Source organism: Enhydra lutris, unplaced genomic scaffold, assembly GCF_002288905.1.
Source record: "Enhydra lutris kenyoni isolate GAN:26980312 unplaced genomic scaffold, ASM228890v2 scaffoldscaffold58, whole genome shotgun sequence".
Classification (NCBI taxonomy): domain Eukaryota; kingdom Metazoa; phylum Chordata; class Mammalia; order Carnivora; family Mustelidae; genus Enhydra; species Enhydra lutris.
In genome coordinates this window covers 6,901,595-7,189,952 of record NW_019154142.1, presented here as the reverse complement: position 1 = coordinate 7,189,952, position 288,358 = coordinate 6,901,595, and the positions used below count along the sequence as shown (strand labels likewise).

Below are 288,358 nucleotides of genomic sequence, written 5' to 3'. Positions count from 1 at the left end.
ATCTTTTTTGTTGTGTGTATGGTTTCTACTTTTTATTGCTAAGTAATATTTCATTATACAGAAAAGCCACAGTTTACTTATCCACTCATGTAATGATGGTCATTTGGATTGCTTCCAGTTTTTGGCTATTACAAATAAAGCTGCTGTAAACATTGAGTATATTTAAACGATCTTATTTTTTGGGACACCTGGCTGGTTCAGTTAGTGGAGCATGTGACTATTGATCTTGGAGTCATGAGTTCAAGCCCCATGTTGGGTGTGGAGCCTACTTAAAAAATAAATAAATAAAATAAGAATATTTTATTTTTGAATGTTACCACTTATTAGCAATCATGGCTGGGAACTCTTATCATACAGTAGTGTTTTTTGTACCTTCCCCAACAACCTAATAATTAGGGAAGATTATGAAAACATCTAACTTAATAATCCACTTCCTGCATTTTACCTATTTACTCATTTGAGGTTATTGGTTATAGGAAAGGAAAGATCTCATTTTGGATTTGAAAATTCCAACAGCCTGGCCAACATTATCTTATCTTTTGTAATATCCCTAAATAAATATATTAAATGTAACTGAATTAAAGCCTCTTGTCCTTAATTAACCAAAGAGCTTTGCAAATACATTCTACACTATAATGATGTTAGGATGAATATTTTTCTAAAGAGAATAAATGTTTCCTAATGACCATATTTTCTTTCCATAAGTAAATGTGGCAGTTGTGGTCTATCTCAGTCATCAAATTTTCTCTAAACAAGGAAATATAGGAAGGAAACTCTAAAGCATATTTTTAAAAAATCAAGACGCATAACCTAATTCACGGGTTTTATTATTGAGAAGACTTTTTACTATTCTCATTTTTATACTCTTTTAAAAAAATCTCATTACTTTAGATTTTACTTTTAAAAGGGATGCTTTATATGCAATAACATTTCAATCTCTTGAATAAAATTCCAAGTCCTTTTTTTTTTAGGAAGAAAAAAAAGAGAAAATGAAGAAAAATATGGAAAGCTTAAAATTTGCTACCTCTTTCCACTTCTTTGCTCTTGACAGTGTTTGTTCATGTGTCTGAACGTACATGCACTGTGACACGTGCATATTCTAAAGCAAAAAATACTAGCTGTTTATTATTTTATAACTATTAAATTTATAGTCTTTTGAGAATGGAATTTTAATTTTTAGGTAATTTCTCTTAAAGTAGAGTGGCCTTAGTGTCATTTACCTTTATGTTAAATATGTATTCTTGATACAAATACATGCACAGTTCTGTCTTTTGATGTGTTTTCTTAAAAGGCTAATCTTGTTACACATTTTTAATTGTGTACTGAGAATTTTTACTATAGATTGAGATAAAGGGCAATATAATTCCTTTCCCAGTAAAATTCTATATGTTGAAATATTAAGAACTTTAAAAAATATCTGATGTTGAGTTATTGACTTAGGATTATTTGTGATTTCTTCCAAATTCTTTTATTACTTTTTTTTTAAACCGCAGTTCAAAGCCAATTTGATTGAATGTCTTTTGATTTTCTTTCATAATTTTGTCAGTTCTTCTTCTTATTAAGAATATAATGAATTTTGTGTAGTACCAGAATAGAAATCAATTTCGGTTATTTTTCTTTTGCATGTTTATCTTTTTTATAAATAGAAAGCTTTATTTTCTAGACTGAGATATGAGCTAACATTAGATTTAGGCTAAATAAAAAACTAATAGCAATTTTTTCTTTCAGATCTCTATAAAAATGGACTCCAAAGAGCTAACTTCGTACCATTCATTGCTGTCCTAAAGGTAAGGAAAATCACTTACTTGTGTTCACTGATTAATATCATATTCACTGATAATTAAGGGCTTTTGTAGCATTGCCATGGCCCTGCATTCAAGCAAAATTAATTTTGAAACTAGATAGTTACAGTCAAAGACATTAAAGAAGAAAGAATTTTTTTTTATATAGTATTCATCAATGTGTACACAGGAGGAATTATAAAATATAATCTAAATTATTGTCTAACTGAAACATTTGATAGTTTGCATTTATAAATTTTAATTTGAGGTTTGCTCATAAATATTATAGTGGAATGTTTAACCTTATACATTGATTTCTGAAAAAAATGTTTAGTGTTCTCTGTTTCTTTCAGGTTAATGGTCTTTAACATGTTTTCTCAGCTATTAAAGTTGCTATTCTAGAGTAGCATTATTACAAAAATATTCTAATATATTTAAATGTGATTGCCATCAAGTTATCATGAAATTATGTCAAGTTGAGGCACATAAATAGTTTAAATGTGTGTATCATCACTGCATAGAGTTTGAAATAGTCTTCATTACAATCTGATTAGGAATAAAGTAACCTCCTTTTTCACTGTTAATTTAAATATTTTTTACACAATTTTTCAATAATTATATATCCTACCAGTATTTATTGGGAACCTACTATGTGCAAAGTGCTACATTAAGCATGATGGGTAATGCAATCATGAAATAGGCTATTTTTCTTACTTATAAGTCATTTATATTCTAGTTGGGCATATAGTACATGCACAAATATCTATAACACAAAGCAAAATGAAGTACCAAACAAAAATGTACCAAAAAGAAGCATATGTGCCAAAATTAAATCCCCATAATTCTCAGTTACATATTTTTCCCAGTCTATAGCAATATAACTGAAGAAGGGATAAAGTTGTATTATTTTTTTAAAACCCAATAACCTCAAAAATTCTTATGAAGAAAGCATATAATTATATGCCCCATTGCATATAATGGGGCACCTGGATGGCCTAGTTGATTGAGTATGGACTTTTGATTTTGGCTCAGGTTGTGATCTCAGGGTCCTGGGATTGAGTCCATCATTTCTGCGCTCAGTGGGAAGTTGCTGGAGATATTCTCCCTCTCCCTTTGCCCCTCCCCCCAGCTCACACGTGCATGTTCTCTCTCCCTGTCTTTCAAATAAATAAATATTTTTAAAAAGGAGAAGAATATTTTTTCTTCAAGTATTCTAAAGATATAGTCAGACAATATTTTTGAAGATGTTGTTGGTGCCAAACTTTATTCCCTGTGCTATACTTAGGAGAATTAAAACATGTATTTTCTTGACCAATTTTAAGTTCCCAGACGTTTTTAATTTATGTGAGATATTTATAGATGTAAGGCAAAGTACTCTTTGAAGATTTATGCTGTTAGTATTTTTTTCCCCTTTGCATTCATGTTTTATATTCGGGGAGAAGGTAAATCTGCAGTGTTTTCTCTATGCTGGGAATCCAAAGTGATTTGGTAGATATAGATATCAAAATATAAATAGGGAAGCTGAGGAAAATGGGTGCTAAAAATAGTACCTTCGTGTAGCAGAAAATATATAAAATATAAGAGTGAAGGCTCACATAATGAAACAAGTTAAAGGTTCTCAGGGAACTTTGTAGGTACCTTTTTTTTTTTAACCGCAAACATTTTTTGGCCAGTAATTTTTTGTACTTTAATATTTAATAACATCATTAATAAGCAACTAAATTGGCCAGATTTAATTTAAAATTTTTACCCTTTTCACCTTTAATTTTTTTTTTTGTAGAGAAAGGAACACTAAAGAGATAAATAATCCAAATTTGAAATTGAGAACTGAGATAATTTGAAATTGAACATAAACTAAAATTTGTAGGGAATTAAATACCAGATTGGATGAGAAAATATTTAAAATGTCTCATTTATTCAAAAGACTTTTCACATGTAACAAAACAGCCCGATAAATATATGCTGTGGCTGGTTTCCCTGGAACTTTTTTGGTGGGCATATGTAGTTTCCCTTGTAAGAAAAGGTTGTTTCATATTTATTTAAATGATATTTTGCCTATTTACATATGCTACCATTACCCTTGCAAATTGGCCTAGCTGAGAGAGATATTTAGCAGAAGTCAATCTTAAAACAAATAGAGAATCTTGGTTTAATCCCAGGGTCCTGGGATTGAGCCCCATATTGAGCTCCCTGCTCAGCGGGAAGCCTGCTTCTCCCTCTGCCTGCTGCTCCCTGTGCTTGTGCTCTCTCTGACAAATAAATAAATAAAATCTTTTTTAAAAAAAGAGATTATAGGGGTGTCTGGGTGGCTCAGTGGGTTAAAGCCTTTACCTTCGCCTTGGGTCATGATCCCGGGGTCCTGGGATTGAGCCCTGCATGGAGCTGTCTGCTCAGCAGGGAGCCTGCTTTTCCCCCCTCTCTCTGCCTGCCTCTCTGCCTACTTGTGATCTCTGTGTGTCAAACAAATAAATAAATAATTTAAAAAAAAGAAGAGATTATAAATCAAATAGAAATTTATTTGGGAAAAGTACAGTGTAAAATCCATTTTTTCCTTTTATATCCTCTTCTATAAACCAAGTGATAACAAGTCTAATTCACTACAAGAACTTGTGATTTATTACTTGGAGTATTGCAAAAAAAAAAAACCAAACAAACCCAAGAGCTTATAAAAGCTCTTAGTAAATAATAATATTGTCATAAGGTAGTAGAAATGATGAGGAAGACTAATATGCCATTAAAAAACAAAATGTGGTGGGACGCCTGGGTGGCTCAGTGGGTTAAGCCGCTGCCTTCGGCTCAGGTCATGATCTCAGGATCCTGGGATCGGGTCCCGCATCGGGCTCTCTGCTCAGCAGGGATCCTGCTTCCCTCTCTCTCTCTCTCCCTGCCTGCCTCTGTCTACTGTGATCTCTCTCTGTCAAATAAATAAATAAAATCTTTAAAAAAAAATGTGGTATATTCAAACAATGAGTTATTGTTCTGCCCTAAAAAAGGAATGAAATTCTGACATATGCTACATTATGGACAAACCTTGAAAACATTTGAGAGAAGCCAGAAACAAAAGGACAAATACTATATGATTCCACTTGGAAAAGGCATATTCAGAGAAACAGAAAGTAAAATAGAGGTTACCAGAGGCTGAGAGGAGAGGGGAATGAGTGGTTATTGTTTCATGGGTAGAGTCTCTCTTTAGGATGATGAAAAAGTTATGGATATAGATAGTGGTAATGATTGCATAACATCGTCAGTGTACTTAATGGCATTGAACTGTACACTTAAGAGGGTTAAAATAATAAATTCTATGTTGTGTATATTTTACCACAATTTATTACAAAAAGAAAAAAGTCATAATACTGTAAGGGATTTATAAAGTGTTCAGGTACATTTCCTGTAGGAAGTTTCCTAGAATAACCCCTTCAAACAAAACAAAGCAAAACAAAACAAACAAGAAAAAACAAACCGTTACATATAACTTCCACTCCCTTTTAAGTAGGGAGGCTCCTATTTCACTCTTACTTGCACTTTCTTTGAGTTTATTTCGATGTTCTTTTTTTAACTTCCCGAGATTAATTTTTTAAAAATCTCATTTCGACCTTCATTCCTAAATGCATTTAAGGCTATTTATTTTCCTTTAAATAGCTACATTCATTAAGTTTGATAGTATTTTCACTGTTAAGTTCAAAGTATTTTCTCAGTTCTATTGTGATTTCTACTTTAACCCATGAATCACCTGGAAGTATGTCTCTTAATTTCCAAACAAACATAAAAAATTTTCTAGTTATGCTTTTGTTATTCTTTTCTTTTTTTTTTTTTTTTTTTTTTTTAGATTTTACTTATTTATTTGAGAGAGAGAATGAGAGAGAGAGCATGAGAGGAGAGAGGACAGTGGGAGAAACACTCTCTGGCGATCAGAGAGCCTCATGTGGGACTCAATCCCAGACTCCAGGATCATGACCTGAGCAGAGGGCAGTTGCTTAACCAACTGAGCCACCCAGGAGCCCCTTGTTATTATTTTCTTAACAAGTGCTTGATCGCATTGTGGTTGGAGGATATGGTCTGTGCAACCTAAATCCTTTGAAATTTGTTGAAACTTGCTTTATGCCCTAATATGTGGGCAATTAAAAAAAATTCTCTGTATTCTTCTTTTTAAAAATATTTTTAAAAGTTTTTTTATTTAAGTAATTTTTACACCCTATATAAAAATGACATCTCATGACCCCAAGGTCAGGAATCACATGCTCTTCTGACTGATGCAGCCAGGCACCCCATATACTCTCTATATTCTTAAAAATAGTGAGTATTCAAATATAGTTGTTTGTGCTAGTATATATAAACATTATACCCATTAAATTAGAATTTTTAATTATAATGTTCCAATTTTTATTTTTTTTCCCATCAAGTACTACGAAGCTCATGGAAAATGTCACTCATGATGATTGTGAATTTGTCCATTTCTCTGATAATTTTGTCATTGACCTTACATATTTGGAGGTTATGTTGTAAGTTACATGCAGAGTTGAAATTATTAAATATTGCTTGTGAACAGAACTTCCTTAATGACATTTTTAGGAAATAACTATCATTTATTTATTTATTTATTTGAGAGAGAGAGAGAGAGAGATCACAAGTAGGCAGAGAGGTAGGCAGAGGGAGATGGGGAGGCAGGCTCCCTGCTGAGCAGAGAGCCCAATGGGGACTCCATCCCAGGACCCTGAGATTGTGACCTGAGCTGAAGGCAGAGGCTTAACCCACTGAGCCACTCCCTTAATGACAATTTTTACTAAGTAGTAATATAAGCTCCTTTGTTTCAAGCATAGTCATATGCCTGTTGAAGCATTTTTTTTCATGTCTGCTTTCAATTGCACATGCATAGGGTAATTTTATTGGATAATTTTAACATCTCTATCATCTTGAAGTTGGCATATATTGATTGTCTTTTTACATTCCGTGTGAGATCTTCCTGGTTTTTGGTATGAATGAATTTCATTGGAATCTTGAACATTTTCATAATTTGTCGTAAGACTTTAGATCTTATTTTTTTAATCTTTTTTTATTATGGTAAAGTACATGTTATGTAAAATTTACTATTTTAACCATTCTTAAATGTACAGTTCGGTGGCATTAAGTACATTCACACTGTTGGACAACCATCACCACCATCCATCTCTAGAACTTTTGCATCTTCCCAAATTGAAATTCTGTACTCATTAAATAATAACTCTCCATTCTCTTCTACTCCCAACTCCTCCTCATCACCATTCTACTTTCTATCTCTGTGAATTTGCCATTTTTAGACACCTTATGTAAATGGAATCATATAATATTTGTCCTTTTGTTTCTGGCTTTTTCCACTTAGCATAATGTCTTCAGGGTTCATCCATACTGTATCATGTGTCAAATTCCATCCCTTTTTAAGAAATAAAATTCCATTTTATGTAATACCACAATTTGTTTATCTCTTCATCTGTTGATGGACATTGGGTTAATTCTACCTTTTGACTCTTGTGAATAATGCTGCTCTGAACACTTCTGTGCAAATATTGGTTTGAGTCTTTTTAATTCTTCTGTATATATACCCAGGAGTTGAATTTCTAGGTCGTATGTAAATTTATATTGAAGTTTTTGAGGAACTGCCATAATGTTTTCCTTAGGAACTGCACCATTTTATATTCCCACCAGCAATGCACAAGGTTTTCAGTTTCTTTACATCCTTGCCAAAACTCGTCATCATTATTATTATTATTATTATTATAGCCACCCTAACAGGTGTAAAGTGGTAGCTCATTGTAGTTTTTTTTTTTTTTTAATTTATTTATTCGAGAGACAGAGAGCATGAGAGGGGAGGTCAGAGGGAGAAGCAGACTCCCCATGGAGCTGGGAGCCTGATGTGGGACTCGATCCCAAGACTCCGGGATCATGACCTGAGCCGAAGGCAGTTGCTTAACCAACTGAGCCACCCAGGCGCCCCTGTAGTTTTTTTTTTTTTAAAGATTTTATTTATTTATTTGTCAGAGAGAGAGAGCACACAGAAGCAGGCAGAGTGGCAGGCAGAGGCAGAGATAGAAGCAGACTCCCTGCGGGGCAGGGAGCCCGATGTGGCACTCGATCCCAGGACTCTGGGATCATGGCCTGAGCTGAAGGCAGCAGCTTGACCAACTGAGCTACCCAGGCATCCCTCATTGTAGTTTTGATTCATATTTCTCAAGTGATTAGTGATGTGTACCATCTTTTTATGTGCTTATTGGCCATTTGTTTGTCATCTTTATTTCACTTTTTTTTAAAGATTTATTTATTTATTTGAGAGAGAGAGAGAGAGAGAGGGAGAGCACAAATGGGAGGGGCAAAGAGAGAGGGAGCCAAGAAGACTTCACACTGAGTAAGGAGTCCAGTGCATGGCTGGATCCCATGACCCTGAGATCATGATACAAGCCAAAATCCAGAGTTGGTCCCTCAGCCAACTGTGTCACCCAGGAACCCATTTATCATCTTCAAACTTTAGTTTTAGATGGCTTTTTTGGACACTGTTCTGACGAAGGTTAGACACCATCTCTTTATTGCCAGATACAGGTAGAAGCCCAGGTTCTTTATTCAGCATCTGTTGAGAAGATGCACCTTGTTTCTGCTGGTGGAGAGGTTCCATTGATGTCATCAGGGATGGGAAAGGGTGCTCATTTTTGACCGGCAGGGATGGAGGTTTCAGTTCCCTACTTGGTCTTCTCTGACATTACTGGCAGGAGGGTTAGAGTGCCTCCTAAAAGCTTCTGAGAATATACTTCTAGACTCCTCTTTTGACTGGAATGGGTGGAGGTGTCACCCACAGTACATGTATTTTCCCTGCAGTGTTTGCTGCAGTAAAAGTTATTGTCAAAAAGTTGTCTCTTCTCTTATGCTGCCATTTTCCTGGTCCTTTCACTAAAGAGAGCAGACTTTTGTTGGGTCTTCATTTGTCTATGTCCGTTGGCATTTCAGAGATGCTGGCTTCTTCAGCTCCAAGTCTGAAAAATTTAAATTAAGAAGAAAAGCAGAGAACTCACTGTTCTTTTGAACAGGTCTTGAGATCCCTAGCTGATCCCTAGCTGTTCTTTCTTCTTTCCACTTTTTAGTATATTTTTATGTTTATTTTTTATATAATCTCCAGGATTTTCAATTGTACGGAGCAGGAGGGATAGGGAAAGGGCATCTACTCCATCTTCCCAGAAGTGGATGTCAGTTTGTTAAATGTCCTTCTCTGCTAATTCTATTATTTCTGGTTTTGTTTTTGTGGTCTGGTTTTCTCCCCCTGGTTTTGAGTCCTACTTTCCTGCTTCTTGGCGGATTTAATAATTTGTGATTGGATGCTGGACATTGTGGGTGATTATATTGAGTGTTACTTCCTTTAAGGCTGTTGAGTGTTTATTTTGGCAAGTAGTTACATTTCTTGCAGATCAGCTTTATCCTTTCGAGGCTTGTTTTTAAATTTCAGTAATGTGTCTAAAGTAGCCTTTACTCTAAGACTATTTTAGCCTTTCTTTTACATGTGACCCTTCTAGGCTCTGTACTGAATCTCCTTAGTGTCACTGACATCTCTCTACTCTGGCTGTTCAGAATGCTGTCTTCCAGCTTTGTGTGGATTGCTCTTTCCCCAGGCTTGTGATGTTTCACCTTATGCACGTGCAATTTAATATTCAGCCAAAGATTATAGACATTCCCTATGCAGATATCTAGAGCTCTTTCTCTGCATATTTCCTTTTTTAGTGAACTCTTTCATGCAAATCCCAACTGCCTCAATTTCCCTAAACTCTGGTCACTGTCTCTTTAACTCATTTAGACTGCTGTGCTACAGTCTAGAAATTGCCTCTGAAAGAAAGCCATGGGAAATGTAATGCTTGCTTGCCTGGTTTATTTCCTACATCTCAGGGATTGCTATCCTCAGCTACCCGTTGTATTACATCTGATAGCAAATGTTTTACCTGTTATGTCCAGTGTTTTATTGTGTGATGGCAGGAAGGTAAAATTGAGTTCTACATACTCTGCTTTGACTAAAAGTGTAAGTCTCTTTCTTAGTTTTTTTTTAAGTATATAACATACATTTTTAAATTGAAGTATAATTAACATATATTAGCCTCAGATATAACATATTGATTCAACAATTCTGTACATTACTCATGCTCACCACAATAAGTGTATTCACCATCTGTAACCAAACAGCAGTAGTACAGTATTATTGACTATGTTCCCTAAGCTGTACTTCTCATCTTCCTGACTTACTTATTTTATAACTGGAAATTTGTACCTCTTAATCCTCTTTGTCTGTTTCACCCATCCCCCACCTGAGTGCAACCATCAGTTTGTTCTCTATATTTAAGAGTCTGGTTTTTCTCGTGGGTTTTTGTTTTTTTTTTTTTTGTCTGTTTGTTTTTTGTTTTTTTGGATTCCACATATGAGTGAAATAATACAGTATTTGTCTTTCTCTGTCTGACTTATTTCACTTAGATAATACCCTCGAGGTCCATCCATATTGTTGCAAATGGAAGGATTTCATTCTCTTTAATGGATGAGTAATATTCCATTGTGTATATATACCACATCTTCTTTATCTTTCCATCTGTTTAGGCACACTTGGGTTGCTTCCATTATCTTGGCTATTGTAAATAATGCTGCAGTGAACACAGGACTGCATGTATGTATCTTTTTTTAAAATTTCATTTCATTTTTTCAGTGTTCCAAGATTCATTGTTTATGCACCACACCCAATGCTCCATGCAATACGTGCCCTCCTTAATACCCACCACTAGGCCCTCCTAACCCCCCACCCTTCACCCCTCCAGAACCCTCAGTTTGTTTCTTAAGGTCCACAGTTTGTTTCTTAAGGTCCTCTGATTTCCCCCAACTCACTTTTTGAATGAGTGTTTTTTGTTCTCTTTGGGTAAAAACCAGTAGTGGCATTACTGAATGTGAATATGCTATTTCTATTTTTAATTTTCTTTTGAAGATTTAATTTATTTATTTGACAGAGAGAGAGAGATCACAAGCAGGCAGAGAGGTGGGCAGAGAGAGAGGGGGAAGCAGGCTCTCCGCTGAGCAGAGAGCCTGATGTGGGGCTCCATCCCAGGACCGGGAGACCACAACCTGAGCTGAAGACAGAGGCTCAGACCACTGAGCCACCCAGGCGCCCCTATATTTTTAATTTTTTGAGGAACCTCCATAGTGTTTTCCACAGCGGCTCTGCCAATTTACATGTCCGCAGCAGTGTACCAGGATTACTTCCTCTCTACATCCTTGCCAATACTTGTTTGTTCTTTCACTCTTTCTCTCTTTCTCTCTGTCCCTCCTTCCTTCCTTTCTCTCTTTCCTTTCGTAGGCTCCATGCCCAGTGTGTAAGACTTGAACTCACGACACTGAGATTAAGAGTCACATGCTCTACCAACTGAACCAGCCAGGCATCCCATTACTTGTTATTTCTTGTCTTTTTGATTCTAGCCATTCTGACAAGATGTAAGGTGATTTGTGGTTTTGATTTACATTTTTCTGATGATGAGTGATGTTGAGCACCTTTTCTTATGTCTCTTGGCTGTCTCTTTGTCTTCTCTGGAAAAATGTCTATTCAGGTTCTCTCCCCATCTTTTCATCCATTTACTTGGGGCTTTTTTTGGTGTTGAGTTGTATAAGTTCTTTATGTATTTTGGATATTAACCCCTTATTGGATATATCATTTGCAGATATCTTCTCCCACTCAGCAGGTTGCCTTTTCATTTTGTTAATGGTTTCCATTATCTTGGATTTTAATTGTAAAGAAGAAGACAGGATATTTTGTAATTTAGAAACTCAGAACCATATTTTTTTTCCAGATATTTTAAAAATATAAGTAGGATAACTATTTTAAAAAGCAGTGATGGGAACATCTTTCCTATGTTTAGAGGAATGATTTTAAATGATGGTACAGTCACATAAAGGGATATAGTATACTTACTTGGAATGATATTTTCAAAAAGCTTTTGATAATGTATAATAATGCTCACAAATAATGTGGGTGAAAAAATATGATGCAAGAGTATATCTGTAACTCTTAATTATGGAGATAATATACACACATAGGAAAATAAATCCTGGTAATAAGTAATCCCAAAATGTAACTAGAACTTTTTTCTGGATGATAAGATTATAGGTGATTTACATTTTCTCTGTTAGGCTTTTCTAAGATTTCTAACATTAGACTTTTCTGGAATGATCTTGTGTTATTTTTTATAATAAAACCCATTTTTTTTTAAGCAGGTTAATTTTTGCCTACTCTTCTTAGGAAGTCAGCAGATATGGATAGGACTACTCACATTCGAAGTCGAGAAATCAGCAAAAAGCAAAATGGAATGAATATAGGTCATATGTACAGAGGCTGTCATGAAAAGAGTGGAATGGTGGGCATAGGAAGGAAGCAGCAGGAGCAGACAGGAGAAGTAGATACACATTAATAAGTAAAAGCACATGAAGGTTATACTTTGGAAGAACTACCCCAAGAAATGGGAAACTTTTTCAGATAAAACTTTTCTGTATTTTAAAAGAAATGATAGAAGTTATGGGTACCAATGAAATATGAAAACAGAGATAAAGTAACTATAAGATTGGATGGAAAGTAAGGTGGCAGAGCTAAGAAAAGTGAGGGGAGACCCATTAAAAAAGTGAAGAGCATCGTAGAAAAAGCAAGTTAAAGAATAAAAAATGCTAAAAATAAAATTAGTGATAAAGAGACCCAACTTATGAAAAAATTACACAAAAGGAAGCTGGAAGAGTCAGAAAACTATTGTGAAAATGCTAGCTCTGGAAAGCAGATGACAGAGATCAAACATTCACAGAATTCATATTTCTAAGAGAGAAAAATAATATAGAGGAATAATACATTTTTCTGATGCATAACTGAATTTCAAGGATAAAGGAAGAGTCCTATGGTTAATTAGAAGAAAATCAGTGGGAAAAAGTCAAGCTGGATTGAGATTTGCTACAAGTAGATGTAGAATAAAATAGTTTTTACTTTGTTAAAAATAAATATATGCCCTCTTCTTAGCTTAGCTGTCATGAAAATCTAAGCCTGTAGGTACATATTTTTGGATATGTGGTATCACAGGAGTGTACAACTCATGAAACTAATTGAACAAATTACTTTAAGATTAAGTCAAAATTAATAACCTGTAGGTGGAGATAATATGGTAAGAAAACATTGGTGATGATCACTGAATCTGATTAAATATTGTCTTACTCTGGTCTGCAAGTTAGTAAAATTTTTTCATAAGCAGATGGGAACTTCTGTAATTGAGTTAACTGCAGAATGCTAAAGAATACAGAAAAGGGGCCCCAACCCACACTAGCTGTTTGAATGGAGTAGCGGTACATATCAGGAATATTTCCAAAGAACAAATGATGCTTAAATGAAATAAGCATATAATAAAGTTTACCAGGCAAAGTGGGAAAGAGCAGTCATCGTGGAGAAGAAAACGCAAGGAAAAGACAGAAGCATGAGAATTACCAGTTTAAGATTTTGTGATCAGTAATTCTTTGAGGTTTTCATAAAATAATAATGATCACTGTCCTTCTGTTTGCTTGAAACTTGGAAATCTATTTAAAAGTCAGATCTTTGTGTTATTAGTTATTGCTGTTAATCTCTTACTGTGCCTAATTTATAATTTTTTTTGCCTAATTTATAATTTAAACTTTATTTTAGGTATGTATATATAAGAAAATCTAGTATGTATGGGGTTCAGTACTATCTGCAGTTTTAGGCATCTTGGATTGTATCCCTCACAGATAAAGCCAGGGCGACTACTGTAAATTTTAAAAATACAGTACTTAATATCCCCTCTGTCTATAAAAAAAAAGGTGGTCAATACTATGATTATTGTATCTGCTTCAAATTTGAAACCCCTGACTGACCATGTGACACAATATCCTGATTTTGCTGATTTATTCTTTTTTTTTTTTTTTTAAAGATTTTATTTATTTATTTGTCAGAGAGAGGGAGAGAGAGCGAGCACAGGCAGACAGAATGGCAGGCAGAGGCAGAGGGAGAAGCAGGCTCCCTGCAGAGCAAGGAGCCCGATGTGGGACTCGATCCTAGGACGCTGGGATCATGACCTGAGCCGAAGGCAGCTGCTTAACCAACTGAGCCACCCAGGCGTCCCTTGCTGATTTATTCTTAAAGAATTAAAGAATCTTTGTTGTGATTTTTAATAACAACGTAGGCAGTTCTTCTAAGTAGATGAGCAGACATAATTGTGAAAGCATGTGTTGGTGTCTACCTAGCACTATCCTATAAAGTTAAATACATATGTCTCATTTTGGCCCTGCGGGACTGTGATAATCTATACCAGGAGTATAGATGTATATATATATAGATAGATCTCTATATAGAGATCTCTAGATCTCTAGATCTCTATATAGAGATCTATATATGAACTATAGCCAGTGGCCAAATCTGGGCAGCCACCTGTTGTAAATAAAATTTTATTGAAAAACTTCACGCTTATTCATTTATGTATTGTCTTTGGCCATTTTCACACCACAGCAGCAGAGTTAAGTAGCTGTGGCACGTATAGCCTTCAAATCCTAAAATATTTACTATCTGGCTTTTTACAGAAAGTTTTCTTATCCCTGATTTATACAACATGCAAAGGAAAGAGAGATAAGTGTTTAAAAGAAAATATGTATAGGGGTGCCTGGGTGGCTCAGTGGGTTAAAGCCTCTGCCCTTCAGCTCAGGTCATGATCTCAAGGTCCTGAGATCAAGCCCTGCATCAGGCTCTCTGCTCAGCAGGGAGCCTGCTTCCTTCTCTCTCTCTGCCTGCTTCTCTGCCTGCTTATGATCTCTGTCTGTCAAATAAATAAATAAAATCTTAAAAAAAAAAATGAACATATGTATATAGCACTTCTTTTGTATAAAATACGACTTGTTTTATGTGATAGAAATCATGTGTCCCACATAGATTCATTACATTTGTAGGTCTTGCAGAAAGTGGCATTTTAAGAACTTGCTATATTTGGTTGATAGAAGGGATGAAGCTTGGGGAAGCAAAAGGTAAGAGGGTGGTTCAGTGTCAGTTTCAAATAATTTGTTAAGTTGAGAAATACCAGTTTTGTTAGGATCAACTTTCTTGGAAATATCCTCACTTTTACACATTTAAGAAAATAACATCTTAAATGTGTGTTCATTGTATAATATACATTGAACATAACCTCGTCCCATTGTAAACTTTATTTAAAATCATGTGGTTGAAGGGAAAAGAGGACCAATTGGTATTTAATTTCAACTGGACGATTATTATTGGCTTTCTTGATGCATAGATTGCCTGGCAAGCACTGCTTTTCTCATCTGACCAAATTCCAGCAATCCATGGTATTTTGAACAGCTGTTGTATATTTGGGTAAAAATCTGTCTCTCTACTCCATCACACTTAAACAAACCATTGTGTCTGATGCATTCCATAATGAGCCCTTTAAGAAATAAATGCTAATCATAATTTTAGAGTTAAAAAAAATTCTCCATCTGAATTTTAGAGAATTCCAAAATTTTGGAGAATTCCAAGATTCAGATGGAGAATTTTTTAAAACTTTTCATGATTTTTTTTTTTAAAGACTTTATTTTTAAGTTAATCTCTACATCCAACATGGGACTCGAAATAACAACCCTGAGATCAAAAGTTGCATGCTCTACCCACTGAGACTACCCACATGCACTACCCCTTTTTATGATTTTCTTTTCTTTTCTTTCTTTTTTTTTTTTTAAGATTTATTTTTAAGTAATCTCCTCACCTAACATGGGACTGAAACGAACAATCCCAAGATCGAGGGTCTCATGCTCCACCGACTAAACCAGCCAGGCACCACTTTATGATTTTCTTAATCAGTTTCACAGTATGGACAGATCTATAATAATCCCCCCATGGGAAATGTTCCCATGCAATATTTTACGTAGTGTTTTGCCACATAGTGATAGATTCTATTATCAGTAATATGGTATTTTAACTTTAATTCACACTAACACCTTAACAAACTATTTTCTTTATTAAATTCAAAATCTTCTATTTAAAATTAAAGGAGTTAAAAATTAAATTAAATTAAATGAATTAGGTGACTAATATGTTACCAAAATCACACTGTAAGCTAGTCAGAAATATCACAAATCACACTGTTAAGCTGGTCAGCAAGGCATTCTACAGTATCATTTTCTCTTCGACGAATGTTTGGTGGTGAAACAGAAAAAGAAGATACTGCATTAAGTCTTATAAATGTGAATTTCCGTTTTCCTGATAAAGAGTTGTCCATTTGGAAAACATCATAATCTGATTTGGTTTAACATTTGTTGGGTGTAAATATGCAACACATAAAAACGCTTTATAATCTGAAGTAGTAATAGCTTTGTTATTATTACTGTTTTTATAGTATTTGTTTAATATTCAGGTAATAACTTCATTTCTTCTACTTGGTTGTTAATGTTTCTCAGTTGTTATGCATCCTTTATCTAAAACTTACACAAAAAGCCATGTATTAGCTTTTGGTTTTGTTTCCTGAGGGACTTTTTTTTTTCCCCTAAGAAATCTTGTATCTACAGTAAACTCTGAGAATATGTTCTATGTGATGTCTAGTTATAAACTTTAGAAAAATTGTTTATAACCCTTAGGTAAGACACTTTAATGCTCAGACTGCCCACTACCTACATTGGGATTTATAAACTTACTAAGTATATATTTGCCATTTCTTCCTGCCACAATTTTCATGTTACTGTTGAAATTGATTTGTCAGTTTGTTCATTGTAACTTGCAATACTGGAGCTTTCAGATGGCTAAATAATCAGAAGCAGCCTTTGAGGTCAGTGTCAGCCCCACTGACAAACCTCCACTGTGTTGTCACCTGAGTCAGTGTAGCAAGGATTAACTCTTCATTAGGGCAATGTAATATCTTTATTTATGAGTTAACTTATCACTTAAGATCGGAAGAAAGAAGATATAGGAAAGTAGTAGTCTAGAATTGAAAAGAGTTCTGACTTCCCCCAAAAACTACTAAAGTGTTCATTTGAACTTTAGTATTTAATGTTTTAAGAAACAAAAGTAACTGTTTGACTTGCGGAACATTCCTGTATTTTGCCATGTTAGGCTAAAGAAATGGAGGAAATCTATTTTCATAAGCCTATTCCATATGTATTTGAGAAAATATATTTAAACCAATTGGCTCTCGTAACAGGCATTAAACTTTATTTGTGGTGGTGTTTTTGTGCTGTGTCCTTGAAATGAATAGATATCTAGAATAAATTTGTTGTAGTGTGGATTTAAAACGTAATTCTTGTCTGTCTTCATACCAGAATGTACACTTTCTATTAGTCAGGGTCTGCCTATGGAAAAGTCATTTTGAGTGTATGCTTTGTATTTTCTGTAATATTCTTACATAAAATGAAAACAAAGACTTTCCATGAAATATAAATTATACATTTGTATTTAGGTAATATACGAAATATAAAAATGATATGTTTGCATCAAATAGGACTACAGCAAGCTATTGCTTATGTGTATTATATATAAAATATATACTGTTATGTCTTGAATTCTCTTAGAATAATAAATAGTTATTTTTGGTTAAATTAGAAGAAATCAGTTCTTTAATGGTGAGAATGGTTGAAAGGAAGTGTGTCTTAAATATGAATTAGTTGTTTCTTTGACTCATGAGATAAATTAGTTTAATTACACGTGGCAATTTTCTTGGCTAGTGATGTAATGTGAAATCAAATTCTCCCTTTCCCCTCCCTAAAAACTCAAGCCAATTAATAGAACTTTTAAGCTCTTTGTCATAGGCCACCATGGAGGTCTGCAGAGAAGAACTTTAATCCAATAAACATTTCATTTAGATCATGAAAAGAAAGCATGAGGAGAAGCTCCTATAAGAGAGGGTGTTACTATGATTCCAACCATGAACAGATGTGAGGAATTTGCCAAATTAACCAAGAGGTCCTCATATTTAACGCATAAATGTGTCAAAACTAACAGAATAATTATTTAATTTGCTTGAACTTTATATTGAGAAAACTCAAAAAAGCCACAACTGTTTTCTTCAAAGCCTTCACTGTTGGGCTGGATGGACAGGGCAAAGGGAGGTTGTGAGAAATCCAGATAGCAAATAACACTGGCCGAAGCTGGTCAGAAAAGGGAGTAGATAATTAGACGTAATTAGCGTGTATGAATTGTTGTCTCTCTGCCCTTAGCTTGAATAAATTTTGAAGAAAAAACCCTAGTGGTGAAAATCCTTTGATGTAGGAAGAGTCATTGTGGCTTGGCAGCATAAAGGCAGTGTTTTATACTTCTTACATAATGGTCGTGACACAGAAAGAGTGAATGGACTCTGCACCCCCCTGTCTGCTTTATAGCAAGGACTTTTGGATTCTCTTGAAACAAAATGCATCACAAGTTTTCAGTTGTTAGTAATGAGGTAGCGGACCTCATCAGTGCTCGGAGGAAGCCATCTTTAGCTTTTGTTTAAATCTTAATCACAGTTTTTTTCTTTCTGGGAAATCTGTTTTCTTAAATCAACACTTCTTTTCCCTTCTTTGCTTGCACTTCCAATAAGAGGAAGGAATAATGATGCAGAAAGCTAAATAGAAGAGTTAAACAAAAATTATCACATAAAAGACATACATTTTTGTGTGGCTTTTTTTTTTTTAAATACATTTTTGTGTTTTTAGTTCCATATGGGAAAGACGCTAGTGCCTTTTTGCCTCAGATTGGTAACATTCTAGGAAGGTCGTTTTATAATAAATGTATAAGAAAACATATAGAGAGTGATTTTAGATTGGTTTTAGAAGGAACTTATTTTTCAAATTGCAATCACACAAAATAAAATGGTAAATATGTTCCTTTTTCACTATAGTTCACTTTTAAAAATCAGCTTGGTTAAAAATATCTCTCGGTAGATTTCCTGTAAACTTTACTTATTTGAGGGACGTTGTGAAAATATAGGTTTGGGAACCTGGCTGTGTGCAGATATTCCGGATCTGGTACTGAGAAGACAGGAATTATTCTTGAGAAACATTGCATTTATTTTGGAATCTTCTAAGAACCTGAAACAATAAATCACCTAAAATGCAGTATCAGTTTATTCTGATAGTTGAATTATGTTCACCTTGACTATCAAAAATATTTTTAAAAGTCTTCACCAAAAAGAGAAGTTAACTATTTCAAAACTCTAAAGTAAATCATGAATGGGGGGAGGGGAGTTACTGGTGTTAAAAGAGTTTGCATTATTATCCTCCATAGCAGAGTAGTATTTCTAAATAAGTTTATATTTCTGATAAGTTTCCATCCTCTTCCATAAACTGTTAGGTGTCACATTAAAAAAAAAAAATCTACCCTTTAACTGCTCAGATTTCCTTCTAATTAACATTCTTCTTTTAACATATTTTAATGATAAGACTTTTCTGCAGTAGTCATCAAGATCCATGTGTTAATGTGTAATCTATGAATCTATTTTTATAAGTGTCACTTTGCTTTAGCGTATTTTTGTTCTGACGTTTTGATTCTGGATAGACTTCTTTCAAGCCACAATGCTCTGAGATGCTTTTGGCTACTTAACCCATTTTGCATATTGTGCCATTTGTAGAATAAAGTAGCCTTTTATACTTGAAGTTGATTTGAACTCTGAAAGGCAACACCTGAACATCTCACAAAACTGGATAATTATGGCTGATTGTGTTTTTCAGGTATAGGTCACAGGAAATTCATTTGGGGTAAAGTATGTACAAAGCTAAGAAATATGCAGATTTTCTGTTGTAGGATTGTGTAAAAATTATTTACAGTTAATACTTGCATAAAGGTTAGAAAGGTTGATGAAGTGATATTTAGTTTTGCTTTACTATTCACTGCATGTCAGAATGTAATTATGACTGATTCATGAAACTGTCTTAGAAACGAAGCATCTTTATTAAAATGCTGATCAAGATAAGAGCTGACAGTAATAAAGAATAGAACATTTTAGTCTTGTTGCTTTTGAATGATTGCTAATTACCCCAGAGGTCATGTATAGTGCTTGGTAGGATTCATTGACATTATTCCTTTTAAGTCTGCTGTTTCAACAACATCTGAGCATGAAGACACAAACTGTGTGCTGCTGAACAATAGTTTGGCCAAGTTTTTGAGGCTTCAAGATATCCAAGAAACCTTTTTCTGCTTTAGTGAATTTAGCTTTTCTGTCTCAAAATGATAGCATATTAGGGGTGCTTGGTACAAAATACTGTGTCTATTCTTTTACTATTGACTGTATCTACACTTCCCATTTTCAAGTTCATGTTAAATACTATACAGCTTATTGAGACAGTATCCTCTCTGAATATACACAAACATAAAATAAATAACAAAATGTAGATTGGCCCTAAAATTAGAGTTAATAGAAAGGGCTTCTTAATGGATAATTGGAATGTACTTTCAGTAGCGTTCAGCTTGTTTTTGTTTTTGAATAAATGTGCACTTTGTTATCTGTCTCTGAAGACATGTGAATGTTCTTATAGTGTATTCCTCAGTCAATAATGATCATTAGGATTCATATATTATAAAGATACGGTTGATTAGCTGATTAAATCCTGCCATAAAATCTTTTAAAATTCTTAACAGCTGAAAGCAAGAAGAAGCCATACAGTCATTTCACACATATTTTTGTGGTGTCCATTATACAGCAGAGGAACCATGGTTTAAGGAGGCAGTTCTTTCTAAGCCTAGCTCTTTTCCTGACTTTGGGCAAGTCTCGTGAGTCCACTTGAGTTTACATTTTTTTCATCTGTAAATGATGGGATTGGACTGCAAGATTGCTAAGACCCTGATATATCTAGTGCTATAAATTTTCAAAAAGATTGTTTCAGAAGTTGACTTATAAATTATTTTTTTTGAATTGTGATAGATTTCTCCCCCAAACATTTTCTAAGTGTGGTGTTGCAGTCCTAGGCTAGCTATCTATGAAAGCTTAATTGCCCAAGTAGCTCAAATACTATACCTTTGTAAGGTAAAATAGAAGAAAAACAACATTCATATTTCAATATGCATTTATTAAGTGCTTAGCTGCTGTGATGAAGCTGTCCTGAAATGAATCCTGCCATCAAGGAAATCAGGATGTTCTAGTAGAGCAAATAGGCACACCAGCAAATAATTATAGCATAGGAAAAGTATTATACTTCAATATAGAATGAGTTAGGAGTGATTAACTGTGTGTTAGAAGATTACAGTGCTAAGAATTATTAAAAAAAAGTGATAAACCCACAAATTTTAAATAATTTTTCTGCTTTCTATAATGCTGGTGATTGTGGGGGATGAGTGAATGAAATGGAAATTTATGTGAATTCTGAATGGACTCCTGTATGTATCTGCAAATTTCAGAGGTTGATGAAACTGAACCTTTTTTTTGTTTGTTAGGCCTTTTGTTTTCTTCACTTAGGTGTATCCCTGCCATCTCTCTTGGTTTAATAGTCATGCCTATGGTTTTGTTTTGCTCTAATTGGAATTAAGTGAAGATTTTCCTGAGAAAGCTGGACAAGGCTTAGAAGGGAAAGGTGAGGGCAGAGGAAGAAAGCAAAAAATATTTTCAGTGTATATGGGAGAAGACACCTAATTAGCACTAAGTTATGAATAGTGAGAGCTGAGAAATACAGAGCAAGGACTATGTTGAAGCATCCTTAGAAATATTTATACCACCACTTTATACGGTATGAGCAGTTGAGGTTCATGTCTAAGATTGCCTGGCTAGTGGCAGAGCCAAATCTAGAGCCCAGGTTTCCTACTTTTTTACTGAGCATTCTTTCCGCAAACCATGTTGCTCAATATGTGTGTGCACATGTGTACGTGTCTTTAACATCGTATATTTGTTATATTTACATGTTGTAATCTTGTCTTTGGGTAGAATTAATTATATTCTCATTTGCTTTTATGAACAAAGAATTCTTTTTCTTTTTTAAAAGTATAATCTACTTTATTAATCTACCTTTAGTTGTACACAGTGATAAATATAGCGTGTTCAACCTTGTTTTAGCTAATAGCTTAAAATTTATTCTTCAGATCTTTTATCAGAGATTAGAATAAGTTAACAAGATTGACTGAATTCATCTTCTTTCTCTTCCTCTTTCATCTTTCAATAAAAGTGCTAATGAACAGTGAAGTGGCAAAAAGCTGAGCAAAAACAAGGCAGGAAGAACAGAACCAGAGTTGAGAATATTTCTAAATGCTATCCTGGATGCTAAAAGTCTTAACGAGGTCTCTGAAAATTATTTTTTAAGCTAAATATTTTTAGATTCAGTTTTTATCATTCTACAAGTTGTGATTACAGTATAAATGAATCACATGTATTATGTACTTCGTGTATTTATATGGTTGTATTTTTTTTAAGATAGAGAAGTTATTGTTTACCCCTGATTATTTGTATAAAAGAAGGAAAAAACTTGCGAGTAAAATTTACTGGATTTTCAAAAAATACATTTTGCAGAACTGCAGATGTAGTGGGAAGTTCCCTTTGGCCGGAGGGTAGATTGCACAGTTCCTTTTTGTGGGAGGAAAAGAAAGCTTACAGGTGCCGCAGTTATGGGTTGGTAGCATGGTTATAAAAAAGATTTTCAAAAGGCATATACATCAACTTCTTTCCAGTCTGTGATGTCATTTTTGTGTTTTTCTTTTTTTTTTTTTTAACCTCAGGAATGAGGACTCTGGTTTTCTTGGATAAAGTAAACAGTGGGAGAAGAAATGGAATATTAATTAAAGTTCTGTTGGTCATGACAGAGCTGGAAATGCATAATGGCTATAATTTCAATAACACAGCTATCAGATTTTTCCATATACCACTATTTTGGGATGATCCGTGGAGTTCTCTAGGATCTTTCGTTTTATAAAATTTCATGAGAGAGAAATGAGGGCATGCTATATTAAAAAAATCTGAATGCCACATAAGTGTATATTTACTAAATATCAAATGCACCCCCCCCACTACTCTCCCCTCTCCCCATTTCCTCCCCTCCTCCATCCTATTTCATTCCTGCTTCCCTCCTCAGGAGTAGCTGCTGTTAAAAATTTAATGTAGCGGAGTGACATCAGTATCAGGATTGAATAAGACATCTCTTATTCATGGTCCCACCACCTCCCCCTCAACTAAGAATCATTTGGCATCTATTCACAGACAAAAATGACTTTATGGGTGGTGTTGGACTTACCATCATATGACAAGGCACCTGGGAGGAGGCTTGCCTACCCATGTGTCAGGTAATAGGAATATAGACCTCGTCCTGGGTGTGACCTTCAGTGGTCTGTGAACCAGCACTAGCTTCTCTCAGTTGTGGTCTGAGAGTCCCTGGAAACCCTATCTTAAAACAGTCACCCAAGGATGAGAGAGCCTTTGTAGATATCCAGGTTTCTAGTAGAAGAGTTCCAACATACTGTTGGAGCAAAAAACAAACAAAACCTGTGTTTGGACACATTGGAGAAGGTAAGAGGAACAGTTTGATTTTACCTGCATCACCCTTCCCCCAAGGCAGCACAGCTTAGGGCCAAGAGAGAACTTCTTGGCCTGTGATTTCTCCTGTAGGGGACCCGTAAGAGGAAGTGAGTGATCACCCTGCTTCCTCAGCTGTGTGGGATGCTGCCTGAGGCTCATTTCTCTTTTGCCCCATCCAGAGTACTAAATCATGAGCCACATGGCTGGAGGGCAGGAAGAGGCTAGGAGAGGAGCACTCTCTTTGAAGGCATTAAAGAGAGGTGGATCCTATGAATTGTTTCACACACATCAAGAAGCCTGCTCACAAGCTGCTGGGGACCCTTGCCCAGATCCTCTGTTGGCTCAAGGGCATCTCCTGTGCTCTGCATTATCACACACATGTGTGCGTGCGGACACCCCCCCCACACACACACACACCCTCACTTCATGGCTGATGCCCTGTATATGCTCCCAGTGGCTGTGATAAGAATGAGCCTCGGCAGATGGCTAGTGAGCATGTTCAGAAAACCAGCCAGAATCTGCACACGAGGGAGAGATTACAAACTTGAGCTTTAGTGCTCCGTTTGGGAAAATAAAAGGAAGGTTATTAGACTCGGGATATTGCAGGATTGAGAGAAGGCATATAAGCTTAAGAATTCAAGAAAGAGCAATAATTGTGGAGCACATATATTCATAGAAGGTCTGAGAAAGTCCCAAAATCCCTAGCCGGCTGATGGAAGGTATTTCTTTCCTGAAAGTTATTAGTAAAAACAGGAGGAGGGCTGCTACTTCAGATGTGAAGACAATAGTACAAAAGTTCAAAGAATATGAAAAATCATGGAATCACAGTTGTCTCCCAATAACTGATCCCAAAGACATGGGCGTCTGGGATTTACCCCGTAAAGAATTCAAAATAGCTGTTTTAAGGAAACTTAATGTCTATAGGAAAACACACAAAAATAGTGCAACAAAATCAGGAAAACCATATACAAACACCATGATAAATTTAACAAAGAGAAATCTTAAAAAGAACCAAATGGAAATTCTGAACCTGAGGAATACAATTAATGAAATGAAAAAAAATAAAAGCAGTCGAAAGCAATCAACATTAGACTTGAATAAGTGGAAAAAAGAATCAGTGAGATTGAAGACAGGAACTTTAAAATTATCCAGTCAGAGAAGAACAAAGAATAAAGGCTCAAAAAGAATGAAGAAAATTTACATAAACTATGAGATACCTTCAGAAGAAACAATCTGAATTATTGGGGTTCCAGAAAGAGAAGAGAGGGAAAGGGGGGAGAAAGTGTATTTAAAGAAATAATGGCAGAGAACTTCCCAAATCTGGGGAGAGATTTGGATATCCAAGTTCATAAAGCTTATAGGTCATCCTAAAACCTCAAAGAGTTTTTTCCAAGGTACATTATAATAAAACTCAAAAGTCAGAGACAATGAATCTTAAAAGCAACAGGAGAAAAGAAACTTGTTATTAGCACACTATAAGACTATCAGATTTCTCAGCAGAAACCTTGCAGGCCAGAAGAGGCTAGGATAATATATTCAAATATAACTTAAAAAAAAAAAAAAAAAAAAAAACCACCAAAACCCTGCCAATCAAGACTACTCTATTCAGTAAAGTTATCCTTCAGAAATAAAGTATAGCAAAGACTTATCCAGACAAACAAAAGTCAAAGGAGTTCATCATCACTAGACTTACTTTATAAGAAGATCATCAAACTGAAATGAAAACAGTAATAAGTAACATGAAAATATACAATACACTAGTAAAGGTATAGTCAAATTTAGAATAGTCTAATTTTGTAACATGGTGGTGCATTAGCTACTTAAATCAAGTATAAAGGTTAAATTTTAGAACAAGAGTATTAAAAATAACTATAGCTATAATAACTTATTGATGAATACACAATATGAAAATGGCTAAATTGTGACATCAAAAACAAAAAAGGGTAGTAGAAGGTAGAGTTTTTGTATGAGATTGAGGTTGTTGTCAGTGTAAAATATACTGTTATATTCATAAGGTAGTTTATGTAAGTTTATGTGGTAACCACAAAACAAAGACTGCAGTAGATACACTAAAGATAAAGAGAAGGGAATCAAAGCCTACCACTATGGAAAATTATCTGTTCACAGAGGAAGGCAGCAAGAGAGAAAGAAAGGAACAAGGAAACAACCAGAATAAAACTAGTAAGTCCTTACCTATTGATAATTACTCTAAATATAAGTGGATTAAATTCTCTAATCAAAAGGCATGGACTGTCTGGATAGATTAAAAACAAAAAAGGAATTCCTACTCTGTACTGCCTATAAGGACACATAGCTTTAAGGATATAAAGTGAAGGGATGAAAAAAAGAAATTCCATGGAAGTAGAGACCAAAAGTGTGCAGGGATAGCTATACTTAAATCAGAAAAGAGAAGATAGACTTTAAGTTAAAAACTGCAATGAATCAAAGAACACTACTGTATAATAATAAAGGGATCAATTTATCAAGAAGGCATAACAATCATAGGTGCACCCAGTATCAGAGGACCTAAGTTTATTAAGAAAATACTAACAGATCTAAAGAGAAAAATACACAAACAGCACAATAATAGTAGGGGGCTTCAACAAATGGGCAGAGGAACCATATAGACATTTTTCGAAAGAAGACCTACAAATGGTCATATGTGCATGAAAAGATGTTCAGCATAACTCATCATCAGGAAAATGTAAATCAAAACCACAATGAGATGTCACCTCAATCTGTTAGAATGGCTACCCTCAAAATCACAAGAGATAGTGTTGGGAAGGATATGGAGAAAAAGAAACCCTTGTGCACTATTTGTGAGACTATAAATTGATGCTGCCCCTAGGGAAAACAGCATAGAAGTTCTTCAAAAACATTAAAAGTAGAGCTAGCCTATGATTCAGCAATTCCACTTCTGAGTACATATCCAAAGGAAATGTAATCATTATCTTGAACAGACATCTGCACTTCTGTGTTCTTTGCAGCATTATTCACAATAGCCAAGGTGTAGAAACAACCTAAGTGTCCATCAATGGATGAATGGATAAAGATGTGATGTGTATACACACACACACACACACACACACACACACACACACACACACACAATGGAATATTCTACAGCCATGAGAAGGAAACACTGCCATTTGTGACAAAATATATGGGCCTTGAGGGCATTACGCTAAGTGAAATAAGTCAGAGAAAAACAGATACCATTTGATATCACTTATATGTGGAATCTAAAAAAGCTGAACTAATAGAGATGGAGAATGTAGATTGGTCGTTGCCAGGAGCTGGGGAGTGAGGGAAATGGAGAGATGGGTACAAGCTTTTGGTTGTAAATGATTAAGTTTTGGGGATCTAATGCACAGCATGGTGAATACAGTTAACAATACTGTATTATATGCTTGAAAATTGCTAAGTTAGGTCATAAAAAAAGATATGGTAATTGTGTGAGATGATAGGGTACATATTGCAAAATGATAGGTAATCATTTTGCAGTACGTTAAGTTTATCAGTTGTACACCTTAACCTTACAAATGTTATGTCATTTATATCCCAATAAAGCTGAAAGAAAATCTGTATCTTTCAAGGATTTTTCTGTACATTTATATGCATACAGATCTCTATATATGCCTAAGCATATAGTTTTGTTGTAAATTAATGGAGTAATAGTTACACCTTAATCTGACTTGTGCTTTTTTATACCTTCAAGATACTCCGGAAATCTTTTTATATCAGATATAACTCCAGCTCTTTTTTTTTTTTTTTTTAAATGGCTGCTTTGTATTTCTACTAATGGCTACAGACCACTGTACTCCCTTACCTGATCAAACCCCTTTAAAAATCTCTGGGCCAGGCAGAAACCTTGTGCTTTTTTATACCTTTTTTTTTTTTTAACAGCTTTTATACCTTTTGTCATTAGTATTTTTAAACTAATCTGTTATTTTTGGATACTTAGGTTTACTATATTTCTTTTCAAATAATGATTTAAAAAACCTGTTTACAAATGCATTTTTAGTCACAGGAGTTAATGTTTTTGAAGGATAGGATCCTAGAATTGGGATTTCTGGGTCAACAGTTCTGTGTAATTAAAGCTCATTAGGTTTTGTCAATTTACACTTGTATATTAGATAACATTGAAAATTAAATGGTGAAATTAAATATACAAAGAGTAAGGTGATTTTTTTAAAGAAGCCACATGTACCCTCCCAGAGCACAGTAGGGTATAAATAAATAAGTGACAACAAATCATGTGGCGTTAATGTGGGGTACTCTGGGAATTTTACGGATGTTGCTTGGACATACCGAGTTAGTATCATGTTACTGCAAAAATCATGGTGGCCTGAATATTTAAGGGTGGTTGAATTATTGAACTGTGTGAATTTTGTTCTGTGTCTTTTTCTGAATATAGAAGATATGTGCAGTGCATGGTCTGCAGACCTGAGTTTAGTCTCTTCCCCCTAAGAGCCAAATAACTCTAGACAAGTAGAGAGCAAAATATTTGCTCTTTCTGAATTTTAAGTACTTCATTGGTAAATGGAGGCCAGTAGTCCTATCTTTAAAGGTTGTTGTAAACTTAAGTGCTCAATAAATGGTGGTTATAGTTATTTTTATTCTTTTGTGACAGTTTTATAAAATATAAAGATAACCATGATTAAACATTTATATATAACATTTGTATGATTAAACATATATATATGGCAGTGAGGCATCTTCTATTACAACAAGCAGAAAACACATAAACTCTATGTAGCATCCTATGTCTCAAGGGTTACCACTATTTTGAGGAACAGAAACATCTCTTCATATAAATGTTAGGATTCTTTGTTTTGTTTTCCACCCCATATATGCCAAAACAATTTGATAGTGTAGGGATGCGACTTCGTCAATTCTGATGTGCTCCCCACCCTGGCACATAACTATTTAAGTTACAAATTGGTATCTTAGATCATTCAAATTAAGTCTTATCAGGAAACCAGTCTACTAACAGTACCTAAGGTCTTGACCAAGTTGACAGAGGCATTCTTGTTCTTTATAATTTCCTACTTCTTGATAGTCTAAAGATGACAGTTACCACACTTTAGTATACTAGAGTCCAAATATTTTCTAAGAATCAATATGTCTTAGGGAAAGAATATAGAAGGGGAAGTTAGTCATTGGCCTTTAGAACAAGGTCTCTGTTACATAGTAGCTGTTGCCACAGTCAGATTTTTCACCTTTCCTTCTATAGATGATGAGAGTGGAGGTTTGTTTTTGAAGGGCCACGGTTTCATTTCAGAGTTCCAAATACTGACAGGAAGACCCTACAACTGTTGTGCTGGGCTTCAGTGCTATCCCTGCTAAGTTTGATCAGGTATGACTCCAGATGCTGGTGCTTTGCCTCTTTTTTTTGGAAAATATTTTTAGTGAATTATCCAGGAACTCATTATTTCAGAGAACTATTGGAATGATCCAAATCATAGTGGTGCTCAAAAACATAAGAATGTAGCTTCAGGAGCGCCTGGGTGGCTCAGTGGGTTAAAGCCTCTGCCTTTGGCTTGGGTCGTGATCCCAGGGTCCTGGGATCAAGCCCCGCATCAGGTGCTCAGCGGGGAGCCTGCTTCCTCCTCTCTCTCTCTGCCGGCTTCTCTGCCTACTTGTGATTTCTACCTGTCAAATAAATAAATAAATAAAAATCTTAAAAAAAATAAAAAGAATGTAGCTTCATTAATAATATGAGATGTGAGTTGAAAACCCAACTCTATAAACTTAGGGTTATCTAGTTTGAGATGTTGGAATTCTCTGCTGGACAAGTCACTCAAGTCTCTTGTCCTTTCTGTATGTTCTCAAATATTTATTTTCCCTAAGGAAATTTATTTCAAGTCCTCTTCATCTAATCATACTAGTTCAGTTATAGAATATTTCTCTAATCCACATTATTAATCTTTTGTTTAATCAGTATTCTATTTCCTTTATTTTTGACAACTCATATGCTTTTATGTCTTTACCCTCATTGCAAAGTAATGGTGATTTCTTTTCATCTCATTTTATCCAACATAAACAAGAGAGGAATCAATGTTACCAGTCTCTGACTCTTTGATTCTAGGGCCATAAACACCAACCTTGGGTGGTTCTGTGGCTTTAGTTATCACCTATGGTGGATAATGTAGTGGTTTTCTCCAAAATTCATTCTACCTTTCTTCTACTATGTAATAGCCATGTGATTTGGATGGGACCAACTGCAGGTGGGACCAGTTTAGGCTAAGCCAGTGGTTCTCAATGCTGATAGCTCATTAGAATGACCTAAGGAGATTAAAATAAAACAGAATCAGCCAATGTAAGCCCTCCTCTACAAAAATGTCTGGGAGTATGACCCAGGCATCAGTACTTTTTAAATAATTGCCAGCTAATGCTAACATGCAGCCAGTGTTGAGAACCACTGGTCTCCCAACCAGGATATTTCCATCTTCCCAGCCATTTGCCTTGGTTTAGGAGACTCAAAGTTAACTTGTGTCTTTTCCAAGCTACATGAGTGATTGTGGTGGGCATAAGGAGCCTAATCAGCATAGCTCAGGATTTTTGTTTTATGAATGTGGCTGTGTTCTCGGTTTCATCTCTTTGTCATTGAAGAAACCCTGCCATGGGATGAAGCTCTTACTTGGAGGAAGATACAACTCTTTGGCTGAATTTTCTGTCTCAGCTGAGTTCTGACAAAGACTAATTAAGCAGGCAGTTCTTGCTCTCTTGGAGTTTACCTTCCAAGACTGACAATATCAGTTTAGATGATCAGGTACAGGTCACAAAAAAATAGTGGACTGTGGGTGCCTGGGTGGCTCAGTGGGTTAAAGCCTCTGCCTTCGGCTCAGGTCATGATCCCAGGGCCCTGGGATCGAGCCTCGAATCGGGCTCTCTGCTCGGCAGGGAGCCTGCTTCCTCCTCTCTCTGCCTGCCTTTCTGCCTACTTGTAATCCCTGTCTGTCAAATAAATAAATAAAATCTTAAAAAAAAATAGTGGACTGTGAGTTAAGTAGACACTTTAAACATAGAAAACATCCTATATAATGGAAGACTACTATACTACCATCCAGTTGGGTATAGAATTTAGTATAGGTTGAACATACCTCGTACACAGTTTTGCACTAAATACTTAAAGGAAACTATAATGGAATCATACAGTATGGACCTCTAGAAGAGCAAGTAGCATATGTATGCTGTGTGGAGGTAATTGACTTGGGATATGGAAGGAGGAATCGGGGAGCAAGAAATAATCATGTAAATTGTATGAGGCTAAGGACAAATGATCCTGTAGCTACTGTGTAATAACTCAGTGTGGCATGGTGAGAAGGTCATGGATTTGTGGTCAGGAGTGACCTGGGCAAATCATGGCTCAGTCACCTACAAACTATGTGGTCTCTCTAGAGCTCTCTGAATTGTGAAATTACTGTGTTTTCCCCTCCAGCTGTGACCGCAGAAAGAGGCAGTGTGTGGCTCACATTATAAGCAGGTGTATACAGCGGGGCTTTTTAGCTTCGGTCCTGGCATTTTTTTTTTTTTTAATGTCACAACTGTTCTTTCCTTTTTTACCATTTTTAAAAAATGTCTTTCTGTATGCTTATTACAAGAGTGTTAGTATTGTATTAGTATGCTTGGGCTCTCATGACGAAATACTACAGACTGCTTGGCTTAAACAACAGAAACGTATTTTCTCACAGTTCTGGAGGCTAGAAGTCCAAGATCAAGGTGTTGGCAGGGTTGTTTTCTCCTGAGGCCTCTCTCCTTGACTTGCAGATGGCGGGTCTTTCCCTCTGCCTTCACTTCGTCCTTCCTCTTTTGCATGTCTGTGTTCTAATTTCCTCCTCTTATGAGTACACCAGTCATATTGGATTGGGCCTACCCTAAAGACCTCATTTTAATGTAATCACCTCTTTAAAGGCTGTCTCCAAGTACAGCCACACTCTTCAGTACTAGGGGTTAGGACTTTAACATACGAATTTGCTTGGAATACAGTTTAGGCCATTGCAGTGATTTTAAAAAAGTAATCTCCTCCGTAAATTTCCTCAACTGTAAAATGGGGATAAAAAATTACTCTGTGTATGATTAGTTGAGGATTATGTGAGGTAAGTTCAAGTTATTACATGTTAACACAAGTGAGACATAATAGCACTTGGCAATGGTTAAAGTATCTTACTTTCCTGCTTTTTGGAAGGGAAAAGAAATTCTGAAATTGCTTGATAAAAAGAAGGGATACAAACCTTACCTACTAAGGTGGTAGGGTGTGGGTATTTTAAATGAGAAACAAGTAGGGTAGCCAGGGAAGTAGGAGTGGGGCAATGGGAAAAAAAATTTTTTTAATGTATTTTGGAATAGATGAGCAAGAAAGCAAAGGAGGCAGAGTGGTTTGTGGTAGACTCTGAGGCGGGGGTCTACTTCAGAACTAAAAAAGCCTCAACAAGAACTTAGCTGTAATAAGTGTGATAATTTCAGGATTGTATTAAGAATTTTAGACTAAGGGGTGCTGTGGGTGCCTCAGTTGGTTAAATGTTGGACTCTCAGTTTCAGCTCAGGTCATAATCTCAGGGTTGTGAGATCAAGCCCGTCATCGGGCTCCACACTTGGTGCAGAATCTGCTTGGATTCTCTTTCCCTTCCCCTCTGCTCCTCTCCCTGCTTGTGCACATACCTGCACATTCCCTCTCAAATAATAAATGAAATCTTTTTTAAAAGGTTTTATTTATTTGCAAGTGAGAGTGTGCACGAGTGAGGGGAGGAGCAGAGTGAGAGCGACAATCTCAAGCAGACTCCCCACTGAGCATGGAGCCCCACTGGGGGCTCGATTTCACAAACCTGAGGTCATGACTTGAGTGGAAATCACGAGTGGGCCACTTAACCAATTGACCCCAATAAATAAAATCTCCAAAAAAAAAAAAAAAAAAGAATTTGAGACTGAAAGAGATCATCATTCAATTCCTTTATTTTATAGAGGAGAAAACTGAGGGGGAAATTAAGTAATAGGCTAAAATCGCACTTCTGGGAAATTGACAAAGAAATTATCAACTTTGAAAAATGAGATCCGTGAGTGGGAGAAGAAGAAAATAGTAACTTTGAGGCAAATATCTGAGTTCTACCTGGCTGTCAGAGCAAAAGCTTATTTATTACTATATTTCTAGGAACCAGGGAAATACCCAGTATATAGTGTTCGGTATTTGTTAAGTTAATCCAAAGTAGATATTGAATTTACAGAGAACTTGTTAAACCATAAGTGTGTATTTTTTTGTGATATAAAACAATGCAGCATATTTGCCAAAGATAGGGGACATCTCTAGTATCATCCTGAAAAATTAACATACAAAAAATATTACATTAATAATTGAATTTCTAAGACTGATGGATATAAGCTGAGTATTCAAAAACCAACTGTATTTCTTTCCACTAGTAGCAAACACATACTTGGGAGTGTAGGTTGTGCATTGCCTTGGAACCCTGACAGTGTTTACTAAAGCTAAGTGGACGCTTACCCAATGGCCAAGCTGTTACTCTTCTAGGTGTGTATCCAACAAGAGCATGTGCATGTGTGCGTCAAGACTCACATACAGAAGTGTTCATGACTGCATTATTGGAAAGAACAAGTAACTAGAAACAACCCAAATGTCCACCAACAGTAGAATGAGTTGATAGATTGTGGCTTATTCACATAGTGGATATGACACACCAAACTGTAACTATAGACAATATGGGGATGGGTGAATCTCACAAACATAAAGGAGCCCAGTCGTAAAAGAATACATACTGGATGGATCTACTCAAGTAAAATTCCCCAAAGAGGCAAAATCCTGCATTGCTAGAATCAGAGTACTGGTTACCTTTGAAGAGGTAGAAGAGGCTGGTAGGGGGGACTTCACTGGTGCTAGTAATGTTCTGTTACTTGTCTGAGCTGGACATTTATGACTTGTGTGCTTTTCTGCATTTATGTTATATTTATATCGCACAAAGCTTAAAAATATGTCCAAATGTAGCACGTGTTGAATTTTTATGTATCATTGCTTTCACTTAAAAGCGGTAACACATGATTGTTTTAAATGTGATTGATGCAGGTATCTTAGAATGTACACCTGCTTCAGCATGTATATCTGGATGTATGTCCTGCCTCAAAAAGAGCCCCTCCCCTCCGAGTCTCCTTTTTTCTTTTTTGGCTCAATATCTTTCTTGTACTCTTACTTGTCATTTACTTACAGAATTACATTCTTAGCAAACAAAACAGTACAGTGCCAGTGTAGCTTTCCTATATTTAAATCTAGTTATTTCTCTCATAGAACGTTTAAGATATTGGAAAGAAGGGCGTCTGGGTGGCTCAGTGGGTTAAGCCTCTGCCTTCGGCTCAGGTCATGATCTCAGGGTCCTGGGATCAAGCCCCGCATCGGGCTCTCTGCTCAGCAGGGAGCCTGCTTCCTCCTCTCTCTCTGCCTGCTACTCTGTCTACTTGTGATCTCTCTCCCTCTGTCAAATAAATTTAAAAAATCTTCAAAAAAAAAAAAGATATTGGAAAGAATTAAGCCTAGAACTGTGTGTATAAATAAGATCCCAGCTTCTCTATCATCATCTCCGAACATGTAGAAAAAACTTGAAGGATATCAGCTATAAGCAAACTTTTTTCTGAGAAGGGGATAGACTTTCATTTCTACTTTTACACTTTTAGTATTGGAATTTTTTACAATGAGCGTGGATCACTTTTAAAAAGATATGGTTTGAAAGTACTAAGTTAAAAGACAGATTTTGGTTATTTAAATATTTTATTTCCTGCAACTAGAAAGGCCTCCACCATATTTTCCTTTAACGCTTACTTATTAAAAATGTATAAAACTGACCAGTTTAGTATTGTCACAAAACTTCAATAGTGTATATCTTTTAAGTTCCTATTCAATATAATCACTTAGATAAGACATAAAACTTTGAGTTATGTGTTTTTTTCTCTTTTTCCAAATTTTCCATTGTAAGCAATATTACTTTTTAATAAAGTATTTAAGGTAGTCAAGACTTCATTATTTCAGTCTTTGCTTACGAGGTTAATATGTTGTGGTTTTACAGGATTTTCTCCCCAATATTTATTGTTCTTTTGTTCCAACTTGGAAGGGAAAAGCCAGACTAGAAGCTATATAAAGTTATTTTGTGAGATGGCTATTTTTCTGATGATACTATTCATAGTTGCTAAAAATACACACAATAGATCTTGAGGAAAATGCAAACTGCTAGAAAATGGTTCTTTTAGTAGCACATTTTTCTTTGCAAAGTCAAGGCCTTTCACTCATGCATATACCACGGGTGTGTTCACCTCCCTCTGTTTCCTCCCCAAATTTCCTAATTGCATTTTTAGATTGTACAATTGTGTTTGTTCTTTGTATATGTAAATATACAAACTATTTTAAAATAAATTTCTTTTGGTAGCTGATTAGTTTTATTCATTGCAATTGGACGGTGATAAGAGGTCACAGGTCTTGCAACTATCCCTGGAAATTAGGAAATTAAATCATGCCCTTGTGACTAGATTCATCAACTTGGAAATAGCTTAGCTTTCACCCTCCTCCATCCTTCTGCAAAGTGTTCTGAAGAACTTAGCTTCAGTGAATAAAATCTGAAAATTTGAGGTTTATTTTTCTTTAAAAGTATAAACGGAGTGTTAGTATTTTTCAGACAATTAAGAGCTAAAATCTGAGGGCTTTGGTTGTAGTTCTTTTTGCTGCTGATTAGGTATTCCTTGGTGGTGATTAGTGAATGTACAAATGCAATCATTCAGTAGGGCTTAATCACTCCTATGAGAGAGAAGTTAGTTACCCAGAAAGAGAAATTGAAGCTTGTATAACTTCCATTAGTCTTATTTTTTTAATAGCAAAAAAATAAAGAAGAAAAAATTTTGGCTAAATTAGGAATATTGGGTCATGTAAGATAAACTGTGGGTTTAAAAGAAATGGAGAGCCTGGGTAAATATGCTTACATGAATATATTGCCGTGCGATTTATTGTATTGTCTGTGGTACGACTAGCTTGTGAAATACCGGCCCTTATGGCGGCCGGACAGGTTTCTCTCGGAGACAGAGTTTGAACTGCTAGCTAAAACAAGAGTATCTCCTCCCTGTCCTGGGTGGCTGGGCCCCCAAAAGCCTGGGCAAAGGGGAGGAGGTCTCTCTTTTCCCAATTTTGGTACATTACTCAAAGTTGAGAAGAGAGATACACGGCTATAGCATAAAAACAAACAAACAGAACCAAAAAAACCAGATCTGAGGCAAGAGGAGAGTGGAATGCGTGTGCGTGTATTTGAGCTATACCGTATTCCTTTCTGGTGAGATGGGTTACAGGCCCGAGAGAGAGGCCTGGGGAGTGGGTTTGAGCCACTTGGAATGGTGAGCTGGGCAGGGGGGTCTATATAGGGAGGCCCACCGGCTGCTCGGGTCTAGCATTGTAGGGTGGCATGACTTTGTTAGGTCCAAGGGTTGTTTGTCACAGGTATGGTTCAAAAGCTCTGTTTTGCAGACTTCCCTAGAGGACCATCAGGGATTATTTTATTTCGTTTTTTAAAAGATTTTACTTATTTATTTGAGAGAGCTTGCGCATGCGCGCTTGGGCACAAGTGGTGGGAGGGAGGAAAAGCCAACTCCCGGCTGAGCGGGGAGCCCAACGCTAGGCTCGTTCCCAGGACACTGGGATCAAAATACTCCAGCGTTCCAGTCTAGATTTCTGGGTTATTCCTAAAGTGATCATCTGTCCCAGTTTGCCCAGGACTGTCCTGATGTGAGCACCGAAAGTCCTGCATCCGGGGAAACCCCTCAGTCCCAGGGGGATGGTTGATTGCCCTATTTTCCCTTCTTGAGCCACTTAGCAGCTCTAGACGGAAGGGGGAAAATGTATTCTCCCTGCCCCTGTGCTCAGTCTCTTCCCTGCAGTGCAGCGGATAAACAGCCCTCGGCTCTTGGGTCGCAGTTCAGCCCAGGATGCACTTTCAGAGAGGAAGAATGTTGCCACATTTCCAGTGTGCCCAGATTATCTATTGCTGTGTAACAAATGACTGAAGATATTAGAGGCTTAAAACAACATTGCCTCATTATTTCTCCTGGTTTCCATGGGTTAGGGATTTGAGAAAGCCTCAGCTGGCAATTCCGGCTCCCTTAGGACCGCAGTGGCAACACCTGGAGCAGCTGGGGACTGGTCAGACGACACTTCTGTTTCATGTCATCTCGGGGCCCCTCCAGGCCAAGTCTCTGTATGGGCTGCTTTGAGCTCTCTCCAGTAAGTTTGATGATTTCCTTACAGTTCCGGGTTCGGAGCAAGTGTTCCAGCTAGCGAGTAAGAAGCTGCCTTGATGATCACATAGGGTACTATCGCAGAGCATCCTCTTGCCTAGTCACAAGATTCGGGGGAGGGGGAGCACAGACCCCACTCCCTGATGGTTGGGATAGCAACATCACAGCATGTTGGCATGGGGAGATTACTGGAGCCATCTTTGGAAAACGCAGTTTGCCACAATTACCTTGGCCCAAAAAAGCAGTTTTTCACTAATAAAGGTAATGAAGTTGTTAAAATACAATTTTTCCTCATGAATTTTCATAAAGCAATTTTCATTTAGGTTGAAAACAAAAAGATCAGCCTGTAAATGTTTTCTTGAATTGTTCTGAAAACCCTTGCTCACCATTGTTCTACTGGAATGAATATGTGTCTATAATATATAATATATATGCCCCCCCTTCCCCCTAAAAAGAAAGCCGACTGACCGAGATAGGTGTAGCAAAAGTTCATAAGCTTCTACAGGAGGAGTTTCAGCGTGTGTGTGTGTGTGTGTGTGTGTGGTGTGTGAGTTTCCATGCACATGTGCAGCCTGGGCGGGGCGGGGTGGGGGGAGATGGAAAGGAAAGAGTGATTGGGAGAGTGGAAGGACAGCACAGGACTCTGGCTGAAGGGAGGGTCTGCAGCAGGAAAGAACTCTAAAGACATTGATGGCTGGAGGTGGGGGACTCTACAGGATATGGGCAGTGGTGGTCACTTATGAGTGAAGTGCAGGTATACAGAAAGCATCCCTTTAGTAAGAGCATTTGGTTTAAAATGTGGCTACGATGTTCAGGCCCAGCTCTCTCCCATTGTGATGCTGAAGACACACGAGTTATTTTTTTCTGATAGCTTCTTACGTAATGGTAACAGAAATTGGGGTTTAAAAAATTTTTTAATGTAATGCCATCAGGTGGGGAATTTGCCAGTTAGCATTGTTACAGCAAAGTTTCAGAAAGGCATGCTGCTAATCTTCACTTTTTTGAACTGATTTCTTTGGGCTTGTGTATATTTAATGTTCAACTTTTATGATTCTTACTTGACGTCTCTTGTTTTGTCCTAAACGCGTTGTTTTCCTGAGGAAAAAGTTCAAAGATTAAAAAAAGAAAAAGGATAGCCAAGAGATCATAATTCTGAGCCACGACTTGTTTGTGTTTCTGGGTTGCAGAAATACTGTAATACGGTCCAGCTCGATTCTGGGATCGACTACCGGAAAAGGGAACTTCCTGCTGCAGGAAAACTCTACTATCTGTAAGTTTTTCTTTGTTTAAATGTAATTTTCTAAGTTTAATATCGAATAATTAATCAGGAAAAGTTAAGAAAAATAAGTAGGGTAATTATTAGAGCAGGAAAGGCTAGTTCTGAAGCCTGTGATTCTTAGAATACAAAATGTTATAATGTTAACTTCTCTAAACTGTGTTTTTTGCCATCCACATTTGCATGATTTATAATGTGTGATTGGATGAAACCCTAATTAGTTTTTTGGGGAGGAGTGATGACAGATGGTTAGAAAGTAATGAGATCCTCTTACGAGACTCTAGGATTAAGAGAATATCTTTATTGTGAGAAAGTAATTAATTATTTGTGGACATTTCCTGACAAATGTGCCATTTCGGTTCCCCCAAAATTGTTGTTTTATTTTGTTTGACAGTCTGTTGTATTTATTATTGTTGACTGACTTCCGTACATAACTATGTAAAATATATATACACAAGTACAGCTGGATATATTTTATCCTTTCAAAACAAAGGCTCTCCTGAGTAGGAGCTATTTATAATAATAGATGTATTCAGCACGTGTAGCTAATGCTGACAAACAAATAGTTGGTTTTAAAATGTCATTTGTGAGAACCTGAAAAGGGACGAGTGCTTTACAAATGTAATCTGTTTAGCGTATCCCGCCAGCGTTGGGCACATAGTGGGTTCTCAATAAATAGGTCTAAGTGCTAATTGTGATTTAACTCAAAGGCATGTTTCTGCTAATTTAAATTTTGATGACAAAAGAGGTTCAGCAAAGTTCTTGTCTCTGCCACCTTGTAAGCAGAAGTACTTTACTGTTTTTGAAGCAGAAATTAGCTAGAAAAATCACATAATTAAAATTGCATGCTTTACAGTGTACCAAGGGGGACAATTTCAGTTTATTATTCAGATTCTGATGATTATTATAGAAGGTTCTTCATGTGCCCTTAAGTACTTTGTCTTTAAAGTACTTTATAATTTTAAAAAATTCTTATAACACTTCTTTCTGCTTTAGCTTGGACTTTTCCCCCTCTGTTCCTTTTATGTTTATATTTGCAGGTTTTTAAAATTTTTCTGATATTTGCAGTCTTTCCTGATTCTTTGCTACCAATTTCGTGATATTCCCGATGTGTGGTACCTAGAAATTAGCTTCTTACTATTCTCTGCATTCTTTTTCAAAGGGGGCAGTCTTTGTCCCCCGTTTTCCCACAAAATGTATCCTTATGTGGAGGAATTAAAACATTTTCCTAATGGGAAGTTCCTTCAGTTGGGATGGTAGTCTGGGTCTACATCATGAGATTTGTTTCCTACTGCTGGAGAGGTCTCAGTGGAATTTACAGGATGTGGAAAGCTGCTTTTGTTGGGAGGATAGCCATTTTCTCTCTGACCTTCTCCCTGAGGCTGCTTCTTCCTTTTCCTGCTAAAGTGCAGTTTAACACAATGAAATTCAGGTTTGTATTTAAAATACTCACTGGAGGAAAACAACAGCTAACAGCAACCCAGAGTCCAGGAATGGCACTCTGGATCAACTTTCTTAAAAATATATGTATTCATTTAATCCTCAAGGAAGGTAGGTTTTGTTTGCGTATTTAACAGCAAAAAGAGCTTTACTATAATCGGATAATCAAAACTAGAGAACCTAAAGGCACAGCTCACTCAGCGGTAAGGCAGATACGTGTTCCTGAGGAGAATCAGGAATTAAAATCCCCTTGGGAGTGGGAGAATACTATTTGCTAAGGCTGTAATTTATATTGTTTCACAGGAGTCCTTAGGAAGAACTTCTTTCATGACAAAATTTCCTAGGGTCATGTTAACATTTCTGATTTAATTAGGTTTCTTTTGCTCTTGTTCTTTTAGGGAAGCTTAATTAATTTCCCCCATAACAGATTTTAATGCCCCATACTATATATTGCCCTATTACAACGTGTGTTTCTCTTTACTACCCTCTGCCTAAACATCTGGCAATTCGTACCTGAACATACAAGTTCAGATTCCTCCTTTGCCCATCTCATTGCCCACCGCCCAGCTGTCTGAAAAGAAAAACAAAATTCTAGCTTCCCTCCGGGGGAACATGAAGCATTATCTCAGGATTTCATACAAGCAGAATCCTACATATGATCTTTAATGAAATAGAAATATTCATTAATTCAGTATTTTATTAGTCAAACTTTCCAAAAGCTAATTCAGAATGTCGCCAAACACAATCCAAATAATATCAAGAATTATCAGAGATCTTACAACGTACCCAAAAAGTTCACATGGGAACACTTTCTATGGTTCATAAGATTGTCCGGGTTGCAAAATAACTAATTCATATGTGACATTATATGTTTGTATGTAATCTATTTTAGTTGTAGTTTTACATCACATTAGATGTAGAAATCTTACAGTATATTTATAAAATAAGTTCCAGATGTTTTTGGCTCATCCGAAGTTCTTAATCTCATACAAAACAAACTCAGAAACTTGAAATTTAGCAGGTTACAAATGACAGAAAGCTTAAGCCCAGATATCTGAACTTTGCAGAAATTAAAACACCCCATGATTGTCCAATTTTTTATTCTGTGGTAACTGCATGATCACCCCAGACATGAGCACGATGTTATTCTCTTCCTTGTTGCTTGGTGGATTGGGTTCAGTAGGCATCCCATGTGGGGAATATGGTTTGCCAAAATCTAAGCAGGTCAACTAAGTATTGGGCTTCCTGTTTGCATTTGGGTGGGGGCTTGGATGAGTAATTTTTTTGAACTGCCTGGTGTTTGCTAGTGGTGGCCGTATCCCATGCCCTCCAGAGAATTTCACTGCTTCAAATTAGTTCTCTAATTGGGGGCTGATGACAGTGGAGGTTTTCATTTTCTATATGCAACGAGACTCTCTTTTCAGACAGGAAACACCGCTGCTGAGGGGGTCCACGGGATGTTGCCCCAGGCTATTTTGCTGTCACTTTTGTGAAGAGTTATGGTTTTTTCATGGTGAGAGGAGATCAGACCATGTTGGGCTCTCCCTTGTTCTTTTCTCTTTTTCTTTTTCATTCAGGAACGAGTAGTACAGGTTCTTTTTCTAAGTTTGTTGAAGGAAGTAGGGCTTGGGGGTGGGGAGAGGGTTCCTATTCTAATACCATATATTTGTCATGCTCCCCTCAAAGTACTCCACCGCTAGCACAAAGGCCATGGCTGCAGTGGAAGACTTTAAACTGAACCAGAAGGGATGGGGGGAAGGTATTGGGCCTAGATTTGATTTTACCCAACTTACCAGCTAATAGGTTTGCCTGTTACTGTTTCATGGATGCTGGCAGAAGCAAGAGAGACCTGGGTCAGAGACAAAGGATTTTATGACCCTTGGTGTGGAGAACATGTTGTGTCCGTGCCCTCCTTGCCCTGTGGTTCCATTGTCGGGGGCACGGGGAGTTTTGGCAAGGGCCCAGATGAATACCTTCATAGACAATGAATTGTAGTATAGGACAGGAACTCTGAGCTTGGGGAATCTACCATTTTATAGCCAGAAGTAAGCAATCCTGTTTTTTATCTCAAGGGAGACATTGTCTTGTCCCTCAAGGTTTCTTGTGCCAAATACAACCTTGAGAAATGGCTGGGGCCACGCATTCTTGGCACGCTTGGCAAGATGCGCAGATGAGTGAGAGACCCATTTTGGACTGTTTCTCCCAATAGGGGAGGGACACTGACCAGACTTTTAACCTTAAAGAAGCCCGGCTTTCTCCTTTTATTTCTTTTGGCTCTTATCCATTGAGTCATCCACTGCTTATGCAAAATTATATCTGAACCTGTTATTCAGTTATGGAATATTTCAGTTAAATTATCTCAAGACCATTTCACTTTCATGTATGTGGGAACTATGGGCCATACTGAAATGATTAAAAATTTGTCACAACTTTTAGATAAAGTCCAAATACTCACATATTTTGCCTGGCTTTTTACAGTACATATATTCACCTGTCTTTTGAGCCGATCTCAAAAAGAAGTTTCTTTTTACCTTTACCTATTGAAGTTTTATGTCTGAAGTACTCTTAATCTCCACTTGGGAAATATCTACTCCAAACAGAAAATAATTTTTGAGAATATATCTTTGAATATTAAAAAAAAAAAGTTTGCTGGCCAACACCACACAGCTCTGTTTTAGAAGAAAGGTCTGTGAAAACAAAGACTGGAGCTCATACATGTTAAAACATCCCCACAATTAAAAACTTCATGTTTCTTTCCTATGATAGTCCCTACACACTCCCCCTTCCTCAACTGAGAGAACCAGATCAATGAAAACTTAAAATATTTCTTAACTCGGGGCACCTGCGTGGCTCAGTGGGTTAAAGCCTCTGCCTTCGGCTCAGGTCATGATCTCAGAGTCCTGGGATCGAGCCCCGCATCAGGCTCTCTGCTCGGTGGGGAGCCTGCTTCCTCCTTTCTCTCTGCCTGCTCTCTGCCTACTTGTGACCTCTCTCTCTCTCTCTCTCTCTGTCAAATGAATAAAAAATATCTTTAAAAAAAATATTTCTTAACTCAATTGTCACATTTTTTCATACCTAAAACATTGGCAGACATCTGTCTTCTGCCTGGAAGTTCCCCATTTCTAGTTCACCAGCGTCTCTAGGACATCTTGGGACCTTCTCCCCAACACCAACCCCCATCATTACCATTCCAGGTGTTTATGTCTTAGACATTGGACTTTACAGTGTCTGTCTTAGTTTTTCTTACCAGTTAGAGTACCAACCTGGTCGGTCATTTCCTGTTCTAGTTCCCACTGGAGAACCTCTGAAGCATCTGCCAATGAAATTTGTCGAGTCAATGGAAATTGTCAAGTCTAGTTCCTTTCCTTTTAGACTGTTTCAGTTCCATCTTCCTGCCTGCCCAGAGTCCTGTGGCAAGCTGTGTGCATACCCCATTGAAACAATTTTTCTCTCATCATCTATAACAAAGATTCTATGGTAGAAAGCCAAATATGGGTCCCCTATATTCTTTTCCCTTTAATTCCCTGAATTCCCTCATGCATCTTTTAGAGTCTATTACATTCATATTATTCCTACTCTGATACTAGTTTTCATGGTGTCACAATGGAGTAATGATGGTATTGAAGGGAAAATAGCACATAAGTTAAAGAATGTAAAATGTGTTTAGCAGCAAAGGATATAGAAATATATCTATATGGTGATAGTGACACAAAAACAGAGGATGACATAGCATATTTTCATTTGAAGTTGTAAGGCTTTTTGAGGGCCCATTAGCTGACAAAAGTAGCACCTGATCAGGATAAGGAGCCCATCAGGTCACCTTTGTCATTCTTGGGTTGGTAGGTGGGTGGGGGAGAAGGGAGGCTTATACCCTCCCACTATACATATTTTGATTGCTTTTTCTGCACATCTGGCTCTGAAAGCTATGCTTAGTATTAATGTAGCTACATCAGTTTTTAAAAAATTCACATTTCCATGATCTATTTTTTCCCATCCTTTTGCTTTTAACTTATCTGTGTCCTACTTAAAATGGTTTCTTGTGAGCAAGACATAGTCGGGAATTTATTTTTACGCAATCTGACATACTCTTTCTTTAAGGGGGGTTGTTCAAACCATTTAAATTTAATGTGTTTATTGGTATGGTTGGATTTGGTGATAACATTTTTTTTTTCTGTTCTTCCCATTTACCTCTTTTTCTGGCTTATTTCATTTTTAAGATTCCGTTTTCTCTCACATCAGCTTATTTACTATACCTTCTTGTTTTTGTTTTTGTGGTTGCTGCAGAGTTTAGAGTAAGCATCTTTAACTTATAATAGTCTGCTTTCAAGTAACATTATACCTCTTGATGTACAATATAAAAACCCTACAACAATGTACTTCCATTTTCAGTATCCTGGCCTTTGTGCTGTTATAGCCCTACATTTTATTATGTAATTATGTATTTTATTATGTAATATTATATGTATTTTATGTTATATACTACACAATATGGTGTTACTATCTTTTTTTTTTTTTTAATTTATTTGACAGACAGAGAACACAAGTAGATGGAGAGGCAGGCAGAGAGAAGAAGGAAAGCAGGCTCCCTGCTGAGCAGAGAGCCCGATGCGGGGCTCGATCCCAGGACGCTGGGATCATGACCTGGGGCTCGATCCCAGGATGCTGGGATCATGACCTGAGCCGAAAGCAGAGGCTTTAACCCACTGAGCCACCCAGGCGCCCCTGGTGTTACTATCTTTGCTTGAACAGTCAACAAACTTTTAGAGATTTTTTTAAATAAAAAAATTCTTTTACATTTATATGTATACCATTAGATGGATACCATTTCTTATGCTGTTCATTCTGTTGTATAGTTTGAAATTTCCATTTGGTTTCATTTTCCTTCCTTTTGAAAGTCTTTAACATTTCTTGTAGTGGTATTCTGCTAGTGGTGAATGTTCTCATCGTTTTTATGTCTCATGTGTCTCTAAAGTCTTTTGTTTTTATTTCTGAAAGACATTTTTGCTGTCTAGAAAATTTGTGGTTGACAGATTTTTTTTCCCTTTCAGTACTTTAAATATTGTTGCTTGATTATCTTCTGACTTGTATTGTTTCTAATGAGAAATCTATCATTCTTTGTCCTTCTTTACATAAGATGTCTTTTCACTAGCTGCTTCTAGAGTTTTCTTTTCGTTATTGGTTTTAAGTTGTCTGTTTATGATGTGCCTTGGTGTGATTTTGTTTGTTTGTTTCTTTTTCTCAAGGTTGGTTGTACTTCTTGGATCTGTGAATTTATAGTTTTAATTAAATTTGGAGAGTTTTTATTCCTTATTTCTTAACATACTTTGTCCCTCCTCCCCCTCTCCAATTTCTGGGACTCCAGTTATACCTATATGAGACCTCTGTATGTTGTCTCACAGCTTCCTGATTCTCTGCTCATTTTTTCCCCTAATCTTTTTTTCAATCTTATTTCATTTTGGGTAGTTTCTTTGGCAGTGTGTAATCTGCTGTTAATCCTATTGCATGTACTGTTCATCTCAGACATGGTATGTTTTTGTTTCTAGAAGTTCAACTTCTAGAAGACTTTATATCTTCTTTCTCTGTTCTTAATATCTTTATACCTTCTAGGGTGCCTGGGTGACTCAGTTGGTTAAGCGTTTGTTTTAGGCTCAGGTCTCATGGGATCCTGGTATCAAGCCCAGAGTCTGCTTGTCCTTCTCCCTCTGCTCTCTCTTGCTCTCTCTCAAATAAATAAATAAAATCTTAAGAAAAAAATTCCTCATACCTTCCTCTAGCTTAGTGAACATACAGAGAATATTTATAATTACCGTTTCAATGTCTTTGCCCCCTAATTCTACCATATATGTCATTTTGGGGTCTATTCCTACTGATTGATTTTTATCCTTTTTATTTTTACAGATTATTTATTTTATTTTGGAGAGTGTATGCAAGTGGGAGGAGGGACAGAGGAGAGGGAAAAAAATCCTCAAGCAGACTCCTGACTGAGTGTGGAGCCCGGCATGGGACTTGATCCCAGGACCCTGAGATGACCACCTGAACAGAAATCAAGAGTCAGATGCCTAATCAACTGAGCCACATAGGTTCCTGGGTTTTTATCCTTTTTAGAAGTTATATTCTCCTGCTTCTTTGCATGCCTGTTAATTTTTATTGAAGGCCAAATATTGTGAATTTGGGCTTTGTTCTAGGACACAGTTAAGTCACTTGGAAATAATTGTATCCTTTCAAGGCTAAGCTTTGTAAAGTGGGACCAGAGTAATTTTTATTCTATGGTTAATTACTCCCACTAGCGAAGTAATACTCTTCTGAGGACTCTACTCAATGCTCCATGTGTTAGTAGGGCTATCTACTATGACTGGAGGAAATATGAACTATTTCTGGCCATTAGGAGCTCCGAGAGTAATGCTATGTGATTCCAGTGCTGTTTTGTTGTTGTTTATTTGTTTGGCCCAACCTCTCTCCCCGCCCCCTTACTACCACCCCATTCCAGAGGCCTGGGGGTACAGGAGACAATGAAGCCAAGAGTCCTCTCATTGGGTACTTTTGAGCACTCTGACTCTCAAATGGCAGGCCTCCTGGTGACAATTACAGTCATCCATTTTTCTGTTCTTTGCTCTGCTTCACCAGTGGCATAGCCCGCCTCTGGCCTTGAGTCATTTCTTCTCATGCATGGACAGATAAGTATTCAGTTCAAAGACCTGTGAGGGACCCTTTGCAGATCATGGAACCTTTGTCTTTGGGTGTAGCTCTCTCTTCAGTATTCTGCCTTGCAAAAACTAGCTGCCATGGCCTCCCCAAATTCTGAATCTGTTTTCTCAACGCAGAGACCACTGGGATCTGATTAGGTTTCCTCTTCTGAAGCCTGGAAGCTCATCTCATTTGTTTTCTTTCCCTCAGGGATCACTGTCCTGTGCTTTCTGTGAGCTAGTGTCTGAAAAAACATTGTTTCATATAGTTTAGACAATTTGTAGTTATTTAAGGTTGGAGGGCAAATCTGGGCCCTGTTACTTCATTATGGTCACATCTGAAGTGTAAGTTTCCAGTCCATTATCGTGAAAACAGGTAAATAAAAGAATCAAGTATCTTTCCTGCCTGTTTTAAAAGAACTGATTTTTAGTATAACAAAATAGTTGATGAGGGATGGTTATCTTTATAGATGTTTTCTAGATAACAGATGAAAAAAGAGTGAAAGAATTAGAATATCACCATTTTGTAAAACCATCACCATTTAATGGAACTAGTTAATGATCTTAAGTTCTATAATAATTGCAGTAGAAATGGAACCTGAATTTGATCCATTTACAGGAAATATTAAGGAGCAATGGAATATGTTAAATAACATCACGGGAATATATTCTTTAAAATGTAGACTGCATATTTTTTTAATGACATAAATAACTTGCTTCTTGAACAAATAAAAGAAGAGAGAGAACCTATAGATTAAAAGAGACTTAAGGAACTTAGCAACCAATTTCTGTGTGTGGACCTTACGTAGGTCCTGAATCAAACAAACTGTAGGGACAAAAGCAAAAATAAAAACAGTATGAAACGACAATCAGAGACATTCACGCACTAACTGCGTATGTCATGACATTGAAGAATTAGTGGTAGCTTTGTTAGGTGTGATAAGGATATTATACTTATTTTTTAATAGCTTTATTGAAATAGAATTCACATGCCATATAGTTCACCCGTTTAAAATGTATAGTTAATGACTTTTAGTATATTCACGGAATTATGCAACCAGAACCAGTCTACTGTGGAATGTTTTTATCACTCAACCAACCACCATCCAGCCCAGGCAACCACTAATCTACTTTGTTCCTCTCTGTATTTACCCATTCTGAATATTTCATTTCAATGGAATCATGTAAGATGTGTTCCTTTGTGATTGCCTTCCTTCTCTTAGCATAATTTTTTTAGGATTCATATTATTATTGCCAAACAATATCCCATTAAATATAGAACTTTTATTTGCAGTCAAATGCTCTACCACTGAGCTATATCCCCTAGAACTTTTATTTGTCCACTCATTAGCTGATGGACATGTGCGTTGTTTCTGCTTTTTGGCTATTGTAAATAATGCTGCTGTGAACATTCGTGTACAAGTTTTTTTTTGTGGACTTACATTTTTATTTCTTTTGTGTAGACCTAGAAGAGGAATTTCTGGGTGTGGTTAGTTCTACATTTAGTCTTTTGAAGAACTTCCAGACTGTTTTCCAAAGCAGCTGTACCATTTTATATCTCTATTAGTAGTGTATGATGGCTCCAGTTTCTTCACATCTGTGACATTGCTTGTCCTTACCTCTGTTATTGTAGCCTTAGTTTCCTAGAGATGTTGTTACAAAGTACCATGATCTGGGTGGCTTAAAACACCAGAAATGTATTGACTTGCAGTTCTGGAGGCAAAAAATCCAAAATCAAGTTTTCAGCAGGGCCTTGCCTCCTCTGAAACCTCTAGAGATAATCTTGCCCTTACTTCTTCTCATTTCTGTTGTTTGTCATCAGTACGTGGTGTTCCTCGACTTGCAAATGAGTCGATCCAGTCTCTGCCTTTATTGTCGCATGGTCCTGCTCTGCGTCTCCTCATAAGGGTATAGATCATATGGGATTAAGCGCTCTCCCACTTTACCAGTTACATCTATAAAGACCCTATTTACAAATAAGGGCACATGTTGAGGTGCTTGGACTTAGGACTTCATATCTTTTTGGGGTAACAATCCAACCCAAATACAATCCTAGCGAATGTCAAATGGTATCTCATTGTGGTTTCCATTTGCATTTCTCTGATGGGTAATGACATTGAGTATTGTTTCATTTGCTTGTTGACCATTGTGTATCTTCTCAGGAGAAAAGTCTATTCAGATACTTCGCCCATTTTAAAATTGTGTCATTATTGGATCTTAAGCGTTCTTTATACGTTCTAGATATAGATCCCCTGTCGTATATTTTCCATATTCTGTGGTTTATCTTTTTATTTTTGTTGATGATGTCCTTTGAAGCACCCAAGCTTTAATTTTGATGTTGTCCAATTTATTTTTTTCTTTCATTATCAAACTTTTGGTGTCCTATTTAAGAAACCATTATCTAATCCAAGGTTGTGAATATTTCTACCTATGTTTTCATCTATAGTTTTACAGTTTTAGCTCTTATATTTAGGTATTTGATTAATTTTGAGTTAATTTTTCTATGTGATGTGATATAGTGGTCTATCTTCATTCTTTTGCATGTGGATATCTAGTAGTCCCAGTATCATTTGTTCAAAAGACTATTCTTTCTGTATTGAATTATATAGCAATACCATTGTTGAAAATTAATTGACTGTAAATATAAGGTCTCAATTATATCCCATCAATCTGTTTGTCTATCTTTATGTCAGTGTCATTCTCTCTTGATTACTATAGCTTTGTAGTAAGTTTTGAAATCAAGAAGTCTTCTTTTTTTTTCTTCCCAAGATTGTTTGACTTATTCTGTATTCTTTGAATTTCCATAAGAATATTACAATCCTCTTGTCAATTTCTACAACACAAAGCCAGCTAGAATTTTTATAAGGATTGTATTGAATCTGTAAATCACATTGGGAAATACAGTATCAAACATTCTGATTCATCCACGTGAAGTATTTTACTAGTTTCTTAGGGCTACCATACAAAGTGCCACAAACTGAGTGTCTTGGAATAGCAGAAACTTGTTCTATCATTGTTCTTGAGGCTAGCAGTCCAAAATCAAGATGTTAGCAGGTTGGTTCCCACTGGGTACTCTGAAAGAGAATCTGTTCCATGCTTTTCCTGTAGCTTCTGGTGATTCCTCAGCTTGTAGGTGCATCACTCCAATCTCTGCCTCTATCTTCATATGCCATCCTCCCTATGTGTCTTTGTTTCTACATTTCCTCTTCATATAAGGATACCAGTCATTGCATTAGAGACTATCCTAAACTAGTATGACCTCATCTTGATTATATCTGCAAAGATCCTATTTCAAAATAAGGTCACATTCACAAATATTGGAGGTTAGGTGTTTAACATTTTTGAGGACACAATTCAACCCTTAACAGCTATCTTTTAATTTATTTTGGTCTTTTGTAATTCCTTTCAACAGTGTTTTATAGTCTTCAATGTATAAAGTTTTATAATTCGTTTTGTTTGTTTTATTCATAAATATTTTATTCTTTTTAAAGCTGGTGTTAAGTGGAATTGTTTTTCTGATTTCACTTCTGGTTTCTTTATTGCTATGATGTAGAAATGCAACTGATTTTTGCATATTGATCTTGTAGCCTGCAACCTTGCTGACATTGTTTATTTGTTCTAATAGTTTCTTATAGTTCCTGATAGTTTCTAATTCCCTAGGTCTTTCTAAATATAAGAAAGATCATTTCTTCTGCAAATGGAGATAGTTTAGTCCTTCCTTTCCAGCCTGGATGCTTTTTTCCCTCCCCAATCTGGATGCTTTTTATACTTTCCTTGTCTGATTTACTTGCATAGAATATCTGGTACAATGCTAAATAGAAGTGGCATATTCCATTATAGAATGGGCACCCTTGTCTTGTTTCTGACCTTAAGTAGGGAAGACTTTATTCTTTAACCATCAATTATGATGTTATCTCTGGGTTTTTCACAGATGCCTTTTATTATATTGGACTTTCCCTTCTATTGTTAGTTACTGAGTATTTTTATCATGAAAGGGTGATGGATTTGGACAAGTGCATTTTCTGTGTCTATTGAGATGATCCTGTTTTTCTTGTCCATTCTATTGATAAGGTATATTTCATTAATTAATTTTTGGATTTTAAGTTATTCTGGGATAAATCCCATTTGGTCATGGTATATAATCCTTTTAATATGTTGCTTGATTTCGTTTGCTATTCTTTTGTTAAAGATTTTTGTGTTTATAGTCATGAGGGATTTCATGTCGTTGTCAGGTTTTGCTATCAAGGTAATATTTGCTTAATAGAATGAATTGGAGAGTGTTCCCTCTTCTATTTAGATTTTCTTGGTAGTTTGTATCTTCCTAGGAGCTTGTCCATTTCATTTAGGTGATCTAATTTGCTGGTATATAATTGTTAATTGTATTCCCTTATAATCTTTTTTATTTATAATATTCTCTCTGCCATTCCTGATTTTGATAATTTTTGTCTTCACTCTTTCTTCGTCTGTCTAGGTAAAGATTTGTCAATTTTGTTCACGTTTTCAAAGAACCAACTTTAAAAAATAATTTGCTGTTTTATTTTTCTATTCCCTATTTCATTGTTTTCCACTCCAATCTTTATTTCCCTCCTTCCACTTATTTTAGGTTTAGTTTTTCTTCTTTGTACAGAATCTGATGGTGGAAGGCTAGGTTCTTGGTTTGAGATTTTTCTTCCTTTTAAATTTAATCAATTAATTTATTTATTTGAGAGCGAGAGAAAGAGAGTGAGAGAGAGCATGAGAGAGAGAGGTCAGAGGGAGAAGCAGACTCCCCGAAGAGCTGGGAGCCCGATGCGGGACTCCATCCTAGGACTCTGGGATCATGACCTAAGCCAAAGTTAGTTGCTTAAGCAGCTGAGCCACTCAGACTCCCTTTCTTCTTTTTTGAAAAATGTAGGTATTCAAAGTTATACATTTTCTTCTAAGCACTACTTTAACTGTGTCCCATAAGTTTTGGTTTGTTGTGTCTTCATTTTTGTTACCTGAAAATATTTTCTAATTTTCTTTTGTTTTCTTTCTTTCTTTTTTCTTTCTTTCTTTTACCTATTGGTCATTTAGGAGTATGTTTAATTTTCATATGTTTGTGAATTTCCAAAATACCTTTCTGGTATTAATTTCTAATTTCATTCCATTGTGATTAAGAACAGACTTCAGGGGCGCCTGGGTGGCTCGGTGGGTTAATAAGCCTCTGCCTTCGTCTCAGGTCATGATCTCAGGGTCCTGGGATCGAGTCCCGCATCGGGCTCTCTGCTTGGCAGGGAGCCTGCTTTCTCCTCTCTCTCTCTCTCTCTGTCTGCCTCTCTGCCTACTTGTGATCTCTCTTTGTCAAATAAATAAATAAAATATTAAAAAAAAAAGAACAGACTTCATATAATTTAATCCTTTTTAATTATTAAGGCTTGCTTTATGACCCTAGGATATGATCTTTCCTTGAGAATGTTCCATGAGCGCCTGGGTGGCTCAGTCGATTAAGCCTCTGCCTTCGGCTCAGGTCATGATCTCAGGGTCCTGGGATTGAGTCCCGCATCAGGTTCTCTGCTCAGCAGGGAGCCTGCTTCCTCCTCCTCTCTCTCTGCCTGCCTCTCTGCCTACTTGTGATCTCTGTCTGTCAAATAAATAAATAAAAATAAAATCTTTTAAAAAGAGAGAACAGAGTAAAGAGAATGTTCCATGTACACTTGAGAATAATGTGTATTCTGCTATTATTGGGTGGAGTATTTATATAGATGTCTCTTAGGTCTAGTTAGTGTATAGTCCAAGTTTTATATGGCCTTTTGGTCTTTTGACCTAGTTGTTTAACCTTACTGAAAGTTGGGGGGTACCAGGCTGCCTCAGTTGGCAGACCATGTGACTCTTGATCTTTGGGTTGTAAGTTCAAACCCCACTTTGGGTATAGAGATTACTTAAAAATAAAATCATAAGAAAGAGTTGGATATCGAAGTCTCCAACTGTTATTGTTTCTGTCTTCATTTATGTCAGTTTTTGCCTCATGTATTTTGGGACTCTGTTGTTAGGGGCCTATGTTTGTAATTGCTATATTATCCTGATGGATTGATTGAAACTTTATCATTATGAAATGTCCCTTTTAATCTCTAATCACATTTTTTATCTTAAAGTCTGTATTGTCTGATGTTAGTAGTGGTTGCTATTTGCGTTAATATGTCTTTCTTCTTGTCCTTTACTTTCAACCTAGTTGTATCTTGGACCCTGAAGGATATCTCCTATGGACAATGTATTGTTGGATCTTGCTTTTTTATTCAGTCAAACAACCTCTGCTTTTTTTTTTTTTTTTTTTTAAAGATTTTAGTTATTTCTTTGAGACCAAGAGAGAATAAGAGAGAGCATAAGATCGCAGGGTGAGAGGCAGAGGAAGACACAGACTCCCCGCTGAGCAGGGAGCCTGACGCAGAGCTCGATCCCAGGACCCTGGGGTCCTGACCTGAGCCAAAGACAGATGCTTAACCATTGACTGAGCCACAAGCGCCCTGGGCTCGATGGTGGAAAAGTATAGTTGGTTCTCAAAAGCAGATGCACAGTATCTTTCTTATAAGAACGCCTATTGATAGTTTATGAATGAGTAAGGCACTGTGACATTACAAACTTACAATTTTACATTAATAAACAACAACTTTCTCTTTATATCTTGTAGGGCAGAGTCGGGTAGGCTGTTTATCATGTCTGTTAAAAATCACAAAATTGTATATTTGACCTAATTCAGGTGCACATTAAAAAATTTATTAATCCTGGGGCACCTGGGTGGCTCAGTGGATTAAGCCACTGCCTTCGGCTCGGGTCATGATCTCAGGGTCCTGGGATCGAGTCCCGCGTCGGGCTCTCTGCTCAGCAGGGTGCCTGCTTCCCTCTCTCTCTCTCTCTCTCTGCCTGCCTCTCCGTCTACTTGTGATCTCTCTCTGTCAAATAAATAAATAAAAAATCTTTAAAAAAAAAAAAAAAAAATTTATTAATCCTGTCTTAACTTAGGGAGTACTGAATTAATAATTTCAAGAGTTTGAAGCTATTTGAAATACTGCCTAAGAATTCATAACAGCAGCCAAATAAGTTCATCTTGTAAGGACTTTACTCTCAGACTCCATCAGTCAGCTCAGCAGACCTTTTATCTTCCATTCCTTTATCGAACAGTCATTTGACAATAGCATATCACAGTGTTTATTTCCAGCAGGCCAGACAAGGACCAGAATAGAGCTGGCCCACCATTTCCCACTGAACACACTGACAAAGTATTCAGCAGCATGGCTCTAATCATCTAATAGGGTGTAAATAAGCTAATACCCAATATGTACGTGAGTAAATGATATGTGTGCTTATACACATAAAAGTACAGAATAAAGTTTTTAGATTTCCTTAGAATTCTTATTTCTTCAAATAGATCACATTTGAAATAAAGGTCATTTATAAATTTATAAATAAAGGTCAATCTTCAACATTATAAAAGCTGATCTGGCAAACGCCCAAGGTCTTTAGTTCCTTGCTGTGTACTTTTTTAACCATTAAAACTCCCTTGGCCTCTCTTTCCAAGGTGGATGGGACGATTCTCTTCTTCTGAAAAGGAGTCAGAGCTTCTTACTCTCTAGCCTCCTTCTCATTTTTATTTATTTATTTTCATAATCTTCAGTCCATTCTAGCTTTTTTAAAAGTTTATGAAAAGGAAATATTATTGTATCTACCAAGTTGTAATTCTGCATGTTCCACCACTGACTTACTAGGTGGGGGGTGGAAATGCTATATTTAGATTCGGTAGAAATTTTATATGGAGTTTGGGGCTGAAAAGAGGGAGTGAAGGTCTGGAATTTGAGAGCAAAAGGTGCTAGGTCCCACTTTCTGCATTATACACAGGTCAAGATTAATGGAACCAGGTAAGTTACTCTCCAGGTGACTGAGAACGGTGGGAAATTTAGAGATTGAAATAGATCTCTGAGCAGTCAATTAAGCCTTTGAATGATTGAGAAGATAAATAGTAGGACCAAATCCATTCTAACAACTGATTCCGTTATGTAAAACAAACCTACAGGATTTGAAATGCAACCAAGTCTGTTTTATATTAAGGCAAATATAAACCAACTTAATCTTAGACCTGCCTCCAGCCCCAGATTATGTTTGGTAAGAGCACAAAGAGCTGTACAGCATGAATGCACAAGGAATCAGTAGAGTGAGAGGGCTCCCTGCCAGGGCAGTTTGGCACAAGAACTCTAAGAGGAAGGGGAAATTTCTCCCTCGTTGAATCAACTTTGGCTCTCTGGAATAGAGAACATGGAGAGAGAGGGACCAAGGAAAGCCAACCCTATTCTACTTGTTGATACCCTAACAAGCTGTTGATTTTAAAAAGGGGATAAAGGGGCAAAGTGTGGGTAGCATTCTGTTCCTCTGAGTCAATCCTAATGAAGTGGGAGGTTCTTGAAGAAATTAATTTCCATTTAAATTCATGTGTGACCCTCTTCTAGAAACCTCCACTTCTTTTGGGATTTTTGTTGAGAATTTCAAATGATCCAACAATAATAAGGTCTTTTTTTGGACATGTTCTATTTCTCCGTCTAAGTTTTGTGTTGAGTGCCTGATTTCAGCTATAGAAATTTTCTTAAAATTGGAATGACTGATTACTTTCCTCTCTGTTTACTAATTTAATATGGAGAAATAAAGCATGATTCTCATACTTCCAAAAGCAATCAGGCTTTTAATCCAGTGTACTGTACTCACAGGTTTCCTGTAGGAGTTGATGCCAAATTTCCTGGCAACGGAACAGTGGTTGATTCCAGGGCTTTTCTGACTTAAAGACACAGTGGTACTACTTAACAGAAAATAGAAACCTGCCCGTCCCCTGCAGTTTCTGAGCTTAGCAAAAAGAGACAGAAGCAGTGAAATGGGTGTATTTTACCAGGGCATTACAGAACAAAGAAAAATGGTCTGCACTCCACTTGGACCCCATCCCCTCCACCCCCCGAACAAAAACCATTTGGAAAGAGTGACTTTGCTTTTTCTTCAGAAATGACTTTAATTCTCTTACTTTTGATTATCGATGGGCAGATTTTCTGTTTCACATTTTATCTGCCCCAAACACTGCCACACAGTAGCACTGCACTGGTGGGGGAATGACCCAGAATCGAAGGAAGTCACTTAAATTCTTTATCCCTGCTCCGTTGTAGGAGCTTATGTTTCGTTCTCCTAGAGGCAAGGGGCTACTGTTCATAGCCTCTGAGCTTAATTCCTGTATTTTCTCCTGATCATACTGATGCTCCCCAAGGCACTCTTTCTTAAGATATGCCACTTTGTGGTTAACATTGAACTACACAACGCTGAACAGAACATTTTCTTCCTCGCTATGTGACATGATATTCTTGTAGCCCTGAAAGAAAGCTCTGAATTTAGCTTCCCTTCTACACTGAAAAAAAAAAACACTTAATTTAGCGCCGTCTTTAGGCTGCAGCTTTCCCATGCAACTGCTCTTGACCTCTAGTTAGGCTGGAATAATTTTAAATTATGTTTATAACTTAATAATCGCTGTTTGTATTTTGTATGATTGATATCCTTGAGTGTTTTCTGTACCTTTCATTTCTGAATATGCCTGTTGCCAACCGTGGGTCTTGTGTCCCAAACATTTGATTTTTCTTTAAAACCATCTGACCCTGGTCCTCCTTTGGAGCTTCACAGGCATGGTTGTATTTTTGAGTATAGATTTTTAGTATAAGGTAATGTTGCTGCCTTTTTTAATTGTTTCCCTGGAAAGCTGACTAGTAGGGCCCTAGAGTCGTAGACTCATTCCCATTACTCCAGTTTTTCCTCCATTTTTAAATTCTTTTCCTATTTTGAGGTTAAAGTCATTTTCTCCAGCTGAAAATTTTGCAATAATGTTATGTTCTTGAAATTTCCTACTTAAAAATGTCAAGAGATCTTAGTGTTTTTAAGAGTGGTTTTTAAATTTTATGTCTATCATAATGGCATCTTACTAAGAAAATGCTTCTGGATTAACTGTTGTGTTAATTATATTTGTATTTTTGTGACCCATGCATTTCTAAAAATAATTTGAGGCAACTAACCTTAAAATCATTCATAATATGTCCACTAAAATTACTAAAATGGAAGAAATGGAAAAAGGAAGTATAGGCAAGGATGTGGAACAAGTAGAACTTTTTGTACATGCTGGTAAGAGAGTAAACTGCTACCACCACTTTGGAAAATTGTTTGGCAGTATTTACTAAGCTGAACGTTGGTATACCCTATGAGCAGTAATTCGGCTCCTAGTTATACACCCAACAGACATGTATACAAAAGTTTACTAAAAGGCATGTGCTAGGATATTCACATAGCCCTATGCATAGCAGCCCTGAATTGTAAACTACGCAAAGGCTCATTATTTTTTTTTTAACATTTTATTTATTTATTTGACAGAGATCACAAGTAGGCAGAGAAGCCGGCAGAGAGAGAGAGAGGGGGAAGCAGGCTCCCCGCTGAGCAGAGCCCGATGTGGGGCTCGATTCCAGGACCCTGGGATCATGACCTGAGCCGAAGGCAGAGGCTTTAACCCACTGAGCCACCCAGGCGCCCCAAGGCTCATTATTAAGGACTGAATTATATTCCCCCCAAATTCATAGGTGAAGTCCAAATCCCCAGTGAGACTGTGTTTGGGGATAGGGCCTTTGGGTAGATAATAGTGAGTAAACAAAGCCAGACACATGTTAATAAGGGAAATGAGTTTATGTAAAGCAGTATGTACCCTAATGCCCAACTTGAAAATGATTTAGGATACACTCTTAATGATTTGATCAATGTCAATGCCAAATGACATTTTCCTGTATCTGGAATAGTTGTCAACCAGCAGAGATCAGGACTATCAGATATGATAATTATGCTGTGTGTTTTAAAAACCTTTAATTTGAAAAATAACTTTTCTATATTAAATATTGGAGGTACTTAAATTTTAAAATAATTTTATCTTGCATTTATTTTGTGTTAATGTTAATATGTTATGTTATGTTAGTAATGTTAATATTTACTACTATCAAAAGTGTATCTGGTAGAGATCATTTTTATCTTATTGAAATATATCACAATATACATAGTACAGAAATATATGTCATAGTATATTGATTTGTAATAGTGATGAGCCATGAATTTATTTTTATGCCTTTTTTTCCATAGAAAACTGCTGAAGCTTTTAGTATAACCCCGTAATAGAAAAGCGATTCACTGTTTATTAGTATTGTGATATACAGAATAATTTATGATTTCAGGAATTTTCAAGATTAGTATCTTCCGGGACTTTGGAAACAATTGTGGGGATTCCCCTGGATTTCCCACCTGTGTGGTTACCCCTAGCTGGCCTTTGGTTCTTCAAGCCAGGACTGCAGGTTTTCTGTTGGAGTTGGAGTTGCCCTGAGCAGTCCTGACTTGATTGACTTCAGTCTGAAAGCTGTAAAATGGGTAATTCACCCCGTTTTTCCCTTCTCTCAAGTGTCCACTCTCTTCAGTTCTATTCACTGCCCAGTGCCTTCAGGTCACCTGTTTTTGTATTTTGTCTGTTCGTAACAGCTGCCATAGGCAGGAGGGCCAATGGCGGGTAGAGCTTATTAGGTCCTACTAGACCCAGAACTCTTCTCCCTATTCTGAGAGAGCCCAACCCACCTAGTATCTTATGAAGAAGGCTGGATGGGAAATAGCTTTTTCTGAGAATTCACCTGCCCAAAAATGTCTTTATTTTGCTTGTTTGATAGTTTGACCTGGCATGGTTAGTTTGAAGATAACTTCCCTTTAGAAAATTTAGACGCTTACCGTTCTCTTTGTGCTTCCATTATTACAGATGCAAAGTTTCATGAGCATGGATACAAATCAGTTTCTTGACCTTTTATATTTAACCTGTTATTCCTCTGAAGCTTCTAGGATATTCTTTCTTTATTCCTGGTTTCTTAAGTTTCCTGCTAATATGCCTTGGAATGGAACCTTTTCTCCCATTCTTTGTCGTGGGTGTCCCCTGGACTCCTTCACTGTAGATATTCATGCTCTTCAGTTCTAGGCAACTTAGAAAAATTGATTTTAGAATTTAATTAATTAAATTAATTAAGTTAATCTTAGAATTTAATTTTTTCATTGCTGCTCCTTTTATTTTTTTTCTCCATAGTCTTTGGAGCTTCTCCTGGTTAGATTTTGGACCTTCTGGACATATTTTCTCATTCTTCTATTTTCCCTTCTGTTTTCTAATTTTTGTTCTTTTTGTTCTATTTTCTGAAAGATTACTTCAACTTTTTCTTCTAATTCTTTTCCTGAATTTATTTAACAGTCATATTTAGAGCTCTCTCTTACGCACTAATTGTTCTTTTAGTTTATAGCACGTAATATCTTCTTCTCTTTAGGTGTATTAGAGTGTATTTGTCTTTGTTTCCTCCAAGATCCTCTTTTTCTACCCCTTTTCATCCTTATTTTATATCTTATGGGCTTTCCTTAAATTCCTAGAGATACTTCGTTGTCCATTCACAAGATTGAAGCATTAAAAAGCTGATTAGAAGTTCCGTGTGCATGGATAGGGTTTTGCTGATGGGTAGGCTTCACTGGAGAGTGGTAGATGGTGTGGCAGGTCAGATTTTCCATTGAAGAGACCCCAGATGTTAGTATCTGCAAGTCTTTCTTTGGGCTATTCAGAGTCCTCCAGAGTGTTTCCTTCAATCTTTCTACTTCCTACGGTAGAACTTTGGCTGGTAGGGTTCTGGGTACTGAAGAGGGAGGGACTGTTGGTTTCACTATTTATTTAATATGTAGGATTTCAGTATGGTATCTCTCCCCCTTTCTTCATTGTTAAAATTGACCCAGATGATGAACTTACCAGTTTCAGCTGGAGTGGGGGAGGTGTTCAGGACTCTTGCTGTCCAGGTAAGGGCAGGGCATCAAAAGAACTGCCGTTGTCTTATTTTCCAGTGAACCCCCCCCATTTCCAGCCTGTCCCCCCTCACCTGTAACTTCAAGTATATCTAGCAGTGCTAAACCTTTGGAGGATTTTTAGTGAGAACTGACTTCCTTCATGTTGGCTTAGCACCCCACCTCCCACCTTCTGATTTCTCAATCTACCAAGGTTCTACTCATCCAATTAAAGACAACAATGCCAGATTCTTTTTTCTTTTTTTTCAGACTCCCCTAATCTTTCCAGGTGACTTGTATAGAGAACCCTTCCCTCCCATCACTTGTCTTTGGGGGAAGGTAAATCACCCTCTTCTCTCCCTAGGGGAAGGCACTTATGTCAATATACAGATCATCTAAACATAAAATCAACAAGGAAACAGTGGCTTCAAATGACACCCTGGACCAGATGAATCTAATGGATATATTCGGGACATTCCATCCTAAAACAGCAGATACACATTCTTTTCAAGTGCACGTGGAACATTCTCCAGAATAGATCACATTTTAGGTGATCAAAACAAGCCTCAAAAATTTCAAAAAGGTTGAAGTCATACCATGCATCTTTTCTGACCACGACACTATGGAACTAGAAATCAACCTGAAGAAAAAGTCCTAAGGGGAAGAAGGGGAGAGAAAGGCTCTTATCACAGACACTAGACATAAAGACTCCTGATTCCTTTTCTCCTTTTAGGAAGACAGTGTGGTATGGTAAAGAGGAGGGGCTGGTGAAGGAGGAGGGGGTGGCATTTGGAATAGGGCTGGTTCTCTTCATGATTTAACCATGGGGGCAGGAGTCTGGATCCAGCCATTAGTGGCACACTGGTGCCTCTCTTTAGAAACTTGGGGCCACTAAGCACTTCTAGTCATCAACTTTGGACCTTAACTGCAGTTCCAGGACAAGAGGGAAGAATCGTACTCAAAAACTGCATAATGTTTCATTGTGTGAGTATATTCAAATGTACTTCTTAGTCCCCATTGTGGGACATAGGGGTTTTTTTTTTTTCTCACTTTTTTGATGTTAGAAGTGTCACAACGAACATCCTTGTAGTTGTTAACCATTGTTATTTCCATAGGTGAAATCCTTATGAGCGGAACAGCTGGGTGATGTGGTATGCATGTTTTAAATGTTTTTGTCACATATTATTCAGTTGCCCTGAAATCTTGTACCGATTTTATACCCCTCCCAGTAGTATGTGAAGAGGCTCTTTTTTCCCCTTAAGTATGCTTGGTCTAGATTTTCCTCATCTCTGCCAGTTTAGATAAAAGAATAGTATTGCATGATTTTACTTTGCATTTGTTAGTGAATGAATGGTTTTACATGATGGCTTCTTGGCCATCAAGCTATTTTTATTTTTATTTTTTTTGAAATGAATGAATGGTTTTACATGATGGCTTCTTGGCCATCAAGCTATTTTTATTTTTATTTTTTTTTAGCCCGATGTGGGGCTCGATTCCAGGACCCTGGGATCATGACCTGAGCCGAAGGCAGAGGCTTTAACCCACTGAGCCACCCAGGCGCCCCAAGGCTCATTATTAAGGACTGAATTATATTCCCCCCAAATTCATAGGTGAAGTCCAAATCCCCAGTGAGACTGTGTTTGGGGATAGGGCCTTTGGGTAGATAATAGTGAGTAAACAAAGCCAGACACATGTTAATAAGGGAAATGAGTTTATGTAAAGCAGTATGTACCCTAATGCCCAACTTGAAAATGATTTAGGATACACTCTTAATGATTTGATCAATGTCAATGCCAAATGACATTTTCCTGTATCTGGAATAGTTGTCAACCAGCAGAGATCAGGACTATCAGATATGATAATTATGCTGTGTGTTTTAAAAACCTTTAATTTGAAAAATAACTTTTCTATATTAAATATTGGAGGTACTTAAATTTTAAAATAATTTTATCTTGCATTTATTTTGTGTTAATGTTAATATGTTATGTTATGTTAGTAATGTTAATATTTACTACTATCAAAAGTGTATCTGGTAGAGATCATTTTTATCTTATTGAAATATATCACAATATACATAGTACAGAAATATATGTCATAGTATATTGATTTGTAATAGTGATGAGCCATGAATTTATTTTTATGCCTTTTTTTCCATAGAAAACTGCTGAAGCTTTTAGTATAACCCCGTAATAGAAAAGCGATTCACTGTTTATTAGTATTGTGATATACAGAATAATTTATGATTTCAGGAATTTTCAAGATTAGTATCTTCCGGGACTTTGGAAACAATTGTGGGGATTCCCCTGGATTTCCCACCTGTGTGGTTACCCCTAGCTGGCCTTTGGTTCTTCAAGCCAGGACTGCAGGTTTTCTGTTGGAGTTGGAGTTGCCCTGAGCAGTCCTGACTTGATTGACTTCAGTCTGAAAGCTGTAAAATGGGTAATTCACCCCGTTTTTCCCTTCTCTCAAGTGTCCACTCTCTTCAGTTCTATTCACTGCCCAGTGCCTTCAGGTCACCTGTTTTTGTATTTTGTCTGTTCGTAACAGCTGCCATAGGCAGGAGGGCCAATGGCGGGTAGAGCTTATTAGGTCCTACTAGACCCAGAACTCTTCTCCCTATTCTGAGAGAGCCCAACCCACCTAGTATCTTATGAAGAAGGCTGGATGGGAAATAGCTTTTTCTGAGAATTCACCTGCCCAAAAATGTCTTTATTTTGCTTGTTTGATAGTTTGACCTGGCATGGTTAGTTTGAAGATAACTTCCCTTTAGAAAATTTAGACGCTTACCGTTCTCTTTGTGCTTCCATTATTACAGATGCAAAGTTTCATGAGCATGGATACAAATCAGTTTCTTGACCTTTTATATTTAACCTGTTATTCCTCTGAAGCTTCTAGGATATTCTTTCTTTATTCCTGGTTTCTTAAGTTTCCTGCTAATATGCCTTGGAATGGAACCTTTTCTCCCATTCTTTGTCGTGGGTGTCCCCTGGACTCCTTCACTGTAGATATTCATGCTCTTCAGTTCTAGGCAACTTAGAAAAATTGATTTTAGAATTTAATTAATTAAATTAATTAAGTTAATCTTAGAATTTAATTTTTTCATTGCTGCTCCTTTTATTTTTTTTCTCCATAGTCTTTGGAGCTTCTCCTGGTTAGATTTTGGACCTTCTGGACATATTTTCTCATTCTTCTATTTTCCCTTCTGTTTTCTAATTTTTGTTCTTTTTGTTCTATTTTCTGAAAGATTACTTCAACTTTTTCTTCTAATTCTTTTCCTGAATTTATTTAACAGTCATATTTAGAGCTCTCTCTTACGCACTAATTGTTCTTTTAGTTTATAGCACGTAATATCTTCTTCTCTTTAGGTGTATTAGAGTGTATTTGTCTTTGTTTCCTCCAAGATCCTCTTTTTCTACCCCTTTTCATCCTTATTTTATATCTTATGGGCTTTCCTTAAATTCCTAGAGATACTTCGTTGTCCATTCACAAGATTGAAGCATTAAAAAGCTGATTAGAAGTTCCGTGTGCATGGATAGGGTTTTGCTGATGGGTAGGCTTCACTGGAGAGTGGTAGATGGTGTGGCAGGTCAGATTTTCCATTGAAGAGACCCCAGATGTTAGTATCTGCAAGTCTTTCTTTGGGCTATTCAGAGTCCTCCAGAGTGTTTCCTTCAATCTTTCTACTTCCTACGGTAGAACTTTGGCTGGTAGGGTTCTGGGTACTGAAGAGGGAGGGACTGTTGGTTTCACTATTTATTTAATATGTAGGATTTCAGTATGGTATCTCTCCCCCTTTCTTCATTGTTAAAATTGACCCAGATGATGAACTTACCAGTTTCAGCTGGAGTGGGGGAGGTGTTCAGGACTCTTGCTGTCCAGGTAAGGGCAGGGCATCAAAAGAACTGCCGTTGTCTTATTTTCCAGTGAACCCCCCCCATTTCCAGCCTGTCCCCCCTCACCTGTAACTTCAAGTATATCTAGCAGTGCTAAACCTTTGGAGGATTTTTAGTGAGAACTGACTTCCTTCATGTTGGCTTAGCACCCCACCTCCCACCTTCTGATTTCTCAATCTACCAAGGTTCTACTCATCCAATTAAAGACAACAATGCCAGATTCTTTTTTCTTTTTTTTCAGACTCCCCTAATCTTTCCAGGTGACTTGTATAGAGAACCCTTCCCTCCCATCACTTGTCTTTGGGGGAAGGTAAATCACCCTCTTCTCTCCCTAGGGGAAGGCACTTATGTCAATATACAGATCATCTAAACATAAAATCAACAAGGAAACAGTGGCTTCAAATGACACCCTGGACCAGATGAATCTAATGGATATATTCGGGACATTCCATCCTAAAACAGCAGATACACATTCTTTTCAAGTGCACGTGGAACATTCTCCAGAATAGATCACATTTTAGGTGATCAAAACAAGCCTCAAAAATTTCAAAAAGGTTGAAGTCATACCATGCATCTTTTCTGACCACGACACTATGGAACTAGAAATCAACCTGAAGAAAAAGTCCTAAGGGGAAGAAGGGGAGAGAAAGGCTCTTATCACAGACACTAGACATAAAGACTCCTGATTCCTTTTCTCCTTTTAGGAAGACAGTGTGGTATGGTAAAGAGGAGGGGCTGGTGAAGGAGGAGGGGGTGGCATTTGGAATAGGGCTGGTTCTCTTCATGATTTAACCATGGGGGCAGGAGTCTGGATCCAGCCATTAGTGGCACACTGGTGCCTCTCTTTAGAAACTTGGGGCCACTAAGCACTTCTAGTCATCAACTTTGGACCTTAACTGCAGTTCCAGGACAAGAGGGAAGAATCGTACTCAAAAACTGCATAATGTTTCATTGTGTGAGTATATTCAAATGTACTTCTTAGTCCCCATTGTGGGACATAGGGGTTTTTTTTTTTTCTCACTTTTTTGATGTTAGAAGTGTCACAACGAACATCCTTGTAGTTGTTAACCATTGTTATTTCCATAGGTGAAATCCTTATGAGCGGAACAGCTGGGTGATGTGGTATGCATGTTTTAAATGTTTTTGTCACATATTATTCAGTTGCCCTGAAATCTTGTACCGATTTTATACCCCTCCCAGTAGTATGTGAAGAGGCTCTTTTTTCCCCTTAAGTATGCTTGGTCTAGATTTTCCTCATCTCTGCCAGTTTAGATAAAAGAATAGTATTGCATGATTTTACTTTGCATTTGTTAGTGAATGAATGGTTTTACATGATGGCTTCTTGGCCATCAAGCTATTTTTATTTTTATTTTTTTTGAAATGAATGAATGGTTTTACATGATGGCTTCTTGGCCATCAAGCTATTTTTATTTTTATTTTTTTTTTTCATCGAGCTATTTTTAAATGCAGTTTTTCTTTTCAGAACCTTTGTCAGTTTTTCTATTTGTGTTATTAACATTGTATTAATTTTTAATACATTGATAATAAATGCCATACATGTTGCTACTGTTTGATATGCCTATATATTTTATTTATAATACTTTCTTGTACAGCAATTTAAAATTTTTCTATATTCAGATCTTAGATAAGTGAGGGCTTAATTCTCTGAGTCTCAGTTTTCTCTTCTGTAAAAATGGGATAATAGCAAATACTGCGTGGGAAGGCGGGGTCATATAGGTGAACTGTTGCATACTAGTTGCTTATATAATACAGCTTTTTGTTAATCCCTGTGTGACACAGGGAAATCGTTCAGAATCATCTACATTTTTAAGTAGAATTACAAAACGTACTCAAAGATGTTTAAACCAGATACAAACCTGGATAATGAGTAAAAATCTGAATCTTTTAAGCTAATATGGACAGGTAAATTTTAATTTCTCCTTTCACTTTCTTAATTCTCATCCTTCAGAAAAGTTCATGAGCTCTGATTGATGCGTCCTCTTAAGTAGGGAAATCTGTCTGAGTAGAGTATGAAAAGTCTAGTGTTTTCTTGTGAAGTATCAGTTAAGGGATTATGAATAAGTTCATTTCTTATAAGGATTTCTTTCACAGCATCCTCATCTTATCTCATGTCAATACAGAGATATAGTTAATAAAATCAAGACACATACTAGCCCCTCCCACTTTTAAGACAATATGAAGCTGAGGTTTCTGCCCTTCAACTGGTCATTAGAACTTACTCCCAGAAGTCAAGTACAATTTGGCTTAGATGGATAACAGACTGTTCAGTTGTAGGTTACATAAACTACTTTTGCAAATATTTCTTTTTAGTCCATTTAACACCAGTAAAAATTTTTATTTTGCATCTTGTAACTTCTGGGTAACTTTTTATGATAATTTAATAGAATTTTATTTATTTACCTATTTCTTTTTGAGAGAGAGTGTGCGCTGGTGGAGGGGCACAGGAAGAGAGAAAGAGAATCTTTTTTTTTTTTTTTTAAGATTTTATTTTTTTATTTATTTGTCAGCAGGAGAGTACACAGGCAGGCAGAATGGCAGGCAGAGGCAGAGGGAGAAGCAGGCCTCCCCGCCATGCAGTGAGCCCAATGTGAGACTCGATCCCAGGACACTGGGATCATGACCCGAGCCGAAGGCAGCCGCTTAACTGACTGAGCCACCCAGGCGTCCCAAGAAAGAGAATCTTAAGCAGACTCCATGCTCAGTGTTGAGCTCCACATGGGGCTCAAACTCATGATCCTGAGATCATGACCTGAGCCGAAACCCAGTCAGATGCTAGATCGACTGAGCCACCCAGAGGCCCCATTTAGAATTTTTTACTATAGTAAAATAATTAGGCCATTTCACATATAATCTCACTATAAGTGAAATCATATATAGTAATTACATAGATGATGTAGAAGGTGTGGCCTGACTGAAGTCTTGTGAGCCACACTTTAATTTTATAGTATATTAGAGCACAGTGTAAAGGGGAAATCACCATTGAGGATGTTCATAAGCTTTTGTTTGTTCACCAAATATGCTTTTAGAAATATAACTGTGTTCTGTCTTAGTTATTTTTCAGAATTCATTTCTCCCCCTCTGTCGGGTAACATGCCTATCCGAAGGAGAAGTTAACTTTCTGAAAGCCAGCAGATAACCTGGGTGGCTGACTTTGCTCCTTCTGTTTTATATCCCTTAAAAATTTTAGTACCTTTGGTTCTCCAATAGGTGTGTATGTTTATACCACCATTACAAGGTGGAGACAATTTCAAATAAATTCCCAAGAATAATATTGGCGAAGCCACGTAAACATACATGTGCTTGGGATGGCCCTGACATTTACATTGGCTTGTGTGATTTCTTTGTACCTTTAAAATTGTTTTTTGTCTAGGGTGCCTGGGTGGCTCAGTGGGTTAAAGCCTCTGCCTTCAGCTCGGGTCATGATCTCAGGGTCCTGGGATAGAGCCCTGAGTTGGGCTCTCTGCTCAGCAGGGAGCCTGCTCCCCCCCACCCCACCCTTGCCCTCTGCCTGCCTCTCTGCCTACTTGTGATCTCTGTCTGTCAAATACATAAATAAAATCTTTTAAAAAAATTGTTTTTTTTCTCTATGATCACTTTCTATAGTGTCATTTTATTATTGTAATACTACCCTATTCAAATGTCATACAAGGCTTTCCCTAAGTCAAATAGAATTTGCCCTGCAAAGTTAACCACTGCAGATGATGTTTTTAAGATTCTTTGAGGTGGAATGGTTATCACTTGGAAGGTGACATTTCCAAACCCTTCATAGTGACCGTGTGCTATCCTGCATTTTAAATGCATTTGCTGTACAACAGTTGAAGAATTAGGTGCTTGTGTGTTAAATGCATGCCACTTGGTAATTATCTCAAGGGAGAAATGAGTTTGGTTTTGTTTGAACTTAAAGAAAAAATGATTTGTCATCTTGGTTTTCAAAAAGACTTCATTAAGGTGAATGTCCAGAATTGAGTTTATTAGCTTCCACCCCTAGATATGAGTGATTTGTATTTCAAAATTAAGCATATTGGCAGGTCATCATTTTAAAGTTTGTATGTAGAGTTGAAGAAAACTTACATTTACATTTGAAGTTCTTTTTTAACAGCATTTATTTCTTCTGCCAGTTATTTTATTTTATTGACAGTTAATTTACAAACCCCTTTTGAAAAAAAAGTGATAGGAAGAAAGGGCATAGTGTTATCACATTAGTATTTGTGGGTTCCCTAAGCCATATGGTGATTTGTAATTAGAATACAAAGGATTCTTTGATGAGGCTAACTTCGTAGGAGCTGCAGCGGTAGGCATTGCAGAAGGAGAGAGTTTTCCTGAATTTCTGACGAGGACACTTTGGAAAGAAACTGTGTGGTCTATAATTGTCCCTGTACTCCAAGTCCGATAAAGTTATTGATGTGCAGATCAACTCGGTATTTCGAAGCTGGTAATTTAATTCTGGATGTTTGATCCTCTCAGTCAGTGGCTTGACTTGATTTTTTTTTTTTTAACCAGCTTCAATATTTAATTTCACATGTACCCTCTCAGTAGAGATTTCAAAGGATACTTTGCTGGATGCTTGACTGCCTTGTCTATTTGCTCTTGTTTTGCATGCAAGAGAGAGCCAGAAGCCTTTCTTCTCATTGTGTACACATAGTATTAATGGATTTACTCTGCCTGTATCGTCTCATTACTGGAAACAGCCAGAAGCACAGAAGTCTTTCAGTGTATGCAAATAAGGCCGAATCATCTACCTGAGAGTTAATATTCTCTGCTTTTAAGTGTATTCGAAATCTAATGTTTGTATTTAGAGCATAACATCCTGTTCTCTTTTTTTATGGGCAAAAAGCTAAGCAGGCTGAGACAGCTGTTTGATGTGGCTTGGAGTGTTATTAATTTCATATTCTATTATTCTTTTCACTGTAGCACAAGTGAAGCTGATGTGGAGGCTGTCATGGATAAGTTGTTTGATGAGCTGGCTCAGAAACAAAATGATTGTACGTAAGTTAATTTCTCTTGAAAGAGAATACATTTAGAACACAATGCCCAATCTCCACTGACCAATTAATAAGTTCCATTGCTGTATATGGGTTGATGCCACGCTCAAGTGGTAGTCATTGTATCAGCATTTTGTCTAATTTATGTGTTGAATCATGTGCTATTATTCATCAAGCTATGCATTTCCTATCTGTAAGAGATGAATTTTATAGTAATTATCCAGACAAGATTGAGTCTTTGTTCATGTTCCCATAGTAACTAGACCAAGGATTCTAAAAGTGCAAGGCAGAGAGCTGCGGCTGAATAAAGCCTGTGGAACTGTTGCCGACTGCACATTTGAAGAGCTGTGTGAGAGAGTAAGTATCCAGACACGTCCAGACTCATTGGCCTTTTCACATGTTAAAATACTTCATATTTTCCCCTCTGCCTGTTTCACATTTTAAAAGACTGTTCACAGACTCGGAACTCGTTTAACAGTATCATGAAGGGAAATACTCGTCCGTATATGTCATGTGCCTTTTATGGGCCTTGGCTCGAAATTTGCACTTAGAAGGATGCTAAAGCAAAACTGGAAATACAGAGAGGACTGTCAACTGTTGCTGGAAGCAGAACAGAAACCAGTTTGAGGGATGTTTTGTGAAAGTCACACAGAAGAGAATTAAGTTTTTTTTAAACTGAGGGGAGGTTAGTATGTGGGGCAAGGAAAACGAAGTAATACTACCATGATCCAAGAAAGTACGACGTAAGAGAATTTCTAGCCCTCGTACTCATTGCCCACCTGTGATTGCCATTTCTGATCTATTTGGGCGACAAAGTGAATTTCTGTAACCGTGACATCTCTATTATATAATAATATACTCAACAGAGGAAAGAAATATATATAACGCGCACATTCATATAAATGAGAAAGACCTTGTTGCAAATTCAGTATTGATATGAATTCTTTTTTTTTTTTTTTTAAAGATTTTATTTATTTATTTCACAGACAGAGATCACAAGTAGGCAGAGAGGCAGGCAGAGAGAAAGGGGGAAGCAGGCTCCCTGCCGAGCAGAGAGCCTGATGCGGGGCTTGATCCCAGGACCCTGGGATCATGACCTGAGCTGAAGGCAGAGGCTTTAACCCACTGAGCCACCCAGGCACCCTGAATTCTGTCTTTTAAAAGCTCTGGGATTCTTGTTACTCAGTGGATATTCAACATATTTATTGACTGTAAATCTTGAGACAAACCCAAATTAAATATAACTTTTAGCGTAATTTCTTAATCGTCCTGTAAGTGGTCTCTGACTTATCTCAGGTTTTAAGATAACTAAAAAAGAATCGTTTTTCAGTGAGGGGGAAGAGAAAGTCTTTATTTATAACTGCCAGCCATTTTGTGAGTACTTTTCTCAAAAGCTAATGACTTACTTACTTAGAACTAGTTTAGATTTGTAATCTTTAAACCAGAGAGATGAATCCAGTCTGCAGTTGTTGTTAGAGAAATAAAGCTCTTCAGATCGATAAGGTTTAAGATCAACTAAGATCCTCTGACAGGGCAAAAATGTCATCCCTGGTAGTAGGGAAATTCATCCTGGGTAATATGGACCCTTCTTCGCATTTCTGTGGGGTCAGTTTTGTCAAGGTCCCAGTAACCTATCATCTCTATTCGAAATTCTGCTAAGGCTTCCACTTAAGTTTTACTTACTTTGCTTGAGAAATAAACTTGAGAAAAATCTTGTGTATTGAAAAGATGAAGCTCCTCTTTCTTCCATGGAAGGGGACCTCGTGAGGAAAGGGGAAGGATAGACCTGTTGTATCTTGGGCGAAGATGGTCTCTTGGAGCAGACACTGAGTATTTTTAATTTTTTATTTGTTTATTATTTAAGGAGACACTTAACTGTTAGGAAAAGACCACTACTCAGGGGCCCAGATCTTCATAGCCTACTCTGGGGAGGTGGTGGGGAAGAAGATTGTTACAGAGAATTCTTTTTCCTTTATTTACAAAGTTTCAGAACAATTAAATAAATTCAGGCAAAAGGTTGCTAGTGTATATTTTACCTTTTTAAATCAAATTATGGTATAGGTCAATCAAAAGATTTTATTCTACCCTTTTTATATAATTCTTGGGGCCCATGTGAAGCAGGGTGGGTCCAGATATGTGTGTTGAAATTTTACATTTAAAGGCATGTGTCCTGAATTCCTTCTCACGCCATTCTAACTGCATCCTGCAAATTGGCCTTGCAAGGCAGCTAAAAGACTAGAGTTTGTAGGGAGGATTCAGGGCCGGTTGAACAGGTGGATAAGATAACTCTCAAGATGTCTTTCAACACCAAGGTTATGAATGTTTAACTTAAGGGTTGATGAGGACTGTGAGGATGAAAAGAGAGGATAGAAAGATTTAGGGATAATTTTTGACATTGGATTCACATCCTCCCTGTAAGGATCTGACCCATTGTCTACTAAACTCTTCTTCATCTCGCTTCTGCCATATCTGTCCCCTATGCTTTAGCCAGGCCCACTGCCTTATTTGGACATGGTGTTGCCCAAGCTCAGAGTATTTGGGAAACTGGCACACACAGATGGGCAATGCTGCAGGCATGGTTTTGCTGCTGGGAAGGTGAAGGGCCAGGGAGATTCCTGGGCTGCCTCAGTTCTGGTGATTAATGCCCTTATTCCCTGATACTAATCACCACTGTTGGCATCCAGACACCATCAGCCTTGACTCTTGGCCAAATAGTAGAGATAAAAGCTATTCATCCTTTAGTATTGACTGAGAGTGTACCAAGCACGGGACACAAACCAGAAGTTTGTCCCTCTGACAAACCAGAAGTTTGTCGGTAGTTCCCAACTGGTGGTTTCATTTGGAATACATGAAAAGAAATAAAGCATAAAATAGAGATGGAGAAGCAAAATGTTTTTTAACAATTCCCCGAGAGATACTGTTAGATACAGTTAAGTCTAACACATATGAACTATTTTGATGTAATCATTATTAATGGAAAAAAATTAAGGCCAAACCAAAACACATATCTGATGGATCTCCATTCCTTGAATACTAATAACCGAAGAAGAAAAAAACTAATAAACAAGAAGTTGACAGTGAACGTGTGTATACCCATGCATATGCATCAACTGATACATTTCTCTGCTTAGACTTTTTACAAACACACCTGGCTACCTGTCATTATTTTTAAGACACAAATAACAAACTACTCTTGCAAATAGTTACTTGTGAGCACAGTTATCAGTTGAGGAAACAATTTTCTGCAGGTGTAAAAATTACATTTTTCAATAAGGAAAATTTAGGTACAGTCAGTTTACTCATTAAGCCTTTAGAATTCGGTTTTGGCTCACTTTCTTTGAACAGTGTTCTTTCATTTTTGGTCTACAAAAACTTAACCTTAAAGCAAGTGGTTCTCAAACTGTTTGGTTTCAGAACCCCTTCACACTCTTAAAAATTATTGAGGAACCCAAAGAGCTTTTGTTTATGTAGGTTATCCCTCTTAATATTTACTCTATGTATTAGAAATTAAAACTGAGAAAATTTTTAAGTATTTATAATTGATTTAAAATAACAATGATAAAACCCATTCTATTCATCCTATCAAATTAGCATAAATATCACTTTTGAGAAAAATATTTTCCAAAGTGAAAATAATTCATTAAGAAGAGTGACATTAGGGGCGCCTTGGTGGCTCAGTGGGTTAAACCTCTGCCTTCGCTCAGGTCATGATCCCAGGGTTTTGGGATCGAGCCCCGCATTGGGCTCTCTGCTCAGCAGGGAGCCTGCTTCTCTTCCTCTCTCTCTGCCTGCCTCTCTGCCTACTTGTGATCTCTGTCAAATAAATAAATAAAATAAAATAAAATAAAGAAGAGTGACATTATATTTTTTGTAAAGCTCTTTAACATCTGGCTTAATAGAAGAAAGGGACATTCTCCTTTCTGCTTCTGCATTCAATCTATTATGATGTGTTGATTGAAGTATAGAAGAAAATCTGGTCTCATAAAGATGTATAGTTAGAAATGGGAAAAATATTTTAATAGCCTTATCAGATAATTGTGGGTGCTCTTTTTTGATGCTACATGAAAATTCAATAAGAACTTCCTTCCAAAGAGCACAGTATGGGAAGAGGGGGAAAGTAACTTTCTTTTAGAGAAACCTGATAAACACCATCTCAAACAAGTGTGATCAACATTCATATCAACAGCAATGACTCATGTTGGTAGCTATGGCCTTTATATGATGTGAGGAAAATAGCACTTGACCTTTGTGGTCTGTCTCCCACTACCCATAATTCCAGTCTAATCATGAGAAAGGCATCAGGCAAATTCTAGCTGAGGGACATTTTTTGTAGAATAACTGGCCAGTACTCTCCAAAACCGCCAGGATCTTCAAAAATAAGGAAAGTTATGAGAAACTGTCACAGCAGAGGGGAGCCTAAGAGCCATGATGACTAAAAGGTAATACGGTATCCTTAAGGGATCATGGAACAGAAAAAGGACCTTAGATTAAAAGTAAGGAGCTATGGTGAGTGCTGTGAAGTGTGTAAACCTGGCGATTCACAGACCTGTACCCCTGGGGCTAACAATAAATTATATGTTTATTAAAATTTTTAAAAAAAAAGTAAGGAAATCTGAACCAAATAGGGACTTCAGCTAATAGTATATATCAATATTGGTTTATTAATTGTAACAAATATGCCATGCTAACATAAGGTGTTAATAATAGGGGAAATTGGATTTGAAAGTGTTTGAAAACTCTGTACTATCTTTTCAATTTTTCTGTAAACCTGAAACTATCCTTAAAAAGTCTTATTTAAATTAAAAAATTTGACAAGAAGTAGATTTTAAACTCTTAGTTACAGTGTAGAATCTGAGACAGTATCAGTGTATTTTTGACATACTATTATTAAAATCCATTAATCCTTCTTTTTTAAAAAAAGATTTTATTTAAATCTTTTTTTAAAAAAGATTTTATTTAAATCTTTTTTTAAAAAAGATTTTATTTATTGGGGCACCTGGGTGGCTCAGTGGGTTAGAGCATCTGCCTTTGGCTCGGGTCATGATCTCAGGATCGGGTCATGATCCTCAGGATCTGGCTCTCTGCTCAGCATGGAGCCTGCTTTCCCCTCTCTCTCTCTGCCTGCCTCTCTGCCTACTTGTGATCTCTGTCAAATAAATAAATGAAATCTTTGGAAAAAAAAAGATTTTATTTATTTATTTGAGAAAGAGATTATAAGCAAGAGAGCACAACCAGGGGGAGAAGCAGAGGGAGAGGGAGAAGCAGACTCCCTGCTGAGCAGGGAGCCTGATGTGGGGCTCTGTCCCAGGACCCTGGGATCATAACCTGAGCCAAAGGCAGATGCTTAACTGATTGAGCCACCCAGGTGCCCTTCCATTAACTTTAACATCTGGCTTAATAGAGGATAGGGATATCCTCCTATCTAACTTTACTTCTCTTTTAAAGATTTTGTATTTATTTGAGAGAGAGTGTGTGTGAGCAGGGGAAGGAGCAAAGGGGGATGGGGTAGTGGACTCCCCATTCAGCAGGGAGCCTGACTCATTACTCAATCCCAAGACCCCAAGATCATGACCTGAGCCAAAAGCAGACATTTAACTGACCAGGCCACCCAGAAACCCCTCCTTCTTGAGCTTTAAATGGATATTTGTGCAGTGGTTATTAGAAAATATTGGTTGACTGAATTATATAGATCTTCTACATGTTGCCACATTTAATCCTAGCATTAGATTAGATTAGATTAGATTCACATCTAATCCAAAGCATTAGATTCCTTAATATCACCATCAGTCTCATCAGAAAAAAATTGGAAGGCTGTCGAGTTCATGATGGCAGCAGCAAGTTTTCCAAAATTCTAATTTTCCCTTACTTGCTCAAATCTTATCACTGGCAATGAATTACTTTTAGTTGTTTTCCTTGAAGTGGAAGTCTTACTTGGTTCATTTTCAAGAAACTATCTGTGGAACATTGTAAGAAAATGTCTGCCCAGTCTGAAAAACCATAGTTTACCTGTAACTTAGTCTTTCAAATAAAAAGGATGCTCCATGATAAAAGTAGCTAGTTCAGCTAGCAACTCAAACAACCGCACAAATGCTTTTCCTCAAGACATCCATTATATTTGGTATATAGCAGAAGTATTTTATGTGTACTTCCTTCACCACAAAGAATAATAAAAAGATGTGTTCTCAAGGGTTGAGATTTAACAAAATCCTTCTTATTGGTTCTCTAAGGATGTTTTTAAGTAGAACTGGATTTATTATTATTTTTTTAACTGGACGATGGAGAATACAAATGGTTTGGGGCCATTGCTTTGATTCATGCTTACTGACACTTAAGCTTTGATTCATGCTTAAGTGTCAGCAGTTTTACCCACCATTGCTTTTGTACCATTACTGCAAACTATTTACCTTTTCACCACAGTGGAAAAGGTAAATAGTATCCTAGTATTATTATAGAAAGTTTTGACCTCAGGGACCCCTGAAAGTGTCTCAGGGACCCCCAGAGATCTAAAAACTTTATTTTAAGAGCCACTGACTTAAATAACAGTATCTCTGAGTTCTTCATTGCCCTCTACTTGAGCCAAGCAACTATGTCAAGGAAACCTGAAAGCCTAAGGCTTAAGGTCACTAGCCTGGAGCTATAGGGCCTTCCCAGCTTTTAGGAGGACACAGGGGTCAGTAACACAGTACTGGATGGCGTGGTTATGCCAGGCCACATGAGTTGGACAGTTCTGTCCTAAGGGTCTTAGCACAGAGGGAGCTCTCTCACTGGAGGATGTCTGCTCCCCAGCCACCTTCAGGCATGGGAGCTCACAAAGTATCTGATTGTATTTCATGATTGAACCAGAACTGAAGATTTGATGTAACTTATCCAGAACATTTTCAGATAGAGTGTAATAATGAAAAGCACACAGTCTGATTTCCGGACTACCAAGGAGTTCAAGCCCCAGTTCTGCCACTTGCTAACCATATGAGCTTGTGAAAGTAACTGAACATGTCAGTACCTCAGTTTCTCCACCTATAAAATGGGCACAATAATAGTGGCTATGTATTGTAGATATTAAATGAGCTAATACATATAAAGTGCCTAGAATAATGCTTGATACATTGCAGTGTGTGCTTTATTATTATGCAGGTACTATGGACTATCCTAATTGGGTCTGCTTTTCTGGGCATGACAGTACTGAATTGTAGACTTGCAGAGAAAGAGAATCCCGGAGATACCAAGAAGCTAGATATTAACCTTGGAGCAGGGAAGGAGAGAGGTATGTGAAGATGGGAATGATCTGGGCTTTTCTAGTTTTACTTAATGACATACATCAATGGCTTACAGTCAAAACCTTCTTTTATCTATGATGGCACTAATAGACAAATTTCTACCTAATATATTAAACTGTAAATATATTATTTTTTCCTGGAAGGGGCCACGGCTCAAAAATAATCTTTACAGACCGTCAACATATTCACTCCTTGCCAAAGGTTTTGTTTCATGGTGGTGTCAGGTGTGGTGGTTGGATGAGCCTCAATCTTTAGGAGCCTTCCAGAAAACTGTGACATCTAAAGCTGAGACTGTCCTGCTTTGTTCACTGGGGGTTAGAAATGGTTTTTTTCTTTACTGAATTTTTTTTAAAGATTTTTAAGATTTTGTTTATTTATTTGAGAGAGGGGAGAGGGGTAGAGGGAGAAGCAGACTTCCGCTGAGCAGGGAGCCCAGTGTGGGACTTAGTCCCAGGACCCTGAGATCGCGACTCAAGCCAAAGGCAGATGCTTAACCAATTGACCCACCCAGATACCCTGAGTGGTTTTTGTTTACTGAACTATTTAGTCTGACTCAGAAGGTCATTATAATTAAGAATTTTAAGGGGCACCTGGGTGGCTCAGTCATTAAGTGTCTGCCTTTGGCTTAGGTCATGGTCCCAGGGTCCTGGGATTGAGCCCCGCATCAGGCTCCCTGCTCGGTGGGAAGCCTGCTTCTCCCTCTCCCACCCCTCTGTTTGTGTACCCTCTCTTGCTGTCTTTCTCTCTCTGTGTCAAATAAATAAAATCTCAATTTAAAAAAATTTTAGGTTATATCTAAAACTGAATGATTTCAAGAGTCTTCTTCATGCAAGTATTCAGTATCTGAATTGCCACAGTTATAACGTTGAAGAGAAATGCAAAATTATTGGGGCACTTGGGTGGCTTAGTCGGTTAAGTGTCTGACTCTTGATTTCAGCTCAGGTCATGTTCTCAGGGTCCTAAGATCAAGCCCCACATCAGGCTCTCTGCACTAGGTGTGGAGTCTGCTTAAGATTCTCTCTCCCTTTTCCTCTGCCCTTCCTCCCCCTGTGCACACTCACGCTCTCTCTCTCTAAAAAAAGGAAAAACGTGCAAAATTATCATAACAAGAAAATAGTCCCAAATGAACTGACCACTTAAAAATGTAGCTCTTCCTCAAACATCTCTCATCGCTTAATACTAGTACCTAGCCCCACCGATCATGTCAAAGTCTTTTGCCAGTCATTCAGTACTTGTCTGAGGTAGTAAACATCCCATCATAACAATATAGTTAAAAGTAAACCTATCCATGCAAAGCCACTGACAAATGAAGACTGGCCAACCTGATGAAGGAAAAAAAAAAAATGAAGAATAATGGCACCATAAAAGCTTTAAAAGAAAATAATTGAAATATTTATTAATTAAAAGAGGATTTTGATAAACCCAATAAAATCCTTAAATATTTTTGTAAAAATATTTTTCTGTGTAGTTGAACAACCAAATTGTGAAATGTAGGATGTACTATTTTATCATCCTATAATTTAGTCAAGAAAGTTTTGCTGAAAATGAATAGTAGTAGTTCATTATTTATTCTAGGAATTTAGTTCATTGTTACTATTACCCATTATTTTTGTTAAATAAGCTAAAACAACATTTTTTTGTGTCATTTGCATTTTTCAAGATAAAGCAAGATTGGAGGTTGAATTGAAGGATCAATTTTTACTAATTATAGATGGTGATTTATATCTTTCAGGGAAATAACTATATATTGGGTTATAAGTTGTTATTAATTTTTTTTTTTTTTTGTATTTTGCTGGTTTAAAGGGAGAAAGAAAAAAGACCTTTACAGAAATGCCCATAAAAGAAGGCTGGATTAGAAATTTGGAAACTATAGCTACTTGGGATGTGACCATTTCTATGATGTAAAGGTAGGGAGTGGGGGGAGAAGCATCAAAAGGAATGAAGAAAAACTGGCTTGAGAGAACACCTTCCTACTTTCTTCACATGACCAGTTTTCTCTTACAGGGCCCATTATGAGGCCGAGTGGTCTTGCTTACCTTCTGTTCCCAAACTAGGGCAAGAACAGCTCCTTCGGTGATGCAGGGTATGGCTGCGGATTTGAAACTCTGCAAGCCTTTGACTTAGACCCAGCTCCCTGCTGAGGGAGAAAGCTGGCTTTCATTTTCTATGAAAATGTGTCTGGTCCCTGAAATGGGGAGAAAGCCCCTAGGGATTCCCAGAGTGTCTCGAGGGACCAATGAATGTGCTGAGAACTGTGCAACTTCCACATGTTCCTCTGTCTTAGGAGTAGAATTATTTTGAGGATCCGATTCAATAGTAGATACAACTCCTCATGTTCCCTTTATGATCACTTCTGTAAGAAAGTATGACAAACGAATATTTAATATTTGCTTTGGGATTTGAGAGGAATGTGTCAGTTACCTGCTCAATGATTAAGAAGTATGAATTAAAATTTTAAAAATTGAAGTGGTCATTAGCTTTTAAGAATTAGAACTTGTTTTTTACTTTAAACTGATCTGACTTGGATTTAATAATAAATATATCACAACCCTAAACCATAGAATCTGATTCCCAAAGTACCAAGGAGGTCAAGCCCTGACCGTGCTATGTGATCTTGGGAAAGTAACTCAACATCTCAGGGCCTCAATTTCTCCCCCTACTAAATGAGTATAATAAGAGGAATAGTTCTAGAAACAAAAGATCTATACAGTGAAAATACTGGGAAAGTGTTGAGGAAAAAACAGATCAACCAATTAATAGGACTGTAAAACACTTTATAGGTACTTTAAATGTACTTGTTTGATTATTTTTGAAGTTTTAACACTGATGGCTTTTCTAATGCTTATCTACCAACTGGCTCTTTTGTTTTTTAACAAAAAGTTTTGTATATCAAGTAATTCTTTGATTTTTAGCTTTCAGGTTTTTTTCTATTTCCCACCACAAAATATATGATTTGATATACTCTGTAGTACCTTTCCTTAGATTAGGTCAGTTGACTGAGAATTAGTCATTACTCGGTACATTGGTAATTAGATATTTAGTAAGATATATCCCATTAGATATATTATGACTTTAAAATGTGTTTTGTAGAAAAAAAAGTTTGAGAATTGTTAGGATACACTATTTTTGTTTCTTAAGATAACTCAGTGAAGATATTAAGTCAGGCAAAGATTTTGAGAAAAAGCTAGAAATGAGTTATAATATCAAAAATTGTAGGATTGGGGCACCTGGGTGGCTCAGTTGGTTAAGCATCTGTCTTTCTTTTTTTTAAGATTTTATTTATTTATTTATTTATGCATGCATGCATGCATGCATGCATGCATGAGAGAGAGAGGAAGAGGCAGAGGAAGAAGCAGACTCCCTGCTGAGCAGGGAGCCCAATGCGGGGCTCGATCCCAGAACCTGGGATCATGACCCAAGGCAGACACTTAACCGACTGAGCCACCCAGGTGTCCCAAGCATCTGTCTTCAGCTCAGGTCATGGTCCCAGGATCAAGCCCCACATCAGGCTCCCTGCTCTGTAGGGAGTCTGCTTCTCCTTCTGCTCCCAACCCAGCTTGTGCTCTCTCTCTGTCTCTCAAATAAATAAATAAAATATTTGAAGAAAATTTCTTTAAAAAAAATCGTGCAATTTCTGTGTATTTTAGGATCAAATGTTACTTGGCTCTTTTATCTTTTATTGTTAATCAAGAAATATATGTTGTGTAAGATTCCCCTTTTCCCAAGATTGTTACATTGATTCAGTGGCTAGCAACTATTTCTTAAGTGCTTCCATATTGGTATACCACTATGTTTTGAGGAATATAAAAGAAGTACGAGAAGTTTCTTTCAAAAAGTTTATAATTTAGTAAAGGAAATAACATGAAGAAATACCAGACAATGTTGTAGAGTGGAAAGAGGTCCAAATGAATCAAGAAATAGGAATTCCAATCAGCTGAGTGGCCTTGGACAGATTACTTAACCTCTCTGGGTCCAAGTACCTCATCTGCAAAATATGGGATGTGATCAACTGAATTCTTTCCTTGGTTTGAGCTATAACAGTCTATTTTGAGGAGTTATGTTCATTAGTACATATAATGAGTACATCAGGAGTGAAAAGTAAGGATAGTAAGGATTGGGAAGTCTCTGAAGAGACACGAGATTTAAGGAGGAAATTGATCTTGACCTTGATAGGTGAGTAGAAGTTAGATGAGCACAGTGAAGGTATTTCAACCATGATCTGAAGCCAAGCACTGAATGTTCCAGGAGAAACAGAAGATACTTGCCTACTGAGAACAGAATACCTGTTAGAAAAGGGAAATAAGAATGAAAATCTCAGACAGATCCTCTATAAAAACCAGGCAGAGAAGTTTAGACTTCTTACCATGATCCACAGAAAGTCATTTTAGTTTGAACAGGACCATGGTACATAAAGTAATAGGATGATGAATGGGGCAGTATACTCTAGGAAAGTTTGTAATTTCCACTGCCATGTTCCAGTGGATCAGCAAATAGTATCTCCTCTTGGGAATGCCCTCCTTTCAAGAAGGAAAACTTGGTTAAATAAACCAACATGCTAGATAATTGTTTGTTACCTTTTATGCAAGGTAACAGAGAGAGCCCTACCCTTTTTATATTTTATGGTACTTCTTTCTAGTCATTCAACAGATATTTACTAAGTACTTAATGGAAGGCTGGCATCATTCTACGTGCTATAGGGGGTACCAAGATGACTGTGACGTTGGAACGTTTCATGGCATTTTATTATTTATTATTTATTATTTATTATTTATTATTTATTTTCCTAATTCTGTTTTTGTGGCTTCTAAGTTGTTTGTTCCAGGCTTCCTCCTGATCCTTTTTTTCTATCTGTTTGTCCTCCAGATCACCAATTCTATCTTCTGCCTCAGTTATCCTAGATTTTAGAGAATTTAGATTAGATTGGAACTCATTGAGAACATTGTGAACATCATCCCTGGTGGCTTTCACTTCTGCCCTAATCAATTCCATTTTGTCATCAAAGGCTTTCTCCAACCTAGCTTTTTCCTGGATAATTGTTAGCCTGAATTCCCTTTCTGACATACTGTCTGTGTCCATATCCAATAGCTCTGATGCAGAAGGCCCAGTCTCTGAATTTTCTTCTGTTGGGCATTCCTCCTCCTCCTCATTTTGGTGAGAGATGGTTGAATGGATGTGTAGCTGAATGTATCGACCGTGGTGCACCCCGGAACCCTTCTGCCCACTGGCGTCTTCTGCCCCCGTAGAGATCCAGAAGTGTATAATTCTAATCTCAGGCTGATTTCATGGGTGATCAGAATTCTTTGGTAGGTAATCAGTGCACTTTAGGGGACAGGTTGAAACAGCGCCTCCTCCTACTCCCCCGCCATCTTGTCTTCCCTTGATGTTCATCAGGGGGTACCAAGATGGATAAGAATTAGTTTCTACACTCATAAGGTCTTCATTTAGAAGAGAAAATACCATCAGTATATAGATCACTAGAATGTAAGGTAGATTATAATTAGTATTACAGGATCAGTATAAGCAGAATGCTTTGGGTAATTAAAGAGGAACTAGGCCTTAAAGGCTGGAAGGTTGAAGATTCTGCTGGTGGGGGAGAGTGTCAGGGTGGCCGTTTGGTTGTTCCTAAGAATAGGTGATCAAGAGGGCAACCTTTGATCTTTTCCTCCTTTGAGGTTTTTTGTTTTTATGAAAAAGCACAGGAATAGGAAATTACATAGCATATTTAGAGAATTGAAGACTCAGGAGGTTTCTAATTCCATTAATGATAGAGTAACATCTATTTGACCAACCCACTTTTACTTATTATTATTTTTTAAGTAGTCTCCACACCCAGCAGGGAGCCCAGTGTGGGGCTTGAACTCATGACCCTGAGATCAAGACCTGTGCTGAGATCAAGAGTTGGATGCTTAACTGGTTGAGCCACTGAGGTGTTCCCAACCCATCTTTAGATCATAACTGTAACTCTGGGCAAAATCTAAGAAATAACTCTGGAAGGCACTGTTGAGCAACCAAAAGCAGGGGAAAAGTGGAGCACAGGCCACACTGGAAGAAAGGATTGATGCTGGTGAATTTCTTTAGTTTTTTGCCAGAGGACAGATCATAGTTGTTCTCATATGGAACATCTAAAACTTAGTAGAAACCTACAATATTCCTGGCCTGAGGAATGAGGAGAAAGTGACTATAGCAGCTGGAAAATAAGAAAATGAAAAGGAGAGAACCATGAAGGAAGAGCTCAAAACTCTTAACAGAGACTACCCAAATCGTGGGCTGACCTGTGAACTACACATGTGCAACTAAGACTAAGAATACTAAAGAGTTTTCAGTCTCTGCCTGTCACAGAGGAGACAGAGTTCAGAGTTTGAGATCAGCCAAGTTAATTACCGGCTGAAATAGGAACAGAAAAATCAATATATTTTAGTGGAATAATATAAAAGAATTCCAAGTCTCCAACAATATATCATTCATAATATCTAGAATACAATCTAAAATTGCTAGATGTATGCAGACACAGGAAAATCTGATCCACTTTTAAAAGAGAAATGAATGATAACAGAAACTGACCTTAGATGATACAGCAGATGGAATTAGAGGCAAGTATTTCAAAGTAACTTTTATAGCTATACTCAAGGATATAAAGGAAAATACGCTGATAATGAAAAAACAAATAGGAGGTGTTAGCAGAGAAGTTAAAACCATAAAAAAGAACCAAATGGAAATTCTAAAACTAAAAGTTGAGAATTCTAGACCCAAAAATTTTGAAGTTTATTGTATGTACTTAATACCAAAGTGCAGAAAACAGGAGAGTCAGTGAACTTGAATATAGATCAATAGAAATTATGCAACAATCTGAAATACAGAGGAAAAAAAAATAAAGCAAAGCCTCATGGCAGAGGCTTTGGCATATCAGAAATCAAACTGTATCATTGGAGCCCTAGAAGGAAAAGAGAAAATGGGGTAGAAAATATTTTTGGAGAAATAATGGCTGAAGTTTTTCCAAATCTAAGATAAGATATAAATATACAGATCCCTGAAGCTCAACCAACCCCTAAAAGATAGAAAGAAAATCATTCCTATGCACATCATAGTCATTCTGTTGAAAACCAAAGATGCAACCATGGGAACAATAGTATGATTAAAGGCTGGTAATGAACACCTGAAAAGAGTGCAATACCATCGTTAAACTCCTCAAAGTAAAAAACACCCAACAATCCAGAATTCTTTTTCCAGAGACTTTAAGGGTCATGGGTGGAATTTAGATCGTATGTAGGAGAGTGGTATGCACTCCGGATAGATGGATTGAAGTCAGTACAAAGCGGCTGGCATATTAGGTGATAAATAGAGTTTAAATTAGAAACTTCATCGGCCTAAAACAAACGTCATTATTTTTTAACAGATCTATGTTGGATAATCTGGCAGAGCTGTGTGAGATTGACATTGCTACCATAGATGGGGGCTTTGTGTGCCCTAGATAAAGCTCCCCAAGATGGGTGTGGAGCTAAGTGATCACATCATGCCTTTGTGTGGCCCTTCCTCTAGATGGATGTTGCCCTCTCACCAGGGTCCATGGATTGGCAAACAGAGACAGAATCTCTGTCCCAATTGCCCCCTAAAACAGGTATACATGGTATATTGGAAAGAACAAGGTGAACATGAGGGAAATCTGTAAGATTGGGTGTAGAGAGGTCTCAGGGCCAAGGATGAGCCACCTAGGGCTCTAACGTTTTCAGTTTGGATGACCAGAGGGATGGCAGGACCCTTAACAGATACCTGAGGTTGGAGAAGGGGACTTACAAACAACTGGGAATTTAAGACTGAAGATCCAGATCTGGAAGTATTAGTTTGAAGTTGAAGGGAGTCAATGAAATCACCTGAACTAATGCTGAAAATGGAAGAGATGAGCAGTGTGGATGGGATTGGAAATTTTTTTTTAAGATTTTATTTATTTATTTGACAGAGATCACAAGTTGGCAGAGAGGCAGGCAGAGAGTGGGGGGGAAGCAGGCTCCCTGCTGAGCAGAGAGCCCGATGCGGGGCTCGATCCCAGGACTTTGCAACCATGACCTGAGCTGAAGGCAGAGGCTTTAACCCACTGAGCCACCCAGGCGCCCCAGGGATTGGAAAATCTTATTGTGGGATTTAGTGGAAGGAAACAGAGTCAGGATCCTAGTACAGCTGAATCAAAGTTACATTAGAAACAGCTAAAATTTCCCACCATTTTCTTGAAGAATTTTTAAAAAGATTTTATTTATTTATTTGAGAGAAAGAAAGAGACAGCATGCACAAGCAGGGAGGAGAGGGAAAAGCAGGCTCCACAATGAGCGGGGAGCCCAATGCGGGGCTCGATCCCACAACCCTAAGATCATGACCTGAGCCAAAGGCAGATGCTTAACCAACTGAGCCACCCAGGTACCTCCTTGAATTTTTAAAAATGGAAGTAATTTACTAGATTGGTAGCATCTTAGGACTTGGAGGTTACTTTGTAGACCTGTGTAATAGGCCTCTGCTCTTAATAACTTAATGTAACTATTTTCCAGCTTTGATGTACATGGAAAAAGCATAAAAATAAATTATTCACATTTACATGGAGATAAAAAATTATCCTGCATACCTTTTCCCCGGGTTATTGAGAAATAATTGATGTATGTCACCATTTTAAGGTTGAAGGTTTACAGTATGATGGTTTGATTTACACGGATTGTGAAATGATTACCACCGTAGGTTTAGTGAACACCCATTGTCTCGCATAGATAAAAAAGAAGAGTATTTGTCTCATAACTGAAAATTCCTACCTTCTGACCACCTTCCTCCATTTCCTCTCCTCCCAGCTCCCCACCTCTGGTAACCACAAATCTGTTCTTTTATTCTGTGAGTTTGGTGTTGTGTTTTTTAGATTCCACATAAAAGTGAGTCTAAGTTAGTTAATTAACAAACTTAAAAGAGGTATTGCTGTTTAGTATCTGAAGTTCTTACATTTTATGTCCCTTTACTATCTATTTAAAAGCAGACTAAAAACAAAATAAGCTTTAAAAAGAAATAGAAAAAGAGGGGTGCCTTGGTGGCTCAGTTAAGCATCCAACTCCTGATTTTGGTTCCAGTCATGATCTCAGGGTTGTGAAATCGAATCTGGTATCGAGCTCCATGCTGGGCATGGAGCCTGCTTAAGACTGTCTCTCTCTCTCTCTCTCCCTCTGCCTCTTCTCCCCTCTAAAAAAAAAAAAAAAAAAGAAAGAAAGAAAGAAAGAAAAAAAGAAAGAAAAGAAATAGAAAAAGAATAATGCAGGCATGTATTTATTTATACCTTGGTTCCAAAAAGTATTACAGATACACATATACACTCACAAATAGAATTATGTAGATTTTTTGACAGTGGGGCAAAGAGAAAATAGAGAATAAGTTGAAAGAAAAAGTTAGTATATATTAATATATGTCATAAAGTTCTACAAGCTTCTCAAATTGACAGTTACATCAGCTCTCAGCCTTCTCTCGGTCAAATAGGGAGAAAGACATTTAGTAAGTTCGAAGACAGAAAATCAGAAGTAAAGTTCTTTCTGAAACTTGGACCTTGCATATAGGGGACTTCTGAAAGATGCCAGCAGACGGTTTTCTCAGCATTATCCCTGCTGCCAATACAGGTGTGTATGGCACAGATTCTCATAATCAACCTGGGGGGCATAATAAAAAAGCACTTTTCAGTGAAACTAGTGCTACAGAGGTTAAAAAAGCACTTCCTGAGTAAGCTTTTCTATTTATTTTCATGCTTGATCCAGAGGTCATTTAGAGGCTGGATAAATGCTTATAGAGATTGGATAGACTCATGTTCAAGCCTCTCACGAATGTTGTATAAAACTTTGGGCAGCAGATAATTCAAGGTTGTCTTTTTGGTAAGAAGGTGGAGTGAAAAATTCTCTTGGTCTACTCAGTTTGAAGGATTCAGGCCTTTGTGTATCCAGAAGCACAGAGAAGCATTCAACCTTGCTCTGATTAACTTTTTAATATCTTCAGAATATGAATTAGCATTTTTCACCAAGTATTTCCATGATTTGGAGGAAGAATAATTCTTTATAGCCATTTTGTTCCCAACTCTGATTAGGCTTTTTCAATATCCAAACCTAAGAGGACTGGGGAGACCCAATGAACTCTCTCGAGGAAAAGCAAAACAAAAACAAAATCTCTGCATTTCTAAGACTTTAACATGTTCAGAAGTGATCATCCTCAAGTTTAAATTAAGTTACTTGGTATTCTAAAGCCTTGTCTTGCTTTATAGTGTATTGTTACTTTTTATGCCTCTTCACTTTGATTTCCAAAAGAAGTTTGCGTGGATGGACCTTTTTTTTCAAAGGCACAAGTAGGACCAGTAGCGAAGGTGTAGAACCTCCTTTGGGAGTAATCTTTCACATTTCTCCTGGATCTCAAAACCAGGCAAATTTAGAACACTGTTTCCTCCAACAGAGATGTAGCAAATACTGCCCTCTACCGAGGGGATGCTCGGAATGGCTTGATGATGGTAGTCTTCAGCTACTGATTTCAGTGAATTTGGTAGAATCGTGTTTTTACTAATTACTTCATCATTACTGTGTACATTCTTATTAAAATCATTATATTCAAAAATAGACAACAGGATGGAAACATATTTCAGCCTTGGCCACATACATTTATTTCCTTCTGTAGTCTGTACAATCAGATATTATAATGTCTGAGGCATTAATAATAATGTTTAAATTTTAAATTTCCATTTTATACTAGCTAATAAAATATTTTTTTGCCAGTGGGAAATTAGAAGGCGGTTGTTACAGCATTGTTTTCATAAATGAGTTTGTAAAATAATTCTAGTAATAGTTGGGCTATTTTTCTTCCCCAGCAATATTTTTTTCAGTGTCTGCTAGATTGCTAATATCTAGATTAGTCCTTTCAAAGAACTGGCTGTTTGTGCAGCTGAAATAACTTTTCTCTCATTCTGTATGACTTGAATGGGTTAATTATATGTGGTTAATTATCGGTAGAGGATCACATTAAATTCCTTCTAACCAAAAACTCCTTTAAAAAAACTAACCAATGAAATAGTTATAACATACTCACATACATTTGTATATGGAATGTTTTTGAAAAGCCCCGTGCTATCTGTGTTCCTAGAGATGAAGAATTTGGGTTCTTTTCTTATGCTAAATGATCCATATAACACAATGCTCTACTAACTTGTTTAATCCCCTTTTTTCTAGACCTTGGTTTCCCTAGGGCTGGCTTGAAGCTAAACAAATTTTAGAAGCCACAAGAAATAAAACCCCTTAATCCAAAGTGTGCCCATGGCTTCTTATAAAATCTAAAGCTTAAGGTCACCGGCGGGCTCAGTTGGTGGAGCACGTGACTCTTGATCTTGGGGTTGTGAGTTTGAGCCTCATGTAAGATCTTGGGGTTGTGAGATTACTAAGAAAAATTAAACTTTTTGAAAAGATCTTAAGCATAAACCTCTTGTTATCTTAATTCAGAGATCTTAGATACTAGTAGGAGAGAACTAGTAGGAGAGTCTAGCCAGGTTGAATAATCTTATGGGGAAGCCAGGTTGTAGGATGAGGATAGCCAAGGTCCGTGAGGGAGGCTGTGAGGTCATTTCCCTCAGCCTTAAAAACCAAAGAAGCAGGCCTGTTCCTCATGGACTTGAGGCTGCTTTCTCACCACCCCTCACACTATAGTTAAATTGAAAACAAACTGAATAAAATACTTGGGTAAGACTTTCTAATTCCAGAAGCATTTAGGGTTTTTCTGAGGGGAGGAATCTAAGGCACACTAATTTATTTACTTTTGATCATTCCTTTGGCATGGTTGAACCCAGTCTATCCCACTTCCCCAAGAAGCAACTCTTGAGTCCCCTCAAGTTTTCCGTGTCTGTTAAACAATTGAGGACTCCGTCCTAGTCAGATGCCAGCTCCTCCTTAACAAGTTATGGTCTGGTTTACTCAGTCCCAGTGGTTAGAATGGTCCACGTCAGTAATTCCTGCCATCTCCTGGAGACGCTTTTGTAGTTTTTATATTATTTCCTTAGAGCTGTATTGGCGCTTACATTCAGTGACGCTTCTTCGTAATAATGATGAAGTGAACGATTTCCTACTTCTTCATGTTCTTCTAATGGTGTGTTTTTAACTTATCTCCACACTTTACATTTTGGCTTTCTGTGCTATAGACAATAAATCAGATGTCTTTGTGCCAGTTGTTGGGGTTTGTTTTTCCCAAATGAACTGGAAGTATTCCTAGGGATAAACCAGCTCAGTGGTTCTGATATATAGCAAGCGTTTAACAGATCTGATTTGATGTGGTTTATGTTTTAAGAAAGTAGTCAGTTCTGGAATCTCCAGAATTGGATATCTCCAGAATTTGGAGATTTATTACATACACAAAGCTAGTCAAGTCAGGGTGAGGAAAGAGTGCAGTTGCCTCTGGTTTGCCACATTGATTTGTTGTTGTTGTTGTTTAATCATTGTTTCTACAAATTCTGTTAAAAATGCGACACTCCTCCCACTCCCACAAAGAGTACTATATTTGGCCATCAAGGGGACAGGAGTTTAGTAAAGATCTGGTAGTTTGGGGTAAAACTAGCCTGCTACCATTGAGACTCTGTAAGTTAAGCAGTAAAACTTTGCATCAGCCCACCAGAGAACACCTTCTAGAGTAGAATGTGTGTAAGAAATGATAGTAATTTCTGGAATGGTGAGCTATTTCCCGGTTGGATGTTACAGACTTCATAGTAATGAGATTTCTCATAGTAAGGGGCCATATTACGAATCTTGGGAAATTCTGTACTCTACAAATACACACATTTCACTGCGTTGTTTTTCCAATTATTATCTTTATTGATTTGATGCACCTAGTTGTTCTAACAAATTCATACAATATTCTTAGTTTGTTTTGAAAAGAACGCCTTCACCCTAATTCCGTTAAAGTGCTCTTTTTTTTTCTATTAAAAAGTACTTCTCTTTAAGATACGACGTATTGTCATTTCTGTGTACACAAAGCAAGATGCCACACATACTTGTTTAATGAGGAGTTATCAGGGTGACACTATGAGGAATTTATAAAGCGGAGTCTATAAAGAGTAACCCTGAGGACAATATCATCTAGACAGCGCTTGAAATAATAATCATCCTACTTGAGCCGAAATAATGGTGGCAGAACAAGCATTAGCCAGGCAGAGAAAAAAGAAACTCAAGCTGACAGCTCATTCGTGTGTGCTGGAGTGGATCAACCGCTCCTTGCAGGGCAGAAGGCAGCCCAACGGTGAGGCTCCTGCATTTCACACTGGCGTGGCTTTGAGAAAATCCCCACTCCCGGCACCAGGGTCAAACCTCAGCGGACAGCTGTGCCGGTTCTCATGCAGGAGAAAGAAGACAGCAGGCAAGCTCTTTATTCCTCAAAGTTTGTTAGAGGAACTGTGCTACGTGTAATCCAGCTGTATACTCCCGGTAATTAAGGAAAACAAACGCTCTTTGCAAACTCATTATAGATTTAAAGTTCTTTAAGTTTTCATCAGGTTTCCCCAGAAACAAAGAGCTGGAAACAATAGTCGAGAATGCACAAAGCATCAAATAAGTGGGTTTTAATTGTTTCTGTTTAGAAAATTATTCAGATAACCAGCCACATCAAAGACTATTAAACTTTTTAATCGCTCAGGTAGAAAGACGGAGAATGTCATCATTATCTATCATAGGAAGAATCTGCATTAGATAACGCTCCTTGAATTTTGAGCTAGAATTACGTACTCAAGGATGATACCAACTGAAGTGGCATTCGTACTTGAAAATAGTCACATGCGTTAATTATTCATCGGACACAATGCAGGAATTTACAATACTAATTACGGTTTCGGAAGGTGTCTCGTGCTCTGGTTTACTTACAGAAGAGGATCAACTAATGCAAATGAAAGTATAAAGACTTACAACTGCTGTAGATACCCTGTGTGTGCAATTTGGTGGTATGTTGGGTCGAAAAAGTGGAGAAACGGGTCTTTGTGTTTTGCCAAGTTCTTGTAAGATTTAGTACAAACCTTGTGGTTTTTTTTTTTTAAGACTTTATTTATTTGACAGAGAGAGATATCACAAGTAGAGAGAGAGAGAGGAGGAAGCAGGTTCCCTGCCTAGCAGAGAGCCTGATGCGGGACTCGATCCCAGGACCCTGAGATCATGACCTGAGCTGAAGGCAGAGGCTTAATCCACTGAGCCACCCAGGCAGCCCTCAAACCTTGTGTTTTTTAAGCAGTCAGGGGTTAGCATTGATTCTGAAGAAGAGATTGTGCTACTGTGTTCGCTTATTCACTAGTCCTGTATTGGGCAAGATCCCGGTCCCCCTTCGTCTAGGTGCTACAGACGCTTAGGTGAACGAGAGAGTACTGACCTTTCCGGGACTCCCCGTCTTGGACAGTGGAGTAAATGACGGTGGCAAGGGCAACTTGGAATAGATTTGGAGCTCCTCGAGCTCTTCAGTATATGCACGTACGGTGGCTGTTTTACACACTCACTCTTCCTTGTTAGGGGAGATGGAGGGGATCAGAGAGCTGAAAAACAAAAACAAAGAGTATACTTTGGACTCAGTAAAGATCTTCGACATTGTCTTGCCACATCATTCTGTTTTTACTCTTTTGTCATAATAGATTTTGTTTCTCTCCCTTTTGAAAAATACCGAAAAATCTAAAAAACAAAGATGATAAAATATAAAATACAGTCCTCTAAGTCTATCACTCAGACCACTTAGAGATAATGATTGTTAGCATTTTTACATATTTACTTGGCCCTTTTCCTACGTATCTATTTAGAGCAAAATAGCTACCTTAGGATGAATATAATTTTGAATTATGCTTTTTTTTCCACTTTTATCGTGAGCATGTTTCCATGTCATAAAAAAACAGAAACATTGTTCTATATTGGTAATATATTCCATTATATCAGTGTGCCATAATTTATTGAGTCATTCCTCTGGTGTTATATTTTAAAGTTGTTTTGGTTTGCATAGTTATAAATAATCCTGTCTATTGCCTTTGGTTGAATTTCTGATCGTTAACTACAGATTGATTTCTAGGAACATAACAGCTGGGCCAAGGTTATGACTTCTTTCAGGGCTCTTCATACAATCCAACAAATTTCTTTTGGAACAACTAAACTAATTTACTTTTTTAGCAGCAATGGGTGTCTCATTACCTACTTGCCAGCATCGAGTAGTAATGACTTATTTTTCTTTGCAAAATTGCTATATGAAGAATGACACATCATTCTTGTTTTGTCTTTCTCTGGGTGCCAGAGAGCTTGACTATATTTTTCATTTGTGTATTGTGTTGCAAAACAGCAGAAGCAGGCAAAGCTTCTTGAAACCTAAGCTCAGAACTAGAAAATTGTGACTTTGCCTCATTCTGTTGACCGTGATGAATTACAAGTCCAGCCCAGACTGAAGAGCTAGGGAGATGTCATGCCTTAATGGGAGAGTTGGAAAGTCACAATCCAAAGAGTGTAGACAAGGAGGCAAGAACAATTGGAGCCATTGTTATAATCAGACTACCGCACATAGGCATTCTTCATTTTTCCAAAAATATTTTAAATAGGTTTAAAATTAATCATAATTTTTAGAGAATTTTTAACTTAACGCACTTGAATGCCCCCACACACATTTAAATACTGAATATTAGGGAAAGGGGGATCAGTAGTCCTGTGGCAACATACCATTTGGGTGGCACATAGGGCTAGATAAGATAATTTGTCAGCACCTATGCGTTTTGATGAAAACATTTACTAAATTTCTATGATATAATCAGAAGAAAAATAAACCTACAAAGATACATTAAATATAGCAAATATTGAATTTGACCAAAACTTTTAAATAAAATCTCTTCAAATTTAATGAGAAAAGTTGGCTCCGTGAACATAACTTTTTAAAAATCAGCTTTGATTTGAAGTGGCTAAGTGCAGTTCCTGATTAATAATTTTTAATGATAATAAAGTTTTTAAAATTTAAATTCAGTTAGCCAACATACAGTACATCATTAGCTTCAGATGTAGAGTTCAGTAATTCACCAGTTGCGTATAACACTGAGTGCTCATCACATCATGTGTCCTCCTTAATGCCCATCACCAAGTACCCCATCCCCTCTCCACCTCCCCTCCAACAACCCTCAGTTTGTTTCCTGTGGTTAAGAGTCTCTCATGGTTTGTCTCCCTCTCTAATTTCTTCCCATTCAGTTTCCCCTCCCTTCCCCTGTGATCCTCTGTGCTGTTTCTTATATTCCACATATAAGGAGTAAAACCATGTAATTTTCCTTCTCTGACTTAGTTCACTCAGCATAATACCCTCCACTTCCATTCATGTTGATGTAAATAGTAAAATTTCATCCTTTCTGATGGCTGAGTAATATTCCATTGTGTGTATATGTGTGTATGTATACATATATACATATGTGTGCATATATATATATATATACATACATGTATATATATATATATACACCACATCTTCTTTATTCCTTCCTCTGTCAATGGACACCTGGACTCTTAGTTTGGCTATTGGGGACTTTGCTACTATAAACACTGGGCCACTGGTGCCCCTTCAGAACACTACATTTGTGTCTTTGAGAGAAATATCTAGTAGCGCAATTGTTGGGTCATAGGGTAGTTCTATTTTTAACTTCTCAAGGAACCTCTATACTGTTTTCCAGAGTGGCTGCACCAGCTTGCATTCCCACCAACAGTGTAGGAGGGTTCCCCTTTCTCCGCATCCTTGCTAACACCTGTCATTTCCTGACTTATTAATTTTAGCCATTCTGACTGGTGTGAGGTGGTATCTCATTGTGCTTTGGGTTTGTATTTCCCTGATGGCAGGAGATGTGGAGCATTTTTTCGTGTGTCTGTTGGACATTTGTATGTCTTCTTTGGAGAAATGTCTGTTCATCGCTTCTGCCCATTTCTTGACTGAATTATTTGGGTTTGGGGTGTTGAGTTTGATAAATTCTTTTTTTTTTTTTAAAGATTTTATTTATTTGACAGAGAGAGATCACAAGTAGGCAGAAAAGCAAGCAGAGAGAGAGAGAGAGAGGAGGAAGCAGGCTCCCTGCCGAGCAGAGAGCCCGATGTGGGACTCCATCCCAGGACCCTGAGATCATGACTTGAGCTGAAGGCAGAGGCTTAACCCACTGAGCCACCCAGGTGCCCCAAGTTTGATAAATTCTTTATAGATCTTTATCTGATATGTTCTTTGCAAACACCTTCTCCCATTCTGTAGGTTGTCTTTAGTTGTGTTGACTGTTTCCTTTGCTGTGCAAAAGCTTCTTATCTTGATGAAGTCCCAATAGGTTCATTTTGCTTTTGGTTCCCTTGCCTTTGGAGATGTGTCTAGCAAGTTGCTGCCCCTGAAAGGAACATGATAATAAAAATTTTTAAGTATGATCTGAAGAAAACTTGAAGAGAAATTTTTGATAGCTACCATCTTGTGTGAATAAGAATCAAGCTTGCATGGAGAAAATTTGCTCAAGTTAAAACATGATATAAATGGAAGTGTATCAGTCTGGGCTGTGACATGGATTTTAACATCACTGAGCCTTTGATCTGGGGAACTCTGGTGCTTGACTGCAAGAGCTAAACGTGAGCTACTGGGGGGTGCTGCCTTTCACCTCCCCCCACTCTCTCTCTCACTACCCTACCATGAAGAAGCATCAATTGAGCCTACTGTATAACCGAAATCAAATTTTACACCAAATATGAAATCCTTTATGCTTTTGTCAGACTATAAAGGAGAAAATACGTGTTCAGCCTTACGTTTTATTTTCTTTTTTAAATGTCTCTGAGGGGTGCCAAAGCCACCCAGGGACATTTAAAGGGGTTGAGGGCTCTGCCTTAGGCTCGGGTCGTGGTCCCATGGTCCTAGGATCGAGCCCTGTATTGGGCTCTCTGCTCAGCAGGGAGTCTGCCTCCCCCTTTCTTTCTGCCTGCCTCTCTGCCTACTTGTGGATTCTGTCAAATAAATAGGTAAAATCTTTTAAAAAAAGAAAAAAAATAAATGTCTCTGAAAAAACTCTACTTCTTCAGATTAAGAAAACCTTGGGGGAAAAAATGTCCATGACAAAACTCATGTTATGATCTCACACGTGCGAGATAAATGATAAGATACCCATTATAAAAATGACCCCCCAAAAAAGCATTATTGTTTTTGCTGTTTGAAAGTAATACAAGTTCATGGGGCAGGGGTGGGGGTGGCGGAGATCAAAACAGTATAAGAAAAAAACAAAATTCATCTTTTATTCCATCAGCCAAAGATAACTGCTGTTCACATTTTGGTTTATATTTTCCTAGACTTTTCCTACGTACATACTAGGATATACAACAAAGGCTTGCCTTGGGAGTGGGGAGTTTGGGCCAATGAAGGAAGAGTGGGATTTTTTTTTTTTTTTTTTTTTTGTAGGTGGTTCAGTTGTTTTGGAGACAAATTGGTATAAAAGAAGGAATAAGCCTGCTCCTTGGGCTATGTTGGGTTTTATTCACCATTCATTCATTCATTCATTCAGTGAATATGAAGCCCTTCCAATGTGCCATGTGCTGGGGTAGGGGTTGTTCATTCTATGGGTCTGGAGCCTTCCCCCACATGTGGTACTGGTGGTATTACCAAAGAAGTGGGAGGGAGAGGGCCTGAGATAGATGCTGTTTTTGTCATCTATAAATGACTTCATGGAGAGCTAAGGCACCTGGCTGACAGATATCTTGGTGGACCGGAGACAGCAGGAAGGACCAGAAGAAGCAGCTTTTACCTGCTGAGTACAAAGGCAGAAGCAGATTGGAATTAGCCGAATTGTTCACTTGTTTAGGCTGCGTGACTTCATCAGCTCAGAACTAGGTTATTTGATTAGTTAATAAAGAATATAGCTACTATATATTAAGTATCAGTCTGATGTATGCCAAATAGGTACCATGTGTATATTGTTTCATTTGCTTTTCACCAGAACTCCATAAATAGCATTTATTGAGCACTTAGTGTGCGACGGCCACTATTAAAAGATTTTACATGCAGTCAGTATTAAAAGATTTTACATGCGAGATCAGGACAAACCTGAGAATTGTCCTGCCATGATCCCCCATTTACAGATGAGGAAATGGAGTTTCAGAGGGATTGCTCAAAGTCACAGGACTGGAAGGGGCAGACCAATGATTCCAAAGCGTCTTAACATAGTTTTTGCCCACAGTAGTTTGACTTATTTATGTAATGAAAAATAGCATTTCTGACTAATAAAGAAAACCCCCAATCTCTCACCAAAATCAATCCTGAAAGTTTGTTGAAGACACTCTTTTAGATACCTTCTAAAAGCTTTGTATTTTAAATTAATATTAATCTTATTGGAGCTGATTTCCTTGGGGGAAAAGACGTCTTTCTTCAATTAATATATGTCATTCTTCCCATTTTTTTTTTTTTTTTAAGATTTAGTTATTCCAGGGGGCATGGGGCAGAGGGAGAGTCTTAAACAAACTCCTTGCTGAGCACAGACCCCCAGGAGGGGCTCGATCTCACGACCTTGAGTTCATGACTGAGCCAAAACCAAGAGTTAGATGCTTAACTGAGTGTGCCACCCAGGCACCCCCATTCTTCTTATGTTTTTATTTTTATTTGTTTATTTATTTATTTTGAAAGATTTTATTTATTTATATGACAGACAGAGATCACAAGTAGGCAGAGAGGCAGGTAGAGAGAGAGGAAGGGAAGCAGTCTCCCTACTGGGCAGAGAGCCCAATGCGGGGCTCGATCCCAGGACCCTGGGATCATGACCTGAGCCGAAAGCAGAGGCTTTAACCCACTGAGCCACACAGGCCCCCCTCTTCTTATGTTTTTAAAGAAAAAAGTAATATTGTTATCCTTTTGTGGCCTAAATTGGGATTTCTTTGGCAACAAATAACATTTCTTAGTGTTAATGACCTTTTTTTCTGTTGTGGTGGTAAAATAATACATAATGTAAAATTTGCCATTTTAACCATTTTTAAGGGTACAGTTCAGTGGCATTAAGTACATTCCCATTGTTGTGCAACCATCACCACTGTTTATTTCTAGAACTCTCTTCATCCCAAAGTGAAACTCGGGATCCACTGAAAACAGTAACCCCTCATTGCCCCCATCACCATTGTTTTTAAAGGAGATAGATAACTACATAAAGCTTAATTTTCTTTACGTGAATGAGCACATAATTGTTTTAGGGATGTGAGTGAAGGGGACATTTGCTAATATAACGGCATATGCAGAACCTTCTGACAAAGGTATATAATTTGTAAAAAGAGCTGAGTGGGCAGAATCCTGATTTCCAGTTGCCCCAGGCACTTCAGGGCTCTCCTGATGATGATTTTCCTTGGGCATGTAGTTATCCTGATAGAAATCACATCCGTGCATAAAGAACGAGTTTAATTATACATAACTATAGACCTGAGATGAGCTGTTGCCTTTTTGTACATATAATTTCTGATTTACAAAAGATGAGACACTAAATCCTGACTTATCTCAAAAAAAAGTGGCACGTGTCACCCTCAGAGCCTGTGTGTCTTGTTGTAGGAGTTTTGCTGTTTCCCCAAAGAGGCCGTATGTGGCCTTCCCCCCGCTGTAGGGAATTGTCTTCTTTATGTGGGATCCCACAGTCTCCGATGGTCCCTGCTGTGACCCTGAGGTCTGGTAGATGCACAAAGACCGATTTAGGGTTTTGGATGGGGTCGATGGGGGAACATAACTAACCGGTCCTATTGAGAACGTCCTCAACTTGTCATTATTAAGCCTAATCATTTGGGCTCAAACTAATCGAAATAAAAAGCAGCCAAAGTGATCTGAGTGCCCAGGCACTGTACTAAAGGCTTTACACGTATTCTTTCGTGGAATCCTCACAATCCTGTGAGTGAGGAATCAAACTCCCATTTTATAGATAGGAAGACTAAAGGAAGAGAAAGATGATGTGACTTGCCAAAGGTACACCATTAATAAGTAACAGACTGAGGATTCACTCCGGGTCCATAACAGGCTTAACAGCAGGGTTTTCTCCTAAGAGAGCCCAGGTTAGACAGACAAACCAAAACCCCCACACTCCAGTTCCTGTGTGGCCCAGTGAGTAGGGGAGTCTCAGGTAAGGCCAGCCTGGAGGGAAATGGGAAATGGTTGGAGATAAAATGCAGGTAAAAGCTGCCCAGCCAGGGGAGGGACATGGGAAAGCAAGGGTCCCCTCTTCTGGCCCCATTTGTTACCTAGTTGGTGAGAGGAGATGGGAGGAAGGGACCTCTCTAAGCAGATTTCCAAAGGAGCTGGGTCATTCTTTGTGCTCTCTCCTGTTTCCTCCCCCTTTGCCAGGGTCTCGTAATTGCTGCATCCTTCTTAGAGCTGCTCTCCCTCGAGGGAACCACTTCCCCAGAGTTTGACTCTGATTTACTCTCTCCTCTGCACACCCGCACGAGAGGTCTCTTTTCCTGAGTGTGACTTGTTTCCGCTACTTGTTAGGAGAGTGTAGGCTTCAATGGTTGGGCTCTGCAGTGGGGATGATGGTTTTCCCTCCTCACAAATCCCTAATTCTCCCAAGAACATAGCCAAATCTGCATTTCTGGAAGAAGTTTTTATGCAAATGACTCCCCCAGGGAGGGAGACCTTTCTGGACAGGGAGCAGTGTTGACGGATTCTGCCAGAAATTGAGGGGGCTCAGCTGTCTGTGTCCCAGGGATGAGTCCTGGTGATCCAGGAGCTTCCAGAAGTACCTCAGAGTAGCTCCTGGCCCACTCAGGCCCCGGTCTAATCCACGCTGTAGCAAGGGCCAGAAACACTCATCCATGTGCAACTTAAAAAGACAGGTAATGCTTGCTGGGAATGTTCCTAACCCCAAAGGATGTTTGCTGATAGTTTTCGTAAATTTCATGAGTTAAAGTCATGTTTTGGGAACAAGTGCCTTATATCGTAGGTGGCGCCTTTGTGGATGATTTTGTGAACCTTGAGTGTTGTACCCTCCTCACAGTAAGAGGGAGCAGTCTGCACCAAATTATGCTGCAGGCCCCTGTCTGCCTCTGGTCATTAACCTGTCTGGTATTTCCTACAGAAGTTAGCTACGTTCATGACACTGCACCTGAACAGCTCTATTTCAAATTAAATGAGAAAGATTTTCTGATGATTTCACACTGAAACATAGTCTTTATTTCAAAATGGCGATAGAAGAGTTGGCACACCATGATAAGATGGCCCAGTTAACAGCAGCGACAGCTTGCACTGGAGTCATAGGAAGGATTTGTTGGGGCATGTTTACAGTTATGTCATAGAAATTGAAAAACAGAAGGCTGGGGTGGCTCGAGATACTCTTGCACTCCCCACCACACTCTTGTCTTCTCTCTCGCCCCTTTTCTATGTCACTGTTACGATGACAGTAGATACCCTCCTTAGCCCACAGTGAAAACACTGCTCCATTTGGTCAAGTCACACCAAAGCTGCTGCCTAGATCACACCATGACCAGAAAAAGAGGTGTTTTCAAATTCTGGGCCACTGGAATTGGCTTCGGTTTTCTAGTCTTCATTTTCATTTTAATTACAGCCACTTGGAGCCAGTGACTATCTGGAACTGTCAAAGAATTTCGATACAGTATTCTTACGAAACATTCCCCAATTTACACTGGCCAAGAGGACGCAGGCTCGAAGATTCATCACTCTCATTGATAACTTCTATGATTGCAAGGTAAGGATGTAATGCATTTTTCTCAAGACTAAACGAGTCGGATGGCCTGGACTGGAATCCTGGGTTATTCTCTGTGCCTCAGTGCCCTCATCTACAAATTGGGGGGATAATAGTATTTCCTTCTGAGAATTGTTGAGGGCAAGATAAGCTAATCCATGAAAAGCACTCAGAACAACGCTTGGCACAAGCCAAAGGCTGTATACATAATATCAGTGATAGCAGTAAAAGTAGTGGGATTGTCAGGCTTCCATCAGAAGACACTGTGATGTCAACGATGCCATCATAGACATAGAATGAAAAATGTGCATGCTTAGTGATGAACAACAGAATGCCTTACCTAGATCGAGTGCTCAGTCAGTTCACGAGTTGCATGAATAAATGTCTGGACTGAAAAAATAATGAATGAACAAATGAATGAATGATGAGGGACCCTCCTCACTATTGGAGCTCTCTCTCCCTGTGACCCAGAAACCCTCGCAACTAGCCTTGCATCATCATTTTGTTTGTTTAAGCCATGAGCCCGTGTCCATTCATCAGATGCAGTATAGCCTACTGATTAAAGAATGGGCTTTAAGCTAGGCTGTCCGCCTTAAGGACCACCTTAATCTCTTGAGCCACAGTTGCTTTCTGTAGAAGAAGAGGGGAATAATAGTGCTTATTCCATATGGTTGTTGCGAGGATTAAATGACCACGTAAGGCACTTTCAGTGAAGGTGAGCCCCTATTAATAGTCTATATCTGTGGGGCACCTGGGTGGCTCAGTCAATTGAGGACCCAATTCTTGGTTTCAGTTCAGGTCATAATCTTGGGGTGAAGAGATCGAGCACCCTCGTCAGACACCACGCTCAACAGGGAGTCTGCTTGAGATCCTCTCTCTCCCTCTACCCCTCCCTGCCATGCTCATGCTCTCTCTCTCTCATAAATAAATAGATATTTTTAAAAATATATCTGTAGGGCGCCTGGGTGGCTTAGTTGTTAAGCTGAGGATTAACAACTTCAGCTCAGGTCATGATCCCAGGGTCCTGGGATTGAGACCCGCATCCTGCTCCCTGCTTAGTGGGAAGCCTGCTTCTCCCTTTCCCACTCTTGATTGTATTCCCTCTCTCGCTGTCTCCTTGGTGTCAAATAATAAACTCATATATGTATATACATATGTATATATATATCTATAAATACATATTTATAGTAAAAGCACAAGTATGACTTCAAAATAGAGTTAAATATATTACTAGTAGTTACAATATTTCTCCTTATTGTACAGAAATAGATAGAGCAGTGATTCTAAAATTGAAGGGATTTTGAGGGGAGGAGGAAAGTACCAGAATCCACTGGGAGGAAGAGATAAAATTTTAATGTTTCTTTTATTCACTCATTCAACAACCTTTCTCATGCCAAGTGCGGTGCTAAATATTAGAAGTTCAACAACAGGCAAAGCCAGATCTCGCGCCTGCCTTCCTAGAACTTACATCTAGTGTCAGAGAAGCATTCATCAAATACCCACAGAACTAAATGTGAAGTCATCCCTGAGGTCTAGTCTCTTGGAAGGATCGAGAGAGGAGTGTGGTGCCGTGAGGTCTGGGGGAGAGTAGACTGATCTCTGGGGGGCTGGGGATGGACCTGGGGAAGTCCTGCTGAGGATGGCCTACATCAGAGTCCCCCGGGCTACTTAAGATCCACGTTCCAGAGCCTACTCCATGCCCAGTCCAGTAAATGAACCCTGATCCTAGGGGATGGACCTGAAAACCTGCATGTTCGCAAGCTCCTCAACTGCTGCTTACAAGCGCAGAGAAGTGATGCCTAAACTCCGCCCCCTTTGCAGCAAAGGCCCTGTGGCAGGCTTGAGCATGGAGGGCACCTACCTTGGCTCAGGTACAGTGCCGAGAGGAGTCTGCCATAGTGAGGGACATTCAGATGGGCTACACACACACCCCCAGAGGGCTGGCGTACATGGGCTCAGGGAGGCAGGAGAGGCAGGAAGCTGAGAACACCAGAACTCAGGGTTCAGGTCCTGTCACTGACCAGACCCCACTCTGAAATAGGGGTCCAGAATGAAAGGAGTGAGCCTGGAGGTGGCCGTCTGTTTTTAGAGGGCTAATGCTTCAAGAAAAAATGGTAGAGGGGGCATTAGTGTGTGGTTCTTAGAGTAGGAGGATTGATAAAACTCTCATCTACATGTCAGCTAGGAATACCTTAAAGACAACATATGGTCCCCAGTCCTCTGTCCCATCCCCCTCGTCCTGTTTCACACCCACCGTTGCACTTCTTAGTTAATGGGAAGGAAGAGTTCTATGCAGTGTGGCAGAAAGCCAGAACTGCTCTCCTAACATTTGCTTTAACTACATCACACATTTAGAGTTTATGTTCTTTGTTTAAAGAATAGTTGCAGTGATCTTATTTCAGAAGTTGGGAGCATCAAATAGGCATTAGTCCGGAGTGTATTCATGGAAATTTGTGGAATCAGGGTATTCATATCTAAATAATGAAAATAGGGTCATTTGTGGTTAAAAGTAATGTCTAAGAGAAGGTAGAAGGCTATCCAGATACGGAAAAACAATTCCCAAATGTCATACATTATTTTAAGGTCTTGGCATCGTTGTTTAAATAATGATGTTTAAAAGGTAGCTGTCAATCCTGAAAACAAATTCAGAACTTACTAAACAACAAGAAGAGTATGTTTGTATTTTAATTGGTGGACGTGAAATTTATAAAGATAGAAAAGCTGTTTCCAATATATGGTCACATGTGCACACTCACTCAAACACTGTGTAATCAAAAAATATTCATGTCAAGCTTAGTCTTTTTGAAGAATGTCTTGGTAGAAAAAAAAATGTCTTGGTAGGATGCTGATACAAATGTGGGTTCTAGACAGTCAGGGTCTAATGAGAGTAGTGATGCATTGAACTCACCACTCACCTATGCACAAGATGGTAACCTCTTTGCAGTACACAGAAGGTCCTCCCCGCACACACAGGCCCCAGACAGCCGGGTAAATGGCCCCCCCAGGGTGTAATGGAAAGCCCACTGGACTTCCAACTGGGAGACCTGAGCTGGCACCATGAGCTGAGAGAGAGCTCTCCAGGCCTCAAGTCACCCAATAAAACCATTGCTCCCTACTCTATAGGTTGTCACAAGCTGTGTGGAAATCTTTTGAAAAGCACTCTGCAGTTAAAAAATATCCCATTAAAGAGACACAAACTTAGCACCCTGTGATGGCAAACAAATTTTATTTTGTGAAGGATTTGTTCCTGCTTTCAACGTGTGAAATGTAAGGAGCGCCACCCTTCAGGCCTCTTTCTCTTCCAGGTGCGCGTCATCTGCTCCGCAGCGACCCCTATAGGAAGCTTGTTTTTGCATCAACATCATGACAGCGAGTTGGAGCAAAGCAGAATACTGATGGATGATTTGGGGCTGAGCCAGGTAGGCAATATCACATGATCTCTTTTTATTATAAAGCAGCCTCATTGTTTTTGTTTTTTTACGTGGCTACATTTTGAAGAAGGAACACAGTATATATTTAACCATTGATTTGCTGCTTCCTCCTAAAGCCAATAGAGCAGACTTCTTCTCAGTATCACTAAATGTAAAGCATATAGTCTTAGGGTAGAAGGGATCTTCATGCTCCGTTTTTGCATGTGACAAAAACACAGCCCAGAGAGGAGGACCGGTGGGCCTGTGCTCACACCGATGACTAAGGGCAGGCCAGAGCCGGACACCAGGGCACCCATGTCTGGTTCTGGGCTCGTTCTGCTACACTACGTGCCTTTTCCAGATACTCTTCGTGTCTACTGGATTTGTAGAGCGCGAGATACAGTGTCCAAGCATGAGGGATGGCTACTCCAGGACGGTGAAGTGCCTAGCAAGGCCCTTGGCTTACAGAGAAATCCATTATTCATCTGCCAGCCCCATTCTGTAAACATTTCAGGAGCATCTGTGGTGCGGGGCTCTAGGGACACGCTGTGGAGAACGAGCCAGTGCTGGCCTGTTTCTTCTGGAGCTTGGGGTCTGGTGATTCGCCCCAGGCCAAGTGGAAGTGATTTTACATTTCCTCCTTCTGTCTGAACATTACAGGGCATATTTCTCAACAGTTGAAATATTAGTCAAAATTTTAAAGCTGTCCATAAACACTTACCTCCAGAATGAGGGGAGCCCCATTCTTCCAACCCCAGAGGTGAAAGGCCATTTGGAATGAGGAAACGGTTCCTTATTGACCTGAGTAGAAGTTACGCATTCTTAGGAGTCTGGGGGAAACGAGGCCTATAACTCATTTAAAAAGTGAACTTTCCAAATAAGACTACATAAACCTATGTGTAGAAATAAAGAGTTGCTTATAAACCCATATGCTGGTGGTTTCTCTAAGAGCAATACATCTATCCAAGTAATGTCTTTTACTGTTTGAAAAGATATATTCGAGGGGCCTTATCTTTTCCATTTCTAAAGTTCCTTAAATCATTGATTCTTCAAGTTTCCTCCCTAGGATCAGGGCTCAGAAAGAGGGCCAAGCAAGCTCTGCATGCAGGGCTAACATTACACGAGGAACTGAGGGCTCGTGACCACAGGGTTCTGGGGCTTTGCGGTGGGTGAGCCCAGAAGGCATGGACTAAGGAGTCTAGAAGTTTTCTCTGAGGAAGCAAGCTAGCAAACTGCTAAGGAAAGAGACACAGTTGCTCTTTCTCATGTACTGGCCACAAGCCCACGTTGGTATCACCAGACTGTTTGCTGGCCTCACAGAGGGATTCCCAAACTTAACCCTAGTTAAGTAGCTCAAGACAGCTCTGCCTTCCCAAAGTGGACTCTCGGGCTGGATCTCCAGGCCCATAGACCTCTCTGCCCGCCAGTGCAGAAAAGGCTCTGCGGAGGCTTGGCCTCAGGGCCTCTTGTCGGGAATGTGGCCCAGCCCAGGGCGCTCTGGGGGAGGCTGTCAGCCTCTTCCTAACTCGCCTGAACCTCTGTTTGTTGGTGTTACTTATTTCTGGCGTCCATTTTTGGAGAAAGAATTCTTTTTCTGTCTGACATTGTCCTTCCTTTAGGTCTTACAGGAGATTTTCATCCTGCAAAATCTTTCTTCATGCAGAAATCTTCATATTTGGATTTTGGGGCAATGTTTCAGCATCAGTTATTCTTCTCATGTTTTCCCTATTGTTTTCTCCCTGGTAATATGTTCTGTCTCTTGGTTATTGGTTTAAAGTAGTTGATTTTCTAGTCTAATTTAAGAGATTGTATGTGACAATACAGAACCTTTTATAATCCCAACCTAAAAAGGTAAACCTAAAATGTTGTTTTAAGCCTGTACTTAGTTCTGTAAATTTTTATTTGTGGTAGTTTTAATTGGTGCTGGGTTTGTTTGTTTTTTATTTTGTTTTTTGTTTGTTTCTTTTTGGTTTTTTGGTTTGTGTTTTGGTAACCAGGACTCAGCAGAAGGACTCTCTATGTTTACTGGAGAAGAGGAAATCTTTGCATTTCAGCGCACGCTTTCCCGACTCACCGAAATGCAGATGGAGCAGTACTGGAATGAAGGGGACAGAAGCAAGAAGTAACCATCGCTTTTGCGTGAATAAAACTCGGGACAAATGATTACGGCAGGGAGAACTCTTTTTTATGGGACTTGAAGGAATCATTTTTCTCATCATTAATTACGTACTTTGTCCTCTGGACCATTTTTTAATCTCAAATTGCTGTCAAAGCTGGAGTGGATTAGTTAAGTTAAAGCCATTGTTATGGGTTTACTTTTTGCCTGTTTATTTGGCTTTATTTCTGCACTACAAAATTAAAATCATCACTCCTGAAGATTAATGTAGGACCAGACATCTTGGCTTCATATTAAGCCACCTGAACAACACGCACACGCACACGCACACGCACGTACACCACACGCACGTACACCACACGCACACGCGCACAAGGCACGATTAAATGCAGTGTCATTCTAGCCATCTCCAAGCTTTGCTACCTGGTAGCTGCATGTGGCGAACACACCTTTTATGAGAGGGGAAAAACCCTGCACTTCAATACAAAGCAGAGAAACTTTCTGATTCCATTATGAACCAAAGAGAACCACATTTTAGAATACGGGCTTATACATGTGATTTGGGGGGCTCTATAAATTATACAAAATCTCCTAGGCCTTCAGGTTTCCTCACAACTGAGAGTATGTTTTTTTCACTCTGAGATCAAGCTTGGCAGGCAGGAGTGGATCTTACGTGGACATAGAGTTGCCTGAAAAAATTGAGAATTATGTCACCATAGAATAAGGAGCGAGGGTGTCAAATTCTAACCGACAGGCAGAGCCCACAATCTTGACCGTCGGCAGGAGGACAGATACCAGGAAAAGGTGCCAGTGAAAGTGAGTCAGGAGGAGACAGAGACCTGGGCCCACCAACAGCAGAGCGGACTCCCATTCACCTTAGCCAGCAGGACCCCGGGGGACACGAGGCTGCTTCCCACCACCTGGACGCGTTTGCTCTGGTTGTGGAGCCCCACCCCCAACCCTTGCTTCTGCTTCTGCCATGAGATGGGTTTCGTGGTAAATAGGGAAGAACAAAAATCCGACTTGTCCTTCACTGAGGTCATTCCTTGATTCATTCAGGCACCACCTGACTTGGCTACTCTTTTCACAGAAGGGATCCTAGTTGAGGCTGTTAGGAGAGTCTGAATCCCTCTTCAAGAAAAAAAGGAAAAACGTGACATCTTTTACAGGGTTGTGAAAATCGGGTTTTTTTAGGGGCAGGCACAATTCCCAAAAAATGGTTACAGTTGTCAGCATAAGTAAGCTCTTTGAATCAATTTCATTTGTAAGTGAATGATCTATGCACGTGAGTCTATTTTGGACGTTAACTGAAGTCAAGCAGCTAGATGGATAGGGCACCCAAGTGTAGAGAAAAGTTTAAATCATGGCTTCTGAAAATTAAATGTGGGTTTAAAAACGTTGAAGTTTTCAAAAATTGAAGTATAGTTGACACAATATTACTTTAGTTTCAAGTGTACAGCATGATTCAACAGGTCTATCTCTACATTGTGCTGTGCTCGCCACAGGTGTAGCTGCCGTCTGTCCCCACACAACACAATCAAAGTACCATCAACAGTAGTCCCTGTGCTGTGCCTTTTTTTAAAAGATTTTATTTATTTGAGAGAGAGCATGAGTTGGTGAGGGGAGTTGGGGTGGTGGGAGTGGGGGTGAAGCAGATGGAGAGGGAAGGAGAGGCAGACTCTCAGCCGAGCAGGGAGCCCGATGTAGGGCTCAATCCCAGGACCCTGGGATCATGACCTGAGCTGAAGGCAGAGGCTTAACCTACTGAGCCACCCAGGCGCCCCTGTGCTTAGCCTTTTAATCCATAACCGGAAGCCTGTATCTCCCACTCCCCTTTACCCATTCTGCCCATCCCCTTTCCCCTCTGGCAGCCATCAGTTCTCTATATTTATGGATTTGTTTCTGCTTTTTGTTTTGTTTTTGATTCCACATGTAAGTGAAATCACACGGTTTTTGTCTTTCTGTCTGACTTATTTCACTAGCATAATATCTTCCAGGTTCACCCGTCTTGTCGCACACAGCGAGATCTCATCCCCTTTTATAGCTAAGTATAAAAATATCTTTATTGAAGTGAAACAAAAAAGAGTTCAAAAGAGCCACACTTATTCCAGACATTGACATGATCTCAGATAAAAAAAATGTATCCTTGAGAGTTATATAATTGTCCCTGTTTATAGATAAGGAACCAAGGCTTGGCAAAGTTAAGTAGCTAGACCTGAGATTCTCAGCTATAAAACTCAGGGACTGTACCATATCACCTCTATGGAAAAGAGATTATTTTAAATAGTCATTTAAAAAAAAAAATCAGTGAAGATGAATTTACAACAGAACCATTGGCTTTGAACTCAATAAATATAAAATATGTAACTCGTTTCTGTCAATTTTAGCTTTTGGCTTTTCACATTTCTTTGGCAGTTGTGCTGCCCCTTAATAAAAAGACTGTATGAATGGATGGACAGAGACAGATGGACAGCCTGATTGCTAGAAAGAAGAACTGTCTCTGAGTGTGTTGGCTGTATGGGAAATAGTCCCCAGTCAGGTTCTATGGTAAACATTCACCTGAGGTCAGAAATTTGGACCTCGGTTTTAATTTTTGCCTGGAAACAATGATGTGATCTTGGTTAGACCTCTGGTTCAATGCACGGAAGCCCACGGGATTCTCACCGTAACTGCCCCACATTTTGGTATTAAGGAACTTAAACTTTTAAATATTGTCTCTGTAGGCAAAACTGTAGTTTTGGTTTCACCTGAATGCTTGGATCATGTTCCCACTTCTGTCCCATCCCCTTTCCCCATGTCCTCCTGGGCCTGGGAGGATAGGCTATAGTGAAGGTTCTGAGCAGGGAGTGGGGGAGGGGGAGTTCCATGGTGGCTGGAAATGGCCCATCTTTGTCTCCATCTCTTCTGCCCAAAGTCTATTTCGTAAAACAGCCTGCAAGAAAGAGAAATGAAAGTCATAAAGACTTTTGTCTTAAAAACAAAAACAAAAACAAAAAAACAATAAACAATTAAAAAACTGTTTCCAGGAAATAGTATGATACTAAAAGAAAATTAATGCCAAAATGAGACATGAAAAACAACTTTTAGATTGGAAAGCAGTATTTCAATTCATGTGTTTTTCTTCCAAGTCCTCTCCCTATTACATTCTCAGCATTCCAGTCTCTCTCCTTGGGGTTGCATGAAATCTCTCAGCACAAATGCTCTCTCTCTCTTTTTAATGCTTTAAATTGATACTTGAACACGGGGTTTGAGCTAAGGATACTCCTACTCACCTAGAAACTCAGACCGAGGAAATCTTCAGAGTGGGGAAGATGCCCAGGGCACCCTCTGCAATGACCCCTCATTTCCAAACTCAGAAAAGAAATTAAGGGGGGGGGGAGGAAAACTTTTTTTTTAAAAAGGAGAAAGAAAAATCTGATCACTGCATTATTCTTGCCGGATAGGCTTATGGGCCAACACCAATAATAATGGAAAGAAAAACATGGTGGACCTAAAGAACTTTTAACCTATTTGTTTATAAAATGCAAAGACCATAGGACCATTCTAGTCAAATTTATGCATTTTCAGTGGGATTTCAAATTTTGTCATAAGGAAATACTGTAATCTTCCTGCAGCATATTTTTTGTACCCGCAAGTGTACAAATTACATGATATTTAAATGACTTGGAATCCTGAAAAAAAATTAAGATTTCACCTGTAAAATATGTAAATGGATGTGCTCAGATCCATTTATTTATTTAACACATAGTGCTTACTCTGTGCTGGGCATTGTTCTAATGCTTTGTACATAAAACTCTTTTGATCCATGTAACAGTCCTGTGAGCTGGGTACCACTCTTACCATTCCACACACAGAGAAGCCGAGGCACAGAAAATGATAAAAAGACATACTGAATTGCTAACATGTACATTGGAGCCATGAAATAAGCCACGTACTAATTTACGAAGCTTTCCATTTAACTACTTTCGTCCTGAAAATAGCCTCCCTCGCCCAGGTGCTTGAACCCACACTTGGAGCCCTTTCCTCGGGAATCGAAGCCCCCAGAGACAGTGGGGCCCTGGGGCCCTGACATTTGGTTTCCTGACTGATTGCCAGAATCTGGCAGCAAGTCTGTAATGAGTGAGATTGTGATCCTGGAAATTATCATCATCAGATCTCCTCACCTGTAAGACATCCCTTGCTGGTAGAAAAAGATCTTCTCGGGAGATGGGAGTTTACATGTTTAGAATAAGGCAGAATTAAGCTTTGTTTTTCCCATGGGCATAGCAGTTCATTTCCCTGGAACATAAAATTAAAACTAACCAAATCTGTCCTCCCTGTTGAATGTCTACTGACTCTGTCCAGCTTTGCACTGGAAACTTCTCATCTGTTACCTCAGCAGGCCCCTTGGCATGGTCCAGCGTGTCTACTGACCTGTCCTCTGTGAAAACATGAAACTCCAGAGGATATCTGCCTTTCCTGCTTGCTTAAGAAGTCTTCCAGAGGTTATCCTGAGAAGTTTCCTGCGTCAGGCTGTACTTTGGGTCCCCCGCTGGTCTCTATGCTCTTCTGCCTGCTCCTCTCATCCGAGCACAATGGAAAGGGTTCAGGAGCTGGTCTGCCAACTTTTGCTTTGTGACCTTGACCTCATGTTCTGAGCCTCAGTTTTCTCATATGAATGAGAACAGTAATACCCATTTCCTAGAGTTATTCTGAGTCGAATTGGTGAAACGTACTTTGCAAATGGGAAGCGTTAAGTGAAGAGGAGTTGTTATCGATATTAATAATGAGGATTATAATAAATGCCGACTCTGCATTGTAGCCTTTGAGGAGTACAAACAGGAGATGGCACATCCCAACCCAATACGGTTTCTAAAGAAGGGAAAAGAGACACATTAAATGGCTAGACCCATTAATTCTGGCTTAATGAGATGCAGTGAAGATTGTCGAATTCAAATATATCCTTTCAGGACTAGAGAGAAAATGGACTGGCGCCCGGTTGGCAAATATCGAAGATTTCCCAGAAAGAGGGCTCCATCTTGTGGTCAGTGGGATGAACTGACAGAAAAAAAATCCAAGAATTCCGCAGAGTTGGAGAACCCGGGGCTCTCCAAGCGGCAGGTTCCCAGGCCGAGGTCCCACCCCCAGAGAGCCTGATGCACTTGGTCAGATGTGGGGTCTTAGTACCGTACCTGTTCATGTTCCCATGGGATTCTAATGGCCAGCGAGGGTTGACAGCTGCCCACGAGGAGCTTGTGCCCATGACCGCACAGCTAGAAAGCACGTTAAGAGTTGAGCCTACAGCTGGGTCTTTGGCCGCCCATGCCAGGCCACTTGCCAGGGAGCAAAGGCTGCCGCTTAGAGGTCCTGGAGCCCAGGCTGTAACATAGGAGGGCATCTCAAGGGCCTCCCTGCTGCCTCCCAGTGACTTCTCTCCTCCTTCCTCCTGTCATCTTATGCACTCCTTCTGTTGTGATGGGACACATCGTGTTGCTTCTGGAAAATTCAGTTGTATACTTGTGAGGGAAAGTGAGAAAGGTCCAGAGTGTCTCAGTGATATTCTGAAAAATAGTTTTGACCTCACAGACTCACCTGAATAGACTTTGGACTATTCTTGGACAAGGTTGAGTTGATTGCTAAAGGGATAATGGGTTCCTGTGAGCCCCAATGGGGCCCAGTGCCCAAGAGCTGGTGTAGGAAACGGGACTGGGGAAGGCACAGAGCCTGGGAAGGGGTGGGGCTAAGCCAGATGAGAATTTGAATACAGGAGAAAGATGGTGGCCAGGCTACCTAATGAAACCTCTCCCTCTCTCTGGCCAGCCCTAACTTCCTGATCACCAAGGGCTGTAGTCGTCAGTCAGTCCCTCCTGCTGTTCTCAAGCACTTGGTGCTTCGCCACCTTGGCCCTACCCTCACCGCTCTCTCTCCTCCAGCTGCTTGGTTCTCTTCCTGCCTCTTACGTCCTCCTTCTCTGAATGCTTCTGGCTCCTTTTCCTTTTTCTTGCCCCTCCTCCCAGTTCTTTCTGGAACCCATTAAAAATGGTAACTAAAGTTTTGTTATATATTATAACATATATATAATTATATATGCATATAGAACATAAATATATATACAATCATACTATTTGTATCATATTATACAAAATACTTTTGTACGTATCATCTTCATGTTCTCTCCCTGACCCCCACAGCTATGAATACCCCCCAATGCCGGTAAATCCCAAGTGCGAAACCCCATCCCTGACTTTCCCCAATCTCCTGCTCTGTATGGCTGGAACTCTCCTCCAGAATGTTCTTTAAATTCGGTATGTCCAAAGGGGTGCTTGTTTCAACCCAGTCTTCAAAGTCCACAATATCTTCTTGCAATGATATCATCCCAGGCACCCATGCAGCCACAATACTCTATGTTTGGCAAGGGCCAGCCATGTTGGGAGCAGAAGTGATAGAGATAAGAAGCAGGTTGATACATGCTTGAGAAATGGTTCAAGCAAGTATTTGTGCAGGACCAGACCTGGTAGATGGCCGGTTATCGGAATGAGTAACAAATCCAACAATCTGAAGACAGGAGTGATTGAAGAAAGCATAATCCCAAGCCCTCTGGGCCTGTCCTGAGTTTCCACAGTAACTGAATTAGGTCTGGCATCTCCCCTGTCCTCCTCCTTCGCTCTGGGGCTGAGGAGAGTTTGGAGTCTTACAGAACTATGCTGGCCTTCGGGAATATAATAGATGGTTGATAGTTCTCATTCCTCTTGCTCAGTCTCTAACTTAAGGAATTCTGAGTTTCTTACGGTGAGGCCCTCTGCCAGGTGCCAGGTGGGATATGACGATGTAAATGCTTACAGAATTGTGGTCTTTTTGGTAAGGGAGTCTATGTGTTGACTCATATGTTCCTTAAGGAAATCTCTCTAGGTCAAAATAAAAACTAGCAGTGGGCAGGGATGAGCCATACTTGTTGAGTGTCCCCCAAATCTTAGCTAAGACAAAGACTTTATTCGTGTTTGGGGATTCAGATAATAAACTCAGAAAATGCTTGGAATCTAGACAATCTGGCTTAACCCATTTCATGTTCTTATCTCCAGCCTGCATCTCCCCTTCGCTTCAGCTCCACCTCCACCTCCACAGTCCGGACACCGTTCTCCATCCCCTGCAAGATAGGGAGACTCTAACACAAAGATCCCTCCAAGAACTCCCTCAGGGAAGACCAGAAAGAACCTCGTTCTCCAGCTGTGGCAGATGTTACTAGAACCTTCCCATTGTCTAGTTCACTTTTCCTTCCAAGGTTATGGGAGGATCACATCTCCCGGCCCCTGCGAAGTTAGGCAAGGCCGTGTGACTAAGTTCTAAGCAATCGGTGGTGAGCAAAATGATGTGTTGCTTCCAAGGTGAAGAACTCAGTTGGTTTGAAATCTTCTAGATTACTCTTCTTTTGCCATGGAAAACAGGGAAGTAAATTAAGATAGATACAGCCAAGATGAAAAGTAGCTTGAGGGCACCTGGGTGGCTCAGTATGTTAAGCGTCGGACTCTTGATCTCCACTCAGTTTATGATCTAAGGGTTGTGGGATCGAGCCCTGTGTTGGGCTCTGTGCTCAGAGAGGGGATTCTCTCCCTCTCCATCTTCTCCTACTCTCTCTCTCTCTCTCAAATAAATAAATCTTAGAAAGGAAGGAAGGAAGGAAGGAAGAGAAAAGGAAAAGTAGCCTGGAATGCTGAACCACCACATGGAAACCCATGGTGAATGTTGCATGAGCAAGGAATACAATTACATTCTGATAAGCCACGGAGATTTTTGGTGCTGCCTGTGTATTGCACCATAAACCAGCCTCTTTTGACTAGGGACCAGTCATCCTCTGGGCCAGCTCTTTTCATTTTTGTTCATTGTCTGAGGACCTCACTCTTCCCTGAGAATTCATACTAAGAATGGCGTCTCTCTTCAGCTCCAGCTCCAGATTCCCCTGCCATGCCCCTAGGAGGGCGGAGCAATGTCAGCTTCTCTTTCTCTATTCTCCCAAACTCCAACATTCGTACTTATGCTATAACTGCTCTCACCAGACCCACCTCATTCCTTAATTTTAAGTACTTTGTAAAATACTTGCTCTTTCTAATACTTTCTTCTTCTGTGTGTTCATGGCCACAGTGAACACATTAGGAGGACAGGTTCATATTTATCCATCTGCTCAAGTACAAGGTCTGTACCAGTGAGAAACATTGGCAGAGATGGAAGCCACCCAACCAAAGAAGACTAGATAGGGCATAAAATCAAAAAGCCCTAGAACACATGTTTATGCTGATTCATACTGGGTCCAATCCCTTCATTCACCCAGTGGGGTAGGAACCCAGAGGCCACCCAACAGAAGGGCCGGGGGGGGAAGAAATGAGCACTGGTTAGGAGTCAGGAGTCCATCTGAGACCCCGTACTGCTACTGGGCATGCCTCTCCTTGGGTACGTCGCTTAATATTACTCTTTGGGACTCATTTGTGATGTTTTCCTCTGAAGCTCTGACATTTCATCATTTGGTTCAATAGTGTACAAATCTAAGTAGCCAATAAGCTCATGAAAGAATGCTCAAGAACTCATTAAGGAGAGGCAAATCAAGATCGCCATGATACCACTCCACCCCAGTGGGATGCTTAGAATCAAAGAGAGAGACAAAATAACAAGACATAAGGTTACTCCAGAACCCAGCAATTCTACTCCCCTTTGCATCTTCCCAAGAGAAATGAAAACATATGTCCCCACAAAAACTTGTACACGAATGTTTATAGATGGTCTCATTCCTATTAGTCAGAAAGTGGAAACACAAATATCGACCCGCTGATGCATGGGTGCACATTACATGGTGCATCCCGACGAGGGATTGTTATCCAGCCTTTAAAAAATGAAGACTTTTTGCCCGTTACAGCACGGATGAACCTGGAACACTTTAGGCTAAGCGGAAGAAGCAGTCACAACGGCCATCTCTTGTATGGTTTCCTGTATGCGTAATGTTCAGAATCGGCAGCTCCATCGAGACAGAGAGGAGGGCCCAGGGCTAGTGGCAGGAGTGAGAAATAATGGATGATGGATACAGGATCTTCCCCAGGGGTAGTTTCAGGGGAGGCTGACTATTAGATGTCTGAATTCTTAGATGTTTGAAATTTAACTGTGGTCATGATTCCACCATTCTTTCAATGTGCTAAAAACTACTGAACTGTGCACTTGGAATGGTCGAATTTTATGGTATGTGAATTCTGCCTCGATAAAGCTGTTAAAACAGTGCAGATAGGCACTAACCGTTCATTCATGCTGTCATCATTTGCTTGCTTTCTACTCCGCACCAGGAGGTAGGCACACCAAGGTGAAGGAGACAAAGTCCCCAGCCATGATGCGTGTGCGCGACCTTTCGGGGACAACACAGGGACACCATGTAGGAAATGCCATGAGGTCAGCCTGCCCAGGTGTCCCGGGAACACGGAGGATACTCAAGTCCTCCGGGTATTCGGTATCCTGCAGAATATTACATTCAACTGCTAAAAAAGTAGCAGATGATTTCTGTTGATTAGAGTAACCTGGTCTGTAGGATTAAAACTCATGGCTTACACCTTTGTGGTTGGTACTGATGGCATCGGGTTGAATGGCACAAAAATAATCCTGTAATCGGGATAAGGGAGCATGAAGTTTGGGGACAAGGAGACACCCAGAGCTTGGGTGAGCTACATGGTCCTGTTGGGACACCTGTGACCAAGTATCACAAGCTGTGGTCGGAGGACAGAAGACTCCTTCAGGGGGCACGGAGGAGGAGGGACAGGAGATCAACTCCCAGGTGAGCTGGTGGCCTTTGTGCCCCCCACCCCGCCCCGGCTCCCCCCAAGGAGCAAGGCCCACAGGAAGGGCCTGCAGGGGAGTGGGCTCTGGGAGGCCCTGGGAAGCGGCCTCAGTCTCGAAGCTGGGGCTTAGCCCTTCACTGTCAGGCTACCTAGAGAGCTGAGGGTGAAGGCCCAGAAACGTCTTCTCGGAGGAAGGTAAACACAGCCCAGGCTATACGCAGATCCTCTGAGGCCTTTGCATGGATCCTCCGGGGCCCTGAGGACCCCAGGTTGAGAACCCCCGAGTTACAGTCCCTCCATGGCGGTGGGCCCTGGCCTTTCCCAGGAAGGGAAGGGGCTCAGGGGCCCACCTACTCTCTGAAAGGTACAGCCTAGAAATGTTGTTTTGAAATTTTCAGCATTGATTCCATTTCATGCTGATCACTTGATGGCACAGAATTCAAGACAACTGGAAATCAACCTTCTTCATCACTGCCTTCATACTTCATCGAGAAACCTTTTCAGATCGTTGCAAGGATTAATTTGCTGAGGATGGTGACAGTAGTGGTGACGGCCCAGGGGCAGCTCGGGAAGCCCCGGGTGCAGAGGAGGGAGTGCAGCCCTCCTGCCATGCAGGCCAGGGGCCCCCACAGGCCACCCAAAGGTGTCTGGAACATTCGGGGAGAGTCTGGCCCCATGTCAACATTATAATCAGCAAGTTTTGAAGCAAAATCTTCCACTTTCTTCACGCTAATTTCCTCACTGAGATTTCAAGGCGTCCAGCAAAGCATGGATACTGTTTTCTGGATGACCGGGGAGCGGTAAGTTACTGTATTGTCCCCAAACCTAGTGAGCCACACAACGGCCTGCGAAGCCTAATGCGGAGTAGTGGAGCCCGCCTCAGACTTCCAGAGTTTCAATCTTCTGGGTGGGGGTGGGGGCTGGAAATCTGTATTTTAAATAACTTCCCTCAGAGAACCTGATGGTTAGTTGAGACTGGGAAACAAGGACTTAGGACACTTCACATTTCTAGAGAAATCTGTGGACAAATCAAATCCCCAAAGTTACAGCCTCAAAGTATTTTCATGTCTTTATTAGTTGTACCAACTTTGTCTCTGACCAAAGTAAGGTATCTTTGAGAGGTACATAGAGACTCAGTGAGGTATTTGGTTTGGTTTGGTTTGGTTTTTCACCTGAAGTAAGAGAAATAAAACAAATTAGATTTAAAAAGAAGTTAAACACAAGCTTTCTGGTAACCTCATACATCGGATTTCACCGGAGAAATTTCTACTTTCTTGTGTTCCTCCCTCTCCCTCCTTCTCTCTTTTCCCTCATAAATGGATTTGGGGTCATCTCAAGTGAGACTGTTTCACCAAACTGACCTCTAACAAGTTTTTAAGACGACCTGAGTGAAGTCTCTGACTCAGTATTTGTGGTCAGCAGCCCTGACCCTTGTGTGTGTGTGTGTGTGTGTGTGTGTGTGTGTGTGTGCGTGTGTGTGTGTTAGGGAGGAGGGGCACAAGCAGTTCAACTGCCGTTAAACTAAAACAGAAAACCTCAGGGCGTGCTTGGAGCTGGGAGCAAAGTGGGGAAGGCGGTACCACAGAGAGTGGCCGGCATCCCCCCGTTAGGTCCGAGAGGCCCTTGAGGAGGTCACATCTGAGTGCAGCCCTGAATGACATAGGGGACCACCAGTGTGAGCCTCTGGGGAGGGTGTTGGAGACAGAGGAAAGCCCCTGCAAGTACCTGAGGCAGGACCATGTTAGCCGTGTGGAGGGAACAGAAAGAACATCTGTGAATCTGCATCTAAAGACCTTTTTTTTTTTACCTACTAGAAAAAATTTGTATTCAAAACCTAACGTATCTGGAAGACTGTAGGCGAGGCTACTGTATTGTTCCAGCCCGTGACCGTGGCTTCTTGTGGTACGTCCTTGAGAGTGACACAGTGAACTCTTCCTTTTCCATCTACACTTGCCCCTGACAGGTTCTTCTCCTTGCCGACGTCTCCTAATGGCCCCTTCATCGTCTTCTTTCCATCCTCTCCCCTTGTTGCCGTGGTACAAAAACCAGTACACTGAACAGCATGCCGCCTCGTCCAGGAAGCCCTTCTTAATCCTTCTAGGAGAATGAACCAGAACCAAGGGTCCTTCTTCCACAGTCCTTTCTTGCATTTCTCCGGCAGCTCCTACGTCGTTCTGTCCTGGATCTTATGTCATTCCTCATTTACACATCTCTCAGCCCAGTACATGAGGAAGCCTCAAGAAAGGCGGTCTAGGCTTTCTTCATCTGAGCCCTACCCCTGCCAGGTTGAGGGGCATCTGTGCACCGAGGGCTCATCATTGATGGAGTCCACTCATCCCGTGAATCCTGGGTCATGGAGCCCCTGAGCTTTGCTCTCCCCATGCCAGACTCTTGGGACGGGTGGGAGAGACAAGGCAGAGCCCTTGCTCTTAAGAAGCTTAGAAATCTCGAGGGGGGGGGGGGGGGGGGGGGGGGGGACAGGCAAGACTGGCCCCCTGGAAGTACTCTCAGGGGCAGTGGTCTCCAGACAGGAGGAGGGCACACCCCCGCAGCACTGGACAAGCACTGGGATGCAGGAAGAAGGCACGAACAAGTCTGTTTTGTTGTATTGCTGGTTACCGATTTAGAAAAAAATGAAACACTTAGAAATTAAAAATTGTGGTATCAATTTTCACTATCTGGGTGGCCCTTGGCACCTCTCTAGGCCCCTTGTCAGCCAGCCATGACCACGTGACTCCTTGGGGAGAGGCGGCAGTGGAATGGGGAGCCTGGGCAGATCCCACTCGTCCAGCTGCCAGCGACATCCCAGTTTAGGGGCTGCAGGAGGCCATCCGCATGGCTACTTTTACAAAGGCAAGACCTTTAAATAATAGGAACTTTATGGTATTTTGTACATGGAATGGTGGGGAAGAGGAGTCATGAACTTCTCTTGTGCCATGTAGAGGTTTTGGACTGTCCCTGGCAAAGGGTTTAAAAGAAATTCTGGGGCGCCTGCGTGGCTCAGTGGGTTAAAGCCTCTGCCTTCGTCTCAGGTCGTGGTCCCGGGGTCCTGGGATCGAGCCCCACATCGGGCTCTCTCCTCAGCGGGGAGCCTGCTTCCTCCTCTCTCTCTGCCTGCCTCTCTGCCTACTTGTGATCTCTGTCAAATTTAAAAAAAAAATTAAAAAAAAAAGAAATTCTGGACTTAAAAATGGATGACAAATTTTTCCTTGACAGACGAATGGAAGAGGGGAACGTGACTTCTAACTGTGATGGCCTTTCCTGAGAAGCGATTTGGTAGTATCTGCCAGTTGAACTAAAACACTGAGTTCTAGTTCAGTCCCTTCAAGGGAGGGTTGAGGTTTTGAAAGACGTGTGAGAAAGACGTAGCCTTCCCACAGCCATCGCTGCTGCACAAAGAGAGCATTTTGAACATGTCTGGGAATATTGTATCATGATAGGATTTGTGGCCAAAAATGATGTTAAGTGTCATTTAGTAAGAACGCTCACATCTGCACCCTTTGAGAAACAAAGTCTTCTAAATTAAGGGTTCATTTGTTTAAAAATACACAAAATAACACACCCTTTGGTGTCAAGGAGGTGGAAAGAAGCTCATGAGTGGTGGGTAGAACTGAAATACCGGTATCGTGAGTTAGTAAGTGCAGCCATCAAGACAATTTGCCTAATTTGAATCTACAATCTCTTGTTCTGTGACAGCAGCTTTTAAAACCAAGTATGGAAATAAACCCAAGACTGGGTTTTTGAATCCTAAAGTATTAAACCATGATTTTTGAAATCATATGAGAATAAAGCATTTCCAAACAAAAAAATTTTTCTTTAATTGAGGTATAATTGACATCCAACATTATGTTAGTTTTAGATGTGTAATAAATGTATTTTTTAAAAAGAGTTTTTTTATTTATTTGACAGAGATCGCAAGCAGGCAGAGAGGCAGGCAGAGAGAAGGGGGGAAGCAGGCTCTCCTCTGAGCAGAGGTCCCCATGCGGGGCTCAATCCCAGGACCCTGGCACCATGACCTGAGCCAAAGGCAGAGGCTTTAACCCACTGAGCCACCCAGGCACCCCTTAGGTGTGTAATATAGTGCTGTGTGTATATACTGTATTGTGAAATGATCACCATAATAAGTCTAGTTTATATCCATCACCATATATAGTTATAAAATTTTTTTCTTGTGATGAGGACATTTAAGATCTATGACTCTCATAGCAACTTTCAAATATGCAACTCACTATCAATAACTCTAGTCACCGTGTTAGACATTACATCCCCAGGGCTTGCTTATCTCATAACCGGAAGTTTGTACCTTTTGACCGCCTTCACCCATCTTCTCCGTCCTCCAGACTCTTGCCTCCCCTCTGGTCACCATCAGTTTGTTCTCTGTATTTAAGAGTCTGTTTCTTGGTTTGTCTCTTCTCCCCTCCCCCTTTGCTCATTTGTTTCTGAAATGCCACATATGAGTGAAGTCATTTGGTATTATCTTTCTCTGACTGACTTGTTTCTCTTAGCATAATACTCTCTAGCTCCATCCATGTCGTTGCAAATGGCAGGATTTCTTTCTTTATTGTGGCTAATAGTCCATTGTGTATATATGCCACATCTGTGTCTATTAATCAATCAGGGGGGCACTTGGCCCGCTTCCATATCTTGGCTACTGTAAATAATGCTGCTATAAACATTGGGTTGCATATATCCCTTTGAATTAGGATTTTTGTATTCTTTCAGTAAATGCCTAACAGCAGAATTGCTGGATCATAAGGTAGTTCTATTTTTTAACTGTTTGGGGCAACTCCATACTGTTTTCCAGACTGGCTGCCCCAGTTTGCATTCCCACTTGCAATGTGAGAGTGTGTGGCACACCCATATTGTCTACCCCCTAGCATCTATCCCTTGTCTTCCATAACATTCAGGGTCCAATTTTCTCTGGAGAATGCTCCCCGCCCCCACTCTGTGGCCATGTGAGACTGTGTTGTGTGAGACCAATTCCTCCCTAACTCCAGAGTGGACCCTGGTGGCTGAAGTTAGTCAGAGGATCCCAACCCCCTTTTGGGCCTTGTGACTGGCTTAGGAGTAAGAGCAGGACCGGGTCTGGTCCTCGCAGAGTTGGAGGGAAGTACTTACGAAGGGCTTCTGACTGGGAAGTTTCCTCAATCTTCTAGGCACTATTAGCAGAGAAGCAGAGATAGCTTGTCTGTCCCTGGGCTGTGCAGCGTGCAGACACGGGGCCTCACTGGGCACTGCAGCCTTGAGTTCCATAGCCTGTGGCTGATGCCAATGTACAGAAGGCTCGGGGTAGAAAGAATCACACAGATGGACCCAGAAGGCAACATGACCCTCTAGATCAATCCATACCTGAAGTTTCCCCTTCTTTTGTTTTTTGTTCTTGTTTTCAGTTATATGAGCCAAGAAATTCCTTTTATTCTGTTGGTATTTTATGTTACTCAAAACATGAGAAAAGTCTCCATTAAAACATGTAGAGGGGCGCTTGGGTGGCTCAGTAGGTTAAAGCCTCTGCCTTCAACTCAGGCCATGATCCCAGGGTCCTGGGATGGAGCCCCACCTCAGCCTTTCTGCTCAGCGGGGAGCCTGCTTCCCCCCCCCACCCCCGCCTGCCCCTCTGCCTACTTGTGATCTCTGTCTGACAAATAAATAAATGAAATCTTAAAAAAAAATTAAAAAACAAAACAAAACATGTAGAGAGTAGTCCTTTTAGCTGAACTGTGGAACAGAGACATCGGAAGTGTTCCAGAACATCACTAATGGGAGGGTGCAGCGCTGGTTCAGTTAAGACTTAGTGTTCGTAAAGCCTGTCTTCAAGCGTAGTTACCTCTGCGCTTTAGAGCAAAGTTGGGTTGACGGGAAGGCCCCAGTTCTCGGGGTACCTCATCTCCCCCATCTCAGCAAAAGTTCCACTTGGTAAAAGTTGGCATCTGATGTTTTCAGCCTCCTTTTTAATTTTTTTAAAATGTTTAAAAAGATTTAATTATTTATTTGACAGAGACAGAGAGATCACAAGTAGGGCTGAGAGGCAGGCGGGGGGTGGGGCGCAGACTCCCCGCTGAGCAGAGAGCCCAATGTGGGGCTCGATCCCAGGACGTTGAGATCATGCCATGAGCCTAAGGCAGAGGCTTAACCCACTGAACCACCCAGGCACCCCTGGCCTCCTTTTTTTGATAATTTTACCATGCTTTTCAAAAATCAGCTCCTTTTCCCCTGTTTCAGACTAAGAAGTAAATGAATTATGGGTCTGGTGGGTGCTTACTCTCCTGGTGTGGATTGCAAGGGATAGAAACTCAGTCTCATTTTTCAGCGTGGGAGATGAAGGTTGGAATTTGCATGTATGCTTGGCTCACATCCACAAGATGGCAGGAGGAGACCAGTAAAGACAGGAGAAGCCCCGCATCTTCGCGCTCTGCAGAAACGGCCTGGGAACTTTCGCTCCCTCCTCGCTCTCTCCACCTTGAGGAAACCACAACCGGCCAGTGCCTGTCTGACTCGCACTCGCCTGACTCGGTAAGTTAGAACGGACAGAAATCATTTTTGTAGATCTAGAGTTCCCTGTAAAACAGTGAGAGGCGCTAAGGAAAGCAAGTAGAGGCCATGGAGTTTGACAGTGACGGAAACCGGAGGGAGGGATGCGTGCTCCTGAGTTCTCTCTCCCTCTGCCTCTTTCTCTATCTGCAGAATCAGGGTTCTGGTTGTGAACTCCCTCACTGTGATCAAAGCAGGTATAACATGCACAAAGTGCCCCGAGAGCCCCAGAGGGAAGACGGTTCTCTAGAAAGACTGGCGTCAGGGGGCGCCTGGGTGGCTCAGTGGGTTAAAGCCTCTGCCTTCAGCTCAGGTCATGATCCCATGATCCCATGATCCCAGGATCCTGGGATCGAGCCCCACATCGGGCTCTCTGCTCAGCAGGGAACCTGCTTCCTCCTCTCTCTCTCTGCCTGCCTCTCTGCCTACCTGTGATCTCTGTCACATTAATAAATAAAATCTTTAAAAAAATAAGAAAAGAAAAAAAAGAAAGATTGGCGTCAGGGCACCATGTGGGTCTGACCCTCCCGGAACCTTCTGGGCATGTGTAGTGTGGCCTGGCATTCTGGTGGCTGTGGGCCCTGGATGGTCTCTAAATGTGCCCCCATGTCTCCACCTAAGGAAGACAGTGACACCCACTGAGTGACAGACACTCGTGGGAAGGATCTGCCTCTTGAAGAGATGCCAGGGGCAAAGTTTAAGACATTTTCTTCATGGGGGAGGATTCTGGGATGGATTTGGAGTCAGGTGCTGTGGTGAGTCCCCAGCTTCATTCTGACCGAATGTGGTTCTAGACTGCAACCCTACCTGCCCCGGGAAATGAGGGGATGCCTACCTCGTGAGCCCGTCACAGGGCTCGGTAGAGATGACAAACAGCATTAGTTATGATCTGAATCAACTTTGTACCTAATTGTGTGTGGCAGTTAGAGACTGTCTCTGCCTGGTCCTTTGTGTTGAATTTCATCCTTTACTGCAAAGTTCTGACGGTCCTTATCAGGGACCCGTGGACTCCAAGTAACTCATTGCATTAGAAGTGATAGGAGGGCATCATCTGGGGGTCCCCTGTCGGCCAGTTTGGGTTTCTTTCTTCTTCTACCGAGTAACTTCATCCTATCTCATAAATAGCCTTGTTCTTTCTTGGCATCTTAAGCTGGGAGATGAGCAGCATAACTGGGATCACGGTCTGTTTTCACTCTGGGCAGGACATTCTTCTTGAGACTTCTACTAAAGGCCTTTCTGTTCCCACCCTGCCCCTCCGAATGTGTTACACGTGGTGGCTGGGAGGTGACCATGAAAAGGCATCATGGGGGACTCTGGCGTTCCTAGGAGGAAAGCGCTGGGGTGTGTGTGGGGGAGGGTGCCCAGGCCTCCAAAGTGAGTCCTCTCATGCCATCTAATTTTCTCGGGGTGCAGCTGGGGCAGCCTTAGTGGCTCTCGGGGAAGCTGACCTACCTGGCCTGAGAACAAGCCTGTCTTCTTCCATCTGAGCTATTCTGGAATGTGTATCAGGGAAGGTCTGGTGGCTGGAACGAAAGGCACTTGAGAAATAGAATTAAGGTGAAGACATGTCCGTTGGGTACAAAACGGGCTTAGGTGGAGGTAGGCTCTGGAAGCACTGTGGGGCTGGAAGCAAGTGCTGAGCTCCTGGGCCTCCCCTGAGGGGCCTGCCCAGGGCCCTGGGGGGCTCCCTCATGGTCCTGATGGTGGCCCTTCTGCGTGGAGCTAGGAGACCCTGGCAGCTGGTGGCAGCAAGGGTGGGGAGTCCACAGCTGGGGGGTGGATAACGACAACCTACAGTGAGCCCCGCAGAGAGACCCACGTCGGACTGCACTTTGTGGAGGCCTCCAGCAGGCATGGCAGCTGCAAGGGGTGTCAGGACTCCTAGATTAGCACTTGGCTCGGGACACAGAGTGGATGCATCATCTACTCGGGTTCACGCAGGGGCTGCGTGGGCCAGCAGCAGCGCAAGTACTGTCCGGAGGCTTCCGCGGGCAAGCCCCAGTTTCAGCTTTCAAGATTAGTCTGAAAAATGACCCTTGTGGGAGAAAAATGCTCCAGACTTGGGTCCCAGCCCTCACGTGACTGAATCACTTTGCAGCAACGATTCAGTTTTTTTTAAAGAAAGGCAAGATTAGAAGGAAGATGGTAGCGGTTACAAAGCCTAGAAGAGATGTTAGGGGCTTTCTTATGTAGCTCATCTCTTTTTATTTTTATTCATTTATTTTTTTTTTTTAAGATTTCATTTATTTGTTTGAGAGAGAAAGAGAGCACAAGAATGGGGAGGAGGGGCAGAGGGAGAGGGAGAAGCAGGCTCCCCACTGAGCAGAGAGCCTTAGATGGGACTCTATCCCAGGACTCTGGGATCATGACCTGGGCTGAAGGTAGACACTTAAGTGACGGAGCCACCCAGGTGCCCCACTAATCTCTTTTTAAAAAGGGATTTTTTTTTTCTCTTTCCCAAGCTGAATCTTTGCTATGACAACAGATACAGGCCAAATAAGGCAGAAGTGTAAAGACATCAAGGCCATCCATCATCCGCTGATATTGGCATCTTTCCTTCTCCCAATCCCAAAAGAACAGGAAGTCAGGGATCAAGAACGGGGCTAAAGGGCCATCAGCCAGATAAGAAACATCTATTGAGATCTTTTGCCCAAACTTTCCATAGATGAGGGCTTCCTTTTAGTGTCCAAATGAACTAAGGCCTCTCCCATGATTTTACTTTACTGTCCATTCGTGGGGAAAAATTAATGATAAGTGTTTATAACAGTGCCTAAATACCATACAAAAATATTAACACATGGATGCGTAAGAGTGGTTTTTTTTTCACTATCAGGCTATGGTTGGAAGATATTGGCAGAGCCGTCGTAACAGCTCCTGGAAACGCAGGAGGGGGAAAAGCTAAGCCATATCCCTACCCTTAAGAAATCTATCATCTAGGGGTGCCTGGGTGGTTCAGTCGGCATCTGCCAGAAGGCATCTGCCTTCCGCTCAGGTCATGTCCTGGGATGGAGTCCCACATTGGGCTCTTCTGATAGGTGGGAAGCCTGCTTCTTCCTCTGCCTGCCGCTCTGCTTACTTGTGCTCTTTTTCTCCCTGTCAATAAATAAATCAAATCCTAAAAAAAAAAAAGGAAAGAAAGAAATCTATCATCTAGTTTTAAAAAGGACCTCACAGCGATGGGATTAGCATGGCCCAGGGATACTGAGAGCTATGGGACAAGTCAGGGATTTACAAGGCATGTGACACAGTACCTTTCACCCAGAGTCCCCCCCCCTGCACCCCCAAGCTGCAGCTAATGGCTGGGGATTGCTGAGCGGAAGCAGAGGGGATGGAGCACCTATGGTCAGAAGCTGTCCCAGGACCCAGCTCCACACTGGACAGAGGCAAGTGGCTGTCTGGCGGCTCCAGGTCTAGGACCTTCCTTCAGCACAACCACACCTCCACTGGCTTGAGAACTGCGAACCTTAGAGATAGAAACAGCCTGAAGTTAGCCTGTCTCCTTTTCCAGGCTCACTTGCGGTGCTTTGAAAAATAGAATTTGCCTTTCTACCTAGAGATTCTTCCTCTTCCCCTGGATACCTTAGAGGGAAGTGGTAAAGAAAATGTAAACCAGCACCCTGATCCTCCAAGACCAGCCAGTGGTCAGACTTTTGGGGGTTGGGGGGGTGGTGTATGGAAGGTGACAAGTCTATTTCGTACCTCCCTGCCCCGCAGGGAGAGGTCCAGAAGTTGAAGTCCAAAGACTTCTTTCTCAGAAGGGAAGGGGTTGTCCTGTTGAGCAAACTAAAATTTTGTCTTTTACACTTGAGTTAGGGACATGGTGGTAATGAGGGGCGGGAAATGGAACTGGGGCATATTCATAAGTCACAGGTCACCAGGAATTTCGGCGAGCCCAGAGCTAGACCCAGCTAAAGAAAATTAGACCTTCCTAAAGAGCACCTCTAAAACACACTCTCAGTAACTACCAGAAAGCAGGTTGCCTTACATTAATACCAATTCAGGAGAAATAAAGGATCTCCCAGAGCAGCCAATTTTCTGTGGTTGAAAGCCAAATGAGTCTGGTAATTTTATTATAATACTTCTCCCTTCTCCTTTGCCCTCAGGAACACTTGGCGTCCTTTATCCAGGCCATGAGAACATTAGCTACTTGCAAAAAGCTTCAGTAAAAAAAATTTAGTTTTGTACAACTCTGATGCTCTACTTACCAGCTCAGTAGAATGTCAGAGCTTGCTACCAACGGCACCCTCCATGCATGGGGTGTAAATATCCACTCTCTCTGTGCTCAGTGATGATCACAAGTATGGGAAGATTCCAAGTATCGGTCCTTCTTTTCTCTCTCTTGCCCTTCCTTCCTTTCTTCCTTCAACATTTATGGAATGTCTGCTCTGTGCTGGAAATACAAATTAGACACAACCCCTAGCCTCACTGAGCTTCCAGTCCAGTGGGGAAACAGCAAAGACGGCTCTTGCTAAAAAAGAACTAAATCTAATGGTTAGAAATAGGTAAACCATGAAGCAATAGCAACTCTCCACAAACGTGTAAAGAAGGGAAAACAAAACAGCTCTGTGGCATTTTATCTGACATAGCAATGATACTGGCCAGAGGTTTTGTTTGTTAAAGGGTGCAAACAGAAGGCGCTAGATAAGTGCTTTTTGAAGAAATTAATTAACACGGTCACAGATGCTAGCACCACCAAGTGCCTCTGAGATTCTCTAGGCAAGCCTTTCATTTTAGGGAGGAGACATTGAGACATGGGAAGATCAAACGGCCTGCGTGAGACAAGGAAGGAGCCGGGAACGGTAGCGGTATCTCCTGGTCCTTGGGCTTTTTCTGCCATGTTGCTCCTGGTGTGGGCATTCAACATATGGTTTTTTGTTTTGTTCGCTTATTTTATCTTATCTTGTTTTATTTTACTTTAACCACTTTATTGCGGCATGAGGACTGATGTACAAAAAGTTGTACATATTTAAGGTATATAAGTTGATGACTTTAGAGATAAGTATATACCCCTGAGACCATAAAGGCAATCAATTTATTCCACATCATCTCTAAAAGTTTATTTCTCCCCCGTTTCTTTCTTTTTATAAACTTTTTTTCTTTTGTGGTAAGAGTACTTCCCATAAAAGCTACCCTCTGAGCAAAATTTTAAGTATATGATACAGAATTGTTCATTCTAGTTCCCATGGTTGTATGGATCTCCATAATTTATTCATCTTGCATAACTAAAATTTTATCCCCTTTGACTGACACCTCCCCCACAACACGGGATTTTTTTTTTTTTTTTTTTTAAAGGGATTAGAACATAGTCTTTATCTTCAAGTAGCTCAGAGTCTGGAAGGGAAAATACCACTGCAAAAGGACTAAGGCCAAGCTGAAGGAGAAGGAAGTGGGTTTCTGGGCATTAAACAAAACAGAATAAACTAGTTTTAAAAGTGTTTAAGAGGAATCCTTTATAACAAGAGGAATGTAGTTCAGCTGGGTCAGTGCCCCAGGAGCTCCTGTAATGTTCCCTTGAGGTGGTGGACTCTGTGAGCTAAAGCAGGTATGTCTGAGGTAAAAGCCAGGGCCTGGCACCCAGCGAGGGCCTGAGTTGGGCTCTAGGCAGCACACTTCCAACTCAGGCATCTGTCTTCCAGATTCTGGTGAGGGGAAGCGGAGGTCAGGGATGGAAACACAAAGGAACATGGAGAGAGCATGGTCTCTAAGTCAGCCAGACCTGGGTTCTAGTCCCAGCTCAGTCATGGCCTCTGCTGGGAAACTTCCAGCTTGTGGCTTCCATTTTCCTCATTTATGAAATGGGGAGAACATCATCTCCTTTCTAGGACTGTTGTGACTTAATGGTGATTAAATGCATAGGGAAGCTCCAAGGACAGGCATAGCTTCCTAGCAGATGCTCAGTAAATCTCAATTAAATCTAAATCGTTTATATCCATCAACACTAAAAGAAGAAAATAGGAAAGTTAAGCAGTTTGGCAATTTCAAGTACTGGTCAGAATGTGGACAAGGAGCACACTCATTAGTGCTGGTGAGAGTATGAAAGGTACAACCACCTCAGAGAACCTTCTAGCTTTCAGTGAGGGCAAGATGTACATGCCTATGACCCAGGAACTCCTCTATTAAGTATACACCAAACTCATGCCCACATGCCTGGACATGTCAGAACAATGTTCGCAATTGTGCTAGACTGGAAACAGCCCAGGTAGCCATCAACATTAAAATAGATAAACTATTTATAGATTATAGCTAGATGGAGAGCTATTCACACAGTGGACACTACGGCAATGAAAATGAAGGTCAGCAGCACACAGCAACATAGGTGAATCTCACAAATATAATATCAAGAGCCAAAAAACACGGAAAAGACCACATATGGGGGAGTTGGCTGGCTCAGTCCGTAGAGCGAATGACGACACTCTATCTCAGGCTTTTGAGTTTGAGTCCCACAGTGGGTCATGGAGCCTACTTAAAAAAAAAAAGAATCATAGACCGGTACCCCTGGGGCATATAAAACATTACATGTTAATAAAAATAATTAATAAAAAAAGGAAATAAAAGAAAAGATCACATAGGAGGTATGATCCTATTCATATGAAGATCAAAAACAGGCAAAACTAAAGGATTATGTTTAGGGATGCAGACATAGGCAGAAAGCAATACAGAAAAGCAAAGAAATTACTGCAAAAATTTGAGGTGATTACCTCTAGGGAGAGAGAGGAAGGCTCTGATGGGGAAGGGTACCCCAGGGATTTGTAGGGCGCTGGTAATGTTCTGTTTCTTGACCTGAGTGTTCGTTATATGATGTTCTTTTAACAAGCGTTCATTAAACTGTACTGCCACATAAAATAAACTCTTCTGTTATTTTCTGCAGCATGTTATAGTTCTCAATAGAAAAGTGGAAAAAAAAAGAAAGCATATGTTAAAAAAGGAGATAGGCAAATCATCCTTATAGATACAGGACAAGTAGAAAATAAAGATGTCTCTAAAATAGAAATATTTTATATATTTAACAAAGTGCCTTTGTTTCATACTGGATAAATTGACAGATTTAAGGTTAATAAACTTTTTTTTTTTTTAAATATCTGAGAGAATGAAACCATTAGGCGGGGCCACATGAAGGACTTCCAGAAGGGATTTTCCAAGCATTCTCATCTTCTGATTATTTCTTGAATCTAGAAGTTGAGCAACAATGACATAAGAATTCTGATTGGCCTGATTTCAGCATTAACAGATTACAACTATGAAAAAGGGAAGGGGGACTAACTTAAAACATACCCAGATAAACTAGTTCTTCTACTTTTGAGAAAGGAATGCAATTATAATTGTTCACTCGGATATCAATTCATTTAAAAAGACAACTTCTTGATAATATTGTGTTTTTAGGGGGAGGGAGGAAAAATGCCAAAATGACCATCTTCAGAATGAGCCTCATGGAGTTCTTCCATCTGTGGTTCCCCAACACGAGCTCTGATTCTTGGTGCAGCAGGTGAGGAGATGATTTCACCACTTCACGCAGAGTTGTCAGGTCTGGGCGGACAGCTGAGAAGGGTTTCTGAGGCCACTGACCTTCTCTTGACTGTTGGACTCCCCTTTCTCCTGCCTGTGCTCTGGAGAAAGGCTGGAGGTGCAGGGCAGAGTCTCTCCCTTTTCTAGGCTCCCTGTGGGTCACAGCCCTTCCAATTGGTTGTCATGACAACCGAGGCACTCTGGAACAACATAGTTTCATAGCACAACAAATGAAAAATGAAGGGGGGGGGTTGGATTGGCTCAACCCTCTTCTAATTGGTGAGCAAAATTCCTACAAACTCCAAAGGGAGTTTCACTCTCCATGGTGAATAGGAAAGTCTGACCCAGAGTGATGGAGTTTGGTTAGTTCCCTACACAGGACAGGTGCCCTAGGGATTGTGGTTTTTATGGAATTATTCACTTGGTTTATTGGTTTCCAAAACACAGATTTTATAAAAATCATGTTAAGAGTAAAAAAATTCGAATAAAAAAGCCCTCTTCTCATTATACATTTGAGAACTGGAGTTGCAAAAGGGCTCTTCGTGCTGTGCAAACGTGTGAAGTTCAGATGTTACGCTTTCATAAAGGGACTCGTGTTTGGAGGCCTAGACACTTTTTCCTCACATACGTCTCCTTAGCAGTTCTGTCACCCATTTTGTTGGCATCAGCTGTCTCTCCAGAATGGAGCACGAGTAGCCCCGAAGAGGGCCCAGACATGGGATATTAGAGGAGGACTATCCTGAGGGGCAAAGGAGTGAAGGTGAGACCTTTGCAACATGTGGAGAAGAGTGGATGGAACCACCAACTGGAATTTCCTCTCTGGTGAGAAGCCAGGTGCTCAGGCCAGATACCCGGAATGTTCTCGGAGTCGGCAGAGAGACTCGGAGTGGACTCAGAAAGCCTGTCCCACTAACAGCACTAGGACACCTTGCTCAGACAGGCCACCAAGAAGGGGTCAACCAGGACCTGAACTGAGAGAAAAGTTCCTCCAACAAAGGATAAGCTTTCTTCTAAGGTATTTGAACCGTCACTAATGAATAACATTCAGACTCAAAGACACCATCCTTACGAAGCAACTGTGGGAGCTTACTTGGTACTTTTCTATGCTGGGGTTTGCTGTAACAAACAGCAAATGTGCAGGCCTCATACCTTACTAGTTTGAGAATTGTGAGCTGTTTACATCAGGCTTGCAAAATCTGTCAAACTTTTATATGTTTCCTCTGTCACCTTCCTGTTCCACAAGTTTACTCCATTTCCAGGTGGGGATGTAGGTTGAGGCAATAATCAGATCTAATGTCTCTTGAACTCTAAAACACACTCTGTGGGGGTTTTAGTATTAGGCTTCTTCTAGAAAACTTGACACACTAGTGGACATGCCAAATTGCACCAGGTAGATGTAATATAGTCTGAAGGGTAATGGATGGTTCCGTACAGCCTTGATTCCTTTAAAGTACCACATCAATATTTTATTTTTTATTTCTTTTAAGGTTTTATTATTTATTTCAGAGAGAGAGAGGGAGAGAGAGAGAGTGCGAGCGCACTAGCAGGGGAGTGGCATGCAGAAAGAGAGGGAGAAGCAGACACCCTGCTGAGCAGGGAGCCTGATGCGGGGCTCCATCCCAGGACCCTGGGATCATGACCTGAGTGAAAGCAGGTGCTTAACTGACTGAGCCACCCAGCCGTCCCTGCATCAGTATTTTAAAGTAATTTGTATTTAAGATTCCAATTACTAGATATTTAAAGTAGATTTTCTAACAAGAAGACACAGACCCAGGCATACTTCTCTAGTTTTCCCAAGATGAGAAAAGGAGTGGATGGACCACTTAAAAAGTCCAATGCCATCTCCAGCTGGATTAATGCAGGATTGCATTAATTCTGCCTTCATGCCTTCCTTTCCTGTAGAAGTGATTCGTTGGATCTTACAAAAGGATTTTTAAAACTGTGGTCACAAATTTCGTTCTTACTGTTCAAAAGAGGAGTTGAGTACTTCCTTCCTTCAACCGACAAACATAGCATATAAAGTATTCAGCCTGGCCCCTATGTCTTCCAGGATCTAAAATCTGTTTGGGAAGAAAAATTACAAATAAATAAGAAGTACTTTCATTTCAAATCTATTTAGCTTTTTTTTTTTTTTTAAGGCTCTCGTTCTCTTTTATTTCTTGAAATACATTAAACACACTTATTTTCTGTGTCTGCTTCTTCCAATATCCCAAATCTTTGTGTATCTGATCCTAACGTTTCTATCTGCTTTTACTTATGGAGGCTTGCTTCCTTGTTTGTTTTGTTTTCTGATTGTAAGCTTCTGTTCTTGAAGCTTTATCTGTAGGCATTCTTTGGGGCCCAAGTTCAAGAAAATCTCCAGAGAGCATTTGTGTTTGTTTTGCCTGGTGTTTGGAGCACCCCAATCTTGGACTCATTAAGTTTTAAACATTCCATGGTATCTTGAATTTAGATCACAATCTTCCATGCAGACCACACTATAATTATGAACCCGTGAGGAAGAGTCATATCTCCTTTTTGTTTTTCTCTATCCAACACTAGGATCGATACAGGCAAATATTTCGGGGGTCCTCTTCTGCATAGCAAGTCAATTTCACTTTCATCTTGACTGTGGTTCTTTGGTATCCCAGTTTTATGAAAGATGTTCTTTTTTTTTTAAATATATGTGTTTTATTGTAAATGAAATTATTTTCTCCCAACTTTATTGAGGTATAATTGACATGTGACACGGTGTAAGTTTAAGGTATACAATGAGTACTTGCTTTGGTAGCACCTACAGTAAAATTGGAATGATGCAGAGATTAGCATGGTCGTGTACAAAGGTTACCTGCAAGTTTGGGAAGCATTCCATTTTTTTTTTAAAGGTGTATAGTGTGATTACTTGATATGTGCATACACTGTGCCATGATTATCAACATTAGGTTAGTTAACACATCACCTCACATAGTTACCCTTTTGTGTGCCTGTGGTGAGAACATTTAAGATTTATTCTCAGCAACTTCCCAGTATAAAATACAGTGCTGTTAACTATAGTCACCACACTGTACATCAGCTCCCCAGAACTTATCTTGTGACTGAAAGTTTGTATCCTTTGACCAACAGCTCTCCGTTTCCTTTTTTAATTGTAAATTAAAATTTACAATTTTAAATTATTTTTTAATTTTTAAATTTTATTTATTTTTTTAAAAGATTTTATTTATTATTTGACAGAGAGAGATAGTGATAGAGGGAACACAAGCAGGAGGAGTGGGAGAGGGAGAAGCAGGCTCCCTGTCCAGCTGGGAGCCTGAAGACATGGAGCTTGATCCCAGGATCCTGGGATCATGACCTGAGTGCAAGGCAGATGCTTAATGACTGAGCCACCCAGGCGCCCCAACTCCATATCCTTCACAAAAAGTTCCTGGCAACCACCAATCTACTCTGTTTCTATGAATTTGGAGAATTTTTTAAATATTCTACATATATGTGAGATAATACAGTCTTTCTCTGTCTGATTTACGTCACTAAGCATACTGCCTGCGAGTTTCATCCATGTTGTCACAAATGGCAGGATCTCCTTCTTTTTATGGCTGAGTAATATTCCATTGCATATATAGGCCACATCTTCTTATTCCTTTATCTTTCAGTGGACACTTAGGTTGTTTATATGCCTGGGAAACATGCCTTAGGTATTGTGAATTATGCTGCAATGAATATTGGGGGTGCAGATATCTTTTTGAGACAGTGATTTCATTTCCTTTGGATCTCTAGAAGTGAGATTGCTGGATCATATGGTTGTTCTATTTTTAATGTTTTGAGGAACCTCCTTGCTGTGCTCCATAGTGACTGTGCCAATTTAAATTGGGATAGGTTCTTACTTTGCTTATGATGTTGGGTAGGCTTGAGGGTTTATCTTCTGTGTTTCCATCACTGCACACCTATCAATGTGGAAGTTCAAGGACACTGCAGTTTGATAAATTTTCCAGGAGTTTGCTCACTTATTAGGGGTCCTACCTTAACTTTGTTTTATCCTCACTTTCTTGCCAGCTCGAGTCATTAAAAAAAAAATAGTAAAAAAATCATATCCAACTTTGGTTTTCATCAAAAGGTTTGTTCTGGGTATCTATTTCGCATATTAATTTGAAGTACTTTAAAAGTAGGTCTAGTGGATACCTGGGTGGCTCTGTCAGTTAGGCATCTGACTCTTGATTTAGCCTCAGGTCATGATCTCAGGGTCCAGCCCTATGTCAGGCTCCTCGCTCAGTCGGGCGTCCGACTGAGCGAGGAGCCTGCTGGAGATTCTCTTCCTCTCCCTCTGCTCTTCCCTTTGCTCCAGGGCTTGCTCTTTCTTTCTCTCTAAAACAAATAAATCTTTTTTTTTAAAAGATTTTATTTATTTACTTGCCAGAGAGAGAGACAGCAAGAGAAGGCACACAAACAGGGTGGGGGAGTGGGACAGGGAGAAGCAGGCTTCCCGCTGAGCAGGGAGCCCGAGGCGGGGCTCCATCCCAAGACCCTGGGATCATGACCTGAGCTGAAGGCAGACGCTTAATGACTGAGCCACCCAGGCACCCCTAAAATAAATAAATCTTAAAGAAAGAGAAAAGGTTAGATGATGTATAATCAATTGCTTAGCAGGATTGAAGTAGTTTCTCAAATGCTTCTGTTCCCTTCACTTTCTATTCAGAACAAATCTTTGTCTTCAGAACACCAGACAGTGGCTGAGTGGATGTGCTATGGTGTACTAGCAAACTGACCCCCAGGAAAAAGAAAACAAACCAAACCCACAAAAGACTTGTTTGTTAGCTTTTGCCAATTTCTGTAGGGGTAACAACTCCCACAGCGGTCGGTTTCAAGTAACCAATTTGATTCACTGAAGGAAGAGATGGGAAGGGACGAGCACAGCCGTTTCTCATGAGCTACAATGAGCCAATCCCGCCATGGCCTGTAGAAGTAGAAGATACAAGTTAGGGAGGCTAAGTCCAAAGTCTAGTGGCCCATCAGGAGACATGCATGCATTGGGCCTGATGATGAAGAGGTGAACTGGAGAGCGCACAGCAGCTAATTATCGGCACATGTTACCAGATCTTATTTTTCAAGAAGACTGAGAAATCTGACTTTCAGGTGAAATGGCCTCCTTTCCAAATGTTGCCAATTGGTTCAAAAACTTAAAAACACATAAGAGATCCAAGAAGACAACCTGATGAGTGTAGATTTGTCTAAATACCAGCTTTGGGTTGGTTGAGTTAGTCCTTGGGGTTATGTTTCTTTGTCTGGTTCCAGCTTTGTTTCTCTAGGCTAAAGGGCCCACATAGGGAAATCCTGCTGGAAAAGCACTGTGGGGCTGGGGAAGGAACGCATGCGAGGATTCCCATAGCCTTTGGTTCCAATTCTGGGCCTGCCACTCATTGTGTGACCCAAGGCAAAATTATGTGAAGTGAGAGGGATGGTTCCTGATGGCGCAAGTTGTTCTAGAGACAAACTGAGATGTTATGGGTATGGGACCTGCCCCCTTTGTACATACTTAATGACGGTGTCATCATTCTTGAGCAGAAGCCAATAGTCATAGAGGAGGGCAAAGACTGGAGTATAAAGAAGAGACCTCTCATTCAGTGTTCTCGATTTTCACTGCCTTAGATTCACTTGGCAAACATTAAAAATAATAATAATAATAATAATAATACCTGTAAAGATTCTGATTCAGTTGGTCCAAGATGGAGCCCGAGCATCACTTATTAAAACTCAACACTTCCCAGTGTTCTAAGCCTAAATGCTTTAGCTTCATCTCATTTAACCTCATCTTTCCAACAACCCCCAAAAGTGTTATTCTCATTTCACGAATGAGGAACTGAGGCCAAGGGTTAAATAACAGCGCAAGGTGACATAGCTGGTAAGTGAGGGAATCAGACTTGACCTCAGAGCCTGAATTCTTAAACCCCATGCCATTTAGCATTACTGTATCTGCCTTCGATGAGAGGGCAGATATAGGGCTTAAGTCCTACAAATAAAGTGTTTAGTTCAGGGCCCGGAAGCGACAAAGGTTAGCTATCATCATTACTTTATAATACCCAAACAGAGAATCCTTTCCATATTCTCTTCCCTATGCAAATCCCTTTCAGGTAAATCTTCAATCTTTTTTGGGTCCCCCACTTCTTTCCTGCTGTAAACACACATATTGTCCTCCAAATGAATCCTAGGACAGTCGCTGTAATGCCTGGGAAGCTCTGCTGGGGTAGATCATACCTGAAGAAGGCAAAGAGGAGAGAGGACAGGGGCTCCAGGATTCTTGGGAGAGGGGTGATGAAACCTGCCTCAAAGAATGCCCTGGTAAATAACAAAAATTCAGTGGAATAAATTTGAAGATCCAATTGGCTTCGTTAAACCATTCATGAATTAAGCAGCATCCTATCTGGCAATAGGAAGGAGCTCCACCAAGCTGTAAAGAAGGAAAGGTTTTTAAGGGTGGAAGAGGAGTGGACAATGGAAATCACTAGAAAAGAATGCATTTGTTTCAGGCAAGGTTGCCTTCCTAAGGGGACTAGACAAGAGTCCATCAGGTTGGTTATCTCATCAGTACTGACCAGGTGATTCCATGCTGACTGGTTAAGGGTTATATTCCTGGGGGTGGGATGTGGTGGGTGTTGAACCTGCAGTTAGGTTAGGTATGAAGTCTTGGTTTTTTGATGTGGGACTTAGCATAAGTAACTTCATTTTGGGCCTGCTATCTCCTTAACACCCTTAAAGAGAAGCCAAGTTCAAGCTCTTTAGTATATAGTATTCAGTATGTTCTTCCCGTGAGTAGTTTCCAGAAGAATGGGGAGGCAGGGGAAGGGACTAATGGGGGTGTCAGACAAAGGGTGGGGAGCAGCTATAGACCTGAACATTGGGGATCCTTTCTTGCCAGCTGGCTCACAAATTTTTTGGAGGCTTATATTGTATTTGTTTTCACTATTCACTGTTGAGTTGGATGTAGAAGTCAGTCATGGAGGGAAATGAGCACTTTGTTGGCAGGCAGCATGCGCAGTCCCTGGTATTTATTTAGGCTCTGGGGTCAGGGAGTATGTAGCTGACCTAGGTGAGGGGAGGATAGGGCAAGGATGCAGGTGCTTAGTGGTGGCCCCTCAGAAGCGGAGCTCCAGTTGTCTCACAATTAAACGTTGGAAATGGTGAATTTACTTAGCTTACTCAGGTAAAAAAAAAAAAAATTTTTTTTTAAAGGCTTGAGAGAGAGAGAGAGAGCATAAGCGAGCATGAGGGGCAGAGGGAGAAGCAGACTCCCCGTGGAGCAGGGAGTCCAACTTGGGGCTCCATTTCAGGATGCTGGGATCATGACCTGAGCTGAAGGCAGACTGATCAACTGAGCCACCCAGGCGCCCCCACGTAAATGAAATCTTAAAAAACAAAACAAAATGAAGTGGACAATCACCACCTTAAGTCATTTGTAAAAATTAACAAGAAGTGAATTAAGAAATGAGGAAAGTTTTGATTAAAAATTCTCCCACAAAGATAATGCTGGCATTCCTTCTCGATCAACAACTGTTAACTTACTCAGCTTTCCTATACAGATCTTCCACAACTTATTATTTTTTTAAAGGTTTTATTTATTTATTTGACAACAAGAGAGAGACAGTGAGAGCAGGAACACAAGCACGAGGAGTGGGAAGAGCCCGATGCAGGCCTCCATCCCAGGACCTTGGGATCATGACCTGAGCTGAAAGCAATGCTTAATGACTGAGTCACCCAGGCGCCCCTCTTCCTTGACTTATGATGATAGGTTTATGTCCTAAAAAGAAAAACAGTGTACGTCGAAAATATTGTTGAGAAAGTATTGAACACACCTAACCTACCAAACATCATCGATTAGCCTACCTTAAACACACTCACAACACTTATATTAGCCTATTGTTGGGCCTAATCACCTAACACAAACCCTATTTTATAATCAAGTGTTGATTATCTCGTAATTTATTGAACACTGTACTGAAAGCGAACACAGAATGATTGTATGGGTACAGAATGGTTATAAGTCCATTGGTTGTTAACACCTGGGATCAGGTGGCTGACTAGGAGCTGTGGTGGGGGCGCAGGGTAGGGAAGCATGGATTCACATTCAAAATTTGAAGTAGGGTATCTACTGAATGTGAATCAGTTCTGCACCACTGTAATGTCGAAAAATCCTAAAATCCTAAATTGAACAATCTTAAGTTGGGCATTGTGTGTACTAAAAAGTTTAGAAAAAAAAATGGTGGATGGAAGAAATGAAGGACCGTGGAGGCCTTGGAGGGGAAAGCAAAGGTCAAAGCAACTTCAGGCTAAAATAAATCAATTACTGAGGTTCAACCTCAGTTTTCAAAGGTTTGCCCACAGGGCCAAATTACAAGGGTATAAACTTTCTGGGTATGATGCACATTTACCAAGCTGAATGCTTATAGTCATTGCCATTTGAAGTTTTTGTTGTTGTAGTTGTTCTTCCATTTGAAGTTAAGATCCTCCAAACCATTTGAAATTTACCCAACACTACGCAGGATCTCTTGTGTTTTTGTCTTGTACTGCTTTTCAACTCCTGAAATACTGAACTTTTTGATGTCTATCCAGCCACGACTGTAAACTCTTTGAGGGACATAGCTATATCATGTCCCCAACCCCCATTCCTCACCAAAGGGTCACAAGGAGCTCAATTAACCTACGGAATCTTTAACACTTCCATTTTTTTGAATGCCCTTGGGATATGCATTCTGTAAATGGACACTCAACAGGTTTATAGTAAAAATCTAATGGCTGAGAGCCCAGCCAGTGTAAACACATTCTTTCTAAATCTGCATGTATTTTACCGACAAAAGATTGCTTACATTCAGAGAGGGAAAAGCGTGCATTTCTTTTACAGTGGGTTATAAACACTAAGAACAGAAAGTTCTCTGGATTTTATGCCTTATCAAGGTGCAAAGCACTGGGTGATGCGGCCTTAGGGCTCCTCCCGCAAACCTGAACACGACTCCCAATAATATGCCCAAAGTCACCCCTAGACCCCCTCCTGCCCCGTGCACTTCGAACCCGGATCTCCCCCCCCACCATGGACACCTGCAGTTCAGGGTTGTCGTCCTGTATCAACGTCCACATTGCCATGCTATAAACCAAATGCAAACTCAGGGCTCCTCCGAAGGGCAGACCCACAATGAGAGGAGAGGAGCAGCAAGCACAGGAGCAACCCCAGCAAGCGGTCAGAGCCCCCTTTCCCAGAGTTCCTTTCCAAAGACAAGCCGAGGTAGCAAAAGCGTTGTACTTGGCAGAACTGTATGCCCAAGTGACGGGCGCATAAAGGGCTAGGGACGTTCTGAGCCAGGTAGCGAGGTCACAAACTACGCAAGATGATAACAGTCTACCTCGCGGCCCGGTTATAGTGTGCCAGGGAGTATGTGAGCGTGTGAAATTGGCTCTGGAAACTGTGGCCGCGGAGCCCGGCCTGGCCTGGCCTCCAGGGCGAAGGGAAAGTAGGTGGCTTTGTTCCCGGAATGTGAATGAGGGAGCCGAAACCTGGCTTTAAAAAGGCAGCTTTCCGCGGCGGAAACGCGACATCTCCGTAGAGGCTTTGGCAGCGCGCGAAACTCGCCATTAGGTTCCCAAGGCCGAGCCAGCCGCGGCGCCGGAAGCCCGAAGTGGGGACAGCCTGGCTGGCCCGTGAGCAGAACCGGGAGAGGCCTCTGCGCCGGCCTGCCGCGTCCCCCAGCCAGCGCGGGCGGGCCCACGCGTCCGCCACTCAGCCGCGCGGCCAGCACAACATTCCATTTAAAAATAACACCCACGTGCGCTGGTAAACAAGCGCGCGCGGCTAGCGCGCCGCGCGCCCCGGGCGAGCCAGCACGGCGCGCGCCCGCCCTCCTCCCGCACGTGTCTGCCTGCTCCGCCCGCGCCGCTCGAGCGCCGCTCGCTCTCCTCCCCCTAGGACGGCCGCGCTCCGCCCCGAAGCCCGGAGTCCTGCAGCTCCCGGGCCCTAGCGTCCCTCCGCTCTGCCAGGCGCGCCCCGCAGGGTGCTCTCCAACTTTCTTCCCCCGACACCGCCACAGCGCGGCAGGACCCATCGCCCCAGGTCGGCTCCCCTTCTCCCCTCCCCTGTCTTCTCAAGTCCTCCTCCTTTGGACTCTCCCTCAGCGCGGAGGATTGGCTTCTGGGTCGCTTGAGTCTCTTTCTCCTCTCCTCCCTCCCCTCCTTTCTTCCCTAGAATTTTACTCGATTGTTTATTATTTGCTGGGGGGCGGGGGCGGGGGGCGGAGAGGGGTGTCTGGGGCCTGGAGACTGGTGGCCGTGGCCAGTCAGCGCGCGGCGTGGTTTGACGAGTAGGCGGCGCAGCGAATGGGGACGCGGCGCAGAGCACCCCGGTCACGCGCGTGTGGATACAATGACATCATCTGTTTGTACGCGTCGAACTAGCTTGGTGCAGGGGCGGGGCTTCACGTCACTTGAGTGACGGGCCCTGCGCAAAGCCCGGAGCCTGGAGTCCTGTGGGTGGGCGGACTCCCGAGTACCCTGGGTTGGACCTTTTTGTGTATTGGGTTGTTGAGGAGCGAGCTTTAGATTCTGAGATATCACCAGTGACTTAGAAGGATTTAAGAAAAAAGGGGGGAAAAGATATTTATGAACCAAAGTGGATCGAGTTTTGGTGTGCGTGTCGCAGGTAGTGCATTCTTAGCGCACAAATGAACAATTTAGACACTGACAGGATAAGGACTCGTAAGATGTTTGTCTAAACCTAAAGAAGTTATCTTTTTTAAAAACTCAAAAATGCACAAGTAGCCGTTCTGGAGTCATTTACGAGTTAGAATCAAATTATTCCCCATTCCTAAACGCAAGAGCAGATTTTGAACAATTATGAATGGGAAATAATTTGCATTTCTCCTGAGTTAGTTACACTTCTCCCCTTCTCTGCCGTGAAATCCCTGGAGAGTGAACCACTGCGTCGGGCGTCCTAGGTTGAGAGACTCGGCTGCAGACCTCTCGGTGCCCGATCAAATCTGAAGGCATCAGTTTATCGAAGTCCTGTAAGGCACCAACATTTTCGCTTGTATTTCCACGCTGTGGTAATCCCTGCGATCTGCGGTCAGCATCTTATCTCGCGTGTTACCTGGTGTCCGGTTTCCGGTTAGAATCGGACACCAGGGCGGGCCCAGAGCCCCGGGGACGGACGCGCCCGCCGGGGACCCCCCCGGTACCAGGCGCCCTGCCCGGAGTCTGAGAGGCCACGCGACTGCGCTCGTGGAGCGTTTGGGTCTCTAATCTCCCCCTCCCTTTTCTCTTAGGCCAGCGCCGCGCTTTGTTGTCGTCGAGGCCCTCGGGAGGGAGGGGGAGCCTGGCGGGGACGGCTGCGGGAGCCCGCCCGGTCCCGGCCCGCCGCGCGCTCCCTGACACCCACGCCCGCAGTCCCGCGGAGCCCGGCGGCGCGCGCGCGCGCGCGAGCCCACATACACACACATACACACACACACACGCACACACACGCACGCACACAGCACACCCGGGCCTGCCGCCCAGCCCTCCCCCTGGGCGGGGACCCGCCCGCCCGCCCGCCGTCAGTCTAGGTTGAGGCACCCTGCGTGTGTCTATAACTTTGTGCTGCTGCCGCGGCCGCCCTGCTCGTGGAAAGGAGGAGGAGGAATGTGGAAGGCGGCGGTGCGCAGGCTGACAGGCGTTTCCTCAGGCGGGCTGCGGTGGCGGCCGGAGCGCCTCTCCTTCGCCGAGGTTGCGCGCCCCCTCCTCGCCGTGCCCCGGGTCCGCGCAGAATTGTGCGTCCTCCCCCCTCGTCCCTGAAGGGAAGGAACTGAGGTAGGCGCCGGAGCTGTGCAGCGGGGCGGTCGCCTTCCCGGTGACTCCGGATCTGCTTCCGAGCTGGGCCAGGCGCTTCCCTTTTCCCTCCCCGTGACTCGGTGTGCGCGCCCCCCTTCCCTCCCGTTAGTATTTTTAAAGGACTTGAGTGAAGGGGGGAAAACTGTCAAGATGGCAGCAGCGGGAGCAAGGAGGTGATGAACGTGCTGGTCCGGGTTTTCTGGTAGCCCGGGAGACTTGGCGCTTCCTGACCTGTTGGAAGATTTATGTTCCGACTTGCCCCCTCCCCCCGTCCTTTCCTGGGAAGGGGGTGGAGGGTACAGCGCCTGCGGGCAAATAAACCACACAGACCCCCAAAGTGGTGGTTCCTGCTTGGCTCGGCCCTTTGCAAACACCCGCCGCGCTGTGCCCCCCTGCTTCCCGTCTTGTCTTTTTTCTGGAAGTGACAGGAGCCAGTCCGCGCTCGGACCTACGTTCGTCCTCCTGGCCCGCGAGCGAAGAGGGGAGAAGGGGGCTGCCCGCGCTGTCCCCGGACTCGGGCCCCTCGGCGGGGAGAAGGGGATACAAGGGGGCGCGGAGGCGGCAGGGCCGGGGACCAGGAGAAGAGCGGAAGACGCCACAGACTTTGGCTGCGGCGCCGCGGGAGGCACTTGAGCGGGCCGGAGCGAAACATAAACAAACGCACGCCCGCCTGGGCTCCGACCGCGGCTCGGCTGCGCCAGCGCTGGCCGCTGCGCGCTTTAAAGGCGCGGCTCGCGCCCCTCCCCCCGCCCCCGCCCCTCCCCCTTCTTCCCCGCCCAGCCACCTAGCCCAGGAGGGACCTGCAGTTCGGGCGGCCCCGGTGGCGGGGGGAGGGAGCTGCCCCGTGCGAGCCCGTCGATTTGCTCCCGGCTCCCCCGCGGCCTGGCCAGGGGGCGGTGTCTGCGGCGCCAGGTTCGCGGGACGCACGTCTCCAGGTCTGCCTGTTTCTGGGAGGCGGGCGCCGTGCGGCGGAGAAGCGGCGGTGGCGGGCGCGGAGTCGCGGAGGACTGGGCTCCAGCCCGGGATAACCAACTCTCCTTCTCTCTTCTCTCGTGCTTCCCCAGGCGGCGGCAGTAGCGGCAGCGACTCCTGGGAGCCCGAGCCTTCGCGGCGCCCCCGTCCCTCCCCCGCCGCACCCCGCCCCGGCGCGAGAGGAGAGCGCGAGAGCCCGAGCCGCGGGCGGGCGGGCGGCGAAGATGGCAGAGGCACCGGCCTCCCCGGCCCCGCTGTCTCCGCTCGAAGTGGAGCTGGACCCGGAGTTCGAGCCCCAGAGCCGGCCGCGCTCCTGTACGTGGCCCCTGCAGAGGCCAGAGCTCCAGGGGAGCCCGGCCAAACCCTCGGGTGAGACGGCCGCCGATTCCATGATCCCCGAAGAGGAGGACGATGAAGACGACGAGGACGGCAGCGGTAGGGCCGGTTCGGCCATGGCGATCGGCAGCGGCGGGAGCGGCGCGCTAGGCTCCGGGCTGCTCCTTGAAGAGTCGGCCCGGTTGCTGGCTCCCGGAGGGCAGGACCCCGGCTCCGGGCCAGCCCCCGCGGCAGGCGCGCTGAGCGGGGGGACGCAGACGCCGCTGCATCCTCAGCAGCCACTGCCGCCGCCGCAGCCGGGGGCGGCTGGGGGCTCGGGGCAGCCGAGGAAATGCTCGTCGCGGCGGAACGCCTGGGGGAACCTGTCCTACGCCGACCTGATCACTCGCGCCATCGAGAGCTCGCCGGACAAGCGGCTCACTCTGTCCCAGATCTACGAGTGGATGGTGCGCTGCGTGCCCTACTTCAAGGATAAGGGTGACAGCAACAGCTCTGCGGGGTGGAAGGTGCGTACCCACCTTGGGCAGGCGGCCGGACCTGCCGGGCCTCCTGCGCAGTGCGAGACGCGCCTTCGATTCGTCGGAGCGCGCCTGCAGGCGCTGGGGAGATGGGTTGGCACCGAGAGCCTACGCTGTGAGGTTTCGGGGGATCTCTGTGACCCCCAGAGGAGGGGAACCTGGGGTCGGCCACGGAGGGTAGGGCGGGGAAAGGAGGCTTCCAAGGAAGCCTCGGGCATGGGCAGGTGAGGAGAGGGGGCGAGGGATACCGGCGAGGGAAGGACTGGCGGACGGGAGTGCATTTGTTGGATTCCTGGGACGACACAGACGAGGTAGGTCTTCCGCCAACTTCGAAGTAGAAATCAGCCGTAATGGGGATGCGGGAAGGGCTCTGCGGGTGCAGTGAGAGGATGTGGGGGAGTGCTTGGGACTTGGTGCCCGCAGGAGGGGTTGGATTTGTGGTTTCCAGTCGGTTACAGAGCATGGTCGTTGTCACTAGCTGGATGAAAACCCTTGCGTCGAAGTTTCTGGCTTGTGGGTGTTAGTTCCCACAGGCACACCGATCCCATTAGAAAAAGCAGTGCTAGTAAACCTTTTCCTGGCTGAATGTCTTTCCTTGCCTGTGTTGACACCTTTATTCCTTAGAGATGTTTCTCCAGGAAGCCTGCCCCCGAACTTGAGATGTTCAGAGCCCTGGAGCGGGCCAGCCCTGCGGCCTCCGGGCGGACCAGCCACACCTGCTGCTCTCTTTGAGTCTTGGACTCTGGCGTGGTTTGAGGCCGGATCCAGGTCTGGAGGACTGAGGCCTGGAGCTTCACCTCGGCCCTTGGCAGAGAGGTGTGGTGTCAGGGCTGGGCCGTAATGGCTTCTACCTACCAGTGAACCAGAAGAGAGGCTCCCTACTGTTCCTTTTCAGCCTCTTGGGGCACTGGACACGTGGTAGGGAGAGAGGTGTGGAAAGGCCTATGATGTAATGACTTCCTGCAGTTGGGCATCCAAACAGATTAACTCCTGTGCCCCTGCTCGGCTGCTGATACCCAGCTGCTTTGCTCTTCCTGCACCTCATCCTCCTAGCCTCTTTCCCCAAGACATGAACGTGTCTGTACCAGGCAGAGGAGTCCCGTACAGTTGGAGACACATATGGCTTATCAGTTGCTTCTATTTGCGAGTTATCTTTTTTTTTTTTTTTAATTAATGAGGTAGTTCCTTCCTCCTTCAGTCCTTTCTTTCAGGGTTTTTGGGGGAGCCCTGCATCTTCCTGGGTTCCAGTAGGTGTATACAGAAAGAACAGTTTAATTTTTGTGGAGAACTGGAACACAGGAACCTATATGTGAAAAAAACTAGAGAATTTAGTGTGTTGAGTTTTAATTTGCTTTATTTAATTTAGTTTTTTTTATTATGTTAGTCACCATACAGTACATCATTAGTTTTTGATGTGGTGTTCCACGATTCATTGTTTGTGTGTAACACCCAGTGTTTCAATGCAATAGGTGCCCTCCTTAACACCTATCACCAGGCTCATCCATTCCACCTCCCCCCCAAATCCTCAGAGTTTTAATTTGCTTAAAAAAAAAAAAATGAAAAACCTTACAAACAAAGTATCTGCTTTGTTGTTGGTTTTTTTGTTTTTGTTTTTTTTTTTCAAATTTCTAATGGCTCCTATTGGAGAGGACTTGTTGAGATACATTAAAAGCAAAACGTGTGCTTTGAAGTTATTCCACATATCTGTCTTCTTAAATGACTGCTGACATTATGAATCTTACATTTGATTTAATTTTATAGCTTTGCAAAGGAATGCCAGTTGTGTGATATGAGGGCCATTTACAGAAAGCTTGAGCATGAATTCCTTTTCAAAGCAGTGCTACTGTGATATCTTTTAAAACTGAGTTTCCAAGTGAATAGCAAATTGTTAATACCAGGGTACAGTGTCAGGAAGGGGTGAGTTTCAGGGTCTAAGAAAATGGATATAGGCGTTTGGAATATTTTTCATATTTCTCAACTTGAAATTAGTCCTGTGTATTTTGAGTTTGATGCAGAGAATCTGCTAGTTAAAAGTTAGTTAGCTAACTAACTTTTTTAATGTTGGAAGGGTTTTCACTTTTCCTTTGATTTTTAAGTTTACACAAGTAGTTTAATCCCACAAATAACATCTCTTGTTATTGTAAAGAGAGTAACCGCTTAATAGCATTTGATTTTTTTTTTTTTTAATCTAGGTGGGAAAGTAGTATTACCAAATGTAGCCATGAATTGTGATTTGGTTAATTGTATTTTCATGTAGCTAGTGGGACTTGCAATAGAGATTTTGGGCCTAGTCCTAAATTTTGTGGTTTTATGTCCTTAACCTTTTTTTGGGGGGGTCTCATGGTTTCTTTTTCCTTCTCTGCTATCTCATTTCTCTCTCTCTCTCTCTTTTTTTTCATTGAAGTATAGTCAACACAGAGTGTTAAATTAGTTTCCATTTCATCTCCCTTTAAAACTTAGGAAATATTGTAAGTTGAAACTTAAGCCTTAGTATGCTTAATACAGGACATAAAGTAAAATATTTTTTTATTTTATGTAAGTAGAATTATTTTTACTTTAAGATTTTACATCAGTTCTATTTCTCAGTATCATATGGCACCTAATCCTTGAAGACTGTGGGGATATAATTTAGTTAAAGAGTTTTTGTAAGATGACCTTCATCAAAAGATGCACCCATGCAGGAACTTCCAAATCTTTGATGATGAAGAAAGCCCTTTGAAACTGGGGCTGGTTTCATATTCCGATTATGACTAATAGCCAGCCTTTTTTGTGCTTGTGGTTTAGTGGGGGTGGAAGAAGAGGGAAAAGGGAGAGGTCAGGAGCTAATTGTGACCCATTTCCATGCGTCCAAGTTTCAGGAGTCGATTCCTATCATGATTAGTCATTTTGAGAGCATGCTTGTGCATTTAAACCACACTACTTTCATTCTGAGTTATGCATTAGGGTTTTTAACTTCTAAAAATGTCTAGAATTCAGGTTTACCTCTCCTGGTCCTGTGTGCACAATGGTACAGTATGCAGGGTTTGGGCCTAACTTCTTTTGTGGCTTTTTGGGCTATTACATTATGAGATCCTGTCACCAGAATTATCACCCTAAGATTAGAGGATAAAAGAATTAGAAAAGAGGCCTTGGAGATCAGAATAAGGACTAGTGGTTTGAAGCCCTGGTTGCGTATTTGGATCACCTGGGAGCTTTTTAAAAACTATCCATATGTAGAAAATTGGTTTTAATTGGGTGGGTCTGGGGCTTAGCATTGGTGTTTCTTTTTTATTTTTGTTTTTTAAGTTTCTCAGGTGATTCCGACATTGAGCCAGGATGAGGTTTGCTGAGATAGTTCAACTCCCTTATTTTATAGGTGAAGAATCTGGTTCTTTAAGTTAAGGACTTTTCTAAGATCACACAGCTAGTTAGGTATTTAGCTGTAGTTCTGGAGATTTTTATTCTTTATCACCCTGTTTTCCTCTTTAAATTGACCAGTTTTTTAAAGGGTTTTTTTTTTTTTTTTTTTTTTTTTTACTAAGTAACAGATAGTCTTACATAAGTGGAAGATGCTTTCCTGCAAAGCGTATTTGCCTCTCAGTCTAAAAACGTTTTGGTTATTAGTTTAGCATCAGAAAGAGGAATATCGATGGAGCCTGATCGAGTTTATCACATTTGTATAGCCATGCCGTCTGTCAGTACCCGTACTTAGGAACTACGAAGTGATAAAGGGGGCAGAAAAGATAGCGTTTTAACAAGAGGAGGAAGTTCTTGGTTCGGGTTCTAGGTTTGTCAGATACATATTGTGCCAGAGAGAGAGGTGATGGCTATCTCACAGATTCCCTTACCTCAGGCATTAAAGTAGAAATGAATAGTCAGATGTGGTTAAGAGGGGAAAAGGTTACATTTCCTTAAATTCAGATTAAGCTTATTTGCGCTGCACCACCCCTAATTAAACTGCTCTGTTCTCTCGGTTCCTCCCATTGTGGGGCAGACCTCTAGGATTCCAGGGTTTACCTGTTAAGGCTTATTTATCTCTCTCCATCTCCTCACACCCCCACATTTCCCGGGGGATTAGGACACGATTACATGAGGCAGCCCTGAGTTTCTGTGCTGTTTCTCACAATTTCACAAATGTAGGTTCTCGTGTGTGTGACGACTTCTGCCGCTGCTCCTGTGGAGGGTAATTCGGCAAGAGACGATGTCTTCTTTCCTGTGAGAATGTGTGCTCTTACAGCTTCTCCCCAGGGTAAAGAGATGAGGGCCCCCTGCCACATAATGCCTGCTGATGTTCACTGGTCTTTAGATTAATGCATCCAGTTCCTTCCCGACAATACTGGATTAAGAAAATGTGATTTTAACTCCAACTCTGATTTTAAAAAATATGTCTTTAAAATTTCAAAATGACAAAATTGTGGTAATTCCATGTTGGCTTGTAATTTTGGCCTCGGTCACCTCTTAGAGTAACTCACCCAAGGGCCCGTTATGGTCGTGTGTAAGGAATCTGTCTTCTGCTTGGCCTATGTTGCCAAAATGCTGTTTTGTAATTTCCTTTGGCAGTACTGTCTTCGTCAGTGATTCTCAACGAATAGACTTCCTCTTCGTACAGCAGCAGTACACTAGGGGGACTGTTTTTCCTCTTTTTCAAAGCTGTGTCATCGACCTATGAAGTGAAGAAATTGGCCCTTTTTAACTTTGATCTGTGAGCCCTATGTAGCAGAGAGACTCTTTAAGAAAGAAGCTAAGTGTTTGTTTTGATATGTTTATCTCCTTAGAAAATGAAATGAAACTATGCAGACTTATTTTTAGGAGATTTTAGGAGGGTTCTATTTTAAGAGAATGACACCATAGAAGAACATCTTGTAGTTAAACTTTTTTATATGCATGATTCTTACTTAAAACCTGCAAGATATTTTTATTTGGAAAATTAATGAAGAGTCCTTGTCCTACCAAAAAGTCATTTATTTGGTCTGGAAAAAGCTTAGCAAACACCGTGCATCCAAAGATCTTCATAAAAATGCAAAGGTAAGACTGTTTCAGGCATACATTCTGGCAGGGCACCCTACTTACCCACTGCCTATCAAGATTAGATTCCCAGAGCTAGAGAGAATATGGAATTTATTTTATTTTCATATCTTACCCATCTTGCCTGGGGGGGAACAGACTCGATCCGATTTTTGACTTCTCATTTTGCTCCTGACCTTTTCCTGTATCACAAGTCCCGAAGAGCCACTTTGCCTTCTTGCTGCTGTAGAGGGAGCTCAGAATGATACACATCGGTGGATTTTATCTCTAGATTTCTGTAGGTGTATGTGGATTAGTATCAGCAGACATTGTAGCTAGTATACAGTAAGTGACTACAAGTTAGACAAAACCTTTTTACCTGTTTTCATCACATGCCCTTTTATTCATTCTACAAATACTTACCAAAGGCATTCCGCTCACAGGGCATTCTGCTGGGTCTCAGGGATATAGTAGTAGCACGAGGCAGATGACGTTCAGTTCACAGGATTCAGGTTCTGTTGGAGGAAGACAGAAAATAAACATGCAAATCTGTGTTCTGTGAACTTGTCATTGTTGTTTATTGTCTTTGCCTTTTTTTCGTGTCTGTACTTCTGCTTTCCTCGATGCTTCAGCTCTCTGCAGAGGAGTTACTGGCAAAAGGCAAAGTTGGTGTTGAACTCTGGCTTGGAGCTGGTTTTGAATTCTCTGCAGGTCGTCTTCAGCTTGCTTTGGAGATGCAGGGCCGCTAGAGCATGGCTCCTGTAGTTTAGGTCTGTTTGGGAGAAGCTGGGGCTTTCCCAGGGCCATGTGGATTAGAGCACACCTGTGGCCCTAGCCTGAGTTGGGGTCTCCAGTTCTGTCTTGTGGGGCCTGGTGTAGGACTGGCCTCCCTCTGGAGTGGAGGTGGAGCCTCGATGCAGCTGACTCATCCACATTGCTTCTTGCCTCAAATTTAGAACTGAAAGAGGTTTAGGAGATCCATCTAACTGCTTCATTTTACAGGTGAGGAAGCAGGACAAGAGCATGTGAGCGACTGGCTCAGGAACCTGCAGCTGGCAGCGATGCAGCGAAGAGTGTGTCCGCGTGAGCCCTGGGCAGCAGAGTTCTGGCCTGTCTGCTGTTAACCATTGTGGTTTCACAGCTGTTCTTGTCAGTGCCTCCATTTCTGCAAACTCTTACTTCATTTGCTCGCTTCTGCTTCCCCTCCTCTGTCCTTTAGGCTGGCTCATGCAGGAGTAGCTGTGTTGCTTTTTTAGCGTTCTCCATCAGTGTTCCCAGCTAACCTTGCTGAAAAAGCCGTCTGTCTTAAGCCCACCCCACCCGACCATGCCAAACCCGGACTCCCACCTATTTCTTTTGTCATTTTCTGTGACTCCTGCATATTCCCAAGGACAGTGTAAGAGCCTCCAAAGCATGGAATATGTCTACCAGACAAAAACATTTCTGATACTCGGAGCTGTTCTTTGAATCATTATGTCCTCGGCCCATAAAGATAGCCTTGTTCTGGGACTCTGAGACTGAAAGGAGATGATGTGACTCGGGAGTGAGGTGACATCATGTGTAGAGTGTTTTGGATACTTGTAGCTATGAAGTCTTGGACCTCCTCGCATTAATGTTGATAGGATATAGTATAATCATAAAAGGATGCTCTGCCATCCAAGGCATTTCTTGCATTGTCTTGTTTCCTCGTGTTCGGAGTCCCTGAAAACTTCATTAGTGCCAGTCACTACCCATCACAGAAACTGAGGAGAACCTTGATCTAGGAATGACTTCATTCAGAGAAAGTTGAAATCAAGTCTGTTTCCTGTGTGTACCCCACTGATGCCACGTCAATATGCACTGTTTGGAAAGGGTCACCATAGGATTGTTCAGCCTGAAATTCACTTACCACTTCTTACAGGAGCAGAGCTGCTGTGTAAAACTCAGTTGCCGACGATGTTCTGCTTTGGAGGCAGAAGTCCCAGAGGTACTTGGAGTTTTTTATCTGCGGATTGGAAAATGAAAGTCACGTATGAAGGAGGAAGAGACAGCAAGCACTCTCTGAGTGGATCTCTTCTGGGCCAGTGTGTAGCTCTTCTGAGTCAAGAGTTTTCTAAATAGGTGGTTTAGGCTGTGATTATGATAGAAGACCCCAATTCTGATGGCATCATGACGCCAACAGATTCAGTATCTTTAGTCATTTTATCCTTAACCAGACAGCCTTCACTTCTTCGTATCACAATTTCCCCAGTTGGAAAAAGCAGTAGCAGGCAGCCATAGAATATTGTGATGTATCACTCCTCGATAAAACACAAGTGTATATGACTGGTGCATGTTTCAGGCTGGGATTTTCCAGGGAGCGTGCCTTTCACTTTCTACTCAGACTTTTTTAGATTTTAATCTTGGGACTTTTTCTTTGCAGTTTGTCAGTTACCATTACGAGATAACATAACGTGAAATGGACTAACTTCCCTTATGGGCTGTGGTCCTTCTAGTAATTGCCTATGATGAAGAAGCCAGGTTATCTTCTAGGGGATCATGCCTGCGTATCCAGATGCACCCGAGTCCTGCCGTGGAGAGGTGCACACAGAGCCAGGAAAAGTGGTGGCACAGTTGTAGGGGGCAAGGCCGATGCAGGAAGTGACTCCTGCTCCAAACAAATGCAATGCATTAGCTTTCCTTTGGAGTAAACCTACGCTAAATCCAGCCTATGGCAGTTTTTAGTAGTTGTTTGGAATTTTTTATTTCTTTGAAGACCTTTGCGTATGTGTGTTGGGGGAGAATCCGCATCATATCTTTCATTGTGTTTTAGATGTCTAGTGAAATTAATAACTTGGCTCCTGAAGCCATTGATAATTCACTTTAAATTCAGAGCCAGCAGAGGGAGTACACAAGTCTTAAAGCTCATCTCAAGTATTTTTTTCCCCTAGAAAGCTAAAATAATACCTTGATTAAAATAAAAAGAACTATGATATATCGTGCTTTCATGTAGGTTTATATCCTCATTAGAAAAGGATAATTTGGGGAGGAGGCTGTTAAAAACCTAAGGTAATTTTTTTTTTTAAAAGGAAACCTTGGTCTTCTGCGACCCATGCTCTACTTTCCATCCCCAGATAGTTAAATGAAAGCACTTGTAACTGAAAAATATCCTTCCCTGTCTTTCATCTTTTTTGCTGTTCCATTCCTGATAATATATGTGTTTATATCTAATACCAGATTTTTCTATGTCAAGTGTCTGGGCCAGGGGACTCTTGTTTTTTTAGTGCTATTTGGAATGGGACTTTTTTTGGGGGGGTGTGTGTGAAGATTTTATTTATTTGAGAGAGAGAGAGTACATACATGCCAATTTGGGGGTTAGAGGGAGAGAATCTTTCAAACAGACTCCCCACTGAGGGTGCAGCCCATCTTGGGGCTTCATCCTGAGACCCATGAGATCATGACCTGAGCCAAAATCAAGAGTTGGATGCCCAACCAACTGAGCCACCCAGGTGTCCCTTGAATAGGATTTTTGATATTTTCCAAGACTTCACAGTTTCCCACTGTTGATAGAAAGGCAAAAGGTACATTTTTTGCTAATTAAGATTGGAAGTAGTCCACTGGTGATTATAACTTTGAAATTTTTTTGATATTTCTGTAATGCTGTGATTTGTCATCTCCCATCACTTTTTGGTGGTGGTGATGTATTTTATTTATTTATTTTAAAAAATTTATTTGTTTATTTGGGAGGGGTGAAAGAGCTTGTGTGTGCCTGTGTGTGGTGGTGGGAAGGGGCAAAGGGAGAGGAAGAGAGAAACCCAAGCAGACTCTGGTGATTGAGAAGTCCCATCTCACGACCAGGAGATCATGACCTAAGCCCAAACCAAGGGTCGGAAGCTTACGTAACTTGGCCACCCAGGTGCCCCACTGTCATGGTTTATTTTAATTTGGGAGTTGTAGTGGGTTGAATAGTGTCCTCCCAAATTCATGTCCATTTGGAACCTCAAAATGTGACCTTATTTGAAAAATAGGGTCTTTTAAGGGGTAATGAGTTAAAATTAAGTTGTACTGGATTAGGGTCGGCTCCAAACCCAATGACTAGTGTCCTTATAAGGAGAGGAGAGGACAACTAAGATGCACTAGGTGCTGAGAAGCCTGCATGGAGACTGAGTGATGCGGTTACTAGCCAAGAGTACTGGCCATTGCTGGGAGCCACCTGAAGCTAAGAAGAGGCTTTTAGCCTCTTTTAGCCTCTTTTAGCTTTTAGCCATGCTCTCCCAGCCTTTAGAGGGAGCATGGCCCTGCTGACAATTTGATTTTGGACTTCTAGCCTCTAGCTAGAATAAATTTTTGTTATTTGAAGACCCTGAATTTGTTATGGTAGCCTTAGGAAACAGACACAAAAGCATAGAGATGGAAGAGAGGGACAGGCAGGTTTGCAGACAGAGGATAAGAATATAGAGTTTTACTTATTTTATTATTGAGGTATAATTAACATATAACATTGGTTTTAGGTATACAACATGCTGTTTCAATTTTTGTGTATGTCACAATATACAGCACAGTAAGCCTACTTAAGGTCCATCAGCACACAAAATTACAAATTTCTTTTTTCTTGTAATTAGAACTTTTAAGATCTAGTCTCTTATTTGACAACTGGAAGTTTGTACCTTTTGACAACTTTTACCCATTCTGCGAGCCCCCCCCCTCGAATCTTTTATTTAGATTAAAATGTTAATCATTCACAGGTCATTTAAAATTCTACTTCATTTGGCTGTGCAGGACAGAAGGGAGGCATGAATTCACCTGATTTCTCAGAATTACTAGAACTTGTTCTACTCTCTTCTATCCCATTTCTTTTCTTTCTTTCTTTTTTTTTTTCCCCCAAGATTTTGTTTATTTATTTGACACAGATCACAAGTAGGCAGAGAGGCGGGGGGGGGGGGGGGGGGAAGCAGGCTCCCCACTGAGCAGAGAGCCAGATGTGGGGCTTGATCTCAGGACCCTGGGATCATGACCTGAGCCGAAGGCAGAGGTCTTAGCCCATTGAGCCACCCAGGGGCCCCTTCTTCTCTCCCATTTCTAATGTGTCCTGGGCTCCCCCCTCATTATACCACTCCCCCTTACTGGATTTATTTCTTGGCCTATTTCTTAAAGCTGGTGGAATGGCTGTACTTGTGGAGTGTGGGCTTGAGGTTTATAGTAAGCCCATGAGTTCTGGCTGAGAGTTTTGGTCTAGAACAGCCAGTCTTTGAAGGAAAAGAGGAGCCTACTGTCCTCAGCAGAAGGGTAGTGTTGAAGAAGAATCCTTTCTTTCCTGCCATGACCTGAGGGGATAAGGTTCATTGTCATTGGTGATGGTAGTAAGGCTATCCAGAATCTCTCTGGAGTCCCTTCTGCTCCTCCTAGGCTTGGTTCAGGGACTTTCAGTCTCTCACACCTGAGGCTTCAGGCTTATGTCTCCTCTGTGTACATTTATGTCCAAAAAACCCAGCTGTCCTGATGAAGCATGGAACACAGAGTGGTTGTCCTCATAGACTACTGACATAAGAATAGATGAACAATGTAGATAGTACCAGAATGGAGCCATATATTTGGTTGCTTGATGTATATCAAACAGAGCAAATGATGTTGAAGAAATACATCAAAGACATTGAATCAAGTAATTTGATGTCCATAATGGGAAAAAAAATGATCTTGATACCTGTCTTACATAATTTGGTGTAATTGACACAACTTAGTTCATAGACATACCTGCAAAAAGAAAAACAATCTAAAAAAAAAAAATGAAGTAGCAGCAGATACTTTCTAGGTACCTGGTAGGTGTTTGGGTTGAATTGTTCTGAAGTATTTAGGAATCAAAATTGTGCTGGTTCATCTTATATTCAAAATGATATTTTTGGGAAGGGGAGCCAGGATGATTTTTACAATAAAAAGGAGTCTACACAACCACGTTTTCAGGCCCAGGCATAAGTAATTATAACAATAGTAGCTATGATTCATTGAGCAATGGGCATCAAATGCTCAGTTGGGTCTGATATTGTTCTTGCATGGTAGGCTTTTCAGTGTAAGTCCTGATTTAAAGACCAAGAAATGGTTCAAGGAATTATTTGGGATCAGACTTTTCTTTGACTCTGGAGCTTTTGCCTTTTCTGCTATGCTCTACTGCCTCCTAGAGTGTGGGTGGGACTTTGGGTTGGGTGGGGGATGTACAACAATGAAATTAAATAGCTGTGATTCATTTGGCTGGAAGGGTTGTGTGTGTTTTTTTAAATTTAGGTAAATTTGACATGTAACACTAATTTCGGGTGTATAACATAATGATTCACTACTTGTATAATATTGCAGAATGATCACCACAAAAAGTCTAGTTAACCTCCATTACCACACATAATTACAGAAATTTTTTTCTTGTGATGAGAATTTTTAAGATTTACTCTCCTGGCAACTTTCGCACCTGCAGTCCAGCATTATTGACTCTAGTCACCATGCTGTATTCTCCGTCCCCATGACTTAATATAACTGCAGGTTTGTACTTCTAGAAAACAGTTGTCATTTTAAAAGTTGCCGTGTGCCACATCTTTGCATGTATTACCACTAAATCCTCATAGTAATCCTCTGGAATAGTGCCGTCTCGAATGCTTGTCTGCCGAGATGTGGCCGACTGAGGTAACCCTCTCTGTGTGCTGCTAGGAGAGTGGACTTAGACCCATGATTTCGGCTCCTTTCCTTGATTTTATTAGCTAATAACTTAAGAATTGGGTCTGTGACTGGCTTTTAGTGGGAGAGTAGAAGAAATGGCATGAGAATTCTGTCAAAAACCTGGTTTGGTGATTCTCATTTCTGATAGTCACTTCCTTGCTTGGTCATGGTTTACTCTGGGTCAGATGCAAAGTGTTGTTACATTTAGTACTAATAGAGTGCTGCATAGTATGGAGACATCCTTTGGGTTGGGCTCTTATCTCTGACCAATTTCTGCTTTGGGAGAACAGGGCATCTGTGCCTCTGTTATACTGTAGGCTTCAGGTAGGTAGATGAATGGAGACAAGACCACCAAGAAAAGCAGATTTCAGGGGGAAAACAACTTGTAAGAAGTTCCTGGCAGAAGTTTGCCTGCTGAGTAAGGTCTCGTGACTGAAGTATTAAAATATTTTGTGTGGTGGTTGACTCTTTGCAATGTGGTTACTGTCGGCTTTAAAGGTAGGTAGCTTGCCAAGACAGAGACAGAAAATATTGCATGGTGCATGGTGCTGTCTGGGTTAAAGTGTTTATCTCTCCTGAAAAGTTTACTGCTTTTATCTTTAAGGTAAAGATATGTATGGGTAGGACCTAAAATGATGGTTTTAATTGGCTAGGGGAGTGTAGTGCTCTGTGCCCTAAGATAAAACATGGCTAGCAGAATACTAATCCTGTGTGTGTTGGAAAAAACTTTGGAACTCTCATTTCACAGTAAAGATAGGTGAGTTGTGTCTGGATAGTGTCCAGAAGATAGACTGAGACACTATGATAAATGTGGAGCAGGTCAAATGGTTCTGCCTGATAACTGAGTATAGCCAGGGTGCTGGGGAGGGTGATGGGCCGGGAGGCGGTTGCAGTAGAAGGTGGCAGTGGCCACAGTGGACTTTTAAAGATACAATTCTGGGTAGAAAACTGAAGTTTATGGTGGGCATAAAATTATATCCAGTAGAACTTGTTAAATGTCTTGAAACTGGTACGGCTTCAGAAAGATCAAGTGGATAGTTGAGTCATCAATTCACATAAGTCAAATCTCAAACTGCTTTTAGGCTGAAATGTCCTAATAACTGATTTTTAAGATGATATTTCTTTCATCATAAATTATCTAGATAATTGCCTCAGCTCCATATTTCATATTAAGCTCAGCTGAGTGATGTTTAACGCGTCCTGCTCAATTCTTCTTTTCTTAAGTTTTAATTTTAATATTTTTAAAAACTTGATACATTTTAATTTTTTGTAATACTGTAATGGTTTTATAAAGTAAATCTCTTTCTCTAGACCTCTCTATTAGAAGTTGTTCTTCTCATAAATTGTTTAAAAACTTTTTAACCTAATTTAAAACTCCATGTTAGTGTAGATCTTCTAGAGTTTTTACCTCGTAGGATAGCTGTCCTGGGACTTCTGCCAGCATTTATTTCCATATCAAGGATTTGTTTTAATCTCACCCTTCATACGTTTGCATCTATTTTTTAAAGATTTTATTTATTTATTTGAGAGAGTAGGAAAGACAGAGCAGGGGGTGAGGCAGAGGAAGAAACAGACTCCCTGCTCAGCAGGGAGCTCCATGTGGGGCTCAATCCCAGGACTTTGGGATCATGATCCCAGTGGAAGGCAACCACTTAAATGACTGAGGCACCCAGGTGCACCCCATTTGCATCCTTTTTTTTTTTTTAAATTAAAGATTTATTTATTTATTTTTAGAGAATGTGCAGGTGTGCCTGGGCATGCAAGCAGAGGGAGCAGCAGAGGGAGAGGATCCCAGGCCAACTCCCTGCTGAACTTGGAGCCCAGGCAACCCAGGGTTTGAGATCCTGACCTGAAATGAAGAGTCTGATGCTCAACCAGCTGAGCCACCCAGGCACCCCCATACGTTTACATCTTTGTATTGGGTACCCCCCTTTTTGTCAACCTCCCAGTTGATAGAATGAGAAGGGGTGAGTCTTTATTCACGGTTTCCGTACAGTCTCATTAAAAGCGTTAATTTGCCATGTGTGCCTGCACCCATCTTGCAAATAAACAGCAGACCGCAGACTAAATTTTCAGTAAGATAACTTTTTAAAAAGTAAACGTTGAAACTTTGAGCCCAAACATTCTGAATTTGTTTAAAAGAGTAGTGAGCTGTTAGATTAGGTGTACCGTTTGTGTAACCCTGAGGAGCCCAGAATGGGCGTATGAAAATTGTGGGCCTGATTATTTTAAGGTTCTCTTCGAGCTGATTCCAGGGTGAGTGTGCTTGCTTTGGCACACTTAGGTTCTTAGGCTCCTGATAGATAACTTCCTAGGTGAGCTGGGATAGTGTTTCTTGAAATTAGTGGCCTAGATCAGGCCTTCTATCTCCAACCCTGTCCAATAAAGATAAGCTTACAGCCTTCTGTTTGAATAGGTGCATGTCCTCTGCTGAACTGAATATCTAAAGCAGTCCTGCTAGTCTTTTCCCTTTCCAAGAAGGAGCCTTATTTCAGGCTGCAAGTCTGTGTGTTCTGGGTCATGCTTTTGGCTTTGCCTGAACTTCACGTTAGTTGCTAAGGTGAAGTTTGGCACTTTGACCATAGGTATCATTTCATAGGGCATGCTTCAGGAGGAGGGGAGAGGTTTATTCTGATAGTCTCAGAATCAGGGAATGCTTTGAGTTAATTTGTGGGTAATTAGTACTGAATAACTGAAGTATCATATATGAAATTAGGAAAGTTAACTTGCAGCGTTAGTGAAAACTATGGCTTCTAAATTGATTTTAAAATAATTAACAAATGGGTGTTTTTAATTGAAAATTATAGCTCTCATTTTTAAGACAGATTTATCCACATTTTAGTTTTCTAATCAGATCAAAAATTTTAAATTGATGAATTGATTTTAACTGTTAGCACAGTGGAAATACATCTGAGTTTTTGTCACTGGGCTCCCAGTGTTTGACCTGTTTGTTGGTGTGAGCAGAGATAATTCTACCTGATGTCTGTCTGTGTTACCTGTTCTTGAGATTCTCTGCTCTGTCCATTGACTACCAATACTGTGTTCTGTTTTGTGTTCATCATTCTGCCTTAAAGAGGATCATAAAGCCTTCAAACATTTTTTTCCAGCTTGTTAAGTCCTGCATCTATGTTAGTCAAGAAGGAAGAGAAGAAAATAACTTGGTTTTATCATCTGAATCACATGATTTTACAACTTTGAAAACTCCTTTGTCAATGTGGTTACTGGGAAGATAATTTCAGTTATCAAGTGCTCTGAGTTATTTCAATTTCCTTCCTCTTGCGTCCCCTTTAAAAATTTTTTAAAAGTTTTGTTCAGGGTGGTAGATTTTCTGGCACACGATTTCCAAGTTGAACCTTCAGATGATTTGTTTGTGAGAGGTTAAAGCTGTTTGCCTCCAGTCCCTAGTTACTAACTCTTCTTGGAAAAAAAAAAATTTTTTTTTGTTATAAGGATTTACTGATATGTCCTTTGGACTGTTACCAAGTCTTTGACAAATGTGGTTCTTTGATCATGTAGCCATTTCTGATTTTTGAACCTGAAACAGCCAACAATCCTGTTGATTTTTAGATCAGTCTCAGAATTTCAGAGCCTCAGTTTTACCTGTTGTTGTCACTCCCAGCCACTCTCCCATTCTTTTTTCTTTCCTTTTATGTCATTAGACAGTATGTAAAGGGGACACACTACCCTTCTCTTTTTCCTATCCACCTACCGTTTCTCTGATCTTTCTCCTACATCAGTGATTTTCAGCCTGGCTGCATTTGAGAATCACCTGGGGAGCTTTGGAAAACACCTGTGTTTAGGTCCCATCCTGAAACAATAGGTTAGAATCTCTAGGTATGGGGCCTGGGCATCTACATTTCTTGAAGTTCTCTGGAGGTTACAGTATACAGATAGGGCTGAGAACCATTGTCTTAGAGAAATGAAATTTTGGCGGTGGAAGTTATCAACTGTTTTAGAATTGACTTTTAGACCTATTTCTACCCTCTCCTCCATGGGAAGATTACCAAGTAGAGTTTGCTCCCTGGGAGCGCCATATAAAAGAGTGCTGTCTAGTTAGGCTCTAAGAGAACAGTTGGGTTTCCAAGACAAGGGCATCGTTTTTCAACTGTGTTTAACTAGGATTTCCTCCTCTTCTTACTTTTATATAAATGAATGTGGTTTCTTTAACATTTCCAACTCCCATCTATTTTTCTAGTTTCCACTGGACCCTAGTTAACATATTTTAAAGTTTTCAGGAATTTGTAAAAAGAGATGGTGCATGAGTCATGTTCAAGTCATTGCATGAGATTTGAACACTGAGACACATAAATTTACTGTTCTTTTGTGCAAACTAACCTGATATCCGGGGGCGGGGGTAGGGATCTACCATATTCTGACGCATTAAGCTAGTGATTCTCCAGGTGTGATCTCCAGGTCAGCTGTATCAGCATCACCTAGGAACTTGGAAATGCAGATTCTTGGGCCCACCTCAGGCATACTGAATCAGAAACTCAGGACCCAGCAATCTGTGTTGTAACAAGGCCTCCAGGTAATTCTGCAAGCTGAAGTTGAGAAGCCCTGCTTAAAGTCATTTGCTAAGACTGGAATTCCTCTGGTGACAGATTGGGAGTCAGAAATCAAATTCTCATGCCCCCTGGGCTTCAGAACCCTGACAAGAGTGGGAGAAGGTGAACAGCCATCTCACGGTGATATCTGCTGAAATGTAACAAAGGTTGTAGCCCCTTGGGTATTGTAGACTTGCCACAGATCCTGGATGCTGTGTAGTTTTCTGTACAGGGCCGGGACACCAGCCTCTCTCCTGGATGTCCATGATGAAGGAGCTGCTCAGGTACACAGAGGATGCGAAATGTTTCTCCCGCTGCACGTATTATGTTCTAAGGATTTGCATTGAGGTTGGATTCTTGTTTTGTGATCTTTTCCCCTTGTTTGTTTTGGTCTTTTGGGAACATTCTTAGTTTTAAGACTCGCATCAGACAGGGGAGTAGTCACAGTGACTCATCCACAGACAGACGTGGGACATGTGGGAGAAAGATAAGATTAAAATGTGCTGGGTGTAATCGGTGTAGAGGGTGAGTGAAGCAAAGAGGAAAGTGATGCAGCTCTCATGATGAGGTCAGAGGCGACGCTGTGGTGAGGAGATGGCTTCCATCTTGGCTCACAGTCCTACAAGGCACACAGCCTCTCCCACAAGGTGAAGCCAGGTAAAGATCAAAACAAGTTATTCCTGCTGTCAGTATCATTGGATTCTGTAGTCCATTAAGCTGGGCCTCATGATCAGCCATATCAAACATAGCTGATGGCTTTAGGAATATAAATAGTGCAAAGAACAGTGGGTTGGCCGGACTTGGAAGTTCATTTCAGGACCTCTTAGCAGCTGCTTCAGAACGCTCCCTGAGATTCATAAATACTCTTAAACCTGACACATTAAAAAGAAACAACAACACGGGAATAGTTTGTATTACAAATTCTTCTGCTGTTGGTATCATAGCTTTTCCTTCAAGAAGCTCTCTCCAAGACAGCAGGGCTTGGATGCTAAGCTTCAGAGGGACAGTGATCTGAGGTGTCTTGCTGGGAGTGGGGAGGCCAGAAAAGTTTCTTTTTCTCAGATTCACCAAGATTCTTGAGAAAGATCAAGAAGGCAGGTTCAGACGTTGAGTTATCGGAAAGTTCAGGCAGTGGTAGAGAGAGCTGCATCAAGAGACTTCTGTCTGGAGCCAGTATTTGGAGGATGTCCTGAATGTGCCATGCACACTGTGAGCAGCATTCCGGGTTGGACCGCAGGAGATTACTAGGGTGTTCTAAGACCAGAAGTCAGTCAGATGCAGCTGGTGGGGTGTTTCTCAAAGCTGTCACTGCTCACAGATGAAATGTGTAAACGTGTGAATTCATTTCCATTTTGGTTTCCCAAAAGGATGGGTCATTGCTTCCATGTTTTGGGGGCAGGGAAAGGGGAGTATCTTGAAAAAAGTCTGGCATCAAGGATGCATTTACAGAGGAGCAAAGCCCCGTAAGGAGCAGTCAGGCGCATAAGAAAAAGCCTGCCTTGCAGCAGTCTAGAAGTCTTGGCTCCCAGCCCAAGGATCAGAAGGATCTGAGTCCTTGGCTCCTGTGGCCCCGATCTGAAGATGGTAATAAGGGACATCTGTCTGCTTGACCTCTCTTTTAAAATCCCCTCTAGGAGGCTGTAGAGGAGGCCTTTGGTTTTGAGAAGAAGGTCCCTGTGCCCTGACTTCTATATGCTGCTGAACTGGGGAGAGTTGACATTGACACTGGAAAGCTTTTATCCCTTCCCCGCAAAAGGGGCAAAAACCAGTATATCTTCAGTCTGCATTGGTGTGAATTGAAGTGATACGTGCAGTCTCAGCCTTAGGTGTAGCTGTCATTTTCTTGTCTATAACTAAAAGCTACTATTAACTGAACATTTGTTATGTGCCAGATGCTGCTAAGAGCTTTATGCATATTAAATGCACTTCCTCTTAATAGGTGAGGAAACTGAGGTACAGGATGGTTGACTTGGCTAAGACCATATGATTGGCAAGTGATTGAGGTGACATACCTGCATCAGTATGTCTCTGCTTTGACTAAATCAACTCTAAAATCAATGATTCAGCCATACTTTAGGGATCTTTGATTTTATAATACTGCCTGAGACCTCATTGGGCTGTTCCTCCTTACCGCATCTCTCAGTGGGTTTAAGAGTAGAGAAAGGAGGGGATTTTGCATGATCTTGTGTTAAAATTGAGACAGATGTGTTCTACCTGGCCAGTCACTCTTGCAGAGCCCATGAAGAACAGACTTGCGTGTGAGGTTGGAGACAAGCATTCATATTAGACCCAACAGACTTTTTTTTTTTTTTTAAAGACTTGCACTCCTGTGAAGTATAATTATTCTTAGGGATGGGAACTCTGCAAACTGCCTATTTTCTCCAGGCTGCAGAGCAGATGTAAGTGATATTCCGTGGCTGGTGACCCAGGTCCTATTTTGCAGATGGAGAAGTGAGACACAGAGATGCGAGAGGACTGTGTTTTCTCTCCTTCTCCCCCCGGGAAAGTGGAAGCAGCCTAACTGTGTTCCCCCACCTGGTGAACAGCTACATCTCCGTGGCCTGGCTTTGGAAGCCAGTGGATCATTTAGGCCTAATTTTCCTTCGAGCCCCAGGGTATTGTGTCTGATGGTTTAAGAAGGTGACCGGAAGTAAGCAGGTGTTGCACGATGGAAGCCTGAGGAGGAAGAGGCTAAGTTGTAGTGGACATGGGTGATTACCTGATTGGCAAAGAGGGATCTAGGAGCATGGGTGATGGCCCAGTAAAAATACCTGGCAGAAGCTGGAGGGAGGGTGGTAGTTGTGTTGATTGTGAGGAAATACTAGGAGCAATGGCCAGGTTTGGGACCGTTAAGCTATTATGTAATTTCTACAAAGAACATTATCAAAAACACATACATACTTTTGCTTAAGTGATATCATCAGTGAATACATTTTATGGTTAAAATGTAAACCGTTTCTTTTCAGTCTGTCATGGAACCATAGAGACTCCTTCGGGGAGAAAAGGGAACCATAGCTGTTTTTATTCTGGAAGGAAAAAGAGGAAAGCAAAGTTATTTGTGTTTCTGGAATGATAAAAAAGTAATAATGTTCTGTGTTTTGGTGTAGTGTCTTTTAGGGAGTTCCGAATTCCAAATAATTTTTTTCTTTGTCAAAGTGGGAGAGGCATTCTGTCTGTAAACCAAATCTCCCAAAGTCCCTGGTGTTTGAGGGGCAAAGGAATGAGAGGAGAGGAATAGGAAACCGTATGTGCCATCTTTTTCCTGTTATCACTCTGTCCATGAAAAATAGTCTGCATTTTGCTGCCAAGACTTCGTTCAAAGAACCTGGTTGTCTGGTATTTCTCATCTGCATGAAAAATAAAGTGTCTCCCTTTTTTCCCAGAGATTAATGATAAATATAAAATTTCTCAATACTTTAAAATAGAGGCTGTACACTCTCTAAGAAAAAGCCCTAAAAGCAATTGAGGCTATTTTTTGAATATTTATTACACAAACAGAGTTTTCACTGTCATATAGAGACAAAATATTTTCCTTGCACTTTTAACCCCCGTGAAAAAAAAGGAGAAATCAGCCTTTGGTTTGGCATAGACCATTTATTTACTAGCTGCTAAGCAAGTGCCTGCCAGCTGCTTTTAGATTAGAGGGACCCTCCTAAATGTCTTGTTTTCCAGATGTGGGAAGCAGGCCTTCCCTAGACTTGTGACCTGCCCTAGACCTCGTGAGTGGAAGTGAAGGTGAAGCCCGTGCTAGGAAGTCCAGGACTCCCAGTCCTGTGTTCTAGTGGGAGACCACTTTTCATCTAAGGTGTTGCATGGAAATCTTCTTATCTCATTTTAAGAACTCAGAAAAATCTTTCTCAGTCAGTGACTGGTATTTTTAAGAGAGGCTGGACTTCTTTATACGAAAATACTGCATTCTGCATGAAAATAGAAATGCCCTCAAAGACCTAAAAGAAAATAAAGGAGCTGTTTGTAAGGTCATGCATTTTTCCTATTTAATACCTTTCAGTTAGGTTTTTGTCATGTAGATATGAGTGACTCTTCTAGAAGATGTCAAGAGGTGAGGTTCTTTTCTTTTTTTGAGGAGACAATTTTCAGGGCAGACTTGACATTGGGTTTCTGTTACCTCCTTTACATCAAGGTGGGAAAGCCAAGTCTGACCCAGAAAAAAATGTACAATAGGTCAATGCATTGTTAACTCACCACCTGTATTAGGGGTAACTGGCCTCACTTCTGAGCCTCAGTACCTAGACCACCCTTCTGGGCAGCCCCACTTGATGTACCTGACATTCCTCTATCCCATCTCACCTGGGCCCTGTTTCCTGAGGGATTTTCCAGGAGAAGAACTGGAAGCAAATTAATGCTAAATTGTTGCTGGCGCCTCTGAGTTCCAGAACGAAAGGCTTTGGATATCTCATCTGGTTTATCCCTTTATTTTCTGGAGGAGGAAATTAAGGATGAGAGATGTAAGGGAGCGTACCTGAAAGTGCACAGTTGGGCCACTCTTGGTTTTGAGCTGCCTAGTGGACACCGTAGTCCCCACCACTCTGATGGAGGACAACCTGCCCGACTGCCTCATAAGGGTCTGGGAGCATGCCCGTACCTGCCTGGGCAGGTTCCGCACTTCAGACACTACTGCATTATTCTCCAGGGAGGAACAAGGCTTTTTATTTCACTGTGGCCAGTGTGGAGGCATTCTCTGGAAGTGGACCTGTGAGAGACTTTCTCAGGTGGCCACATGTTGCCTTGCCAATCTCCAGACCTTGGAGAATGACTGATCAGTGGCAGCCCCTATAATCTAGAGTGAAGGGGCCTGAATTTTCCAAGTGGTTGTATGATGGTTGTAACTTGGGGTAAGAGTTCCATTGCATATGTTTCCAGGAATAAGTGACTTTGTGCCAGAGAAGCTGGATCCGTGGCTTTAATGGTCAGCAGTTTGCTGCAAGGGGGATTTGTAGTTGCACCAGTCTTGACGCTGGTCAGGCTGCACCTGACTGTAAATGGCGTTTGGTAAACTTGGGTATCTTCGGAAATTAAGCCCCCAAAGCAGCTTTCTGTAACTATTAAAGTCTGATTGATATGCTGAGTTCTTTAATAGGCATTGAAGAAATTTGGTAAGTCTTTGGAATGAACAATTTCTTCGGCACTGAGAGCAAAAGTGCCCCTTCTGGTCACTTTTCATGTTAACAGCAGGTTTCAGTCTTGACACTGATTATTGAAAGGTCTATGGCAGATGGGATTTCTAATGCTGTGGGGAATTAATCTACATGTCCTTTAAAGGTGAAATAAAAATACGGCAAATTATCTGAGTCAGATAAGTTTTTTTGGATAACACAAGTGAGTGGGTGTTCTGGTCCCTCAGCAGTGGATTGCTGGCCGTGTTGCAGGCTTCTATAGCCTGGGCTGGGGTCTAGGCCCCTCTCCAGGGCCAACATGATGTAATCATTTGGGACAGGGCATGGGAGTGTGCTGCCTGGGCTATAGCCATGATTATTTATTCATCTGAGTTATTCATCTGCTTTCATTCAGCAAATGTATTGATGTGTTGAAGATGGATGTAGAAGTGGGTGTTGGCTTTGATGAGTTTATAGTGCGGTGAATGATAGGGAAATGCACACAGAAAAGTATGTGCAGTGTTTCTTGGGAGATTGCTTTAAGGCCGGCCTCCATGGGCCCAGAGTCTACCTTGCCGGGAAAGAAGGGAAGTTTTGCTCAACTGTATGTCCTGGCACGCATTTCTGCCCATCCTTCGTTGTTTTCACCTCTGATAGTGAACTTTCTGACAGCATGGTATCTTGTTGGTTCATTTTCTTTTATTGATAAAAGTATTACAGTAATCAAAGAATTCCTTGCAGAACTTTTGCAACCCTCAAGGAAAAGTGATAAAACACAGACCCTGCTTGATAAATTGCAGAGTACAGGGAGGGGAGGGAGTTGTCCTTCCTTTCACTTTGGCTTTGCTATTTGTTTGTGTAACCGTGAAAGAATACTGAGTCTGCTTTTTGTAAAGGAGATAACTTGGCTCATCCCTAACATGCGGAGTGTTGGGTGAATTAATGAGTGGAAGGCACGTAATAATATGTGGCACTTATGTAGTCTTTTGATGATTTCACCTAAAATCTTGCCATCTGGAAACTTGCATTTACTAGGATGCAGAGCCAATTTTGGATGAGACCGAGTCCAATGTGTATTTAAAGTGGTTTAGATTTTCATTTGGCTAAAACTTAGGAGGTTATAGACTAATAGAATAATAATAATGATCGCTTTTCCTAAGGAGCCCTGAATAGCCTCAAAAGCACACTAATGGGAGATAAAAGGCAGGAATCTTACTCTATTTCCTAGTGATGAAATTGAAACATGGCAGCCTGCACAGGGTCATAGAGCTGTCTCTTTTGAAATGGAAAGTTGAATTCACCACCTGTGGCTTTGGCTCTAGCTTTACTCTAAGCATGGAGCTGACTGCAAAGTCTCCAAGTCATGAAGAATCTTTGTCATCTTATTTTTCCAGCTGGGGAGCAGAGGTTTCCCCCCTGGAATTTAAATTCTGCTGAAGGTGTCTAAATCCAAGTGTGATCGATCACAAGGCTGGTCAGGGTTCACTGGCCCCTCAGCCTCGGGAGCAGCTGCTGACTATTGAGTTCGAGCCCACTTGGCAGTGCATCCTTAGCTCCTTGGCCCTCAAGGAGGGTCCTCTGCACTTCTTAGCACTTCAGCAGGATGAGGCTGGGCTCTTCTTCCCAAGACAGCTGAGAGCCTCTGCAAGGTGTACCCCTTGCTTTCCTATAATTTAGAGTTGCCTTTTACCTTCCATTAGAGTGCTTCTAAGGCTATTCAGGGCACCTTAGGAAAAGCGATCATAATTATTATTCTATTAGTTTACAGTCTCGCAGGTTTTAGCCAAATGAAAATCTAAACCACTTTAAATACACATTGGACTCAGTCTCATCCAAAATTGGCTTCTGCAGAGTGATGGAGTGTGCTGCCCCAGGCATCTGCGCCCTTCATTCTGGCTGCTGTCCTGACACACCCTTCAAGGTGCATGGGGAGACGTGAGGGGCTGAGGCCCAAGTTCTGTTTCCACCTCGTTCCCATCCCACATTGTCAGCAGGTTCCTTGCTTTATTATTGCCTTTAAAAATGGACCCAGATCTGTTGTTCCTGGATAGACCCAGACTGATAGAAAAGCAGAGACCATCTTTAATGGTGTTAATTTCAAATTGATTTTTGCTTCTGCTCCCCTTATAATACCACAGTGACAACTTACAAAAATATATGCTATATAAAAGGACAGATCTGGGGGTAAAGGGCAGTGTAGTGCTTGACAGGTGCTAGGCCACAGATGTTGCTCCTGAGTTTCGTAGCAGCTGAAGCAAAAAATGATGTAAGTTTGGCTTCTGACCTTATAATTGCCTTTAATAAAAACAGATCAGTTTCACAGAAGCAGCATGGCTTTTTCTGTTACTGAGAAACTTTTTCTCCTAGGACATCATAAACATCGCTGATCTAATAGACGACATTCTCAGATTTGAGATTTGGTTCTCTAGGGTAATGAGCTGGTCAGCTTGAGGGTTCTTGCTCAGTGGTTTATTTATTTGTCTGTCGAGCCTTGTAAATCCTTTTTTGACATACGAGGAGTTTCGTTGAGTGTGTGTGGCTCCAGACTTCGGGAGTGACTGGGACTTACATATGTAACAGTAGGCATGAAATTCTTTGGGAAAGTTCTCAGTGCTACCCATGGAGAAAACCAAGGCAGGTGGGAAAACTGAGGAACTGGAAGAAGTGGGCAGAAGGCAAAAGTGTTGATATAAGCCCTTGCCTGTACCAAGAATTAGCATGGATTCAGCAGAAGGGACTGGAGTAGAGGGGAATGCCAAGGAGCCGGGGGGTAGTAGGTGCTCAGCACAAGGGCACTGCCACGGTCGAGCTTTTAGGAGGCCTCGGGGTGTAAGACAAGACTGGTTCTCAGGCAAGGGGTCAGTAAGGAAACTGTAATAACATTTACTGGGCACTATCCTCACAATAAATCTGAAGGTAAATCTTTTTTTTTTTTTTCAGTTGCTAAGGAAGCTGAGACTCAGAGCTGGTTCTGGCCCCTGACTGGTTCGGCAGGTGTCTGGTGCCCCAAGTGGATCAGTCTCCTCACCCAGGTTCCAAGGGGCAGAGTGAATGTAGACTCAGTCCACCTCCACCTCCTACTTGCCCCTCCTCTGTCAGAGGTCTCTGTCACTTAGAAGAGTTCCTAAGGGCTGAATACACCTCTGCTCGACAGATGACGGAATCCTGAGACTGCTTCTCCTTGGGCAGAATTAATTGGTCCCCAAACGGCTCAAGGGAGTGAGGGGGTTCCATTGTGAGGTATTAGATGTAGGGATTGATGGGAACGGGGTGTCAGGCAGCACCAGGAGCTTTTGTGTGCCCACCCATGGTACATATATTTTGCCAATTTATAGAAAAATGTATATGTGTGTATACATATGTGCGCGTGCGCACACACACACACACATACACTTCTCAGTTTGCCTTTGAAGTGAAAGCTGTGGCTCAGCGCTGCCCTTCTTTTTCTCCCGTCCATTTTAGGCCAGTCCACGGTCCTGCAAACAGACAAGGCATTGTTTAAAGTACAATGTACTCTCCTGCTTTTGCATTGTCATCAGAACCCTTGACAAAATGTTTAATTTCTCTTTGAGGTTATCTGTGCTGAGTTGACTTGCGTGATGGTGCATTTGGTTCTGAAATCTGGAACTTTCCTTTTACCCACCTGTGTTGCATTAAGTCTGTCATAGGACACAAATATTTTTATAGAAAAACTAAGGATTCCTGCATTTTGAGATGGCTCAGACCAGTGTTTCCAAACCAGTAACGTTAACCTAGGACACACGCTGGAGAAGGGCTTCCCCTCCTACCCCTGCAGGTTTTTGCTGGTGCCGTCCTTCCTAAGACCCCTTGGGCAGTAAAGCAAAAGGGACCTGCCTCCTAAGTGTAAGGTTCCATCTTAAAAGGAAGACAGTTTTTAAGGCAACTTTAACAGAGTTTAAAGCTCTAGTTGTTGCGATGATCTGCTAACCAGTTGCATTGCTTGTGACCTCATTTAAGAATGTGTTTTATTTCATCATCTTCAAAGTGATAAATACAACAAAGGTAGAGATGATAGGTGTGAGCTGTTTTTTGAGTAAATTACTTTTGAACTTTTTAATATATTTAAAAATTAAGTTCCTGTTTCTCTCTGCACTTGGACTTATTCTTTTGCTAGTGTGCTGATTCATTTGCGTGGACCATTACCTGGATATAATAGTATTACTTTTTTAAACTAAACTATATGACAAATTATGATTTACAAAGAGATACAAACTGAGGTTGTTGTACAATCACATTTCTTTAAAGAGCTGTTACATTTTAAAGAATCCGGTTTCAGAAATTCAGTTATAGTAAACTTTACAAGACTACATTTGTTATACAAAATGAGATGTATGTGTGTAGATAACAGGAAAAACTCTCTCCCTTCTTCCTGCTGGTCGGCACTGCTTCTATTTTATATCTTTATATTCCCTGGTTCCTCATCCCCCACCCCAAAGACACAGGCTAAGAAGAAACAGAGTATCAAGACACACTGAGATGGTCTTTGTGGTGAGTCAAGAGACAGTGTCCTGCTGACAGGGAAGCTGTGGTCTGGGCCTCCCCGAGTATAGTAGGTGGGAGAAACAGAAATACAACTTGACTGGGTCTTGCCCTCATACTCAAAACCTTAGCAGGATGCTTTCAGTTCTGTTGGGATTATTTTCTACAACTAGGCCAAAAAAAGGAAAAAAAGAAGGAACGAAGGAACACAGTTTGTTCTGGTGTGACTGGGAAATGGAAAAGCTTGAAAGAATAAACAGTTTTTGATGGAAAGTAATGATAGTATCTTAGTTGCCTAGCATTTATTAAGTAAACAGTGTTGAAGGTTCTGCAGTAGGACGTTTAAAGATTGACATTCCCGAGGCTATTTTCGAAGACCAAACAGCCAAACCTGTTTTTGGTCTGGTGGAGTTGGACTAGTTTGATGCAGATGTGTCCTAAGAAAAAAAATGGGTGGCGTCAAGGTGCCTGTGAGCTGCTCCTGTGACCATTCCACAGGTAGCTGTTTCCCATCTTCCAGCTTTACTTCACTTTTTCAGAAAATTATTGTTTTTGGAGAAAAAAAACCTCTAACTGGTGGAGAGAAATACAGGCTGTATTTAAACTGGCCTTTGTAATTTTTCCTGGTCACACGCAGCCCACATTTTGGAGCTTCATGACGTCAGCACCCCCTGACTGGGAGTCGGAGTCTTGACCGGCCAGGCCTTGGCTGCCCTGGGACACACGGACGCCGGATCCTTGTTTACTTCCTCTCCAAGTGCTGGGGACATCTAATACTAAGAAGGACCGTGCGCCTGCACAAGGGCTCCTGCCAGCGTTCTCTCAGCCCTGCCATTCTTGTCTTGGGAAGTGCTTTATCCATGCGGCAGGCTTTTGTTCTTCGAGTGCGGCTATCCATCCTTTTCCAGATTCTGGGCCGGACCTGCAGGCCCCCTCCCCTGCACTCTTTCTTGTCCAGTAGTAGACGCTCAGCTTTAGCTGCTGTTAACTTGAAGAGCAAGAGGAAGAAGCAGGGGCTGGATGGTGCTGGAGGAGGGTGACTGGCTCTCCTGGACCAGAGTCTGTGACTCATATTTGGGAAAGCAGTGCTTTCTTTCGACGCTTATGGGAAACTTAAGGGGTTTTTGGATTATACAGGGTTTCCTAATACAGATTTTAAGATGCCTTCTAATTGTGAGTGTATTAAAAAAAACCTGTCATACTGAATGTTAGTCATGCTTTAAGTGATCCTTTGCAATTTCACGAAAAATCAAAAGCATGTTGCCCAGGAAGAAACTGTTGCAAAATGAAGTGGTATTTTTTTTTCTCCCTAAGGGAAGTTTTCACTCTCTAGAGATTTATTCTTAATCAAAGGATGTCATGTTCTATACAGTGTCATGATGAAAACCCTTGAGCATCAGTATTCAGACAACAGGCACACAGATATGTACAGTTAAGTGTGAAGACTGCAACTCATTAAGATTTAATTTCAGTGCAGTGCTTTTTTTTTTTTTTGAGGTATAATACTCATATTAGAGGAGAGCAAAGAGGTAATGGATAGACAAAATGAAAGTACTTATTTTAACTCTAACAGCCAAGAATTATGAATGGAGAATCGAGACTCGTTCCTTTCCTTTCCTTTCCTCTTTCTTCCTTCTTTCCTTCTTCCTTCCTTCCTTCCTTTCTTTCTTTCTTTCTTTTTTCAAGATTTTATTTATTCTTTTGAGAGAGAGAGCAAGTGAGCAGGAGCAGGGCAGAAGGGCAGAAGGAGAGGGAGAAGCCGGGAGCCCAATGTGGGACTTGATTCCAGGACCCTGAGATCATGACCTGAGCCGAAGGCAGATGCTTAACGACTGAGCCACCCAGGGACCTGAGACTGATATTTCTGTCAGAATTTTAGAAGTCCTCACAAATTCTATTATGGTTCAAAAAATATGCAACTTTTCTCCTTTCAGTCTTGGGATTATTGCTCTTTTATGAGACTCCTATTATAGCTTTCAGACTAGAGGGTACATTAGAGCATATTCTAGGTCATCTGCCTCATTCGATAGAAAAAGGAAACTGAGGGCTTGGATGGCTTGGATGGTTAAGCATCTGTCTTCGGCTCAGGTCATGGTGTCCAGGTCCTGGGATCAAGTTCCACATCAGGCTCCTGGCTCAGGAGGGAGTCTGCTTCTCCCTTTTCCTCTGCCTCTCCCCTGCTCACACTCTATCTGTTTGTCTCAAGTGAATCAATAAAATCTTAGGGGAAAAAAGAAAGAAACTGAGGCCCAGAACTTGGTGGTAGGCTCAGAGCACCCACTACTTGGTTAGGCAGAAGGGACAGGAAGTAGTCTTCTCAGTCTAGAACCTTTCCCTTAGAAGATGCTGCTGCCTGCCTTTGTAACTAATGTTCTAAAGACATGCTTGGGCATGGGTAGGGCAGTGGGGGCTGAGGGTACAGAGATTTCCTTTTGCTTCTGGGAGTTTGTCATTTCATAGGTATAGCTGGGACTCACTGGGAGATCTTTGAGAAACTCTGTTTTCATCTTTGTACCCAACAACTGGAAAGGGTAGTCCATTTACATTCAGCGTGTAACATGCCTGTTAACAGGCCACTGTCCTAAAGCTAAGTGCCACGTGAGGGAGGTACAATATATCTGTTGGAACAATGTTTCCCAAATTGTATTCCCTTGGAAATACTAGTAGTCTTCATGATTTTAGGTTAGGTTACACAAAATTTAGATGGGATGTTTATTTTCTTTTGTAAACAGGACTCTTTTGGCAGCAATCCTTCGACAGCCTTCTGGTGGTAGGGTAACTCAAAAGCCAGCATGAAATCCAGAATTCTCACTAGTCAGGCAAAAGCAGAAGGGTCAAAACCGTATTAAACTGTAGCCCCGAAGTTCACTTTTCGGTCAGGTGTTCAGGAAGCAGCATATGAAAATTTGCTTGAAGACAGTTTCCTCATAGTTCTTCAGCAGCTTGGAATGACATCTTGAGCTGGCAGTAAACAAAAATCTCAGGTTATTATTTTTCTTTCCATCTGATTGAACAAGTTACTCTATAGGGAGGTGAAATAAAACTCAATGTTCCTGAAGCCAAAGGTTTTGTGGTCTGCACTTTATACAGTTACTTATGGGTTCGTTATGCTGAGAAGGAGAAATAAGGGTATTCTTGAAGTTTTTTATATATGTGTTCTATTTTGTAATTACTTACTTATTTTAAGTAATCTTCACAAGTGACGTGGGGCTTGAACTCACGACCCCGAGATCAAGGGTAGCATGCTCTTCTGACTGAGCCAACCAGGCACCCCAGTTTTACGTATGTGTTTTAAAGTTAACCATTGCTGCCTTTTTATTTAAAGAAAAGTTTGGAAAATTGTGGTATACTGATACACAGGGAATATTACTCATCAATAAAGAGGAACAAGCCGTTGATAAAAAAAAATGTGGGTGAGTCTCAGAAACATACAGAAGAGTACATACTATTTGTTTCCATTCATATGAAGTTTTAGAAAAAGTCACACTAACCCATAGTGACAGAAAGCTGATCAGTGATTACCAGGGGCCATGGGGGTAGGAGGAGAGTGACTACAAAAAGGGCATAAGGGAACTTTAACTTCGTAGGGATGTAAAAATGTTCTGTATCATTATTGTGGTGGTTACATTGGTGTGTACATTTGCCCAAATTCATCTGTGTACTTAAAATGGGTGCATTTTTTTTAAAGGAAGATTCTTTTTTTTTTTTTTTTTTTTTTTTTTATTTTATTTTTTTTTTTTTTTTTTTTTTTTTTCAAATTTAAGATTTTATTTATTTATTTGACAAGGAGAGAGACAACGAGAGAGGGAACCCAAGCAGGGGGAGTGGGAGAGGGAGAAACAGGCTTCCCACTGAGCAGGGAGCCTGATGTTGGGCTCCATCCCAGGACCCTGGGACATGACCTGTACAGAAGGCAGACTCTTAATGACTGAGCCACCCAGGTGCCCCATAATGGGTGCATTTTTTGGTATATAAATTATACTTCAGTAAAATTGATCTAAAAAGAAAAAGTTTAGGAAAGACTATGGTTGGAATTTCTTGAAGAACAAATAGAATATTTTGGCCAGTTTTTTTTAGCACTGTAAGCGAGGTCCTTTGCTTTCACAGTCCTTCAGCTATTCCTCTAATCATGCTTATTCAAGAGTCTTCCCTTCTCTTTCGCCTCCCTCCTCCTTTCATGATTCGAGCAATAGAAATTCTTTCCTTTCAGGAACTTACAGTCCTTCTTTGAAGCAAACAAGAATGAATTTTAAATTCACCTGAAATTATTTTTCAAGTAGGAGGTTCTGTAAGCATTGGTGGCCTTTTGGAATGGAAGTGTGGTGGAAGCACGTGTGTATGTGTGTGGAAGGAGGGTGTGTGTTTCTCAGGTCGTTGTGCTGTGGTTCCTCACACCTGTGAAAGCTGTGTGAGTGCTGAGAGTGTCATGAGTTTTGCTTCTGGCGATTGTCTGCCACAGCCGGGGCCCCAGGTTGCACATTTGTTGTGGTTTCAGAGTCTGAAAAGCCATTCGTTGAGCGGGCACTGAAAATGGTCTGTGTGGTAGTGTTTCAGTGGGGAGGAGGGGGGCGGGTCCCAGTGCTTTCGCTATTCTCTAGTCTTTAATCTCAAACTGGAGAGGGCATTTCTCTAGTGTATCCTCTGAGAAGTGGATGCATGCTTAGGAATATGTAATTTAGTGGGTTATTTGAACATGTAAGTATCAGGAAAATCGTTGAGTGCTTGTTTTCAAAGTTCATATCCTCCATGTACAGTCAAAGTTAGCCTCTTAGAAAGAACTAGCTTGTTCTTAATGGACGTTGGTTGGATTTGGTACAAGTGTTTTTTCTTAGAAGGGAGGATTACACATTATAATAACAAGATGTTCTTTTATTTCCTAGTTTATCAGAAGATGTTGATTGTGAAATAGGGTGTGCGGATATTTTAGATCTTACTGTTTTTAAATAGATGAGCTTGAAAGACTGAGTAAGGGTTGTGCCAGAAGGTTAACTATGCCTAAGGAAAGCTAAATAATTGGGGGGCAGGGGGAAGGAAAAGTAAATATTTTTTTCCTTTGCTGTGTATTTCTTTTGGACATCTTTTGGTTTTGTGTTTGTGTTGTGGTTTTTTAAATTTGACTTTTTTTTTTTTAACTGCTCAATCAGAGGAGAGAGAGCACAAAGCTATATGCTGATATTCTTCCCTCTTCCTTGTTGTCTCTGTCCCCAGACAGTTGTTGGCAAATTAATTTCAAATGAGGGGGAGAGGAGAACTTGAGATATTTAGATTGATTTAAGCTATGGGTTTTCTTGTTTTGTTTTTTACAAAATGAAAACAGCTGAAGTTTACAGAGCTTTAGAGAAGAGAAAAGGAGAGTCCTTTTTCTCATTTTCCTTCTCAGTAGAGTTGTTGGGTATCAAAAGCATGTTTCATACTCCTAAGGTTTAGATGCCCAAAGTAAGAAAACAAAGCTGTCAAGTTACTGGAGATTTGGTTTTTTATTAATAGAATAAAGGTGTGAAATGGTCTCTTGGACCATGGCAGCACTATCCATGTTCCCCAGAATTTTCCGAGATAAGAGGCATCCAGTACTTTCTTCCCTCCTGCCTCACTTAGTCCCATTTCCCGCTTTGCTCTTGCCTCCCTCTCTGCCCCCTTCTTTTGGCTTGGGCCATGTTGTTTTTGTATTACTACTTTCTAAACTCCAAGAATATAGATGGCAAATACGAACTCTGACTCCTTGGTGGTGGGCCCTGGCTTCTTTGCCCCCTTGAGTCCGTTGGGCCTCTGGGTCTGGCATGGTGTGGCATGTCACAGTGACTAAGCTATTGTAGGAGTTCAGCCTGGCCTCTCATCCCCCAATCCGGCTTTGTCGAATCTGGCAGAGGTCCAGCTCTTTCCAAACTGACTCCTATCAGCCATATGCAGTGAAATAAGATTGGGCTTCACCTGAGCAGTTTTGTGGGTGGCTCTCTCTTCCTTTGTGTGCTTATGGAAGCCACTTCAGAACGGGTGTGAGTGTTCTGTGTGTGTCAGGGAAAGTATGTGATTTTTGGTGGAGACATTTGTGATCCAAGGTATTTTTCACAGTGGTTTCCCTAACAGCACTAGCAAGAACCAGGAGTTCAGTTTATCCTCCTGGTATTTTAATGTTGTACTCAAGGAGAGATGGGGTGGGGGGAGGGGCATGTCTTCCACCCTTCCCACTTACCCCTCCCCCAGACAGCTGGGTTTTGCAAACCCTTGTCAAGCTATGAGTTGTTGAGGCCAAAAGCTTCCTGCTTATTTTTGTTGAGTTTATGAGAGGTGTGAACATATAGTGTTTCTAGGTAGTGATGTGGAATGCAAGTAGAGTTTTCAGGAATTCTGGAACTACTTCTGGAGAAGGAGGTAGGGTGAAAATGCCTTTTTTTTTTTTTTAAAGATTTTATTTATTTTTTAAGATTTTATTTATTTATTTGACAGAGATCACAAGTAGGCAGAGAGGCAGACAGAGAGAGAAGGGGAAGCAGGCTCCCCACCGAGCAGAGAGCACTATACAGGCTCAGTCCCAGGACCCTGAGATCATGACCTGAGCCCGAGGCAGAGGCTTAACCACTGAGCCACCCAGGCGCCCCTTAAGATTTTATTTTTAAGTAATCTCTGCAACATGGGGCTCAAATTTATAACCCTGAGATCAAGAGTCATATGCTCTACCGACTGAGCCAACCAGGCACCCTGAAAATACTTTTCATTATAACTCACCTCTCCAACTCTTCAACTTAATCTGAAATTAACTAGTGATGTAGACAAACTTTGGTTCTTATTATATTGAATTTGTTTCCCAAGTATAGTCATTGTTTGTATGAATTACAGTTTAAGTTTTTGTTATTAAAAAACTCAACACAAGCTATTGGGGGCAGGGAACCCTTTTGCCCTTTTATTATTTGATGTTCTCTTTAGAGGAAAGGCTAGTTCGTTAATATAAATCCCCAAGGCTGGTTATTTACTTTAGAGAAGAGAAGTAATGAAGCAGAAACTTCATAGAATTTGCCTTCTTATGTCTCTTAAATTCTCAAGACTTTAAGGTAAAACCTACTTTTCTGTTTATAGTAATTGCTGTCTAAGGGAGCTTTTCTCATGCACATGAAATCATAGTGACCTCTGTAAGACCACACGTTGTAAGGCACCTTCTGGTGTTAACATGCCAAGTCACTGTTTTACCTGGTTAGTGATGAGCTTCATATTTTTGCCAAAAATTGATTTTGCATTATTAAGCCAAATACAAAATGTTCTTCTATTCTAGTATAATAAATATTATAATGGTGGCAACCCTGTTCCCTGTCATCCTGTCACACCCTGCCTAGACTCTGCTTCCTTCTTCCTGTCCTTTTTATATATTCTATATATATGTATATATATATACATATATATACTATATATATATTCTAATTTTTTTCTTACTAAAATATTCCCTTACTTTGAAGAGTGTTCCCCAAACTTATAATCTGTCAGTATGTATTACTTTACCATAAAGATCAAATGCATGATTTTTTTTTTACATTTCTCCTCCATTGCATTATGTCTTTAGCATTAAAAACATTTTTATAAAACCATATTTGCCATATGTGATTTTGAGCAATAATTGACCCCTTTGAAAAAATTGTACTGCCTATCTCCAGAAAAATGTGGTTATGTAAGACATTTTGCATTTGATTTGCATATGATTTCAGGGGCTTAGTACCCTCTAAATCCCCATCCATGGACTCCTGGTTAATTCCCTAATGAAAAAAAATTATTCAAATAAAAGTAGTAATGTAGACTCAGAGATATGGGGGGAAATGTTCAGATTACTTGAAAAGTTTTGGGTTGATGGAGGGTGAACATCTCAAATATATTTTGTAACCAGGGAAGGAAAATTCTTGAGAAGGGGTGGGAAAGTTTAGTCAGGAAATGGAATCGAAATGATAGGAGCACTAAGAAGGGAGGTTTAGGGGACGGTGGAGGTCACTGTACACCTACCTGTTCATAGGCAAAATTATAGGAAGTTTGAGAGAACCTAGAACCCTTAGACTATTTCCACGTTTTATTAAAAGAGAGATCTGGGGTTCAGTGAGTTCAGAAAATAACTCAATATGCTATTGCCCTTCAGGGGCTTTGGGACACATGTCTGCAGGTTGAAGTTTCTGAGAAGTCCTACTGTAAAAAACAAAAAAACACACAAAACTGTTTTATATAGTTTAAGTCTGCATATCCCAAACAGCTTTAGGTCCAAAGGATTCCCCCACTCCCACCCCCCCAGAAACAGTTATCAGCAGAACACACTTTGAGAAGTGAAAAGCTTGGACTAGTTAAATTAGTCTTTCTAACTTTTTGATTCTGAGGTGTGGATGATAGCCTGAACCACAATAAGAAGAGAGAATCCCAAAGGACCGGAGAGAAAATTTCACTCTGGGGGTGGCAGCGGCTAAGTGAGACCATAACTAGGCCATGCAGTTGTGCCTTCATTTGTCCCAAAGGGGGAAGTGCTGGAATGTGGGTGATGCTGTCAGGCTGTGTTGAGAGACACACAGCTCAGAGGTTGTGTAAGTTCTTACTGTGGCTACGTGAAAGGAGAGACCTGAGACTTTGTTGAGCCATTAGAAACAATGTCACCCTAGAGATTTGCTCTTTCAACTTCTTTGTCCCCATTAAATCCAGAAGCCCACCAGGCTGAGAATAGTTAATGGGCTTAGGCACTAAAAAATTGGTTATGATTCTGAATGTGGAAGGTATTTTTCTTTTTACCTGTGAGGATGCTTATTTAAGAAAAATTGCTTTCTTACTAAACAAAATGGTCGTGCTGTCTTTAATTGGATCAGAACATCTCTGAACTGCCCTGTGGTATTCATACCCATTCTGGATAATGATGATGTGAGATTAGGGACCCCTTGGGTTAAATTTAAGCTAGCAGTGCAGGGCAAAGGGGGTACTTTGATATCAGTATGCATTGTTATCAGTCCCGAGCCCAGCATTCTCTTGGTTAGGTACTCCGTGTTTTAATATGTTCAAGGAATTTTTTTTACACAGATATTATGCAGTCTTAATAGGCTTTGGTGCCTCATACTGTAGACCTTTATGTGGCTGAGTCCAGCCGCAGCATGTGCGGTAGCCAGAGAGCTATTTCAGGAACAAACCTCGTGTTTCCTCTAATTTTTAATAAGCACTTAGGTCTGCCTGACTGTTGAGATGTATCACAGAGTCCATCACATGCCACCCACTAGAGTACTAACGAGGTCCTAAAATTAGAATTTATGCTTTGGTTTTTTAAAATTAGTGATTCTTCTTCCTTTGCTGAAACTACTTATAGTCAGCCATATTTGTTAAATAACCTCTCCTAAACCCATAAATTCTAAGTTGGAATTTTCGAACCTTCTAATAAAGCAAGAAGAAAACTTTAAAAAATGTAATTCCTCTCATGGAGTTTTGAGGTTCCTGATTATTTGGTGGAGCATATATTTTCCTTTAAGGATGCAGTTCACACGTGCTTCACAATAGACCATTTTGTAGTTTTTTCTACTTTAATCCTTGCCTTCTTGCTCCTAGCCCTCCCCCTTCTTCTGTCTCCCCCAATTTAGGGAGGGGAAAAACCCCTGTGCCTCTCTCAGTCTGAAGTGGTCTTTTTGCCCCAGAATTGTGTTCTTCAATAGTGTTTTTTTTTTTTTTTAAGATTTTATTTATTCACTTGGTGAGAGCAAGAGAGCACAAGCAGGGGGAGCAGCAGAGAGAGGGAGAGGGAGAAGCTAGCTCCCCGCTGAGCAGGGAGCCCGATGTGGGACTCGATCTGAGGACCCTAGGATCATGACCTGAGCTGAAGGCAGCCGCTTAACCCACTGAGCCACCCAGGCACCTTCAGTAGTTGCTTCATCTTCACTTGGGTCACCTCAGTTCCAGAGGAGGAATGGATTGACTGGCGGAATTCTGCTGACTTGTTGCTACCCAGCTCTGCTGATACGGACATTCGGACATTCGTAGGCTGGGGATGACAGGGGATTACCAAGCAGTTGCTGAGTGATAAACTGAGCTGAAGCAACCGCAAGCAGGATGCTCACAAAAGAGTCACGGGCACGCACCGACCCATTGCTCTGTACCAGCTCTCTGGCTGGTGGTACAGCTTTCTCTTGAGCGTTAAGTACAACATGAGTCAGAAGCATAATTCCGAAAGGTTTTGGGGCTGTCCAGATTTGGTGGTGGGGGTGGGGAGGGAGAAGAGTTACACATTCTATGGTGATTGACTTACTGGGAATTCACCATCATGGAAACAGAAATTTAGGGAAAGAATTCTAAACATGTTCTGGGAAGGCTCCCATTCATGGAATTGGTTTGGCAGATAAATGGCTCCCAGGAATGCCAACCAGAATTCTGTAGCAAGATGTGGATGGTTGGAGAGACTGTTTTTTCCTGTTACTGCAACCCGGTGGTGGTTGGAGACTTCAAACCTAGGGCAGGGGCCCTTCTCTCTTCACCCTCCATCTCCTTCACTCTTAGCTTGTCCTGATAACCAGGAAGGAATTTCTCAAATTCCCATCTGTGCATGTTCTTTCTCTCTCCCTTTTCTTAGATGTAATTAATAAAAGGATTACTGACAGTTACTATAGAAGAACCTTGAGGTACAAACCGAGTTCCTTGGTTTGCACCTCAAACTTGTATGACTGCCGTCTGCTCATTCCTAGATCAGGAGAACTACGTTTTTATTCTCTGTCTTCCATTTTCCTTCCCCCCCTGTTATTATTCCAGGTAATAAGTAAATGACCCTTCTGAACTGAAACAGATTCAGGAATGTTCTTTAAAAACAGAACCTTTCTTACTGGAGTTTTCTTTTAAGACAGGGGAGTTTTATATAAAAGAAATAATATAATCCTCCTGGGTATACTAACTTTGTTGCTTGCTTATTCTGGGACCAAAAATATATTAATTTCTGTACTTCTTTGTGCTCTCAGCTATGCCTAGAGTTGTGTGTGTATGCATTTCAGAACCATAGTTTGCAGATTTATGCTTTGAACAGTTATCTCTCTCTCTTTTTTAAAGGTTTTATTTATTTGTTTGACAGAGATACAGCAAAAGAGGGAACACAAGCGGGGAGTGGGGGGTGGGGAGGGAGAAGCAGGCTCCGTGCCAAGCAGAGAGCCCTTCTCGGGGCTCAATCCCAGGACCCTGGGATCATGGCCCAAGCTGAAGGCAGATGCCCAACCACTGAGCCGCCCAGGCGCCCCTGAACAGTTATCTCTTATTTGAATTGTGTCCAGTAGTCAGTTTAATCATCAAGCACCATAAATAGTTTAAGATTATAGGCTTCTCTTCATGATCTTTCACCCAACATGTGTCTTCCTCTGCTTCTGGTCTTTTCCCTCATCATCAGCCACAAAAGGCTCTCCCAGGTTTGAAAGTTTTACAGTTCCATGGATTTGCTTTTCTAAAACTCTTCTCTCACTCTCCCTTAAAAAAAGTACTTAGTCCATGAAAATCTGACTCACAAACTTAGAAATGCTTTAAAATAAGTATCGGAGACATCAGATGTGCAGTTGTTTCTGTGAAGGGCTATCCTGTTTCTTCACACAACTTCCAGCCTCTTTTCATCCCATTTACTCCTCACTGTTGATGTGGATTGTCCCATTTCACTTCTCCTCTCAGGAGAGAATACAGGTATCATAGCTATTCCATATAATAGAATGGAGCCATATTCCAGCAGGAAAATATTGGGTGGCTGGTTCTTTCTTTAAAGACCCATCTGAGTCTGTGTCAGCCTTCTGTTTGGTCAAGATTGATTCGCTGGACGGCACAACTTGTCCCTAGGTATTCCCGTCTTTCAAGACTTCTGAGGGGTAAGTTGTTCATTTACTTCATTTTTTATTGAGAGATAGTTGACATATAATATTGTATTAGTTTTAGGGGTACAACATAATGACTTGGTATATTTGTAGATTGCAAAATAATTTAATGAGTTTAGCTAATATCCATCACCGCACGTAGTTACATTTTTCCCCCCTTAAGCCATTCGCAAAGTACTGACAAAACCTAGTTGTGTTATCTGGGAAGATTAGCTTAACACAAGTTGGTGTTCAATAATATAAGCCTATAAAAGTTTATTTCCTTTTATTATAAAAGTACCTGTGTTGGTTGAAAACTTTTGAAAACTACAGATTGAAAAAATGGAGAAAATAAAAATCACCTATAATTCTACAGTTTATTGTTAACATTTCTTTGTGTTTATATCTTGGTTGATTAGTTGACTGGGATTATGTATTTACCTATGGCTTTAACAGCTGGTTTCTCCCTTAAGCCTCAGAACTTGGTAGTTTGATAATCTTGGCTAATTTTCATAAAGGAGGAGGGATTATAGATACTTTTTCCATGTCATTAGATAATTGTTAATGATTTCATTTTTAAAATTTAAATGTCTTATTTTGAGATAATTGTAAATTTACATATAGTTGTAAGAAAAAATAGGTCCCATGGACCATTACCCAGTTTCCCTCAGTGATAGTATCTTGTGAAACTATGGTACTCTCAGTTTACTGTCATTGATACAGTCGAGATATAAAACATTTCCAAGGATTCTTCCTGTTGCCCTTTTAGAGCCATACCCACCTCCTTTCCCTCACCTCCATCCTGGCTCCTGGCAACCATAAAAATGTTCTCCATTTTTATAATGTCGTATCAAGAATGTTATATATAAGTGCAGTCATATAGTGTGTGACCTTTGGGATTGGCTTTTTCCGTTTAGCCTAATTCTCTGGAGATATCTCCAAGTTCCTATACGTATCAATACGTTCAGATTATTGCTGCCTAGTATTCTACTGTATGGAAATATTACATTTTATTTATCCATTTATCAGTTGGTTGGATATTTGGGTTTTTCCAGCTTTTGGCTTTTTTGAATAAAGCTTCTCTGACATTTGTATACATGTTTTTGTGTGAGCATAAGTTTTTCTCTGGGATAAATGGCCAATGACTTCATTTTAATGATGGCATAATATTTCATGTGTATGACATTATTTTTCATTGTATAAAATAAATATGTCATTTAGCTGGTTATTTCTAGATTGATTAAGGTTCTTTTCCCTTTAGTTTTTCTTCTTTTTCTTTCTTTTTTAAAAATTTATTTATTGTTTTAGTGCACATGAATACAAGTGGGGGAGGGGCGGACTCCACTGAGAGCAGAACCCAAAGTGGGCTTGATCTCACCACCAGTGAGGTCATAACCTGAGCCAAAACCAAGAGTATGACACTCAACTGACTAAACCACCCGGGCGCCCCATCCTTCCAGTTTTTCTGCTGTTATAAAGACACTGATGGGAATCTTATAGGTTAGCCTTAATGCACATCTGCTTTTATTTCTAGAAGTGAAATTGATGCCTCAGAGGATGCAGATTTTTCAAAGCTTTGCTTTTTATATTCTGGTCTCTCTCTTTTTTTTCTTACAAAAACCTGTTAAAATCCTACCAGCAATGTACGAAAGTGCCCATTTACCCATTTCTCATACCCTTGCCAATACAGAGCACTATTACTTTATAAACTCTTTGCAGATCTCTACCATACCCGCCTCTAGCCACATGTACTTACAGCTTGACTGTTAGCTTTCCATTCCTACTTAGCCTAAGAAAATCTTTCAGACTAGTAGAAATTCTACTAAGATCCTGTTTTTATATGAAGCTTCGGACTCTGCTGAAGTGGTTTTTTAGAGCCTCAGAGGATTTGGTAGAAGATGGGTACAGAGGGGTGCTTGGCTGGCTCAGTCTGTGGAACATGCAGCTCTTCCTCTCAGGGTTTTAAGTTCGAGCCCCACATTGGGTGTTGAGATTACTTAAAAAAATAAAGTCTTCAAAAAAAAAAAAAAATCGGGTACAGAGAATTATAAGAAACCATTCTGAATCTTCCTGTTCTTGTGTGTTGTCTCTTTTGTACCTCCTGTTCATCCAGGAGAATTAGTTAGGGTGTGCTGCCAACACTTACAGCCTTAAAAAAAGACAGACAAAGCTTTGAGATGTGAATCAATTTTTAAAAAAAACTGATTAATATAAACAGTATAGGTGAGAGAGAGTGTGTCTTGTTCAATATAGTAGCCCATTTGTAGCTCTTAGAGATGAGAGTTGAGTATAGTCCTTTCATGGAACTGTTAAGAGTAGACAGAATGGTAGATGCTTTTCTTCTCCCTTCTTACGCCAAAGTGTTTTAGTGTTTTGTTTTGTTTTTTTCCCAGTGTGACTAGGCAGTGATTTTGAAGGACTAATACAGGGTGAAGAATATTTACCAAAACCTGAAAAATGTATTTGTCTTCTGAGATAAATGAAATCTTTGGTTTGAAAATTACTTTCTGGTAGGATATAGCAAATTGACATTCCTTTCAATGTAAGACATTTTTTTCCTCTTTGTGTTTTGAGATCTGTAATAGTTTTCTTTATATGTGGCTACCATATTTAAGATGAATCAGGCTGATTTCAGTTGTTTTATTGTTAGAATGGCAAATCACTCTCCTAGAAGATTAGATGACTTCAGAAGAGATTGTGCTTACTGACTTGTTTGGTGCTCGCTTAGCATCCTGTGACAAAGACCCCATTCTTAGAAAGAGATGAATTAAGGAGGCTGGCAGGATCTGGTATTTTTCTTTTTAAAGTTTTAAGAATTCTTATTCATTCAGCCATTTAAATACCTTCTGCAAGTTTTTAGCTGGAGACGAATGATGAATATAATGAAATACAGATTAAGTAAAGTGTCATCCATGAAAACTATTCACTCTCTTAGGTATGATAAAGAAAACCTTCTCTTTTCATTTTTCCCAATTTATTATGATTCTTAGAGCACCAGTGACTGATCTTAACATTAAGTATCTAAAACATTTACACACATTTTGGCCTAGGAAGGAGAGTGTATTATTGAACATCAAGCTGGGCATTCTTATATCCAGGTGTTGCATATTTCTAAAATGTTACTTTTGGTTTAAAGAGCATGCAGGAAGGGAATTCTGCTTAATGGGGGAGAGATCACTGGGGGAGTTTTGGATAGAGCATTTTCTTTGAGCTTAGCCTGTATAGCTTTTCCCCAAACTATCATAATTTTCCTTCAGGGTTGTGGAAGGGTCCTGGAATCTGTCAACTCTGTTGAAGCTCAGAGTTTAGTTTTATTTTTGAAATAAAAATTCTCTATATGGTATATTTAGACAGGTTTTTTTTTTTTAACAAGTATTTTTATAATGATCATGGAAATATCTGCAGGTCTGAGAACTCCTAGAAGAATCATTGACTATGAATTTGACCAAGAATGGTGACTTAAACAACAACAAAAGAACGTGATGTTGAGAATGATTAGATACAAACAGAATCGGTCCCTCAGAATTCTTTGACAAAAATGGTGGTGTTCAACTCTGATCTGAGTGACTGTCAGGAGACAGGTCCGCAGCATGCAGAATTAGTTTATTGAGGAGGTCAGAAGGTGCTGAAGAGAAAAACGTATTTTAAACAAACAAGGTTTATTACATAGATACTTCAGGAAAGATTTGTTCATGAAAATCTAGAATTATAGTGGACGTGGTAAGTAATAAAAGAGAACTGAAAGACAGCATTGTATTTTTTTGGTGGATAAATGAGGAAAAAAGCATTGGGTTTCTTTGCTGTCTTCAGCAAAGCTTTAAGTTTTTGTGGATCATTATAACCTTTGTGTGACTGTGTGGAAGAACTTTCCAGCATATTTTGTGTTCTTTCTGGATTTGGATAACGCTCAACAGAGACTTGCTTTTGCCTAACGTGAGTGAATAGTCCTATTTTAAAACTGTATTGAAGTGTAGAGGCTTCATATGATTTATTAGTACATAATACTGTGTTTGACGTTGACTTATTTGTGAACAAGGAATATTCAGTTCACATTCATTGTTCTTTATCGTGTTTAAACCACAAATAAATGTTATAGTTGTCGGATCTGTGCTGGAACTGAATAGCCTATGAATTCAGCCAAAGAAAACAGTTAGTTAGCCTAGATGTTTCAGGCCCCCTTAAGTTTTGAGGGTTGGGTTTTTTTGTTGTTGTCTTTTTTGCTTATAAGTGTATTTGATTTGGTCCTTTCTTTTAGTAACTGGAGAACTGTCTTAACTCCAGTTTATCCCTATGGAGGTACCCTCATGGCCATATCTGAATGTCATGAAGGGTAGTGACTTCTTCTATTTTCTTGTGCCTTGCTTGCCTGTGGATCATGACAGCCCAATAAGAAGAGAGAAAAGGATATGTATTTAAAGCCACATGCTTCTGTTTTGCAGATTTTCTTCACAGAGTTCCATGTGGGCATGGCCTCTTGGCTTTACTAATTTTCATTTTTAAGCCTAAGATATTCCTTAGGCCAAAATAAGCTTTTTTAAATTGAGATAAGTGAAGTTCATAGTCCTATTCTCCATTATGGGGATCCTTCTGTTTACTACTGATTTTTTTGTGTACACAGAATGTATCAGACACATATTTCTAATCCATACCCTCAAAGTTACTCATTTCTCAGAAAAGGAAACAGAAGCTTAGACCAATAAGAAGCTTGCCCTTCTTGGTGTGGGTGGGGAGGGAGGATAGGATTTTAGATTAAATTATCTTAATTTCACAGATGGCTTGGGAATTATTGGAATTACCTTGGAAAGAGAAGATTTGCTTCTGTTTTTGTTTTTTTAGCACAGGGAAAATGGGGATGGTTCCTGTTTTGATAACCTGGTCAGATAAAATGAAGGACCAGGTTGGGATGGGTGAGGGCAGGGTGGTGAACATGGAAATGTAGCATGACATTGAAGTAAGACAGCAACTTAGAAGAAAATTCAATTAGAGGGAGAAGTTTCAGATTTTTTTAAATGTAAGAATTACAAGTAAAATAAGACACATTGTGCCACCAAACAACTTTGGTCTGCAACAGAACAACTATGCATTTGAAAGAGGTGGGACAGGGTCAGAAAATAATTAATTTTGTATCGTGGGTTTGAAGACTGGAGTTCTGTGTAGTTTGATAGGAGGCTGATCAGAGCATCTTCCTTGGTTGTCAATAATGTTCTCAGTTAATGACTAATTGCTGCTCTTGCCCAGAAATCCAGAAACTCTGGAGATGAGGAATTCTTTTTGAAACTAATTCCACAGTACATCACCCCTTTTGTTCACCGCCACGGACTGTACCCTGGCTCCTCTTCCCAAGGGCGGTTCATTGGCACGGCTGTCTGGTAGGGCGGTGTTTTCTGCATAGTAATCAGGCCTCTGCAATTGTGACATTCCTCCCCCTCACCCTAAACTCTTTGGGTTCTTGACACACGGTGGCAATGCTCCTGGTAGAACAAAAATCAAAAAGAGAAAGGGAAAAAAAATCTTCTAGAATTTGATGTGCCTGCATGGTTCTGCCATGCTGTGATTAAGGAAACTCCATTAAAAACTTTCTTCTTCCCAGGAAGCAGCCTTGTGAATAGGCAGGTTCAGAAAGCCAGGGAGCTGGCAAACTTTTTCTGTTGCATTTAACAGCCTGTCCTACTTCACCAAGGGTTTAGTGATCAGTGTTCACATTTTAAATGGTTAAAATTTGTGTTTTGACCACCTTTAGTGTGTGCTAATTTGCGTAATTTTTTTTTTAAGATTTTATTTTATTTGAGAGAGAGCATGAGTGAGAGAGTGCACACAAGCAGGACAGAGGGAGAGGGAGAAGCAGGCTCTCCACCGAGCGAGCAGGGTGCCCAATGTGGGGCTTGACCCCAGGACCCTGGGATAATGACCTGAGGCGAAGGCAGACACCTACCCGACTGAGCCTCCCAGGTCACCCATAACTTTTTTTTTTTTAATGTTTTCGCCAAAGATTTTACTTGCCTCCTTATTTATTTATTTATTTATTTATTTATTTATTTATTTATTTATTTGAGAGAGCACTAGTAGGGGAAGGGCAGAGGGACAGGGACAACAAGACTCCTGCTGAGCTACCCAGGCGCCTCTGTGTAACTTTTATAAAAATTGTCTCTTTTTTTTTGTCCACCATCGTGTGCAGTTTTCATTTTTGTTGCCTGCATGACAAGAGGGGGTAGGGATAAGAGTTCCACAAAGAGGGGCAGCTTGGTGGCACAGTTGGTTAAGCATCTGACTCTTAATCTCGGCTCAGGTCGTGATCTCACGGTTCTGAAATCGAGCCCCGAGTTGGGCTTTGCACTCAGTGGGGAGCCTGCTTCAGGATTCTCTCTCTTCATCTGCCCCACCCTCTCTCAAATAAATAAGTAAATCTTTTTTTTAAAATCTCATAAAGATAGGTCAACAGGAGTATGTTGAAGGAGGCAATGCAAGTTTGACCAGCAGGTGTCCATGATTTTTGTTTCGTTATGTTTAAAAAACAAAGAGATCCCTGGGATGTTAGAGTATTTAGGAAAAAGGTGTTGTCATTGGTTTTTAGACTCACAGAATTTATAACTAGACTTTTAAATTATTAATTTGTGTGTTTTGTCTTGCATACGCCAAAGGACGTACTTAGGAGATGAAAGTTGTTTTTTTTTTTTTAATCACAAATTGAAATACTATAGAAGAATAATGTTTCTTACACTCTCTTCAGAAACTTGCTTCACTAGTATTGTGTTTTCTGATTCTGATAAGGTTACATATCTTGAAAACGGCATGTGTTTGTTTTTAACACCGTTGATCTTGCTTTATTCAGATGCATAGATGATGATGGATAAATTCTGCTCAGTCTCTGAAGCCCAAGGGAGTCCTCATATTCTTATTTTTCTGAAAATCCTGACACTTAGTAAGACATAAACATCCTTGTGGGGGTTCACAGATTAAATTCCTTGGATGCCTTACCACAAATGTTAAGGAAGAAATTTATTCATTTGTTCAATAAGTGTTTATTGATGCCTGCTATGTGCCAGGCACTGAAATGTGTGTTCCATAGCAGTGGGCTACCCTGGGAGAACTAATCTTGATCATTATCAGTTTCTTAGTTCACAGCAGCCTTCTGAGCATTGAGAGCAAGTCTGACCTTCATTCCTGGCCTATTTGCTGTTTTCCAAGGACCTTGGGATTATAGAATGCCAGAGTTGAAAGATATGTAGGTAGACATTCTAGTCCAGTTCCCTCATTGGATTCATTAGGAGTAATGTAGAACCTCATATGTATACTCCCATTTGGTCTCAAGGTCACTTGAGTTTCTCTGCTCTAAATCTAAGTGTCTTTTTAATACTGAGAATCATTTTTAGAATGCTTGAGTTGGGTGAAATCTCTGGTTCAACCCCTTGAAAAACTGATGGGTTTTCATCAGTCAAAATTGACAGTCCTACTTAAAGATGGTTGAGAATTGACTATCACAGATATATCTTCTGGTATTACAAGCACTCCTGCCAAAGAGGCTTATTCTAACGGGTAATTATCTTTTTTCTCCCAGAGGTGTAGAGACCATAGAATAGATTAGAGACATAGTCCAAACAAAGTAAAAGGATGATCAGAGAATTTTTCAGAACTTGTTGGGTTTAAAAAACAAAACAAAACAAAAAAACCACAACAACAACAACAAAACAAATTCTAGTCCTTTTCTGATGGTGCTGTAATTTCTTTGTCAAAAACAAAATCCAGAAAGAAGAATACTCTGACAGAAATCAGGAAACCAAATATCCTACCTGCTAGCCAGCTCAGTGGGTTCAGAACAGAGCGTACCATTTAAGATCCCTTTTAGCTGTCTTTAGGTTTATTTGAAAACAACTCCAGTGTGTTCGTAAGTGAAAAACAATTTAAAAGATCTTCTTTTTGGCCTTGGTACTTTTATCGCATTTAGCATTTCTGATACTTCTTCAAAGTTCGAAGAGAAATAGGCTGTTATCACAGAGAGAAAAAAAAATCTTTTTTTTTTTTTTTTCCTTTACCCCTACCCTGCCATCGTCAGAAAACGCCCTAAATTTCCTAGACAGATTTGTTTCACTCTCCGAAGAGAGCTGCTTAGGCAGTAAATGCTCAACTGTGTCCTTTTGTTCACACTGCGGTGGCTGGGGTGCTTCCACCAGCTGCAAGGTTTGTTAGCCGGACCTCAAGATTTTTGCCTTAATCCAAATGGACAGTTACCAGAGGCCATGATGCAGAAGAGGTTATTGGAGGTTAGTTCTTAAATGTCTTAAGATCAGCCTACTGTAATTCACATTCAGTAAAGAAGTGGTTTATAACTGGTAAGCTGAGTAAATGGATTATCTCTAAGCCTTACTATTTTTAGCCTTTCTCCAAAGATGAATGGTGAATTGTCACGTCTCTCCCAAGAGCTTTTGTTTCAGTGAGTGCCTAGAGACAAGATGGAGCCTCAGCATTACTCCTAGAAGAAGGCAGTGGGTAGGAGTGGTTGTGCTGATTTGGGGTAGGGTCTAGCATTCACAGAAAGGCACTGGGAGTTACATACCCTGGTGCCCGTGGGCCTGGGTTCTAGTCCAGGTTTAGCTACTTAGTAGCTGAGTGACCTTGGGCAGAGTCATAAACTCTGGGTCTTGATCTCTTTAGTTTTGAAATTAGCCAAAATACTACCTGTCCTGTCTACTCCTTTTAAGATGAAGGGGACAATACAGTATTGCTATTGAAGATGGTATTATTAAGAAGGGGGGAGAGGACAGAAAGCTAAATAAGAGGCAAGTGAATTTATTTCTCACTACCCCTCTCTATATAATGCTATAGATCACCTTAAAAGAAAGGTTTTATATATTTCTGTATTTGAGAGCTCGTGCATGTGTGAGTCGGGGGAAGGAACAGAGGGTGAGGGACAAGCAGACTCTGTGCTGAGCACAGAGCCTAACATGGGGCTCGATTTCATGACCCTGGGATCACGCCCTGAGCTGAAATCAAGAGTCAGATGCCTAACTGACTGAGCCGCCCAGCAGCCCCTGTATGGATCATGTTTAAGGGTGAATGTTTTTGTGTTTTTGGATCAGCCACATGGGACAACGAAATGATCTCTTTAGTTGGAAAGCCCTGGTGTTCTTACCAGTTTCTTAATATCACACTGCTTCAGTGGTACACATCATCCCTGGTCCTTCTTTTGTAGCTTAGAACTGGACAGCACACGTACGTACATGCTGGTAATGTGCCTAGAAGATTTAACTTGACCACAGGGTTGCTCGTTCACTAGGCAAGGGTCCTTTCATTCAATTCAGGAGATGCGCATATTGGATTAAAATATATATACACACACACACACAGTTTTGAAAACAAAAAGTTGGAGAAGACCTATTATAATCCTTCTTAATTTATATGAGTTCCTTGTAGTTTTGGTCATTTGCACATGAGCTATTTATTTAGGTTTATTAAGACGGGGCACCTGGGTGGCTCAGTGGTTAAGCGTCTGCCTTTGGCTCAGGTCATGATCCCAGGGTCCTGGGATCGAGCCCCATGTTGGGCTCCCTGCTCAGTAGGAAGCCTGCTTCTCTCTCTCCCACTCCCCCTGCTAGTGTTCCCTCTCTTGCTGTGTCTCTCTCTGTCAAATAAATAAGTAAAAAATCTTAAAAAAAAAAAAAAAAGATTATCTGTTCTTTGTTTTCTGTGTTTTGTTTTTATCCATGCATAGGCTTTATAATTTATTATTTTAAATGGATGAAGATTGGATGTTTTTAAATTTATTTAACTATTTTTTCACTGGAGAGCACTTGTTTTTTAACTTTATTTTAATATTCTGTAATATTTTAGTTACTGTTTTTTATAATTCTAAAATAAAAGAACTGCCTCTAAGAGTTCCGTAAATTGCTAGGATTCTAACTGTGGACTCCTGACCAGGACCTCACAGTAAGCTAGGTCTAGGGAAATTTGTCCCCAAGAAATGCAATAGCATTGAGCAGAGGATTCAGTGTACAAATGAGTGAGACTGGACCCCTCAGCCCAGTAAGCCGAACCTCTTCACCTTTGTGCTCTGAATCAGAGAGAAGAAAGTATAAGGGACTGAGGTGTGTCTGTGTCTGTTTGACAACAGACAACACATTTCCACTCTGTCACTTTGTAAGTAGATATGAGTGAGAGGTAGGGATTGGCAAAATCCGGAGCCTGTAAGTACATTTTAAGCAGTTCAGAGGACAGCCCCCACATTTTTCTTGTGCTAATTATGCTTTTTACATTTTTCTCATAATTTTTGTTCTTGATCCTCCCTCCCACCCTCACCTCTGATTTGTGACCCAGGGAGGATGAAGACTTTTTCTTACAGTCCTGCTGTTTGAAGCATTTGGGTAATTTTACAATGAAATAAAATTATCTCTTTAAAAAAAAACAAAACCAAAAAACAAAACAGAAAACTATGGTGATAGGGGCGCCTGGGTGGCTCAGTGGTTTAAAGCCTCTGCCTTCAGCTCGGGTCATGGTCCTGGGGTCCTGGGATCAAGCCCCACATCGGGCTCTCTGCTTAGCGGGGAGCCTGCTTCCTCCTCTCTCTCTGCCTGCCTCTCTGCCTGCTTGTGATCTCTGTCTGTCAAATAAATAAATAAAATCTTTAAAAAAAAAAAAAAAAACTAGGGTGACGTATTTCGAAATTCACCTGTGGGGGAAAAGTAGTTAAATTTATTGACTGGTATAATTGAATACAATAAAATTTGCTGTTTTATGTGCAGAATTTGAGTTTTGATAAAGATACATAGTTGTGTAACACCATAACTGTGTAAAACATTTCAGACATTTTCATCACCACAAATAGTGCCCTTGTACGCCTTTGCAGTCATTCCCCTTCCTGTGCTTCTGGTCCATGGCAATATCTGGGTTGCTTTGGCTTTTTCTAGAATTTTATGTAAATGGAATCATACTGTATGTAGCTTTTCATGTTAGTTCCTTTCACTTAGCATAGTGCACGTAAGATTCATTTCCTGTCTTTTATCAGTAGTTTGTTCTTTTTAATTGCTATGAAGTATTCCGTGTTGTGAATATCCTATTATATATAAATACAGGACAGTATTTTATCCATTTACCAGTAGATGGACTTTTGGGTTGTTCCTAGTTTTTTTTTTAACTATTTGAATAGAGTTGCTAGGAATATTCACTTTCAAGTATATATTTTTTCATTTCTTTGGGATAAATCCCAAAGGAATATGATTGCGGGGTCATATGTATGGTGTATGTTAATTCCATAAGAAACTGCCAAACCACCAATCTGAGTGTAGGAGAGTTCTAGTTGTTCCCCATCCTCTCCAACATTTGAATGACATGTCAGTCATTTTACTTTTATCTTCTGTAGAATATACTATGTAAGTAGATAATAAATTTGCATTTGTTTAATTAATAATATTAAGCATCTTTTTATGTGCTTATTTCTATTTGTATATCTTTGGTCAAGTGTTGAAATCTTTTGCCTTTTTTAAAAATAGGAATATTTGTGTTCATACTGTTCAGTTATAAGAGTTCTTTATGTATTTTTGATACAAATCTTTTTTCAGAAATAAATTCTGTAGATTTTTTTTCTATCTGTAGATTGTTTATTAATAGCATCTTTTGAAGAACAAGTTTTTAATTTTGTTCAAGTCCAGTTTATGCATTTTCTGTCCTAAGAAATTTTTGTCTAATTCAAGTTTACGACATTTATTTTTTCCCAATTTTTTCTATAACAAGCTGCATAGCTCTTAATTTAAGTATGATCCATTTGGGATTAATTTTAGCATATTCATTTATCCATTGAACTATCTTGATACTTTAGTATATTTCTGGACTCTGTGTTCTATTGATCTGCATATCTTTTCTTATACCAGTACTGTGCTGTTGTTATTCTGAATCTATCGTAAATCTTAAAATCAGAGAATACAAGTCTTCAACATAATTCTTTTTTAAGATCATTTGGACTATTCTAGATTCAGTCTTCTTTAGTTTCTCTAGCAGTGTTGTATATGTTTCAGAGCACAGTTCTTGCACATCTTTTGTAAAATTCATCCCTTTTGTAAATGGTATTTTAAAATTATGGGTTCCAGTTGTTCATTTGATGTGTATCTTTTTGTATATATTTTGTATATCTGGTTTTTGTACCTCTTGCATCTTTGCTAAACTCATCAATTACTTCTAATACTTTTTTTTTTTTTAAGATTTTATTTATTTATTTGACAGAGAGGAGTGGGAGAGGGAGAAGCAGGCTTCCTCCAAGGAGGGAGCCTGATGCAGGGCTCAGTCCTAGGACTCTGGGATCATGACCTGAGCTTAAGGCAGATGCTTAACGTCTGCAGCCACTCAGGCTCTAATACCTCTAATACCTTTTTTGTAGATACCTTAGAATTTTCTACTTTGATCATCATATCTGTGAATGGAGTTTTTCCTCTTCCTTTCCTAAATACATGTGTACATACACATATACATACACATAATTCCTTTTCTTATATAAAATATTAAAATTTTATTATATATTTAATATTATATATATTATATACCTTATTTTCTTGCCTTATTTCACTGGCCAAGATGTTCAACACATCGTTGAAAAGAAGTAGTGAGAGGAGAGATCCTTGCTGTGTTCCCAGTCTTAAGGGAAAACGTTCAGTCTTTACTGTAGTATGATGTATGATGTTAGGTTTGAGTTTTTCATATGTGCCCTTTACCAGATTGAAGAAGTTTCTTTTATTCCTAGTTTGTTGAGTATTTTTTTTTTCTTTTTTAAAAGTCATGAACAGTTATTGAATTTTATCACATGCTTTTTCCACATTTATCAAGATCATGTGGTTTGGTTTTGTCTTTTAATACGAAGAAATACACTGATTTTCAGTGTTAAACCAGCCTTGCATTGCTGACTTGGTCATGATATGTTGTTACCTTTTGCGTTGCTAGATTCGAGTTGCTAAAATTTTGTTAATGATTTTTGGGGTTTATCTTCATGAGGGATATTGATCTATAAATTTCTTATAATATTTTTGTTTGGTTTTGGTGTCAGGGTAATAATAGTCTCAAAATGAGATGGAAATTGTTCTCTCTTCTGCTTTCTGGTAGAATTTGAATTACCTCTTTTCTTAAATGATTGGTGAAACTCAATAGTTAATCCTTAAGAGCCTGGAGTTTTCTTCGTGAAGTTTTAATTACTAATTCAGTCTATTTAATAGATGAAGTGTTATTACAGCTTTTAAATTTTTTCTTAAATGACTTTGAATATTGTGTCTTTCTAGAAATTTGTCCATTTCGTCTAAGTTATCCAAATTTTTTTTAACGTGAAGGTGTTTCTATTATTCCTTATTTCCCTTTTAATACATGTATGACCTGTATCGATTTTGTTTTCATTCTCAATATTGATAACTTTCCTTCTCTCTTTTCCCGTGTTAGTCTGGCTAGAGCCATATGATATTATTGATCTTTTCAAAGAATCAACATTTTGGTATCATTGATTTTTCTCTATTATTTTTATGTTTTCAGTTTCATTAATTTCTGCTCTTTAATCTTTCTTTCTGCTTGTTGTGGACTTAATTGGCTTTTTTTTCTGGTAACTTAGGATAGAAGCTGAGATCATTAATTTATGAGACTTTCTTCTTTCATAATGCAGATATTAAGAGATAAGTTTTCTGCAAACACTTTTTTAACTGTATCCAACAATGTTTTTTATTTTTTTATTTTTTAGATTGTTTTTTATTAATGTATAATATATTATTTGCCCCAGGGATACAGGTTTGTGAATCATCAGGCTTACACATTTCATAGCACTCACCACAGCACATACCCTCCCCAATGTCCATAACCCAGACACCCTATGCCTTCCACTCCCCTCCCCAGCAGCCCTCAGTTTGTTTTGTGAGAAAAAAATGAAACAAGATGGGGTTGGGAGGGAGACAACAATGTTTGTTTTTACATTCAGTTCAAAATACTTGCCAATTTACCTTGTGAATTTCTTCTTTGACCTATAGTCTATTTAGAAATGAATTACTTAATTTCCAAGTATTTTGAGGATTTTCCAGATATCTGTCTATGATAATTATTTAAAGTAAGCTCTACACCCAGCGAGGGGCTTGAATTCATGATCCCCAAGATCGAGTCGCATGCTCTGCAGACTGAGCCAGCGAGGTGCCCTCTATTACTGTTTTCTAAATTAATCCTTTTGTGGTCGAAGAATCTATTTTGTATGATTTCCATGTTTTTAAAATTTATCAAGACTTACTTTATGGCCTAGAATATGGTCCAGCTTGGTGAATGTTTTATGTGTATTTGAAAAGAATATTTATATGCTGTTTCGGGTGACATGTTCTATAAATGCCAGTTACATCAAGGTGGTCAACTTTATTTGGTGAGTACTTGTTTTAGTACTGTGAAATGAATTGTGGATTTTTCTACTTTTCAGTTCTGTTTTTGCTTCATGTATTTTTGAAATTCTGTTATTGGCAGATAAACATTTAAGGTTATTCTATATCCTCTTGATACATTTGTTCCTAACTTACTATGGAATGTCCCTCTTTATCCTGGCAATATTCTTTGTTAAAATCTATATAATAAAACTAATATGTACTGCTGTTGTAGCTACTTTTGATTAGTAAGCTACTCTAGCTTTCTTTTATTAGTATTTGTATAGTAACTCTTTTATCTTCCTTATACTTGTAACCTCTTTGTATCTTTAGACTAAACTTGTCTTTGTATATATGTAGACAGCATATAGGTGGGTTTGTTTTTACTGTTGTTTCTGTTGTTTGATTCAATCTGATACTTTCTACCTTTTATAGGAGGCTTTTTATAAAGACTATTTCATATAATGTCAATATGAATTGTTTAGGTTTAAATCTACTGTCTTACCATTCGTTTTCTATTTATCTTATGTTTCTTGTGTTCTTTCTCCTCTTTTCCTGCTTTTTAAAATAAGTTGTTATTGTTTTAGTGAATCCTATTTACCTCCGCTTTTAGCTTATTAGCCATACCCCTTTGTTATTTTATAACAGTTGCTCTAGTGTTTTTACATCTTTAACCAATTATAGTCAATCTGCAAATAAGACTTTACATAGAGTGTAAAGTCTTTGAAACAATATGCTGTCATTTCTCCCTTACTATTCTTAGTTCTGTTTTACTTCTACATAGTGTAAACACATTATAGATAATATATCAGTAGGTTTCCTTAAATAGTCACTATCTTCTAAAAAGATTAAAAATAGGGGCGCCTGTGTGGCTCAGTGGGTTAAAGCCTCTGCCTTCGGCTCGGGCCATGATCTCAGGGTCCTGGGATCAAGCCCCGCATCGGGCTCTCTGCTCAGCGGGGAGCCTCCTTCCTCCTCTCTCTCTCTGCCTACCTTTCTGCCTACTTGTGATCTCTGTCTGTCAAATAAATAAATAAAATCTTTAAAAAAAAAAAGATTAAAAATAAGGAAAAATCTTTTTATATTTACCCATATATTGATAATTTCTGGCTCTTCATTCTTTTGTTTAAATTCGGATGTCCGTCTGGTATCATTTTCTTTCTGGTTAATGATTTTTTTTTAACTGGCTAATTAACAGGCACCCTTGATAAACTTTCTTTTAACATTTCTTACAGTGCAGCTCTGCTGGCAGTGAATTCTCTCAGCTTCTGTTTGAAAGTCTTTAAAATCTTCATTTTTGAAAGACAGTTTTACTAGGTATAGAATTCTAGGATGATGCTGCTTCTGTTCCCTTAGTTCCCTTGTTAAACATTCCTCCATTTCCTTCTGTTTTAATAGTTTATGGAAAGTACTTTGCTCTCATTCTCTCTTTTTTAAAGTTTCTATTTAAATTCCAGTTACTTAACATACAATCCAAATGTCCATCGATCGATGGACAGTATTAGTTTCAGGTGTACAGTATAGTGATTCAGCATCTCCATACATCACCCTGTGCTCATCACTAGGGCGCTCCTTAGTCCCCATCACCTATTTGACCCACCCCCCACCACCCACTTCAGTTTGTAAAAACTATCAGTTTGTTCTCTCTAGTTAAGAGTCTGTTTCTTGGTTTGCCTCTCTCTTTTGCTCTTCCCCGCCCCCCTGCTCATTTGTTTTGTCTCTAAAATTCCACATATGCATGAAATCACATGGTATTTGTCTGAACGAGTGACTTCACTTAGCATAATACTCTCTAGCTCCGTAAGTGTGGTTGCAAATGGCAAGATTTCATTCTCTTTATGTATATATAACATATATATATTATATATATGTTATATATATAATATATATATGGCTGAGTAATACTGCAGTGTGTGTGGAGTACACACACACACCTGCACGCATGCACACACACACACACACACACACACACACACCCCATGTCTTCTTTATCTATCCATCAATCTATGGACACCTGGAATGTTTCCATAATTTGTAGATAATACTGTTGTAGAGAATGCTGCTATAAACAGGGGTGCTTATATCCCTTTAAATTAATATTTTTGTATTCTTTATTCCTATTAATATGTCTTTTTTCTCTGACTGTTTTTATCTATTTTTCTTTATCACTAGTTTTGATATGATGTGCCTTTGTGCGGTTTTCTTTATATTCTGTTTGGGGTTTAGTTTTCTTAGATCTGTGAGATTACAGTTTTTATCAAAAATGTTTTAAGTTTAGCCATAACTTTTCAATTATTTTTCCTGTCCTCTTCCTCTCTGTTCTTCTTGACCTTAATTACACATATGTGAGGCAACTTAGTGTTGTCCTACAGGTCATTGATACTCTTAATTTGTTTTTCAGTCTCTTCCTTTCTGTGCTTCATTTTGCATAGTTTTATTGTTGTGTCTTAAAGTTTACTGATCTTCTGCAATGTCTAATTTGCTTTTATTCCTATCCAGTATATTTTTTATTTCAGATACTACATTTTTCTTCACTGAAAGTGCCACTGGATTTGTTTATCTGTCTTTTCTCTGCTTCCTTTTTCTACCTGGGATACATTTAGAATAACTTTTTAACAGCTTTATTGAGACATAATTCACGTTGGTATGTAATTTATCTATTTAAAGAATATAAATCAGTGCTTTAGTATATTAACAGACTTGTGCAGTCATCATCACAGTCTAATTTTAGAACATTTTCATCACCCCTAAAGAAACTCTTTACCCATTAGCTGCCCTCAGTCCTCTCCAGCTCACATAGACACTAACCTACTTTCTGTCTCTATAGATTTGATTACTTATCACATTTCATATGAATGGACTCATATGATGTGTGGTCTTTTGTAACTCTTTTCACTTAGCGTAGTTATGGTTTTAAGGTTCATCTGTATTGTAGCATGTATCAGTACTTCATTCCTATTTATGGTTGAATAATATTCCATTGTACGAATATATCACATTTCATTCATTAATCAGTTGATGGACATTTGGGTTGTTTCAATTTTGGAGCTATTATGAATAATACTGTTTTGAACATTTATGTACAAGTTTTTGTGTGGACATGTATTTTCATTTCTCTTGGGTATATGCATAGGAGTGAAATTGCTGGGACATATGGTTATTTTGTGTTTAACCTTTTGAGGAACTGTCCAGTTGTTTTCCAAAGAAGCTATACCAGTATAATAACTTGTTTAATGCCCTTGTTTACTAATTCCATCATCTCTTGTCATTTCTGGATATGTTTCTTTTGATTTTTCTCCTAAGTATGCATCATAATTTCTTCCTCCTTTGCATGCCTGGTAATTTTTACTTGGTTACTGTTGTTGGGTGCTAGATTTTGTTGTATTCCCTTAAATAGTACTGGGCTTTGTTATGGTGTGCATGTAAGTTACTGGAAATAAGCTGTATCATTTTTGAAGCTAGCTGTTAGGCTTTATTAGGGTAGGTCCAGAGCAGCCATTGATTTAGGAATGATTTAGCTCCAATACTACAATACTCTTCTGAGGATTTTATCTGATGATGTGTGTATTATGAATTATTTCTGCTTCTACTGGTGGAAACATGAACCATTCCCAGCTCTTTCTGAGCTCTGGGATTTAGACCAACTGCTTTTGGTGTTTTCTCCCCAACTTTAGGTGGTCTCCTCACACAGATCAGAACTCAAACTGAGATTCTTTTTTTTTTTTTATTTGACAGAGAGAGAGGGATCACAAGTAGGCAGAGGGGCAGACAGAGAGAGAGAGGGGAAAGCAGGCTTCCCGCTGAGCAGAGAGCCTGATGCGGAGCTCGATCCAGGACCCTGAGATCTTGACCTGAGCCGAAGGCAGAGGCTTAACCCACTGAGCCACCCAGGTGCCCCTCAAACTGAGATTCTTAAAGGATTTCTGTCTTGTCCCCTCTTTCCAGGTGTGCTGCTCTGCCAGTTCTAGCCAGCTTGGCCTCCCTGGTTACTGATCTCTGCTCCCTCAATTCAGTATGACTGCCATGCTCTGAGTTTTCCCTTCTCTGTTCTATGGCTTGGAAACTGCCTCCTGGCAATAATCAGGCAATCATAGGACATGCTCATTTGTTTCATTCTCCTCAGGAATTAAGTCCTACATTGCCTGTTGTCCAGTGCCTGAAAATAATTGCTTCATATATCTTCTGGTTTTCTAGCTGTTATTCCATCATAGCTGAAAGCCATGATAAAGGTGATGTCAGTGCCGAAGTCTGCTACTGTATTAACCATTTAAAGTAAAGCCTGTTATAGGGAGAAAAAAAGGAATTAGTCTTAACTGTGGGGCCAAGACAGCAGACATTCTGCCTATACTGAAATGGTAGCTTTGCTTTCTAACTTAGGGCATTTATGATTTAAAGAAGAGATACTCAATTTTCAGTACACTAGTCACTGTTTGAAAAATTGTCCCTTTTAGTCAGCCAAGTGATATTTATTAAATATCCACAGAGTACGTGGTGCTGTGCTCAGCATTATTTCTTATTTCTACTTCTTAATGGTTGGAGTATGCCAAACAAATGAAATAAAAATAATTTTGTTATTCTGGTTACCAGTTAGATTCTTGGATTTCTCTCTCAGGCTTTGAAACTGGGAGTGGTATATAGTATGTTCGCTTCTGTAAAGTTGATCTCATTTCCTCACTGGCCATCTGTTTGTTTGTCTCCAGGAATAACAAAAATGTCGTAGCCATATCTGTATTATTTAATTACTTAAAATAATGAATGGGCTGAACCATGCTTGCCCCACTTTTGAAACGGTTCCTCCTTATAGGCTGTTGCAGTAGGAAGCTAATACCTCTGATTAAGAATGAAGACCAGACCTACATAAGCATATGTTGTATTGCTGTATCTGGAGTCATGAGGGTGTGATTAATGGTCCTTAAGAGTTTTAATTTGGCATGTCTTACTCCTAAATCTCACTTAAGCTTGGTTGCAAAGCTTTACAAATGAGTCTTCTGTACATGCCAAGCTAAGACAAGTCACTGCCTTCTTGAGACCTCATTTCCTAAGCCTGTCTGGGTTCCATACAGGTTAAATGACAGGACCAAGCTTGCATGGAGTCATGGGGAATCTCCACATACCATTCTTGGAGCAGAATAGTTAAGTAACATTCTTTGCCTAAGAACATGTTCATTTCCTAAACCCAGTTCTAACAGTGTCTTCTTTTAAATCTTGTAGTTAATTAAATCTTTTCATTTTATTTTTGGGGTCAGAAAAACAGACCATGCTTGTAATCAGGAGCCTAGAAATACACAGCATCATTGACTAATTACTTTCTTAGAGGTCTTCCACGGTTTTATGCTGCCTTTTGATTTGTTTTTATGTGTGAAACATTTTTTCTTAACACATTTAACAGTACATAATTTTTTGTCTATCCTTTTCCTTAAATAAGAGGGTGACAGTTTCTTTAGGAGGAAAATATACAATGGTAAGTGGCCACAGTTTATTTCATGCGGGATGTAGATGTTTCCCCTAAAAACTAAAGTTAACTGTTTTTTCACAGACGGGGCCCCTCTGTTTCTCCCATAGTACTTTATAGATGGAAGGGGTTGTGTAAGTTTGAAGGTATGATGCTCTTCTGTAGGACCTGGGATCATTTGTATTATGAGGCCGTGTTTCTGAGTCTGAGGATGAGGACACCGCATTGTTATTTATCTTGGAAAGAACTAATAATTTGTTTATAGTAAGAATTTTATTTTTCAATAGCAGCTGTTCTTGGTAGCTTATTACTAAAGATTTCAAGTCAGTAGTCTTTAATCTGGGGTGGGAATGGGCAGAGCAAAATTAATAACTGTTAATGTTTTTACTTGATAAAAGTTGCTTTATTTGATACAGGTGGTGTCTTTATCATATACTGTTTTATTACTGATGCTAGCAAATCGTTCCCTCTCTGTACCTGCGACCTCCCACAATATCCATAATGTAGGTACTGAAATGTTTGAATGAATGACACAATCAAAAAATATTTCAAATGTCTATTCAAATCATGCCTTATATACCCCTGCTTCCGAAGAGAATTTTGAGGATAACTGGTATTTCAATTGTTTAAGTTGCTTAATTTTGTTTGGATGGAGAATCTATGTTCTTGTGAAATTGGAGTTTATGAAATAAGATTGGAAGAAAATAGAGTGTATAATTGGGCACATCCTGTACTGCTTAGTGAATCACCAGCCCAGTGTAATTGCCATTAAGCATTTTGGAAACCAGGCTTGTATGTTCTTGCTCTGCCTGAAAAGCTAGGAGTTGCCCATGAGCAGCAGCAGTGCATCCGGGCTGGAGTCACCGGGGTGACGGGTCAAGCCTCTGCTCTGGTGAACGAGCCAGTTGCTCTGCTGGCTGACTGCCAATATGAGTCGCGAAGGCATCAAATGCCATCAGACCGAAGCAGGACCTTCCTTGGTCATTTTTAAGGCCGTGACCAGAGTCACATTCAAGATAGAAGCAATTAATAAGGCAGTGTCCAGGAGAGAAAAACAATTATATGTGTAGTGCATGGGGTACCTCGTTACTGAGTGAAGAATCACTGGAATGACTCCCGCCACACAGGCCGGTTCCTCCTCAGTCCAGGACAGACCTGCTTCAGAAGGACCAGATAGAATGTCAGGAAGAAAACGCCTGAAAAAATGAAATCCAAACCTAGGACCAAATTAGGTATTCCTGGCCTTCCAACCTTGTAACATGTAAAGGTTTTTAAGGGTTCTTCAGATGGCATGCTGGAGGATGTGTGCCTGGGTGTTTTCTGGAAAGTGGGTGCGTGGCATTCACCTCACCCTAAGAGGGCCCACAGGATGGAGAGTCCCTTGTCTAGAGCGACGGGCGTGCTCATGGAAGGAGAGTTAAAGTTTTTAAACCCAACAGAATGGGTAACATTCGTTGTTGGAAGAAAAAGGAGTGTTTATTGACCTTCATCTCTTCCTGCCTGCAATACCCCACTCACTCCAAGCCCTGGATCCATTTAAGGAAAGACTTTGATTTCCCTTGTGGGCAGTATTGATTGCAACAGCTGTAGGCTGCTGTGTGAGACATGGAGCTAAGTTTTAAAGAACATTTTGCCTTGGAAGTACTTTTTCTTCTCCTTTGCCAACCCTAGGGCTTGGCTTTCCTTTGAGAATGCCAGTGATCTTCCAAGTACCTGTCACTTGTGTGCTCCTGCAGTGTTGAGGGCTTTAGCGTGGACTTAAATGAGTCTGGAATGAAAGGAATCAGTATTTGAATTCCAGCTCCACTGTGGCTTGGCTGTGTGACTTTGGGCAAGTCGCCTAGCCTCTTTGAACCTCAATTTTTTTCAGCCATAGGATGGGGGATAGTAATACTCCCTAGGTTGAGGGGTTTTTGTAAGAATTGAAAGAGATAATGGGTATAAAGTGCCTTGCATACCACTTGGCACATTATGAGCTTCCCATAACCTTAGCTGCTGCTATTAGATGGTGTAGATGCTGGTGAATATGTAATTAATCTTTTCTCTTCCCCACTTGATTGTTAGCAACTTGAGGGCAGGAACCATGCCTTGTTCTTTTGTGTGTCATCTAGATTGCCTCGAATAATAATTGTTGGTTGCTTTTTCAATGTGGTCCTGAGTCCTTGAATCGTTCCACATCATAGGCATGCGTCTCAACTACTCCAGATTTTCTCTGTGGAGCACTGAGGCACTTACAAGTGCTCCTAGAGACATTCCTCAGACAGAAATGGTGGGATTTTTGGCTTCATTTTATTGGCCAAGTGAGTCTGACCCTTTGGTTATGGGTGTTTGGGGGAGTTTCAGTCTTTCTGATGTTCTGTAACTTCTTACAGTGTCAAATCTGTATTCCTTGGGTAAGACAGAGACTTGAATTAAGGTCCATTCCCTCATAAATAGAGGGAAAGGCAGCTTCAGGTTCTGTGCTGTGAATGGTGGGTCAGCTCTTTCTTGTACCGTTCCCTATTGATAACATCCTCCATTCCCATCCCCACCTCAGCTCTGCCTCAAAGGCTGAGCCCTCTCAGCGCAGCAGTATCCTTATCCACTGTATCCCTCTCAGAACACAGGTTCGTTCATGCCAAAGTCTCAGTCATCGGGAGTGCTGTTCAGGTCTTACTTCTCCCTCTAAGAATATGAGACTTTATACAAAGAGAATATGCAGAGCCAATCCTTAAGCCAGTGGTTCTCAGCACGGGTGAGGCGTGTGCGTGTGTGCGTGTGTGTGCGCATGCACGCGCATGTGATTTAGCCCCTATGTGACATTTAGACACTTTGGATTGTCACAAGGTAGGGGGCCGTGGCTGCTCCTGGAATCTAGGAGGTAGAAACCAGGGATGCTCTAAACATGTTACACCGCACAGGATGGACCCCCCCCCCCCGCCCCCGCCAAGGAAATTCATCCAGCTCAAAATGTCGGTAGTGCCCAGGCCTAGGAGCCTTGCCTTCAGTGTGATGGATACAGGTCATCTCACAGTTTGTTAGGGAGAAAATGGGAGGTAAGAGGTATTTAGTTTTCTTAAGTCAGGCCACTTTAGCACTTGCCAGGTAGGCAGGGCCTCATGGCAGGACATGCTAGAAGGAGTTCTGAATTGGGCCTCAGGTCTCATTTGTCATGTTTATGTGACTTTAGGGATGGTCTGGGCCTGATGCCCGATGGAAGAAATTGCACGTTCAGTCTGTAGAGTTGGGAAGGAAGAAGCAGAGGCATCTGAAACTTTGGTTAGGCATCTCTCTTAAATTCCTTTTGGAGAGCAAGAGAATCAGGGAGAGTGAAAGGTTTCTGTCCTGAGGTTTGCTTTGTACCTGACAATCTGCATGCATCAGCTAGGAGAAGGTAGTGGAGGGAAGGAAGATGGATCTTGTCCAGAGTAATTTCCTCTTGGGATCAAATCAGAGGGCAGAGTCCCTGTCTCTGGGGGAATTACTGAGGAACTGGTTGAGTTGAGGCTCTTTTTTTTTTTTCTTTTTCTTTTCCAAAAACGAACACACACACACTTTTGGGGGTACTTTTTGTTTTCCCCATCTCTGTACTCTTCCCAGGGTGTCCCCTGTCCCCTTCTCCCTCTAACCAGATAGACATTGTGAGAGGGGCCTTTCTGTTCCTGTAGGGAAGGAGCCAGCATGTGTTGAAGCAGCAGGCGTTCTCCCGGGACTCCTCCTTCCCTGTTGCTGTGATAACCTTCCATGTCCAGTTTCTGCAGATCCGTGTGGATCTGTTTGCTGTACTCATTTACTCTGAGCAAGGGTGGCAGCAGCACCAGCAGTGGCGTAGATGAAGTGACTCATCTTGCATGATGTCTGTGAGAGCTGGGGCCTCCGCTGTGCTGTGTCTCCCATTCAGACATTCTTTGAGGAACTTGCTTCTCTGGAGTTCAAGAATCGTGTGTAAGAGGGCCTTTTTTTTTTTTTTTTTTAAGATTTTATTTATTTATTTGACAGACAAAGATCACAAGTAGGCAGAGGGGCAGACAGAGAGAGAGAGGAGGAAGCAGGCTCCCTGCTGAGCAGAGAGCCCGATGCGGGGCTTGATCCCAGGACCCTGGGATCATGACCCGAGCCGAAGGCAGAGGCTTTAACCCACTGAGCCACCCAGGTGCCCAAGAGGGCCTTTTTTTAAAGTTGGAGATGTTCCCCTTCCTGAGCTACAGTGGAAGTAGCAGGAAGATCAGCCACTTCTAGGACATTGGGAGACGCATGGGAGAGGACACAGGAAGGTCTGAACCTGGGCAGATGCTTTTGCATGCAACTCCATTTTGTGGCACAGTTCCCTTTCTCCTTTTGGCCATGTCACAGCACCAAGAGCGTGCCTCAGAAGCCTACCAGAATCTGCTCATGATTTCCAGCATCTGGTTTGGGGGAGGATTCTGGGGTGCTCTCAAGGGCTGTCTCCCAGGAAGGTTCAGAGCAGACATCCTGAGCCCTTGGGAGGGGTCTTGGGAGCCTTCTCCAATGAGCTTATAAATTGGCCTTCTGTCATTATTTCTGGGTCCTTTGTGAATGTGGGTAGTAGTTATAGGATGCTTTGTGGAGTAGGAGATACTCGTGGCAGGCACGTTTTAGTGAAACTACCTGCACATGTAAACCTTTCCTTATCAGTGTCTCACCTCCTCCAGGTTCCATCCTGCACAGCTAAGCCCAATCACAGGTTCGGGACTGACAGATACTGGCTCTGCCCCACTGTGGGCTGCTGGGCCTGGCCTTCAGTTGTGGAAAAGCTTGTTTTTCCCCTGGGCAGCCCCTGTCAGACTTTTTGCTCCTGGGCATTTTTAAAAAAAATATCATTATGATACAAAAATCACACAGTCTGTTCTGGGGAAGGGAAAGGACTGTATCCCTCTGGAGCCTCCAACCTTTGTAGAAAACACAGTTGTGTTTTCTATACAAAGTATATACCAGTTTATACTGTTTGATTAAGGAGTAAAGAATTGCAGCTACTAAAATGATGTGGGAAGGAAAGAACTTCAGGTCTTGGGCTGTGGGTTCATCAACTAGACTTAGCAGGAGAAGTCCTCCTCTTTCATGATGCTAACTGTTCTTAATGTTTCCTTTATGAACAGTTGACACGAGAGTTTTTACCTTTCAGCTAAAAAATAGAGAACCACCAGCAAATTGTGTTGGCTCCCTTGGTAAATGGATTTAAAAGTAGTGGAGAGGGGCGCCTGGGTGGCTCAGTGGGTTAATCTGCTGCCTTCGGCTCAGGTCATGATCTCAGGGTCCTGGGATCGAGTCCCGCATCGGGCTCTCTGCTCAGCAGGGAGCCTGCTTCCCCCTCTCTCTCTGCCTGCCTCTCCGTCTACTTGTGATCTCTCTCTGTCAAATAAATAAATAAAAATCTTTAATATAAAAAAAAATAAAAGTAGTGGAGAAATATGTTTCTTCAATAAAAAGAGGTATCAGTAAATGAATGTAGGTAGGAGTCATCATGCCACCAAGATTTTGGACATTTAGATTGTATACAGATTGTGACAAAAACATTGTAAGATAGTGTTGAGGCCACAAGAACAAGGGAATTTCTATTCTTCCCATGAACCTGTTTAATATTTTGGGAATGCTCTGAGGGAAATTCTTTTACTTGTTTGGTGAGCAAGCAGAAGAATTTTGATCCAGATCAGATTATACCTGGGGCTTCCCAAGGATTTACGTTGAACCAAAGACCCAGAAGCCCATGGATGGATGATGGAAGTTAGGGTGTATCTCCTTTCCTTGCTCTCATGAGACATTTCTTAGGATAGACGAATGGTAAAACAACAACAACAAAAAACAAACTCTGGATTTTTACTCTAGAAAGATATTGCTCCTTGGGACACGAATCCAAGGAAGTACAAGTGAGGATTAGGTTTTATAATTTCTATTTCAAGATGAGAAGGGGGAAATTATTAAGCTTATCAGACCAGTTGGTTGCTCGCTTAATAAATAGTGGCCAAGAATAAAGTTATGAGTTCAGGATGAGTGCACTTTTTAGAAAAGATCATTTGTAATTGTAGGACATGTCCTGTATGTGGGCTTAGAAAGAAGAATTTAGGTTGTTACTTTATTTTCACGGGGAATAATCAAAATGTAAAAAATTAAAGTTAGTATTGCACTTCGGTAAAGCTTCAGATGTATTTCATATTTCTTTAAATGAACTTTTTTCTCTATGCATGAAAGTACAGGTCAAAGAAATCGTAAGACCATCTTGAGCTGAGCGGGGAGGAGTGCTGGTGTTTCTTACATGTATAGTTTTTTTTGCAGTTACTTGACATTTTTAAAGACTCAGATTAAACAGTTAATTCACTGAACACATGCCATGTGCATATGAATAAACTTTTTACCTGGTATTTGTTATAATTTGAGCTGGAGTACTGATAAAACTACATATAGTGAACATAACTTGGAGTTATAATTTTCTTAACAATTGTTATTTAGTTTCTTGTGACAAGTTCTATTTCTCAACAGCTCCATGCTCTTTGTCAGGTTTGTGCCATGGTGAAATCATAAAATAATGGTCGAAGAACTGATTTTAGATCATTAGGTGGATGATCATTTAGATCATTAGGAGGATTCCCCTCTTGGGTAGTCATAACAGTTTACTTCCTTCTTTAGGGTTATTGATGACAACTAGTGAAGATCTCCGTTGTTCACAGGACCACAGTTAAAGGTGTACTTGTGTGTCTGGGATGAGATACTTGTCTTCACTATAGTAATTATTTGCACTTAACCAATAAATTTTAGTTCTAAGAGATAAACTGGCAGGGGGAGCCCCATGTAATAGTGAAATGAATTTCCCTAAAGCCAAAGAAATCCTTATGCTGGGAGACTGGTGAGCACTGCAGACCGAGTTAGGGTCTTCTGGGGAGGCCTTCATACCCCTGTGACGCAGCATTGGTGCAAGGAAGGATGATGCTCCTTGGAGTCAGAGGTTGGGACCCTACCGCCCACCGTCTGTGCAACCTTGGGTGAGCCGGCAGCTTTGCCAGGACCCTCTCTTTAAAGTAGAGATACCGTTGCTCTGCGCTGGTTGTATGGGTAAGAGGCTGGAGAGGACGGACTCCTGCGTGAGCCTCCTCGGCCCCCAGTGCTTCGTGTGTTTGGGCTCTTTCCCTGCCTTCAGCCCCCTTGTGAGAGAGGCCAGAGCGTGTCTGCTTAGATTGTGTCTCAACTCAGTGGTGTGTTGCCTAAGCGTGGTTATCTGCGTTTCCTTTCAGGTCTCCCCAGGTGCACAGCTGGTTCGAGGGGTGGGGCTGAGTTGAGGAGAGGAAGCAGTCTGGGGCTATTCAGTGTTAAGCACATTTTACTGTGACCCTAGACATCCAGAAAATGCTACATTTTGTCCACACTCTTTTAAGAGGACTAATATTTTAATGTTTTGGCATTGAAAAGTAAGGATTCGTTATTTGAACCTTTGATTTATGTATGCTTCCTTTATTTTCCTGTGGCACAGGATAAGGTATATCGGGGGCCTGGCGAGAGTTCGAGTCGTGGTTACCAGTGTGATCTCAAGAGATGCTGGTTTTCTTTCCTGAGGTGCCCGAACTCATGGGTTGTGTTGTCAGCCCAGATACCTGTGGCACTTTGTCCTCCCAACAAGTGGTCTCTGTTTTCGGGAATAGGTGCCACTACCTTAAGGCAAGCCACATCCGCGTTCCTAGGTTACTTGATGACTTGAGCACATATATCAGAGATAAACAGGTAGGCCATTGGTTTTGTTTGTTTGTTTTTTGTTTTTTGGTGGGGTTTTTTGGTTTGTTTGTTTGTTTGAGATGAAGAACAACTATATAGCCAGGGAGGGATAGATAAAATCAGTGTATAAGTTACAGTGGTTCAGGGTGCCCTGCCTGCTCAGATGTTTTTCCCCCAGGCGTCATTGATTTCATGGATTTTTATCTTAACCTTTACTGTTCTGCATATTTCAGAGTGAAAAGTCCTGTGAGGATAATCTTACTAATCTTTAATCTGGAATTTTATGTTCCTCCGCTGGCTATGCCAGTATTTTTACTAGGATTTTAGGTGACTTTTTGAAATCTACTATAAACTCTAGCATAACTTGTCAAACGGATACTTAAAACTCGGGGTGTCTCCAGAGGTTTCACATAGGAGGTGGCATGTAAGCTGCACCTTGAATGACAGCTGTGCTTTTTTAAGGTGGGACAAGATGGATGAGCTCCATGAGGCAAGACTGTGTGTCTCCAGTTCACCTGTATTTCCAGCTCTTAACAGAGACTCTGGTGTATGGTGGTTACTTATTAATAAATAGCTGTCCACGAAGTAAATGACGGTGTGGTGGGACTCCCCAGTAAAGGTAGATGGTGGCAAGATAGGGGACAAATCAACCAAAGATAACCTAGAGCCTGGGAGAGGCCTGGAGTGTCAGACCAGAGGCTTTGTTCTTCTGCTGTAGAAGGGGTGGTTGGTAGATGCCCTCCTGCAGGCTGACATGCTGGTTAGTGGTGGCTTCTGAGATCACGCACTCTCGCACTCTCACTCTCTGGTGTAGCAGGAGCTGGGGCTTTGAGCTGTGTGGCCCCTTGGCGGTGGGGGGGGGGGGCGGTGAGATGGAGCAGGATGTGGCAGTCCTGTTGCAGAGTTTGCTCTCTAGTAGTTTGGAAGTGGGGTAAGTAAAGAAGCCAGTCTTGATGTTAGACCATTTTCAGTCTGTACCAGTCTGCCTTCACATGTTCCCAGAGTGGACCTCCACAGGCTGGCCATGAGACTTTGGGGACTGCTGAGGTGGGAGGGGCTGGGGGCAGTGTCCCTGACAGGGAGAGCATCCAACAGTCAGATCTTCCCTGCACTGCACCAGACTGGGTTATTTACCAATGACTCTGCCTTAGCTGGTTCACGTACTGATTGCTGAGTGGGATATGTGAAAAGTGCTCCTTGTCCTCCAAGAGCTTGCATTCTTGTTGGAGAAATAGCACCTGCAAAATGGTAAAATAAAAGCCCAGGGAGTATATTTGTGGTAAAGAGCACTAAGTGACTAAGTGCTCAGATGTCGGAGCCTTAGAGTCTAGGTTTAAATCCCTGCTGTTACTTATCAGCTGTGTGACCTTGGGCAAGTGGCTTAATGACTCCCTCAGTTTGCTCATCTCTTTGGAGTATCACCTACTTCATAGAGCTGTTATGAGTATCAAATGAGTCAAGGTATGTGTATTTAAAATATGCAGGACAGAGTTGGCACACAGTAAGTGCTGTATAATTGCTTTGGGGGTAGAGTCCCTAAGCCTCCATTTCCTCCCTGTAATAAGAGCTTCACAGAATTATGAAGGTTGGGTGAAATAATGTCTGTAAAGCACCTAGCACAGAGTCTGACAGAGACAGACTGCTCCATCTGTAGAAACCATTATCATTCTGAGTATTTAATACCTGCCACTTGGTGTAAGTTTGTTTGGTTCTCCCTATGTAGAGATATGGGAAGATAGAATGTATTTTAGTAATTTATTTTTGCTTTCGGTTTCAGAATCTACTTTTTAGTACAAAGTATGCATTTGTTATTGGGCTGCTCCATGCTAAGAAAAGTGACAAGATTACTTCTGTGCACTCTTTTTCTCCTCCTGCAAAAGCCCTATATGAGCTTGAAGTCACTGGTGTGCATATTTAAATCTTAACTAAGATAAAGCATGAGCTCAGCAGGAGCTTTCTCATGGCCAATCCGCAGTAACTCATTTTCTCCATCTTTTTCTCCCACACGAGAGAACTAGTGGTGACAGGATATTTTGGTGGTCCTTTGAAGGGAATGTCACCCGTCGGGTTTGAGGAGATGGGGAGAAAGAGCCATGATTTTCTGATCACTGGGGATCTTCAAATTTCTGGAGTTGAGATGGAGGTATAGATGGTCCTTTTGGGTTAAGGTTGTATCATGGTTAAGGTTTTGGGCTTCAGAACCACACCTGAATTTCAGTCTGAACTCTGGCTGAGGACCTTAATCAAGTCCTGTAAGCTTTCTGTGCCCCTGTTTCTCATAGGTAAAATCCCAATTGAGGATTGCATTGAGGTTATACATATTAAGGGATTATTAGCATAGTTGCTAGCAAAATAAATGAACACTTACCTGTTAGCGTTTGTGGTAATAGTAGTAATCATCAGCGATTATCAGAGGTGCCAAGGAGGACAGATAGAATAGGAAACAGGCAGCATTCTCAAAGGTGAGAGATCAAAATTGCCTTACAGATTATGAACAACCCTTCTAAAACCTCTCAGTTCAGTTCTGTAGGAAAGGCAGTTAAGGTTGAGAATGAAGGTTGTATAATTTTCTGGTACCTTCTTCGTAGGGGTCTCTTAAGATCTGGGACACAGTGGAATCAAGGGGCAAGGGGAGAACTGCTAGCACAGAGAGGTTTGGTAATTTGCAGTATCCGTTTGGAAGGAGGTCCTTTGTTATTTCTCTCCTCTTACTATCTTATGTAGGTAGCATGTTGTACTTTGGTGCCATTGAAAAGTCAAAGGATAATAATGTTATAAGCAGTAAGCTTTTCAGAAAGGATTAGGAGGGGGTTGAAACTTTATTTAGGTAATATTTTTGCTTCATAGTAAAAGCTTCCAGAAGTTTTATTCTAGGGGCGCCTGGGTGGCTCAGTTGGTTAGGTGTCTACCTTCAGCTCAGGTCATGGTCCTAGGGTCCTGGGATGGAGCCCCATCTTGGGCTCCCTGCTTAGCAGGAAGTCTGCTTCTCCTGCTCCCTCTGCTGCTCGCCCTCCTTGTGTGTGCTCTTGCTCTCATTCGCTCTCTCTCAAATAAATAAATAAAATTTTTTTAAAAATTAAACAAAATCTTAAAAAAAAATTTATTCTAGGGGCTCCTGGGTGGCTCAGTAGGTTAAAGCCTCTGCCTTCAGCTCAGGTCATGATCCCAGAGTCCTGGGATCGAGCCCCGCATTGGGCTCTCTGCTCAGAGGGGGCCTGCTTCCTCCTCTCTCTCTGCCTGCTTCTCTGCCTACTTGTGATCTCTGTCAAATAAATAAATAAAATCTTAAAAAAAAATTATTCTAGAATCTTTAAAAAAAAGAGTTTTTAAATGACCAGTAACATTAAATAATCAGGGTATCTGCTGTTCATGTGCTTTACTCAGGCTTTTTTATGAATAGAGTAACACTTGGGGGGAATGGGTGGCTCAATCTGTTAAGTGTCTGCCTTTGGCTCAGGTCATGATCCCAGGGTCCTAGGATCCAGCCCTGCATCGGGGCTCCCTGCTCAGCGGGGAATCTGCTACTTCCTCTCCCCCTACCCCCTCCCCTGATTGTGCTTTCTCTCTCTCTCAGATGAATGAATGAATGAATGAGTAAAGTAGCACTTGTCTTTAGGCAACTTTGGATAGGAATTTAGATCACAAGCCAGGGAAAGTCCCTGTGGCATTGATGTTGTCATTTTAAGTCCCTATGGCATTGATGGTGAACCTGTGATCAAAGGATTAGAAATACAGACCAGGAGGCTGATTCAGATACGTTTTCGGGTCTATAGAAATTCTGAACTTCTGGCCCTGAAATAGGAAAAGCCCACCTGAAGCTTTGTGGGCAGACCTCCTTATTACTACTTTCTAGGCCAACCTTCAAGTTGTTTAAAAAAAATTTTAATGAGACCAATTTTTAAAAATATTTTAATTGTTTAAATTCTATGTTCGCCCTTTCTAAGATTTTTTTCCTTAGTCATAGACACAAATAACTTCAGAAAATGGCTTCTAGGTGTAGAATGTAGAGGGGAGGAATGGGGGGTAGGTATATAAAGTTTTGGGGGATACAAGAGCAGGAGCCATTGTCAAACAGAGAAAGGTATCAAGAAAAGAGGAGAGAGAAAAGAGCAGTTTGGAAGAGAAAGGGGGAGGAAGGGAGCAGATTGGTGAAAATAGGTGAAAAGGAACAATCTGGAGAAGAAGAGAAGGCACTAGGTAGGAATGGTGGAGGTGAAGTTCAAATGAAAGTGTAGAGGTGGGTGAATGTGGAAAAGAGAACATAATAGGTTTGAGAGAGACAGTACCCAAGAGATGCCTTCATGGGCATGAGGTTTTCAAGGGAATTTGAACATTTGGGGTGTCTAGGGTGGTATTTGGAACCTGGATGAGCAAGGAAGCTCTTGGGCATTTGTGTCTAATGGGATCACCTGAAATTCTGTGTTTTGGAGGGGGGTGGAAATAGTAGAAGGCAGCTTTGCTTGCCCTTTTATGTTAGTTTTCTTGTGACTTTGTTGGGTCAGCTAGTTCTGCGTTCCACTTGCTTTCTCTTAGTTAGCAAAACCCCTGCATAAGTCTTGCCACTTCTCTTGAGAACTCTTTGTGACTTGTTTCTCTCTTTAAAGAAAACGAAACTTTAATAGACTTTCCCAAGTTCTGCTATCCCTTCTTCCCTTGTTTTCTTTGTATTGCCGCCAAAGGTCATCATCCTCCTTCTCAGGTAGCCATTATAAGAGACTGTGTTTGTTAATAAATTGATTAGAATGCATAAAATAATCATGAACTTTAGGATCATTGCTTTTCATACAGTAAAGGTTTGGGGTTTCGTTTTTTCTGTTTTTGTTTTTAAACATATGTAAGTGCCCCAGCCCTTTTATAAATAAAGACATTTTAATAGTAGCTTTCTAAAATGTATTAAATTGTCCTGCTTGAATCTCTGGAGTTTAACTTATCATTGTGGACATCAGTATTTTCTAAGTCTTCTGGTTTTGAGAAGAGAGAAGGCTGAGGTAATTAGGATTGTGGATATATTTCCTCATCTTCATCAGAGTGTGTGTTATGTGCTGGGCATGTGGCGGTATAGTGGTGGACAAGGCAAATCCCGTGCCTGTGCTCACTGTTGGAGTTGAAGTCTAAATCTGGATGATGCAGGTGGGTGAAGTGGAAGGTACCAGTTTTGTCAGGCTGCTTCCAGGTAAATGGGGTATTCCTCTCTTCAGTGATCTGGCCCACAGCTACGGTCATTTGTACCTCTGGTCTGCAAACACCTGGCCCCTCAATCCATATGCAGTTTGGGATTTTATTTTCTTGGGCATTGGGAGAAGAAAGACGGTAAGGAGGGGGGCACATGTTGATTTGCATAAAGACAGTATAGTGTTGGCCTAGGATGTTTGTTCTAAATGATTATTCTATAATCTTTTGAAAACACACTTTGTCCTCTTACAGAAGTCATTAAGTATGGAACCTACTACTTTATATGTGATTTTCCAAGGCTTTTTTTTTTTTCTTTTTGTAAAGTAGCACTTGTCTTCAAGCACCTTTGATAAGAATTTAGATAGTAAACCCATGAAAAGTATGGTGCTTTGCCTAAAGGTACTTTCTGCTGAAACTAATATAATGTTCTATGTCAACACTCTCTTATCCTGCCTAAGTTTCTTCTGCTTTGTCCTTAGTATTTCCCTTTGAGTTGCTCCGTGAGGCCTGCTGTCCTTGGTGTAGAAAACGTGCCAGTGGTCAGCCGAAGAGACCGTGTGTAACGACGGACAGTGCTTAGAGCATTCCTATTTATTATTCATCAGACAGCATGTAAACTGTCACACTCTTGTAAAAAAAAAAAAAAAACAAACCACAAAACTTGGTAGAGGTAATCAGAAAAGAAAGCTTACTTTGTTCATCTAATGAAGCAACTGTGAAGTGAGCATGTCTCATTTCTAGGTTTGAAAATAGCTGCTTACTTTTTGTATAAATAATTTTGAATTACTGCTTTTGGGCTTCAGTTTAAAAATTATTATGAATTTAAAAAATTATTATGAAAACAACAGAATGGAGTATATTGCCAATAGCTATCAAGATTTCGCCTCATTGGGTTAATGTATTTTTTTTTTTTCTTTTTTTCCTTCCTTGAGAATTTTAAAGCAAATCCTAGGCCTGCTGTTTCACTTCTGCATACTTCGGGGTGCTCTGAAAAGGCATGAATAGACACAGGCATATTCTTAACATAACCATAGTGCTGTTACCATAACTACACTTACATATTTTGTTGATGTCATCTAATGTCCACTTTGTAATAAAAAGTTTCTCAATTGTGTAAAAATGAGTGTGTGTGTGAGTGTGTGTGTGTGTGTGTGTATGTGTTTACAGTGTTTTTTGATAGAATCAGAATCTTGTTAAGGTCCACCCATGGGTGTAGATATTATGTGCTTTAATCAGTAGTAGTCCCCAGTTCCCCCCCCCTTTTTTTCATGCCTCAACTGGTTGCAGAAAGTGGGTCAGTTGTCCTGCAGAATGTCCCAAATTCTGGATATATCTATTTTCTTGTGGTGCTATTGTCTATTGCCTGAATTTCCTAAAACTGGAAATTAGTTCTAGAGGCTTGATTAGCTTCAGGTTTAGCCTTTTTCGTTGCATTGTGCGATGTCCTGCACATGGCTTCACACCAGGGAAAACCTTCTTAATTAAATAGAAAAATTTTATGAGTGAACACAGAGTTTGGTTTGGACACAGTATTGGGCACTCTGGGGACTACAGAGATGAACAAAGTATAGTCCCAGCTGCCTCAACTTTTTTCGGAAGCAGACGGTTGCCAACAGCATGACGGAGGATAAGTGAAGTGTAGCCGGGGATCAGGAAGTCAAGAGCTAACCAGTTAGTAAATAGCTCTCATCAAGAGAGATTGCCTTAAAAAAAAAAAAAAAAAAAAAAGAGAGATTGCCTAAAAAGACTTGGAAATTTCAGCACGCAAAAAAGTTAATACAGAAAAGAAATACTCTGCAACAGCAGCTGTGCTCTTTCTATAAAGTTTTGTTTTATATTAATTCTTTCTTGAGTGTTTTTTTCTCTCTCCCTTTACCTATTGTGCATATTCAAAATATTACAAGGGTGTTACGGATGCTTTTTAGTGTACCTAGGTCAGGATAAGACCAATAGACATCCCTTTAACTCCCCATATCTAGTCAGTGACACACAAAAGGTAGGTGAAGTTCGCCGTAAAAGAGAAAGCTGGGACGATGCTTGAACTTGGTGGCCCATCAGCGGCCTCTGGCTCTGTTTCTCCGTTTCCTCCTGCCTGGGTTATGTTAATTTAGAGCATGCAAATACTACACTGTAAGAAACCTCAGCTTTCTGTTGAACACCTTAGCATTTCTTTTCCCTCTTTCGCTTGTTTTGGAGGGATATTATGGAGAGGTTACATGATCAAAGCTAAAGCTATAAAATTGTTTATGTGGACTTGATAAAACTATTTTAAAAACCTATGAAATAGTATCTGTTACCATAGTATAGTCTTTACACCTGTATCTTCTCTACCCAATCCCCACCCCTCGTAAATTCTTATTTCCCATAAGGAAGTAAAATTTCAACTAGTAGATGTCCTCTCAATTGAGAGTTCATAAATCAAGAACATAAGCAAAAAGAAATTCCTCTGTATATTCAAAATAAAGGCTCTCTTGTTTACTGATGTATTTGAACATTTAATGCAGTGCTGGATGCGCAGTGCTCAATAAATAGTGATTGAGTAAATAAAATGAGATGTTGGGGTAATAGTGTTTACTCTTGTTTAGATATTGCAAGAAAGCAGTATGATCATGAAAAAAATCCGTAGCCCATCTTGGATAAGGAACTTTGGTCAAGCACTTGGGGTTGCTTCGAGGGGAGAGTGTGTGTATGTATGTGTGTGTGTGTGTGTGTGTAGCACATTGGTAAATAGAAGTATTTCTCTTGTCTGATAACCCGATTTTTTTCCTTGAGATTTTATGTTTATAAAGAAACCGCATTTAAGATACACAGCCTAGAAACTGCGGAGTAAAATTCTGGATTTTGTTCTTAAAAGAAAAATGACATTTCTTCCTTAAGAATCAATTTTTATTATAATTGACCAAAAATTGTTAGAGACCAAGCTTTGATGCATTTACTGCTGCATAAAAGTCAATTACTTAGGTCATTATAATTCTGCCCCTTTTTGTGCATGCAACACAAAGAATTCTTTGATATGGAGATACCACATTCTCAAGATGAAGGAAGGTCACGTGTTTTCAGGCAATAAGAGCATGATCTCTTTATCTGTTCCCTGTTGTAAGTGGCTGTGGAGAGGGGAAGCTGGACTAATGAATGGCTTTTGTCTACCTTTGTACTATTTTTTTTACTTTTCTTACACAGAAGTCAATTTGATTGTGACCCTTAAAAGGATTATTAAGTTGAAGAATAGCATAGAGCTGAGAACCAATTGCCCAGAGCATCCACAGCCAGCCTTCAATCTGGCTCGCTTGCTCAGATTTTTATCACATATTTGCTAGTGGAGTTTTGATTGCTTCCAAACAAGTATGTGGCTTCTTTGAGTTCTACTGGGAACTGGCCCTTTTGCTAAGGAGGCAATGTGGGTTGTTATGTGGACCCTAGAGCTGGTCCTCTGGAGTTCAATACAGGGCTTCACTTATTAGCCACCTTGGGGAAATTATTTAACTCCTCTGTGCAGTTTTCTCATCTGTAAAATGAGTTAATAGTGCAAACTGAGGCATGAAAAAAATGCCTGGCACAAATCACGTGATAAACATTAGCAACTGACCATTACATCAGTACATGTAAATGTATTGAGATGCAGTTCAGGTATCAAGCATGTGAAGGGAGAACAGAGCTTTTCTCTAGGTGTCAAAGAAGATACTATCTTGGAGAGTTAAATTATTCAGAAAGCAGACTGAACTGGAGTTGAAGGTGGTGGGCAGTGGAAAGGTTCACAGATGACCTCCCTGCCCCAAAGCCACTGGGAAGGAAGGAGGTCATGCTTAGACTCCTTGGGCCCTAACGAAAGCTAACATTCCTTTTTGCCTTATTGGCTCCATTTGCTTAATGATTTGAGCTGTAGTTCCTAGGGTGGATGTCATGTATTTGTCCCCTCTTCCTTCCCCACCACCCAATCCCTTCTGCCTTGGCTTCTCTTTAAAAAAAAAAAAAAAAAAAAAAAAGCTAGCTCCAGTAGAAAATAGACCTTTAAAAGTTTTACCTATATGGGATTTGTTACAGAGTGACTGGGGGGCTAGGCAGGGGGTGAGTGAGTAGGGGATGGATATAATTTATGTATATAGATACAAAGATTGGTTATGAGGCTGGATTATAAGTACATGGGAGTTTATTACAACCTTTTTACTTCTGCGTATGTTTGAAACTTTCATAAGAAAAAATAAAAATTGAGCAAAAAAAGCAAGTTGCTTAACTATAGTGTGATGCCATTTATTTAAAGTTTTAAACCATTCAAAGAATATTTATTGTTTATGCATATATACTTATATAGTAAAAATTTTAAATTTTTATAAAAATAACTACTAACTTTTGAATAATGCTTGCTTGTGAGGAGAGTGGAAGAGCAGTAGAATAAGCAGGAGACATATGGCATTCCTGTGATGTTTTATTTCTTTTTTTTTTTTTTAAGATTTTATTTATTTGACAGAGACACAGAGAGAGAGGGAACACAAGCAGGGGGAGTGGGAGAGGGAGAAGCAGGATTCCTGCTGAGTAGGGAGCCCAATGCGGGGGCTCCATCCCAGCACCCTGGGATCATGACCTGAGCCAAAAGCAGACGCTTAACAGCTGAGCCACCCAGGCACCTCATGTTTTATTTCTTTTTAGGAAGGTTATTTGAAGTAAATATGACAAATATTAAGCTGTGTTAAAGTTGAACAGTGGGTACATGGATGTTACATTCTGTATAACTTGTCTCATCTGTTTAAAACATATAATAAAATGCCATGATTCTGTAGCAGGAAGTGTTTTTAGATATGTCAGGAGCCAAGCTGTAGGAGGTGGAGGGGTGCCTTCCCCTTCTGTTAGAGATTCACATCCTGTCATGGCGTTTCAGTTGGCACCGGTGATGAAATGGCTGGTCACTCATACAGTTGCATAATGGGAAAAAAACCCTCATGGGTCAGGAGAGATGGTAGTAGGGAGTCAGAATTAAAGGCTGGTTAGCTATGGCAGAATTAGTGTTTTCTGGAACATGCTGACCTATTGCCTTTATCAGAAGGTTTGGGCTAAGTCATGGGGATGAGTTGGTGATAATGACTCCAGTGTTAGAGACAACAAGGGAAAGGGAGATTTTTTAAAAGCATAGCTTTTGTGCAAAATTTAATAACTGGTTTCCTTGATAAGACTTACCAGAAAAAAGTGATTTCTACTACTGATTGGTGGTCCATGAGGTAATCTCATCAGCCTTCCCACGCAAAGCAGGATTAGGCTGTGTCACTCCTCAGCTAGAGAGGCAAGCCCTCAGTTTAGGAAGTAAGAAGACCAATTGTTCTGAGGCCCGGCTTCATGGCCTGCTTCTAAAACGTGGCTAGTGCCTCCATGCCTCCATACCTTCATGCCTCCATGCCTCCCTACCTGAAGACTTGGAGGTTGGAGTGATCCTTGTGCCCAGGTCCATTCTGTGTGATTTAATGTATTTATAGGTGTTGGGGGTGGTGAGCATGTCCGTACCACACAATAAATGTTATCTTGATCTCCTGGGGAATACAGATGTAGGATTTTTGCTTCTTTGGTATTGTTATTCACTTAGACCCCAACCGGAGATCATTGTTTCCTAGGTTTGAGAGAACTCATTTAACAGAGAGAAAGCGTAAACCCCACGTGCCTTACAGGTGAAACTTCTGCTTATAGAACATAGGCTATGTTGAGCCTATGTGGAGCTGGGGAGAAGGGCTGCATTGGAAAAGGAGACCCAAGCTTCCAGAGACCCCACTTTTTAGTATCCTAGAATCTGAGGAAGCTGGTTACTTGAAGACCAGACCAGTGCTTCATCAGGACGTGTCCTGGAAATGACCTCCTCCTTTCAGTAGGGATGGGGAGGTCTCTGCTGGTGGGGTATATTCTGGACGTTTGTGAGGATGAGGATTGGAGTGAGCTCACCACTTGGGAAGGGAAGGGATCTTTGTTTTACGCCAGGTGAGAAGCCACAGGAAGCAAAGGCCATCCAGACAGACAGCGGCTGAGCAGAGCTCACTTCATGTTCTGTACCTTTCCAGGCTTATTTGCCTTTCTTGGAAGAATTTGAGAGGCTACCAGACCCAGGCAGCTTCCTCCCACGCAGTCCCATTGACTTGCCTCTACTTATGCTCTTCTGGGGGAGCAGCCCCGTGCAGGCATCGTGCAGGGAGGAACTAGGGAGAGAGAGTGGGGGGCTTTTGGGTGCTGGGCAGGGTTCGGTTACATTGCCTCTAGTCTCTACTGTCGTTTCCAACTTTATGTCTTCCTTTATCATAGTCTTCCCCAAAGCTAGCAAAGAATAAAATAAACTGAGGCATTAAAAGCACACACATATATGACTGAGAGGTTATTTTTCTATTTTTTGTCTTTCTTTTTGTTTGGCTAGTTTAGCACCACTTGGAGAAAAAATTATATTTAAGCTTAATGAGTTCCATTCGAGGATGTGAATCAGTAGCTTCTTAAGATGCTGCTGGGTCCAGCGACACAGTTAGACCACAAAGTTAGAAAGCCAGAAACCAGCCTAGGAACTCGGCCGAGGGCTTTGTCCTAATGTCCTGCATTACTTGGACCTTGTTGCAGATTTAAAAGTGTCTAAATCCAACCTCTGGTTCTCCTCCAGGATAGTGGGGACAAAGTTGGTTAATAACAGAATGTTGTAATTAGCCTCTGCATGCTCATGGATGTGTAAAAGTAAGGTAGGTGAGTTGAGTCTGTATGGGTTTACGGTGCATATCAGACTCTGGTAAAGATAGAGGTAGTTCCTTTTTCTAGAGTTGTGGTTCTTTCTGTTAGGCTTATTTCCAGTAAGAATTTCTTTAACATCTCTTTCTTTCCCCCAGTCTTTCTCTCCATGTGACAGTCAGCAGCCTGTGTCCTTTCCTCTTGTCCTGGGCTTATCTTTCCGCAATAGCTTTTTGATTGTCTTCCCCCATAGCTAATATTATCTCTATTAAAAATTTTTCCCTCACTTCTGTTGCATGATTATAATGTCCAAGTTTTCTGACATATTTCCTAAGGTAGCCATTTATCAAAAAGAACATCCCGAAATCCTCATGAATGTTAATAAAAATTTAATTTGTTCAGTAAATATATGTCCAGTGGCAAGCCAGGGAAATGGGACAGAAAATTATGTTTTCAAATTTGTAAAACAAATATACTTAGAAGAAAAAATGAAAACATAATATATCAAACTGTCAACAATGGTAAAGTCAGGGTAGCTGGAATATGAGTACCTTTTTACCCTCTTTTCTGAATTTTCAGTAATATGATTATATGTTTTCTTACATTTAAACTCTCCCACCACCCAGCCAAACCATACAGCATTTTAGGTGTGTGGGACAGTGGAATGTAAATGAGTGTGGTATAAAGGGAGTTGTTTCCAAATGCACCTCAGAGACCCCGGAAATCCTCAGAGGCAGGCTGCAGGACCCCAAGGGAAATAGGGGTAGGGAAAGGGGGGGCCTCTGGGTCTTCTTGCCCCAGCCTTAACCAGAGCATTTTTACTGTGATTTGTTCTGCATATCAGGGTGTGACTAAGATGGTATAGAGAAAAGAGTGAATCTTGGCATCAGAGCCAGGGAGCCTGGGCGCAGGCCCTGCCCCAGCCTTCCCCAGCAGTGTGTGACATTGTACAGGTTGCTTCAGTTCTCCGGACTCTGGTGTTCCCCTGTCTGAAGTGATGGGTTGGGGTAAGGTGATGTCTGAAGGTCGCCTACAGCTTGGGTATTTTGGGACATTTTAGGATTAAATTCTGGTGATGTTAAAGAATGAATAACTCCAGGAAAAGAGGACTGTGATTCCCAGCCTCCTCCTGCGGCCCCCATCTGGAGGTTTTTAACTTGTGGTTTGTTGATATTTGTGTGTCTAATAGGAGTGTGTGGTTGGGACAAGGAGCGATAGGATGCTATTTTTAAAGACGACTTATTGATTTAAATTAGAAGCCTAGCCTCTTCCGAAGAAGTGAACAGTAGTTTCTCTCATCCTAAAATTATGCCAAATCTACAAAAGGAAAGGGGACAGAGCAGTGGCCCCCTGTCCTGGCTAACAGGTCTCAGATGTCCATTTCCAGAATCTGCCCAGGGCTGTGTCAGCGCTGTCTAGATGGCCTTAGATGGGTGTGAGGAGGCTGTCCTGATATCCAGGTCTATAGCAGGAAACTTTCCCCGTTAACAGACCAAGAGGAAGGGTAACTTCGGGATCTGTCCTTTCTCACTGAAGATGCCTGGAGCCCTGGCACCCAGAACCCCACAGCTCCTTTCCTCCTTCGGACTTCGCCTCTCCAGGCTGGGGCAGGTGAGGCCTGAATCCTGCTCCCTTTCATATGCAAAGCATAGACTCTTCACCGGATCGCCTCTGGGGAAGGAAACAAGAACTCCATTGCTTGCTACACTAATTCAGTCATTAGCTTTTTGATTTTGGGGAAAGCTTTCAGATTCAGGTACTAAAGTATACAGTTTGTAGATAAAATCAGAAAGCTCAGTTTGTTGGTCACAAGTGCATTGGACTGAAATGAGAGAAAGCCAGAGGAGCTGGTCTTATTTCTTATTGTATTTCGCTCTCAGAAAGCATTTCCTGGGACAGAAAAACCATGCTTTAAGCATGGGTGCAGCGACCCCAGGTGACAGCAACAACAGGGGCCCTTCAGAAGGCAGTGAGTGGAGCCAGACCCTGTCTTGGGCAGGTTTGGCTTTGCTCCCAGGTTGAGCTTAACATTCCTTCCCCCGCCGCGCCCCCCCCCCCCCCCATCCAGCTACTGCAACAACTTAGGCACCTTCCTTTTCTCTTTAACCTGAATAAATTAAATGTGGACTAACTCCCCGAAAGGTACGGTTCATTTTAGGAGAACAAAACCTACATGATCAATGTGTTGAGGTCTTGGTCCTTTGGCGTAAAGCTGTAGATTTTACTTTGTGAATATATGTTGAACACCACACTGCATGCCTCACACTGTGCCATTCACTCGGAGATGCAGAAACAGCAGAGAGCTTGCTTGTTGGTCTCAGTTAACAGTCAATTTGGAAAGGCAGCCCTAAGTAGGAAAAACTACTTTAAGACTGCAAAGCGCCGAATGTACGACCCTTCTGTTTTTAAAACTGGGGTGCCAGCTTCCACTTGCAGAGAAGCACAGCCATGATTTGAGTGGAGGGGAGCCAGCCTTGCTGCAAGTACTTTTAAGTTGGAATGCGACGGAAGTGACGGGCATGGGGAGGAGCAGAGGCCGTGCTCCCAGTGAGACTCACGGAAGGAAGCAGGCAGTTTTCCTTGGAGAAGAAAGGTAAAGATGATGTCACTCTGTGATAATTGGGATTGAGGCTTTGAAAATACACGCGGGACTAGTGAAAAACTTAGCTGCGCACAACACAGTAGGCATTAAGTTAGGAGACTCTTTCAAGTGACATAATTTGGGCACAATACCTATAGGCTGAATGGAAATGAAGATACGTATCCTCCTGCTCACCCCTGCCCTCAGATTAGCCACGTGCTTCTGTTAGGACACCGAGTGCTTTAACAGCAGCATACTATACTTTTTCTGAACACTAAGCACATACTAAATAAATTCACAAAGATATGCTTCATCAGTAACAAAAATGTCAGTATCTCATGTGAGTATTGTTCCATTTGTTCCGATGTTTAAAATTTTTTTAAATCCATCATTTTCAGTTGTGTGAACTTTTTAGCATCCATCATATTGCATGTTTAGGACATTTAATTAATTGGGGTTTTTTGATCCTTCACAGTTTCATGTATATAATTAGTAGATGTGAAATTTGGGTAATTAATCATACAACTCATTAATACCTTCCAGACGTCCTTTCTGCCACTCTGAATTATTTTACCATTTCATCTTAGGTTTTTCTACAAAGTTGATGGATCCCATTCATTCGTAAGTTCATTTAACAAATATCTTTTTGGCCCTACTGTGCTGTTACTGATTAGAAACAGAATTCAGCTTTTCAGTGGGATGGGATTGGTTTAGCTCATTTTGGTTTCCCTCTGATGCATTTGAATTTAAGTTACTGATTTAATTTATTTAAAAATATTTCATTAGCAGCAGCAAAAACCAAACATTCTTGCTAATCGTATTAAAACATTTCTGTAAATGCTTTTGAAAGCAATGAACTTTGGTAAATTTAGTACACTGAATTTTAGTGACTTGGTCTGCTTCCCTTACCTGTAGCCCTGAAGAACCCTCACGGCTCCTCACTAAGCAGTTTGAACACCACTGAGTTAATTGATCTCTTATCCCTCTTCCCATTCCAGAATTCTGTTTCAACTTTCTCTGTGCCATTTTTCTTCTGCATTAAATAAGGTAATAACATTTAACTTATCAACCAGACAGAGTTACGATGACTACTTGTAATTCCCCTTAATCCATTTTTGGGTCTTTTTTTCCCCTTTCTTGGCAAAGGATGGAACATGGGAACTGGGGAGTACAGAAGCAACTGTTAAAATCCAAGTATCAGTATTTGAGGGACAACCTTAGGTCTGTGTGATGTGTGCAGTAGGACTTAGAGCTGTCCCCATTTTCAGAACAGTTACCCAACAGTCAATATCCCCCTTCTGTTTTGTTTATAAAAGACAAACCTTTCAGGGAGGGGGGGCATACTTTGTACTTTGAGTACATTCATTGTATTAGGACATGTCTACACAGGCGGACTAGCTGGAAGAGCATTCTGTGTGGGCTTGAGGAAGAAGAAAGCAAGAAGACAGGAAACCTGAAATATTAAGCCTTAGTAATTCTGGCCTTGGGTGGTTTTTTTGGTTTTTGTCTCCATGTTTTTCTGATTTTGCTAGATTTTTAAAATAAGCATGTATTACTTCGGTAATCAAAGGAAAGTTAAAGACTGGAAACAAAAGTTCAGCAACTTTTACCCAATTCCAGGCTAGCAAATGACAAAATTTTTGAAAAATTAGAATAATTTGTGCTTGGCAGTAGCTGCACTCTAAATTACTGTCCTCACTGAGGTGAGAATTTTAATTCTTAATTTGTGTTGTTTTGGACAATTGCTGGGAGAGTCCTAGGTAGGATTGCCTGACTCCTGTCCAGCCAAATTAGCATGCAGCCTCCTTAGTGGTCCCATGAAGCTAATCAGTCCCCAGCTACTGTGGCTTCAGTTTTGTTACTGTTGTAGCTTGTTCTAGTCCTTTGCATACAGATTGAGCTCATTTCTAAGAATCTAAACATATTGTGTATTTCATGTCATCTGGTAAGTACAGCTGAGCTTCTGAGCTAAAGAATTTCTGTGTGCTCTCTGCTTCCTAATCCAAAGAGACCAACTTGTAAAATGTTAAATATGTTTTCAAACTGTGCTTTCCCCACCTTTTGGTAATCTGTATGGGAAGCTTTACTTCAGGAGGAATTGGATTTCACCCCAGTTTTTGTGCAGTGCTGTTCTGTAGAAGATAATTTCATTTTTTTGTTCATTCTTGTAATTTTACTGTGTAAACAATAAATAAATTCTTTAACCAGGACCAGTGGACTTGGTGTACATTAAACTGGCTGAAGGCAGAAAGGACAGGAAGGGTTGGGGGAATGGGAGGGCTTAGGCCAGGCAAGGACCATTGCTTACTTCCATTACTGGTTTGCATCACTAAGGTCACCTCAGATACTAGCACTTTCCTCTCAAGTACCTAAGAAATGATTCCCAGGTGGAGGTGAAGGCCATGGGATTGCTGGGTTTTGAAAACAAGATGAGCAGACCTCAGAAGAAATGCATAGCTGCTCTGTTTTGTTTTGTGTTTGTCATGGAATGAAAGGATTGTTCAACAGCAATCCGTCACTTTCTTCTCATTGCTCCACTTTCCTTCCTGCCTAAACCATGTAAGGAAAGGACACACAGCCAGAATGATCCCATGTGTTTTGCTTTGTCCCTGCCCAGCCTGTGGCAGTGGGGCCCATGGACTAAAATTGATACTGTCCAGAGCTGAACTGCAGAGAATTGAGGCCATGGGGCAGGAGCATAACATGGGACTGAAGTGTGGATCACAGCATGGCGTACCCCTTAGGTCATCTCTAGGCTGAAATTATTTTCAGAGGTCTCTCACTGATGAAAAGCAAGTTGGAAATTGTCATAGTATGTATTCTGGGATGTACCAGTCCTTAGACGGTAATAATTTTCTCCAAATGAAAGGACAATTTTATGGCTATTGCAAGAGTAGAATCTGCCTGTAGAATCTTCTTACCTCATCTCATGACCTCTACTGGGAAATTCTTGTGTGACTCAAGGGCCAGGACAGTGCTGGTCCCTACCTGTAGGCCCTAGGTCCTATTCCCTCACTCCCTGAGGCTTTCACTGCGTGGTGTTTGGGCTCTGGAGCCAGACCCCTTGAGTTCCAGCGCTGGATCCTCCACTCGCATCATGTGGTCTTGAACAGGTTTCCTCAAGCTTCAGTTTTTCATCTGTAAAATGGGGGATAATTTTACTCCCATTGTTAGAATAGTGTTTAGTATGTTATAAGCACTCAATAAATATTAGCTTTTTTGTTATGATGAGTGATTCCTTGCTGGCATCTTCCCTGGTTTCTGCCACTAGCACTCAGTCTCCAGTAATAATCTTGTTATTGCCAAAGCTCATGGACACATTTCCATCTCCTCCTCTTTTTATGTTTTTCAGTGGTAACTGCTCTCTCCTTCTTGAAGTACTGTGTTCTTACGGCCCTGATCACCACATTCCCCTCCTGTGTGGTGGTCCTGTTCATTCTCTTGTTTGGTCCTTTTCTCTACCTGACCTCATGTCATGACTTCAAGGAAAACTCAGATTTCCTCTTTCTTTTTCTCTTTAGGTGAACTCATCCACTCCAATGACTTTTGTTACTTGGTTGCTCATTCTCTAGGTCTTAGTCCTTCTTGACTTTCCAGTCTAAGTCTTCGCTCCATCCAAACAACCCATTATTTTCTCTTATGGTACCCTGTTGTTTTCCTTCAGAGCCCTCTTCAGTTTGTAATTATGTATTATTTGTTAATTATAATTAATGTCTGTCCCTCACTTCCCCTTCACTCCACAAAATCATAATGAGACCAGGGACTTTGTCTGTCTTTTCACTAGTGTTTGTATGCCCTGTGCTTGGAAGGACCTCAGTAAACACTTGTCTGCCTACTGTGTGTGTGTGGCCCCTCCGCTTCTTCCTCCGTGGCGCCAGCCCTGGCGGCTCTGGTGAGGCTGAACCTTTGTTGTTTTTCCTTCTGCTCCCTGCCAACCTAGATCTACCCTCTATGTCAGAGTAAATCTTATGGAATTGTGCCGTTTCCCTTTCACCTTCAAAACATAGAAGCCTCAAAGTTAATGATCTGAAGACTAAAGGAAGCACCAGGTGCTTGTTGCTGGGAAGCACTTAGGATGGAACATCCTGGGTAGTTTGCTCAAATCCCTAAGTGAAAGGAATTCAGGACTTGACGTAGAGCATTTATACCTGACAACAAAATACAACAAACTAAAGTCACTTTCCAAAACAGCTCTTAGTTCATCAAACATTTGTGACTTGGAGGGTTTTCTCCATTTCAGTGTTTCCATTAGTGTGATTACAAGTTTGATGAAAGAATATTTGTGCCCCGTCCTGTGTGAGGAGTTCCACGGGAGACCACAGTGCCGTACACTCCTGCAAGGATGTTGCTGCCACAGGGGCCATTTCAGAACCAGCACTTCACAGGTTTATTTATGAAGTGCCAGGAGTGGATTCAGTAGCATAACAAGGAGTTCAGAGATGCCAAAAGGAATAGTTAGACTCTGAAATAAACCCTTTTCATCCCACACTGGCTTAGGGAGCAACTATGTTGTATTTTTCAGTAAAATGAATATATCCATTACTAAGCAACCACCTTTCCTCTGAGTAGATGGCCCAGCCCATCTTCTCTTCTTCTCCTGGGGACAGCTCTGTTCACTAACAGTGACTGTCACCCAGCAAGTACACACCTAACTAGGAATATTCAAGATGGTTTCCCTGACTTGTTCTTTCTTATGTACTGACAGAATTGGTCAGCGTAGTTAAATATCTGTCATGCTGCCCTGTTTACTAGGCCTTCATAGACACAGTTCTTAGTATCTAGACTTCAGACATGAAAAATTGAGATAGTCAAATGGTATCTTAATGCAATAGTTTTTATTCTTGTATAGCATTCATTATTCAGAATATTGGAGTGGCTTTCTGACAGATTTCTTCATTTGCTCATTTCCTGATTTTTGAAAATTTGTTTTAGGGAAGGATAACTGACCACAGTTTGGTTCAGTGGGAATATAGAATTATTTTTAATACTCTTACTGGATGCTCTCCCACATTGGTTTCCTTATTGGATAGCATTTTTATTTTTTTGACTTGATGCTCTGGGCTTGAGTGAAAACTGATATGTTACTGTCAGCCTTACTTTCTGCTCATAGCTTGTTGCTCTAGAGTCAGAAGAGCATAAGCTTTCGTCCAAGTTATGACATTGTGGCATATTCTAGATATTCTTTGCTCACTGGCTTATTGATGTTACTTCCAAGTTTTGTGAAAATTGTTGCTGGTCCAGTGGCCCAGGCATATTCCCATGATTGATAGAAATAACCTTTTAAGGCCATATGTCTCTCAGCCATTTTCCCCATAATTCATTTTTATGTCTTGAGGCCCCCAAAATGCTCTTTCTCTTGAAATCAGGGTTGACCCAGAACAGGTTTCAAGAGCTTCATAATACAGCCTCTTCGCTTGCAAACGTGTTGAGTCCCTATCCTCTGTGGTTTCCACATCAAAGTTTCTTTGGGGCCAGGAGGACCACTGCCTGCTTGCCCTACCGACCTTGTAACGCTGGAGGATGACAGTGACCAGCACAAACACAGTCAGTCATTGAAGCACTTTCAAAGTGCCTGATGACACGTACTCAAGGGAAGTAGGAAACAGGCACAGAAAAGCCTTTCTTGCGAGGTGTGTCTGTTGCATTATTTACTTGAGGTGATTAGAAACCTCTGATTACAATTATTAACACTTTACATTATTACTTTTTTACATTATTAATACTTGGAATTTTATAATCAACAATTTTAAATTACCAATTAATAAATGTAGAAGTTAGAGAGAGAGAGAACACATATGGATAACACATGCAGAAGGGCGTACCAATATGATTTATTTTTAAAATTAGTTTTTGGGTTTATCAGTCAGGATTAGGTTTAGCTATGTATAATAGAAAAACCGAATTTAATAGTGAATTACTTTCATGTAAAAGAAGTCTAGGGCTGATATAGGCATTCTAAGAAGTGATTGAAGATTCGTCTCTGAGATTCTGTTCCATCACTGCCAGTGGTTTTCATTCTCAGGGTCCCCTCATGGTTCATCTAGATATAGATGGAAAAAAGAAATGCAGAACAAAAGGAACTGTCTCTCATCTGAGTCAGCTACTTTTATTTTGTTTGCTTTTTAAAAGATTTTTTATTTATTTATTAGAGAAAGAACATACTGTAGGGGTGGGGGGGTGGCGTGGGGAGAGAGAGAAGCAGGCTCTCCTCCAAGAAGGGAGCCCAATATGGGGCTCAATCCCAGAATCCTGGATCATGGCTTAACAGAAGGCAGATGCTTAACCAAATGAGCTACCCAGGTGCCCCCTCCTCCTGTATTTGTCCACTGCAGTATGAGTATGATTTCTAATAAATAGTATCTATATTTTGAACTTCTAATTGCTTCTGAAGTTTAAGGCAGACAACTTAACTTCTAAAAATCTGATACTTTATTATGGTGTATTTGCTATGACTTTCAATGCTGAAGGTAGATTTCTTTGGAGATGAAGAACCTAGGAAAAGAGAGTCTGTTTAACACTGGACTTCCTGGGTTGTATCGCAGGTGTCCACTTTATTTAGCGTGCTTTATTTCAAAAGAGAAAATGAAAGAGGAGTTCATTTCAAGAAATGAGTCTTTGTATCAGGCATCTTTAGCATTGATAAGGAGAACTGGTTGTGCTGTTAACACTTCCAAGTTGTCTTCTTATATGAACGCATATGAGTTCATATTTTTATGTATTTTCCTTCCAAGAAATATTTAATAATCATCACTAAACATAGTACTGCATAAAACAGAACTATCAGGAAGAATGACAGAAAAACTAGAAGGCTTTTTTAATGTGCAAATGGTATCTGAATATTAAACTTTTATTTTTTTCTATATTTAGATCTCATATATAGATAAAGTAAAACCTGTTTCGCTATAGTAAGAATACTGCACTGTAGCTTAAATTGGTGTTTTTTTAAATGATGCCTTTGCCAAGTTCTTTTGGCAGCTGCTCTAGACTGAAAGTACTAGAAATTGATTACTTGCAAGTTGTTGCTAATAGTTTCTTTTTTTATGCAGCCCTTGTCACCCAGCCCAGGCCGGGGTCCCTGTAAAATGTTAGTATCTGCGGTGACTGTGTGGGGGACCTGTTGCCCAAGTAGAGTGAGTTGGCTCTAATTTACTCCTGGACGTCTGCATTCTTTTCCATGTCTGTCCACAAATAGTGTCACAGCAAATTAATGTAATTTTCTGATTGATGTAAAGGGTAACCAAAGAAAGCTTGCTGTGTTTGGTGGCCAAAATACCACACAGTGCGAGCAGAGTAGAACTGCTGGCCCATTTTATAGCACTCTAATTGATAATTATTTCTCAAAGAGCACATTATTTGGCCGTGTGGCAACAATTCAGTATTATTCCAGAGGCACTGGACGTGTAGGTGCATGTGAACACTGCAGTAAATACATGTCTTCTTTTGCCAAGAATGGAAGTAGGTTATCCAAGAGGAAAGGGGAGGGAAAAGAAAATATCAATTTCCTATGTACCAGAACAGGCCTGGCTTAAATCAGTTCATTAAAAAACTGTAGAGCATGAAATCTTGTAAAGTTTTTGTATATAGTAGTAGAGACTTCTGGTTTATTTTTAATAAGCTAGAAAATTAACTCTCTTCTGGAAACTTGGAGAAAAAAAAAATATATATATATATGCTTGTGTTTGCTTTGGTTCATGGGCACTGCCTAGTCCATCTTCTTTTCTGCACATATAAAGCTGCTAAATACTTTCAGAGGAATGAAGAAAATGGGTAAGGGAGAGCTAAAATGGCAAGAGGGAATCCTGGGTTTCTGGATTTTTATCCTGGATAATCCTGGGTAACAGGATGACCTGTAATAATGACAAATTCACTGTTGGAAGGAGAAAGGCCTTACAGCATTTTCATCAGGGTTAAATTTGGAGCAGCCCATAGACAAGTTAGGGGACTAAGGAGAGGCTCTTCCCTCCAAGAATGACCAGGGGCTCCGAAATAGAGCTCTGGACCCTGTGGAAACTCCACAGATGTTACCTAGAGGACTGCTTCGCAGTGGGGCAGTTGGTTGTCAGGGAGGTGGGGAGGGCGGACGTGACATGTCCTGCTCCAGGTCTGGTCGAGGAAGGCAGGGAGAGGAAGGGCACTCAGCTCTGCTCTTCACAAGCAAACAGCAGCGTCGAGCAACAGCTGAGAAGGATGGTGACCTGATGCGGGAGAAACCCCGCAGTGTGACTGTGTCTGGGGAGCTGCTCTTTTATTAATGTTCTGTTTTCCTAAAGCCTTATGGGTCCTCAGCAGAACCGGATCAGAATACTCAAAATGCTGGAGCCGTGCGTGTCTGCCTCTCCTACCTGTGACTTCGTTTTCCTTCTTCATCCCCTTGTCTGGTGTTCCTTCTCTTTTACGTAGGGGTAGAGAAGGAGGTTAGCTACAGATGAATTGCCGAGTTGCTTCTTTTGCATTGACCCCACTGGTCGTGAGACTGTTGGGTCAGAAGCCAAGGAATCGCTTACTCATGCCCCTCACAGCAAGCACACGAGCAGCCGCCGATGTTGCGACCGCTTCCTCTTTGTCCCGGAGTCCCACAGGAGTGACACAGATGCGCCTGGGTTCATGGCGTGCATGCTGCGAGTTCTGTTAACAGGAGGGGAACCCTGAGTTTGGGGATCCTATATCTTTCCTAATGGGCAGTAAGTATATCTGTATGTTGCTCTGTTGCTCTGGAGGAAACTTAATATCTTTCAGGATTATTCACTGTGCAAATGCAGACATGCTAGAAATACAGTCCAGACCAGAGGGCCATTAGTACTTGGCTTGCGAGACACGCAGAAACACCAGAGACTCCTGGAGAATTGTCTCTCATCTTGGATTTATTAACCCTATAAGAAACTTGTGGGACTTCTGTTTCTGTCCACAAATTAACATCAGGACTCAGCTATCTTTCTCTCTTGGGAAGACTACTGAGGTCGCGGCTGTTTGAAAGAACCTGATGAACTTGTTTCTGGAGAAAACTTAATACTGGGTGATACTGCTCCGCATAATGCCTCAGAGAGTTGGAAGTGCATTATTTGAAGCTGCCTTTGAACCTGAAAACAGCTCAGCAACATGTGTCCTTGTGTATTTTTCTTCACTTGTCTTAATTTGAAGGGATCAATCTCAGTGACCCCTGTACGTACAATGATTTGTTTTGCTTTAGGGGAAGATCTAGTACCTGGTTGTGCTATGAGCTCACACACATATTTCCTATTAGCAAACGAACGACTTGACTAAGGGGAGAGAATTGGAAACTTCAGGGAGCCCCGGTAATGGGCTCCAGGAAGTTGAGGAGAAAAATCTGTGGACTAAACTGGCCAAGCCAGACTCAACCTAGGAGGCTGTTATGAGGCTAAGAAAGGGTCCTGTGTCCTCAAGAATGGCCTTGGAATTACAGACAGCTGGTATTCAGGGAGCCCTGTGACCCTGCTGGGTGAAGTGTGGGCTCACCCCCTGATTCTCCACCATACTCAGTCTATTATGGGCCTATCCTTGCCAGTTAATATTATCCCTCCTGCGCTTTGGGTGATAAGACTCTGTACTACTGATGCTTCTGTTTCCAGTGTTTTAAGTGCTTTCAAGCTCACCTCCACACATGAAGTACATTAGAGCCAAGTACCTACTAATACAAAAGGACTGTGGTCCTGTCATGGCCTTTAGAAAAACTGTGACTTATCCCATGTACATTCAGCCTTTTTTTTTTTTTTTTAAGATTTTATTTATTTGACAGACAGAGATCACAAATAGGCACAGAGGCAGGCAGAGAGAGAGAGAGGAGGAAGCAGTCTGCCTGCTGAGTAGAGAACCCGATATGGGGCTCCATCCCAGGACCCTGAGATCATGACCTGAGCCGAAGGCAGAGGCTTAACCCACTGAGCCACCCAGGCGCCCACATTCAGCCTTTTCATTCCTAATGGTTGGGAGAGTAATGCTGATACTAACTTGTACATTGAGGAACATCTTAGATTTTGAGTCAAATGCATGAGTATCTAAATGTTTTTTTTTTCCCCCAGAGCAGTGGAATGAATGCCTGGTTCCTTAGTTAATGGAAGTGTTCTCTCTTTATTTGCTCCTTTTTTGTGGGCTTTTGAGCTGTGTGGTGCTCATCTGTATGTGTCGCTGGCACCCAGTAGTGTCTGGAAGGAGTTGATTCACTTGGTGTTTAGCAATATCATTACATCGGTCATCAGCCCCTTCTGCATCCTGTGGTTTTAAACAAGAAGAAATCTTGCAAGACCAGTACACCGAAATGTTGCACATGCAGGTGAGGTTAGAGGGTAGAGAAAGCCGTTCCTCAGGAGGCTCCTTTTCAGCTGAATTTCATTAGGGTGTGGAAGGGAGAGAGGAGAGTACTGTAGTCATTTTTCAGAACCGACTGCTGTGCTCTTTGTTCCTACAAAGAGAAAGTCCATCAGTTGTTTTCTTTGCAGTAGCCAACAGAGGTAACTGCTGTGTGGCATTGACTTTTTTTGTCTTTGGCTTTTTACCATTATCATCTTGATTTTTGATAGAATAATGAACATTGACATTTGGAAGATAGCCTGCTTCCAGATGCATACACACTTGTCTGTTTTGAAAATCTGAGCCCAAACTTTCTCCTTCCCTAGCTGGAAAATGTTCCTCTACCCCTCCCAGTCTTTCCAGGGTGTGGGCCTGTGCCCACGCGCTGGCCTATATTTCAGAGCTACCCAGAAGAAATCAGTTGCCCCTGAAATCGCAAGAATGGTTTTTCTGAGCCATGACATCTAAAGAGCTGGAAACAGTTGTGTTTGTATGTGTGATGCTAAAGCCAGCGAGTTTCACGTGAAGGAAGGGATTGTAAACTAAGAACAGAAATGCAGTTTTCCTGGATTTCCGATGACGAACTGCTCAAGCTGTCTAACTCACCCACTCAGCACCCGCACAGCCGTCCCTTTAATGTGCTTGCGTGCATTGTCAGTGATTGCTGTTTCTGCAAGGTTTTTTGCCGGAGGACAAATAATAAAATAGCGTGCACATGCAGCCTTAAAGCAGTGTTCTACCAGCTTTTGATTGAGGTTAAACAGAAGCATCCTGATCATGCTGTCAGTTGGCAGGCAAAAAACATATTTTAAAATTCACGTAGATTTAAAGAAAGCTAAGCTTTTTTGGCTCTGTAATAAACTAATTATATGTTTAAAATAGTATAGAGTTGGGTCCCTGTTTCAGATTAAGCCTCATAATGGCAAGGTCAGGACAAAGCAGACATTTGCTTGGCTTTGCCCGATGTCTCTGGCTTGAGGCCCCATAGCCTGGTGCCAGCTGTTTGAGGGCCTGAATAAGTCTGCCAAGGATGCCCAGGTAATACTCACCGGGCTCGACTTACAGGTTAGTACTCTCTGAGCATAGACGCCAGCAGACATGCCACTGAGGAAGGCCTGGATACTTAATAGCTTATGGCGGTACTCATGCTTGGTTGTTCCCTAAAATGGTGATCCCAGGTCAGGTTAGGACATGCTTATAGTGTCTGTTTTGGGCTGTATCTGAAAAGAAAGGTGTCATTTGTAAAGATGATCTGGTTTCAACAAAACTCACTTCATGGCTGGTCATTTTTTCAACTCTACCTTGCTTTCATAATCCTAGGCACTATGTGCAGAAACGTAAAGATGGGAACATGTAATTCAGGAACATAGATTTTCTTCCTTGTTCCTTCGTGTTCCTTGGTCACCAGTGAGTGGTGCCTCTCTCCTTAGGCAGTCTGGTGATGTCAGAGGGAAACACGTGGTACAGTGGTGAGAGCTTCACTTTGGCGTTAGCCTCGGGCTCAGCTACTAGCACCACCACCTACCAGACAAGTTACTTAACTTTTCTGTACCTCCGTTTCCTCCTGACTGACAGGCTTGTCGTGAAAATGAAATTGAGATCAGATTTGTCCAGCACAGAGCTTTAGCCCTGGTTGACATCAAATATGTTAAGTTCTTTCAGATTACAGGTGAAATAGATTCTTAGGTTGGATTTTCCGTGTTCTTGTTTTTCTTTGGATGTGCGTTGAAGATTTAGTACCAGAGTGTGTGATCTGTGGTTTTGAGTATGCCTCTGAGGGTTCTGGGCCAACTTCATCGCCAAGTAATGAGGCCCCATAGCATTCCAAGACAGGTAAGGAGTCAGCTCTTCTCCCTGGATGGACGTGAGGCCTCTGTGCCAAGCCCTTGCCCCACCACGTAGCTCACACACTGTCATTTTGCCCTTCTTAGCATCTCTTATTATAGAGAACCTTAAGTCTACTAATTAGACTGTCGTCTTGTTTTTGGAAATTGGATTGTATAATTGAAGTTAATACCCAAGGGTATTGCTACTTCACATTTTACAATGGATGCTTGCTTCCGCCTTCACTCACGTGAGGATTGCTCACTGAGCTTATGTTTTATAACATTTCGAAGTATAATTCAGGTTTGTTTTGTGGCTGCTGCCCCCTTCCCACCAATTCTTTGATTAAACAGGTGTTTTTTGAGCACCTACTATATACCAGGCCCCATGCTAGATGCTAAAGCTATAATGTGGTACTGGTTGTAAAGAGTTTTATATGTGTTGGGGTAGACAGACTTCTATTCCTCAAATTGTAAGATAAGGCAGACTGAAGTTGGATGGGTGGGCCGATGGATGGACTGGTAAGTGGGTGGGTGGAAGGTACTTCCCGGGCTTTGTGCTCCCTGCATCTCATCCGTTCCGTTGGCGTGGTAATGCAGACATCGGGGCTGATGTTTCTGGGTATTACTGTTATACCTTAAGGCTGGGTGACTGGAGTTTGTCTCAGCTTGGAGCCCACTTACTAGCCGATTGAGTTCAGGCACTCCCTTGTCTCTTTGGTCCTTTGTTTCTTTCACTGTGAAGTTAAGGGTACTTGTTACTAGATGGGTTTCACGGCCCTCTCCATTTTTCCCAGTTTACTTTTTACTGAACTTCCTGCTCTGATCACTTACATAATGGCACGAGAGGGATTAAACTCTGATGTATTCCCGAATTACGGTTGTGGATTTCCAATGCCCTTTTATTCTGTTTCCACCCACAACAAATTTTCAGACTGGAAAAATTTATGGCTTTATTTTTTTTTTAAATCGAAGTGAAAATTATGTTAATAGTAAAACTATTTCTGTTCTACTTTGTTCTACTTGGCAGAGTCTGTTCTGCAGCTTCTTGGCTTTTAACCCTTTGAAGCATCCATTCCTTGTGGCCGGTCGTGCATGGTCTTACCAGGGAATGTACGTAGTACGTAGTGTGTGCTTGCCAAGCCCCTCATGGGAAAGGGAAGTGGATTCAGTAACATCGGGGAAGAAGTTTGGGGGAAGAGAGAGGGGGCTGCCAAATGCTTTAGCCGGCTTTCTGGGGACTGTCATTCTGTTGACTGTGTGCCTCAGTCTGGGGAGGACGGACAGGGGGTTGGAAGCAGGAGGGTTTGTGGGGAGGGGCAGGGTGCTGCAGGGAGTGGGTGTGGGCAGAGGTTGCAAGGCTGCCAGGGTTCTCTTTGTGCCGGAAGTGCAGGTTTGGCTGTAGGGAATGGAATGTTCCCTCTTGCCCTCCAAGAACAGAAACAGCTGTGGAAGAGCTTGAAAAGAAGATTACTAAATGAAAAAAAATTAATATGAAAATAAAAACCACATAGAAAACCCAACAAAACTGCACTGGAGTGGTAGCTGTCTTTTTCATGCTCTTCAAGAGAACTTTCTTCCTATCTAGGATTTCTTTTTCACAGGGCGGGGTGGGTGGGGGATGGGGGCAGGACAGATTGTCTGCCCAGTCCTTCCTCTTCTAAGAAAGCCTCATGTGTCTCATTTTGCTTGGATAGAGAATGGGTTCATTATGCTGATTATCAGATGATTGTTACCGTATTCCTTATTTCTTTAAGATTGATTGATTGATTTGCGAGAGAAAGAGCAGGAGCACACAGAGGGAGAAGCAGATTCCCTACTGAGCAGGGATCCCAACAGGAGGCTTGATCCCAAAACCCTGGGATCATGACCTGAGCTGAAGGCAGACAGTTAACCGACTGAGCCACTCTGGCGCCTCTATTTTATTCCTTCTAATGAGATACCAGGACCTGTCACTTACTGCATGAAAACTTGAAACAAATGTTAGTTTTCAAAGAGATCTCTGTGGGTAGAGGATTATTGTTAGCAAATTTAACGGAAATCTTGTTTCTAGCTGGAAATTTAATCCTTCATCCAAGTTCCTGACAATATTTATTTTAGAACATCGTCTTTCAAAAATAAGTCCCTTAATGGTTTAAACTTAGTGTTTTAGACAAGAGTAAGAGTAGAGCTAGCCTGGAACTTGTCTCACACATCAAGGTTGATTGTGCAATCCTTTATGTGAATGTTTATTTAAGTTTTCTTCCCAGTCTGAAAGGCTTGCTTGGCTATTACAGCTGGTATTCCATATTGTCAGAAGTAATAACTCTTTCTGATTTCTGATTTCTAGTCTGATGTCTGATTTCTATCATACTTTCTGTTCGTGCTGTTGAACGACAAGTTAGCCCCAGAGAAGACAAAATCTAGTGGAAGAAGATAAGCCAGCTAAAACCTAGCCTCTCCCAGTATCGATGGGAAGAACCAGCCTCACACTTCCCCCCTCAGATGGTGGCACTGCTTGGCTCCTTACGGCGTCCACCCAGGATCCTTGCACTGACTGTAATGATGTAGTGGTTTGCACAGTTGCGGAATGAGGAGGAATGAGAAACAGAGTATGTGATTGTTATTTTTGAGGCTGAATATGTTCTCAGGGAAGTTCATTAAGTAATACTTTGCTGTATTCTCAACAGTGGGAGCTAGTAAGTACCTCACGATTGGAGTATGGCTTTTTCAGGAGAAATTTTTACCCAATCTGTCTTTTTGGCATTTTGCTTGAAGGATAGTTTGTGAAAGGGATTGTATGAGATTGCATGCTGCTTCAGGGAGGCTCCTGAAAATTACAGGGATCAGTTACTGGCCCAGCTCATCCTTTCTTCAGCCTGTATCAATTCTTAGTTTTGTACATGTCCATCTGGCTTCTTTTCTGTCCATGCCTGTCTGTGCTGGGTGGAGAAGTGGCACAGGACAGAATGAGAAGGCTATTATTGCAAGGTCCAGGACCCTTTGTCCTCTCCCTTGCCTTTTTTTTTTTTTTAAGAAAAAAGATACCTGGATCCCAGTGGCCTGAACACTTGCTCTGTTTTCCTCTGCACCTATAATCCCAGCTTGAATCTCTAGCCCTAGCTCTAGCCCTTCTTTTCTAAATGGGGGGATCTTGGACTTGGACAACATCAGCTGTGCTGTGCTGCCAGATTCAGAAAGACTAGGGACCATCAGGTTGGACTTAGAGTCTTAGTCAGTGGAAATTCCAGTGATTCTCAGCTCTAATTGCACATTAGAATAATCTGGGGAGCTTTAAAAATGTACCTCTACCCCAGCCTTACCCATACTGATTGAATCGGGATCTCTAGGAGTGGGGCAGCAGTATGTAAAGCCTCCCCAGGTGATTCTAATGGGCAGCCAGGGGAGGAACTAATCCTTAAGAGAAGTCAGGGCCTCATCCAGAGAACTGCCTTGAAAAGAGCCTGCCATTATAAATCAAAGGCGGCTTCCCAGGCCCTCTCCTGAAGCTGTATCTTCGAGTTACTCTGCAGTGGCACACAACGTCCTGTGTCTCCCCCTGATTTGTGGTTTCCGTCGGGCTTTTCACGTGACCTTTATCATCGACTGCCCCGGAGATGCATGTATTAGAATTCAGGCATTTGGCAGCCTCACTCTGAATTGTCATTGCCCCCAAGTCAGAGCAGTGAGACCTACTTGAAATGCTGGTCCTGTGTGCGAGGTAGATGAGTACTGTGTCTAAAGGCAAACCTTTGCAAATTGTCCCGCTGAAATCCCTTAGAAGGCCAGGTGGGTGCCTACAGGCTGCCCGGTGGGAAGCAGTGGGTCTGGCTGAGCAGCTGACAGCCGTGACCCTCCTTTTGCTGCTTTTGAGACCTCACCAAAAAAAGAGGGAGAGGGAGGGGTTGTCTTCGTAGAAAGGAGGGTGGGCAGGAGCCTTTAAGAGTTAAATTACACAACTCCCTTTTTATTTTTAAAGTCAGTGGATTCCTTGTTGCCGTTGCTGAGAAAGATAAATTGGTACCACATGTTGCTTCCAGACAAAACCCTCTCTGTGTTCCAGGGGAAGCACATGCAGCTGGTGTCTGGGTTAGTGGACAGTCCCCACAAGGTAAACATGGGTTGGAAGAGGCTGGAGTGGACATAGGGTAGCAACAGTTAGGAAATTACCAGTCACTCCCGACTGACAGGGCACCTTTGAAATACTTTTAAGAGTTTGAAATCTTTTCCTGGAAGAAGCCGCCCTCTCACCTTTTGGCTTAAATTATACGATGCTCGGAAAACAGTAAGTGAATGTTTCTGATGTCACTGCTTCCGTATGTGGGATCTGACAGTAGAGATCCTCTTTGTACTTGGCACTTCAGTGGGTACTAAGCATGCGTAATTGAATTTAACCTTCCCGAGGATCCTAGAGTTAGGCAGAGAGGGTAATTTTATCCTCGTTTTATGAAAGGGGCAGCGAGGTTAACTTAGTTGCCCAAGGTCACTGGACAAATGTCAGAGCGGGGATTCCAGCGCAGACCTGACAGACATCAAAGCTTGTAGTCTTCCTTCAGCATCCTGCTGCCCGCCCACAACCCCTCCCCCCACACTGGCCACCTTAAACTGCATGTGTGAATTACCCACTTTGTAAATTATCACTGGAGAATCCTTGCTCATTTCAGGCAGCTTCTCTCTGACACCTCATCTCATCTGTTTGGGGTCCATCTGTCTTGACAACCAGTTGGCATATATGTAGTGACCGTGTGCACTATAATATTAGCAAGAAATGTGTCTTACAGTAAAAAACTGTCTTTCAGGATAGCAGGAAAAGTAACAGATTCTGATAAGTGCCGTCATCTTTATGCTAATTTTTTTGAGGCGGGCCAAGCAAAGAAATCTCTAGGCTGTGGCCCCCAGTCAGCATGACTGTGAAATGTGAGTCCCTTGTGCGCCCTCCTTCACACATCTGCAAATACCTGCTTGAAGGATTAGGCCACTAAATGCAGATGCAATCACACAGAACGCAGGTTTGCTAGTTCTTCTACTTTTTAACTACATCTGAAGCATTTCTGCCCAGTACAGGGCTTGCTTGGGTGTAAATCATTTTGTAAAAGAGCATTGACATAAAATGGGATAAAAAGTATTCTTATCTCTGCTCTCTCTTCAGACATGTATTAGAGGTACCTTAAGGAATTTCTAAATCTTTGGGCCAGGTTGGAGAAAAACTGGCATATTTGTCCCTGACACTCAAGTTTCTTCCTAGAAGTTGTTTGTTTTCCTTTAATTCATCAGTGTCTAGATTTCTTAGGAGTGGACTTAAATAACCAGAACTCTTCACATGATTTTGGGTTGAGATTGTAGTAGCTTCTTGGCTCCTTCAGTAAGTAAATGTGATGACAGAATCGCCGGTGCTCATGTCCTGTTTGTTAGTATTTATCTTATCACTTCAGCATTGATGAAGACATATCCCTGGTACTTCAGCCAATTAACAATGGCCTGCCTCATGAGGTATTTCAAAGTGTGTATAAGAAGAACCAGTCTAGTCCTGTCAAACCCGTCCTCCTTTACTTTGGCTCCCAATCCCCAAACTAATGTAAAATCTTAGAAATATAGACTGGTATGATGTGTGAATTGGAAAACCATAGAATATTTTTAATGGTGGGTTTATAGTTTAAAATACACATAGTACGATGGAAACTAATTTACAGACCCTAATGTAGAGATCGTTAGAGATCTTAAATGATAGCTCATAAGAAGATTTTACAGTTGGCTTGTCTGTTTTTATAAATCCCACTTCTCTTTCTGGGGACTGCGTGAGGGAGTGGTGCTTTGTAACCTTACGGAAATCATATCCCCATTAACTTTTGTTACCAGGGAAGGTGTGGGGAAACATTACAGTTCTGACATTTTATTTGGCATTTATTTATTTACCTTTTCCTGCTTCCAAAATTTAGGTAGGGGAACTAGTGATTAGAATCATGACCTGTGAGGACAACCAGAATACACTCCTAGCATCTGACTTTGTTAGGCTGAGGGGACATTTGAACGGGAAATGGACAGAGGGGCCCTCTTCATTGGCCTTCTGTCAGTGGCCTATCTTCACATTATGGATTTTGTAAATGGAAAGCTGACCAGCCTGTATGGGTAGAGGCTGCTGAAATAGGGAACTGTCACGATGGTGGTGGCAGTTTTTGTGTTGTCTTAGTAGTGTAACTGGAAAAACAGGTAACATGCCTTAGGGCATGCATTCGGCTGCTGTTAACCTCTAAAACAGGAGTCCAGCAAAGACTAGAGACTGAAGCTAATAACCGATTTAAGAAGTCGGGTTTCATTTCAGTATCTAAGGGCAGTTAACGTTGTTTTTATGGTGGCCACTGTGCTCTTCCTGGAGTGAATGCCGCTAAAGCCATTTAGAGAACAAGTATGGACATGGGCCTTCACTTACAGATGGGTTCTTCTGAAAGAACTTCCTTAAAATAAATTTAGGAAAGACCCATCAAATTAGTATCCCTACTTCATAAACAAAATTATAGTAATAAAGTTGTGTGGTTTTGTTTTTTTTTTTTTCTTTGTTGGGAAGGAATCTTTTTTTTTTTCTTTTTTTTTTTTAAAGAGAGAGAGAGAGAGAGAGAGCAGGGGCTTGGGGAGCAGAGGGAGAGAGAATCCTAAGCAGGCACCACACCCCGCGCAGAGCCTAGACACAGGGCTCCATCTCACAACCCTGAGATCCTGACCTGAGCCAAAATCAAGAGTCTTGTCGCTTAACTGACTGAACCACCCAAGCACCCCCAAAAGGAAGCTTTATCTCTGAGCAGAATAAATTTGTGCCTTTTTTTTTTTTTAAAGATTTTATTTATTTATTTGACAGAGAGAAATCACAAGTAAGTAGAGAGGCAGGTAGAGAGAGAGGAGGAAGCAGGCTCCCTGTTGAGCAGAGAGCCCGATGTGAGGCTCGAACCCAGGACCTGGGATCATGACCTGAGCCGAAGGCAGCGGCTTAACCCACTGAGCCACCCAGGCGCCCCTGTGCCTTTTTTTTTAATTAAAGATTTTATTTATTTATTTGATAGACAGATATCACAGGTAGGCCGAGAGGCAGGCAGAGAGAGAGGGGGAAGCAGGCTCCCCTCTGAGCAGAGAGCCTGACGTGGGGCTCAATCCCAGAACCCTGGGATCATGACCTGAGCCGAAGGCAGAGGCTTTAAACCACTGAGCCACCCAGGCGCCCCTAAATTTGTGCCTCTTATATCCTTCTTTCTTAAAGGTTTCTTTAAGTGTTGGCACAAATAGCTCAAACAATTACTTCAAAATAATTTGGTGACAAAGCTGTGGAAAGTTATAATAAAAGCTTTGGAGTTTGGAAAACAAATTTCACTTGGGGTTATATGGAGACTAGCTGCGTGACCTTGAGTAAGTTACTTAATATCTCTTAGCCTGAGCTTTCATATTTCTGACGAGAGCACTGATACCAACTTTGCAGGTTTATTATGAGGACTAGAGACCATGGATCTGAAAGTTATGGCCCAGTAATTGGCAGTGTTCTAATCAGGCAGGCTCTCATTTCTTACCCCTTGAGATCAGGGACCTGGGTCCTGACACCCTGCAGTTCTGGCCCTAGCTGTGGGTGTTCCAGCCCCTTTACCACGTGCCCTTACAGAGGCTTAATTTCTGTCTCCAAATTTTAACCAATTGTAGCTTGTAATTTCACAAAATTATTCACATACATTGAGGTTTGGAGTTGTAGTAATAGGTGATCATTAGAAAATTCACATAGGGCATTTTGGAGTTCTATAAAGTGTTGCTTTTTTTTTTTCTCGAAACCAAAAATACATTAAAAAATATATATATGTATGTGTGTGTGTGTATATATATATATACACATACACACACACACACACACACATTGTTGGGGCATCTGGATGGCACAGTTAAATGTCCAACCATTGATTTTGGCTCAGGTCATGATTTTAGGGTCTTGGGATTGAGCCCTTTGCTGGGCTCAGTATTCAGTGGGGCATCTGCTTGAGATTCTCTCTCTCTCCCTCTCACCCTCCCCACACTTGGGTTTTCTCTCTAAAATAAATAGTATCTTTTAAAAAATATATATTCTTCCCTAAGTGCTTTTAATTTTTTAATTTTTATTTTTTTAAAGATTTTATTTATTTGGCAGCAAGAGAGCACACACACACGTGCGCACATATGAGCAGGGGGAGGGGCAGAGGGAGAGGGATAAGCAGACTCTGTGCTGAGCAGAGAACCCAAAATGGGGGCTCAATCCCAGGACACTGAGATCATGGCCTGAGCCGAAGGCAGATGCTCAACTGACTGAGCCACCCAGGCACCCCTCCTAAGTGCTTTTTAAGTGAGACAAGGGTAACACATAAGATTGGTCATTGTTAATCCTAGGTGTTGGTATGAACTCTTTCCAAAATCTGGAGCAAAGTGGGCTGGCCAAGGTTGCACGTTGCTCCCACAGAGTTTCAGAACCTTTCTGTTTTTTCACCAAGAAGTTCACGTTTAAGTTTTTTATTTAATAGATCTAGTCATCTGAGTACTCAGATGGTAGAACCACCTTGCAATTGCCTGCTTTTTGAACCTTTACAGTGAATTTTAAGAGCATGCTTCGTATCTGATGTATAAAGTATTTTGTTTTTTAAAGAAATGTGATTTCTGAACCATCAGCAGAGATGCCATTATTCTTTCAAAAGCCATATAAGAGTAAAGGGGAATCAGAGTATATAGTCTCCGGAGCAACATTTGTCTCATCAGATCCTCAGCATGTTCCCCCTTTTTTTTCTCTCAAATGTGTCTTTATGGCCATCACGGAAATGCCAACATACAACCCATGGTTGTAAATGCTCGTTGCCCAACCAAAGCTGTAGGCCCTCCTTGCATGGGAACTTATACATGGGAAATACTGAGTATTTTGGGTTATTTACTTATGGTAAAATCCCGCTGACTTTCTATGTTTTAAAAACATTCTGGGAGAACACATGTATTTGCATTTTCTACATAAATACAGTTGGTGATTGCCAATTTTTTAAAAACTATGGTAACTTTTAGGATTGTTTGTATTTAATACACAGCATCAAGCAATACCTTTTGTCCTTAACTTGCAAATAAAAACTCATCTGGCCTGTAGGTGCTGTTGCAGATGTGGGGGATGCCATCAGCTCCTCCTTGACTGCACATGAGGCATTTTATGGGTTAGAATGAGCTCTCTCATCACGGACTCTGTGTTTTATAATAGCAGTGAGAACACCCTGACTTGGTAGCATGACCGGTTCCTGAAGTATATTATCCTGTATCATTCTTACATCATCCCTGTCAGGGAGGGATAGTTTGGATGTTATTATGGCTATAATGAAGGTAGAGAAGTAAAGTTGTTGCAGACAGGTTAAATGATTTGCTCGAGGTCACATGGTTGATCAGTGACGGAGATAGGACTGGATCTGGGTCATCCCAGCCAACCAGGCTTATCTACCAAGCCAAGAGGAGCATCTTGCAAGATGGCTGCAGTTGTTAGGATTTTGAAGATATTTTGCCCTCTTTCTTTTTTTTTTTTAACCCTTTAATATAGAATAGTTTTAGGTTTACAGAAAAGTTGCAAAACTAGACAGGGAGTTCTCATATACCCAACATCAAATTTCCCCTATTGTTAACATCTTATCTTAATCTAAAGTTAGTTTGGTACATTTGTCACAACTAATGAACCAATATTGATACATTATCATTAACATATTAATGATTAACATATTAATCATTGATTAATGATTAACATATTAATCAGTTACTATGTTCATTAACTGAGCATATTTTATTCAGATTTCCTTCCTTTTTACCTAACGTCCTTTTTCTGCCCAGCATCCCATCCAAGGTACACATTACATTTAATCATCATTCTTCCTTAGGTTCCTCATGGGTCTGACTGTTTGGAGGAGTACTGAATGAGCAGGCATTTTTTTTAAATGTCCCTTCATTGGAACTTGTCTGATGTTTTTCTCATAATTAGACTGTGGTGATGGGTTTTAGAAGAAAGACTACAAAAGAGAGTGCCATTTTCATCACGTCAAGAATGCGTATTATCAGCATGACTTAGCCATATTAATGCTGACCTTGATCACCTGAGACAGTGTTTGCATCTCCACTGTAAAGTTATCTTTTCCCCTCCTTTCCATACTGTACTCTTTGGAAGGAAGTTACTATGCTCAGACCATTGCCTTGAGGGGGGAGTATCTATATAAATTATTTGGAATTGTTCTGAATGGAAGATTTGCCTATTTCTGTCAAAATGGACAGAAATAGGTGTGTGACAGGTGTGAAATTATGGCAGGAAGAGGTGGAGTCTTAGAAAGGATCCGTAACAATTCACACCAGTTCTGAGTTTATCGACGTGGTTAAGAAAAGGTAGATGCTGCCTTTACAGTAGTGGAGGAGGAAAGCGTGAGAGAATAAAATGAGCTCCAAGTGATTAATTACCCGTAGAGAGCCAGGGAGGTTTGTTGCAAAGTGCAGGGAGAGAGTGCTGTGGTAATAAAAGTATGAACTTCAGTATAGGAAATAAATTTATAGAAATTTAGGAATTTGGGGAAAACAACATCATTGAGCTTATACTTTCCCAACTTCTCCTGGATATGAAACCCTCTCCCACCTCCTAAATACCAAACTTGGCCATTTACAGTGTTGTCATTGAATTCCAACCTGGATGGGGGTGTCTCATCCAAATGTTTGTCTTTTTTCTTTTTAACCTCCAAAATTAAGGCGTGCCCCCACCCCAAAACGAGTCTGATTAACTGCCTCTTCTGGGTGCCTAAGCTTTGGGCCATTTTGTCTCATGTCCTGCGTTTTCCTTTCTCTCTGCAGAACTCGATCCGACACAACCTGTCATTGCACAGCCGGTTCATGCGGGTCCAGAATGAGGGGACCGGCAAGAGCTCTTGGTGGATCATCAACCCTGATGGGGGAAAGAGTGGGAAGGCACCCCGGCGGCGGGCTGTGTCCATGGACAACAGCAACAAGTATACCAAGAGCCGTGGCCGCGCAGCCAAGAAGAAGGCGGCCCTGCAGACCGCCCCTGAGTCAGCCGATGACAGTCCTTCCCAGCTCTCCAAGTGGCCAGGCAGCCCCACGTCACGCAGCAGCGATGAGCTGGATGCGTGGACGGACTTCCGCTCGCGCACCAATTCCAACGCCAGCACTGTCAGCGGCCGCCTGTCCCCCATCTTGGCAAGCACAGAGCTGGATGACGTCCAGGATGATGACGCACCGCTCTCCCCCATGATCTACAGCTCAACTAGCCTCTCACCCTCTGTAAGTAAGCCATGCACTGTGGAGCTACCACGGCTGACCGACATGGCGGGCACCATGAATCTGAATGATGGGCTGTCTGACAACCTCATGGATGACCTGCTGGATAACATCACGCTCCCATCGTCCCAGCCATCGCCCACTGGAGGGCTCATGCAGCGAAGCTCTAGCTTCCCATACACCACCAAGGGCTCCGGCCTGGCTTCTCCAACTGGCTCCTTTAACAGCACGGTGTTTGGACCCTCATCTCTGAATTCCCTGCGCCAGTCTCCCATGCAGACCATCCAAGAGAACAAGCCAGCTACTTTCTCGTCCATGTCACACTATGGCAACCAGACACTCCAGGACCTGCTCACTTCAGACTCACTCAGCCACAGCGATGTCATGATGACCCAGTCGGACCCCTTGATGTCTCAGGCCAGCACCGCTGTGTCTGCCCAGAACTCCCGCCGGAACGTGATGCTTCGAAATGACCCAATGATGTCCTTTGCCGCCCAGCCTAACCAGGGGAGTTTAGTCAATCAGAACTTGCTCCACCACCAGCACCAAACCCAGGGCGCTCTCGGTGGTAGCCGTGCCTTGTCGAATTCTGTCAGCAACATGGGCTTGAGCGACTCCAGCAGCCTTGGGTCAGTTAAACACCAGCAACAGTCTCCTGTCAGCCAGTCTATGCAAACCCTCTCGGACTCTCTCTCAGGCTCCTCCTTGTACTCTGCGAGTGCAAACCTTCCCGTCATGGGCCATGAGAAGTTCCCCAGCGACTTGGACCTGGACATGTTCAATGGGAGCTTGGAATGTGACATGGAGTCCATTATCCGTAGCGAACTCATGGATGCTGATGGGTTGGATTTTAATTTTGATTCCCTCATGTCCACACAGAATGTTGTTGGTTTGAACGTGGGGAACTTCACTGGTGCTAAGCAGGCCTCATCTCAGAGCTGGGTGCCAGGCTGAAGAATCACTGAGGAAAGGGGAAGTGGGCAAAGCAGGTCAGTGCCCAGTGCTATGGCATTTGATAACAAAGTGGGAGTGATTGGGGTGGGGGAGGCTGACTTTTATTTACTTTGAACTTTACTCCACCCTGAGAATTTGAGAACCATGGAGCACTGGTACACAGTAACATGGCACCCTACCATTTCATCTTCCAAGTCAGACAGGGCCATCAGGTGTCCCTCCCCACAATTTGCTGACAGCTCAGGAATTTTACTGCCAGTAAAGACAATATGCACACATTTAGAGATTTTATTCTCCTTTGTATCCAGTCATTCTTTCTTACCCATGACATAGGTCTCCCTACTTGATGGGTGGATGAGGATAGAATGGAAGGGGAGGAAGGGGGACCTTAGATCACATGAACGTCAAAGTTAAGGACCCAGCCAGAGGACCCATCGTCCCAGAGGACATTCTTAGCCTCCCAAGTCCAATACTGCCATTGTCGATCGTCCATGTTATGGTTTCTTCTTCTTTTTTCCAGTAAAGTAACAATTTGCAGGTACTTCTAATTTAACTGTAGAATGTATATTCTGGATTCCTTCATGCATGAGTATTTCCACCAAAAGCAAGATCTGTTAGATTCTTCACCATGGTACTAATCATCTTTATTAGTTAGTGTTTAACATCTACATGTTTAAAAGAGCAAAAGAATTAAATTGGAGACAGTTTTTACGTGAGAGAGAAAGAAGGCACTCGCTCCTGTGCTTCTTGTCCCTGAAGCATAAGTGGCTGAGGTCAGGTTCCAAACAGTGACATGGGTTGTGAATGGGAGCAGAGATTTTCTAAATTGTGGCATTTTAATAATGTTGGAACCAGAAAGATCACACAATGTGATGTGATAAGAAAGACATTTTATTGGAATCAGAAATCAAGGGTTCAGTTCCACTTCTGCTACTTTCTGGCTGCTGTTAGGAATGTGTCACTTAGCCTCTGAACCTCAGTTTCCAGTTTTATGAAATGAGAATAATCGCCCTCTTGTTACTATACAGGATTATTATAAGAATCAGATGCACTGAAGTATGTGAAAGTGCTTGGTAAAACTGCAGTGGGCTGAAATATGTATAGTGTAATTAGGTAAACATACTGATTGACACATGAGTAAGCAGAGAGCCCAGAGAGGTTAAGTAGTTTGCCAAAGGTCACACAGCTGGACCCAGAATCCGTATATCTTGAATGGTTTGAACTGTGATAGTTTTCTCTAATTATCTCTAGGTAGGAAAAAATAGAAAGTGCTCTGAACTGGAGCCAGTGTAGCAGATAATGCACAGGCTTGCCTTAAAACCCTCCTTAAGAAGTAAGATGAGCACTGGGGTATTCTGCTGACAGGTTTGTACCCCCAGACCCTACCCATGTTCAAGCGCTCTGTTCTGTGCCCCAGATCCTCTATTAAAAACATCTCGCAATCCACTTACACCCTTCTTTAAATGATATAAAGAGGAAATGGGATTCAAAGCCATTAAAACCTGAGCCTTGTTTAACCCTCTGCCCCGGGGAAGGAATTACAAGGGTCTCCTGTGGTGAGCTCAGTGCAGCTCACTGGGTAGTTGTAGAAAGGGGAGTGTCAAGAGTGTTGTGATGCTAAAGCTTCTCAGCTTTCCCAGGCATCAGCAGGCCCCTAATGGAACCCAGACATCTGTTTGCAGTCATTTAATAGCCCTTGAGATGGTAAAAAGACTGTAATGGAAGCTAAATAGAGTGACACGCTTGCTTGCCCGCCAGTTCAGTCCCGTACCAGCATGCAGACTGGTGAAGACTGGCCTGGAGAAAGGTAGATATTTGGCTTTTAGAAGAATAAATAGTTTCTTCCTTTAAGAAGTGGAATGTGATTGTGGCTTCTAATAACACGAGTAAGTTTTAATTTTGGTGTAGTTGTGAGGAGGCCACTTTCTAATTCATTGAGAAGAGGTAGTTCAGAAGAAAACGTACTGTCAGTTCTTGCCTATTTTTTCAAGTGTAGTTGAATAGCAGACCTTTCTTGTGTATGTATTATTCTAAAAGTTTGTATAAAAATATTTTGAGGGAGGTGGCTCAGTGGGTTAAGCCTCTGCCTTTGTCTTGGGTCATGATCTCAGGGTCCTGGGATCGAACCCCCCCCCCCCAATCGGGGCTCTCTGCTCGGCGGGGAGCCTGCTCCCCCCCACCCCTGCCTGTCTCTCTGCCTACTTGTGATTGCCTCTATCAAATAAAGAAATAAAATCTTTAAAAAAATATTTTGAGGGAAATGTAAATATATTTTAAAAGCATATTTAATGAATTATTATTTGGATGATAAAGAACTACTTTGGGGATAATATATTTTGTTATTTTGTCCTAACCATAGGTTCATTTAGTCACCTTTTTCTCAGAACATTTTGGGGAGATTGTTTTGAGAAGATATTTCTTCATTTAAGAATGAAAAGTCACCAGATTTCAAAATTTCTCAAAGGTAAATCAGCTCAGTGTGATCAGAGCAAGAGAGGAAACATCCTAAAGACAACGGGGACTTTGAGAGAGTCTGATTTCTGAGTTTAGGATTTCCATATTGCTTTGGAATGAATTGCTTATCTAAAAAGCCAGGAACGTAGATGTCCTGAAGTATATTCTTTAGTTTTAAACCTGTGACTCTCCTGAATTCACAAAACAGGCCTGAGGTCACCACTTCAGACCTCCCTTCTCCCAAATTAAGCAACCCAGCTTCCCAAGACTTGTTCTATAATGACTTTTTTGGTAAAGCTTTTTTCCTTCCTTCCTTCCTTCCTTTTTTTTTTTTTAAACTAGTAGTCGTGGTATTCTCCAGACTCCCTCCCTGGCTTAACAGGAAGGTCATGTGACCCTAAATTAGAGCCCCTTAGTTGTGGAGTTAACGGAGCAGCTCTGTCCAGTTGACAGACCATCTTGCTAGAGAGCTGTGGAGAGGTGCTTCTCTGGAGGGCTGGGTGTTTTCACACACGTCATTCATCTTAGACCATGTGTAAAATCCTTTGACCTATGGGTCTGTCTGGAAAAGAAAAAAAATAACCATCCCTTTTTATGAGAGACAGCTACTGGGGTGTGAAGGACACTGTCTTCTCTCATGAAGCTTGGTGCACGTCCTTTCAGATTGGCAGCAGAGATGTCTGTGAGCCGGTGTGGTGGTTGTAAGGCTGAGCTTCTGGGTCTGATGTGTGTCTCCTCAGAGTGGAGGCAGCCTCAGCCTCGCTGTCATTTTGAGGTCAAAAGATGCCTAAGTTCTCAAGCTCTTTCATTTATCTTCATCTTTTGGCATTTGGAGACCCCATTAGGGAGCAGCCCCATACTTCGTTTTTAAATACTTTGCAATAAAGATTGGAAAACATCAACCAGAAAAGGCCCAGCTGGAGCGCAGAGGGGTAGTTCTCTCCCTGCCTCTGCCACGTCACCAGTGACTCTCCCGCAATAGCAGGTTTGTCATCTGCCAGATGAGGACAGAATCATAGTTTCAGAAGTGCATAGCAGATGTAATTGTAAGCCCGAAACCTGACATTCTGTCTGTGAAGTGGCCCTGGTAAGAGGTACGTGGTGATACAGAACTCTACAGAAACCGTGGGATATGGATGTGGAAACAGCAGGTCCTGGTGTTGGAGCCCATTTAGGTTTTGTTGAGGCTGCTGTCCAAAAGGAGGCACGTTTCTGATTCCTGTCGAATGGATACCTGAATGCTGTGATTCTCTTACACACTCGTGTTGGGGAATAGGATTAATTCTAACCCAATAGGCAAAGTAGGCTATTTGTGTCATGTTTTTTTCCCCTTAAGGTAGCTACTTCTCTGTTAGGCAGTGTAACGTATGATGAACACGAATCCGTGCGTATTGCATGGAGAACACACTCTGTTACTTGCACTTGGGGCTCTAGTCTAGTTTGTGGTCACAATATGTTCATCTCGAGAATTATGCATCTGCAAGATCTTTATTCTTACCTCAAAAAAGCCTGAAGTCTGAACTGTCATTCATTGAGAGAATGGCTGTCTGGATCTTTTTAGTGTTGACAACAGTAAAGGAAAATTTACACAGCTGTGAAAAGGCATTTTCTGTGCAGAGGCTGGTTACACTCCATACATACATTCTTTTCCCTAGAAAACACTGGTATCGATGCTGCTCTCTGGGGCACAGGGACAGAGCCTTGAGTGACTGTCACTTTAAGCAGTTGCATTTATAGATGACTTTCTGGAAGGTTTCTTTGGCCACAGAGCTGACGTGGAGCGTGAATAAATGGGGTGAAAATCACCTGAATTACTCCTGGAAATCCTTGGAAATTCTAAGCTCCCATTAGATGCTTCTTTTCCCAGGGTTCCTAATGCTCACTCTTCAACATCTCCTAAGTAACGTTTTCTTAAGTACAGTCTCCCCCCAGGTGACACCTGTGCTTCTCACGGCTTCCCTTTCTTCATAGAGACTGGAGAAAGGGCTCGTTGGGACCTGCTTCCGTGCTGTTGCTGGAGAGAAGGGCCAGGGTTCTGCCTTGTTCCTGGGGCAGGTACAGGGATGTTTGCAGACTTTCTCTTCCCGACTTGGAGATTCAGGTTTTAACGCTGGATTTTTCATTCCAAGATGGAGATTCCCCACTTGTAAGAGACATCATCCACTTCACGTTGGTTTTGTGAATGTGTTCATTTGATGTAAGAACATTGCTTTCCCCAATCTTCCAAATTGTTTTGAAGATTAAAGTTCCAAAAACTAAAATGAGTTAGAGTTTTGTTTTGAAAATTAGTGTGACACTTCTGATAGTTAGAGGTCCCATAAGTCAGTGTTTCTCAAAGTGTTCCACAGAATACTGGACCCTCAAGACGTTCATGGATATTAAGTAGAAAATGCATTCTGTGGTCAAATAGGTTTGAGGAATATGATGTTTAAGTGAATTAGAGTTGTTGCCAGATGAGCTACAAAGAGCTTTGAAAGTTAATATATGTTATGAACCTTCTAGGATAGGATTGCAGTGTTTCCTAAATTTATTTGCTATCTTGAGCCAAATCCTTTTTCTTCAAGAAGCCTTAGGACCCATGTTCTAAGGAAACCCCTAAAGACATGAGCCAGCCACCCAGTTTAGCTTACTGTCCCTGGGGTTCTGCTGTGGTGGGAACCATGGATTTAAAAAACCTCCCCTACAACTCACTCCAAGTTAAGTATCACCTGTGTGGTACGGCAGAGGAGCTGTGGGATTTGTAGCAGAAGGCTGCCATCTGCATGGCCGTGTGTCAGAGTGAAGTCACTCATCTCCCTCAGTCTCAGTTCACTTATCTATGAAATGGGGTTAAAATGGAGACCTACCCCACAGAGCTCTTATATGGCCTAAGGGCCTTTGGCAGCTTTTTAAAAAGTTACTTAATGTTTATTGTTACTGACAGTGGCTCCAGAGTTGATACCAATAAGGGAGGAAGCCAGGCCATACGGAACACTATTGGCAGAAAGAGCAAGTACTTCCCTAAACCAGAGTGCATTTGGCTTCTTTTTATTAAAAAGGTATGGTGGTTGCCTGTTTGTGAAGCTTTGGACTCCCCCTAGAAGTCCTGGCTACCAATTTGGAGGTACCCCTGCAAGAAACTGTTTCACTCACAGGGAACTTCCGACCTAGATGGAATGAGGTTTGTGTGTGGTACCCAGAGTGTTCCCTTAGCTTCTTCAGAGGATTGCCTGAGAAGTCCCAGACGCCTGGCTTCGGGTTTCCTTGGGGGTGTGTGTCAGCTTCCAGTTGGCCAGTAGGTAGCACTCTGCGGAGGGAACAGAGGAGGGAGCAGCCTCCCCATGCCCCTTCTCTGCTCCCTTTCGGTATAGCCCATCCCTGCTGGTAGGGAGCCTGGAAATCTGATCCTCCCGTTCCCACTGCCAGCCCGTCCCAAGCCGCAGAGAAATAAAGAGCTGTTCTGACCCTCCTAGGGCTCTCTTGAGAGCCGGAAGTTGCCACACAATAAATAGCTTGATGCTGGCAGTGGTCTGGCCGTGGACACCCCCACCCCCTGGGGCTGGAGGTTTACCCCCTTACTGGCTAGTGTGACATAGTTTGGGATTCAGAAAATGTGGTCACTCTGCCCTTAAGATCTCTTCCAACTGTAAGTTCAGTGAAAACCCAGAGAAAATGGGCTGTTGTTCTCCGGGAGCTTTCCTCCCAAAGAAGCGGGACCAGGCTTAGAATGGGAACATGGCCCTCTCCCCGAGGAACTGCTGCTTGCTTGGGTGCGGGTCTTGTGCTTTGCTTCTCTTCCCCAGTAATAGATGTGGGCTGTACTCTAATTCTAGATTTCCTGTTTTTTTTTTAATGACCTCTTTTTGGGTAAAATATGTGATATTCATTTATTAAACGATGAGAATTACTTAGTCATGGTAGCCTCCGAAGGTAATTCCAGTGTTTCCAGAGGATAAAACGTTAATTGCCAGTCTTGGCTTGATTGAAGGTTTGCATATCAGGATGTCTTCTCTCTCCCTCCTCCCCTCCCCCTCCTTCTTCTGTCTCTTTCTCTCTGATGAAAGAAGTCTGGATCATAAGATTTTCTTTCTTTTTTTTTTTTTTTTAAAGTATTCATGTCTGTGTGGACTATTTGACTCCTTAAAGAAATGTAATGGCCAAAAAGAGAAGGCCATAGATTCTGAGGTTGAAATTTTAAATTAATTTTCATTGGGTCTCCCTGTATACATTGCCACTGTAATTAATTGGAATGTCCATTGGTCATTTGTATGTTGAGAAATGATCAGAAAGCAATACAGCCCAACACGTGTACAGATGTGATAGAGGTGTCCCTTATGCCTGCTGCCTGAATGCCTCAAGCCAAAGCACTCCCTGTCCAGCCCCATTCACTTCAGGTCGCCTGCCGGCCGGAGTACCCATGGAAGCAAGCTCCAGGCTGAGCAGGGACACGAGGGCTTCCCACAGCCATACTAAGTTTGGATTTACCTCACTCCCCGAGTCTACACTACTGGCCAGACTGCTGATCTCAGGGCAGTCCTTTTGTCTGTCTTCCAATCTTGGAGCCACCCCTGAGACCCTCCTTTTAGTTCCCTTCTTGGTTTCCTTCTTCTCTTGCACTGGTCTAATGGTTGCTTCTTGGCCACCACCTGTGTCACCTGCATGTCCTGGTCTTACCTTACAGGGGAATGAGTAGTTTGGTCTATTTGTGGAACTAAAACAACTGGTTTTGTGTTTTCAATTTCAGAATCACTTTTGGAAAAATTAGATGGTCTTCAAAACCCTGTATATCTAAAGCAGGCAAAGACAACTTTGGGGCCCCCCCTGTCTTCTGTAGCTGGTTGTGGAGCCCTTAGATGGGCTGACACACTGGACCTGTACTTGCAGATCCACGTCCCAGGGATGCTTTTGTGTCCCTAGCCGGAGGCGGTGGCTGCACACTCCCAGTCACCCCGCCCCAGCGAGTCAACGCAGTGAGGAGTCACAAGGCAAACGTAAAGCATGTGACATTCAGGTCACGGTTTATGGCTCTACGCATTTCTTCCTGTACTACGGTTCCCTCTTGTTTTTGTAAGTGGTGAATCACTAAAGCAGTGATAGCAATCTGAGAGAGTAGCAAGACTGTTGATTTTGGTCCTTGAAATAAAGGATGTGTATGGTAGGATACACGGAAAAGATGAGAGAAGGCAAATATTAAATACTTAGTGTTTTAAATTTTTTAATTAATTTTTTAAAGTTTTATTAATGGAGGGACACCTGGGTGACTCAGTTGGTTGAGCATCTGACTATTGATTTGGGCTCAGGTCATGAGGTCGAGCCCCTTGTTGGGCTCCGCGCTCAGCAGGGAGTCCGTTTGAGGTTCCTCTCCTCCTCCCTCTGCCCCCGCCCAACTCCCACAAGCACATATGTGCCTGCGTTCTCTCTCTCTCTCTCAAATAAAGCTTTAAAAAAAAAAAAAGGCATCTGTGCCTATGGGCTGCATTTCCTAGAAACTTGACTTTCCTTTACTGAGGCTCCTCAAACTGAATACAAATTTGGCTTCCCGCCTGGCGGAAACCTCCCTACCTAATCTGCTTCCCTTATTAACTATTAAGTTGCTGAAATGGCAGGTTGACAGCATTCTTCAAAATGTGTTTTTGTAGATCTGCACCACCTCATTCGCCTTCTCTGGTAGTCCTGGAGGATGGCACTGTTTGGCCAGCAGTGCAGGCAGAGGGCGGGATTGTCATCTGACAGGCTCCTGCTGTCTTAGTGACCACCAGGCTGGCCCTCCGCTGCTTCCATAAGTCTTTGTCTCCCATTCCAACCTGGGAGATGCTGAAAAATTACCAAATTAAATGAAGTGTTGCACCCGTTAGGTGTTTTCTTCAGCTGCTTCATGTTGTGGCTGTGAAGATGGACGCCAAGGGAGCTGCTGCCATTTTGGTACTCCAGAATTAGACGTGATTGCCCAACCCAGGACCCACAGAAATGCTGTTTTTCTTGGGGTGACACCAGCTCCAGAAGCCTGGGTGGATGGTGGCAGACGGTTGTGGCTCATGATGGATTGAGTGTCCCAGAGATCCTCCTGGGGGCAAAGCAGAGATGGTGGCAGGCAGGCATTTCTTTGCTCTCTCCTCAGGGGTGGAAACTTCCCTAGTCTGAAGCCCACACCTGTTCTCTGAACTCCACATGAGTCTTCCCTGTCAGTTCGAGTGAACATTGATTCATTTCCTTTTCTGTCCTACATGTTCCGTATTTAGTCCCCTGCTTGTCCCGGGGTTGGCAGGTTTGGCCTAAATTATCTTTATGTTTAAAGAGTAGGGAAAGCGGTGTTTGACTTTAATTTTGTGTTTCAGGCAGACCTCCTCCAGACATCTTTCGTTTTAGCTTAGGAAAGCAGTGGCTACCTTCATGGATTTGTGGATGTGAGGGTTTCACGCTACTGGCTTGTTTCCCTTCTGTGTCATATTTGGTGTCAGTGTCCTGTTCCCTTCCTCTGTGCCAAAAAGATAAAAACACTGCTGAGAAATCCATATTTGTCACAGTGGAGTTAAGTTGTAGGAGGACAGCAGTAGGAACTTTAATGTTTTATTCCCAGATATAAGTTGATTAGGGTTGTTATGTTTTGTGTAGAGTTTTTGGAGGCGTTGCCCTTTCTTAGCATGTCATGTGATTTAGTGGTGATAATTAGGCAGAAACTTGTCTTCCCTACAGATGCCAAGATTATAGAGGGACTTACTCTCACCAGAGACCAGATGACAGCATCCATAGATATTTTTAGAATGGGTCTCATCATTTGGCATCCCCATTTTATTTTCCTTGCATCAACAGTCTGATTTCAAACATATTTATTGGGCATGGATGGGGAAGAGAGGAGATCTTCTCCCCATCAATGAAAATCACAGATGGGACAGGACAACATTTTCTGTTTTTGTTTTTTTTTTTAAGGACATTTTTATATTCATTATTCGTTGGCCTATTGTCTAGTGACTGCAAAGTGATAGCTATAATTCCCTTCAGCTATATGCTTCCTTTTCCTTCCAGAAGTTTTGCTTAATATGATGTATTTTTAAACTTAGAATCAGCATCAGCATACTTAAACTTCTGTTCAAGTAATCATCTTACTTTAAACAATGTCAAAAATGCGGGAGCTTCATTGAAACCACCACACCTGTACCCAACCTAAGTATCATTAAATTCCCAGCTCAGTAGCTGTGTCATCATTTAAAGTGGTCCTTCTATTCTCTGTCATTGGTGGAGTCAGATACACATGTGCAAATGGTGAGTCACCAAAGTGGCTAAAAATCTAAGGCAGATAAGGAGCTGTGTTCTTTGGGACTATTTTTAATCATAAGGTCTTCCTAGTGAATGGTGATTCTGGTGTATCTTTTAGAAGAATGCTTGTATTTCTCTTCAACATTTATCTGATTTCTTTATATTTTCACAATATCTCATGATCTGTTTGCTTTCTGTCACCTTTCTGTCCTGTGGAGTCGGATTTCCTTATTGCATTTATCCTTGTGAGAGATTCCCCGGAAGCTGGGCCTCTTCTTTCCTGGCTCCCCTCTAAGAACACAAGGTGTCCCTTGCAGGCTAAGAGGCATGGCCTGGGAGGACCCCGGGGAATGCCACAGACACAGGGGACCCTAAGCCCATTCTGCAGAAATGGAAGCAGTCCTGATCAGTGCGTCTCCTTTTTAATGATGATGTTCCCTGAAGATTCTGGGCCTTTTGATGAGCGAATGTGTTTGGCCTAAGGATTGTTGTTGCTTGTTGCTCTAGACTGCCCAGTGTGGGCCTCCTGCCCCTGGTTTTCAGAGCCCATGCCCTGTTCTGCTTAGAATGATGCCATGTTGGGGGTTATAGGTGCCCTGTGCCTTCTTTCCCCCTGTGCGGACCCAGCTCCAGCATTAGAACAGGCTGTGTGCTCTGCCTCTGTACTTGGGGAATGAAGTGTGTCACCTTCCCAGTATGCACTGGTTTCCATGGCTGAATAATTAATACTAGAGGGAACTAGGATGGGGTCTGAATTAGGTAATGCTTTAAAGCTTCTCTCTTAGCACCTGGGGACCACAGTCCCTGATGACTAATTGCATAGTGATGTTAGATTGTGGTTTATTAAGTGTTATTGTGAAGGGAAAAACTGAATACCCTTCCAAAGGACCATGTCTGTACCCTTATCCATTCAGTCCTCAGGGGTCCCAGGTAGAATAGCACTGGCTGGCTTTAGGAGGCTAATTCTTTATGGATGCTTTGATCTGGTTTCTATTTTAACTGCTTTTTTTTTTTTTTTAAAGTAATCTCTAGGCCCAACGTGGGGCTTGAACTCACAGCCCCGAGATCAAGGGTCACATGCTCTGCTGACTGAGCCAACTAGGTACCTGTTTTAGCTTTTTCTTTTCTTTCTTTCTTTCTTTCTTAGGTTTTGTGGGGGTTTTTTGTTTTGTTTTGTTTTAAGATTTTGTCAGCGAGCGAGCATGTACACAAGCAGGGGAGCAGCAGGCAGAGGGACCAGCAGTCCCCCCACTGAGCAAGGAGCCCAATGTGGGACTCTGTCCCAGGACCCCGAGATCACGAGACGCTTAACCAACTGAGCCACCCCGATGTCCCTGTTTTAGCTTTTTTCTTGCTCTGAAATCAACAAGTCCAGGATAATATTGTCTAATACCTTTACAAAGCAAAAAAATCCCTCAGCCAGGGAAAATAAATACTGGGGATGGGTGGGGGGAAAGAGGGCCTTTTTTTCCTTCTTTCTTATTGCTGCCTCTGATAAAAACCCCCAAGAGCTTCAGTTTGGAGCTGTAGCGAGGGTAATTGTGACCATGGGTATGTAACATTACCAATGCTACGCCCGGCTATCTTTCTGAATATTGGTAGTGAAAGGTGAGATGGCCAGCCAGCCCAGCCACAGAAGAGATTGAAGTCCTAAGTACATTTGTGAAAATCCCAAATGAACCTATAATATCTGGTCTAAAAAGTGGGAAGCAGATGTGTGTAACGTGTATGTGAGCTTACTGGTGAACACTTCATGACTTGCTTACCTTCTCTGATGAGAAGGTGGTGAGTTCAGCTTGTTTCCCTCCTGCTTCTCTATTTCGTGGCCTAAAGCCATTTTTTTCCCTACCTTGACAGCTGACACTGTCTCCATAAACAAAAGGTCTTATGTCTTGAGGTTTGTTGTGTTGATTCCTTTAGCTACATCTCTGTGAGTATACTTTTTTTAGTCCTTTAACTTGTCTGGGCTCAGAGGTCTCATGAAGTCTGCTCAGACGTGTAAATTCAGAGGGTCTGAGAGGACGTGCCTCCCATTGAAGACTGTTGATGGCAAAAATAATAATAAATTGTTAACTGTTAAAGGGATGTTTTGTGTGGGAGGGGTTTTTGGCCATATGTGTGTGTTACATATTTTTCTTTCTTTGCAGACTTTTAATAGAAAAAAAAAATTCCTACACAGTCCACTTAGAGATTGCTTATTCCTTTAATAAGCAAGGGGAGTCAAAGTGATCTCCAACCGGTGGTACAGACTGAGTAAGCCTTTGTGGAAAGTGGCCATTTCAGCTCCCCGGTACTCATGGTAAACAAGGTTGGTTAGTCCATGTAGCCACTGGGAGAGAACCAGAAAAGCATAGCTGGTCTGCTTAGGGTGACCAACTTTTCTGGTTGTAGCTTGAAAATCCTAGAGCAAAATCCCATCTGCACCCTGGACGCCTAACTTAAAAGGACCAACTAACAGGGCTTCTGGGTGACTCAGTCCATTAAGCATCTGACTTTTGGTTTTGGCTCAGGTCATGATCTCAGGGTCCTGAGATCAAGGCCCATATTGGGCTCTGCACTCAGCATGAAGTCTGCTGCTTTTCTTCTCCCTCTCCCCAATCGCACACTTGTGTGGGCTCTCTCAAATAAATACATAAATAAGTCTTAGAGATTAAAAAAAAGAAAGGGCCCACTAAAACACCCCTAACTTGCCTCTCTTTGTTAACTTCCCAAAATGAATGACCTCATTTCCTCTAGGCTTTTTCAACTTGAGAGCATCATATAATCGAGCAGAAAAATAAGGTAAGTAGTCTCCATGCTTTTTCCTTAGGTTTTCAGACCTTTGAAGCTAGTGTAGCAAAACAGCTTTAGTGTGAGTACCCTTAGTTTGTAGGTGAGGTGAGGAGACAGGAGGCTGGTGAAGCGTGAGCCAGAGGGGCCTACGATTGCTGTTTGAATGTCCTTAATCATCTCTGGTTTTTCTTTTCTCCTCCTGCAGACCCTCAAACTGACACAAGACCTACAGAGAAACCCTTTGCCAAATCTGCTCTCAGCAAGTGGACAGTGATACCGTTTACAGCTTAACACCTTTGTGAATCCCGCACCATTTTCCTAACCCAGCAGAGACTGTTAATGGCCCCTTACCCCGGGTGAAGCACTTACCCTTGGAACAGAACTCTCTATATAAAGTATGCAAAATCTTCCTTGTACAGGGTCATGAGCCACCTGCCAGCGAAGGACAGCACCCTGTCAGCACCACCCACCCTCGTTCGGAGCACGCCGTGAGCTCCTGTGGGCGACTCTGTGGTGTATTCATATCACGATGGTTTATGGGATGTTTTAAGTGTCGTTTTTGTGTTTGTTTTCCTTTGACTTTCTGAGTTTTTCACATGCATTAACTTGCAGTATTTTTATGTTAAAATGTTAATCATCCTTCCCCTGGCAAATTTAAAAACAGAAGGAAAATGTTGTACCAGTTACTAGTCTAGCTTTGGGCATCACAAGCATTTGAGCTCTTGGAACTCCATAAACTAACAAATTACATAAACCAGAGGGGGATTTTCTTTCTTTTGTTCTGTAGAAAACTATCCTTTTCTAAAAACCGAACAGTGGCACAACTGTTTACCGTGCGCACCAGTCCAGGGCTGACCCCTGCACAGGCCCAGCGAATGGAGGGCTGCATGTGACCCAGTGTGTTTTCGTTCTGAGTCGGGGCTGGGGTCGGGGGGACCCCCAGCCCCTGGTCTGCAGTTCCAGAACACTCGGGCCTCTGGTCCCCTGGCATTATCCTCAGCTAATGCAGTGAACAGTGATGGTGTGCTGGTTAGAAATTAGGGTCTTTTCAAGAAATAAGTCCACTCCGCTGCCCACTCTTTGCCAAATGCCACTAAGGGATTTAGTTTTAAGGAGAAAGGGAAAAAAAAAAGTCCTGTTTTGCTTTGCAGAAGAAATGAACTTGCAGGTGAGCATTAAGCCTACAGTGGGAAATGTGTGAAAAGTACGAAGCAGAGTCACTATTTTCCTAAAATACCCTTGATTATTTTCAGCCTTGCTCTGTATAATCAGATCTACTAGACATGTGTGAGTGAGAGGAAATAGCATACAAACTGATTTTTATATACACACACACACAGAATCTAATATATATATATATGTGTATATATATATATATATATATAAAAGCTTAGATTGTAATTGTACAAGTGACATGATGGAAGTACAAGATAGGGCAGTTATGACTTTTTCCCCCTCATCTTTCTGCTTCTATGGATTTCATTTTCTTTGGTTTTCAAAAAGTTAATGGTGCTGTATAGGTGCTTTCTGTTTAGCCAGGAAAGTGTGATTATATCATTACCCTCTTCGATAGAATAGTTGGGAACACCTTGGGTACACACGAAAAACTGGTGTAATGAAGCTCTGACGAGCGCAGCGTATGCAAACTTCTCCAAAGTGATAGATGAAGACTCTTTTCTTTGCATAAAAAGCATTAGGTATATAAATGTATAAATAAATTTTATCATGTACAGTACAAAAATGGAACATTCTGCATGGACGTTAGGAACACAGGCTAGTAGTTCAGCACAGACCTCCCTGCATGAGTTTCGCTGATGCTCGCACCGTGCAGTGGGCACCGACTCCCTCCCACCATAGACATGCCACCCGACCCCTGCGCCTGCCACCTGCCGCTAGGGGCCCCCTTGTGCACCTCTGCTTCCTAATTCCTCTGGGGGTGATACTGGTGGTGAGAACAGCTCCTAGCATAATGGAAGTTCCATTTGGTATTGTCACACGGCTCCCCCGCCTCGCTTGGGTTCTCATGTTTGAGTGATGGCCCTGTTGATTTCACCCTGCGTTTTACTGAATCTGTAAATTGTCGTGCGGTTGTGGTTATAGTAGGCCTGTAGCATATCGCCTTTTCTAAACTGCTACACGTTTTTAATCTTCATTTTAAAAGTATGTATAATTTTTAAAGGTGTGTATTCTCTTCATGTGGTCCGCTGGTCCGTGAGACAGACTTCGGCTTACCGTATCCCTTTATAACGACGCTAGCCACTTCCTTGATTCTTCAGTAGTCCGCTGTACACAGGAGCTGTCGGTGTCGTTGAGAGAAGACTGCCTCGCTGGGTTCGTAGCTGATGCCGCCCTGACGGGGATGCCGCTGGGACACAACTACAGCCACTGCGGGGAGGGAGATGGGGAGGGAGGGCAGCGAGGAGGAGAATCCCCAGTGCTTGCAGCATGAGGGCCCTGAGAACTTCCCTCCTGAACGGAAAGAAACAGCAAACTAACAAAACAGCTAGTCTGCCTTTTCAGTTTTATAGACCCCGGGAGCTACTTTGGGAGTAAAAAGAAAAAACAACTCCCAAGTAGGTTTCAACCCATGTTGACTTCCTTTCAGACATGTGGCATCTCATTTATTATTCTCTTTTTCTCAGCGTTTGTTAGGTTTCAGGCAGAATGTCTTACAAAATGCCCTGGAACCAGATTATAATTTAATCCGAAACAGCTGAGGGAGGGACGAGGAGGTCTGGGAGCAGGGCAGCCGCAGAGCACATCAGGAAAATGGAGGGGGAGGGGTGCTTTGCATTTGTTGGGTTTTTTGTTTTTTAACAATGCAGATAGTATCTACGTGTAGAGCATTGTGGAGAGCTGAGATCAGGACAAAGCCGAGTGCCAGCATCAGTTTCGAGAGGGACTTGGAACAGTCAGGCCCATCCAGGATCACGGCAGCGCCCCTCTCAGCCTCGGCCACTGCCAGCTGGCCTCCCCCCCCCACCCCCAGGCCAGGCTCCCCTGGAGCCACCAGGAGGTGGTCACACAGGGCGGAGGGCGGCCGCCTGAGACCTCCGTCTCTTACACGGAGACTCTGCTTTCAGCAAGGGCCAGCGGTCAGCCAGCATGTGGAGTTCTGAGTGTCACGAGTTGTAAGTTTTCTGATCTGAAGCGTCCCAGTGGAATACTTGGCCTCCAGGGGCCTGGCGGCTGTAATGTTCGCATCCTGCTGAGAACTATTCCAGGTTATCTCCAGCCTCTAAATAAGCTACTCTGGGGAGCCTTCCACTTTTTGACGGGAAATTAAAAAGAAGAGTAACTAATGTTGAAAACATGACATGCACTCTGGGGTTCTGTTGTTCTCTCTTCAGGCTCCAGCACCAGATACCTTGTACCAAAGTTAGAAAAGAGCTTTATAAGCCTTCCCTCTCCTGCTGTGTGAGCTGCCTGCCAGGTTCAGCGCCCCCGTTAACTGTGAATGAAGCTGAGCCCCAGCTCCCTCAGTGCATCCCCTCGCAATGGGATGATTGCTGAAACACAGATTTTTTAAAAAATGTCTGAAGTTTGTCTTTCCTGTTAACAGGATTGTGCACACATGTGTGATACAAGGTGGGCTGTGTGTGTGTGTGTGTGTGTGTGTGTGTGTGTTTGGTGTTGAGTTTGGGTGTTCTGTGTGTGGCATTTGACCACCCTGTGGGGAGGCCCTCATGACTCACAGCTCAGGACAGCTCTGCCCAGTCTCAGGGCGACCTTTCAGGTGGCTTCCAGTCTTGTTGAAGACGGTAGGGACAGCCGTGGCCTACACCCAGTGGACCCTGCTTACGGAAGAAGGACCGTTGGAATCTCTTGGGGAGACCACCAAGAGTACAGCAGTCAGGCAGCCAGTCCTGTGTCGCATGCTGATGCTATGGGCTGCTAAATGGAAGTGCGAATGTCACCCTTTCTCTCTGAAAGCAGAAGCAAAACCGTGATAGCTTGAACTCTGATTTCCTTTTTCTTGATGAATTTGGGGAACATTGTACGATTAGGCATACTGTTGTATTTTTTAGTTTAGCAGTTTTTTTGTAGAAATGCAATCACTGACAGAGGTACGAAAAAGCCAGCCTCTCCTGAAGACTGGGGGCAGCAGGCACAAATGAGGGGATAGCACAGGCCTTGTGAAATCATGTCTGCACACGAGATCTTGACACAGACGCCCAAGAAACTGAAAAGAGTCTTTGATCTGAATTGTCGGTGGGTAACATTTTATGCAGTTTGAATGAATGAAATATTTTCCTCTGGTTTTATTTGTGTGTATTTTTCTTTGATGAATGATTGGTTCTGAGGCCTCTGCCACACTCCAGAATTATGTGTGTGGCTGCTTTAAAAACCTGTGTGTCTGGTCACTTATTTCTCTAAAATTATCTCATTGCCTGGCAATCAGTCTTCTCTCGTATACTTGTCCTAGCACATTATGTACACGGGAAATGTAAACGGATGTGAAGAAGGACCAGAAAAATTAGTTAATATTAAAAAAATACATTGTGCATTTTGGCTTTACATGTTTAACTTTTTTAAAAAAAAAGTTGCATGAATGGAAAAAAAAATCTGTATACAGTATCTGTAAAATTGTCTTACCTGTTCCAATTTCTTGCTCATACCCCACTCAGACTAGAATTAAATATGGTGCATGGCCCTCTTCAGACACCCGAGAGACCAGCGGTTGATACTTTGAAGCACCTCACCCTTTCTCTCCAAGCGAACACTATCATATTGCATTCTTACTGAGGATTTTGTCCAACCATATGTTGCCATGAATTAACTCTACCACCTCTCTTCTCAAGAATCAAAATCAGTTTGATTTGGGAACCTTCCCCTTTCCAAATGAAATAGAGACACAGTACTTAACTTTTCTTGGTGTTTGTAGATAATTGCCTTGTGTATTCCATTTAAAACCGTAATCTAGTTTGTAAAAGAGATGGTGACGCATGTAAATAAAGCATCAGTGACACTCTGTCTCACTCCAAGAAGTCTTTTGTTCTCCCTTCCCCTTTCTTGAACTCCTGATGAGAAAGGCTGCATTTCTGTCAGGGTCTTCCGGTGGAATGACTTCAATGACTTCACGGGCTGGGAGAGGCATAAAGCTGAGATGCTCTGTCCTGAGCCCTCTAAACGGAGTGATCTAGCAAACTTTCTCTCCAGCCAACTTGTGAGCTCTACAGCCAGACAGTTGAATAAAAGCAGGTCCGATCTATGGCCTTGTTCATGGTGGCAGATGGTCGCTTGGGTGTGCCTGGCGGCGTGCTGTCCAGGAGGGGCTTTTAGGTAGGGAGCCGGATTTAGACACTCTGCCTTCACGGAGTGTCAGAGATTTTGACCTATCAAAGCTTAGGCTCCAATAAGTTCCCCTCATGTCAGTGCTACGAGTGAATATCGGTCACCAGAGAGCCCTCCTGCATATTGAAAATCAGGTTCAGTATTTCAGGCCTCCGCTGGCAACAGCAAAACTAGTTGCTCCGTGGGAACACTGAGGGCCTCTCAGTAAAGTGAGGAGGAACCCCACGCCATGGTCAAACTACCCCTCATAGCTTGGGTGATAGTCTTCATTGTAATAGATGTAAAAATTACTCCGCTTTGAGAAATTCCCTGGGATTGGGTTCCAAGTCCCAGGGAACACGATGGACTCCATTCAGATCAAGTGAGTAAATACTGAAAAGTCTGCCCTTTGGGAAAAAAAAATAATAGTTTGCCCTTCAGGATAAATTTTATATTGGTGGAGAGTCATGCTTTCTGAAGTGTCCTTTCCGCGGTTGTAATTACCTATGAAGGCAGAACCTCACCATCTTCTAACGCCAAAGCCAAGTGGGAGAAAGTTATTTCACTTGGGATCGCTTCTCAGCTTTTACTTTGTTTCCCAAAAGATTCAAGATGGAAACCTAACACTAGTTCTCATCAGTCTCAACAGAGAGTCTCCCAAACCAAGTAGAAATTCAACCAAAAACTAATTAAAGTTAATGATCAACAATTAACTAAGTGAAGTGTGGCCGTGGGCCAGACTCTGTGATGAGCACCAGGAGAACCAGGCTGTGGGCCCTGCCCCCAGGAGTTTGTATTCCAGGTGTGTCTGCTCCACTTGGATGCGTAAAGGGCTAACTCTTGCGGACTCCCTGCTTCAGCTTCTTGTTGAAAAGTGGAAGAATTTGGACTGGTCTCTATAACACCTTAGGGATTCGATTTTGCAAATCCAAGGAATGAGGGCAAACCTTTAAGCTAGCAAATGTGACATGCATCCACCGAGTCACCCATTGCACAGCCAGAATGCAGGGCCGGAAGGCAGAATTCACAGCCACTGTCTCCACCCTTCCGGTAAAGCCAGAGCCCTGGGATATGGTAAGGTAGGGAGATGGCTATGGGGAAAAGTAGGCAACAGGAGGGGGAGCGAGTTGGAAGTGTGGATGGAGGTGATGAAAGGAGCATTGGGAAGGGGACCCTCCCTCGCTTTGCTTTTTATCTCCATCTAAGAAGCAATGGAGCTGGGTCTGAGGACTAGACACCTTTGGAACTGGAGGAAGAGGAGACCCTCCCTGGGATTTTCCTAATTTGAATGTCACAAGAGGAAAGCCATCAGCAATATGTAAGACCTGAAAAAAGATTGTGTGCATGGTTCTGCCTGGTGTCTGCCATGTAAGTGGCTCGAAACTGCACATTTGCCTGCCTTCTCTGAGGACCTTCTAGAAACACTACAAACTCACTACAAACTGTCGATGCCCTTCTTAGATTGATCGAGGACCTCCTCCAAGTCCTACCTTCATCCGTCTCAGCAGCACCTACCAAGTGCAGGCACGGTCTTTGTCCCAGACAGAGGGGCTTAAAGGGGCCGAAGTGAGGCATAGGGCTGCTGGCGTGAGTTCTCGAGTGGATGAATCCTACCAACGCTGCTCAGGGCATGATGGGACAGAGGAAGTAAAGCCGCGGGAGCCCAGAGGAAGGAAAGGTAGAAATGGGGAAAGGTAGAAATGGTTCGGGGTTTCTAGCTCAAGTGATGAATCGCTGGGACAGAGGCGGCAGGAAGATTGGAACATTTCTGGGAAACAGTACTGGGCTTGTTTGGGGGCTTAAAGAGCTCAAAGAAGATCGGTGAGAAGTCAGGCAAGGAAAGTGGGCTGCCAGAAAATTCCAGAACAGCGTCTTGGACTCTGATAGTGGAATGGGAAGAGAGCAGTGCAGGGAGCTGTTTTGAGTGGCCTTTAGAAAGGGCACGCTGTGGGAGGTGGGTCCTAGGAGGAAGCTGTTGAGGAAACGAGAAGTCATGGTTTTTCTGGAACTATTTTCACAACATGCTGCCCACAGAAAATGATGACGTGTATTGCCCACGGGGATGACAGAGGAAGCTGCTCAGAGTCCCAGGCCTCTGACGGGCCCTAGAGGCTGCCCCAAGGGCTGACAGATCTCGGCATCCTCGTGACTTTACAACTGAGACCAAAGCCCTGATCTAGTGGAAATCACAAAAAACTCAGTTAAGTCTGGGGGCGCAGGCAAGGGACCGGGCTTTCAACTCTTCACCCTCTGTACAAGTTTACTTTATCAAAGAGGGAGTGCGTTTCTTTTATAAAGATAAATACAGTTTCATGCCAGCATCTGTCCCCAGAAGACAAATGTCCATTGTATCTGGCAACTGGGTTATGAACATTTTTGGCAAAATTATCTTTGTTTTGTTGCACTGTATTTTTTTAAATACTTTGAAAGGGAATTCATGCACAAGATTCAAAAGCCAGAAAGCATATAGATATGCACAGGAAATGTTTTCTTCCCATCCCTGTCTAGTTCTCTGCCTCTTAGTGCTCATCCTTCCAGAATTTCTTATGCACTTACAACCAATAAAAACACAAATTCTTTTTCCTCACTTTTTAAATTTTTTTTGAAAAATATTTTATTTATTTATTAGAGAGAGCAGGCATGAGTAGGGGGAGAGGGAGAAGCAGACTCCCTGCTGAGCAGAGAGCCCAACTTGGGGCTCTATCCCAGGACCCCGGGATTATGACCTGAGCTGAAGGCAGATGCTTAATGGACAGAGCCACTAGTACATTATACATGCTGTCAGGCACCTTACTGTGTTAATAAGTTTCTCACACAGTGAGAAAACACCAGTACAGAGAAAGCCTCCTCATTTTTATACTTATGTAGTATTCCATTGCATTATTATATCTAGCTCATGGAACCGGGGGTCCCTTATTGATAGATAACATTGTTTCTTTTTTTTTTTTTAAGATTTATTTATTTATTATTTGACAGACAAAGATCACAAGTAGGCAGAGAGGCAGGCGGGGGAGGGGGGGAGAAGCAGGCCCCCCTCTGAGCAGAAAGCCCGATGTGGGGCTCGATCCCAGGACCCTGGGACCATGACCTGAGCCGAAGGCAGAGGCTTTAACCCACAGAGCCACCCAGGCGCCCCTAGATAACATTGTTTCTAAATGCACGTTATTATGAGCAACACTGCAGTGAATAATCTTATACATATTACATACACAAGTAAGAATCTCTGTAGGACTGATGGCTGCACTTGGAATTGCTGGGCCAAAGGATACACATACATTTTCAATTTTTTTTTTTGAAGATTTTATTTATTTGACAGAGATCACAAGTAGGCAGAGAGGCAAGCAGAGAGAGAGAGAGAGGGAAGCAGTCTTCCCGCTGAGCGGAGAGCCCGATGCGGGACTCGATCCCAGGACCCTGAGATCATGACCTGAGCTGAAGGCAGAGGCTTAACCCACTGAGCCACCCAGGCAGCCCTACATTTGCAATTTTAACAGAGACTGCCCAAGTTGCCCTCCAAGGTACCAAGTCACATCACCAACAATGCAGGAGAACTTCTGTTTTCTCACATCCTCATATTTTTAATGTTTTAAAAATTAAATTGGAAGTCCATCTTTCCTTCTCCCCCTCCAGGCTTCTTTAAGTCCTACCTAAAGGACGGGGGCGGGGGGGCTGGTGAGAGGGAGGGGTCAAGCAGGAGAGGCTCTGGGAGGCCGCATCGGGCAGCCGGGCCACACTGTTGGGGGGGGGAGGCGTTCCCGGCACTCAGTCGAGCTCCCATCCTTGTGCCAGCAGGCTGGCGATTGTGCTGCCAACCTGTCCATCCGGTCTGGCCACGGGCTCCACCCCTCACGCCACCGGCTTGGACCGCCCAGCCTCAGGGTCAGCCACCTGACCTCGCAGCTGTGCTCCCTCACCTCCCAGAATTCCAGAGGGAGCTGTCACCCGAAGGAGACAAGTCTGGTCTCTTTGGCACCAAACCCCACACCTAGACCTATTCATAGCAAGATTGCACAACCGGCTGGAGAGCAGCCCGGCTGGGCAAGGGGAGACTGGGGCCACATTGGTGCCCCAGGCTGGCCTTCCAGCTTTCAGAGCAAGGCTGTCCCTGGGGTGTTCGGCGACCTCAGAAGTCCGACTGGCTTCTCCTCCTAAGTGGGAGAAACTTGCTCTTCCAGAGGAAAGGCTCTCACAGTCTCCCGCAGCCTGGTGTCCAGGAACCCTCCTTTGGCCCTCCCGGGCAGGTTGGCACCTGGTGTGTGTGTGTGTGTGTGTGTGTGTGTGTGTGTGTGTGTGTGGTGGGGGGCCTCCTTAGTTAACACAGAAACCAGGAGGCAGGCTTTTACACAAGAGGAAACTGAGTCACTTAATGACTAAGCCCTTTATGTCTTTGTGGGGAGCCAGTATCACGAAGTAGGAGAGGGAAACTTAACTGTGGAATGGGACAGACCTTGATCTGTGCCCAGCCCTGCCAAGTCTCTAGCTGAATGACGATAGATGAGTCAGTTCACTTCTCTGAGCCTCTGTTTTCTCTCCTGTGAAATGGGAACAAGGCTGCCTGTGTCGTGAGTTGTGAGGATCATCTGAGCGAGCCAGTGAGGTTCCGCAGCCCGCTTCCACACGGCGGAAGACCCTCGTCCAAAGTTCTCTCTCTCTAGACACAGCCCATTTGGCCCACGCACTGCGGGATGGGGGATTTTTTTTTTTTTTTTCTTAACTGAAGTACAGTTGTCCCATGATGCTACAATGGTTCCAGGTGTACAACACGGTGATTCAACAAGTTTCTCTGTTAGGCCGTGCTCCCCACAAGAACAGCTACCATCTGTTACAATTCCATTGACTAGAGCCCCTACCCTGTGCCTTTCATCCTGGTGACTTGTTCATTCCTAACTGGAAGCCCGTGCCTCCCACTCCCCCTCACCCACTCTCCCGTCTTCCCACCCCCTTGCCTCTGGCAAACCATCAGTTTGTTTTCTATTTATAGGTCTGGTTCTGCTTTTTGTTTGTTTGTTTGTTCATTTGCTTTGTGTGGGGTGTTGGTTTTTATGATATAAAAACATAAAACCAACTTGGACATATCAAAGAACCCCATCAGGATAATTAGATTGTGCAGTAACTACGCATCAAAGGTAACAGCCAACTTGTAAGGTTTTCCTGCTCTCAGTTTCTTTGATGTCCTTTGGGATCTGTGGGCAGCCCCTGTGTCTGGGCCGTGCCTTGTACCGTAGAGTCATACCCATTATCCCAAAGAACTCAATTGTCATGGCAAGAGAGTATTGGAAGACGTGCTCCTGGTCCTGGCTTGGCCACTAAACACCGTGTGGCCTTGAGGGAGTCATGTCCCCCCTCCCCCATCTCTCTGGCCTTCGGTCTCCCCATCTACAAAGTCTACTTGGTGAATATTCTGTACTGCGTAAGGCTAGCACATGAGCCCAGATGTGCAGCCCGCAGTTTACAAACCACAAAGCAAGTACAGAACCACAGATGTTTTTCTGAGTCAGGAAGTTGGCAAATGTTAGTACATTCATTTTCCAGAAGGGAAACAGAGGCAGAGTCCAAAGTGGGCTTCAAGGTTCACGGTTTCTTGCTACAAGCCAGTCCTCAGCCCCAGGGGGCCTCCAAAGGCCTGGAGAGCCTGGGGTGGCAGTTGGGGTCCAGTGCCCCCTAAGGAGGGGAGGAAAGAAATGGAAACAGGGGAAAGGCTGGCAGGGAGAAAAAGGAGTGGAGGCCCTGCAGGGGGGTGGCAGGCAGGGAGAGTGGGGAAGGAGCAGCTCGTAGCCCTCCGCAGACATCAGCCCTAGAGCCCGGCTGGTGTGGCAGCGAGAGAGTCTCTCCAATCTCAAGAAGTCTCAAGAAGTAGAATGACACAGGAGTGGGCCAGCTGGGAGGTCTCTCGGACAGACACAGGAAGCCAGGCCCAACCCCTGCTAGTTTAAAGGCTACAAGGAAAGGCAGCAGGCGGGGGCCTGCCAGTGTAAGGACTGGAACTGACCCTGGGGATATGCATGCAACGTGTGTGTGTGTGTGTGTGTGTGTGTGTGTGTGTAGGGGAGGGCGGCGGAGGATGAGGCCTCTGAGTTGCCATCTCCAGGATGGGCCAGGATGGCATTTCTTCCACAGACAGACCCCTTCCTGCCCAGGGCACTCCAGTGGCCCTGTGGGGTGTTTGGAGAAGAACTGAAGTAACGAGAAGCTCCCTGTGTGTTTTGAAACTAATTGCTGTATTTGTACCTCCCTGAGTATGAGGGCTCTGACCTCCTCCCTCAGGCTCAGGCCACCTCCCTCGGGCCGGCTCTACCCAGGGCCAGCCAGCTCCACTGTGGGGGAGGGAGAGGAAACGTTGCTCAGGCTTGATTTTGTACGTTCAGCTTCTTGTTGATAGAAGCCACTTGTTCATGACGGAACTCAAAGCAGATAAAACTTGCATCATGAGAAGTCTTCTGCAGCAGCCTGTGGACGGCTGCTTGCAAGGCCCCTGGTGTGGGAGCAGGAGCACGTGGACTTTGGAGTCAGACGCGGCCGTGGAGCGTGGAGCCAGCCCTCACCACTCACCGTCTGGGGCCGTGTCTATTTTCTGGAGATAATAATCGTACCTCCCTCTAGGATTCTTACTAGGATTAGAGCTAGCTCATACCAACACCTACTTATTTATTTACCCTATAATTCAGTGTATACTTACCGAGGGCCTATTGTGTGGTAGTGCTCAGCCCGTTAGTGTGAAGAGCTCAGGTCGTTCATTTTAGAGAATGACCACCATGGAACTTCTGTTTAATAGGATATTTGAAAGAAGGAAGGAAGGAAGGAGAGAAAAGAAAGAAAAGAAAAGAAGAGGAGAGAGGAAGGGAGAAAGAAAGGGGGGGAGGGAGGGAAAGAGAAAGAAAGAAGGAAGGGAGAGAGGAGGAAGGAAGGAAGGAAAAGGGAAAGAAAGAACAAAAGAAAGAAAGAAAGAAAAGGAAGGAAGGAAGGAAGAAAAAGAAAGAGAGAAGGAAGGAAAGAAGGAAGGCAGGAAAGGAGGAAAGAAAGAAAAAAGGAAAGAAAAGAGCTCAGGCATTAGAAAAAGAAAAGGAAGGAGATGAATAGGCTGTTGGCTTTGCCTGTGTAACCCTAGTTAGGTCACCAGTGCCCTATGCCTCTGTTTTCTCATTGGCAAGATGGCGATGACAATCACAGGTCTACCCGGCCTTGTTAATGCGAGCTCTAAATGAGATGATACATGATGGAGCTTAGACTCTGGCAGAGAGTAGGTGCTGGATGAACTTAGCTATATTGATTAATTCACTGGAATTGCTCAATAAATCATAGACCATAGATTTTGTAATTAGGTCTCTAAACTATAGTCACTATACCTTCCAATGACAAAGGAAAGCAGATTTGTCAAAATGTACCCCTGGGATCACGTGTATCAGGAAAATGTGAAGGGAGCTTGCTAAAAATTCAGATTCCTTGGGTCCATTTCCGAAGTGCTGAATTAGCATCCAATGGGGCATAAAAGTGCCTTTTCACAAACACCGGTTCTCACAATTCTGAAGTACACTGAAGTTTAAAAATTTCCGGGGGTAACAGGTAAAAACGCTCATCCGCTGAGGGGCCTTCTCTGTGGTGCGCAGAGTAATGGCCCCCCAGTGATGTCCATGTTCCAATCCCTGGAACCTATGACTGTGTTAGGGTTATAAGGGGGAGTTCAGGTCCTAATTAATGAATTTTAAAATAAGGAGGTTACCTGCCCAATGTAATCCGCATGTCTTTAAATGGAGGAGAGGGAGACAAGAAGAGTGGCAAAGTGAGGAAGACTCCAGCGGCTTCGAAGATGAAGACAGGCCCACAAGCCAGAAATGTGGGAAGCTTCTAGAAACTGGAGAAGACGAGAAAACGGATTCTCACCTAGAACCTCCAGAAGGAACACGGCCCTACTTGATTTTAGCCCGGGAGACCCATTCTGGACCTCTGACCTCTAGAATCATCAAATATTTGTGCTGTTTTAAGCCACAGGAAAGGAATATGCCCTCTTCAAGTACATTGGACTCATTCCACTTGGTCTGAGCCCATGAGGCTCAGCCATGAGCGAGGGGGGTAGCCTTGACTCAGGGGAGCCACAAGGGAAAGGGACCCGCTGTGCAGTTCCGGGTTGTTCTCGTGGCTTTGCTGACCCTCTTTCTGCCATTCGTTCCTTGTGCATTTACTCTCTGGTGCTCAGGAAGGCTACTGAGCAAGACTCATGTACATCAGGGGGGCTCGGACGGTCTACAAACTACAAATAATCTGGAGGCTCAGGGGATCTCTAGCAGGGTTCCTACCTCAACCAAGAGAGCCTGAAGCACCCAAGGAAAGGAAAGAACAGGCTGGGAACATCCCCCACGCCCAGATTCTCTGGCGATGGGAACATGAAAGGCTGTTCTCACACCCACGCCCTCCCGAGAGGGCGCATTGCAGGGACTCCTGCATCCCTCGGTTCTTTGCTCTCCCTGAGCGCCCCTGGCCCTGGACTAGCCTGCACCCCTCCTTTCCCCTCCCCCTCCCTGCCCTGCCACCTCCCTCCTTCCCTGCTCCTGGGCCTGCGGAGACCTCCGGGGCAGCAGGCGCTGTATTGATGGGCTTACACGCATCATCTTTTTTTTTCTTCTGATTTTATAATGAAAATCTTCAAACACACAGAAAAGTTGAAAGAATGATTAACCATATATCTTTCACCTAGATTCAATAATTCTTAACACTTGCCGTGTTTGTTTTATGTATTTCCGTATGCGTGTATATAATATAACACAGGTATTTATGGTTGGGCTTTTTTTTTTTTTTTTTTAAGATTTTGTTTATTTATTTGAGAAAGAGAGAGAGAGCATGAGTAGTGGGGGAGGGGGAGGAGCAGATTCCCCCTGAGCAGGGAGCCAAGTGAGGTGGGGCTTGCTCGATCCCAGGACCCTGAGATTGATTATGACCAGAGCCGAAGGCAGACACTTAACTAAGACATTCAGGCGCCCCTATATGGTTTTGTTTTTGCCAAATCTTTTGACAGTTCAGCCATCATAACACCCTTAATACCTCAGCACATATCTTTCAAACTGCATCGTCTCCCCACAAAGTCAGTACCGTTTTTGGCCCCATTTTATACCTGAAATATTTGAATGTAAGAATTTGAGGTTGTAGGAAAATTACCTGGCCAGAATCACACAGACAATAAATAATGGACATGAGATGTGAACCCAAGTTCTCATCCTGTCTTCTATTTAAATGGTTCTAGAGCTCAGAATTATGGTCATCCCAGCAAGCATATGGTTCTGGCTTTGGGTTTCTTTCCATGAGAAAACTCAAAGCATTTCAGAGAGACAAAATTTCATCTTAATATCCCTTAAGGTCAAAGCTACCACTTCCCAAGAGGTTAGCTAAATTGCAAGATGTCGAGTTACTAGAAAAGTTGTTCCGGGTGCAAGCTCCAGAAGGACAGATCATCCAGGCAGCCACGCCCACTGCCCCTGGGAGGAGGGAGCACTTTGGAGCACCCCCAATACACACCCAAAAGTTCTCCCATCCCAAATCGCTATGACATCTTCTAGTTGCCTACTCACTAAATGTACGAATAGGACCTCACCCACTTTTACTATTTGACATTCTATTGTTTTTTTTTTAATTTATTAGAGAGAGAGAGAGAGAGAGAGAGAGAGCATGAGCAGGGGGAGGGGCAGAGAGAGAGAAACAGACTCCCCTCAATCAGACAGGGCTCAATCCCAGAACCCCGGGATCACAACATGAGCCAAAAGCAGATGCTTAACCAATGGAGCCACCCAGGTGCCCCACTATTTGACATTCTTAAAGTCTTATTTTATTTTTTTAAAGATTTTTTTCATAGTTAATCTCTTTACCCAAGGTGGGGTTTTAGACAGAGCCAGCCAGGCACCCCCTTACCGTGTTCAAGCTTTACATTTCAGAAATGGTGAAATACAGATCTGTTCAATAAAAACAAAATGAAAAAAGGAGGGGGACACTTGGCTGGCTCAGTTGGAAGAACATGTAACTCTCGATCTGGGTTCAGGAGTTTGAGCCCAAGTCACTGCAGAGCAGGAGACAGGCCACTTGTCCTCATTTTACTGGTAGAAACTCCAAGGCATGAAAGGGCCTGCTCACGAAGGAATTTAATTCCCAAATAATGAGAAAAGCTGAATAATGGGCCTCAAAATGTAGGGTGTTCGCCACCTGAACCCAGACAACCTGGGAAGCTTGTTTAAAATACAAACTCCCGGGGCACCTGGGTGGTTCAGTGGGTTAAAGCCTCTGCCTTCGGCTCAGGTCATGATCTCAGGGTCCTGATCGAGTCCCATATCGGGCTCTCTGCTCAGCAGGGAGCCTGCTTCCCTTCCTCTCTCTCTCTGCCTGCCTCTCTGCCTACTTGTGATCTCTGTCTGTCAAATAAATAAATAAATAAATCTTAAAAAAAAAAAATAAAAAATACAAACTCCAGGGTTCATCAAGGAATCAGATCACCTGGGGATGGGGCCCTCTTAAAACCCTACCCAAGTGACTGTTGCCAATGAAAGTCAGAGAACTAGTGGCCAAATTCCCAGACTACTACACTGTACTCGGCTACAATACTCAACCTAATATGACATCGTACTGTACTATGGGACTCCCTGCCAAATTGCTCTACTGTCCCAGTGACCCATTTGTAAAAATTCTGAGCCATTAATTTTTTAACTTTTAAAAATCTGTTTTAATTTACCTACCGTAAAATCCACTCCTTAGGGTATATGGTTCTATGAGTTTTAACGAGTACGTAGAGTCGTGTAAACACCACCACAATGAACATACAGAATAGGTTCTCACCCCACAAAACTCCTTTGTGTCACTCACTCCCTTCTGGTCAAATCTTTCCCAAAATTTACCTCTGCTACCACCAATCTGTTCCTAGTCCTATAGTTTTGCCTCTTCCGGAATGTCATATAAATGGAATCCTACAGTACGTAGCCTTTTGAGTCTGGCTCTTTCCATTCTGCATAAAGCACCTGTAGCACGTTACAGTCTTTCATTCCTTTTGCTGCCGAGTAATACCCTGTCATGTGACTGTACCATGATTGTTTTTCTATTTCCCCAGCTGAGGACATTGGGGTTGTTTGTGGGCTTTGGTGATAAACTCAATGATCTGAATTTAATAAACTGATTCTTTTCTGCGGGAGAGCCAAAATCAGACATAATGCCAGTGATAAGGGAGGGTAGTAGTAGGGGGGTTGAAGACAATAGCTCGCCATGGTTTCTGCCAGTGGGTCACCTGATTAATGGCCCAGCTTCATTCATAGAGGACTTAAGTTTGTCATTGTGATAAGCCTTCTGGTCTACCGCAAAAATAACAGGCTCTTACGGAGTTCCTCAGAGCCTGTTTCTGACAAATGAAATGAAAGGCTCTGGGCACGTCAGGCCCCCAAACTCTGAGATCACGGGGGTAAGCCTCTCTTGTCTTAGAATCTATTGTGTCCCACGGAGGAGTCAGAGTCATCAAACACTGTTCTCTACAGTTTGTGATGCTTTTGCCCGACTGGATCTCTTTGATTTTCCAACATACCCAACAGGGAAGAAAGGAAGATATTTTTATTTTTACAACTTTGAAGATAAGGTTGTGGGAGCTCAAGGAAGCTGGTACTTGTCCAAAGTCAATGAGCCCCCTTGGTTTGGGGAGAAACCCTGGTTCTTCCAACCCTCAATCCAGTGTTTTCTGGTTTTATAAAGTTTTTTTAGAGTGGTGGTTATCTCTTTAATCTGCACATTTGAGGACCAACTCTTGCTCGAAGTAAGCGGTAGGGTGGGCGGAAAGAGAGCAAAGCCGAGTTTAAATCCTCCCTTTGCTTGCCGGGTTCACGGGCTCTGTGTTCTCACAGGACAGGTGAAACCACTCCTGCCTCCTCGTTAGCGTTCAAAGCTGAGAGGTCTCAGAAGGGCTCACAATGCAAGTGGGTAAGTCACACGAGGTACCCCATAAATAGCCGCAATTATCATTTATTTGGTTTATTAGGAGAAATCTAGAGCGTGCAAATCACGAGCACCGTGGGGTGGGTGGCGCTCTGTCCCTGGGCACTGCGCGGGATTTCCGAGGCCTGGCTTTTCTCTGGCGGTGATGGAGGAAACCACGGGGTTAAGGAGGAGACCTGGAAGCTGGCACAGCTGGGGACCACGGGCTTCTAAGGAGGGGCCAGCCCTCGCGAGGAGGGTGTCTCCGTGGAGGAGAGCTGGGCTGAAATCTTTGTTTTTTCTTCTTCCTGAACTCGGTTTTACACCCCAGAGGGGAGTTCTTCGTGTCTGAACTTGGTGTTGGAGCCCTGGCACTGGCAGTTCCCGCAGTAAACGGCTTGCCGCTCCTTGTGGGGCAATACTGCTATTGATGTCGGGCCAAGGTGGTTAGGAAACGGGATCTTCCAAATGGGGACTCTGTGGTTTGGCCACAGTGCACTGCGCCTCCACAAGTCCAGATGGGGGTTGAGACAGTTACCCACAGGGTGGGGCAGGAGGGCGCAGCGGGGTTCCCTTCCCTTCCCAGCAGCCTTACTGCTGCCCTGCGTCGCCTGGGTTGTGGCCTCCGACTCCAGCAAGAGAAGGGCCTGTGGAGGAATGACTGGGGCCTGAGGAGGCTCCTGAGAGCAAAAAGCAGGAGACCAGGCAGCCCAGGCTCTCTGGAGGACGAAGCCTGTCTTCTGTCTGCCTGTCCCCCACAGCACGGGTCCCTTCACAAGAGCCGGGTCAAGGGATGGGAAGGTGGTGGGCCTGGAGAAGGCCCGAGTAGCCTCGGGCCCCACTGGGAAGGCTTCTATGTCCACCATGAAGCCATAGGCCCCTTCTGCCCTGTCCGCCCCAAGGCCCTGGGTCCCCACCTTGACGCAGCCTTTGTCGCCCTGTATTGTAAGGACCCACCCCACTACACCCACCAGATGCAGCGATGGCCGTCACAGGGTGACCACCGTGGGGTGACAATGAATCTGAAGAGACCAGAGAGATCTGAAGATAGCTTCCAGAAGGAGCCCAAGGGGCTTCTGCCCAGGGAACCCCCATGGAAAAGCTCTCACAAAAGAACGGCAGGTAAGAGCCCTCCCTCCTGCCCTTTGAGTTTGATTTCCTTTGGATTCTCCTTCGTTTTTATTCCAGCTGGTCCCTAGAAGCAGTGAGTCCTGGCTTAGTTCTAGGCACATGTGATGTTTGGTTTCACAACCACCACTGGTGTTGGAGACCTCCCTCCAGGTCTGCTGTCCCCTCTGGCCGGCCAGGCAGACCTAATGAACTTGTTCATTGAACTCCTTTACCTTGTTCTTGACCGTGGCATCAGGCCCGGCCGCTTTGGTGCTGAGGGAACAGGGCTCACAACAGTAAGAAGCAAGCTCCGTCCTTACAGCTCAAAGGGGGAGGCTGAAAAGGATCAAAAGCTGTTGAGGGGACACCTGGCTGGCTCTATTGGTTACACGTCTGCTTTTGGCTCAGGCCATGATCCCCGGGTCTTGGGATCGAGTCCTGCATCGGGCTCCCTGCTCAGCGGGGAGCCTACTTCTCCCTCTGCCTGCTATTCCCCCTGCTTGTGCTTGCTCTCTCTCTTTCTCTAACAAAAAAAAAAAAAAAAAAGGCTCTTGAGCTAGCACCCGCTGTGCACTGGGTAATGGCGGAAAGGCAGGAAGAATCTAGAGCCCCTGTCTGTGGTCTAATGGGAAGATGACCGCTAATGATGGTACAGTGGGAGAAAAGCTGGGGTGGGGTGAACAACCAATGAGTTCCCACTTGGCAAAGCTGATGACCCCTGTGGACTTGCCGTTAGTTCACGGGGGTGCCCCTGTTCATCCTGACTCATGCGGGTACCCTATCTCCCTCAGAAGGCTGATTCTCTCCTTCCAGGCAGAGAGGCAGGTGGGGTGATGTCTGGGATCCAGTCTCTAACGGATACAGTGAGACATTCAGTTGACTTGAAGAAGCTTGAATTTCCACAAATCCATTTGTTGATGTTTTTCCTCACCCTCATTGCCCGAGAGGATTGATTATACACGAAACCGTGATGTGTAGTCTATGATCTGCCTAAAGAATTACCTCAACGTTGGCCAGCGCTTTGCATTCTTAGCCACATGGGGCTCGGGAGGTGCGTTCAGCAGGACCCAGAACTCCTGGATGCTTGCAGGCTGAGAGCACATTCTAGAAGCAGGGGCAAGCATGCAAAGTAGGGATGAAGGGTACGAAGAGCCCAAGCCCCTGGGCTCCAATCCCCTGTCCCTGAAGGGTGCCTCTCCCACTGACTTCTGAACCCCTGGGCCTCTGTGGATGGCCTCTGCTCCTCGGACCCTTGTCCTCTCCTCCCCAGAAACCCTGAAGCCCAGGCACAGGAAGACAAGAGGTGGGACAAGTCTCCCAGCTCAGACCGGAGAGAGGAATCCTAGGCCATAGCTATTTTCAGAACGAAAATTGAAGCCCATGGTTTATTTCCTCAGCATTTAATTAGACTCCAGCGCTGCACAGGGCTGCCTCCTTCCCGCCCACGAGCGAAAGCCTGACCAGTGGGTTTGGGAGCTGACGCCATGTCACAGGCAGGGGGCTGGGGCCTGAAGTATTTTTACTTATGGGAGGCTTTGGAGAACAAAACAGCTTGGCCCCAAGCCAGCTAGACTAAGTCAGTTGGGAGAGGGAGGGAGCAGGAAAGCTGTTATATCATCCTTCCTTCTTTGAACCAAGTTGTAAATCTGCTTGACAGGAAATGGGGATGGGGAGGAGGTGGAGGAGGGGCCTGCACTGCCTGGCTGGAGTGGGGGCTGGTTACCACCACCTTCAGAGCCTGGCTGAAGCCCAGCCCCAGTTCTCAGGGGAGGAGGAGGGTGGGGGAGACTCTCATGGGGCTGGGTGAGGGGCAGGCGAGAGGGCACACTGGGTGTGTTCAAGGCTCCCGGGGTCAGGTTGGCTGTGGGGTGACTGTATACTCCTGTGGGTGACTTCTGGGCTGGCTTCAGGTCCTCCAAATAATACCACTCTCACAGATATACAGCTTTTAGAGCTGGAAGGAACTTTGAGTCCCTTAAATGAGGATGTCAAGGACAATAGAGGAAAAAGAAGTTCCTCAAAGCCACACAGCTAATGAGAACCGGAAGCGAGGATGAGGAGAGGGGTTGTGATTGTAAGATGGCTCTTTTAGAGCTCCCCTTCTTACAGCTGTTTCTTGGTTTTCATTCCCAAGCGAAAGTAGGCATAACATGCAAATATGCTTGGGCAAAATGACACATTAATTCAATCATGTTAAGAGCTAAATATTTGATGTTTAATACTTAACTCAGGAGACATTTTGGTGAGTGGGAGACCCCTGAGCTCCGTGGAGGGGCACTTCTGACCATAAGAGGTGGGAGGTATCATCCATTCATGACCAACCAAGGACTCTGCTGGCCTCAGTGTTTCTGGAGTGGGGAGGTAGAGGGAAGAAGAGACACTGATGTCTCTGAAATGGAACCAGTTTCTCCCTAGGGAGAAGTGAGAACAGGAAACCTGGCTAATGGCTTCTGAGAATCATACATTTGGGCAGTGTTTCTCCAGAAAGGTCTGGATACCAGCCTGAGGAGCCCCATCCCTGTGGGATTAAACTCCTGCTCACCTGTAGGACCATGGAACCTCCTGTTTTCCACCTTTCCTTCCCCTCCCATCACACTCCTGAGGCTGCTTCTTAAATGAGGAATCTGATGACAATAGTCTAAGACCTTCCTACACATTCCAGGATCCTAATTTAAGTTAAATAATGGCCGTAGCCAACATTTATTTGCCTTTTCTTTTTTTCTTTTTTTTTGCCAAGCACTTCACTAGCATTATCTCATGTCATCTTGATTTTTTTCATTTTTATTAAATAATTTTAATTTTTAAAAATTTTAGTATGATTAAGCTTCACTGTTATATTACTTTCAAGTGTACAATAAAATGATTCAATAATTCTAACACTACTCAGTGCTCATCATGATACATGTACTCTTTTTAAAAATTTTTATTTATTTATTTATTTATTTATTTGTTTATTTATTTAAATAAACATATAATGTATTTTTATCCCCAGGGGTACAGGTCTGTGAATCGCCAGGTTTACACACTTCACAGCACTCACCATAGCACATACCCTCCCCAATGTCCATAACCCCATCCCTCTCTCCCAACCCTCCTCCCTCCAGCAACCCTCAGTTTGTTTTGTGAGATTAAGAGTCACTTATGGTTTGTCTCCCTCCCAATCCCATCTTGTTTCATTTATTCTTCTCCTACCCCCTTAACCGCCCCCATGTTGCATCTGCACTTCCTCATATCAGGGAGATCATATGATAGTTGTCTTTCTCCGATTGACTTATTTCACTAAGCATGATACCCTCTAGTTCCATCCACGTCGTCGCAAATGGCAAGATTTCATTTCTTTTGATGGCTGCATAGTATTCCATTGTGTATATATACACCACATCTTCTTTATCCATTCATCTGTTGATGGACATCTAGGTTCTTTCTATAGTTTGGCTATTGTAGACATTGCTGCTATAAACATTCAGGTGCACGCGCCCCTTTGGATCACTACGTTTGTATCTTTAGGGTAAATACCCAGTAGTGTAATATATTGATTATTTTTATCATCATCTCCATTCCACGAGGAGGATATCAAGGCTCAGAGAGGTTAAATAATTTGCCCCAGGTCACCTAAGTGACAATGAGAGTCAAGACATAAACTAAGGCAGACTTATTGGACAGCCTCTGCTTCTCCTGCCTCGGACTGCTTCTTCCACTGGTGGAAACAAAATTCTTCGGAGTCCAGAGGTAGCGAGATAGAATTCCATCCAATAGCAAGAAGGAGGCCCATCCACATTGTTTATTATGAGGCGTGAGGATACAAAAGAGTGAGGAGTGTCTGGTGCTGGAGACTATCTGGCTGAGAGCTCGAGTTGGAGTGGGATTGCCGTGTTCTGTGCTCTGTGCCTGGTGTTTGGTGTATACTTCTGCTTCTCTGGGCCAACAGCCGAAATATCCCGTTCACTTCTCCTTGGCTGGGTCTTGGGCCATTAATATCATATCACACCCATTCCATTCTTATATGGGTCACCCCACTCATTTCCATGGCCTAAATCTGCCATTATTTGGTGTCTGTTGAATGCAAATAATGCTGATTTTTGACACCCAGAGACAGTTGACATAACATTTTGATTGTTTTCTCTTCTCTTCCTGTTAACTTCTTCCCCGCTACTTACTTTAGACATCACTCTGCCAGGGAGCACACAAGTGAAAAGAAAGCTTGCTCATTGTCAGTCAGTCTTTTGCTATAAACGAACTATGTTAGTGGTTCCTCCTGAAAGGAGACTAGTGGGGAAGTAGTGTTTCTTGAATTACATATCATCTTTAATCCATGACCCATCCTTGGTCCAATTCTATGATTAAAGTATATGGATAGCACTGGACTCTCGCTCTATCCCAATAAATGAGTTAATGCATGGAACATACTAGGCCCAGAGTATACACTGAATAATTATTTTATCAGTATTATATGATTTGCCTGAAAAATAATTTTTAATATCCAAGGCATCAGGTTTTTAAATTTTTTTTCAGTTTATTTGAGACAGAGAGCACAAAGTAGGGAGGAGAGTCAGAGGGAGAGGGAGAAGTAGACTCTGGTGAGCAGGGAGCCCAATGTGGGGTTTGATCCCAGGACCCTGAGATCACGTCCTGAGCCAAAGGTAGACACTTTGCCAACTGAGCCACCCAGGCGCCCCAAGGTGTCAGTTTTAGTTTTAGTTTTTGTTTTTATTTTGTTGTTGTCATCTTGGGATTTTTTCATTACAGCAGCCAGGACTGAATTTTAAAGAAAAGTTCCTCAAGGGCAGGAACTAAGGATGATGAAATGGAGCAGTACTAGTCATAAACTCCCGAGGGAAAGACTTCTGCCACTATTTACTATGGACTAGCTTGTATCAGATCAATCCTCCATAAGAGAACAGCTAGAAAAACCTAGGTTTTTTTTTTTTTTTAAACAGTGAGAAACAACTGTTTGAAAGCATTGGAGAGACACTCAGAGTCTAAGGTGTCAGGGAAAAAGGAAATACAGAGAGGTGAACAGCCGACCATCTGTAGTTACTTTCCTTCATGAAGCATTTGGTGGTTTGAATACATACAGAGATGCTGAACAGGACGGCTGGCAATCTTACAGGGGTAAGGAGACAAAACTTGGGATTCAAAGCTTTCCAAAAGGAGAAGTCCTGGTAAACAGCCCAGTCTTTCTGCTGGGAATCTTAAAGGACTACACCCTGGTCACAAAAGCTAGCCTGAAAATAGACTAGCATTCACAGAAACTGAAACTCAGATCTGAATCAAATCAATCTCAGAGTGAAGAGATATTCTCCTGGCTAACTGCCTGCTTGAACCAAAGTAAATCTTCCTTAGAGGAAGATGACATCATCCAGACTCTCAAATTATCACCACAATTTTTCATGCACAGGTTCTGGCATTAACCAAACAACAACAATAAAATGGGGCACATGAAGAGATAGGAACAAAGGACTGAAAACCAAGAGAAAAAAATTCTGTAATTTAAACACACATATTGAATATATTTTTTAAATGGTCTAATGAAAATCCTAGGGCTGAAATTAAGAACTCAGTGGAAGGATTTAAAAGCAGATTAGACTCAACTGAAGAGATGATTCATGAACTTGAGTACAGACCAGAAGGAAATATGAAGACTTCACTACAATTACAGCAAGATAAAAATTTTAAGAAGTACAGAAAAGGAAGACTAAGAGTTATATGGGACTCAGTATAAGCATTTTTGTAATTAGAGTCCTGGAAGAGAAGGAGAGAGATAATACAGCATAAACAATTTTGGAGAGAAAATAATCTGAGGATTTAAAAACTGACAAAAGACATAGAGCCACAGACAAATACAAAGAAAGTTACAACTAGACCTGTCATGGTAAAACAGGTGAAAAACAACTAAAGGCAATAACTGTAACTATAGCTAGTACGAAAAATAATAGGACACATTTTGATCAGAGGCACAATAATAAGACAGCCAAGTTTTCAAGTGAAAATAATGGAAGCTGAACAATAATGAAAGGATATCTTTAAAACGTTAAAGAAAAGGTTGTTGCTAGAGTTTGAGTGTGGGGCCTGAGATGTCACAGCCCTGAGACTGGGAGCAGCCCCAGGGTGGTGCATAACAGCTCTTCAAGACTTCACTTAGAAAAGAAAAAAAAAAAAAAAAAAAAAGGCCTCCAACAAAACGACATTGCAGAAAATGGGGAAGAAAGAGAAAGGAAAGAGTAAAAAAGTAAAAGAGGCAGAGCCTGAAGAATTTGTGGTGGAAAAAGTACTGAACCAACGTGTAGTAAATGGGAAGGTGGAGTATTTCCTGAAGTGGAAGATACTTACAGACACTGATAATATTTGGGAATGTGAAGAAAATTTAGATCATCCAGAGTGAATTGAAGTATTTCTTAGTTCTCAGAAAGCTGGTAAAGAAAAAGGTGGCACGAAAAGGCAATCTTTATCTGACCATGAATGTGATGATGGCAAATAAAAGAAGGAAAGAGGGGCGCCTGGGTGGCTCAGTGGGTTAAACCGCTGCCTTCGGCTCAGGTCATGATCCCAGGATCCTGGGATCGAGCCCCGCATCAGGTTCTCTGCTCAGCAGGGAGCCTGCTTCCCTTCCTTTCTCTCTCTGCCTGTGCCTCAGCCTACTTGTGATCTCTGTCTGCCAAATAAATAAATAAAATCTTAAAAAAAAAAAGGAGGAAAGAGATGCTGCAGATAAACCAAGAGGTCTTGATCCTGAATGAGTAATTGGAACCAGAGATGCCACTGGAGAATTCATGTCTGTCATGAAATGGAAAGATTCAGACGAGGCTGACTCTGTCAGTGCCCGCAAAAGGGGCAAGTAGGAAGTGTCCTCAAAGTGTAATTGCTTTTTACGAAGAGAGACTACCTTGGCATTCTTGTCCAGAAGATGAAGTTCAATAATTGTTTCCATTGCTTTTTATAGTTATTTATAGATCTATAAAATCTGGGTCTTGGTTTTTTGATTTATTAGTGTGATGAAATAATGTCCTAATGAAAATCAAATTTGATATGTTTGTTTGGAGGTAGTATCAGGGGAGTTGGGAATTTTTTGGCATCTATAGCACTGGTTACTTCAAACAAATAAAAGCTTTCTGTAGTTACTTCCTTTATCAGGAAAGAATATTTGAGACCATGGTATGTTATTCCCCTACATCAGAGAACATCTTTTCTAAATGTTGGGGGAAATCTTCAGAGTTGTTACTCAATCAGAATTTGTGTTTAACTCCTATAGGCCTAAGGACTGGGTTATTTTGTTTATTTGGAGTTTTTTTTTTTGATGTGTGTATACATAAAAACACAAGTGTAAGTGGTTTTCTTTTTTTTTCTTTAAACATTCACCAAAATAAAAACAACATTTCATAACCATGGGTAAGCCCATATTTCTGGGATGCCATCATTTTCAGCAACCTAAGAAATAAATCACTTAAAGTAAATTGAAAATTTTCCTGAAGTCTTAATCTTTCAAAGTTTGTAATTAATTGAAAATTTAGATATAATGAAAACAATTTAAATGGGACAATTTAAAAGCAGCCATACCAGAATCCATATCCATATCTATAGTCTTATAAATACAAATTTATTTGCAAGATGCTGGAAGGAAAACTTTATCAAATTTTATCAAATTTATTTACCAACAACCTCTCCGCTCAAATGAGAAAACTAGACAAGTCTTGGTGTGTTTTAATTAGATAAGCAAAACTCAGTTAAATGGACATTGAGAGTTCCTTCTAGTGAACCATTCCTTTTCGAGAGGTTGAAATCCCTTTTCTATTTTGATTAAAAGATCATGATTCATGGAATGTCTAGGACTTCGTTCATGGAAACCTAATCATAATCGGATAGTTAGAGATGTTGGCAATTTAGGACCAGTTGGAATAAATGGGTGAACAAACTCCTATAATCTAAATTCTTGACCTGCATGTTTTGTCTTTACCCCAATTCATTCCTTACATGTAGGCTCACTCTTCTCAGTATTTGAATTCCTGGCTCTGCAGACACTAAGAAAAACAATAACTTTGTAGTAGTCAGAATCCAACTGTATCTTGTTTACTTTATTGAAAATACTGGTAAACAGTGGCCAATGAATAGTTTTTGATTGAAAAAATAAATAAATAAAAATAAAAGGCTAAAAGAAAATAACTGCTAACTTAAAATTCTATACCCAGAGGAAGTATCATTCAAAAATGAAAGTGAAAAAGAAAAGACCTTTCCAGCCAAACAAAAACTGAGATGAGTTGCAGCTTGCTGACACAAAAGCAAAAACTAGTTATTCAGGTAGTTTTTCAGGTAGAAGGGAAAGATTTCCAAATGGGAGCAAGAAGATGGAGAAAGGGTTAAAGAGCACTGTAAAGAATAAACAAGGAAATCTAAATTAGTATTGGCTGTATCTCGAGAGAGAGTATTTGTAGAACTAACATACATAACAACACATAAAATAAAAGTAGGAAAAAGGAGTTAAAGTATTCCAATGTCTTTAACATTATCCATGAACTGAAAAAAATACTAACTGGATTTTAATAAGTCAAGGATACATGTTGTAATCTTTAGGTCTAGGTTAACCAATAAAAGAATTATAAAAGAATCAATGATGTACTAGTTAATAAAAGAGGGAAATGAAATAATTATAAAAAATTTTATTCCAAAGAAAGTAAAGAGGGGGAAAAAGAAAACAGAACAATTGTAACAACTAAAAAATAAGATGGTCAATTTATATCCAAATATGTCAATAAGTATATTAAATGTAAACAGATTAAGTATTCTAATTAAAAGATAAAAATAGACTGGATTAAAAGTAAACATGTCACTATGCCCTAATATAAGCATACAGAAAGAATAAAAGTAAAGGAGGAAAAATATATTTCTAACTAAATAAATCTGGTATGTCTAGATCAACATCAGACCATGTTTAAGGCAAGAAACTTTACAAGAGATAAAGTAATATATTTCGTAAGGCTAAAAGTGTCAATCCATCTGGAAGATATAACAATTCTAAACTGTACCTAATAACACATCCTCTAATTTCACTATGCAAAAATAGACACAAAAGGGAAAATGGGAGATTTTAACACAACTTTTACTTCTCTTTCCAACTTTTAGAAGCAGCAGCAGAGAACAAAACCAACCACAGGGATATAAAAAATTTGTACAACACAATTAACAAATGCACATGTGACCCAATTATTATGCAGAGAATTTTGTACACAACTGCATAATACAGTTTTTTTTTTAAAAGATTTTATTTATTTATTTGACAGACAGAGATCACAAGTAGGCAGAGAGGCAGGCAGACAGAGAGGAGGAAGCAGACTCCCCGCTGAGCAGAGAGCCCCGATGCGGGGCTCCATCCCAGGACACCGGGATCATGACCTGAGCTGAAGGCAGAGGCTTTAACCCACTGAGCCACCCAGGTGTCCCTGCATAATACAGTTTTATTTGCATTTTTTTTTTTTTTAAGGATTTTACTTATTTGAGAGCACCTGGGTGGCTCAGTTGGTTAAGCAACTGCCTTTGGCTTGGGTCATGATCCTGGAGTCCCAAGATCGAGTCCCACATTGGGCTCCCAGCTCCACGGGGAGTTAGCTTCTCCTTCTGACTTCCCCTCTCATGCTCTCTCTCTCACTCTCTCTCTCTCAAATAAATAAATAAAATCTAAAAAAAAAAGAGATTTTACTTACTTGAGAGAAAGAGCACAAGCAGGGGGAATGGCAGAGGGAGAGGGAGAAGCAGGTTTCTCCCTGAGCTGGGAGCCCCACGCCACTTGATCCCGGGACCTCGGAATCATGACCTGAGCCAAAGGCAGATGCTTAACTGACAGAGCCACCCAGGTGTCCCCAGAATACGGTTTTAAATTTTTGATTACACACGGTATATTTATCAAAACTGGCTGTCTGCTGATCCATAAAACAAACCTCAACAGATTTCAGAGGATTTAAATCCTCTTTTTCTTTCCTTTTCTCTCCCCACATAATATCCTTGTCAGGTTTTGGCATTAAGGTTAAATTGCCCTCATAAAATGAATGTTAAGTGTTTTTACCTTTAAGTTTTTTGGGAGAATTTCTGGTCTATGACCACAGTAAAATTCAGTTAGAAATCAATAGAAAAGATACCTGGAAAAATCCCCACATTTTTAGAAAATAAACTTCTAAATAATCTATGCATCAAAGAAAAATGAGAAAACATTTTAACGAGATGATAATAAAAATATAACATATCAGACAGAACACATGGGATGCAGTTGAAGCTGTGCTTGAGTAGGGACAGCAATTTGTGGCTTTAAATGCAGATGTTGAAGAAAAGCTGAAAATCATTTACATAAGAATCTATCTCAAGAAATTGTGCAGGGGAGGAGGAGCTCAGCAAATTAAACACCCAAGAAAGTAGAACTTAATAAAGATAGAACAGAAAATTAATGAGATAGTAAATAAATGTACAATGAGAGAATCAACAAACCCCAAGGTTGGTTCTACAAAAAGATCAATACTCTTGATAAACCTCCGTTAAGAATAATTGAGACAAAAATTGAGAACTAAAGTACTAATATCAAGAATGAAAAAGAGCAACTCACCACACATCATACCTTTAAAAGAATACAAAGTGGGGGTGCCTGGCTGGCTTAGTTAGTGGGGCGTGCAACTCTTGATCTCAGGGTTTCTGAGTGGGAGCCCCATGTTGGGCATAGAGCCCACTGAAGAAGAAAAAAGTGTGTGATGGACATTAAGGAGGGCATGTGATATAACAAGCACTGGGTGTTATATAAGACAGATGAATTACTGAACTCTACCTCTTAAACTAATATACTATTTGTTAATTAATTGAATTTAAATTTTTTAAAAAACTAAACAAAAATTTTTTTTGAATTAAAAAGGAAAAGATTCTCTCCCTCCTCCTCTACCCCTCCCCTGTTCACACACACATGTGCAGGTACTCTCTCTCTAAAAAAAAAAAAAAAACCAAAAAACATCTATACAGAGGAAATCATTGTGTATATATATATCCATCTGTAATTTGTCTTTTTTGCTTGAAATTATGTTTTTGAGATTCAGCAATGTTGAATTGTTAATTCATTTTCACTGTGGTATGAAATTCCATTCAACAATTATGCTGCAATTTCTTAAAAAAAAAAGAATGTAAGGATATTACAAGTTTCTACCAATAAATTAGAAAATAAATAAATTCTTCAAAAGGGACACTGTACTAAACCTGAGATAAAGGAAAGTAGAAATCTAACTGTCCTATATATATCCAATCTGTCACTTAAAACTTTCCCTCAAAGAAGACTTGAGGCCCACGTTGACTTCATCAGTGAATTCTTTAAGAATTTAGGGAAGATACAGCTACGATCTTACATAAACCATAAACTCTCCTAGAGAATAAAGAGGGAACAGTTACTACCTGGTTTTATGAAGCCAACTTAACCTTAAATCCTGAGAAAAATCTTCAGGAAAGAAAATTACCAAGCTCTCTTATAAACATAGATATGATCATTCTATTTAAAATATTAGCCTAAAATATTAGCTTAAAATACATGAAAAAATAACCAAGTAGAGTTTATTCCAAGAATATAAGGAAAAGTCTAATATTTAAAACTCAATGAACACTGGTAGATACCGCTTTAACCGAGTGATCAAGTTTACAATTACCAGTAACAAGACATTGTGTACCCCTGATATGACTGGCAAGAGCACACCACCTCTGCAGTATATTGCTTAGAAATGAATGCCTTCAGTCTAATCGTGAGAAGACATCGCACAAACCTCAGTTAAAGGATAGTCTAACAAAATTCTCTTCAAAAGCGTCAAGGTCATGAAAGACAAGGAAGGACTGAGGAACTGTCAAAGATTAGAGCAGACTAAGGAGACACCACCACTAAACGCAATACGGCATCCGGAAATAGAACATTAGTGGGAAAACTGGTAAAATCTGAATAAAGGACGTAGTATGACTCAAAGTTTCATACCAATGTTATTTAAGTGACAATTAAGTTGACAATTATCCTACGGTTATATAAAATGAGCATTTGGGGCAGTTGTGTGAAGGGTATAAGGAACCTCTGTATTATTTTTTGCAACTCTTCCGTAAGTCTAAAATTGTTTCAAAATAAAAAGCCAAGACAACTTAGTTAATGTAATATATCATGTGAACAGAATGAAAAGAAAAATCTTACCAATTGTGTCAATAGACACAGAAAAAAACATTTGAAAAATTCAATATTGGGGCAACTGGGTGGCTCAGTGGGTTAAGCATCTGCCTTTGGCTAGGGTCCTGATCCTGGGATCAAGTCCTGTGTTGGGCTCCCTGCTCAGCGGGGAGTCTGCTTCTCCCTCTGCCCCTCCCTCCTGCTCATGCTCTCGCTTGCTCACTCTCTCTCTTGCTCACTCTCTCTCTCAAATGAATAAATGAAAAATCTTTAAAAATTCATTATTCATTCATGATTAAAAATAACTTCTTAGCCAACTAGAAATGTAAAGAATTTCCTTAATCTTATAAAGGACATCTATACAATCCTCGGCAAACCTCATAATCTCCCCAGTTTGGAAATGAGACAAAGACATGTTATCATATCTGTTCAAAATTGGACTGGAGGTTCACAGCTAATACAATAAGGCAAGAACAATGAGAATGAAGAAGAAAGAGAAAACTGCCATTATTCATCAGGATCATGGATAATATAGAGAAATATTTATGAATATGTATGTAATACATATTATTTATACGGAGATAGCTATTGAGAGAAGATCCAAAAAGAAACTACAAACTACAAAAATCAGCAAATGAACTTAACAAGACAGCTGAAGACAAGATCCACATAAAAAGATCCATTGAATTCTAGATACTAAAAATAAATCAGAAAATAAAAAATTTAAATAATAATATGGCCTTACAATAACATAACCAATGTAAAACACCTAAGAATAAATCCAGGAGAAGATGTGCAAGAAAATGTGAAGATGTGAAAAGAGTAACATGTCACCGAACCAAGTTAAAGACCCAAATAAATGTTCAAGGACTAGGGGACGAGGGATTATAAACATGCTCTCCCACATAAGCTACAGATTCAGTGCAGTCCCAGTCAAATTCCAAG

General features: G+C 41.3%; 2 protein-coding genes and 1 pseudogene across 3 annotated transcripts in view; all 3 read left to right on the top strand.

Annotated features, from left to right (window-relative positions):
* LOC111158338 (AFG1 like ATPase) overlaps positions 1 to 103,589 on the top strand; it is a 236,522-nt gene extending 132,933 nt beyond the window's left edge. The window contains exons 8-14 of one of the 2 annotated variants that reach the window (XM_022520315.1): positions 1,729 to 1,787; positions 37,705 to 37,787; positions 67,597 to 67,667; positions 67,924 to 68,024; positions 97,488 to 97,628; positions 100,931 to 101,044; positions 103,033 to 103,589. In XM_022520315.1, the coding sequence (XP_022376023.1) occupies positions 1,729 to 1,787; positions 37,705 to 37,787; positions 67,597 to 67,667; positions 67,924 to 68,024; positions 97,488 to 97,628; positions 100,931 to 101,044; positions 103,033 to 103,161 (698 nt within the window). In that variant the 3' untranslated portion in view covers positions 103,162 to 103,589. The remainder of the gene's footprint in view (positions 1 to 1,728; positions 1,788 to 37,704; positions 37,788 to 67,596; positions 67,668 to 67,923; positions 68,025 to 97,487; positions 97,629 to 100,930; positions 101,045 to 103,032) is intronic. The other variant, XM_022520316.1, reaches the window with a different exon arrangement.
* Positions 103,590 to 138,677: 35,088 nt separating this feature from the next.
* On the top strand, positions 138,678 to 258,069 carry LOC111158279 (forkhead box O3). Its single transcript, XM_022520209.1, has 4 exons — positions 138,678 to 138,760; positions 139,846 to 140,595; positions 243,094 to 244,526; positions 257,156 to 258,069. The coding sequence occupies exons 2-3, from the start codon at positions 139,978 to 139,980 to the stop codon at positions 244,489 to 244,491; spliced, it is 2,016 nt and encodes a 671-aa protein (XP_022375917.1). The 5' UTR covers positions 138,678 to 138,760; positions 139,846 to 139,977; the 3' UTR covers positions 244,492 to 244,526; positions 257,156 to 258,069.
* Positions 258,070 to 275,165: 17,096 nt separating this feature from the next.
* Positions 275,166 to 282,177, top strand: LOC111158241 (annotated as a pseudogene).
* The last annotated feature ends 6,181 nt before the right edge of the window (positions 282,178 to 288,358 follow it).

Bases quoted from the DNA above. Each gene is read 5' to 3' on its own strand.
- LOC111158279 (XM_022520209.1), top strand. From the start codon at position 139,978: ATGGCAGAGGCACCGGCCTCCCCGGCCCCGCTGTCTCCGCTCGAAGTG. The intron at 140,596-243,093 runs GTGCGTACCCAC...TTCTCTCTGCAG, and splicing joins ACAGCTCTGCGGGGTGGAAG to AACTCGATCCGACACAACCT.